Source organism: Notechis scutatus, chromosome 13 (assembly GCF_049901735.1).
Source record: "Notechis scutatus isolate UNSWTSFEM ecotype Mainland chromosome 13, rNotScu1.2, whole genome shotgun sequence".
In the NCBI taxonomy this organism is placed as follows: Eukaryota; Metazoa; Chordata; class Lepidosauria; order Squamata; family Elapidae; genus Notechis; species Notechis scutatus.
In genome coordinates, this window is record NC_142021.1 from 6,066,213 (window position 1) to 6,354,570 (window position 288,358).

Genomic DNA, 288,358 nt, shown 5'->3' on the forward strand with positions numbered 1-288,358 from the left:
CTGCCCTGTTTTCTTTTTTCCTTTTTCCTTTTTCCTGTTTTAAACAGGAGCAACATTTTTATTCTTGTTTATTTGGGCAGGTCAAGAATCGGCCCACCCTGATCGAGTGGGACAATTGCAGCCCAGATAAATTCTACACTTTGGCTCTTACGGATCCTGATGCTCCCAGCAGGAAAACCCCCAAATTCAGGTAAGAGGGGGATTGCTTGGAAAAGGTAGGGAGTCCCCGTGAAGAGGAACATTTCTCCGCATGTTGCAAGGTGGGATTTGCAGACATGAAAACCCAATTTCTCTTCTCCTGTTTTAGGGAGTGGCACCACTTTTTGGTGACCAACATGAGAGGAAATGATATCTCCAGTGGGAATGTTTTGTCTGACTACGTTGGATCTGGGCCTCCCAAAGGAACAGGTAAGTGGCCAGCAGTTCCCTTTTAAGGCAAAGTGAGTAGTTGCTATATGCATTACCTTTCAAACTAGACAGACAGTCAGATAAATGAAAGATGATAAATATATAGTTACATGTAGATAGTTGATAGATACAGTGGATGGGTGGATGGATGGATGAGATTAGATAGGAGATGGATGGATGGATGGATCCATCCATCTATCCATCCCTCCATCCATGCAATCTTCCACCTCTCCATCCATCATCATCCTCTTATCCTTCCTCCCATCTATCAATCCACCCACCCATCCATCCATCCATCTATCCCTCCATCCTCTAACAAATCAAACACAATCCAAAGGGAACAGAAACCTTGTAATGCTTCTGCAAAATAATTAACTGTGATAAGCACAAGCCTTGCCAAACTGTGCAAGACTTGCTAAAAGATAACAAGAAATAATTTGCAATACAAGAATCTTCAAATACAGACTCAGGATACTGGAATGTCCACGAGGCTGAGTTTCAAAACATCTTTGCCTTCTGCAAAGTATGTTCCTTTCACAGCTAGCTTTTATCTTCTTGAAGGAGGGGCCATTACCTTGCAGCCTTACTCCCGAGTCAACCGTGCTGTTGTAGCTGCTCTTTCCTACGAGCAATCCTACACGCACTTGGCACAGGCTCCTCGGGAACCTCCTCATCACTGCTGCCAGTCCCCACAATCTCTGAAGGCAGCAGTCCACTCCCTAATGGTCCTGGGCCCCTCATCTGAGTCCTCGCTCTCCTCAGCTGTCCACACCTGCTGCCAGCTAACCACAACACCTTCCTCCTATCTATTCATCCATCCATCTTCTCATCCATTGTCCCCTTCCTTCCTCCCTCCCTCCCATCCCTCCATTGTCCCTTTCCTGCCATTCATCCAATCCGTCTTCCGATTGGCATGCTGCTTGACTCCCCCAACAGCTCTTGAAGGCAGAGGGCTGGATTGAACCTTCTTTAAAAGGGGTTTTCTGCTTCTTATTTTTCTCCTGTGCATTTCCAGGCCTCCACCGCTACGTGTGGCTGGTCTACGAGCAGCCCCAGCAGCTGAGTTGCAAGGAGCCCATCCTGAGCAACCGTTCGGGGGATAAACGTGGCAACTTCAAAATATCAACCTTCCGCAAGAAATACAAGCTGGGTACCCCCGTGGCGGGCACCTGCTACCAAGCCGAATGGGATGACTACGTGCCCAAACTCTACGAGCAGCTGTCTGGGAAATAAAATTGCCTCCATTTCGTGCCCTAGTTCCTCTTTCTTGTAAATTCTCCCCTTAGGATAAATGGCCTGTTTAATTTCCGGATGCATTATTAAAAACAATTTCCCATTGAATTGGTAACGTGAATTAATCTACGTTAATTCATTATAGCAACCTTGATGGTTTTAAAAGTTTTTTTAAAACCCCTGCAACTTAATTGTACGTTGCATTGCTACTTTTGAGAAGTTTCTAACCTGAGAATAGAAAACACCTGTTTCCTATAACCATCTTGGTATGACAAGAGCAACTTAGCTGGTTGTGAAGGGGAATTGAACCTCTTGCTTTGCCTAAAGAAAAAAAAAAGGCATAAGTGCCAAACGTTTTGTGTAGAACAACACCACAACCTGCACTCCTATAGAGTCAGTGGAATGATAACTGCAGTATTTCTAGCCAGCAATGGGATTGTGGAGCCCAATGCATCTGGAAGGTGCCAGATAAATTGAGGAATATCATAAAATTGGAGTATAAGCATCTTACCGTAAGTTTGAGGCAGAGCTGGTTCACTGTAGTTTGCAACTAAAGCTTCCTGTAATCTCCGCTTACAGTGATTTTCCATTAAAGAGGAATTTGGCTATGGACTCGACCTTAGCAATTTGTTTAGATTTTGGTTATCTTGATGAACTCTGCTGTTACTGGATATCAAAGTTCTTGTGTCTGTTTTAGAAGGCCGGGATTGTTCAAATTGTATTTATCTCATTTTACCAATAACATTTCTGGATATCATTTTTTCCCCCTCTAAGTTGCTGTTAGAGTACATAGCAACCCTTGGATGTTTTCCCATTTTCATATTGAGTATACACATTCACTGAGATTGAGAAACGAAAGTTTGTGTCTTTATGGATTTGCTTTGAGAAGTTTTCCATTAAAAATGAGAGTTGTCTTTACTTTTTATGCTGTTCCTTCATAGATAAGTAGGCTGGATTAACCAGAGTAGTTTCATCGCAAAGCTTGGCTCATTAACCTTAGTTAGGCATTCCCATAAACCCAGTTCTTCTGGTTAGCTTAATGACTGTACAGGTAGTCCTTGTCATGACCATAATTGAGCCCCAAATTCCTGTCTTTAAGTGAAACATTTGTTAAGCAAGTTTTGCCCTATTTTACGACGTTTCTTGCACAGTTGTTGAATGAACCACTGCAGTTGTTTAATAAGTGAATCAGGCTGCCCCTCTGCTTGTCAAAAGGTGATCATGTTATCCAGGACATTGCAATGGTCATAAATATGAGTTTTGCCAAGGATCTGAAGCTTGATCTGATGAGCAATAGTTGTAAGTGTGAAAAATGGTCACAAGACACTTTTTTCAGTGGCATTGTAACTGAATGGTCACTAAATGAATCGTATGCTGAGGACTACCTGTATTGTGTTATGTCAGAGAATTGGTTTGTTCAGTAACCAAGTTAACTTGGTTATAAGTTGAGGGGTCTCTTCCAATCTCTGGTATTTTAAGACTCCTGAACAGGTTTTATTTTGATATTGTTTCAATTATTGCTTGGGAACAGAATTTGATAAAAGGTGGGAGGTTATATAAATGTTCTAAGTAAAATAAACATTGTCCAAGCTTGCTAAAAAACTGAAGAGTAGAACATTATTTTCAATTGTTGAGCGACTTTTGAAGAAAAATAATTGTCCTCCATTTCTCACCCTGCCATCCTGGACAGTAGAAAACAACGGTGCCCCTAATTATCATTTCTTTTCTTCTTCTTCTTCTTCTTCTTCTTCTTCTTCTTCTTCTTCTTCTTCTTCTTCTTCTTCTTCTTCTTCTTCTTCTTCTTCTTCTTCTTCTTCTTCTTCTTCTTCTTCTTCTTCTTCTTCTTCTTCTTCTTCTTCTTCTTTCTTCTTTCTTCTTTCTTCTTTCTTCTTTCTTCTTTCTTCTTTCTTCTCCTCCTCCTCCTCCTCCTCCTCCTCCTCCTCCTCCTCCTCTCCTCCTCCTCCCTCCTTCTTCTTCTTCTTCTTCTCTTCCTCCTCCAACAATAATAATAACAATTTTTATTATTATTTATTATTATACGAATTTGCACAGGACTTTATTTCTCCTTGTCTGCCCCTACCTCCCCCCCATCTTTTCTGATACCCCTGAGCAAAAAAATAGGTATTAAGGCCATTACTTGTTGAACTGAAATGTTAGGGTTAGGATAAGACTGGCAAGTGAGGTCATAAATGGGGCAGAACTCACTTAACCAACGTCCCACTTAGCAACATAAATTTTGGGCTCCATTGTGGTTGTAAGTTGAGTGTTAAGTGTGGTAAGTCGAGGACTACCTGTACAGAATAACAGAGTTGGAAGGGACTTTGGAGGTCTTCTAGTCCAACCCCCTGCAGGAAACCCTACACCACTTCAGACAAATTGTTGTCCAATCTCATCTTAAAAACTTCCAGTGTTGGAGCATTTACAACTTCTGGAGGCAAGTTGTTCCACTGATTGTTTTGACTGTCAGAAAATTTCTCCTTAGTTCTAAGTTGCTTCTCTCCTTGATTAGTTTCCATCCTTTGCTTCTGGTCCTGCCTTCTGGTGCTTTGGACAATAGCTTGACCCCTTCATTTTTGTAGGAGCCCCTCAAATCTTGGAAGACTACAGTAAGGATGAGTCAGTTCCTTCCCTCCAAAGTGCAGCAACTGTGTTCAAGGCCCCCTTAAATGACAGTTTTGTGCTTAGGCCTCAGGCCTAAAAGTGCAGAAGGAGCCACAGATACACAAATAGTGAAGAGTGGGCACTGCTCAGTTCCTCAGAAGTAGGGAGTCAAAATTCTGTGTCTCCGCTTTTTAAATTCCTTTTTTCCTCCTATTTTCTTTCCTTCCATTTTTTCCTTCCTTTGATTCTTTTCTCCCTCCAATTTTCTTTCCTAGCATTTTCTTTCTCCCTCAAATTTTCTTTTTCCATTTTCCTTCCTTCCTTTGATTCTTTTCTCCCTCAAATTTTCCTTCCATTTTCTTTCCTTCCTCCAATTTTCTTTCTTTCCTCTCTTCCCTCCCATTTTCTTTCCATTTTTCCTTCCTTTCCTTGTTTTCTCTCTCCAATATTCCTTCCTCCCATTTTCTTCCTTCTTTCCTCCCCATTTTCCTCCTTTTTTATCGTCCCTCCCCCTTTCCCCTTCTTTTCTATTGGCTTCTCTCTTTTATTCTATTGCAAAATTTTAGTGGAGATGTTTTTTTTTTTTAAAAAAAGACGTTAAGGTTAAGAGAGAAAACGTCCCAAAGGATGGATGGTATTCTCCATTTTGAAAAGAGTCCCGTGAGAGGTCGTTTGGTCGCTCTAACCTTTTCCTAGCTCTCTGCGGTCGGGAGGGAAGGGGAGGGGTGCGGGGGGGGAAGGAGCACCCTGGCTTGCGCCTGCGCAGAAGACCCACTCCTGCCCCTTCTTTGAACCACGTGGGGAGGCGGGGGTGTTCCAGAACGCGATTGCGTCACAGCGAGTTTCAAGGAGATTCCGGGCGTCTCTTTCGCAGCGGCTGCCGGAGCGAAGCCGGTGCAACCGCAGCAGCCACCGACCTCGCCATGCCCAGGGGCAGCCGGAGCTCGCCGCCTCGGCCGGCCGCCACCAGGTAGGCGTGGGGGACGCAGCCCACCTGTCCACCTCTCGACCTCCCCTCCTAAAAAAAAAAAAGGCTCCTGCCACTCTTTCGCCCCCACCCACCCTCCCACCTGGTAGAAGCCCAACGACTCCTCTCCAAGGTCAGAGAGCAGGAGAAAGCGCTCTGTGCATGCTCAGGAGCCCTGTCTTGGGGAGGATGAGGGGGTGCCTGGGTTTAAAAGGCCACCGGTGGGGGTCTCAGCCGACGTCAAAAGCTTTGGGGTTCTCTTTCTCTTTGGGACTTTTCCCTCCGAGGAAGGGAAGACGGGGAGCACTCTGTGCATGCTCAGGAGCCCCTCTTGGGGAGGATGAGGGGTTCCTGTGTTTAAAAGGCCACGGGTTGGGCTCTCAGCCGACTTCAAAAGCTTTTGGGGTTCTCTCTCTCTTGGACTCATCCCTCCAAGGGAGGAAGACAGGGAGCACTCTGTACATGCTCAGGAACCCTGTCTTGGGGAGGACAAGAGATTCCTTGTGTTTAAAAGGCCGCGGGTTGGATCTCAGCCAATTTCAAATGCTTTGGGGGTTCTATTCTCTCTCTCTTTAGAAGGGAGGCTGAGGGATTTTCCCCTCCAAGGGAGGGAGACGGGAGCGCTCTGTCCATGCTCAGGAGCCCTGTCTTTTGGAGGACGGAGGGGGGGGTTGCTGTTCTATAAAAGGCCTCATGATTTCAAAAGCCTTTGGGGTCTCCACCCTCTCTCTCTTGGTCTCTTCTCTCCAAGGAAGGGAGAGAGGTGGGCACTCTGTGCATGCTCAGGAGTATCTTTTTGGGGATTTTAGCTTGCTTTATTAGAAAGGTAGAGGTGGTACAGAATTAAAGACTGTAAGGAAAGCAAAGTCGTACAGATGGAAACAAACACCTGGTGAAAACGGAAGGAAGGAATATGGAGGAATATGTTCTCTGCCTTGAGTTTATTTTATTTTATTTTATTTATTTTGTCAAAAGCTTACAGTACAATAGAAATAAGAATAAACATAAGTTTAAATATAAGAAATAGGAACTAATAATTGGGGACAATAGGACAGGGATGGTAGGCACGATGGTGCGCTTACGCACGCCCCTTACTTTGACCAACTAGTTTTTAAAAAGTGGGATAAAATTAATAATGGGGTTGGGTCTCCCTCTTGCCTTGGAAAAAGGCCCTGGTGATTTTGTTTCTCAGAAAAAAGATCAAAAGAAAAGCAGCGCAGGCCTGTTCAAGAGCACTTCAATGCCTCAATTAGATCTTGGCTTAATTAGATCTCTTTGGGATTCAAACTAGTACCAAGTTCTTTTCTTTCTATTCCCCCCCCCCCCAAAATAAATCTCATGTTTGCCCCCCTGGGAAAAAAAACCCTCTTCTTCTCATTCCTACTCTAAATGAATGGCATCTCCAGATCTTCATTGATTTGATATTATTATAACCTGTATTTTTCCCTTGGTGCACACATATCCTTTTTCTCCATGACAACAACCTTGCGAGGTAGGTTGGGCTCAGGATGAGAGCATCTGTGGCGGAGGAGGGGTGTGTGTGTCTGTGTGTCTGTCTGTCTGTCTGTCTGTCGTGGAACATATCTCTCCTTGCTCTTAGTGCCAAAAATAAGGTGACCCAGTCTACTTAAAGTTCCCCAAAGAAGCTTCCAAGCAGACGGATCAGCTTAGAGCGGTCTGTTTCATTTAAGTCCTTTGTGTGTGTGTGTGTGTGTGTGTGACACACACACTCATTGTGGGAAGAAAAGGCCAAGCCTTAGCATGGGGGGTGGGGGTAGGGTGGGGGCAAAGATCTGAGAGGTTGCAAAGTCTGGGATGGAAAGATGAAAAAAAAAACACTGAATTTTTGTCATTTAAAAAAACAAGACACTTAAATGGCTGTGCTGTGTAGGACTTACTTTGTGAAAAGGTTTGGAAAAGAACGTCTATGGCGATTCCTCTCCAGGTCATGCTTGTCCCAAAGGTGCTTTTTCCAAAAGCACTTTTTGGCTTTTTTTTTCTTCTTTCCCCTTGAAAACATTCCTCTTTCTCACCCAAGTAGCATCTTCAATTCCGTAGAACAGAAGCTGAATGTTTTCAGTGGGGGGGAAAAAAACAACAAAAACAGACAAAACAAGAAAATCCAGTGGCCTTTTGGAAAATTACCTTTGAGACGCTTGGAAAAACCTTGGTGGATTATGAGTTAATACCGGTTAGAAAAGGAGATTTGTTTGTTCAGACCTGCTGCCTTCTGGATGATTCAGCTAAAAGGGAATCGAGAGGAGAGGTCAGGCGAGAAGCCGAATATAAGCTGTCAAACCCAAAGTCACATCGGGGAAGAGGTTGGCCCAAGAGATGGAGATTTTACTGCCTGCCCAGCCACAAAGATGGCCTGGGAGTCTTTTGGCAGTAGCCAAAAAAGTTAATACAACCCTTGGTTGTATAAAGAGAGGCATCGAATCAAAACCATGTGAAGTCTTAGTAGTTGAGAAAGAAACAGTGGAGAAAGTCCAGAAATATTTCACGAGAAGAGTTCTCCACTCCTCTACTCATTGCAGAATACCTTATGCCACCAGACTCGAAATTCTAGACCTAGAAAACCTAGAACTATGCTGCCTTCGGTCCAATCTAAATATAGTATATAAAATCATACATTGCAATGTCCTACCTGCAAATGAATACTTCAGCTTCAACCATAACAATACAAGAGCAAACAATAGATACAAACTCAAGGTAAACCGCACCAAACTTGATTGCAGGAAATATGACTTCAGCAACAGAGTGGTCCATGTCTGGAATACTCTACCTGACTCTGTGGTTTCTTCCCCAAACCCCAAAAACTTTAACCTTAGACTGTCTACTATTGACCTCACCCCTTTCCTAAGAGGTCTGTAGGGGGCATGCATAAGCGCACCAATGTGCCTACCGTCCCTGTCCTATTGTTTCTTTTATATATATTTTTATTTTTCTTATATGTATCCATGTATTCATAACTATGTTTTTACTTATACCTATTATCTTGTAAGCAATTGACAAAATAAATAAAAATACATAGTTTATAAATCCGTATAGGGTCTCCTGCTTGAGCAGGGGGCTGGACTAGAAGACCTCCAAGGTCCCTTCCAGCTCGATTCTGATTCTGATTCAGTCAACAGGGAGATGGTGAATTCTAGTTCCACCTTATCTATGAAAGCCAGCTGGGTGACTTTGGGCCAGTCTCTCTCTTTCAGTCCAACCCACCTCACAGGGTTGTTGTGGGGAAAATGGGAGGACCATTCTGTGAGATATATTTGGCGCCTTGTCAAAACAATCCAAAGCAGGATACAAATAAATAAAGGCTACCAAAACTTACCTTCTACCTCCTCTCTCTCTCTCTCTCCCCCCCTCTCCCTCCCTCTCTCTCCCTCTCTCTCTCCCTCCCTCCCTCTCTCTTTCCCTCCCTCCCTCTCTCTTCCTCCATCTCCCTCTCTCTCTCTCCCTCTCTCTCTCCCTCCCTCCTCTCCCTCCCTCTCGTCTCTCCCTCCCTCTCTCTCTCCCTCCCTCCCTCTCTCTCTCCCTCTCTCCCTCCTCTCTCTCCCTCCCTCTCCCTCTCTCTCTCCCTCCCCCTCCCTCCCTCCCTCCATCTCCTCTCTCTCTCCCTCCCTCCCTCTCCCTCCCTTCCTCTCCCCCTCCCTCCCCCTCTCTCTCCCCTCCCTCCCTCCCCCTTTCTCTCTCTCCCCCTCCCTCCCTCCCCTCTCTCCCTTACTCCCTGTCCCTCCCTCCCTCCTCTCTCTCCTCTCTCTCTCCTCCCTCCCTCTCCCCCCCTCTCCCTCCCTCCCTTTTTCTCTCCCTCCCTCCCTCTCTTTTCTCTCCTCCCTCTCTCTCCCCTCCTCCCTCCCTCCCTCCCTCCCTCCCCTCTCTCCATCCCAGCAATGCAGTAGCTTCCCATGCTCCCGCTCCTGCTCATCCACCTCCTTCCGCCATGGCCGCCCCGACTCAGCCTCAACAGCCTGGCTTGATGGCCCAGATGGCTACTACTGCAGCGGGGGTGGCCGTGGGCTCCGCCGTGGGCCACGTGGTCGGCGGGGCCCTCACGGGAGCCTTCAGTGGTGACAGCAGCTCCTCCCAGCCCGCCAAAGTGGCCAGCAGCCCTGTCCAGGTGAGGCACAAATTGGAGGAACGCCGAGCTCCATTCCCCACAACACGTGGAACCGGGTCTGGTCTGGCGGCGACCTTCACGGAACACGAAGCCATTGAGTAGCGTGGTAGTGGTGGGGTTTGCTTTGGGAGATTGTCCAAGTGGGAATGGCAGGAAAGGAGGAAGGGGAGGTAGTTCTCGTGGTGGAGATGCTGGACTGGAACTGGGGGAATCTCGGGAAAAGGTCTTTGGGGGACCTTGAGTTCGTTCAGTGGAAGAACCAGCTTAACGCAGTGAAGGAGTGGAGACCAACCAGGTCTTCTGACCAACTGGTCTAATGAAACGAAGGACTAGGGGATGGGACCCGCAACATTCCTTGCCTCCCTGCTCTGATGGTTTGGGTAGACGTGACTGGCAAGAGGCATTCTCTCAGATCACCTGGTCCCAAGCCGTTCACTTAACGGTGGCAAGAAAGGTCGTAGAATGAGGCCAAACTCCCTCAACCGTCCTCGCTTAGCAACATCAGGCTCAGTTATGGTGGTACGTTGAGGACGAGCTGCATTACCAAACCACCTGAGGTTGACGGTCTCTTCTTTGACTGCCTCTAGGAGTCCAGGCAGATACCAACCCACCAGCCATCTCAGTATGGGCCTTGCCTCTACGAGATGAGGCAGTTCCTGGATTGTGCTACTAACCAGAGTGACCTGACCTTGTGTGAGGGTTTCAACGAAGCCTTGAAGCAATGCAAGCAAGCCAGCGGTGAGTATGACCACGGTGGAGGAGAAAGGAGAGACCAGCAGAGATTATACGACCTGAGGCTGCTCAGGAAACAACAACGGAATGGAAAAGTGCTGTTGACCTTCTACCGCTGCACCGGAGAGAGAGTATCTTAACTTACTGCACCTCTGTGTGGTTTGCCAATTGCACAGGGGCAGATAGGACAGCGCTTCAGAGGGTTAAGGTCATAGCCCAGAAGATCATGGGTTGCCCTCTCCCCTTTTTGGAAGAATTTTATAGCTTCCTATGCCTTAAGAAAGTTCAAAACATCCTCAAAGATCCATCTCATGCTGGGCACCCCCTTTTTTTTTTTAACTATTACCATCTGGCAGATGGTACAGGATAATAAAAACAAGGACAAATAGGCTGAAAAACAGCTTCTATATCCCAGGGCAGTAACTCGAATTCTACAGTTATAGTGCAACGTTAATGCAATATCGGGTTTTCAATTCAACTGCGTAGAATGTGAAGGAAGTGTGTTTGTGTTTTATTTTGTATAGTTATAATGCCCACTGAAGATGGTATTTAATTTTGCGGTACGAGGTGCAATGACCATAAAGTAAACTAAACTAAAAGGAGACATCTTGGAGAAGGTGGAAGGGTTTTCTGCTTGCTCCAGGGTTTATGAAAAAGCTTTGGTGAACTGCTTCACATTTCGTCAGATGCCCAAAGCAGCTGGATCGATGGAGGGCTTCAATTAGGCACATGGGAGCCAGGTTGTTTTAGACACACCTGCAGGCTACATTGGAGACATCACGAGGACCTGATCGTCTATGGTTTTTTTCTAGAAGGCCATTCTGTTTCTGGAGACCTTTTGGCCTAGCCTGGAAGCCTTGAATGTGGGCTTAGCCATCTCTCTCTCTCTCTCCATGGTGCTTTTACAGTCCCTCTTCCACCCAAATGGTCGTTTTTAGATCTGCGGTGGAGGTTGAAATGCTCTGAGATGATCCTTGTTTTGAATCCTGAGGCAAACATGGGTCCATTAATTCTTATTGATAGATATAGATATATAAATATATAGATAATATAGATATGTTCTTCTCCTGTTGATGGCAAAGCAACAATGTGTTAGATTTTCACCACCAGGCAGGTCTTTAATCCTTCCCCTCCTCCCTCCCTCCCTCCTTCCTTCCTTCCTTCCTTCCCTTCCTTCCTTCCTTCCTTCCTTCCTTCCTTCCTTCCTTCCTTCCTTCCTTCCTTTCCCTTCCTTCCTTCCTTCCTTCCTTCCTTCCTCCCTCCCTCCCTCCCTTCCTTCCTTCCTTCATTTTCTCTTCCCTCCCTCCCTCCTTCCTTCCTTCCTTCCTTCCTTCCTTCCTTCCTTCCTTCCTTCCTTCCTTCCTTCCTTCCTTCCTTCCTTTCCTTCCTTCCTCCCTCCCTCCTTCCTTCCTTCATTTTCCTTCCCTCCCTCCCTCCCTCCTTCCTTCCTTCCTTCCTTCCTTTTCCCTTCCTTCCTTCCCTCCTTCCCTTCCTCCTTCCTTCCTTTTTCTCTTCCTTCCTTCCCTCCCTCCCTCCTTCCTTCCTTCCTTCCTTCCTTCTTCCTTCCTTCCTTCCTCCTGCCTGCCTGCCTGCCTGCCTGCCTGCCTGCCTGCCTGCCTCCCTCCCTCCCTCCCTCCCTCTCTCCCTCCCTCTCTCCCTCCCTCCCTCCCTCCCTTCTCTTTCACCTTCCCAAATAAAGACAAGAAATATTAGCATTTTGCTTGACTAGGGCAGACATTCCATCCGCGTTATCTGTCCATCCTTGGCTGCAGTTCGGGGGGCTCTGTTCAATCAGGATGTCTCCCATTGCTTCGATGAAAACGTCTTGCAGGTCAAGGCCCAACTTGTCATTTTTCTTTTTTCTTTTGCAGGTGTGGCTTCCCTTTTGTGAAGAAATGAGAAAGGTCGACCCTGAGCCTCAAGGGATCCTAATGGAGGACAAGAGAATTAGCAGAGAATCTGGCCAGCTCAGTCTGGTTTTCTCAGTTGTAGATTTATAAACAAGGAAAGGTTTTAAGCGCAAGGACAAATTGATTTTTGTACAGAGGAAAGTCTAATAAAAGCAGATGGTTTATTTAAAAGTAACCCCTGAGTGCCTGTCTCTGTTTTAAGTCCACGTGATGGACAAATGATTCTTTAAAAGAACTAGGCCTCAATTTACCATAGTTCATTTAGTGACCATTCAAAGTTACAACAGCACTGGAAAAAGTGACTTTTTCCCCCACACGCGACTCTTGCAGCGTCCTCATCAATCACGTGATCTAAATTTAAACGCTTGGCAACTGACTCATATGAATGACGGATGATCCCCTTTTGCGACCTTCTGATGAGCCAAGTCAATGGGGGGGAAACCAGGTTCACTTAACAACAACGTGACTCTCTCGCTTTGCAAATTCTGGGCTGAGCTGGTAGTAAAAAATTTTTTTGAATCTTACTGGATTGACCAATTCAATAATTAAGAGTGGGCAGTAACGGAACTTACGAGAAGAGAGGTCCACTTTGACCCAACGGGTTGGAAGTTCTCTTCTCCAGTACATATTTTTTGTGGTGGAAGAGAATGTCATTGTTGGCAGGACCAAGAGGAACAAACGGTTGGACTCCTTCCAACTACAGGGCCTCGTATTTTTTGGTTGGCCAACGCTGGAGTTCTTCAGATGTGGAAGATAGCAGGGTGGGGGAAGGAGGAAAGAGAGAGAGAGACAGACAGACAGACAGATGTTCAGCTTAACCGTATGACCCTTCGCTGGTCTTAATTTAGATCTTAGCTTATTATATAAAGCATGCAAGGGCAGTAGTGTCAGGTTAAGTCTGGCAATGCCGATCTGGACCTTGGAGATTAATGCTCACAGCTTGCCAAGGATGAGGTAACCTTGGAAAAAAAAAGATATCCTAATTCAACTCAAGGTCTGTCTCTTCATTTTCCAAATGGTTTGTCCAGAACCTGGTATGTGAGGGGTCATTGGGGTAATGCAAAGAACCAGACATTTCCTATTCCTTGATGCCCACACCACCTATTTTTGCCTCCCACTTCTATATGCAAAGATCTGAAGGCTTTTATTTTCAAAAGTAGCCTTGGATCACTTTGGGTTTGGAAATATTTTTTTAAAAAAACAATTTTATTTGGGTTTTCAAAAAACAAAAAGGAAAACAGAACATCTTTTTTTAGTGAACAGCGTGGTTCCAGGTTTTCACATATCCACAGAGATATAATTTCAGTTACATATTCATCTTTCATATTCAGTTTCTTATCATTACTTTATATATTCTCTGTTTGTTGGGTTTGGAAATATTTTTTACGAGGATTGGTCAGCTCGCCATCTTTATAACTGCTTCGGAATTTCCTCAGTTTAAGAGAGAAAGAGAGAGACAGAGAAAAGAAATAGGAAAGAAAGAAAAAAAGAAAAATAGAAGGAAAGAAAGAAGAAAGAAAAGTAGAAGGAAAGAAAGGAAAAAAGAAATACAAGGAAAGAAAAAGGAGGAAGGAAGGATCCGCTATAGTTGTAACTTGATCAATAGCTGTACCACCAGTGATCTGGTGGTAAACTTACAACGAGACTCTACCCACTGTGCTTCATTGCCAGCTGCCAAACAGCTGATGGGTGCTGCAGCTGCAGAGGGCCAACTCTGCTTTTAGCTGGCTATTAAACTTCCCCAAAAATTAACAACGGACTGTCATGAACCAGCACAGACTGGCTATAGCACACCGCTAGTAACCATCCTTATTAATGCTTTCCTACATTTTGGGGAAGTTGTATGCAAATACCTCATGGCTGGGAGTTCATTTGCATTCTTTTTTTGTGTTGTGTGTGTCTGGTCTATAATTAGTTGTATTTTCAATGTTTCTCTACCATTGCCATCAGATCAACATTTTTATCAGAGATAGATGCCAGATTTTTTTTTTTTTTTTAATTAGAGATTGTCAACTTCGCAAAACTGATTTCTAATATGACCCTGCTAGCATCCTCATTCTTGCTTCTGGCCGTCCTGATAGCAAGCACTTGGGGTAATACTTTATGCCCAAATAGCAAGTGTTGGCTGCAAATTACTGCATTGTTGGATGATATTATGAGGGAGAGGGGGATAAATGCAGGTTAAATGAATTGCACTTGGATCTTATGGAACTGGCAGAGTTTAAACCACGATCAGCTGGTCCCATTAGGGATTGATAGACAGAATCCTTTCACGCAGAGGGTAATTTGGGGGAGAATAGACCTGGCCTATGGCATAAAAAAAGAAGAAACACACTAAGGAAAGGCCAGAAAAGAGAATATAGAACCATGGTGGGTGGCAGAGGGGATCTGTCTGTCCTTCAAGTTGGCCAGGTGAGAAACAGGGAATCCACAAATTTGATAACTCTACTTTGTTGACATAGGTTAACAAAATCTCAAAAGGCTGGCCATTTTTGTTTTCCTTGGGAGCAAGTGCGAACCGAGTTCCAGTTTCTTAATGTTGTCCATGTTTCCAAGGGCTTCAAGTATGGTTGGTTTTTTGCAGACCATCTCCAAGGTCATCCCTGGTTCTCTGGGAGAGCAGTTACCATCATTCTTTCTGCCAACTTGGTTGAGCAGTAATCATAAAATACTTGGATGAACCCAAATATTAGCTAGAAAAAGTGAGTTTTTGAGGAAGGACTAGGGGTGGGCAATTTCATAGAAGAATTTGAAGTGGCAACTTGGTATCTTCTGTTGCTTGCCGAACCGAGTTACAAAAGGATGGATTCCAGGTCTCTTGGTCCACACCATCATCTCAAGAACCTCCAGAAAGGAACATCCTATCCTGATCTATGCGGTGTGTGCTTGTGTCTTCCCAACTGCAGGAGATGCAGCAATCTCATTCGTCCAGCCTGTCTCCGTGTCGGCATCCCTGGGAAAAGCCGTTCAGATCTCCTGCACCCTTTCTGGTGACACCATGGCAACTCACACCATAAGCTGGCTTCAGCATCAACTGCCAAACCCTCCCAAATATCTTTTGTATTATAAGGATGAATCCAATCAAAGAAGGAAAGAGGGCGTCTCGGATAGATTTGCAGCTTCCAAAGATGCCAGCCTTAATGCCTGTTACCTAACTATTTCTGAAGTCCAAGCAGCCGACGAAGCCACCTATTATTGCCTATCTTCAACAGGGTCAGAATAGCACCGTGCTACACATTATGGAGTAATGAAAACAAAAACCCTACGCCTTGGGGAATTCATTCATGACAGCTGGTAAGAGACGGACAGCTGGCTGGTGGATTCAACTTAAGGTCTGAAGATGTTTCCCAGCTCTGATCCATAATGGAATTTAATTTGGGGAAACTAGTGGGCAGAACTTGTGATTCAGATGTGAGGTTGGACACAACACATTTGCGTTAGGAATCCTCCCCCTTCCTCTGTGAATGAACGTTAATGTTGTGCCTGTGGAATTCTCCATCCAGATCCAAAGTAGGTTAATTAGACACGGTTCCTGTTGAAACGCATAAGAGTTGGGTTGAGTTGATCAATCATTCGAGTGATCTCCGGAGGGAGGAGCCTGAAAGAGAAAGTCATGTGGTCACTTTCAAGGTGAGCATCCTTGCAAAAACAAGGCTATCTGCAAGTGTCTCGACCAACTTCAGCCAACAGGAAACTATTTGTGTGTGAGGGTTGCGTCTATCTCACTGTACGTCTCATTTGTGGTTAACGGTCATTCAGATTTCGGAAACCACGGATATTTTTGCTGCATCTGTCACCATCTCCCAAGGGAGGAAACCCTGTGATGATCGGAACGTCTGTTTGATTCATTCAAGCTGAAGGATCTTCTCATCCAACTCAAGCCAAGATAGTGATTCAAAGGTCTTGCCACCAGGAGGAGCTCTAAGATCAAAAAACAAGTACCAGCCCCTAAGGTTCCTAAACTTTGAGAAGATAGAGATAGATAGATAGATAGATAGATAGATAGATAGATAGATAGATAGATAGATAGATAGATAGATAGATAGATAGAGATAGAGATGATAGAGATAGAGATAGATAGATATAGGTAGATAGATATAGGTAGAGATATAGAGATAGATTGATAGAGATAGATAGATAGATAGATAGATAGATAGATAGATAGATAGATAGATAGATAGATAGATAGATAGATAGATAGATAGATGATAGATGATAGATAGAGATTAGATAGATAGATAGATAGATAGATAGATAGATAGATAGATAGATAGATAGATAGATAGATAGATAGATAGAGATAGAGATAGAGATAGAGATAGAGATAGGTAGAGATATAGAGTTATAGGGATAGATAGATGGAGAGATAGAGATAGGTAGAGATATAGAGATAGATTGATAGAGATATAGAGATAGAGATAGATAGATTGATAGAGATAGATTGATAGAGATATAGAGATAGAGATAGATAGGTAGAGATATAGAGATAGATAGATAGATACACACACAGAGAGAGAGAGAGAGAGAGACAGACAGACAGACAGACAGACAGAATTCTTTACTGGCCAAGTATGATCGGACACATAAGTAATTTGTCTTGGTGCAAATGCTCTCAGTGTACATAAAAGAAAAGATACATTCGTCAAGAGTCAAGAATCATCAGGTACAACCCTTAATAATCGTCATAGGGTACAAGAAGCAATCAAATCATACTAGGAATCGTTAGGATACAAGCAACAACTTTACGGTCATACAGTCATAAGTGGGAGGAGATGGATGAAAGGATGGGAGGATTAATAGTAATAGTAATGCAGACTTAGTAAATTGTTGGACGATGTTGAGGGAATTATTTGTTTAGCAGAGTGATGGCATTCGGGAAAAAACTGTCCTTGTGTCTAGTTGTTCTTGCACTAACTGGTAGTAATGGATCCATTATCCCCTTCCTGCTGGGGTAGGTGGTATCTGCTGAATACCATGGAACTATAATCAACATATAAGATATAAAATATAACATGCTAAATGGACCTTTGGCTGCCTGGTTACATTAGCAGCGTGGAGGACCTCAAACAGGACTGGTTTCAACAGTCAACTGGAACAGAATTTTCCCTTTTAGGACTGATAACATTTATTTATTTATTTATTTATTTGATTTGCCAATTGTTTACAAGATAATAAGTATAAGTGTATACATAGTTGTGAATACATGAAATGGGTACATATAAGAAAAATAAAAGAATAAGAGAAACAATAGGACAGTTAGGGGGGGAAAAGGCATGGGAGATTATTTCAACCTACGATTGCTGCAGTGAGATTTTTATATGCACAGGGATGGAAAAAATGGACACTAACCACTTTGGAGGAATAGCTGGTAACATTGACAGATCTTCCTGAGATGGATAAACTCACTTCTTTGATTAGACAATCTATATTTTTAGTAACATGAAAAGATCCAGGAATGTATAATATTTCCATAGCAAATGAACCTTGAGGGGAAGGGATTTATACCTTGCACTTTGTGCAGTGGGGAGATTATTAAATACTAATTATGGAGATCAGAGATGATTTTTTCCTTTGTTCGTGTACAATTTTTTTTAAAAAAAAAATCCTCTCTGTCCCAAATATTTCTCCAGAGATCTGTATAATAATAAAATAAAGCTCCCCATACCTGCAAACTCTAGCCAATGACAAAAGGGATCAATGCCCAATGTTATTTATTTTTCAGGTTTACGTTTATTTATTACATTTATATGCCAATAACCTGTTCCATTAGAATGCAGACAGGTGTACAACTGAAACTGAAATGCATTCGCTAAGAAGGAAAGGGCACTGAACTGAAAACTGAATTCAACTGAAAAAAACAGCAATAGTTAAATGTATTTCAATTAAGTTTGGAAACCCAATAGAAGCTAGTGGAGATCTGGGGAAACCCAGCCCTTTTTTTTGCACTGTCTCTCTGAAATGGTGGACATTGAAATAATTTTCAATGTCTATGCATGAACCTACCAGCATGTGGAGCCTTCTCTTTCTCCCAGGTCCATCAAAACATCCTCATCATTTTGACTGCTTTAAGATCTGTTGGGAAACAGAGGAGAAATATAAGTGCCCTGTTTCCCTGAAAATATGACCTACCCTGAAAGCAAGTCCTAGCTTGATTTTTTACATGTGAGCCCAATATAAGCCCTACCCCCCCAAATAAGCCCTAATTAAGATTCCGCCCACTCCAGAGTGCACGGGTAAAAATTAAGCTAGAGTAGGGATATGGGTGGTGGTAGAACTGCCCTACTACTCATCTTTGGACAGTTGTAGCCAGGCCTCGCACACCTGCCTTGCTCGCCCATTTCTTCTGTCTTATTTTGGGGGAAACGTGGTAGTCCTGGACTTCTGACCACAAACGAGCCCAAAATTTATGTTCCTAAACCCATCAAAACGTTAAAAAAAAACCTCTGAGCAAAATGATTTGACCCACCATCATTCCACTCCAGGAAGGAAGTATGGATTTGCATATTTCTAGCCCTCATTAAGACTTTAAATGAGAAGAACTGGGAGAACTTTGCTAAGCTGCTGTGGTCTCAATTCCTCATGATGGCGAATTGCTATGGAGTCGTCATTGTCCTAGTTTCTTGCTTTGGTGAGCACGGGAAGGGTGGAAGTTGAGTTTTTCTTTGTAGAGGCACTTTAAAAAAAAATAAACCAGAGTTGTTTGTGTCTTGGTTTTAGCCAAGGATTTTGCCTCAGTTTCCCAAAGCAGTGTTGGAGAACCAGTGGCATAGTAGGGAAGGTGCTGGATTAGAAACAGGGAGACCTTTTGGTCTACTGTGCTGCAAGGCATGGGAGCCAGCTAAATGGAGCAATCACTCCCTCTCAGCCCAATATACTTCAGAAGAGCATGGTTGGGAAAATACAAAGAGGAAGCCTTAACTATGTCTTCTTCTCTTTCTTTCTTTCTTTCTTTCTTTCTTTCTTTCTTTCTTTCTTTCTTTCTTTCTTTCTTTCTTTCTTTCTTCTTCTTCTTCTTCTTCTTCTTTCTTCTTCTTCTTCTTCTTCTTCTTCTTCTTCTTCTTCTTCTTCTTCTTCTTCCTTCTTATTTTCTTATTCTTATTCCTCTACCTCTACCTCTTATCCTCTTATTCTTCTTCTTCTTCTTCTTCTTCTTCTTCTTCTTCTTCTTCTTCTTCTTCTTCTTCCTCTTCCTCTTCCTCTTCCTTTCTCTTCCTCTTCTTCTTTCTTCCTCTACCTCTACCTCTACCTCTTCTTCTTCCTCTACTACTTCTTCTTTCTTCTTCTTCTTCTTCTTCTTCTTCTTCTTCTTCTTCTTCTTCTTCTTTCTTCTTCTTCTTCTTCTTCTTCTTCTTCTTCTTCTTCTTCTTCTTCTTTCTTCTTCTCTCCTCCTCCTCCTCCTCCTCCTCCTCCTTCTCCTTCCTCCTCCTCCTCCTCCTCCTCCTCCTCCTCCTCCTCCTCCTCCTCAATGTACAACAACACAGGATTCCTCTGTAGTCTGGCAAGACAGGAGGCTAACAATCTCACTCTTTGCAGGTGTCCTCTCCCAGGCTCAGGTGACTCAAAGCGGCCCCGTTTCAGTGGCCATTGCAGGAACAACCATCATAAACTGTACTCTGCAAGGTGTGGAGTTCATCAGCTCCGTGAACCCATCCTGGTACCATCACAAAGAAGAGCAGCCTCCAAAGTTGCTCTTCTACAAGTCCAGGGAAAGAGCCTCCGGGATCCCTGACCGTTTGTCTGCGGACACTTATGGCAACCATGCAAAGCTGACCATTTCAAATGTCGAGGTGGGCGATGAAGGGGATTATTACTGTGCCATGTGGCATAACAATGGGTTACACACTGTTGCCTTCAGATGCAGAACTGAAACACAAAGCCCTACCCAGAGGAACCAAGTGGGCAGGAATAAAGCCACAATTTTTGCTTCGATCCTTTTGAATTTCACATCCAGGCTGTCCTCAACTTACCACCATTTGGTTTACCGGCCATTCGAAGTTGCAACAGCCCTGAAAAGTCTGTGGAGATTCTCAGGCATCAGAGCAACTGGTGCAGGACCACTCCAGAGAGAGAGAGGGAGGGGGAGAGGGAAAAAGAGAAACAGAGAGAGAGACAGAGATACACAGAAAGAGAGACAGAGTCAGAGAGAAACACAGAGAGAGAGAGAGAGAAAGAGAGAGAGGGAGGAAGAGGGAGCGGGAGAGACAGAGAAAGACAGACAGAGAGAGAGACAGACGAGACTAGAATAGAATGGGAATAGGATAGGATAGGAATAAGAATACAATGGGAATAGAATAGAACAGAACAGAACAGAGCAGAACAGAGCAGAGCAGAACAGAATAGAATAGAATAGAATAATAGAATAGAATAGAATAGAATAGAATAGAATAGAATAACAGAGACGGAAGGGACCTTGGAGGTCTTCTAGTCCAACCCTCTGCTTAGGCAAAACCCTACACCACTTCAGACAAATGGTTATCCAATCTCTTCTTAAAAACTTCCAGTGTTGGAGAATTCACAACTTCTAGAGGCAAGCTGTTCCACTGGTTAATTGTTCTAACTAATTGTCGGGAAATTTCTCCTTAGTTCTAAGTTGCTTCTCTCCTTGGTTAGTTTCCATCCATTGTTTCTTCCCTTCCCTTCAGGTGCTTTGGAGAATAGCTTGACTCCCTCTTCTTTGGGGCAGCCCCTCAGATATTGGAAGACTGCTATTATGTCCCCATTAGTCCTTCTTTTCATTAAACTATGTAGTGGACGTGCCCAAAGGCAAAAAAAATACTGGACACAAATACACACTTGGATAGAAAAAAATGAGAAATGTACACATAGACTTAAAACCAGAAATATCCCTGTTGGGTATTATACTAGAAGAATATAGTAAAGGGAATATGTATCTAATACTAAAATGTGTTCACAGCGGCTAGAATTGCATTTGCACAACGCTGGAAGAGCATACTGGAAGAGAATTGCACACAGCCACGGAATGTATTTTAGATGGTTTCACTTCCGTCTTTTCATGTGAGCCCCTTCTAGGATGTTCCCAGCTAGGATTCTACAAACAAAGTCAATGGGGGAAACCAGATTCCCTTAATGACTGCATGTTTCACTTAACAACTGCGGTGGTTAGCTTAAGCACCGTGGCAAAGACGGTCGTAAAATTGGACGTGACTCCTGTAAGAACCTCCTGAGCGATTTTCTGCTTCTGTCGATTCTTCCTCCAATTCGGCCACCTTGTCCATCTCCAACGTTCAACCAGAAGACGAGGCTGACTATTATTGTTTGTCTAGTGATAGCAATGTTCAGTGCACAGTGACTGCACTTTATGGGGAAGTGTGACAAAAACCAGAAGGTGGCTCAGCCTTCCTTGAAAGCTTCGCTCAACTTTGGTTGCAGGTGGTTTTGCAAAAGAATTGAACACAGCCATGGAAAGGATTTTAGATGGTTTCAGTTCCGTCTTTCCCTATGAGCCCCGTCCATGACGTCCCCAGCTAGGATTCTACAAAGTCATTGGGGGAAACCAGATTCCCTTAACAACTGCATAATTCACTTAACAACTGCATGATTCACTTAATAACTGCGGTAGTTTGTTTAACAACCGTGGCAAAGAGGGTCATAAAATTGGACGTGACTCATGTGAGAACCTCCTTGCTGGCTTCACTTGCATCGTAAATTGAGGGCGACCTGTATGGAAGGTGTACATTCAACACCTGACTCAGGTCCCTTAGTGGAGATGATCACATGCTGAACTGAATTTGGGGAAGGGTTAGTGTGTGTTGGGTGAAGCCCTTCCCTTTGCCTTTAGCACACCCTGCATTAACCTCGGAGTCAGGTCACTTCCCTGAATTGGGGGGAGCAGCTGACAGATTTCATTCCCCTAACCCCACCCCATAGGGGAGTCTTAAAAATGAGATTCTATGGGAGCCCCCTTTTCAGCGGTTGAAGGAATGAATGAAGGGGACCCCTAAAAAAAAGGATAGACAGAGAAAATATTTGCATCATTTTGCAACACCTCTTCTTGCAACTTCATTTAGAAGTCGAGAAAGCGGCAATTGAATTGAAATGATGCTTTCTGAAATGTAACTGTTGCCCACTTCTCTGCTATGGCCCAAATATTTCTGCGTGGATTCTTACTCCTCCCCTACTCCAGTGGTAAGATATTGCTTCCTATGAGGAGCTCAACATTTAATTTAATTAATTAATCCTAGGAACATTTCTAGTTTTGGGGCAATTTGGATCTCTCCTCTCTTCCTTTCTACTTTCCTGACCTTAATAAACTGCATTTCTGTCTGATGGCATCTCAGCTTCTCTTTGCCTTCTTATTCCAGACCTCTGATCTTCCACTCGGAAATATCCCTTTAATTTGCAAAGATATTTTTCTCTTCTGGAATCCCTGAGTGATTTTTCTGGGTCTACTAACCCTTCGTCCAATTCAGCCCCTCGTCCATCTCCAACGTCCGTGCAGAAGATGAGGCTGATTATTCCTGTTTGTGCCCTGATGGGGGTGCCCAAATCACAGTGAAAAGATAAATTGCCAAAGAGCTAAGAAAGCATCTTAAGAAAGCTTTGCAATGAAAGTTCTGGTTTAAACTGTGCTTGTCATTCGAGGACTACCTAACCAGAAGGTTTTCATACAACACACTAACTCCGGTCCTTGAATGGATATGACCAGAGGCTGAATTGAGTTTGGAAATTTGGGAAGGGCTTAGTGTGCTTTAAGGGACGTGGTGGCTCAGTGGCTAAGACGCTGAGCTTGTTGATCAGAAAGGTCGGCAGTTCGAATCCCTAGCGCCACGTAACGGAGTGAGCTCCTGTTCCTTGTTTCGGTTTCTGCCAATCTAGCAGTTCAAAAGCATGTTAAAAAAGGCAAGTAGAAAAATAGGGACCCCTTTGGTGGGAAGGGAACAGCGTTCCGTGCACCTTTAGCATTGAGTCATGCCGGCCACATGACCATAGATACGTCTTTGGACAGCGCTGGTTCTTCGGCTTAGTAATGGAGGTGAGCACCGGGCGCTAGAGCCAGAAACAACTAGCATGTAGGTGCGAGGGGAACCTTTACCTTTAATGTGTTTTAGAGAAAGAGCCATCTCTTTGTTTTTAGGGAACCTTACACTAACCTCAAAATCAAGTCACTTCACTGAATTGGGTGGTTAAGGTTTGGATTGCCTCCCATATAGACTACTGCAGCGTGCAGTTCATGGGGTTGCCCTTGAAGAGTATCCAAAAGATGAAAAATAGTTGAAAAGGTTGTTTGTTAATCCAGGTTAAACCTCTGTTTCCTGAGTTGCACCAGCTTCCAATAAGCTTCTGGGGGCCATTCAAGGTTCTAGTCCTCCTTCTAATGCTTTCATGGCATGGGGGCAACTTAAAGCAGGAACCACCTTTATCAAAGGTCCATCTGTCCATGAGATCATTGGCTTAGGTTGCCAGATGATAAAATCTGGGACTGCGGAAGACAGATAGATTCTGAATGTTTATGGGAAGAGAGGTGGGATTGGAATCCCTGCCCTTCCCTTTCCTCCTCCCTCCTTCAGTGGAGACTCACCAATGAAATCTCCTGCCAGCCACCTCTTGCCCTTGTCCTACAAATAGATCTAGAGGCTTTAAAAGGCAGGAAAAGGAAGGGTATTTGCATGCCTTTGCAGACTCGCTTTCTTGCAGATCAACTTAAGCGTGAGGAGAAGGGGTCCACCTAGAAGGAACTCTGGTTTCAGAAGATCAGTCCTTGCCCATTTCTCTGCCATGGCCCCACGGTTCCTCTTCCTCCTCTCCCTCCTCACCTACTTCACTGGTAAAGTATCCCCTTTGACTGGCAAAGATCAAGCATCTTCTTCTCTTCCTTGGAAGATTTCTATTTTGCTGGAATTGTTCCCTTCTGTTCACACCTTTTTTCCTTTCTTCCATCTGAATTAAAACATTTTCCTCTGGTTGCATCTCAGATGCATTTCATCCCTTTTCTCCCCCCCTGCAGATTCCTGGGGCCAGTTCACCATGACTCAGCCACCTTCTCTGTCGGTATCCCCTGGAGGAACAGTCAGGATCGCCTGTACCAGGGCAGGGGGTAGCTTTTCTGACTATTATGTGAGCTGGTATCAGCAGAAACCTGGCACTAAACCCCTAGCAGTGATCTATAAAGATACTGAGAGACCTTCTGGAATCCCTGCGCGATTTTCTGCTTCTGTCGATTCTTCCTCCAATTTGGCCACCTTGTCCATCTCCAACGTTCAACCAGAAGATGAGGCTGACTATTACTGTTTGTCTAGTGATAGCAATGGTCAGTGCACAGTGATTGCTCTTTACGGAGAAGTGTGACAAAAACCAGAAGGCGGCTCAGCCTTCCTTGAATGCTTCGCTCAACATTGGTTGCAGGCGGTTTTGCAAAAGAATTGTATAGAGCCAGGTAATTGATTTTAGATGGTTTCAGTTCCGTCTTTTCATGTGAGCCCCGTCCATGACCTCCCCAGCTAGGATTCTACAAAGTCATTGGGGGAAACCAGATTCCCTTAACGACTGCACGATTCACTTAACAACTGCAGTGGCAAAGAGGGTCGTAAAATTGGATGTGACTCCTGTAAGAACCTGCTTGCTGGTTTCAGTTGTGTCGTAAATTAAGGGCTACCTGTACAGAAGGTGTACATTGAACACCCTGACTCAGGTCCCTTAGTGGAGATGATCACATGCTGAACTGAATTTGGGGAGGGGTTAGTGTGTGTTGGGTGAAGCCCCTTCCTTTGCTTTTAGCACACTCTGCACTAACCTCGGAGTCAGGTCACTTCCCTGAATTGGGGGAGCGGCTTACAGATTTCAGCCCCCTAACACCCCCCCCATAGGGGAGTCTTATGTAGGGATGAACGGGATAGAATAAACTTCAACTCTTCCCTGGCAATTGAACGTCTTTGGGGCTTTGGACCTTCTGGATGTTGTGATTTTCCAGCCTTGATCCTGATTGTGATTGCACAGTGTCCAACAGAGCCAGTGTGCATAAAGGGGAAGTCAGCCCTCCACCTCAAGATAAACTAAATCTACATCATTGTAAGGCTATATTAACGTAACCTTTGCAAGTCTGAAAGTAGAAACTTCCCACTGCCAATTGGTGTCAACCTCAAGGGTGGGTCTTTCCTAAGGTTCTTCTTATGACCATTAAGCGGTTCTGGGCTCCTGCTCCTCTTATCAGATTGTTTCCCAGGCAGCATCACTTCCTTCCTTTCCTCAAGGTCAACCACGCATTCCATTACAGGGGAATGATCTGAAATCCTGTCTCCTTCTTTGAGGAACAAAAGACAGTCAACCCCAGAAGGATTGTTGCACAATTTGTGTTGTGCAGGAGTTGCATCCTTTCTTGGACAAGGATACAGTGCTTATGGTCACACATGCTTTGGTCACTTTCCAAATGGACCACTGCAACATGCTATCAATGGGGTTGCCCTGGAAGTGAACCACAAGCTGACTGTAGATGAAAAGTTATCAGGTTACACCTTTGCTTCATGAGCTGCACTACCTCCCAATATACTTCTGGAGGCCATTGAAGGTTCAAGTGGTCTTTATTAAAATTTCATAGCATGGGAGCAGCTTGCTGTATAGACCACCTCTTTCCAATGATCCACTTGCCCATCATATTCTTTGCTTAGGTTCCAATATGTTGAATTCTGGGAATCCTAAAAATAGATCAATTGTTGTTGTTATGTGAAGAGAGGTGGGGTTGGAATCTCTGCCTTTTTCATTCCTCCTTCATTAGAGACTCACGAATGAAATCTCCTGCCAGACACCTCTTGCCCTTGTCCTAGAAATAGATCTAGGGGTTTTAAAAGGCAGAAACAGGAAGGGTATTTGCATGCCTCTCTTTCTTGCAGCTCAACTTAAGTGTGAGGAGAAGAGGTCCACCTAGAAGGAACTCTGGTTTCAGAAGATCAGTCCTTGCCCATTTCTCTGCCATGGCCCAACGGTTTCTTTTCCTCCTCTCCCTCCTCACCTACTTCACTGGTAAAGTATCCCCTTTGACTGGCAAAGATCAAGCATCTTCTTCTCTTCCTTGGAAGATTTCTACTTTGCTGGAATTGTTCCCTTCTCTTGACACCTTTTTCCCTTTTTCCTTTCACCTGAATTAAAGCATTTTCCACTGGTTGCATCTTAGGTGCATTTTATTCCTTTTCTGTCCCCTGCAGGTGCCTGGGGCCAGTTCACCATGACTCAGCCACCTTCTCTGTCGGTATCCCCTGGAGGAACAGTCAGGATCGCCTGTACCAGGGCAGGGGGTAGCATTTCTGACTATTATGTGAGCTGGTATCAGCAGAAACCTGGCACTAAACCAGTACTAGTGATCTATAAAGATACTGAGAGACCTTCTGGAATCCCTGAGCGATTTTCTGCTTCTGTCGATTCTTCCTCCAATTCGGCCACCTTGTCCATCTCCAACGTCCAACCAGAAGACGAGGCTGACTATTATTGTTTGTCTTATGATGGCAGTTGGCAGCCCACAGTGATGGCCCTTTATGGGGAAGTGTGACAAAAACCAGAAGGTGGCTCAGCCTTCCTTGAACGCTTCACTCAACGTTAGTTGTAGGTTGATGCACACAGCCGGGGCATGTATGTTGACTGTTTTAGCATCCTGGGGTCATGGGATCACTCTCTGTGCCCATCCCAGTTAGCTTTCTACAAGCAATAGGAAAGCCAGAATTGGTTCACAATGATGTGATTCACACAATGACAGCAATGATTTCTCTAACAACTGTGGTAAAAAGGTCATAAAATTGGGTGTGACCTCTGTAAGAAGCTAATTGCTGAGCAATGGAAGTTATGGTTTCAATTCTGGTTCTATATTAAGGATTACCTGGGTAGAAGGTGTCCATTCCACCCACGGACGCAGGTCCATTCATGGAGATGTCCACCCACCAAATTAAATTTGGAAAGAGGTTAGTGAGGCTTGGGTGGAGCAGAATACAGGGTTATGTTCCCTAATGTTTTGATCACTTCCAAAATGAATTACATGCTTCAAAGGGACTACCCTTGCAGAGAATTGACAAGGTGAAAACAGTTGAAAAAGTACCTTTTAACCTTTGCTTTATGAGCTGCACTAGCTCCAAACGTTCTTCTGGGTATCATTCAAGCTCCTTACAAAGCTATCATGGCATGGGAGCAAATCACTGGAGGGTCCAACACTTTCCAATGATCTACCTGTCAATCAGATCTCCAGCAACCCTGAAATGGGAGAATGTGAAAGAAAGACAGATTCTGAATGATATGGGAAGAGAGGTGGGGTTGGAGTCTCCATCTTCCTCCTTCCTCCTTCAGTGGAGACTCACCAATGAAATCTCCTGCCGGCCACCTCTTGTCCTTGTCCTAGAAATAGATCTAGAGGCTTTAAAAGGCAGAAACAGGAAGGGTATTTGCATACCTTTGCAGCCTCTCTTTCTTGCAGATCAACTTAAGGGTGAGGAGAAGAGGTCCTTCTCAAAGAAACTTTGGTTTCAGAAGATCAGTCCTTGCCCATTTCTCTGCCATGGCCCCACGGTTCCTCTTCCTCCTCTCCCTCCTCACCTACTTCACTGGTAAAGTATCCCCTTGACTGGCAAAGATCAAGCATCTTCTCTTCCTTGGAAGATTTCTACTTTGCTGGAATTGTTTCCTTCTCCTCACACCTTTTCCTTTCACCTAAATTAAAGCATTTTCCTGTGGTTGCATCTTAGATGCATTTCATCCCTTTTCTGTCCCCTGCAGGTGCCTTGGCCCAGTTCACCATGACTCAGCCACCTTCTCTGTCGGTATCCCCTGGAGGAACAGTCAGGATCGCCTGTACCAGGGCAGGGGGTAGCATTGCTAGCTACTATGTGAGCTGGTATCAGCAGAAACCTGGCACTAAACCCCTAGCAGTGATCTATGACGATACTGAGAGACCTTCTGGAATCCCTGCGCGGTTTTCTGCTTCTGTTGATTCTTCCTCCAATTCGGCCACCTTGTCCATCTCCAACGTCCAACCAGTAGACGAGGCTGACTATTATTGTTTGTCTTATGATAGCAATTCTCAGTGCACAGTGATTGCTCTTTATGGAGAAGTGTGACAAAAACCAGAAGGCGGCTCAGCCTTCCTTGAACGCTTCGCTCAACTTTGGTTACAATTCTTACAAAAGAATTGTATACAGCCAGGTAATTGATTCTAGATGGTTTCAGTTCCGTCTTTCCATGTGAGCCCCGTCCATGACGTCCCCAGCTAGGATTCTACAAACAAAGTCAATGGGGGAAACCAGATTCAATTAACGACTGCATGATTCACTTAACAACTGCAGTGGCAAAGACGGCTGTAAAATTGGATGTGACTCCTGTAAGAACCTCCTTGCTGGTTTCAGTTGTGTCGTAAATTGAGGGCAACCTGTACAGAAGGTGTACATTGAAGACCCTGACTCAGGTCCCTTAGTGGAGATGATCACATGCTGAACTGAATTTGGGGAGGGGTTAGTGTGTGTTGGGTGAAGCCCCTTCCTTTGCTTTTAGCACACTCTGCACTAACCTCGAAGTCAGGTCACTTCCCTGAATTGGGGGAGCGGCTTACAGATTTCAGACCCCTAACCCCACCCCATAGGGGAGTCTTAAAAATGAGATCCTAGGGGAACCCCCTTTTAGCAGTTGAGGGAATGAATGAAGGGGACCCCTAAAAAAAAGGATAGACAGAGAAAATATTTGCATCATTTTGCAACACCTCTTCTTGCAACTTAATTTAGAAGTCGAGAAAGGGGCAATTGAAACGAAATGTTGCTTTCCGAAATATAACTGTTGCCCACTTCTCTGCCATGGCCCAAATGTTTCTCCTTGGGTTCTTACTCCTCCCCTACTCCAGTGGTAAGATATTGCTTCCTATGAGGAGCTCGACATTTAATTCTCCTCCTAGGAACATTTCTAGTTTTGTGGCAACTTGGACCTCTCCTCTCATCCTTTCTACTTTCCTGACCTTAATAAACTGCATTTCTGTCTGATGGCATCTCAGCTTCTCTTTGCCTTCTTATTCCAGACCTCTGATCTTCCACTGGGAAATATCCCTTTAATTTGCAAAGGTATGTTTTTTCTCTTCTGGAATCCCGGAGTGATTTTTCCAGTTCTACTGACCCTTCATTTCAGTCCCTCGTCCATCTCCAACGTTTGTGCAAAAGATGAGGCTGATTATTCCTGTTTGTGCCCTGATGGGGGTGCCCAAGTCACAGTGAGAAGAGAAATTGCCAAAGAGCTGAGAAATCATCTTAACCCTTTTCTGCAGTTTCACTTCGCGTTGGGGCAGGTGGCTTTGCATGCCGGTTTTTAGCAAAGTATAAAAAGGTTTGATGTCGGGCTGTGAAAAAGGCATAGAACCAGTCTTGGAGAACATGGAATGGAGATGATATAAGTGGACTAATGTGTGGGGACTGTGTGATTGTGTGTGGTTGATTGTTATCTGATCCACTCTTTTAATTTACTTACAGTTCCCCTCTGTATATTTCCTTTGGGGATAAACTACACCTCTACCAGACCTTGGTGCCTCCTATTCCATCATTTCTCTTAGGATACTGAGAAACGTCCAGTTTCTAGGTTGTTTCTGCCCTGGCCTTCATGCTTCTATGCTGGGCAAGGGGTTGAAGACCCCATTCGAGTTGGTTACTGGGGAGGTTCTGTCTGGAAGATGTAGGGATGAACGGGATAGAATAAAGTTGAACTCTACCCTGACAGTTGAACGTCTTTGGGGCTTTGGACCTTCTGGATGTTGTGATTTTCCAGCCTTGATCCTGATTGTGATTGCACAATGTCCAACAGAGCCAGTGTGCATAAAGGGGAAGTCAGCCCTCCAAACTAAATCTACTTCATTGAAAGGCTATATTAATGTAATCTTTGCAAGTCTGAAAGTAGAAACTTCCCACTGCCAATTGGTGTCAACCTCAAGGGTGGGTCTTTCCTAAGGTTCTTCTTATGACCATTAAGCGGTTCTGGGCTCCTGCTCCTCTTATCAGATTGTTTCCCAGGCAGCATCTCTTCCTTCCTTTCCTCAAGGTCAACCACGCATTCCATTACAGGGGAATTATCTGAAATCCTGTCTCCTTCTTTGAGGAACAAAAGACAGTCAACCCCAGAAGGATTGTTGCACAATTTGTGCTGTGCAGGAGTTGCGTCCTTTCTTGGACAAGGATACAGTGCTTATGGTCACACATGCTTTGGTCACTTCCCAAATGGACCACTGCAACATGCTATCAATGGGGTTGCCCTGGAAGTGAACCACAAGCTGACTGTAGATGAAAAAGTATCTGGTTACACCTTTGCTTCATGAGCTGCACTACCTCCCAATATACTTCTGGGGGCCATTGAAGGTTCTATTGGTCCTTATTAAACTTTCATAGCATGGGAGCAGCTTACTGTATAGACCACCTCTTTCCAATGATCCACTTGCCCATCATATTCTTTGTTTGCTTCCAATATGTTGAATTCTGGGAATCCTAAAAATAGATCAATTCTAGATGTTATGTGAAGAGAGGTGGGGTTGGAATCTCTGCCTTTTTCATTCCTCCTTCATTAGAGACTCATGAATGAAATCTCCTGCCAGCTACCTCTTGCCCTTGTCCTACCAATAGATCTAGAGGCTTTAAAAGGCAGAAACAGGAAGGGTATTTGCATGCCTTTGCAGCCTCTCTTTCTTGCAGATCAACTTAAGCGTGAGGAGAAGAGGTCCACCTAGAAGGAACTTAGCTTTCAGAAGATCAGTCCTTGCCCATTTCTCTGCCATGGCCCCACGGTTCCTCTTCCTCCTCTCCCTCCTCACCTACTTCACTGGTAAAGTATCCCCTTGACTGGCAAAGATCAAGCATCTTCTCTTCCTTGGAAGATTTCTACTTTACTGGAATTGTTCCCTTCTCTTCACACCTTTTTTCCCTTTCTTTCAGCTGAATTAAAATATTTTCCACTGGTTGCCTCTTAGGTGCATTTTATTCCTTTTCTGTCCCCTGCAGGTGCCTTTGCCCAGTTCACCATGACTCAGCCACCTTCTCTGTCGGTATCCCCTGGAGGAACAGTCAGGATCGCCTGTACCAGGGCAGGGGGTAGTTTTTCTGACTATTATGTGAGCTGGTATCAGCAGAAACCTGGCACTAAACCAGTACTAGTGATCTATAAAAATACTGAGAGACCTTCTGGAATCCCTGCGCGATTTTCTGCTTCTGTCGATTCTTCCTCCAATTCGGCCACCTTGTCCATCTCCAACGTCCAAGCAGAAGACGAGGCTGACTATTACTGTTTGTCTTATGATAGCAATGATCAGTGCACAGTGATTGCTCTTTACGGAGAAGTGTGACAAAAACCAGAAGGCGGCTCAGCCTTCCTTGAACGCTTCGCTCAACATTGGTTGCAGGTGGTTTTGCAAAAGAATTGTATAGAGCCAGGTAATTGATTTTAGATGGCTTCAGTTCCGTCTTTTCATGTGAGCGCCGTCCATGACGTCCCCAGCTAGGATTCTACAAAGTCATTGGGGGAAACCAGATTCCCTTAACGACTGCATGATTCACTTAACAACTGCAGTGGCAAAGAGGGTCGTAAAATTGGATGTGACTCCTGTAAGAACCTCCTTGCTGGTTTCAGTTGCGTTGTAAATTAAGGGCTACCTGTACAGAAGGTGTACATTGAACACCCTGACTCAGGTCCCTTAGTGGAGATGATCACATGCTGAACTGAATTTGGGGAGGGGTTAGTGTGTGTTGGGTGAAGCCCCTCCCTTTGCTTTTAGCACACTCTGCACTAACCTCGGAGTCAGGTCACTTCCCTGAATTGGGGGGAGCGGCTTACAGATTTCAGCCCCCTAAACCTATCCGATAGGGGAGTCTTACAAATGAGACCCTATGGGAACCCCCTTTTTAGCGGTTGAGGGAATGAATGAAGGGGACCCCTAAAAAAAAGGATAGACAGAGAAAATATTTGCATCATTTTGCAACACCTCTTCTTGCAACTTAATTTAGAAGTCGAGAAAGGGGCAATTGAAATGAAATGTTGCTTTCCGAAATATAACTGTTGCCCACTTCTCTGCCATGGCCCAAATGTTTCTGCATGGATTCTTACTCCTCCCCTACTCCAGTGGTAAGATATTGCTTCCTATGAGGAGCTCAACGTTTAATTCTCCTCCTAGGAACATTTCTAGTTTTGTGGCAACTTGGACCTCTCCTCTCGTCCTTTCTACTTTCCTAACCTTAATAAACTGCATTTCTGTCTGATGGCATCTCAGCTTCTCTTTGCCTTCTTATTTCAGACCTACGATCTTCCACTGGGAAATATCCCTTTAATTTGCAAAGGTATGTTTTTTCTCTTCTGGAATCCCGGAGTGATTTTTCCAGTTCTACTGACCCTTCATTTCAGCCCCTCGTCCATCTCCAGTGTTTTTGCAAAAGATGAGGCTGATTATTCCTGTTTGTGCCCTGATGGGGGTGCCCAAGTCACAGTGAGAAGAGAAATTGCCAAAGAGCTGAGAAATCATCTTAACCCTTTTCTGCAGTTTCACTTCGCGTTGGGGCAGGTGGCTTTGCATGCCGGTTTTTAGCAAAGTATAGAAAGGTTGGATGTCGGGCTGTGAAAAAGGCATAGAACCAGTCTTGGAGAACATGGAATGGAGATGATATAAGTGGACTAATGTGTGGGGACTGTGTGATTGTGTGTGGTTGATTGTTATCTGATCCACTCTTTTAATTTACTTACAGTTCCCCTCTGTATATTTCCTTTGGGGATAAACTACACCTCTACCAGACCTTGGTGCCTCCTATTCCATCATTTCTCTTAGGATACTGGGAAGCGTCCAGTTTCTAGGTTGTTTCTGCCCTGGCTTTCATGCTTCTATGCTGGGCAAGGGGTTGAAGACCCCATTCGAGTTGGTTACTGGGGAGGTTCTGTCTGGAAGATGTAGGGATGAACGGGATAGAATAAACTTCAACTCTTCCCTGGCAATTGAACGTCTTTGGGGTTTTAGACCTTCTGGATGTTGTCATTTTCCATCCTTCATCCTAATTGTGATTATGCAATATCCAACAGTGCCAGTGTGCATAAAGGGGAAGTCAGCCCTCCACCTCAATATAAACTAAATCTATTTCATTGTAAGGCTATATTAACGTAACCTTTGCAAGTCTGAAAGTAGAAACTTCCCACTGCCCATTGGTGTCAACCTCAAGGGTGGGTCTTTCCTAAGGTTCTTCTTATGACCATTAAGCGGTTCTGGGCTCCTGCTCCTCTTATCATATTGTTTCCCAGGCAGCATCACTTCATTCCTTTCCTCAAGGTCAACCACGCATTCCATTACAGGGGAATGATCTGAAATCCTGTCTCCTTCTTTGAGGAACAAAAGACAGTCAACCCCAGAAGGATTGTTGCACAATTTGTGCTGTGCAGGAGTTGCGTCCTTTGTTGGACAAGGATACAGTTCTTATCTGATATTAACACAGTGGAGAAAGCCCAGAAATATTTCACAAGAAGAATTCTCCACTCCTCTACTCGTTGCAGAATACCTTATGCCACCAGATTCGAAATTCTAGATCTAGAAAACCTAGAACTACGCCGCCTTTGGTCCAATCTAAGTATAATATATAAAATCATACATTGCAATGTCCTACCTGTCAGTGAATACTTCAGCTTCAATACAAGAGCACACAATAGATACAAACTCAAGGTTAATCGCACCAAACTTGATTGCAGGAAATACAACTTCAGCCACAGAGTGGTCAATGTCTGGAATACTCTACCTGACTCTGTGGTTTCTTCCCCAAACCCCAAAAACTTTAACCTTAGACTGTCTACTATTGACCTCACCCCTTTCCTAAGAGGTCTGTAGGGGCCGTGCATAAGCGCACCAATGTGCCTACCGTCCCTGTCCTATTGTTTCTTTTATTTTTTTTAATTTTTCTTATATGTATCCATGTATTCATAACTATGTTTTTACTTATAACTATTATCTTGTAAGCAATGGACAAACCAAATAAATAAATAATAAATAGTCACACATGCTTTGGTCACATCCCCAATGAGCTACTGCAACATGCTATCAATTGGGTTGCCCTGGAAGTGAACCCCAAGCTGACTGTAAATGAAAAGGTATCAGGTTACCCCTTTGCTTCATGAGCTGCGTCAACTCCCAATATGCTTCTGGGGGCCATTCAAGCTTCTGTTGGTCCTTATTTCATGATATGGGGGCAGTTTACTGTGGGGACCAGCTCTTCCCAATGGTCCACCTGTCCACCAGATCCTTTGCTTCAGTTGCCAGATGATGCAATCTGGGAATCCTAAAGACAAATCAATTCTGGATGTTATGGAAAGAGAGGTGGGGTTGGAATCTCTGCCCTTCCTCCTTCCTCCTTCAGTGGAGACCCACCAATGAAATCTCCTGCCAGCCACCTCTTGCCCTTGTCCTAGAAATAGATCTAGAGGCTTTAAAAGGCAGAAACAGGAAGGGTATTTGCATGCCTTTGCAGCCTCTCTTTCTTGCAGATCAACTTAAGCGCCAAGAGAAGAGGTCCACCTAGAAGAAACTCTGGTTTCAGAAGATCAGTCCTTGCCCATTTCTCTGCCATGGCCCAACCGTTCCTCTTCCTCCTCCCCCTCCTCACCTACTTCACTGGTAAAGTATCCCCTTTGACTGGCAAAGATCAAGCATCTTCTTCTCTTCCTTGGAAGATTTCTACTTTGCTGGAATTGTTCCCTTCTCCTCACACCTTTTCCTTTCACCTAAATTAAAACATTTTCCCGTGGTTGCATCTCAGATGCATTTCATCCCCTTTCTGTCCCCTGCAGGTGCCTTGGCCCAGTTCACCATGACTCAGCCACCTTCTCTGTCGGTATCCCCTGGAGGAACAGTCAGGATCGCCTGTACCAGGGCAGGGGGTAGTTTTTCTGACTATTATGTGAGCTGGTATCAGCAGAAACCTGGCACTAAACCAGTACTAGTGATCTATGACGATACTAAGAGACCTTCTGGAATCCCTGAGCGATTTTCTGCTTCTGTCGATTCTTCCTCCAATTCGGCCACCTTGTCCATCTCCAACGTTCAACCAGAAGACGAGGCTGACTATTACTGTTTGTCTGGTGATAGCAGTGTTCAGTGCACAGTGACTGCACTTTATGGGGAAGTGTGACAAAAACCAGAATGTGGTTCAGCCTTTCTCGTACGCTTCACTGAACGGCTAGTTGTAGGTTGATGCACACAGGCAGGGCATGTATGTTGACTCTTTTAGCATCCTGGAGTCATGGGACCACCTTGTGTTCCCATCCCAGCTAGCTTTCTACAAGCAATTAGGGAATCCAGATGTGGTTCACAATGATGTGATCCACACAACAACGGCAATTATCTCCTTAACAACTGTGGCAAAAAAGGACATAAAATTGGATGTGACCTATGTAAGCAGCTCACTGCTGAGCAATCGAAGTTATGGTTTCAATTCTGGTTGTATATTGAGGATTACCTGGATAGAAGGTGTCCATTCCACCCACGGATGCAGGTCCATTCATGGAGATGTCCACACACCAAATTAAATTTGGAAAGAGGTTAGTGAGGTTTGGGTGGAGCAGAATACAGGGTTATGTTCCCTAATGTTTTGATCAAAGTGATCAAAATGAGTTATTGTGACATGTTTCAAAGGGATTACCCTTCGAAAAATCCTTTCTTAGTGAGCACCTAGAAGCCAAGAGGAACATAGGTGCCAAATATCAAGTCTGTAGGCTTTAGGATTCTGGAGATTTACTTGGTACATAGATTATTTACCCCCTCTGGAAACAAATACTGGGGGGGGGGGGAGACACCCTAACACCCCTGGGGCTCTCCCTGGTAAAGGGGAAAATCCAACATTAGAAATTAACGTTTGTTCCGGACATTTTCAACAAGGCTTTGAAACAAGGTGGTATCATTTCTCTTGACGCTTCCGGGGGAAACAGGAAAAAAACATTGGTAACGAATGTAATTGTTGCCAAAATCAGGGCTTTTCCTGTTTAATACAGGATTAGGATAAATAAATACCTGGGCAATGCTGGGTTATGGGCGTGTGTGTGTGTGTGTGTGTATCTATCTATCTATCTATCTATCTATCTATCTATCTATCTATCTATCTATCTCTATCTATCTATCTATCTATCTATCTATCTATTCATACACAAACACACAAATACACGCACACACACATACACACACACACGATTCTGTAGGAATTGCATATTATCCCTTTCATGCTGTGCAGATAAATAGAATTTCATAATTACATTTCTATATAAGCATTTCCACGTCCCATTCATGTAAAACGTAGGGTGCTTGAAGAAACATTGAAAGTTTCCTGATGCTCAAACATGTGGTCAGGTTTAATTGGGAACTTTTATGTCTCTCCCGATTTTCAAATCTCTATCAAATCTGTCCTCTGGTCATTGGCTAAACAAGAAGATCCCTGAATAAATTAGAATAGAATAGAATAGAATAGAATAGAATAGAATAGAATAGAATAGAATAGAATAGAATAGAATAGAATAGAATAGAATAACAGAGTTGGAAGGGACATTGGACGTCTTCTAGTCCAACCCACTCCTTAGGCAGGAAATCATTTCGGACAAATGGTTATCCAATCTCTTCTTAAAAACTTCCAGTGTTGGAGCATCCACGACTTCTGGAGGCAAGTTGTTCCACTGATTAATTGTTCTAACAATTAAGTTCTAGGTTGCTTCTCTCCTTGATTAGTTTCCACCCATTGCTTCTTGTCCTGTTTTCTGGTGCTTTGGAGAATAGCTTGACTCCCTTTGCTTTGGGGGAATAAAATATTCTAGCGGAACCAATAGGTGCAGATCTCATTTGCATGAATTGGCCAAGCAGAGGCATTTAAAGAAAGGAGAAGATCTAAAGAAGGTTATAATTGTCTTCCCTAGAAGGATATTCCTTGCCAAAGGGGACCATGGGTTGGGCTGTGATCTTCCTTGCATTCCTCACTTGCTGCACAGGTAGAGTTTTCCTGGGCCAAGAAAGGATTTGGCTGTGATTCTCATAAGAATTTGGAAATGGCTCAGGGTGAATGAAGATGCATCAGTTCAACTGGATTTCTTTCTTTCTCCTCCCCTCATTCTTTCTCTCCCTCCCTCCCTCTTTTATTTAAAGGCATTAACGGTCAGTCTGCTTGGATTCAGCCTCCGTCCAGTTCCGTGTCTCCAGGTGGAACCATTTCGATGTCCTGCCAGACACAGAGTACTAACACCATTTATTGGAATCAACAGAAAGCAGGACAAGCCCCTCGCTTTGTCCACTGTGATGGCTGTGGTAGCAGGGGAGAAGGGATCCCGAATCGGTTCACTGCCACCAGATCTGGGACTACAGGATCTTTGACCATCACCAATGCGGAGGCTGGAGATGAGGCAGATTATTACTGTGCTAGCTGGAACAGCAACGTGTTGCACAGTGGTACATTCTTATGGGGAAGTGCGACAAAAACCTCCTCTCTTCCTCTTCAGCCTGAAACAAGAAGCAACATACTTTGACTGGTGACTGTGGAAACTCGAGCCGAAAAGGCAGGAGAGGAACCCCTGCAGGTTCATTTCCCCCTGCAAAGAAGCCTCTCTGTCTCCACGAAGAGGGATGAGGAATGCTGGAATGGGAAAGAGGAAACCCACAGACCCAGGGTCTGAGCCCCCATGGTTGGAGTAAAAACTATCAAAAGATAAGGTGTAAAATCGGAGAGGAGCTACAGCTGATGTGCCTGTGGTCCAACACTTGACTGGAGATGGGATCAAAGGGATTGTATGAAGAGACAGGCTAAAAAGTGGCCACTGGGGCATCTTTGGGTCAAAGCTAGAGGATGTTAGGATGAACACTTTCTAACAATTGGCACACTCACATGTGGTTCTCCAAGATTAGATACTGAGCTTTACAAATACCTCCTTTACCTCAAGTTCACCATGAAAGTCAAGAAGGAAAAGCAAAGAGAAGCATGACATACGTTTAATTTCTACCTGAAATCAAAGGGTTGAGGAAGAGTTTGGGACATCTTCTGTAAGAGAATTAATAAAGATGACACGCTTTATTCCATCTGGCACTCTCGAAGCTCCAAAGTAAAAGATGGCTTCACTGGGGGTGTTTTTTGGAACCCTGACACCATTCTTGTTTTCTTCCAACGCATCCCTTTTTTTGTTGAACTTCTCTTCCTCTAATATTTAAGGAGAAGGATGAGGATGGTCTTCAAAGGAATGAGAAATGCTGCCTTTCTTCTCCCCAGGTGGGGAAAATGCAGATGTTGCAAAATCAGTAGCCAGCAGGGGGTGCTGCTGCCCTTCTGTGTTTGTGCAAGAAATGAGCTAAGCAAAAGCATGGCCAGATGTGGCTCCTGAAATGTGGCATCTCCTTCTTGAGGGTAAGGGAGGGAGGAGGACACTGATCACTCACAGAATAAGGGAATAGTGCACGATAAAAGGAAATGGTTAGGTGCAACCATTCTACTTCCAAGGGTATGTTCCAAAAATTAAGAAAAATAAATATGTGGATTAAATATGAGCTGCCCTAGTCCACATACCCAAATGGAGTTTGACCCTCCTCTTTTCAGAAATGATAGACAGACGTGCCACCACGTGTTGAATTCATGTGCCGTCACACACCACGAATGTAAAGTCATCGAAGCCTGGAATTCAACCAATGGATCCACCAACCAACACATCGATTTGGAACCCGGCTACAAACCCATAAGGAGCCATATCAATCAAGTGGGCAGGAGGTTGGACTAGATGACCTAGGGGATCCCTTCCAGCTCTGTAACTGCAGAAGTGAGCAGCCAACGATGGCACCGACCATCTCTTCATTTGGTGACCGTCTCACACGATGACCAACTAGTCCCACAACAGGTCACACAGCATGAGAGATCACATACAATGATCATCCAGTCACACGACCCATTGACCACACGAGATCAATAAAAGCATTGTGAAGAACTGTATTAAGGCCCCTCAACCAACATTCCACTGAAGATGTCACCTAGCCTGATGTTCTGACATTAACAGCAATCTCAAGGACAGGCCACCAATACCTCCTCTTTTCCCCTAGACTGCTGGTCTCGAATGGACATTTCCTCTCCTACATCCGTGCCGATTAATCAATGAAAGTGGGATACATCCCACCAACCCATCCCACCTTTGTCCAAAGGCAAATACCTTTTCTGCAATATGGCTTTGTAAACTCAAGAAGATCAAACCAGGTTCTTAGAAGGAATCCCAGATAATCTTCAGTCTATTAAACAATAAACTCTGCAGGAAAATAATAGTTTGAGACCGGACACATCTTAGCGGTTGCTTATCCCTTCTCTAATCAGATGCCTAGAGGGCTGGGTGGGTAGTTGAAGAGCAAGACATTTGCATGAGGATGTCATCTCTTGTCCTTTGGGGATTTAAGAGAGGTGGAGGGGAGGCAAAGGGGAAATCCATTCGCTTTAGAGAAAGGGCTGGTCCATTCAGTTCTCCCACCATGTCCCGGGCATTTCTTCTCACCATCGTCCTGATCTCTGTTGGTAAGACAAATCCATTTAGAAGGAGGCACAATTCCTTCTAGAACTAAACTTAGAAAAGTTTCCTTGCTCGGTAGTTGAGTTTTCCATTTGTGATGCTCCTCTTGACCTTCCGTTGAACAAGCCACATCTTGCTCTCTTTCAGGCCCAAGCCTTCAACAACTGCAGAACCTGAAGGACCCAGAATCTGTAGCTCTTGGAGGCACAGTCACCATATCTTGTCGATACGATGGTGGAAATCTTGGGGATGGCAACTACCCTTGGTGGTCCCAGCAAATACCTGGGAATCAACCTCGAACTCTGATCTATACAACCAGTACCAGACCATCGGGGGTCCCAGCCCGTTTCTCTGGGTCCAGATCAGGGAATGTGATGTCCTTGACTATCACTGGGGCTCTGCTTGAAGACGAAGCCACCTATTATTGTTGCGTCTGGACGGGAAGTCAGTTCCACAGTGATTGATTCAGGTGGGGAAGTGAGACAAAAACCTTCTCTTGGGTTCATTTCAGTTTCTCCTTTTGTTAAATTGCCCGGTGTGCATAAGTGAAATTTGACAGGAAGAAAGCAATGTGGACTTTGGGTTGATATAAGACAGGAGCCATCCTATCTAGGTGATATTCGTTTAGAAAATCCAGCTGTTCTTTATGCCTTTTTCTTTCTATTTTTCTTACATGCCTCAATTAGAGCTTACCTTTTTTGGGGGGGCTTCAGGTTACTCTGGGAGTCAAGGAAACTCCTGGCATTTGAATGGTGCTGTTACTGCATTTTAGAGAAATGGCCTTATGGCCCAAACCTTACATTGATTTTTGTCCTTCTACCGTGTGGTTTGTCTTCTACAGAGGAATTATGGAGTCTGTCATCTGCACCTCTATAACTGTCTGGTTTGGTTCTGCAACCCAACAGGACAGACACAGACTCCAGAGGATAATTAGGACAGCAGAAAATACAATTACTACCAACCTGCCTTCAATCGAGGACCTGTATACTGCACACGTCAAAAAGAGGGCTGTGAAAATATCTACAGACCCCGCACATCCTGGGCATAAACTGTTTCAACTTCTACCCTCAAAACGACACTATAGAGCCCTGCACAACAGAACAACTAGACATAAGGGGAGTTTTTCCCCGAAAGCCATAATTCTGCTAAACAAATAATTCCCTCAACAATGTCCAACTATTTACTGAGTCAGCACTACTATTATTATTAATCTTGTCATCACTCCTATCACCTACCCATCCCACTTGTGGCCGTATGACTGTAACTTTGTTGCTTGTATCCTGATTGTCTCCTAGTATGACTTGATTGCTTATTTGTACCCTATGACTATCATGAAGTGTTGTACCTTATGATTCTTGATGAATCATAATCTTTTTATGTACAATGAGACTACATGCACTGAGACAAATTTCTTCTGTTTCTGATCACATGGCCAATAAAGAATTCATTCATTCATTTAATCAATCAAAACCAAGAAACATCCAATTTTGGTTGATTTAAGACATGGCTACGTCTATCGCATGAAGTTGTCCTTCATTGAGAAAGTCCAGCTCTTTGCTGTGTTTATGCTTTCAAATTTTCCCTGTTCTTCCTTCATAACTTAGGGATGCTTGATATGAATCTATGTTTGTGTAGATAGAATGAGATTCCTGAAATCTCTCCTTCACATAGTGCTGTGCTGTCATTTGGAGAAACAATCATCATAGATGTTGGTCATTCCAGAGTGTGCCTTATCATCCAAATCATCATTAGTTATTTGGTGCCTTTTGCATGATGGCTTCTTGGATTTTAGTTCTTGCTTTTTCAACAAATATATGTATTAGGCCCCAGATGCTGTAGTTATTGCACGTTACATGTTATGCATATCAATAGAGTTTCATAATTACATTTATATATATACATTTCCATGTCACGTTCACGTAAAAAGTAGGATGTTTGAAGAAATTGTAGGTTCCTCGGTGCCCAATAATGAAGTTAGGTTTAATTGGGAGTTTTGAAGTCTCCCCAATTTTCAAATCTCTATGCAACTCTGTCCTCTGGCCATTGGCTAAACTAGAAGATCTCAGAATGGTTTGGGGGAATAAAATATTCTAGCAGAACCAATCGGTGCAGATCTCATTTGCATAAGGAGGCATTTAAGAGGCATTTAAGGAAAGGAAAGAAGCAGAAAGTTATAATTGTCTTCCCTAGAAGGATATTCCTTGCCAAAGGGGACCATGGGTTGGGCTGTGATCTTCCTTGCATTCCTCACTTGCTGCACAGGTAGAGTTTTCCTGGGCCAAGAAAGGATTTGGCTGTGATTCTCATAAGAATTTGGAAATGGCTCAGAGTGAACGAAGATGCATCAGTTTAACTGGATTTCTTTCTTTCTCCTCCCCTCATTCTTTCTCTCCCTCCCTCCTTTATTTAAAGGCATTAATGGTCAGTCTGCTTGGATTCAGCCTCCCTCCAGCTCCGTTTCCCCAGGTGGAACCATTTCGATCTCCTGCCAGACACAGAGTACTAGCACCATTCATTGGAATCAACAGAAAGCAGGACAAGCCCCTCGCTTTGTCCACTGTGATGGCTGCAGTAGCAGGGGACAAGGGATCCCGAATCGGTTCACTGCCACCAGATCTGGGACTACAGGATCTTTGGCCATCACCAATGCGGAGGCTGGAGATGAGGCAGATTATTACTGTGTTAGCTGGAAAGACAACGGGTTGCACAGTGGTACATTCTTATGGGGAAGTGCGACAAAAACCTCCTCTCTTCCTCTTCAGCCTGAAACAAGAAGCAACGTACTTTGACTGGTGACTGTGGAAACTCGAGCCGAAAAGGCAGGAGAGGAACTCCTGCAGGTTCATTTCCCCCTGCAAAGAAGCCTCTCTGAAGCCCCATGAAGAGGGATGAGGAATGCTGGAAAATCCAGCTGTTCTTTATATCTTTTTCTTTCTATTTTTCTTATATTCCTCAATTAGAGTTTACAGATGTTTTCTGGGCTTCAGGTTACTCTGGGGGGGTTCAAGGAAACTCCTACATATTATGCACATTAATAGAGTTTCAAAATTACATTTACATATAAGCATTTCCATGTCCTGTTCATTTAAAAAGTAGGATGTTTGAAGAAACATTGAAGGTTCCCTGATTCAAATAATGTGGTCAGATTTAATCGGGAGTTTTTAAGTCTCCCCAATTTTCAAATCTTTATGCAAATCTGCCCTGTGGTCATTGGCTAAACTAGAAGATCTCAGAATGCTTTGGGGGAATAAAATATTCTAGCAGAACCAATCGTTTCAGATCTCATATGCATGAAGTGGCCAAGCAGTGAGATTTAAGAAAAGGAAAAGATCTGAAGAAGGTTATAATTGTCTTCCCTAGAAGGACATTCCTTGCCAAAGGTGACCATGGGTTGGGCTCTGATCTTCCTTGCATTCCTCACTTACTGCACAGGTAGAGTTTTCCTGGGCTAAGAGAGGATTTGGCTGAGATTCTCTAAGAAGTTGGTCCCTTTGAAACATCTAAGAGGAAAGGCAGGACCATCAGATTCAGAGTATTTCTTTCTCTCTCTCCCCTAAAGGCATTGATGGTCAGTCCATTTGGACTCAAGCCTCCCTCCAGCTCCGTGTCCCCAGTGTGTCCTGCACAACACCGAGTTCTAACACCATTCAAAGGTTTCAACAGAAAGCAGGAAAAGGTCCTTGTTTTGTCCACTGTGATGGCTGCAGTATCAGGGGAGAAGGGATCCCGAATCGGTTCACTGCCACCAAATCTGAGACTACAGGATCTTTGGCCATCACCAATGCAGAGGCCTGAGATGAGGCAGATTATTACTGTGGTAGCTGGAACAGTGGTGGTACTCTGTTCCGCAGTGGTGAGTACTTATGGGGAAGTGTGAGAAAGACCTCCTCTCTCCCACTTCAACCGGAAACAAGAAGCAACCTACCTTGACTATTCACTTGGAAACCTTGAGTTGAAGAAACAGGAGGGAAACTCCTGCAGGTTCATTTCCACCTGCAATGAAGTCCCTCTGTCCCTGTGAAGAGGGATGATCAATACAGCTCTATGCCTCAGTTGCCCATGGTTTGAGTAAAAAAACCATCAAAGGATAAGATGTAAAATTGGAGAAGCTATAGGTGATTTGCAGGGCTCCTCAGCTCTAGGCTGGAGATAGGATAAAACACAATGAACACACAGGTTAAAAAGCTGCCAGTGGGGCAAGTTTGGGTCAAGGTTAGAGGATGTAAGGATGAACACTTGGCAAAGATTGGCACACAGATAACAGATAATCAGAGTTGGAACGGACCTTGTAAGTCATCTAGTCCAACCCCCCACCCAAGCAGGAGACCCTACACCATTTCTGACAGATGGGAGTCCAGTCTCTTCATGAAAGTTTCCAGTAGTGATGCTCCCACAACTTCCAAGGGCAAGTTGTTCCAATGCTTGATTGTTCTCACTGTCCGAAAGTTTCTCCTTATTTCCAGAGGTTGAATCTCTTCTTGTTCAGTTTCCTTGTCTGGCCTATTCCTTGTCTGGCCTATAGGTGCTTTAGAAAATAGCTTGATCCCTTCCTCCTCTCTGTGGCAGCTCCTCAAATATTGAAACCACACTCACAAGTGGTTCTCCTAGATTAGATGTTGAATTTTGTACATCATGTTCTTAAATGTTCTTACCAGGAGAAATGAATGAGCCACTAAAAACATGAAACTCTTCTAATGAACCTCCTTTACCACAACATCAAGCATGTCACAAAAGTTGAGAAGGACAAATATCTAATGGAGATTTTCAGTCATCTGGGTCATGGTTGTCCCAGAGGTATTTTTTTCCAAGGGGCAACTTGACTTTCTGGTTTTTCTGAACCATCTGACTGGATGGTGGGGAATGGATGGATCATCCTGTCAGAGCTGAAGAAGTTTCTTGGTTGAGCAGCGAAAGGTCTTCAAAGAAAACCAGAAAGTCCACTTGCCTTGTGAAAAAGCACCTTTGGGTCAAGAAGGAAAAGCATAGACAAGCATGATGCCCCAGAACAGAAGTCTCCAAACTTAGCGACTTTAAGACTTGTGGACTTTCTCCAGCCAGCTGGCTGGAGAATTCTGGGAGTTGAAGTTCACAAGTCTTAAAGTTGCCAAGTTTGGGGAACCCTGCCCCAGAATTATATATAATCTCTACATGAAATCAAAGGGTTAAAAACATTAAGGGAGACTTTGGGACATGTTCTGTAAGAGAATTAATAAAGATGACCCATTTTGTTCCATTCTTGTTTTCTTTCAACACATTTTTTTTGGTCCTTCTTCTGATATTTCAGGAGAAGGAAGAAGATGGCTCTCAAAGGGTAGCAAATGCTACATTTCTTCAGCCCAGGTGGGGGAGAATGCAAGATATCGCAACTTCAGTGGCCAGTAGGGGTTGCTGCTGCCCTTCGCAAAAAATGAAATAAGCAAAAGCATGGCCAGATGTGGCTCCTGAAACGTCTCATCTCTTTCTTGAGAGTAAGGGAGGGAGGAAGACACTGATCATTGTCGGAACAGGTGAGTAGTGCAGGATAAAAGGAAATGGTTATGTTCAACAATTCTGCTTCCAGGGGTATGTTCCCAAAATTAGGAAAAATGAATATGAGGTTACTAATGACCTGTCTTAGCCCATAGGTTCCAATGGAGTACAACCCTCCTTTCCCCACCAAGACTGGTGGTCTTGAAGGGAGATTTCATTTCCTCTTCTTGAACCATGTGAATTAATCAATGAGTGTAGGATACATTCCATTAATACATTCCATGTTTGTCCAAATCCAAATACGTTTTTGGTAAATATGGCTTTGTAAACTCAAGGAGACCAAAGAAGGTTCTTGGAAGGAACCCCAGACCGTCTTCAGTGTTTTAATGTGCTAATTCTTGTCTCTTCCTTTCCTCCCACTGCACAAAAATATTAGCTTTAGACAAGACATATCTTCACAGTTGTGTATCACTTCTCTAACCAGACACTAATCAGAGGGCTGGGTTGGTAGTTGAAGAGGAAAATATTTGCATCTGAAGGTGTGTGTGTGTGTTCCTGTCTTGTCCTTTGGGGGTTTAAGAGAGGTGGAGAGGAGTCAAGGGGGAAATCCATTTGCTTTAGAGAAAGGATTGGCCCATTGAGTTGTCCCACCATGTCCCGGGCATTTCTTCTCACCATCGTCCTGATCTCTGTTGGTAAGACAAATCCCTTTGGAAAGAGGCACAACCCTTTCTAGAACTAAACTTAGATAACCTCCTTGCCAGATAACTTAGTTTGTCATTCTTGATGGTCCTCTTGACCCTTCATTGAACAAGCCACGTCTTGCTTTCTTTCAGGCCCCAGCCTTCAACAACTGCAGACCCCGAAGGACCCAGAATTTGTAGCCTCTGGGGGAACAGTCACCATATCTTGTCGATATGATGGTGGGAACCTTGGTGATGGCAATGGACCTTGGTGGTCCCAGCAAATACCTGGGAATAAACCTTGAGCTTTGATCTATGCAACCAGTACTAGACCATTGGGGGTTCCAGAACGTTTCTCTGGGTCCAGATCAGGGAATGTGATGTCCTTGACTATCACTGGGGCTCTGCTTGAAGACGAAGCCACCTACTATTCTCAGTTCCACAGTGATTGATTCAGGTGGGGAAGTGAGACAACAACTTTCTCCTTATTTCATTTCAGTTTAGTTCACTTTTTCCACCCCTTTATGCATCAGTGACATTTGACATAATGTTGACAAATGTTCAGTTTAGTTGAAGAGAAGAGTAGAGGAGTATTCTATTCAAGTGACCTTCATTCACAAAATCCACTTATTCATCATGTATGTAGTTTTATTTCTCTTACATTCCTCAATTGGACCTTAGGGATGTTTGTTAGGAACTCATTAAAATAGCCACAAAGGAAAAGAGGTCAATTTATATTCCAAAGCACACCAAGGCAGGCCAAGAAGCAACGGATGGAAACTAACCCAGGAGAGAAGCAACCTGAACTTAGGAGAATTTTCCCATCTGTGAGAACAATTAATCAGTGGAAAGACTTGCCACTAGAAGTTGAGGGTGCTTCCACAATGGAGATTTTCAAGAAGAGATTGGACAACCCTTTGTCTGCAATGGTAGAATGTTTCCTGCCTAAGCAGGGGGTTGGACTAGAAGACCTCCAAGGTCCCTTCCAACTCGGCCATTTTGTCATTCCGTTATTCTGTTAAATTGTGTTTATATATTAAAGAAGGATGTTGGAAAGAAATAGAAGAAATAAAGAAGGTTCTGCCAGGAACAACAGGATGGTTAGGATTTTATTGGGAGTTTTTAAGTCTCCTCTCCAATTTTCAAAATCTCCTGTATGCAAATGAGCCCCATGGTCATTGGTTAAACTAGAAGACACCGTAAGGCTTCGTGGGAATCAAATATTCTGGTAGAACCAATGGGTGCAGATCTCATTTGCATGAAGGGCCATTTAAGGAGGATATTAAAGGAAAAGGATGGAGAAGATCTGCAGAAGGTTGTTATTTTTCTCCTTGGAAGGATAATCCTTGACAAAGTTGACCATGGGCTGGGCTCTGATTTTCTTGGCCGTTCTCACTTACTGCACAGGTAAAGCAATTGGCCAAGAGAGAATCTGCTTGTGATTCTCATAAGAACAGGGTCCCTGGGAAATGACGAGGAGCAAAGGAAGGTGCATTACATTCACAGTATTGCTTTCTTTTTCTCTCCCCACTCTTTCTCCTCCCGCCCCATTTCCTGAAAGGCATTGATGGTCAGTCCACTTGGACTCAGCCTCCCTCCAGCTCTGTGTCCCTGGGTGGAACCGTTACGATCCCCTGCACAACAACTCAGAGTTCCTACTGCATCGGCTGGTATCAACAGAAACCAGGAGAAGCACCTCGCTATATCCAATGTAGTGGATACGGCAGGGGAGAAGGGATCCCAGATCGGTTCACTGCTACCAAATCTGGGAGTACAGGATCTTTGGCCATCACCAATGCACAGGTTGAAGACGAGGCAGATTATTACTGTGGTAGCTGGAACAGTGCAGGCAACCTGTTGCACAGTGATAAATTCTTATGGGGAAGTGTGACAAAAACCTCCGTTCTTCCTCTTGAGATTGAAACCACATGCAACATCCCTTGATCTATGACTGGGGACACTTGAGCTGAAGACACATGTGAGAATGATCTGTTCTTAACAAACCTGTGATCACTGCCAGTTATTACTTTACTTGTTTCTAGATGTTGGCAGGTCTGTTTTTTTATTATCTTTTCCAGTGTCTTCCCGTGTATTGATGTTAGGCTGATTGGTCTATAGTTTCCTGGGTCTGTTTTCCTGCGTCTGAGAAGGTCACGGGGAAGCCACAGATCCTTGGTCTCAGCCTCCTGGGATATTAGTGCAAATTTTGAAAGGAGAAGACGTAGAATTGGAGAAGCTAGAGATGATTTGCAAGTGCTTCAACCCTAGATTGTGGATGTAGGAGAAAAGGGACTGAAAAGAAAATGTCTTTTTACAAACCAAAGGGTTAAAAACAACAAAGGAGGCTTTGTGACATCTTTTGTGAGAGAATTACGAAAGAAGGCACTTTTTCTTCCATTCTTTTCTCTTTCCACGTATTTTTCTCTGTCTTTCTTCTGGAATTTAAAAGAGAGGAAGATGATGGTTCTCCAAGGATGGTGAAAGCTGCATTTCTTCAGCCCAGGTGGGGAAAACACAGGTGCTGCAATATCTGTGGCCAATAGGGGTTTCTTCCACTCTTTCATGGGTCTCCAAAAAAGCAACTTAAACCAAAGGACAGTCAGATGTGGCTCCTGCAAAGCCTAGTCTGTCCCTCCATCGTAAGGGAGAGTGGAAGGCGCTGATCCTCCACATAAGAGGTAAAAAATAAAAGGAAATGGTTTGGTTCAACAACTATTCTTCAAGTGACCTGTTCCAAAAAGAAAAAAAGAAAAAAAAAGAATATAAGTGTCAGTGTTCCAACTAACCAACTCCAAACCAAGAAACTCCAAGACAATCAGTTCCTCAAAGTTCCATTTTATGAGAGTTGTGACATTGGCACATCTGGGGAAACCCGAACCTGAGAGTTACGGGTTTTCCCTTCCCAAGAGAGAAATCAAGGTTCCATCCCCTCCACCCACCAGTCCATCACATCCTGGCCCAATCAAATCTTCATCCCAACTGGACACATCCCTCCAGTCACTCCCCTCCAGGTGCAGGGCAACATGTCCTTGAGTCTCTGAGAAAAAATGGTGTTGTGTCTAATCTTCTACCTCACTGGGAAATCCCCCCCCCCCCAAATTCCAAGGCTCTGCATGTGGCAGCCTCGGAAAACTGGCTTCCGAGCAGACAATGAGGATTGCTTATGACCTGGTTAGCCTATGTATCCAAATGGACTATGGTTCTTCTCCTTTTGAGGTTGAGTTACACAATGACATGGATCATTTCTCTGACAAATTCCCATATGAGGCAGTTTCTTTTTAGAAATATCCCAGTTCCTCAAGCAGCACAGATTCCTTTTTAATTGAGACCTTTTAATTCATCCCTGTTTCCAAATCTCCAATATGCAAAAGTTTCCTCTGGTCATTGGCTAAAGCAGAAGACCTCAACATGCTTTTGGGGAAGCAAGTTTTCTAGCAGTACCAATGAGGCCAGTTCTCATTTGCATGAAAGGCGAAAGCAGGGGATTTAAATGAAAGGGAAGAAGAAGATCTGAAGAAGGTTATAATTTTCCTCTAGAGAAGGATATTCCTTGCCAAAGTTGACTATGAGTTGGGCAGTGGTCTTCCTTGCGCTCCTCACTTATTGCACAGGTAGAGTTTTCTGGGCCAAGAGAGGATTTGGCTGTGATTCTCATAGGAAAAGGTTTCCTTGCAAATGGCTCAGAGAAAACAAAGGTGCATCAATTTAACAATATTTCTTTCTTTTTCTCCCCTCACTCTTTCCCTCCCTACCTCCCACTATTAATAGAAGGCATTGATGGTCAGTCCACTTGGACTCAGCCTCCCTCCAGCTCCGTGTCCCTGGGTGGAACCGTTACGATCACCTGCACAACAACTCAGAGTTCCTACAGCATTGACTGGTATCAACAGAAAGGAGGACAAGCCCCTCGTTTTGTCCACTGTGATGGCTGCGACAGGGGAGAAGGAATCCCAGATCGGTTCACTGCCACTCAATCTGACAGTACCGGATCTTTGACCATCACCAATGCGCAGGCTGAAGATGAGGCAGATTATTACTGTGGTAGCTGGAATCATGATGAAACTGCGTTGCACGGTGGTGAATTCTTATGGGGAAGTGTGACAAAAACCTTCATTCTTCCTCTCAAGACTGAAACCACATGCATCATAACTTGATCTATGACTGGGGACGCTTGAGCTGACGATGAAGGAGAGAAATTCCTGCAAGTTCATCGTCTTCCGCATAGAAGTCTCTCAGTGCCCAGCAAGGGGGATGATCAGCATGGGAGTGTGGCGGAGAAGAGTGCAAGGGAAGACCAGAGATCCTTGGCCTCAGTCCCCCCTTTGCTATAAGTCCACATTGTGAAAGGAGAAGATGTGACATTAGAGTAACTAGGGAAGATTTGCTTCAACCCTAGACTGGAGATGGGATAAAAGGGGCTGTATGGAGAAACAAGCTAAAACATGGTAGCTGGGGCATTTTTGTGCCAAGGCAAAAGGACGTTAAGATGAAGAGTTTGAAAAGATTTTCACACTAACGTGTGTTTCTTCTAGATTAGATGATGAATTATACTTACCACCTATTAAATGTTGTTACCTGGAGAAATAAATCATTTTAGGAAAACATGAATCTTTTCTGATGAACAGGTACCTCCTTTACCTCAATCTCATGCCCACCATTAAAGTGGAAATAGAAGAGGAGATAAACCATAAACTTATATGAAATCTCTGCCTAAAATGTCCTTCTTCAAATCAAAGTGTTAAAAACAAGGGAGGCTTTGTGAAATCTTTCATTAGAGAATTAAGAAAAAAGGCACATTTTTATTCCTCTTTCCCTTATCTTTTCTCTCTTCCTTTCCTGATATTTAAACAGAAAGAAGACAGTGGTCTTCAAAGGACAGAAAACGCTGCATTTCTTCAGCCCAGATGGTGATAATACAGATGTTGCCACATCAGCGGCCAGTAAGGGCTGCTGATGCGTTTTCATCGTTCTCCAAAGAAGGACTTCAGCAAAAGCCTGGTCAGATGTGGCTCCTGAAATGTCTCCTCGCTTCCTCTACAGTAAAGGGTGGAGGAAGGCACTGATCCCTCACAGGAGACATGAAATATGCAGGATGAAAGGAAATGGTTAGGTCCACCAACTCTGCTTCCGGTGGCTTCCTCCAAATATTAAAAGAAAAGAAAAGAAGATGGGGATTTCTAATGACCTGCCTTAACCCATATGTCCAACGGGAGTATGGTGCTCCTCTTTTTCCCTAGGCTGGTGGTTTTACACGCTATTGAGATTAAGTGAAGTTGCCCAATTTCATGTACCATTTCCATGTCAATTTCACATATAAAGAAGTGTGTTTGAAGAAATTGACAAGATTTCCTGTTCTCCAAGCAGCACGGATTCATTTTTAATTGAGACCTTTTAATTGAGACCATCCCAGTTTCCAAATCTCCAATATGCAAAAGTTTCCTCGGATCATTGGTTAACTCAGAAGACCTCAACCTGCTTTTGGGAAAGAAAGTATTCTAGTTGGACCAATGAGGGCAGATCTCATTTGCATGAAAGGAGAAAGCAGGGGATTTAAATGAAAGGAAAGGAGAAGATCTGAAGAAGGTTATAATTTTCCTCTAGAGAAGAATATTCCTTGCCAGAGTTCACCATGGGTTGGGCTGTGGTCTTCCTTGCGCTCCTCACTTATTGCACAGGTAGAGTTCTCTGAGCCAAGAGAGAATTTGGCTGTGATTCTCATCAGAAAAGGTTTCCTTGCAAATGGCTCAGAGCAAACGAAGGTGCATCAATTTAACAATATTTCTTTCTTTTTCTCCCCTCACTCTTTCCCTCCCTACCTCCCACTATTAATTTAAGGCATCAATGGCCAGTCCAGTTGGACTCAGCCTCCTTCCAGTTCTGTGTCCCTGGGTGAAACCATTACAATCTCCTGCAAAACACAGAGTTCCTACCCCATTGGCTGGTATCAACAGAAAGGAGGACAAGCCCCTCGTTTTGTCCACTGTGATGGCTGCAGTAGCAGGGGGGAAGGGATCCCAAATCGGTTCACTGCCACCAGATCTGGGAGTACAGGATCTTTGGCCATCACCAATGCACAGGCTGAAGACGACGCAGATTATTACTGTGGTAGCTGGAACAGTGCAGTCTTACCAGTTGCACGGTGATGAATTCTTATGGGGAAGTGTGACAAAAACCTTCGTTCTTCCTCTCGAGACTGAAACCACCTGCATCATCCCTTGAACTATGACTGGGGACACTTGAGCTGATAATGCAGGAGAGAAATTCTTGCAAGTTCATCACCTTCTATAGAGAAGTCTCTCAGTGCCCAGCAAGGGGGATGATGGGCATTGGAGTGTGGAGGAGAAGGGTGCAGGGAAGCCCAGAGATCCTTGGCCTCAGTCCCCCCTGTGCTATAAGTACAAATTTGGAAAGGAGAAGACACAACATTGTTGTAGCTAGAGATGATTTGCAGGTGCTTCAACGCTTGTTTGGAAGTGGGAAAAGATGGGATGTATTTGGACGCAGGTTAAAAAGTGGTCATTGAGGTAAGTTTGTACCAATGTGTAGGATGTTGGGATGAACACTTGTTAAAGATTTGCACCCTTGTGTGCAATTCTCCTACATTCGACGTTGAACCTTACCGAACATCTGCTAGATGTTCTTAACCAAGAGAAGTAACTCAGCCATTGACAACATGAAACTCACCTGGTGAACAGGTATCTCCTTTACCTCAACCTCAAGCTCATCAATAAAGTTGAGAAGGAAAAGCTCAGAGAAGCACAATGCTCCAAACTTATACATAATCTGCACATAAAATGTCTTTCTTCAAATCAAAGTACTAAAAACAACAAGGGAAGATGGGTGACATCTTCAGTAAGAGAATTAAGAAGGAAGGCACATTCTCCTTCTCTTTCAACTTATTTTTTTCCTGTCCTTTTTCTGGTATGCGAGGAGAAGGGTGAGGATAGTCCTCATGGGAACACAAATGCTACATTTCTTCAGCCCAGATGGGGATATCACAGATGTTGCAAAATCAGTGGCCAGTAGGAGCTGCTGTTGCACTTTTGTGATTTTCCAAAAATAACAATTGAAAAGGTGGCCAGATGTGGCGCCTGAAATGTCTTAATAATAACAGAATAACAGAGTTGGAAGGGACCTTGTAGTTGTGGTCATCTAGTTCCCAGTCAAGCAAGAGAGTATTTGACCACCTTCTTCTTCTTCTTCTTCTTCTTCTTCTTCTTCTTCTTCTTCTTCTTCTTCTTCTTCTTCTTCTTCTTCTTCTTCTTCTTCTTCTTCTTCTTCTTCTTCTTCTTCTTCTTCTTCTTCTTCTTCTTCTTCTTCTTCTTCTTCTTCTTCTTCTTCTTCTCTCCTCCTCCTCCTCCTCCTCCTCCTCCTCCTCCTCCTCCTTCCTCCTCCCTCCTCCTCCTCCTCCTCCTCCTCCTCCTCCTCCTCCTCCTCTCTTCCTCAAGAGGAAGGGAAGGAGGAGGGCAGTGATCCCTCACAGAACAGGCAAAATATGCAGGATAAAAGGAAATAGTTATGTCCACCAATGCTACTTCCAGTGGATTGTTCCAAATATTAAAAGAAAAAGAGAGAGGATTTCTTATGACTGGCCTTACAGCCTGTATGATTCTCTTCGTTTCCCCGAAACTGGAGGTTTTACCTATTTTTACATTTTTGAAAAAAGTTATTATTCTCTTGATTTTATTGTAATTGTAAATTAGGTTTTACATGTTGTTGGCATTAACTAGAGTCTGACAATATCATTTGTCATTTCCATGTCAATTTCATGTATGGGGTGTTTGAAGAAATTCAGAAAATTCTCTCAAGCATCAGAGTTTGATTTTTAATTGAAACCTTATAATTGGTCCCGGTTTCAACTCTCCTCTATGCAAATGTTTCCTCTGCTCATTGGCTAAACAAGAAAACCTCATAATGCTTTTGGGGAATGAAATATACTAGTAGAACCAATGAGTTCAGATCTCATTTGCATGAAAAGATAAAGGAGGGAATTTAAAGAAAGGAAAGGAGAAGATCTGAAGAAGGTTATAATTTTCTTCCCTAGAAGGATATTCCTTGCCAAAGTTGACCATGGGTTGGGCTGTGGTCTTCCTTGTACTCCTCACTTATTGCACAGGTAAAGTTTTCTGGGACCAAGAGAGAATTTGGCTGTGATTCTCATAGGAAAATGTTTCCTTGGAAATGATTCAGAGCAAACGAAGGTGCATCAGTTTAACAGTATTTCTTTCTTTTTCTCCCCTCACTCTTTCCCTCCCTACCTCCCACTATTAATTTAAGGCATCAATGGCCAGTCCAGTTGGACTCAGCCTCCTTCCAGTTCCGTGTCCCTGGGTGGAACCATTTCACTCGCCTGCACAACAGCTCAGAGTTCCTACAGCATTGGCTGGTATCAACAGAAAGGAGGACAAGCCCCTCGTTTTGTCCACTGTGATGGCTGCAACAGGGGGGAAGGGATCCCAGATCGGTTCACTGCCACCAGATCTGGGAGTACAGGATCTTTGGCCATCACCAATGCGGAGGCTGGAGATGAGGCAGATTATTACTGTGGTAGCGGGAATGATGATGATACTGCGTTGCACGGTGGTTAATTCTTATGGGGAAGTGTGACAAAAACCTTCATTCTTCCTCTCAAGACTGAAACCACATGCATCATAACTTGATCTATGACTGGGGACACTTGAGCTGATGATGAAGGAGAGAAATTCCTGCAAGTTCATCATCTTCTGCATAGAATCTCTCAGTGCCCAGCAAGGGGGATGATGGTCATGGGAGTGTGGAGGAGAAGAGTGCAAGGGAAGCCCAGAGATCCTTGGCCTCAGTCCCCCCTGTGCTGTAAGTCCACATTTTGAAAGGAGAAGACGTGACATTGAAGTAACTAGAGAAGATTTGCTGGTGCTTCAACCCTAGATTGGAGATGGGATAAAAGGGGCTGTATGGAGAAACAAGCTAAAACATGGTAGCTGGGGCATTTTTGTGCCAAGTCTCTAGGACATTAAGATGAAGAGTTTGAAAAGATTTGCACACTCATGTGTGTTTCTTCTAGATTAGATGATAAATTGTACTTACTGCCTATTAAATGTTCTTACCGGGAGAAATAAATCATTTTATGAAAACATGAATCTTTTCTGATGAACAGGTACCTCCTTTACCTCAATCTCATGCCCACCACTAAAGTGGAAATAGAAAAGGAGATAAACCATAAACTTATACGAAATCTCTACCTAAAATGTCCTTCTTCAAATCCAAGTGTAAAAAACAAGGGAGGCCTTGGGAAATGTTCCGTAAAAGAATTAGGAAAGAAGGGACATTTTTATTCGTCTTCCCCTTATCTTTTCTCTCTTCCTTTCCTGATATTTAAACAGAAGGAAGATGATGGTCTTCAAAGGACAGAAAACGCTGCATTTCTTCAGCCCAGATGGTGATGACACAGATGTTGCCACATCAGCGGCCAGTAGGGGCTGCTGGTGCCCTTCCATCGTTCTCCAAAGAAGGACTTCAGCAGAAGCCTGGTCAGATGTGGCTCCTGAAATGTCTCCTCGCTTCCTCGACAGTAAAGGGTGGAGGAAGGCACTGATCCCTCACAGGACATGTGAAATATGCAGAATAAAAAGAAATGATTAGGTCCACCAATTCTGCTTCCGGTGGCTTCCTCCAAATATTAAAAAAAAGAAAAGAAAATGACCATTTCTTATGACCTGCCTTAGCCCCTATGCCCAAATGGAGTATGGTGCTCCTCTTTTTCCCTAGGCTGGTGGTTTTACACGCTATTGAGATTAAGTGAAGTTGCCCAATTTCATGTACCATTTCCATGTCAATTTCACATATCAAGAAGTGTGTTTGAAGAAATTCACAAGTTTTCCTGTTCTCCAAGCAGCACGGATTCGTGTTTCATTGAGACCTTTTAATTCATCCCAGTTTCCAAATCTCCAATATGCAAATGTTTCATCTGGTCATTGGCTAAAGCAGAAGACCTCAACATGCTATTGGGGAAGTAAGTTTTCTAGCAGTACCAATGAGGCCAGTTCTCATTTGCATGGAAGGCGAAAGCAGGAGATTTAAATGAAAGGGAAGAAGAAGATCTGAAGAAGGTTATAATTTTCCTCTAGAGAAGGATATTCCTTGCCAAAGTTCACCATGGGTTGGGCAGTGGTCTTCCTTGCGCTCCTCACTTACTGCACAGGTAAAGTTTTCTGGGCCAAGAGAGGATTTGGCTGTGATTCTCATAAGAAAAGGTTTAATTGGAAATGGCTCAGAGCAAAAGAAGATGCATCAGTTTAACAGTATTTCTTTCTTTTCCCCCCCTCACTCTTCCCCTCCCTACCTCCCACTATAAATTTAAGGCATCAATGCCCAGCCCAGTTGGACTCAGCCTCCTTCCAGTTCCGTGTCCCTGCGTGAAACCATTACACTCGCCTGCACAACAACTCAGAGTTCCTACAGCATTGAGTGGTATCAACAGAAAGGAGGAGAAGCCCCTCGTTTTGTCCACTGTGATGGCTGCAGCAGGGGGGAAGGGATCCCAGATCGGTTCACTGCCACCAGATCTGGGAGTACAGGATCTTTGGCCATCACCAATGTGCAAGCTGAAGACGAGGGAGATTATTTCTGTGGTAGCGGGAATTATGATGATACTGCGTTGCACGGTGGTGAATTCTTATGGGGAAGTGTGACAAAAACCTTCATTCTTCCTCTCGAGACTGAAACCACATGCAACATCCCTTGATCTATGACTGGGGGCACTTGAGGTGATGATGCAGGAGAGAAATTCCTGCAAGTTCATCGTCTTCCGCACAGAAGTCTCTGAGTGCCCAGCAAGGGGGATAATAGGCATGGGAGTGTGGAGGAGAAGGGTGCAAGGGAAGCCCAGAGATCCTTGGCCTCAGTCCCCCCTGTGCTATAAGTCCACATTTTGAAAGGAGAAGATGTCACATTGGAGTAGCTAGAGATGATTTGCAGGTGCTTCAACACTTGTTTGGAAATGGGCCAATCCACCAATTCTACTTCAGGTGGATTGTTCCAAACATTAAAAGAAAAAGAGAGAGGATTTCTTATGATTGGCCTTATAGCCTGTATGTTTTCCCCTAAACTGGAGGTTTTACTTGTTCTTCATTTTGAAAAAAAAATATTATGCTCTTGGTTTTATTGTAATTGTAAATTAGGTTTTACATGTTGACATTAAGTAGAGTCTGACAATTTCATTTGTCATTTCCATGTCAATTATAATGATAATTCCTCCCAGTTTCAAATCTCCCCTATGGAAATGTTTCCTCTGGTCATTGGCTAAACTAGAAAACCTCATAATGCTTTTGGGGAATGAAATATACTAGTAGAACCAATGAGTTCAGATCTCATTTGCATGAAAGGAGAAAGCAGGGGAATTTAAAGAAAGGCAAAGAGAAGTTCTGAAGAAGGTTAGAATTTTCTTCCCTAGAAGGACATTCCTTGCCAAAGGTTGACCATGGGTTGGGCTGTGGTCCTCCTTGTGCTCCTCACTTACTGCATAGGTAAAAAAAATTATTTCCTGGGTTAAGAGAGGATTTGGTTGATTGGTTCTCAGATTGGTTCTCAGAACTTGACAACCGTTGATCTGTGACTGTGGCCAGTTGAGCTAAAGATGCAAGAGAGAAAGACTTGTACGTTTAGTCTCTTCCAGGGAGGCGATAGGCACAGGAGAGAAGAGTTCATGGAAAGCAAACAGGCCCAGGGCTCTTATGGTCTGAGCAGAAACTGTGAAAGGAACAGATGAAAAATGGGAGAAGAAAAACCATTTGCAGCTGGTTTAGCACTGAATAGGAGGAAGGGTCAAAAGGATTGTAGGAGGACACGACCCTTAAAAAAAAGCTGTCACAGGGACAGGTTTGTGGCATGTCTGGAGGACGTAGGGATGAACTCTTAGTAAAAAATTTCACACTCCTGTGTGGTTCTCCTACATTAGATATGGAGCTGAGCAAGCATGCCAGTATTTGCTTACTTGGAGAATTGTACCACCCACTGGAAATGTGAAAGTCATCCTTTACCACAACCCCTTGGCTTAATTGCTATATGGAATTTCTGCATTCACTATAATGGGCCTCATAGCAATCACAAGTTATAACTTCTAATATCTCTCCAGAGTAGGAGCGTATTCTGAAAACAAGTGGTTTTGGAATATCTCCTCAGATAAAAGAGTAGATCCTGAAACCAAGTAGAGTGTTTAAATATAGAAGTTTCCAGTGGTGGGATTCAAATTTTTTTTACTATCAGTTCTGTAGGCGTGGCTTGGTGGACATGGTGTGGCTTGGTGGGCGTGGCTTGGTGGGCATGGCAGGGGAAGGTTACTGCAAAATCCCCATTCCCTTCCCACCCCACTAATCTGCTTCCCAGCTCCGTTCTCCTGTGCAGGGCAACCAAAGAAGAACCTAGCCGATCAGCTGGGACTCGGGAGGCAGAGAAGAAATGGGGGTGGGGCCAGTCAGAGGTGGCATTGGCCAGTTCTCCGAACTACTCAAAATTTCCACTCCCAGTTCTCCAGAACAGGTCAGAACCGACTGAATACCAATTCTGGAAGGTTCCCCTTATCTACCACAGGGTGATCTGGCAATGAGACCTTTTAAATCTTCCTCCGTTTCCAAATCTCGTCCATGCAAATGTTTCCCTTGGTCACTGGCTAAACTAGACAAATAGACAACACTATGGTTTTTGGGAATTATTCTAGGAGAACCAATGAGTGCAGTTCTCATTTGCATGAGGAGGTGAACTCAAGGCATTTAAAGGAAAGGGGAAGATTTGGTTATAATCATCCTCCCTGAACAGATATTCCTTGACAAAGTTGGCCATGGGTTGGGCCGTGGTCTTTCTTGCACTCCTCACTTACCTCACAGGTAAATTTCCCTGGGCCAAGAGGGAATCTTCTTGTCTTTCTCATAAGAACTTGGTCCCTTGCAAATCTCTAAGAGCCAAGGAAGATGCATCAGTTTAATAGTGATTCTTTCTTTCTCTCCCCTCACTCTTTCTCTCCCACCGACTCTCTTAAAAGGCATTGATGGCCAGTCCCCTTGGATTCAGCCTCTCTCCAGATCCGTGTCCCCAGGTGGAACCATTGCAATCTCCTGCACAACAACTCAGAGCACCAAGAGTATTTACTGGTTTCAACAGAAACCTGGAGAAGTCCCTCGCTACGTCCATTGTAGTGGCTGTAGTAACAGGGGAGAAGGGATCCCAGATCGGTTCACTGCCACTAGATCTGGGACTACAGGCACTTTGACCATCACTGATGCACAGGATGGAGACGAGGCAGATTATTACTGTGCTAGCTGGAACAGTGCAGATACCATGTTGCACAGTGGTGAATTCTTATGGGGAAGTGTGACAAAAACCTCCTCTCTGCCTCTTCAACCTGAAACAAGAAACAACATACCTTGACCGGGGATTCTGAAAAGACTGAAGAAAAACATCTGCTGGCTCATTTCCACTTGCAAAAAAATCTGTCTGTCCCCATTAAGGGGGATGATGGATATTGGAGTATGGAAGAGGAACAGTGGTGGGATTCAAAACTTTTTACTACTGGTTCTGTGGGTGTGGCTTGGCAAGGCATGGCAGGGGAAAAATATACTGCAAAATCCCCATTCCCTCCCCACCCCACTAACCTGCTTTCCAGCTCTCTACTCCTGTGCAGGGCAACCAAAGAAGACCCAGCCAAAGACGCCAAAGAAGACCCACCCAAAGAAGAGCCACATGTGAAAGAGCCACACGTGGCTCCAGAGCCACAGGTTACCGACCCCTGACTTAACCAAAAGGATTGGCCAGATGTGGCTTCTGCAAAGTCTAATCTAGACTAAGGGAGGAGGCACTGATCCTTCACCCAAGATGTGAAATAAGAAAGAATAAGGGGAAATGGTTTCCATAGAACAGCTATGCTTCCACATCATGTTCAAATAATAATAATAATAAAACAACTAATATTAGGATTGGTTTTGATATGTCTTTGAGATGTCTTTGTTCTTATTTCTTACAGGAGGATGACCCTCCTCTTTTCTAGAGCTGCTGGCTTTGGATGGAACCATCCATGATGAGAACATCAATGAGTGTGGTCTACATTCCCCCAATCCATCCCGAGCAAATAACTGTGTCAGCTTTGGAAGCCATATTGAGACCAGACGCTGCCATATTTTGAGCCTGGGAAAGTGGGAGGGGGGAATTTCTTGGAGTGTATGTAGTTAGACATAATAACATTCTTTTTCTAATTCAAGGTCATGTTATTTTGCGCATAAGTGAGGGGAAGTCTCAAGTTGGGACAGCTGGTGATTGGGGCATGTCATGTGATGATGGGTGTATTAGGGGATGGATTTTATAGTTTTTATTTATTTATTTTAAGGAAGCCTGGAACTTTCTGATTCGGGATTCCCCAGTTGTACCAGTTACTATCCAAGTAAAGGACATCTCGGAGTTATTGATTGGAGTGGAGGTTTGCTGGAACGCTGACAAACTGCTAATTTTGATTCTTCCCCCCTTTTTCTCAATGTGAAATACAGTTCTTGTTATTTTATTGGTCATGGCATGGAGATCAGATCTTTACTAAGTGCTGGTGGACCACGGCATTCAATTCGTCCTCTATTTCTGAATCTCTTCTATGCAAATGTACCCTCTTGTCATTGGCTGAGCTAGAAGACCTCAAGATACTTCAAGGGAATAAAAGAATCTAGAAGAACCAATGGCTGCAGATGTCATTTGCATGTAGAGGTGAACCCAGAGCATTTAAGGAAAGGCAAGGAGAACACCTGGAGAAGGTTATAATTTTCCCCCTAGAAGGACATCCCTTGCCAAAGTTGACCATGGGTTGGGCTGTAGTCTTTCTTGTGCTTCTCACTTACTGCATAGGTACAGTTTTCCTGGGCCAAGAAAAGTTTTGATTGGGATTCTCAGAAGAATTTGGTCCCTTGGAAATGTGTAAGAGCAAAGGAAGGTGCATCAGTTTAACAGTGTTTCTTTCTTTCTCTCCCCCACCCCTTGAAAGGCATTGATGGCCAGTCCACTTGGATTCAGCCTCCCTCCAGCTCTGTGTCCCCGGGTGGAACCGTTACGCTCCCCTGCACAACAACTCAGAGTACCTGGAGCATCGACTGGTATCAACAGAAAGGAGGACAAGCCCCTCGTTTTGTCCATTGTAGCAGCTGTAGTAACAGGGGAGAAGGGATCCCAAATCGGTTCACTGCCACAAAATCCGGGTCTAGAGGCACTTTGACCATCACCAATGCAGAAGTTGGAGACGAGGCAGATTATTACTGTGGTAGCTGGGACAGTTCAGGCAACCTGTTGCACGGTGGTGAATTCTTATGGGGAAGTGCAACAAAAACCTCCTCTCTGGCTCTTCAGCCTGAAACAAAAACCAACATACTTTGGTCTTTGACTGAGGATACTTGAGCTAAAAAGATAGGAGATTAAGCTCCTCCAGATTAATTTCCATCTGCGTAAAAGTGGCTCTGACTCCCATGAGGGAGGGATTGGGGCACAGGACGGAAGAGTCCTGGGGAAGCAACCAGCCCCCTGGTCTCAAGCTCTGGAGGTCTGAGTAAAAATCATGAAAGGAGAAGGTGGACAAGGTGAAGCAGCTAGACTTGATTTTCTGCTATTCAACTGTAGTTTGGAGGTGGGGTAAAAGGGATTGTAAAGTTAAAGGTCCCCCTTGCATCTATGTGCTAGTCGTTTCCGGCTCTAGGGGGCGGTGCTCATCTCCGTTGCAAAGCCGAAGAGCCAGCGCTGTCCGAAGACGTCTCCGTGGTCATGTGGCCGGCAGGATTAAACGCCTTCGAAGGCGCATGGAACGCTGTTACCTTCCCACCAAAGGGGTCCCTATTTTTTCTACTTGCATTTTTTTTTACATGCTTCCGAACTGCTAGGTTGGCAAAAGCTGGGACAAGTTATGCGGCGCTAGGGATTCGAACCACCGAACTGCCAACCTTTCTGATTGACAAGCTCAGCGACTTAGCCACTGAGCCGCTGCGTCCCTCAAAAGGGATTGTTTGAGTGCTAAAAGGGAATCCCTGGAGCAGGTTTGTGGCATGGCTGGAGGATGGAGAGATAAATCTCTAGTAAAGATTGCACAGCTAACAGAAGAGTATAACAGAGTTGGAAGGGACATTGAAGGTCTTCTAGCCCAACCCCCTTCACAAACAAGAGATCATAAGCCATTCTGTTCCGCTGATGAATTGTTCTCACTGTTGTCTTCTCATATCCCCATTTTAGGTGAGCTTCTACCTCCCTGCAACCCATATCGATGTAGACCTTTGAATCTCCTGAGGCATCTCATTTTCTTTCAACCTTATTTGCTCCCTTCCGCCACCAAGAGGGGAGCGTGTGGAGTTGGTTCCCCTTGCTGTTTCACACATGCGCCTGAAAGGGCATCTTACTTGCAACTCTCTGGACACTAGATGTCACTGTTGGTCTTTCATAGTTTCCATCCTAAACCTTACTAAAAAGAGACCCTTTTGAGCTTCTCCTGTTGGAGACAGATAGTTCTGGAGGAGGTCTATCTAAATGGTCACTTTGTCTTGACACCAGCTTGAAGGCACATCATCTATCCATGAAACTACTGGAGGTAGTTATCAGCTATCAGATGTACATCAGCTATCTCAGATGTAGACTGCAAAGCATAATTCCCTCAATACTGTCCAACTATTTACAAAGTCTGCACTACTATTACTATTAATCTTCTCATCACTCCTTATCGCCCATCCCCTCTCACTTGGGACTGTATGACTGTGACTTTGTCGCTTGTATCCTTACGATTTATATGGACTCTTTCCTAGTATGATTTGATTGATTATTTGTACATTATGACTATAATTAAGTGTCGTACCTGATGATTCTTGACTCTTGACAAATGTATCTTTTCTTTTATGTACACTGAGAGCATTTGCACCAAAGACAAATTCCTTGTGTGTCCAATCACCCTTGGCCAATAAAGAATTGAATTTTATTCTATTCTATTCTATTCTATTCTATTCTATTCTATTCTATTCTATTCTATTCTATTCTATTCTATTCTATTCTATTCTATTCTATTCTATTCTATTCTATTCTATTCTATTCTAATTGTACCCTATGACTATTATTAAGTGTTGTTTCTGATGATTCTTGACTCTTGAGGAATGTATCTTTTCTTTTATGTACACTGAGAGCATTTGCACCAAGACAAATTCCTTGTGTGTCCAATCACACTTGGCCAATAAAGAATTCTATTTATTCTATTTATTCTATCTATTGCTAAGATGTGATCCAGTTCCTGGAACCACTGGGAATTATTTTTTTTTGAAAAAAAATATATCTGTTTCTGACTGAATGGAACATGTAATCCCATATTCTTCTCTTGATCCTTGTATGAGTATCCTCACATTTCGTTTCTAGCTTGACATTTATGCCCATTTCTTTGTTTCTTGACTTGCACAGATGCAGAGAACTCTGCACTGCAGTGTTAGGAAGAGACTAAATAAATTTTATGATTGAAATGGAGTGTGTGTGTGTCAGACTAGCCCTGATGACGTTAACTAGTTTGAGTAATGAAACGTCTGAAGGAAGCAACCAACCATCTTAATTTGGAAGCATTTTATCTTTTAGATCCCAGTGTCCACTGATTACAGAGAGTAAAAGCACACAGGATCCAAAAATAATAGCAACACTGTACAGGTTCCTTTCTTATAGCTGGTTAATACCTTTCCAATGACTTTCCTGTTTGGTCTTTTAATAACCCCCATAATCCCTTACTGGGGTGGAATCTGGGCAACTGAATGGAGCTGAGTGTTTAGTGGCCGGATGCCTTTCCTGTCACCAATACAGAGTTCACAGCAGATAATTACTCATTGTGCCCGGAGAGAGCAATATCTGCCATTACCTAGAATCGAACTCACAGCCTCCTGATTGTGAGGCGAGAGCCCCGTTATCCTAATTTAGAGGTAATTGGAGTTTGTAGGAAGAGCCCTGGTGGCGCAGTGGTTAGAATGTAGTATTACAGGCAAACTCTGCCCATAGTCAGGAGCTCGATCTTGACTGGCTCAAGGTTGACTCAGCCTTCCGGCCTTCCGAGGTGGGTAAAATGAGGACCCAGATGGAAAACATCAAATATCCCTCATGAAGAACTAATACACAAAGTAACAGAAAGTGCTCAGATGAATATGTTAACAATGAAACTGAAAGAAAAAGACAACTCTGAATTCTTTTCAATTTGGAACAATTGGTATAAGTGGCAAACAGACAGAACTAAGTGAGAGAAAAATGTTAATTGAAACAACCCTTAAGAAAGTAAAACAAAATTTTGTAAGTTATATAAAGATATAAGAATAGTAATCATAGTTAAAGCTATGATTTAGTAGTAGACAAATGTAATATAATGTATTATGTTTAAATCAAAAGCCTGTATAGATGCCAAGAATGTTGTTGATACCATGACGTTTTACGATGTAACAAAACAAAATTAATCAAAATATATTTTAAAAAAATGAGGACCCAGATTGTAGGGGGCAAGAGGCTGACTCTGTAAACCGCTTAGAGAGGGCTGGAAAGCACTGTAAAGTGGTACAGAAGTCTAAGGGCTGTTGCCATTATAATGTAATCCACCTCCAGTTCCATCTCCATATGAAAGGGGCAGCAAAATGCCATCTGCTGATTTTATGCACTTCCTCACCCACAGCCTGGACTTAAAAAGCCATCGATTTGCATGAAGGATTGACAATACTTGATGGAGGGTTTAAGTGGGTCTTGGAGAAGGCCAGTTAGTGATTCCTGTCCTTCCAGAAGATTAACTGCCTTTCCATCATGGCTTGGGTCCTTCTGCTCTTCATCATCTTCTCCTCCTTCAGTGAGGGATTTTTAAAAAATTACTATAAGGGAGGGATAAACCTTACAGGCATCATATGACTTGCTCTGGTGTCAATCACACAACCGTTCGGTATTTTCCTCTGTGATCTAGTCCTGTTCTTTCCCCACCCTTTCATAATCTCTTTCAGATCTCAGTGTCCAGCAGCTGAAGAACTTGAAAGATCCAGAGTTGGTAGCCCCAGGAGAGACAGTCGTTTTGTCATGTAGCTACAGTGCTGGAACCATCACAGACAACAATTACCCTTTATGGATCCAGCAGAAGTCAGAAGAAGTTCCACGTCTCTTAATGTATGCTACCGGCACCAGGGCCAGTGGTACGCCAGCTCGTTTTTCTGGTTCTAAGTCAGCAAACACCATGTCCCTGATCATCACGGAAAGCCAGCTGGAAGACGATGCAACTTATTATTGTGTTGTTTGGAGTGGCAGTGGGTTGCACATCTGTTCATTAGGATGGGGAACTGAGATAAAAACCTGTCAGCAGGAACTGAACCAAGTTCAGAAGTTTGGAAGCTCCCTTCTTAGTAGAAAGAAGGCCGCAATGAATGAGACTGTAGGGGAAAGTTTTTAGACCACACCGCCAAACAATTTTAAGGAATCAAGAAGTTAAAGCATTTGAGAAGGTCTTAAAGAGTATTTGGCCTCCACTCACCTTGTTTTGGAATAAAAAGATGGACTTTTTGGAATGAAAAAATGAAAAGCTTTCTTGATCAGGAGGGCCTTGCCAAAACGCTTCTACATATTAAAATACCAGTCATCCTGAGATGAAAGATTCCTTAATATGCACTCTTTACAGGTGGGAGAATTCAGGAGTGGTGGGGTGGCCTAGAGGTGGAGGTCTTGACTCACAATTAGAAGGCTGTGAGTTCGATCTTAGGGAGAGGCAGACATTTCTCTCTCTGAGCACCATGAGTAAATAGCTGTGAACTCTGCATTGGTGACAGGAAGAGCATCCGGCCAATAAAACACTCGGCTAGCTCTATTCCGTTGCCCAGACTCCAACTCGGAAGGGATTATGGGGTCGTTAAATGAAGATGATGGCAGGTGGGAGAATTCAGTTTCGAAACTGCATTGACATACAGCTCACTAGCTCCCATTGTATCATGGCCACCAAAAATATATATATAGTCCTGATGGGACTATTGGATTGGACCCTTGGCCTCTTTTGTCCAGCAGTCTGTTCTCACAATAGTCAACCTAACACACAAAGGAAGTCCACTAAGTTCCTACCAGGTAGTCTGTTCGGGCAGTCATAACCCATCATCTGCCTCTTATAGCAAGAACACTTATATACCACTTCACAGTGCCTTTACTGCCCTCTCTAAGCGGTTTACAGAGTCAGCCTCTTGCCCCCAACAATCTGGGTCCTCATTTTACCCACCTTGGAAGGATCGGAGTCTAAGTTGACCTTGAGCCTGGTGAGATTCAAATCAACCAATGGAACAGAAGTTTCTTTTGGAAGTTGTAGGAGCTTCATCACTTGACACTTTCAAGAAGAGTTTGGACTCCCATCTGTCAGAAATGGTGTAGGGTCTCCTGCTTGGGCAGGAGGTTGGACTAGATGACCTACAAGGTCCCTTCCAACTCTGATTATCTATTATCTGTTATCCTTAAAAATGTTCCCCTTCTCATCCAAGAAGCTTCTTCAATTCTCATCCAAAAGCTGAAGAAGCTTCTTGGATGAAACATGAAACGTTTCCAAGGAAAAACAAAGAAGGAAAAGTTGCCATTTGAAAAGCACCTTTGGGACATGAGAAGAACATTTTTGTTTCCCAATAAAGAATCACCCCAGAATTCTGGTTGTCGATCAGTTTAAGGAGCCTGGATCTTAAATCTTAGTCATCCCAGAGTCCTCCTGTGACATCACAAGGGTGCAGCAGAGAGCCAAACACAGTTCAGCTGATGATATTTGCATTACAGAGCTGAGAATTTGCCTCCAAGGATTCAATATAAGGCATTTGGAAGGGAAGAGAGGCATGAAAACCCAACAAAATGCACATCTCTCTAAGAATGCTGTGGGCCTACTCTGTTCTGTTCCTGGGATGGCTCTTCTCAGGTGAGTCCAGACCATTGGTTGAAGGTTTTCAAAGGAGGCAGAAGATGCTTGTCTGTTTCATCAAGATCCATCCAGTCGACACACTAACGTAGTTCCTCATTTTTATTGGGTTGCAGGTTTGGAGTCCCAGATGATATTAACTCAACCATCCTCCATGTCTGCGTCTCCAGGATTAACATTTAACATCCCTTGCCAAATGAACACTGGCTACAGCATTAACAGCGAGAGAGCTAGGTGGCTCCAGCAGAAACCCGGTGGCGTCCCACGTTTTCTCTACCACTATTATACCAGTACTGATCAAGGCAGGGGAACTGGGGTCCCAGAGAGGTTCAGCGTTTCCCCCGATGCCTCCCAGAACCTCTGGAATCTAGTGATCAGTGGAGTTCAAGTGGAAGATGATGCTGTTTATTATTGTGCCTCATGGGACTACAAACTTACTGGGCACACGGTGATTGACTTCAACGAGGAACTGAGACAAAACCCTTTTGCTTGTCGCATCTGCAGGTGAAGTTGTGAACATACAAAGCACTGAACTCAATTCCCAAAACGTAGGCAGATAGTTTTACTATTTCTTCTATTTCTCTTGCAATTTGGAACCCCCATGGCCAAGCGCTGGACTTAATTTTCAAAACACATCACCCGTTTCTACAACCCGTTCGTTCCTAACTATTGACCGAAGTCACACCATCCATGCTTTAGGTGCTTTGAATAAGTTAAAGTTTCCTTAAAAGGGCCTGAGAGTGTTCGGTGTCCTTTGCCACGATTTGATGTTGCTGCTCCAAAATTTGAACAGAAGATCCCCAGGGGTGGGATTCTATCGGTTTGCACTGGTTCTGTAGAACTGGTTATTATGATTGTGCGCAATTCGGAGTACCGGCAAATTGTGCCCCTGGCTGGCCCCACCCCTCTCTGCCCAGTCAGTCCTTATCGTGCATGTGTGACATCATTGACTGCGTTCTCCACTGACCTCCCTGCTCCTTCCCATCACTCCTTAAGGTATTTTCTTTTTTCTCTCCTCCTGACGATCAGCTATTCCAATGATCAGCTGTGCCAGGATCCCCCTCGCTGTCTTACCGCTTTGCCCAGGAGGCTTCCCTGAAGCCCAGGAGGCAAAAAAAAAATGGAGTGTGGGGGGTGGTAGTGCAAAAAAGAAGAAGAAGCCACGTCCATCCAGTCACATGGCCGTGCCCACCTAGCCATACCCACAGAACAGGTAGTAAAAATATTTGCATCCCACCCCTGAAGATCCCCTTGCACCACCCATGTCAATGAAGCTTAGGACAAAACAAAAATGTAAGAAACAATTGCTATCTTCCACTTCGATTTCTATCTGGTGCAGAATTAGGAATCAGGGTGGCCCAGTGGTTAGGAAGCAGTATTGCAGGCTGAGTCTTGCCCACTGCCAGCAGTTTGATCCTGACCGGCTCAAGGTTGACTCAGCCTTCCATCCTTCCATGGTTGGTAAAATGAGGACCCAGATTGTTGGGGGATAATATGCTGACATTGTAAATCACTTCTGAGATTACTGCAAAGCACTATGGAGTTGTATATAAGGGTAAGTGGTATTGCTATAGGTATTATAAACAACCCATCTCCATGTCCATACCCATCCAAAAGGGGGCAGCAAAAAGCCATTTGCTGATTTTATCCATCTCCTCACCCACAGCCTGGACTTAAAAAGCCATTGATTTGCATGAAGGATTGACATACTTGTTCTCAGAGGGTTTAAGTGGGTCTTGGAGAAGGCCAGTTAGTGATTCCTGTCCTTCCAGAAGATTAACTGTTAGGATGGGGAACCGAGATAAAAAACTCACAGCAGGAATCGAACCAAGTTGAGAAGTTTGGGGTATTCTTACTCCAAGGAAGACCATAACAAGTGAGACTGTAGGACTCACGGGTCTTCAAACTTGACAGCTTTAAGACTTGTGGACTTCAACTCCCAGAATTCCTCAGCCAGTCATGTTAGCTCAGGAATACTGGGAGTTGAAGTCCACAAGTCTTAAATGTGCCAAGTTTTGGAGACCCTTGCTGTAAGTGAATGTTCTTGGACAACAACACCAAGCCAATTTTAAAGAACAGGCATTCCAGATATGGTCTCCACTTTATTTGTTTGGGAAGAACAATGTGGAATTTTTGGAATAAAGAATGAAATACAATTTTGACCAGGAGGGTCTTCCAAAAAATGTTCTACATATTAAAAGGCACCCTAAACTTCCCTGAAATGGAGAGTTCCTCATTGTGGATTCTTTACAGGTGAGAGAATTGAGTATTCCAAGCTCCATTGACATCCAGCTCACTGCCTGCCATTTTATCACAGCCATAAAAAGGAGTGCCTTGCAGGACTGGACCCTTGGCTTCTCTTTGTTCAGCAGTCTGTTCTCACTTTGGCCAACCAACCATCCAAGGAAGCCCACTAGCTTACCACCAGATGGTCTGCAAAAGCACTCACATCGGGTAATGGTATATGAGCATGACCTTGGGAGAGAGGGGCGGAAGAATTACAGCCAGGGAATGGTCAGATAAGAGGAATGTGGGAATGGCAAACATCTGAGAAGTGATCTTCTCTGTGCCATGAAGGCAACATGGAAGAAGTATGTTTTTAGACTTTCAAGAGTCTGTTAATGTAACTTTATGGTAAAGAATTTTTTTTTTAATGTGGGCATGCTTCTTTATTGGGACTACCTTGCCAAGTTAAGATCAATCTTGCAAGTCTGAAAGTACATTTCTTCCCCCATCACCCTTAGTCCAAGAAACTGGAGAGATATTTCCAATGTCCCCATTCCTGCTGTGGGCTCTGCTGCCTCTGCTGCCTCCTGTCTCCCAAGGTCATTCTCAGCACACCTTGCTGGGAACCTTCATTAGAGGACAAAATGGATGCCAACCATGCTCATTGAGCTGATTAATCCATCCCGAAATGGATGAAGGATAAACTTCTGAGCAAGAACAGAACTCATGTTTTTGGATGAGAACTGAAGAAGCTTCTTGGATTAAAACGAAACTTTTTCAAAGAAAAACAAAGACAGTCTAGTTGCATTTTGAAAAGCACTTTTGGGACATTCACAGAACAACATTTTTTTTTTTCCAAGAAAGAATCACCCCAGAATTCTGGTTGTGGGTCAGCTTAAGTAGACTGGAAAACCTCCTCTTAAATCTAAGTCACCCCAGAGTCCTTCTGTGACATCACAAGGGCTCAGCAGAGCACTAAAAATAATTCGGTTGATGGTATTTGCATAAAAAGCAGAGAATTTGCCTCCAAGAATTCAATTTAAGGCATTTGGAAGGAAGGAGAGGCAGGAGAAAACCAGCGGTGTGCACATTCCTCTTACAATGTTGTGGGCCTACTCTGTTCTATTCCTGGGATGGCTCTTCTCAGGTGAGTCCAGACCATTGGTTGAAGGTTTTCAAAGGAGGCAGAAGATCCTTGTCTGTTTCATCAAGATCCATCCAGTTGACAAACTAACGTAGTTCCTCATTTTTATTTGGTTGCAGGTTTGGAGTCCCAGATGATATTAACTCAACCATCCTCCATGTCTGCATCTCCAGGATTAACATTTAACATCCCTTGCCAAATGAACACTGGCTACAGCATTAACAGTGAGAGAGCCAGGTGGTACCAGCAAAAACCCGGTGGCGCCCCACGTTTTCTGTACCACTATTATACCAGTACTGATCAAGGCAGGGGAACTGGGGTCCCAGAGAGGTTCAGCGTTTCCCCCGATGCCTCCAAGAACCTCTGGAATCTAGTGATCAATGGAGTTCAAGTGGAAGATGATGCTGTTTATTATTGTAGCTCATGGGACTACAAACTTACTGGGCACACAGTGATTGACTTTAACGAGGAACCGAGACAAAAACCTTTTGCTTGTCAATGCCAAGTCAGGCCCCCGCAGGTGAATTTGTGCAACTACAAAGCGTTGAACACTCTTCCCAAAACATATATACCTACAATACAACTAAGTCCAAAATTTCCCTTGTTAAGTGAGATAGTCATTAAATGCGTTTTGCCCACATTTTGTGACTTTTCTTGCTACCTTTGTTAAGTGAATCCCCACAGTTGTTAAGTTAGTAATATGGTTGTTAAGTGAACCTGGCTTCCCCGTTTGACTTGGCTTGTCAGATAGTCGCAAAAGGTCCTGGAACTGTCAAAAATACATGCCAGTTACCCAGCGTTCCAATTTTGATCCTGTTTTTTTTATTTTATTTATTTATTTGGTCAAGCATGCATTTGATAATATATGTAAGTATAAACATGATTATTAATACACGAAATAGATATGAATAAAAAGAGGACATTAGGACAGGGACGGTTGTTCTGACCCAACCAGGTTCCCAAAGAGCAAACACAGACAAAGGCAGCAGCCCCCACCTTTTAAGGTTTAATAACGAGTTCTGTTCCTTTACAGATAAAAGGCTGCTTTCCTCTAATTATCTCCGATAAGAAAGAGCCTTGCCAAGGTGTTCATCAATGCTGCCAAAAACCCAGAGATAAAAACTAATTTACCAGATTCTCCAATGTCCACAAGTTGAGCTTCAGAGCTTCTTTGCTGTCTGCAAAGAAGGCTTTTCCAAACCTGGCTTTTATCCTCTTGAGGGAGGGGCCATGACCTTGCAGCCTTACTCCCGAGTCGCCTGTGCTGTTGTAATTGTTCTTTCCTCTGAGTAATCCTTCGTGCACATGCACTTGGCACAGGCTCCTCGGGAACCTCCTCATCACTGCTGCCAGCCCCCACAATCTCTGAAGGCAGCAGTCCACTCCCTGATGGTCCTGGCCCCTCGTCTGAGTCCTCGCTCTCCTCAGCCGTCCGCACCTGCTGCTGACTAACCACAACAATGGTAGGCACGCTGGTGTGCTTATGCACTCCCCCTTACAGACCTCTTAGGAATGGGGTGAGGTCAACAGTAGACAGTCTGAGGTTAAAGTGTTTGGAGTTAGTAGAAGAAATGCGACTGTGGAAATGCTCCATAAGTCACTTTTTTCAGTGCTCTTGTAACTTCAAATGGCCACTAAATGAATGGCTGTAAGATGAAAACTATCTGCATTTTACTCTTTTCTCCTAATTCTGCTGCAATTAGGAGTCACCATGGCAAAGGGGTTAGGGTCTTTTATCGCAAAACACAAAACACAGCTTCATCTAGACTTCCCCAGGCAAAAGCTGCCAGTCTAGGGAGATTCCTACGAAATAGGCATACAACAATAAAGTAGCTAGTTTGAACTCTATACTTGTGGTCTGATTGTTTGTGCCTGCCGATGAGTCTATTACTGCCACTCTTGTGGGTTCTGTTCTCCATGTCACGTGCAAGAAACCAGGAACAAGAGCTGAGTTCAAAGCTCTAAAAGTTTATTACATGCTATCTATACACAAAAATCTGTTCTACTAATAGTCAAGCCAAAGCAGAATGAGATAAGAGTCAACAGAATTCATAGGAAACTGGTCTTAAGTTTCTTGTAGGAACGTAAGGATTCCAAGCTGATGACGCATTTAACCCCACCCTCAGTCTCACCCTGCTCATCTTCATAAATTTATATGAATATCATTCCTCCTTTAATGAGCAGTTTTCCATTTGTGTTTGTGTGTTGCTGGGAAGAAAGGGAAGAAGAGAAGAAAGAACTAGGAGATGGGTAGAATGAAAGTTCTTGAACAAAGTTGGAGAGATGTATAAAACCAGCAGGTGCTGCTGTTGTTCTTATGAAACCAAACCTTCAATTTGAATCTCTTATCCTCAGTTCTCAAAGCATTTGTTTCCGATCTATGGAATTGTGGAGAGAAGGAATGAAAAAGAATGATCTCAAAGAGGTGCTTGATGGAGAAAAGGGGAAGAATGAAAGAACCAGTAGGGGGGGAAAAAACAGTATGGAATCTATCTCTTTTACTTCAAAACAGGTTTGGAACTTAACCTGGAATTCCTGACCATGCTAGTCAAAGAATACAATGTCTTCAAAATTTCCAGGTAGTCCAAATGTTCAGGTAGTGGTTAATATCTGAAAGAAGAGAAGAGGATAAGCTTGAAATAGATGCTTGCTGAATCTGAATCATGGTCATTTCACACAAGTCATACAATTTTTTGCAAGGAGTAATGATTGCCAGGACATTCTTCCAAATTATTTGGAGAACAGTCAAGTGCTTCAGCCTAGGTTCTGCTTGGTGAGAGCTGTCTATCCAGATGTTCATTTTCCTCCCAAAGGTTTCTGGAGCTTAGTTGAGTGTCTGAGTTCTCCAATGTTTCAGTTCCCACCCATTTGAAGCCTCTCTGTTCCAATTTCTTTGAAGTCAGCGATATGTAGCAGATACAATTTAGAAGACCTTTCAGAGAAACAATCTGACTAGCAGGTGCAAGTGGTTCTCTTGTGGTTGTTCCACCAATCAGAGATGGAAGATAAAGGTGTAAGAGATTTGCATGAAGGAACCGATTTTTTGTTGGCCTCTGGGGATTTAAGAACAACTGGGTTGACCCCAAGAGAAGATCATTTCACTTCAAGGAGATGAACGTGTCATATCTCTCCAGAATAAGCAACATGTTCTTTCTGGTCCTATTCCTTGCCACTATTGGTGAGCTACATGGAGTTGATGGAAGAGAGAAGCTGTGTCTTCTCCCGAATGGTGGCCAAGTCTTCTCCATAGTCCCTTAAATAAGCACTTCTCTGCTGTGTTTCCTTGCAGATCTCAGCCTTCAGCAGCTACAAAGCCTGAAGGACACAGAATCAGTGCCGCTTGGTGGAACGGTCACCATATCTTGCAGATACTCTACTGTCATCGCCGATGGCAATTACCCTTGGTGGGCCCAGCAACATCCAGGCAAACCACCCCGGCTCTTGGTTCACCATACCAGTGTCAAACCTTCTGATGTTCCAGCCAGGTTCTCTGGGTCCAAGTCAGGGAATGTGATGTCCCTGACCATAACAGGGGCCTTGGCAGAAGATGAAGCCATCTATTACTGCTGTTTGAACCCAGGGGGCTTGTCACACAGTAATTCAGTGCAATGGGGAAGGAAGGCAAGAACTCTCACTTTCTTTGATCTTTTCAAGCAAGGATAGCAGTTGAATTGTCCTTTGAGCTTCCTGTTGATACTGTAGTGAATCTGAAGATAAAGCGACATTTTGACTAGAGCAGTGTTTTTCAAACTTAGAACATAGAATCCTAATGCTGGAAGGGACCTTCTAATCCATCCCCCTAGTCAAGGCAAGAGCCCTTATAATATCCTGATCCAATGGTTGTCCAATCGAGGAGGGGGAGGGAGACAGAAGGGGAAGGAAGGAAGAGAAATGGAAGATGGAAAGACAAAGAGAAGGAGAAGTAGTGGTGGAGAATAGAAGGAGAGAAGGTGGTGGAGGAAGAGGGAGAGAGAGGGAGAAGGAAAGAAGAGGAGGAGAAATGGAGGAGGAGGGGGGAGGAGAAGGAAGGAGACAGAGGGGGAGGAAGGAGGTGAAATGGGTGAGGAGGATGGAAAAAAGAGAAGGAGAAGAAGTGGTGGAGAATAGGAGAGGAGGAGGGGGGGAGAAGAGGAGGGGAAGAGGTGGTGGAGTGTAGGTTAAAGATCAGTAGGGGCTGCTGTTGTTTTTCCTATCAAAACTTCATCACCAATAACAACCACTCTTGAGTTTCTTGCACTTTACTTTCAAGGCATACATTTCAGGCACATGAAGGAGGAGAAAACAAATAATTTTCCCAAAAGGAAGTAGGCGAAGAGAAGGTCTAAAAAAAAAAGTGTAAACATCAGGAAGGGATTTTTCTTCTCTCGGTGAATGGCAGATTTGAACATTAAGTTGGACTCTCTGGGTTCAAATCCACCAAGTGTAAGAACCCAAGTGGGAAGACAATGGTTTATAATATATGTAAATTAAGGAAAAGAGGATGATGCTCAGCTGTTCATCACTCTGATAGACTTTAATCCATGCACTTCCATTCTGTAGAACATTTACAGTTCCATGACTTTGACCATCCAGATGAGAAGGAATAGACTTCTACTCCAAAATATATGGAGGACTCTAAGGATTCATCCCAAGCTTCTCCTTGTTGAGTTGACTTACAACAGTTTGTCTGGAGACTTAAGGAAATAGACTGTACCCATTATCAGAAGATCTAACTATCCTGCATTAAAAACGATAATTAATATGTTTTTGAAATAGTTCCGAATCACTACTGTGTTCACCCTTAGTCATATCAAACCTTTCTACCATAACCTCTTTGAAGTGAGTAGTGTGCAAAAGGTAGAAAGCACAACAAAATCCTTCCAACACAGACTCAGTAAAACAGGTACCAGAGTATTTCTTGTGATGGTTCCAACAGCCACAGACAGAAGTTAAAGGTGCAAGTGATTTGCATGAAGGAACCGATGTTTTGACCTCTGGGGATTTAAGAACAACTGGGTTGACCCCAAGAGAAGATTGTTTTGCGTGAAGAAGACAAACATGTCATATCTCCCCAGAATAAGCAGCATGTTCTTTCTGGTCTTATTCCTTGCCACTATGGGTGAGCTACATTGAGTTGGTGGAAGAGAGAAACGGTGTCTTTTCCAGAATGGTGGCCAAGGTATTCCCACAGTCCTTCCAATAAGCAGTTCTTTGATGTGTTCCCTTGCAGATCTCAGCCTTCAGCAGCTGCAAAGCCTGGGGGACCCACAATCGGTGCCTCTTGGTGGGACGGTCACCATATCTTGCAGATACTCTACTGTCATCACCAATGGCAATAACCCTTGGTGGGCCCAGCAACATCCAGGCAAACCACCCCGGCTTTTATTTTACAACACCAATATCAGAGTATCTGATGTTCCAGCCCGGTTCTCTGTATCCAAGTCGGGGAATGTCATGTCCCTGACCATAACAGGGGCCCTAGCAGAAGATGAAGCCCTCTATTACTGCTGCTTGAACCCAGGGAGTTCATGGCACAGCTGTTCAGTGCAATGGGGAAGGAAGACAAAAACTCTGTCCTTCTCGGCTCTCTTCAAGCATCATTCGCAGTTGTGAATCGACTTTTGAGCTTCCTGTTCATGTTGTAGTCAGTCTGCAGATGAAACGGTCTGCAGATGAAACATGATTAGAGCAGTGTTTTTTCATCCTTGACGACTTTATGGTGTGTCGATTTCAACTCCTGGAATTCCCCCAGCATGTTTTCTGAAAGAAGAATGCAAGACCCTTTCTTATTTTTCTTTCTGTTATGATTCACACTCTTTGGAATGGAGTCAAGGGGATCCAGACACAGCGGTCATAAGTCCAAGCTTCTGGGGATTTCAGGATCTCCTGGAACTGGATTTTTTTTTCCACTGTTGGTTCTGGATGGGGTAGATCATCCTCAAAGACAACTAGTATGTGATTTGGAGGTCCTTCAAGACTCAAGAGCAGCAGGAAACTCTTGGTTAAAGGTAAAGGTAAAGGTTCCCCTTGCACCTACGTGCTAGTCTGGTTCTAGGGGGCAGTGCTCATCTCTGTTACAAAGCCGAAGAGCCAGCGCTGTCCGAAGACATCTCCGTGGTCATGTGGCTGGCAGGACTGAACGCTGAAGACGAATGGAACGCTGTTCCCTTCCCACCAAAGGGGTCCCTATTTTTCTACTTGCATTTTTTACGTACTTTTGAACTGCTAGGTTGGCAGAAGCTGGGACAAGTAATGGGAGCACTCCATTACATGATGCTAGGGATTCGAACTGCCAACCTTCTGATCGACAAGCTCAGCGCCTTAGCCACTGAGCCACCATGTCCCCTTAGATACAGCAAACCCTGGTTACTTTCCCTCTATCTCAGACACCTCATGGTGGGATTCCTGAATACACTTTACCTGTGTCCACCCTTGGCAACCCCTTGAAAGTGTCAACTGGTACAACATGTATTGGCATAGGTGGTTATGGGTACACCTTGGCACATTCATAACCACTCATCTCTATTTCATGAGCTTTGTTGCTTACTAGTTGATTCTGGATGAAGTTCTTACCTAAAAGACCTTTCATGGTGCAAATCCAGCTTACTTGTGAGACCATTTATAATCGCTTCTGCCCTCCAGTAATATCTGATAAGTTGGGATAATCTATATTCTATCATGTATGCAATGTCATGGGCCTGTTAATCCTTCAAGATAATCCAGGCAAAATTGTGAGTACTTATATTACCTTTATTGTAAGCTTTCCTAAAGAGAATCTTACAAGTTAGAAAACATCTCTTCTGCCATCAGAATCACAGAATAACAAAATTAGAAGGGACCTTAGAGGTCTTCTAGTCCAACCTCCTGCTGAGGCAGGAAACCCTATAGCACTTCAGACAAATGGTTATCCAACATTTTTTTAAAAAACTTCCAGTGTTGGAGCATTCACAGCTTCTGGAGGTAAGTTGTTCCACTGATTAATTGTTCTAATTGTCAGGACATTTCTCCTTAGTCCTAGGTTGCTTCTCCCCTTGATTAGTTTTCACCCATTGCTTCTTGTCCTGCCTTCAGATGCTTTGGAGAATAGCTTGACTCCCTCTTGTTTGGGGCAACTCATGAGATATTGGAAGACTGCTATCCTGTAACCCCTGGTCCTTGTTTTCATCTCAGGATCCTCTGGTTCAGAGGTGGTCTTCAGCAGGTTCTGACCAGTTCTGGAGAACCGATAGTGGAAATTTTGAGTAGTTCAGAGAACTGGCAAATACCACCTCTGACTGGAAATTTTACAGTATCCTCCCCCTGCCATGCCCACCAGGCCATACACACAGAACCAGTAGAGAGAAAAAATTGAATCCCACCACTGCTCTGGTTCCACTTTATATTGTTACAGGACTGGCTACCTTATTTTTGGTGTTGTTGTAAGCTCAGCAATATCTTTTGTAGGCCAACAGGGTGCAGGCAAACACCTTCAGTTCCATGCACAACAAACCATGCTTGCTCTTAAAGACAAATGCCCATTTGCATATAGACATGCATTCTTCATCCGCTTGGGATTTAAGAGAGATCTGATGGATGCCAGTTTAAGAGACTTTCCTTCAGGAAGTTCACCCAGCTCTCCATCATGGCTTGGATACTTTTTCTCTTCCTAGTGCTATCTTTTTTTGGTAAGAGAAATAAAATCGAGGGAATAGCCCTTCCGAGAATCTCCCAGGTGCAGGCAAACGCAGGATTTCATCCTGGGGCATAGCATCCTTTTGTTTATTTCTATTTCCCCAAATTCTCTGTTCTCTTTCAGAGGCCAGTATCCAGCAACTTCAGAGTCTAAAGAATCCAGAATTTGTAGCTCCAGGAGGGACCATTACCATGTCCTGTAGATACGATGGAGGTGTCATCAGCGACAACAATTACCCTATATGGGTGCAACAGAAGGCAGAGGAGACCCCAAGGCTCTTAATACACAGCACCAGCACCAGACAACCAGGCATCCCAGCCCGTTTCTCTGGCTCCAGGTCAGGGAACACCATGTCTCTGACCATCACAGGGACCTTGGTGGAAGATGAGGCTACGTATTACTGTGCTGTCTGGACTGGAAGCGGGTGCACAGTGCTTGATTCAGATAGAGAAGCGAGACAAAAAACCTTACAGGAAATAAGCTCCTTCGATTAGCCTCGGTACGCTTACATGAGGGAAGCAACATATATTTGGAGCTCAATTGTGGTTGCAAGCTGAGGACTACCAGTATGGTATTAATCACTGAATGATCACTCTGGTGAAGCTTCATCCTCCATCATCTCCTTATTTGAGCATTATCCCAATTGTATCATATTTTTCTGGGAGGAGGGGGAAGGGGAGGAGGAGGAGATGGAGATGGAGATGGAGATGGAGATGGAGATGGAGATGGAGGAGGAGGAGGAGGAGGAGGAGGAGGAGAAGAAGAAGAAGAAGAAGAAGAAGAAGAAGAAGAAGAAGAAGAAGAAGAAGAAGAAGAAGAAGAAGAAGAAGAAGAAGAAGAAGAAGAAGAAGAAGAAGAAGAAGAAGAAGAAGAAGAAGAAGAAGAAGAAGAAGAAGAAGAAGAAGAAGAAGAAGAAGAAGAAGAAGAAGAAGAAGAAGAAGGTCAAATACTCTCTTGCTTGACTGGGAACTAGATGACCGCAACTACAAGGTCCCTTCCAACTCTGTTATTCTGTTATTATTAAGACAGGAGTGCTGTTGTTGTGTAGGGAGTGCTGTTGTTTTTCCTATTAAAATAACCATCACAACCATCCCTGGATTTCATGCACTTAATTATCAGAACATACTGAAAATTTCTGACATATGAGAAAACAAATAATTATCCCGAGAGGACCTAAAATAAGAGAACTATGCAAAGGAAGAGTTAGTGTAACTATCTGGGGGTAAGGAACTTTTCTCCTTTCTTTGACTAGAAGATTTGAAAATTTAAGTTGGACTCTAGGGGTTGAAATCTATCAAGACTAATCCTTAAGTAGGAGGAAATGGTTTAAATATGGAAATTGAGAAGAGGCTGATACCTGGTAGGGATGTTCATCAACTTTCTAGACTTTATTCCATGCACTGCCATTCTGTAGAATATTTGCTATTCCTGGCCTTTGGTCATCCAAATAAAAAATGCTAGTCCTGCAAAATATATGGTGGACTCCAAGGATTCATTCCAAGCTTCTCCTTGAAGACTTGACCTAGAACAGCTTGTTTGAAGACTAAGGAAAGACATTCTGCTCTTTATCAGATTTCCCACATTAAAAAAAAATAGTTTGCTTTGGAAATACTTTCTGGGTCTCAACTGAATTCATCCTTAATTATATCAAACATTTCTACCCCCACCTCTTTGAACCCAGTGATGTGTAGCAGATACAATTTAGAAGGCCCTTCAGAGACATGATCTGTCTAGCAGGTGCATGTGTCTATCTTGTGGTGGTTCCACCAGCCAGAGACAGAAGTTAAGGGTACAAAAGATTTGCATGAAGGAACCGATTTTTTTTTTACCTCTGTGGATTTAAGAACAACTGGGTTGACCCCAAGAGAAGATCCTTTTGCTTCAAGAAGATGAACATATTGTATCATCCTAGAATAAGCAGCATGTTCTTTCTGGCCATAGTCCTCGCCACCATTGGTGAGCTACATGGAGTTGATGGAAGAGAGAAGCTGTGTCTTCTCCAGAATGGTGGCCATGGCTTCTCCATAGTCCTGTAAATAAGCAGTTCTTTGCTGTGTTTCCTTGCAGATCTCAGCCTTCAGCAGCTGCAAAGCCTGAAGGATCCAGAATCGGTGCCCCTTGGTGGGACGGTCACCATATCTTGCAGATACTCTACTGGAATCATCTCTGACAACAATTATCCTTGGTGGGTCCAGCAACAACCAGGAAAATCACCCCGCCTCTTGGTTCACCATACTAGTGTCAAACCATCTGATGTTCCAGCCCGGTTCTCTGGATCCAGGTCAGGAAATGTGATGTCCCTGACCATAACAGGGGCTCTGGCAGAAGATGAAGCTCTCTATTACTGTTGCGTACACACAGGGAGTGCATGGCATAGTCGTTCAGTGCAATGGGGAAGGAAGACAAAAACTCTGTCCTTCTCGGCTCTCTTCAAGCATCATTCGCAGTTGTGAATCAACTTTTGAGCTTCCTGTTCATGTTGTAGTCAGTCTGCAGATGAAATGGGCAGAGAAGTTGAAAAGAAAGTTTGGAACAGATACAGGCATTCCATTGCATGGAGAAATCACTAATTTGGATTCAATTCAAATTTGAATACAAATCTTTCCATTGTTTTGTCGTTTTTTTTCTCTTTCTCATTCTCATTCTCCTTCCTTCATTCTTTCCGTCCTTCCTTCCTCCTTTCTTTCCTCCCCATCTCTCTCCTTCCCTTTCTCCCTCCTTCCTTCTCTCCCTCTCCCTCCCTCCTTTCCTCTCTCCCTCCCTCCCTCCCCGCATTCCATCTCCCTCCACCCCTTTCTCCCTCCCACCCTCTTTCCATCTCCCTCTCTCTTTCTCCCTCCTTCCTTCTCTCCCTCTCCTCCCTCCCTCCCTCCTTTCCATCTCCCTCTCTCTCTTTCTACCTCCTCTCCCTCTCCCTCCCTCCCTCCTTATATGCCCAATATTTGGGGGGTTATCTGTCTTCTCTAGCTTCCACCCATCCTCAATGGTTCTAATAAGGTTGACTCAGCCTTCCATCTTTCCGAGTGGAGTAAAATGAGGAGCCAGACTGTTGGGGGCAAGAGGCTAACTCTGTAAACCACTTAGAGAGGGCTGTAAAAGCACTGTGAAGCAGTCTAAGCCTATTGCTATTGGGAAATGGAATGTTGGCAAGAAAACAGCCAAGCTCAGAGTGCACCACACAAGACTCTATTGGCCTCCTGTTGGGTTTTTTGGCCAGTACCTGCGCAGACAAGAGAACAGTTAAGTTTTTGGGCCATCCGGTTCATTTCTGCCAGATGTTTTGAAATGCTCTTTCCTCTCCAAACTCTTCACTTCAGTCCTGAGCTGCAAATCTTTTCCTTTATTGGTGCTAAAAATTACATTAAGGCTATAATGATATAACCAGTTGAGGCCAGGACTGCTATATTTTCTAAACTTTGTCACTTTCATTCTACAGAAGAGTTTTGTTTTCAGAACGTCGGGTATTCAGACTGACAGTTGCAATGAGACAATAACACATTTCCTTGCTTATTTAAGGCTAATCTCCTTTTGCAATCTAATAGCAAGTCTGGTTTACATCATAAAACACACCCCAGAAGGAAGAAACAGGAGAAAATCAACTAGCCAATGCGTGACCTCTTCTTCTTGGTTCCTCTTAGCTTTCTCAAATTCTCAGATACTTCCTTCCTGCTGTCACACACCTACTTAGATTCTTAGAGATCTGATAGTATCTGAATTCCACAAGGGTGTTGTGATCAGTCTGGGATTTCATAGTGGGTGGAAGGAAAGGGAGCCACTGAATTATGGATTATGAATCATTTAACATAGAGATTCACCCAGATAAACAGCCATATTCTGGATCCTTATCCCACATTCCAGCTACAACCTAGCCATGTCTTCTCCTTTTCTATCTACTGCAAAGGTGGTATTCAGCCGGTTCTGACCAGTTCTGGAGAACTGGTAGCAGAAATTTTGAGTAGTTTGGAGAACCAGCAAATACCCCCTCTGACTGGCCCCACCAACCCCATCTCTACTCTGCCTCCCATTGAGTCCCAGCTGATCGGCTGGGTCTTCTTTGGTTGCCCTGCCCAGGAGAACGGAGCTGGAAAGGAGGTTAGTGGGGTGGGGAGGGAAGGGGGATTTTGCAGTAACCTTCCCCTGCCATGCCCACCAAGCCATGCCCACCAAGCCACGGCCACCAAGCCATGCCTACAGAACTGGTAATAAAAAATTTTGAATCCCACCCCTGGTCCACTGCCATAGTGATGGAAAACTTTTGATTTTCTAACATCAACCCTTCTGATCTGGGACGCTCACGTTCTTACTGATCAATTCTAAGTTTCTTTGGAGTCCTTCACTCTTCTCTTTCACATCTAACATTCCTCTCCCCTTTGGAATTACACTGCTTGGACTGAAACTTTCTCTGCTTCCTTTCGGATCTTTTGGTCCAGGTTGTCCTTAATCTTGTAGCCTTCTCTTTCAGCATCCCACAGAGAAAGAATCGGGATTTGTTGTTGACAAAATGAGTTGGAAACATTGCAGATTAATACAGCTCCTGCGATCAGCAGTGTCCCCATCAGAAACATAGGCAAAATAAGATACTCTTTAAAAGCTCCACTCATTTTTCTGGCTCTGTCAATAATTCTTCCAATTCTGTCTCCTTGAGCATCTTCAGTCCCTCTCAAATTGCCTACAACTGAACTCTACTTTGTTGCTTTTGTTGGTCTTAAACATTAGGTGTTTTTTAAAAAAATCTATGGTTTTATAAGGTTAGAGTTAGTTCTAGGGTTAGGGGTCCTAACCAGTGGTGAGATTCAAATTTTTTTTACTACCGTTTCTGTGGGTGTGGCTTGGTGGGCGTGGCAGGGGAAGGATACTGTAAAACCTCCAGTCAGAGGTGGTATTTGCTGGTTCTCCGAACTACTCAAAATTTCTGCTACCGGTTCTCCAGAACTGGTCAGAACCTGCTGAATACCACCTCTGGTCCTAACTATGTTCCCTTATGTTGCCATTTTTCTTTGTCCTTCACCTCCTTTAGGGTCATGAAAAAATAAATTTAAACATGCTATTTACATTTGATGTAGGTCGCTATACACCTCCTTTATTGTGACAAGGAGAGTCTTGGCATCTGCTTTGCCCAGGCTTGAGTGACATAACCAGTAGAGGTCAGGATTGCTGTGTTTTCAAAACTTAGTCTGAAATTTTACTCCACCGAGTTCTCCTTTAAGGAGGCTTGTTATTCAGGCTGTCAGTAATGATGAGAAAATGTGTTATTTCCCTTCTCAAGGGACAGAAAACAGATGAAAATCAAAATATAACAGAATGCATGGGAAAGAGTTTGAATATTAATCAATTTAAATAAATAAATAAATAGATTGTTGTCAACTCTTGGAGATCCTGTCAGATGAGCACAACAATTTTTCAGGAAAACATGAACTTGTGACCCAACATGGATGGTTGTCATTCTTAACATCCCTGAAATAAGTCACAATTTCCCTGAAAGGCTGAGAGAGATCTGTCTCACACTGAAGGAAGGAAGGATGAAGGACATAAAATAAAGACAATTTTCATGCATGCTTTCTACACCTCAGGTGAGCTGAAATCCTTTCCAAATGTTCTCACTTAACCAAACAGGATGGTCTCCTCAAAAGCTGCATCAGCAAATCATGATCTCCAAAATGAATAACAAAATAACAGAGTTGGAAGGGACCTTGGAGGTCTTCTCGTCCAACCCCTGCTCAGGCAGGAAGAAACAATCAAGGGAAGGTCTTTCCTTTCATCTGAAGCTGGCTTTGATATCTCAGGATGGTTCAATGAGCAGGAAGATCATTTGCATGAATTTGAATTCTCCACTGGCCAAAGGCTTAACAGCAGAGAGGACAGCTGGATCTGCAGATAATTCAGTTCTGACCCCCCACCTTCAACCATGGCTTGGCTGTGTCTTCTTCTCATCGTCTCCTCCTCTTTTTTGGGTAATTTATGTCTTGGGGTTTCTACTAAAACTGCTGTGACTGTAACCTTCCTCTATCTACTGATCATTCAGAGATCATCCCCTAATTTCTGTTCCTACCACACATTTCTTCTGATTGAAATGAAGATGGTGCTGATAGAGTCTTTCCTGTCAACTTTGTTGTCTTTCAGGGACTTTCTCCCAAGTTGTCCTGACTCAACCAGAATCTGTGTCTGGATCTCTTAGAGGGACAATCCGAATCACTTGTACTAAAAACAGTGGAACCCTTGACACAGGGGATTCTTCCTGGTATCAACAGAAGCCTGGAAATGCCCCCAAACTCCTTATATATGCTGATAGCAGCAGAGCCTCTGGAATCCCAGAACGATTCTCTGGTTCTATTGAAAACTCTAAAACATCTGCTGTGTTAACCATCTCCAGTCTTCAGGCAGAGGATGAAGCTGATTATTATTGCCTGTATCTTGTAAGTGCTGGCACTTTCACAGTGATACAAGCCCATTGAAGAGCTGAACAAAAACCTTGCAGCAGGTGCTGTCCGATATACATGACTTGCCAACGGGTGACATATTGTTCTTGGTTCCTCTTAAAATATCAGGTGTTTCCTCACGCCTGTCATTCTGTTTTAGACTCTTGGGGATGTGATGACATCTGAATTTTAGAAGGATGCTGCAATTGGACAGGGACTTTATGGTGGGTGGATGGAATGGGATCAGTTGACCTGTGGATACGTCTCATTTAGCATTCAGATCCACTCAAAGCACTTCACATAATATCCCATTTGGAGACAACAGCCATGTTGCACATCTTTATTCAACATTCCACCTATGGGCTGGCCTTCTCTACTCCTGATCTTATCCACCTTCTGATCTGGACACACACTTTTTGATTCTTATTGATCATTTCTGTTCAGAGAAGCTTCTTCTGAGTCCATCACTCATCCTTTTCCAATTTAACGTTTCTCCCCCCTTTTGAAATTACACCTCCTTGGTGGAAATTCTTCTTTACTCTTTAACGTCTTTCAAGATTTTGGCCCTGGTTGTTTTGAATCAGCCCCCTTCTCGTTCAGCATCATTTGGAGAAACAGTGAGAATCTTTTGTACCAAAAGGAGTAGGAAGAAATTGAAAATTAATACAACACCTTAGATCAGATATACGAGCAAACTAAGAGACCCTTTAAAATCTCAGCTCCCTTTTCTGGCTCTGTCAACAGTTCTTCCAATTTTGAATCTTTGGACTCTCCAAACATTCTCACATTGCTTACAAGGGAACTTCTCCTGTATGGTTTTGTTTGTCGTCCACTTTAGGTTTTTTAAAAAAATTCTGTGTTTCTGGTTCAAAACTATGTTTTCCTTCCCATTCCTCCTTCTCACCCACCATCTTTAGAGTCATGAAAAAGTGGGTGTAAACTTGCCATTTCCTTTGATGTTGGTCACTATGCTTCCTCTTTATTTTTGCTGAAGAGAATCTTGGCACCTGCCTTGGCCAACACCAAAACTACCTTGAGGTTATAGTGACTCAACCAGTAGAGGTCAGAATTGCCATGTCAAACTCAGTCTGACATTTTAGTCCAAGGAGCAGTTCTAGTTGATGGAAGCTTGATTTTCAGGTTGATGGCAGGGATGAGAAAACATGTTTTTCCCTCTAGATAAGGCTGGTAATATCCCTATGTTGGTCTAATTGCAATGGTGGTTTATAGCATAGGATAGAAACACAGAAGGGAGAAACAAAGGATGATAATCAACTAGGCTGAGGAGTTTACTTCTGAGTCATGATAGTCCACCTTCAGTTCTTTGTAGTGGAGAAGCAAATATGGAATTTATTCACTGCCCACTATTTGAGTCGTATTTCTCTTCCCACGAAACACAACTAACCAAAACAGGGTAAAAATCAAAACATGGCAGAATCCATGGGAAACAACAGTAATATTAGTAAATTTAAGCAAACAAATAAAGAAATTCTTCAATCTGTGGGGTCTACTGGATCCTGAATAAGAATCTTGAGATTATTTCTTATGCTGATATATTGTCTTTCCTGCTAGATATCTTGAGGTCTATGGAGATTCTCAATCATCCAGGTCATGGTTGTCTCAAAAGTGATTTTTTTTCTCCCAAAAGGCAACTCGACTATGTTTTTCCTTGAGGAAGAAATGTTCTTTCTTTGAAGAAGAAGTTTCCCTTCTCATCCAAGAGGCTTCATCAGGTCTGACACATCTTCCCACCATCCTGTCAGAACTGGTGAAGCCTCTTGAATGAGAAGGGAAGCTTCTTCTTCAAGGGAAAAAAATCAATTCTTTCTCAAGAAAAAACATAGTCCAGTTGCCTTTTTGAAAAAAGGCACCTTGAGGTATCTTGATGATTTTACTATTTTACTATTTTCCTAGAGAAATTATATATAGTGAAATAGAGCAAATGAAGACCATGGATGAAGACAACCCAACAATCTTAAGGGTAGAGTTGGGATTTCATCCTAAGATTCTCCAGTTCATGCTATGAACCCTTATCCAACCTATTTATCGATTCATCTCTAAGCTCACAAATGTCATGTGTTAATCAATAACTTACAGTCTGCACCTTTTGCTAACTGTACACTCCTCCTGATTGGCCAAAGCAGGGATCTGCATGGTTTTGAGAACAACCTAATTTGCATGCTACTTGTATTTCCCCCCTCTAGGGATTTAAGAGAGGCCAGGTTGAAGCCAATGACTGATGGATTCGTCTAGGAAGATTATCTAATTGTCCATCATGGCTTGGGTACTTCTGCTCCTCACCATCCTGTCTTCCTTAGGTGAGACCAAGGGAATCAGAGGACAGGAGGGAAAAATCCTTTTGGTGGTCTTCATGTGGAATGCAGTGCTGGCTGTGGTTTGGCTGCATAGGGTAGATTTTCCTTATGTTCCTTAATTCCATGTTTTATTTTGTTTCCTAAATTCCACGTCCTCTTTCAGGAGCAAGCATCCAGCAGCTGCAGAGCTTGAAAGATCCAGATTTTGTAGCTCAAGGAGGGACCATCACCATGTCCTGTAGATACAGTGGAGGAACCATCGCTGACAACAATTACCCACGATGGATCCAGCACAAGGCAGAGGAGACCCCAAGGCTCTTAATACACAGCACCAGCAGCAGGCCTTCAGGTGTCCCAGCCCGCTTCTCTGGCTCCAGGTCAGGGAACATCATGTCTCTGACCATCACAGGTGCCTTGGTGGAAGACGAGGCTACATATTACTGTGTAGTTTGGATCGGGAACGGGTGCACAGTGCTTGATTTGAATAGAGAAGTGAGACCAAAACCCCTTGAAAGGAAGTGAAACATTTTTATTGGTTTGGTTTTCCCTGCTAATAAAGAAGACCTTAAGTCCACCAAGACATGACATGATTGTATCTTTTCTCTCTCTCTTAAAAACAGAAGCATCTCTTTCTAAACTCAACATCAACGCGGATCTTAGAAACAAGGACAAAATGCCAAATAGGGTTTGGTGCAGTGGTTAGAATGCAGTCCTGCAGGCTACTTCTGCTGGCTGCCTGCAATTTGGCAGTTTGAATCCCACCAGGGTCCAGGTTGACTCAGCCTTCCGTCCTTCCGAGGTGGGTAAAATGAGGAGCTAGATTGTAGGGGGAAAGTGGCTGACTCTGTAAACCGCTTTGAGAGGGCTGTAAAAGCACTGTAAAGTGGCATGTAAATCTAAGTGCTATTGCTGCTTTCATTCCTTCCATCCATTCATCCTATTATAATGCAGCATTGCAGCCTTACTCTGCACACAGCTAGCAGTTCGATCCCAACCAGCTTAAGGTTGACTCAGCCTTCTATCCTTCTGAGGTGGGTGAAATGAAGACCCAGATTGTAGGGGGCAAGAGGCTGACTCTTTAAACCGCTTAAAGAGGGCTGTGAAGCACTGTAAAGCGGTATATAAGTCTAAGTGCTATTGCTATGGTTCATCCTGGTAAACAATAAAGTCATTTAAATGGGCCAGGAAGGGAGGCAATGCCATTAGCCTTCATTCTTTGGGGAAACCTTATGAGTTTAGCTGCAGTCCAGGTTGACTGGTGTCCTTTTGTATACACCTAGAACTGGGTTTGATCTGGGCAGAAATCCTTCATCTCATTTTAATACTGATGAATGGCCCTTTGGTCCCACCCTTTGCTTCTCTGTCTGCACCCCACATTGAAATCCTATATCAGCCAAGTCACCAGATGCATCTGATGAAGTGGGCTGCAGCTCATAAATGTTTTGGACTTTTAATAGTATATGTTTGTTGTAGAAAGGTCTATTGTAGTCCTGATTCAGGAGAAAGCCTCTAGGAAGTGCCATGGATTGAGCTTTTGTTTTATATTATGTTGGGAATCCAGCTCCAATCTTTGTAGTCCATATGGCCACTGAAGTGGATTTTTGTCTATTCTATTCTTGGAGATTCCCTCTGATGAAGGAAAACAACTTTCAGAAAAACATGAATCAGTAACTAACAAAGATGGTTTTCATTCCTACCATCCCTGAAGGCCATAATTCCCCTTAAAATCTGAGAGGGGAACCTCTCTAAGTGGTTTACAGAGTCAGCTTATTGACCCCAACAATCTGGGTCCTCATTTTACCCACCTCGGAAGGATGGAGCTCCTTAATAATGCTGACACCTTATTAATTTAGCTGTAGTTCAGGTTGACTGGTGTCCTTTTGCCAATTAAGATTTTCTGTATATCTAAAACTGGGTTTTATCTGGGGAGAAATCTTCCATTTCCTAATATTGATGAATGGCCCTTCTGTGTCCATCACTCTTCCCTTTCAGACCAAACATTTCTCTCCCCTTTGAAATTACAGCTCCTTGGTGGGAACTGCTCTTTACTCTTTGCTTCCTTTCAAAATTTTGGCCCTGGTTGTCTTATATCATGGTGGGGCACCAGCTCTTATCTTAGTACAGTAGTCCATGTAGCTTCCGAACTGATTTTTTTTTTGACAACTCTGATGAGCACTGCAGCTTTTGTGGGAAACACAAATTTGTGACCTAAGGTAGACAGTTGTCGCTCCTAACATCTCTAAAATGGGCCATAATTTCCCTGGATTGCTGAGTGGAATGTTTCTCAGCCTGAACAAAGAATGATCAAGGAGAGAAAGAGAGGTCATGTCTCATGTAAGCTTTGTCCTCTGCAATTGCTCCAACATCCTTCCCAAAAGTTCTCGCTTCCACAAACACTGCACCAGCAAATCTTAACGCTTGTAGAGGATGAAACCTCAAAGGATGATCTTCCCTCTTATCTGTGGCAAGCTCTCATATCTGAGGAAGATTCAATGAGCAGGCAGATCATTTGCATGAATTTGAATTCCCCACTGGCCAAAGGCTTAAGAGCAGAGAAGACAGCCGGATCTGCAGACAATTCATTCCTGACCCCATCTTCCACCATGGTTTGGCTGCCTCTTCTCATCCTTTCCTCTTCCTTTATGGGTAATTGATAAGTTGGGGTATTTATTTTAAAAGGCTGGGACTTTTATACTCTTCCTCCATCACCTAAAAATTCAGGGCAGTGGTTTCTCCTCTACTTCTTTGATTTTAGATGTCTGTTCCTACCACACATTTATCCTAAGTTCAATGAACGTCATTGCTGATTGAATCCTCCTGTCATTTTTGCTTTTTTTCAGGAAGTTTTTCGCAGTTTGTCCTGAATCAACCAACTTCTGCCTCTGGATCTCCTGGAGGGACAGTCCAAATCACTTGTACTATAAGCAGTGGAACAATTGGAACAGGTTATTCCTCCTGGTATCAACAGAAGCCTGGAACCTCCCCCAAACTCTTTATATATTATGATAACAACAGAGCCTCTGGAATCCCAGCACGATTCTCCGGTTCTGTTGAAAACTCCAGAAAATCTGCTGTGTTAAGCATCTCCAGTCTTGAGGCAGAGGATGAAGCTGATTATTATTGCCTCTCTTATGCAGGTGGTGGCAAGTGCACAGTGTTACAATCCCACTGAAGAGCTGAACAAAAACCTTGCAGCAGGTGATCTCTGATATGCACGACTTGCAAATATGTGAAATAGTGTTCTTGGTTCCTCTTAGCCTTCTCAAGCTGTCAGGTTCTTCTTCTGTTGGCGCTACTCTCTTTTAGACTCTTGGGGATATCATGGCATTTGAATTCTAGAAGGACACTGCCATTGGACTAGGACTTCATGGTGGTCAGAAGGAAAGGGGTCAGCTGAAGTATGACTATGCCTTATTTAACACAGAATTTCTGCCCTGTGTTCTTCACAGCCTCTTTGAAGGCTGTAGCCATTTAACAGAACAACAGAGGTGGAAGGGATCTTGGAGGTCTTCTATCCCAACCCCTGCTCAGGCAGGCAGGAACCTTTCTCCTGTTATTTATTTATTTTATCTGAAGCAGGTTTTGATATCTGAGGAAGATTCAGTGAGCAGGCAGATCATTTGCATGAGTTTGAATTCCCCACTGGCCAAAGGCTTAAGAGCAGAGAGGACAGCTGGATCTGCAGACAATTCAATCCTGACCCCAATCCTGAACTCTGAACCCTCCAACCCTGGCTTGGTTGCCTCTTCTTCTCATCGTCTCCTCCTCTTTTATGGGTAATTTATGTCTTGGGATTTGTACTCTAAAATTGATGTGACTATAGCCTTCCAACCACCTGCTAATTTTTGTGCCTACCACACATTTCCTTCTGGTTTAAATGTACATTGTGCTCATTGAGTCTTTCCTGTCATCTTTGCTTTCTTACAGGGACTTTCTCCCAACTTGTCATGACTCAAGGTGCATCTGTCTCTATTCTTGGATCATACCAGTCTTCCTGGTATCAACAGAAGGCTGGAAATGCCCCCAAAGTCCTTATATATGTGATAGCAGCAGAGCCTCTGGAATCCCAGAATGATTCTCCGGTTCTATTGAAAACTCTAGAAAAACTGCTGTGTTAACCATCTCCAATCTTCAGACAGAAGATGAAGCTGATTATTATTGCCTGTATTATACAGGTAGTGGCAAGCACAGAGTGATACAATCCCACTGAAGAGCTGAACAAAAACTTTGCAGTAGGTGCACGACTTGCAAATGTGTGACATATTGTGCTTGGTTCCTCTTAGCCTTCCCAAACTGTCATGTGTTTCCTCGCTCCTGTCACTCCATTTTAGACTCTTGGGGATGTGATGACATCTAAACTTTAGAAGGATGCTTCAATTGGACTGGGACTTTATGGTGGGTGGATAGAATGGGATCAGTTGACCTGTGAGTACATCTCATTTGGCATAGAGCTTCACTCAGAGCACTTCATGTAATGGCCCATTGGGTGATATATTGTCCATCTTTATCCCGCATTCCAACTATGGGCTGGTCTTCTCTCCTCCTGATCTTATCAAACTTCTGATCTGGACACCCAGTTTTTGGTTCTTATTGATCATTTCTGTACAGGGAAGCTTCTTCTGTGTCCATCACTCTTCCCTTTCAGACCAAATATTTCTCTCCCCTTTGAAATTACAGCTCCTTGGTGGGAACTGCTCTTTACTCTTTGCTTCCTTTCAAAATTTTGGCCCTGGTTGTCTTATATCATGGTGGGGCACCAGCTCTTATCTTAGTACAGTAGTCCATGTAGCTTCCGAACTGATTTTTTTTTGTCAACTCTGATGAGCACTGCAGCTTTTGTGGGAAACACAAATTTGTGACCTAAGATAGACAGTTGTCGCTCCTAACATCTCTAAAATGGGCCATAATTTCCCTGGATTGCTGAGTGGAATGTTTCTCAGCCTGAACAAAGAATGATCAAGGAGAGAAAGAGTGGTCATGTCTCATGTAAGCTTTGTCCTCTGCAATTGCTCTAACATCCTTCCCAAAAGTTCTCGCTTTGCTAAATGGGAGTGTCCACAAACACTGCACCAGCAAATCTTAACGCTTGTAGAGGATGAAACCTCAAAGGATGATCTTCCCTCTTATCTGAGGCAAGCTCTCATATCTGGGAAGATTCAATGAGCAGGCAGATCATTTGCATGAATTTGAATTCCCCACTGGCCAAAGGCTTAAGAGCAGAGAGGACAGCCGGATCTGCAGACAATTCATTCCTGACCCCATCTTCCACCATGGTTTGGCTGCCTCTTCTCATCCTTTCCTCTTCCTTTATGGGTAATTGATAAGTTGGGATATTTATTTTAAAAGGCTGGGACTTTTATACTCTTCCTCCATCACCTAAAAATTCAGGGCAGTGGTTTCTGTTCCTACCACACATTTCTCCTAAGTTCAATGAACGTCATTGCTGATTGAATCCTCCTGTCATTTTTGCTTTTTTCAGGAAGTTTTTCGCAGTTTGTCCTGAATCAACCAACTTCTGCCTCTGGATCTCCTGGAGGGACAGTCCAAATCACTTGTACTATAAGCAGTGGAACAATTGGAACAGGTTATTCCTCCTGGTATCAACAGAAGCCTGGAACCTCCCCCAAACTCTTTATATATTATGATAACAACAGAGCCTCTGGAATCCCAGCACGATTCTCCGGTTCTGTTGAAAACTCCAGAAAATCTGCTGTGTTAAGCATCTCCAGTCTTGAGGCAGAGGATGAAGCTGATTATTATTGCCTCTCTTATGCAGGTGGTAGCAAGTGCACAGTGTTACAATCCCACTGAAGAGCTGAACAAAAACCTTGCAGCAGGTGATCTCTGATATACACGACTTGCAAATATGTGAAATAGTGTTCTTGGTTCCTCTTAGCCTTCTCAAGCTGTCAGGTTCTTCTTCTGTTGGCGCTACTCTCTTTTAGACTCTTGGGGATATCATGGCATTTGAATTCTAGAAGGACACTGCCATTGGACTAGGACTTCATGGTGGTCAGAAGGAAAGGGGTCAGCTGAAGTATGACTATGCCTTATTTAACACAGAATTTCTGCCCTGTGTTCTTCACAGCCTCTTTGAAGGCTGTAGCCATTTAACAGAACAACGGAGGTGGAAGGGATCTTGGAGGTCTTCTATCCCAACCCCTGCTCAGGCAGGCAGGAACCTTTCTCCTGTTATTTATTTATTTTATCTGAAGCAGGTTTTGATATCTGAGGAAGATTCAGTGAGCAGAGCAGATCATTTGCATGAGTTTGAATTCCCCACTGGCCAAAGGCTTAAGAGCAGAGAGGACAGCTGGATCTGCAGACAATTCAATCCTGACCCCAATCCTGAACTCTGAACCCTCCAACCCTGGCTTGGTTGCCTCTTCTTCTCATCGTCTCCTCCTCTTTTATGGGTAATTTATGTCTTGGGATTTGTACTCTAAAATTGATGTGACTATAGCCTTCCAACCACCTGCTAATTTTTGTGCCTACCACACATTTCCTTCTGGTTTAAATGTACATTGTGCTCATTGAGTCTTTCCTGTCATCTTTGCTTTCTTACAGGGACTTTCTCCCAACTTGTCATGACTCAAGGTGCATCTGTCTCTATTCTTGGATCATACCAGTCTTCCTGGTATCAACAGAAGGCTGGAAATGCCCCAAAGTCCTTATATATGTGATAGCAGCAGAGCCTCTGGAATCCCAGAATGATTCTCCGGTTCTATTGAAAACTCTAGAAAAACTGCTGTGTTAACCATCTCCAATCTTCAGACAGAAGATGAAGCTGATTATTATTGCCTGTATTATACAGGTAGTGGCAAGCACAGAGTGATACAATCCCACTGAAGAGCTGAACAAAAACTTTGCAGTAGGTGCACGACTTGCAAATGTGTGACATATTGTGCTTGGTTCCTCTTAGCCTTCCCAAACTGTCATGTGTTTCCTCGCTCCTGTCACTCCATTTTAGACTCTTGGGGATGTGATGACATCTGAGTTTTAGAAGGATGCTTCAATTGGACTGGGACTTTATGGTGGGTGTGTTAGGTATAACATTGATACCAAATATGGTTTGGGTGAATAAATATATAAAACTTAGATATCATGGTTTAAGTGCTTATCACTTTAAGCACAATGCAGCAGGAAATTAGCCGATTAAGGGTGCGGCTAGAAGTTACAATATAAGGAAGCATTAGAAGCTGGAAAGCTTACTGTGAGTCTACTGTCTGGCTGTAACTGTTACTGTGTGCTGCTGCGACTAACTGTGATTACTGACTGTGAGTGCCTGTGACTGAACTGTTATTGTTTGCTACTGTCTGCTGAATATCCAGCGTTTGTTTCTCTGGAGAGTGAAACCGGAGGAGGAGAAGATATCTTTATCGGCTGATAAAGATATTGCAAGGACTCTTGACTTGGACTATACTAGTGAGTCTTACTGGATGGAAATACTGTGAATGACTTAATGGACTGAATGACAATGCTTAAACTCTAACTGGATTAAAAACTATTTAAACTACAAACAGTGTTTGTGTTCAGTGTGTGTATACTCTGGGGCCCTTCCTCTCGTTTGGCTGCCTGGCTTGACTACTGCTGCAATACTCTGCTAGGGGTTAATTCCAAACCCTAACATTGGTTATGGGCCCAGCAGCATAGTCTAACTAACCAGGATATAGCAGAGAGAGTTGGTGTGAGTTGCACATTACTGTAAAAACAAACTGTTTTAATTAGTTTAAAATAGTCAAAAATATCTGAAGAGTAATGGCACAAGTAAATTTGTCACAACTGTCCATGATATCCAGGCTGGATGGAACAAACTATGTTTCATGGTCAATGAAATGTAGTTTACTTCTACGCAGAGAAGGTTTGTGGGACATTATAGCAAACCCACCAGATGTGAGTAGCTGGGATCCTGCTAATGATGATGATAAAGAAAAGTTACAAGACTTTAAACTGAAGAATGAGCAGGCTTTATGCATCATAGGACTGACTCTCTGTGATCAGCAGCTTGTCCATATTCGTGGAGAAGAAAATGCTGCAAACTGCTGGGAGAACCTCAGGAAGATTTATGTTCGGGACAGTGTAGGAGCACATATAAATCTTACACGGAAGCTTTTCGAACGCATCTTCAGAGGAATGGAGATATGTTAGTTCATTTAAACTGTATGAAGAGCATTTTCAAGATTTGCAAGAAAAAGAGCTTATATTTAATGAACTGCAACAAGTCTACATAATATTATCTTCATTAGATCAAAGCTATGATGACTATGTAACTTCGTTGGAAGTATTGCCAAAAGAAAGCCTCTCATTAACCGAGATTACAGGCAGGCTACTAGAAGAAGCCAGAAGAAGGCGTGAGCGTGACGAGCTGAGAGAAGATAAGAAAGAAGAGAAATTATCTTCAAAGCTTGAAAGAAACCAGCAAAGCAAAGTACAGCACCGGAAGAAGAGAATTTATCTTCAACGGCATACACAATTAAAAGTGTTTTAATTGTGGAGCAGAGACATTTGGCAAGATTCTGCAAAAGAGAAAAAGCCAGAATGTAAAAAAGCCAAAGAAAGCATTTGAACTAGCCACGTTTAGCAACTCTGATGTGAAGAATAATTTATGGGTGGTTGACAGTGGCGCATCCCACTGCATCACAAGAGATAAGACAAAATTTATAAAAATGTCTACAAGCTCTCAACATATATCTCTTGCCAATGGCTGGAACCTGAAAGCGAAAGGTCAAGGTTTTGCACGTTGTCCGTACATAAACCAGGATATAAAAATGTTGTATGTACCGCAACTAAAGTTTAATTTGCTTTCAGTAAGGGTATTAGATAAATTAGGTTATGTAATTACTTTTGGGGATAATAATTGCATAATTGAAAAGATAACAAAAGGGTAACTGCAGCTTTAAATGGAACATTATATGTCTTAGATAATAGTAAGAAAGGGGAGGCTCAAACTGTATTTAATAATATAAAGCCTCATGAAGAATGTATCCATTTATTGCATAGGCGTTTGGGGCATGTAAATTTTAAAATGCTAAAACGTACAGTTGAGTTATCTGAAGGAATAAGGTTAAAACCTTGTGATAAATATTTGCGTTGTAATGTTTGCTGTGAAGATAAGAGCAAGGTATTGCCTGCAAATAGGCTAAATGGTTTCAAAACAAAAGAACCTTTAGAAGTAGTATTTGCAGACATAATAGGTCCAAAGAAACCCAGTATGGGGGTGCTAGATATATACTGAGCATTATGGACCATTATTCTAGATATGGGTTTTGCTATTTAATGAAAAGCAAAACTGAAACATATCAACATTTTTTCAATTGGCTTAGGTTTGCTGAAAGAAAGTCTAAACGTCAATTGATAACCCTGGTGACAGATAATGGCACGGAATTTATTAATAACAAATTCCAGAACAGACTTAAGATAGCTGGAATAGAGCATAAGAAGTCTGCTCCATACAGGCCAGAACATAACGCTTTTATTGAAAGAAGAGGCCAAACACTACAGGCAATGGTTAGAACAATGTTAAATGATTCTGGGTTACCTGATTCTTTGTGGGGGAGGCTACAATGTGTGCTAATAACATATTGAACAACGTTGTTAATACAACAACAGGTGAAATTCCATTCACCAGGTGGCATGGCAGGAAACCTGATCTAAGTTACCTACACACATTTGGTGCACCAGCATGGGTGCATATTCCTGCACAACTCAGAAAAAAAGGGCAACATAGAGCTAAAAGATTTTCTTCGTTGGTTATCAGGCAAACCATAGGGCATATAGATTTTGGGAGAAAGGCACATCTAAAGTGTTATGTAGTGCTAGTGCCCAATTTCTAGAACATGAAGGATGGGAGAAATTAGAACAGGATGCCAATAAAGATGTAATTATTGAATCCTATAGAAATCCCATTAGTTATCCCTGTAACTTTAAAAATAAAGTAAAGAGACAAATACAGGATGAAATAGTGCCCATAAAGGAAGAAACAGATTCAATAGCTGAACAGGATGAGAAAGATGAACAGGTAGTAGTTCAACAAAGTCCTCCTGTAAGCCCTGTAATTCCCAGAAGAACTACACGTATATCTAGACCGCCTGATAGGTACCAGGCTAACACAGTGTGCCAGATTAATCAAGTTCCTAATTCTGTTGAAGAAATTAAAAAGTATCCTAATAAGGAAAAAGAAAAATGGTATGCAGCAATGAATAAGGAACTGAATTCATTAAGAGATATGAAGGTGTATGAAAATGCCAAATTACCTGTAGGAAAGAAATCCATTGGCTGCAAATGGATATTTAAGGTAAAAACAGATAAGGATGGTAATTTAATCCATAAGGCAAGGTTAGTAGCCCAAGGTTTTAGGCAGAATGCTAATGACTACGATGAGGTGTTTGCACCTAGTCTTAAGGCAGCAACCTTGAGAGCAGCTTTAGTGTGGGCAGCTAGTAAAAACTATATAGTTAACCATTTAGATGTGGAAACTGCTTACTTGCACGCCCCATTAAAACATATTATTTATATGAATAAACCTGTTGGTATTAAAAGTGAAAGTAAGGATAATAATGATTGTTGGTTGTTAAAGAAAAGCCTCTATGGTCTTAAACAATCAGGCTATGAATGGAACCAGTATATTGTAAAGGAACTAGACAATATAGGATTTAAAGCTGGTTTAGCCGATCCATGTCTGTTTAAGAGGAGACAAATGGGAAAGTATCATTATTATTACTATTCACAGATGACATTGCATTGATAACTGAAACTAATGATGAAGCAAATAAAATAATAGCATCATTAGGAAAGAGAATAAAGATCAAGCAATTAGGGAGATAAAGAAGTATCTCGGTTTGAATATAAAGAAAACACGGAAAGGTTTTAAGATATCTCAGGAAGATAAGATAAGCAAATTGCTAAAAGATTACAAGATGGAGCTTTGTAAGCCAGCTAAGACTCCAATGAGTCAGGAGTTTAGCAACACTGATGTACAAAGCCCTGAGTTTGATAAGGTGATTTATCAATCTTTAATTGGTAGTTTGAGTTATATTAGTAATTGGTCTAGACCAGATATATCGTACTGCGTGAATCAGTTGGCTAGATTCAATTCTGCACCATGTGAAAGACACTGGATTGCAGCTAAGAGGATATTAAGATATCTTAAAAAGACAATGAATTATTCATTGTATTTAGAACCAAAGGGTGATTTAATTCTGTGTGCATATGCAGATGCTAGCTTTGCATCAGAAAGAGACACTAGAAAGTCGACTTCAGGAACAGCCATAATGCTGGGTAATACATTAATAGGCTGGAAGTCAATTAGACAACAGCATATAAGTTTGTCTACTATGGAGGCAGAATTCTCCTGTTTATCATTGTTATGTACAGAGTTAATAATGTATAAACAAATGTTAATTGATATAGGTATAACTGTAGATTATCCTATAATTATACATGAAGATAATCAGGCAGCAATTCAAATGGCCACAAATATTGGAGTAAAAACAAGGAGCAAGCATACAGATCTAAGATACCTAAACGTAAGACAATCTGTAAGAAGTAAGATGATTCAGCTAGAGTACTGTATGTCGGAGGACAATTTAGCTGATAATTTTACTAAAGCCCAAGGTGCCAGTAAGCACCAGGAGAGTTGTGAAAAATATGGGATAAGATTGTAAAGGTATTATATATTTATTTCACCCAAAAGGGGAGTATGTTAGGTATAACATTGATACCAAATATGGTTTGGGTGAATAAATATATAAAACTTAGATATCATGGTTTAAGTGCTTATCACTTTAAGCACAATGCAGCAGGAAATTAGCCGATTAAGGGTGCGGCTAGAAGTTACAATATAAGGAAGCATTAGAAGCTGGAAAGCTTACTGTGAGTCTACTGTCTGGCTGTAACTGTTACTGTGTGCTGCTGCGACTAACTGTGATTACTGACTGTGAGTGCCTGTGACTGAACTGTTATTGTTTGCTACTGTCTGCTGAATATCCAGCGTTTGTTTCTCTGGAGAGTGAAACCGGAGGAGGAGAAGATATCTTTATCGGCTGATAAAGATATTGCAAGGACTCTTGACTTGGACTATACTAGTGAGTCTTACTGGATGGAAATACTGTGAATGACTTAATGGACTGAATGACAATGCTTAAACTCTAACTGGATTAAAAACTATTTAAACTACAAACAGTGTTTGTGTTCAGTGTGTGTATACTCTGGGGCCCTTCCGCTCTCGTTTGGCTGCCTGGCTTGACTACTGCTGCAATACTCTGCTAGGGGTTAATTCCAAAACCCTAACAGGGTGGATAGAATGGGATCAGTTGACCTGTGAGTACATCTCATTTGGCATAGAGCTTCACTCAGAGCACTTCATGTAATGGCCCATTGGGTAATATATTGTCCATCTTTATCCCTCATTCCAACTATGGGCTGGCCTTCTCTCCTCCTGATCTTATCAAACTTCTGGTCTGGACACCCACTTTTTGGTTCTTATTGATCATTTCTGCTCAGGGAAGCTTCTTCTGTGTCCATCACTCTTCCCTTTCAGACCAAATATTTCTCTCCCCTTTGAAATTACAGCTCCTTGGTGGGAACTGCTCTTTACTCTTTGCTTCCTTTCAAATTTTTGGCCCTGGTTGTCTTATATCATGGTGGGGCACCAGCTCTTATATTAGTACAGTAGTCCATGTAGCTTCCGAACTGATTTTTTTTTTGTCAACTCTGATGAGCACTGCAGCTTTTGTGGGAAACACAAATTTGTGACCTAAGATAGACAGTTGTCGCTCCTAATATCTCTAAAATGGACCATAATTTCCCTGGATTGCTGAGTGGAATGTTTCTCAGCCTGAACAAAGAATGATCAAGGAGAGAAAGAGTGGTCATGTCTCATGTAAGCTTTGTCCTCTGCAATTGCTCTAACATCCTTCCCAAAAGTTCTCGCTTTGCTAAATGGGAGTGTCCACAAACACTGCACCAGCAAATCTTAACGCTTGTAGAGGATGAAACCTCAAAGGATGATCTTCCCTCTTATCTGAGGCAAGCTCTCATATCTGAGGAAGATTCAATGAGCAGGCAGATCATTTGCATGAATTTGAATTCCCCACTGGCCAAAGGCTTAAGAGCAGAGAGGACAGCCGGATCTGCAGACAATTCATTCCTGACCCGATCTTCCACCATGGTTTGGCTGCCTCTTCTCATCCTTTCCTCTTCCTTTATGGGTAATTGATAAGTTGGGGTATTTATTTTAAAAGGCTGGGACTTTTATACTCTTCCTCCATCACCTAAAAATTCAGGGCAGTGGTTTCTCCTCTACTTCTTTGATTTTAGATTTCTGTTCCTACCACACTTTTCTCCTAAGTTCAATGAACGTCATTGCTGATTGAATCCTCCTGTCATTTTTGCTTTTTTCAGGAAGTTTTTCCCAGTTTGTCCTGAATCAACCAACTTCTGCCTCTGGATCTCCTGGAGGGACAGTCCAAATCTCTTGTACTATAAGCAGTGGAACAATTGGAACATACGATTCCTCCTGGTATCAACAGAAGCCTGGAACCTCCCCCAAACTCCTTATATATGCTGATAGCAGCAGAGCCTCTGGAATCCCAGCACGATTCTCTGGTTCTGTTGAAAACTCCAGAAAATCTGCTGTGTTAAGCATCTCCAGTCTTGAGCCAGAGGATGAAGCTGATTATTATTGCCTCTCTTATGCAGCTGGTGGCAAGTGCACAGTGTTACAATCCCACTGAAGAGCTGAACAAAAACCTTGCAGCAGGTGATCTCTGATATGCACGACTTGCAAATATGTGAAATAGTGTTCTTGGTTCCTCTTAGCCTTCTCAAGCGGTCAGGTTCTTCTTCTGTTGGCGCTACTCTCTTTTAGACTCTTGGGGATATCATGGCATTTGAATTTTAGGAGGACACTGCCATTGGACTAGGACTTCATGGTGGGCAGAAGGAAAGGGGTCAGCTGAAGTATAACTATGCCTTATTTAACACAGAATTTCTGCCCTGTGTTCTTCACAGCCTCTTTGAAGGCTGTAGCCATTTAACAGAACAACAGAGGTGGAAGGGATCTTGGAGGTCTTCTAGTCCAACCCCCTCCTCAAGCAGGGGACCCTATACCACTTGACACAAATGGCTGCCCAGTCTCTTCTTAAAACCCTCCAATGATGGGAGCATCTACGATTTCTGAAGGTAAGTTGTCCCATTGGCTCATTGTTCTCATTGTTCACTATAATGCAAGTGGAATCTCCAAACATGGAAGCAATATGATCTTGTATCTATTGACTGTATTTGTTTATAAATTCTTCTTATATGGCCCCAACAATGCATACAAAAGGTTGTTGTTTGAGCACAGATCAGAGCTAAAAACATCAAGCGAATCCTAACATAACAAAACAGAAGAAAAATAAAACATGGCAACCATCAACATTAATCACAATAACTCACAGACTTCCCTAACCTTCCATCCACCATTCCTGGCAGAACAAGCCAGATCTTAAAGACCTTCTGAGAAACCACCAGTATTTTACAATGTTTTCTGATTTCTTCTTTTAAGGAACATCCAGAAAGTGGTGCTATGAGATTATATGTTGATGACTGCAGCATGGATTAGCTGTCTGGTACCTTGTGTTAGGAATGTAAATCACCTAACAGTTATTTGGGTTGGAAATATATAAACCAGGATAGACATTTTAATACTATGTCTTTAAGAGAATCCTAAAACTGTAATTGGGTGTGGTTTCTCAAACGGCCATAAGATGGAACCAGAAACCTGGGTTGGTTTAGTCTCAGTGAGTTTCTGTTCTTTTCTGTTGGAGAGAGTTGTCGTTCCTCCTAATGACTGTTACTGATCATTGATGTAAGTCTGTTACTGAACTGTTTTTTGATACTGGACTTTGATATTTGGATTATCCCTGAACTGAACACTGACTGCCTTACCTGAGAATGATTTGGACTGCTTGTTTGGACTGTGCTTAAACATTTATTGGAAGTAAAAACTACATTTACTGTACAGTGTATCTGTGTGCTGTGTGTGTGTTATTCTTCCCTACTCTCACTACGTCTCCCTGTATGCGCTCATTCTCCTAATGGGGAATTACCTCAACGCCTTGCTCCTCATATTATCTGATATCAAGATGAAACTGTTGGGGTATTTCTATTGACCTCCATCTCTTCTACTCATCACTATCCAGTTCCCAGGAATAATTCCTACTCTTTAAGATTGTCTGAGCCTTTTGGTAAGCTGGATAAGGAAGAACAACCAGAAACCGAACTCAGACGTGTTCTATTGAGCAATGGAGAATGGATTGCACCACATGAATGAGGAAGTCCATATAATCCAACAGAAGATCTTCGGGGAAGACCAGACCAGTAATCCAATGTCATATAGGTCAGGACTACCTTAATTGTAAGTTCTTTACAATTAAAGAATCTCACCACTCTGAATGTACTTCCTTCCTTTCTACTCTACTTGGTCTGTTCAATAATATTCCTTCTTGGACTTCCTACCTTTCCTGGTCCAGATATTTCTCCAGCAATCTGCAATCTTCTTGGCTTTCCATTCTTCAGATGAAGACATCAAGAGGAGCTCCGAAATGTTCCTCAGCTTGTTTGAAAAGTGGTCCGGGTCAACTTTAGCAAGATATTCAGTTTATACTTAAAATGCTCACTCAAATATTTCTTGACAATTGGGATGCATTAGTAGTCATGTTCACTGATGACTCCAGTTGGTACACTGAGGAGGAGGAGAGATAGAAACAGCGTTCTAGAGCTATTTTAACGATTACAAGTGTTCAAGTAGAAGATGAGGCAAAATATTATTGTCAGTCTTATAGATGTTTCACAGTGATGCCACCTGCACAGGGAAGTGAGGCAAAAACCTTCTGCAGATGTGTACTTCCAGTTTGCATTTGTTGTGGTGGTTTAGCACCATTCATGTGTTGCGATGTGTGTCTGTTACACAGGTATCTATCCCAGAAAAAGGCAAGTGAACATGATAAGAAAATCCCCATGAGAGCAACAGATCAGTGAATGCCACTAAAGCAGGGGTCTTCAAACTTGACAGCTTTAAGACTTGTGGATTTCAACTCCCAGAATTCCTCCTCCAGTCATGTTAGCTCAGGAATTCTGGGAGTTGAAGTCCATAAGTCTTAAAGCTGCCAAGTTTGGTTGGCTGTGGTCAGAACAACCAGAATTCCTCCTAGAATTCCTCCCAGAATTCCTCCTCCAGTCATGTTAGCTCAGGAATTCTGGGAATTGAAATCCACAAGTTTTAAACTTGCCAAGTTTGAAGACCCTTGCACTAAAGAGTCAAACTATATGTTTAAAATCAAGTAGCTTTATGTAGTGCAAGATCGGAAGATGTGGAGAGACCTGGTCCATAGAATCACCACGAGTTGGACACAACTAGATGACTAACATCATCCTTTTCCATTTCATGAACACCTTGCTTCTTGGAGCTTTGGGTACTCCATTCCTGGAGGTCTTCAAGAAAAAATTGGACAACCATTTGCACAGCATGGAATAAGATCTTCTGCCTTAGTCCTTCCTGGACAAATGGGAGTTGGACTAGAAGACCTCCAAGCTCCTTTCTAGCCCTATGATTCTACCCCAGGTGGGGGGTGGGAAACCAGACGAACACTTGTATGTTACAAACATCAAACATGGGTTGTCTATTCCACTTGTATGCTACAAACATCAAACACAATTCAGAAATAACAGAATGAAGACGTAAAACATGGACATTCTCTGTATGAAGTAGACAACAGGATGTAATTTTAATTGCTATTTTAGAGCAGACATCTCTAAATTGAGTTAAGCATCACGTAATGGCTGTTCATTGGAGGTCAGAATCTAATCAGTTGGAAATCTGAGCTCCATTGGCAATTTTACTCCTAGTACTCCTAGTTACTAGCAGAATCAGATGGGGTGTTTTTGTTTCTTCATTTGAGACAAAATGAACAGAATAAGAATAAGAGGCTAACAGTATACCAAGACTGGTCCAGGAAGATCCAGGAATGTACCTGTAAGAATCGTGTAGTTCACTAGAAGATGGACACCTCTTAGAGAGGTCTTATCCATGGAGTCACCAGGAGTCAGTTATGACTTGATTGGAACCTAACAACAATAAAGAGCAAATTAATCAATATCTATTTGGGCACTATCCATACTAGCTAGGTTTAATGCAGCACGAAAGTTAAATAAAACAAATTAAATGTAGGTTTTATCTGGGCCCCACCCTTTCTTTCACTCAAGAAACATGCTGTGAGACTGTTCCTACAAGATGCTTCTTTAGCACGCTCTTCTCTTTATAATCTAAAGGGACACAAATCGCCATGCAACCATTAAAAAAGGCATCTCATTTGCATGTATGTATATTCTCTCCTTTCGGGACTTTAAGAAGAGATGCAAGAGAGAGAGGGAGGGAGGGAGGGAGGGAGGGGAGGGAGAGAGAGAGAGAGCTTTATTGCAAGAAATACCATTTTTTTTCTTGACCATGGCACAAACCTCTGTCGTGTTGATTTTTTCTTACTATGCAGGTAAAAGAAAACTTAAAACATTTGGGGCATTCTTAAATAAACAGTTCTTTTGCAATGTGAAGGCAATCCAGCTTTGATTGATCAAAATTTTTATTGGTCTTGATTCTTCTCTGCCCTCTTATTCCACTCTGTTCTGCTCTACTCTACTCTCTACTCTACTCTGATCTACACCTTGCTCTACACTCTGCTCTACACCCTGCTCTATGCTCTATGCTCTACTCTCTACACTCTTCTCTCCTCTACACTCTCCTCTACACCTCCTCATCTCTACACCCTGCTCTACACCCTGTTCTACACTCTACTTTCTACACTCTCCTCCTCTACACCTTACCCTACACTCTACTCTCTACATTCTCCTCTCCTCTATACTCTCCTCACCTCTACACTCTGCTCTGCTCTGCTCTACACCCTGCTCTACACTCTACCTCTCTACATTCTCCTCTCCTCTATACTCTCCTCCACTCCATTTTATATTCTATCAACACAACAAGAGACCTCCTGGGATTCCAGAGCACAGGTTTACAGGCTGACTTCCAGCCTAGCCATCCCTGTCAGTAGCCCAAGGAGGCAGATCTGGGAATCAGCTCATCTACAAGGAACTCTGCCCACAGCGATCAACGGAAGTAACAAAACACGCTCCTTGGAGCTTAAAGACCAACAGAAAGAGGAATGGTTTGCCCAAGCTGTTGATCTTGAAGTGGTGAAGGAAAGAATGTTATCTTGCTAGTTTTGGGGATGGTTCAAGGTATTTGGAGCTGTGCAATCTTGAGACAAACATTGAGACACCGGGAGGCTGGGGGAGATTTATAAAGAGGTCAATTGAGCAGGTTCAGAGGTATTTCTCGAGAAAAGTTCTCCACTCCTCTACTCACCATAGAATTCCCTACGCCTCCGGGCTTGAAATTTGGGGCCTGGACAATCTGGGACTGCACCACCTGCGGTCCGATCTAAGTATAGTTCACAAAATTGTCTGCTATAACATCTTGCCTGTCAACAACTTCAATCACAACAATACGCGGGCAAACAACCGATACAAACTGCAGGTAAACTGCTGCAAACTCAATTGCAGAAAACATGACTTCAGCCACAGAGTGGTCAACACTTGGAGTGCCCTACCCAACTCCATTGTCACAGCTTCAAACCCTCGCAGCTTCAAGCTCAAACTATCTACCGTGGACCTCACCCCATTCCTAAGAGGTCCTTAAAGGGGGCGTGCATAAGCGCACCAGTGTGCCCACCATCCCTGTCTTACTGTCCCCATTGATCTGTATTTACTTCCTTTGTTCTTGTTTATGTTCATACTTGTTGTCTTGTATATGTTTGACAAACAAGCAAGAAAAGCAAACAATATCTTCAATATCTTCATTAACGACTTAGATGAGGGAATAGAAGGGGAACTTACCCAATTTGCAGATGATACTAAGCTGGCAGGAATTGCTAATACCCAAGAAGATAGGCTCAAGATCCAGATGGATCTTGACAGACTAGAACACTGGGCCATATCTAACAAAATGAAATTCAATGTAGAGAAAAGGAAAGTCCTACACTTAGGCAAGAAAAACCAAAAGTAGTGGACAACCAACTAAATATCAGCAGCAGCCGAAAAAGCTAATGCAATCCTAAGTTCTATTAACAGAAGGATACAATCAAGATCAAGGGAGGTACTAATACCACTCTATAAAGCCTTAGTAAGACCACACCTAGAGTACTGCATCCAGTTTTGTTCACCACATTATAAAAAAGATGTTGAGACACTAGAAAAAGTATAGAGAAGACCAGTCAGGATGATTAGGGGACTGGAGGCTAAAACATACAACGAACGGTTACAGGAACTGGGCTTGGCTAGTCTAGTGAAGAGAAGGACCAGGGGAGGCAGGATAGCGGTCTTCCAATATTTGAGGGGCTGCCACAGGAAGGAAAGGATCAAGCTATTTTCTAAAGTGCCTGTAGGCCAGACAAGAAACAATGGATGGAAACTGAACAAGGAGAGATTTAACCTGGAAATAAGGAGAAACTTTCTGACAGTGAGAACAATCAACCCATGGAACAGCTTACCCTCGGAAGTTGTGGGAGCACCATCACTTGAGATTTTCAAGAAGAGATTGGACTGCCATCTGTCAGAAATGGTGTAGGGCAGGGGTCCTCAACCACCGGGGTGGACCGGTGTCCGTGGAGCACTCTGTACCGGGCCGCAAAGAAAAATAAATAAAAAAAATGGCGGCTTTCTTCGCCTTTGGTGAATGCTGCTGGGATCGGGATCAAGGACACAAATGAGAGAAGGGAGGGAGGAAGCAACGAAGCCTGTCCTGCTCTCTGGCTCAGCAGCTTCGGTTTCCTCCCGCCTCGTTCCTCTCTCAGTCGCTCTCTCGCTGCTCCACCAGCCCAGGAAGAAACTGCTTCAAAGAAGCTGGGGTGGTGGCTTTTCCTGTCGCCGCAGCTCCTCCGAAGTGCCCGTTTACCCCATCCCGCCTGCCCACGCGGTTCAACCCACAGTGCTCCGTTCTGCCTGCCTGCCTGCCTTCTTCGTTTGGAGCAGCTTGGCTGAGAATAATAACTATTCGCCTCTTTTTATCAGCGAAGCTTCTCCGAATCAACCAGAAACGAAGGCAGGCAGGCAGGCAGGCAGAACGGAGCACTGGGTTGAACTGCGCGCGGCGCGTGGGGTGGGGGTGAGCAGCGCTCGGAGGAGCTGCGGCGACAGGAAAGCCACCACACACCCGGCTTCTTTGAAGCAGTTTCTTCCTGGGCTGGTGGAGGAGCGAAGAGCGACTGAGAGGAACAAGGCAGACACCTGAGGGAGGGAGGGAGACACCTGAGGGATGGGGCTGAGGAGGCAGGGCTGAGGCGCTCCTGAACTTGGTGGTTTGCTGGCAGACGTTTTATTACCCGACTAGGTAACAACATCAGATGTTACCTAGTCAGGTAATGAAACGTCTGCAAGCAAACCACCAAACTCGGATTCTCCCCACCCCCCACCCCGTCCTTGAAAAAGTGTTTGTGCTTGAAACTGGTCCCTGGCACAAAAAGGTTGGGGACCACTGGTGTAGGGTCTCCTGCTTGGGCGGGGGGTTGGACTAGATGACCTACAAGGTCCCTTCCAACTCTGTTATCTGTTAAATAAATTTCCCTCCTTAAAAAGCAAATCATGTCATGTTCCAGAGGATTTCCCAGAGGAAGGGAGATTTAGGGGGTACCACTCTAGCCTCCTCACTTTTGTTATAATCGTTCCTATGAACCTCACAAGAAATTCAGGATCCTGTACAATAAATTTCACTCCCATGATTGTCAACTGAGCGGAAACAAAACTCAACCCCAATATGACCCATAATTGAGCTCCACACTTCTGTTGCTAAGCAAGACGGATGTTAAGTGAGTTTTGCTCCATTTTTCAACCTTTCTTGCCACAATGGCTAAGCACCCAAATGTTGATCAGCTGACCACGGGAAGGTGGCAAGGATGAAAAAACGGTGCTTAGCCACTTTGGTCAGTGCTGTTGTAACTTTGAACCGTTATTAAATGAACCCTTGTAAGTCACGGACTTACCTGTACAGCAGATTTTGGAATTCAAAGCAGGCTGTTGCTTTAAAAGAAAGCCTTTGCAAGTAAGAACTTTCAGGATTGGGGTCCCTAAACTAAATACAAATATAAAAAGCCCTTAAGGGGGAGTGGCTGTGGTTTTGCATTGTCTTAGTCCTTCAATCAAAGGGTAACAGCTGACCTTTGGCAACCTGTATTCCTGCTTTTTTAGTGTGTTTGCTTTGCAACTTGCTAACCCAGACCAGAGTCAGAGATTCAGCAAGATGGTGAGTAGAGGAGAAAGATATTTTTGGGTCCCCCTTGGTTAATTTATGGTGGCCTTTTTTCCACCTGGAAGCAAGTCTGCTTGAGTTGAGATTCTAGGGAGAGTTTTAAATCTTCGCTTTGGATGAAAGAGTGGTGGGAGTGGTGCCCTGTTAATAGAATCACAGAGTTGGAAGGGATCTTGGAGGTCTTCTAGACAACCCCCTGCTCAAGCAGGAGACCCTTATACCTTTCCAGACAAGTGGCTGTCCAGTCTCTTCTTAAAAGCCTCCCGTGTTGGAGCAGCCACAACTTCTGGTGGCAAGTTGTTCCACTGGTTAATTGTTCCAACTGTCTGGAATTTTTCTCCTTAGTTCTAGGTTGGTTCTCTCATGCATATGTGTTGGAGTTTTTAAACATTTAGAGACCCCTTCAAAGGCATTTCTGAACCTATAGAGCAGAAATTAACAGGTAGATAGATAGCAATGGGATTCAGCTATCCACCTATTGGGTGTTTCTTTACTTGAAAAGGTAACGTTAGGACTATTGTGTAACAGTCCCGAAATCTTATTTCCAACTCTGTCTGTTGGGCTATACTTGTAGTTGAAGATGTGTTCTTTGGATAAGCTTAGATGCATTTGAGTTACAACTGTTTGTGTGTTGTCGGGGGGGGGGGGTAGGTTTTTTTGAACAGGCACTGGAGTGTACAACTGTGAAGATTATAGAGCAAGATTTCCAAGTCAGAAACATGTAGAATCTTCTTGTATGGTAGTTACAGAGAACGCAGCTCCCCTTAAATGGAGCTAAGATTGTATCAGTTCCTTTTGTGCTCTCAAGATTGGGCACTCAAGATTTCAGAGGCTTTTCTTCTTAAGTCATAGTTTATCTTGACAGAGCAATCATGCATTAGGACCCTGCATTAGATCAAATGTGGATTTGTAACAGCAACAAAAATCCATTTAATTTCAATGCTGAAAATGAGTCTTGTCATTAAAAATGTTTGCAGCTGAATAATATTTGAGGTTTGTCTCTTGAGGCGACACACAAAGCAACAGCATTTGTTCCAATATTTCTACCCTCTTAACATTCTGAACTTCAAAATTATTCCAGGTAAAAAGCTAAAGAGGAAGGAATCAATTTTGTTTTCAAATTTCGGGGTTTTCCAAAACTTTTTGGTAGTTTTAAAAGAATGATTCATTGGCGTGAATCATTAGATAGTTCCCTTTATCTTCACCACTTACCACTTGGTTAATTCTCCAAAACAGGAGGACAATTTTTAACAATGCACTTAGCTTTTAAACTGTGGAATATCTGAAGCTGCTAAACTAATCAGTTTGGTTAATGTTTAGAAATGGTTGGATAATTTAAAAAAAATGCTTGTGATTGGTGCTAGCTTTGAAGGAGCATTTCTTTGAATGTTCTCCTAGGCTGCATTATCTTATTTATTTTTTTAAATGTTGAATCTCCTTTATTCTCCTCTTACAACCAACAATATCTCCGTGTTGCTATAACACAACTTCTTTAACATGTCCTCAGTTTCTGTTGTCCTCCTCAGTGACAAAACAAATTTGGAAGTGTATTACCTTTGGAATGAATTGAACCAATGATTACTGAATGTTGCAGTGGACTCTCTACTTTATTCCATTCCATTTATTTGTCAAACCATGGACAAGATAACAAGTATAAGTATAAACATAAACAAGAACAAAGGGAGTAAATACAGATAAATGGGGACAGTAAGATAGGGACAGTAGGCACCCTGGTGGGCTTATGCATGCCCCCTTTAAGGACCGCTTAGGAATGTAGTGAGGTCCACAGAAGACAGTTTGAGGTTGAAGCTTAAACAATGGATTGGGGTAGAGCGTTCCAGGCATTGATTGTTACTTTACCTCTTTTCCCCTTCAGCTGGTATTAGTGATAGGCGACTTTCACATCCCACACCGATGTAGCAGCCTTCCAACCAAGTTTAAAAAGTTGCTAGTTCCAGGCAAGATCCAACATATCCTTTGCACTGGGAATCTTTGCACCAAGGAGAGCTATGATTATTTGAGGACGCTGGCCGGAGATGTCCACATCGTTAGAGGGGACTTTGATGAGGTAGGAGATTGGAGAACGTGGCTGATTCTGGCTTGGGCAATTGAAGCCCATCCATTCCTCCCATGGAAAGTTCAAGAGCATCATTTTTTTCCCATGTTCATGGAGGTTCTACTTATATTATGGTGGTTACCAATGCTTTAATGTTCCTTAGACTTAAACCTAGTTTAGCATTAGTCTTTTGAGCTAAAAAAAACCTACTGTTCCTCTAAGAGGAAATGGATTTAGGTTGACAAACTTGATTCCATTAGCTGTAAATTCAAACTAATGGCAGCTTTTATTAGATGATAGCAGAACTTTCATTTCTGCCTTAAAATTAGAATTCCTTGGGAAACTTGAAAAGAGTTTTATGTATGCCAAGTTTTGAGAGCCATACACAACTCTCATTCCCAAGGTCTATGTTCCTAAACATGGTTTGTCCTATCTGTGTTTTATTAAGCAAAGCATTTTTTTTGGTGGGGGGTGGGTTCATCTACAGCAAGGGTCTTCAAACTTGACAATTTTAAGACTTGTGGACTTCAACTCCCAGAATTCCTGAGTTAACATGACTGGAGGACGAATTCTGGGTCCACAAGTCTTAAAGCTGTCAAGTTTGAAGACCCCTGATCTACAGTGTTGAACCACAGTGGATAAACTTACGCCATGTGAAAGCAAGCTATTATATTTTTGAAGCATCCTTAAGAACTAGGCTATAAATGATGGTTTGAGTCACAATCATTGTCTTCATAAAAGCACACTGAAAAATGATAATGGATGCATTCACACAATCAGCTAAAACATACACTTTGGCTTACAAGCCACCACAGTTGACTTCAAAACCAAGGCTCAGATAAAACTGTTCAGCCTGCATTTCAGTATAAGCCTGTCCTGATCTCAGGCACTACAGATAGTCCTCAAGTTATGACTGCAATTGGGAGGGTTTGAGTGGTACGGTGGCCTAGAGGTGAAGCTCTCGCCTCACAATCAGGAGGCTGTGAGTTCGATCCTAGGTAGCAACAGATATTTCTCTTTTTGGGCACAATGAGTATATGGCTGTGAACTCTGCACTGGCAACGGGAAAGGCATCCGGCCAGTAATCACTCAGCTCCATTCAGTTGCCCTGACTCCACCCCGATGTAAGGGATTATGGGGTCATTAAAAGACAAATAAAATTTGTAGCTCAGGGTTGACATGGGGAGTCCTTGATGCTCTCTGCAACTTGGTTTCTTGCAGACATTACATTAACCAAACTAGGTATCACCATCAGTGCTAGAAAGGGATGGGGTTGCGGGTGGGGGAAAGGAGGAGGACTGTGTGGTCTTTGTGCTCCCTGAATTTGCTTGTTTTCTAGTCCTGATGATGTTACCTAGTACGGGTATTGAAATATCTGCAAGGAAACCAGCAAGCACCAAGGAGTTCTCAAGGATTATCTTTACTGAGTTCTGTATTGGCTAATCATTGACACGGTTCTTTGCAGGGCACGAGTTACCCCCAGCAGAAAATTGTCACTGTTGGACAGTTCAGAATTGGTCTGATCCATGGACATCAAATTATGCCCTGGGGGGATTTGGCCAGCTTGGCGATCCTGCAGAGGCAGCTGGACGTGGACATCTTAATATCTGGACACACTCATAAGTTTCAGGCAGTAGAACATGAGAAGAAGTTCTACATCAATCCTGGTTCAGCCACAGGGGCCTACAGTGCTCTGGAAAGGTGAGAACTACACATTACAAGGGGTGGTTTTTCAGTGTGTGTGTGTGTGTGTGTAGAGCATCTCTTTCAATTGCTGGTTGTTGGGTGGATGATCAGGCATGGCCTTAAATGGAGAAGACCCAAGCAAGGTGAAGTAGAAGATAGAATAACAGGGTTGGAAGGGATCTTGGAAGTTTTCTCATCTAACACCTTAATCAAGCAGGGGACCCTGTACAAATTCCAGACAAATGGACATCCAACCTCTTCTTGAAAACCGTGAGTGAAAATTACGTTTTGTTTTCTAAAATAGAGCAAAGGAAGAATATGAAGGAATTGTCCCACTTCTGAATAACTACCATGGGAACGTGTACCAATCAGATTGGGAAATTGTTCTTTAAACCGTAGGATGATTTAATTTTGCCATCATTGTGTTCAAGGGTTAAATACAAAGCACGTTCACCTCCACTAAATCTAAGAGTCTTTTCTGCCAACATTTGTCCCATTTTGTTTTAACCAGGTGGTTGCAATTGGGGGGAAAATTAAGATTAATTATATATCATAGAAGATTTCAATAAATCCTTGGAAGATCTAATCACAGCCCCCTAAGAAGCTGTTACATGGTCAGCTTCCTTAGATATCAAATTATAACATCTATTCCATATGCAATTCTATGACTCCATGTTATGGTGATTTTATTGTGGTTTTATCTTAATTATTTTATCTCTTATATTGTATTCTCCGCATACCTTCTATGTATATATTTGCTAATGCTTTATTTAAATGAAATTTGTAAATCAATTGTTGCATGTAAATGCCCTACCTAAATAAATAAATCCTGAACAAATGCACTTTTAAAGCCAGGAATTAATCCAGAAACAGTATACTATGTCATAGTTTAGCGTGATGTGTGTGATAGAAATTCAGACCTGGTTTTATTAAGACTGCTTTTTTAAAAATGAACTAATGCAGCAAAATTTGAAGAAATAACTTCCTATTTCAACTCCAAACGTTTCTTCTTTCCAGGGATATAATTCCTTCCTTTGTTCTGATGGATGTTCAGTCCTCCGTCATTGTTACTTATGTGTATCAACTCATCGGGGATGAGGTGAAAGTAGAAAGGATTGAATACAAGAAAACTTGAAATGGAATGGTTTTCCCCGGATGGCTATTTCACCTAGAAAGTTTAGCAAATCGTTCACATCCATTGCAGTGATTGACTGGAGCGTCGTAACCATTCATCTAGGGTGGTTCAAGCTGCTTGAAGTTATTTGCCCTGAATTTAGAAAGCCATACGAATGTTGGAAAATAACCTTTTTCTTTCAATATATTTTCAAAAGCTCAGAATATTTGGAATTGTCAGAAACTTCTATAATAGTGGCTGATGGGGGTAAAGAGCAAAGGCAGTTTGCATCCACCCAATGTTTAGGTTTCTGTGTTTGAATAAAGCTGTTTTTTTTTTTATGTGCATACTTTGAGAAGGTGTCATTTCTGAAATCCAAGGATTGGGGTGGGGAATGGTTGACCTTCACATGGTCTTAAGGAAATGCTTTGTCTTTGTGAATAAATCAAAATGTCAGTGGAAGTCTACAAGGGGAGGGCTGGGTTGGCAGCAAATGACCAAGGAGCCAATGAAGCTGGTGATGTGGGAGATGTCCAGGTTGAGTCCAAGGGATGGGTCAACCATCATCAGTTATGAGTTCCTTCGTTCCCACCAAAGAACTAAATCCAGCCCACTGTGAATTCCTTATCTACCACCAAATTGCTTTGACCATTAGTAGTTCAGATTCTTATAGAGCTCAAGTCTGCAATAAATCTGTTTACCTATTTGAACTGCCTGGATCTCCTGATTTCTCTGACGCTGGACAGGGGGCCCTGGTAGTGACCAAAGAATTGCCCTGGAGAACACACAACTTGGCATGGACCTTGAGAATCATATGCTTGTGTTTAGCCCACCTTTAACAGGAACAATCTCCAGAGTGCTGCAAAGCAAGGATGAAGACCATGAAATGGTGCTACCCTCACGTCCAAGACCTTCTCCAGATCTTCACTACACTACAGAATAATTTCTCCTCCTTCCAAAAAAAAATGTTGCATCTGTTTGCAGAACCTGCAAGAAAGAAAGAAATCCTATTGATGGATTTTCCTTCCCATCATAACCACATCTGGCAAGTTAGCAGCCAGTTGTCTTGGATAGCTTTCATCACAACTAGAGACCACTTTCTCTTTCCTTTTCCCTCTTTCCTGACCGCTTTTCACATCCATCTTGGTCCAAGGAAACAACTTTTTCTCTTCACTGTTCACCATCCTTCTTATATACTTTGCCCTATTTTAAATTAAGAACTTTGGGGTACTTAGATTAACAGAGTCGGAAGGGACCACGTAGGTCATCCAGTTGAACATCCCCCGCCCAAGCAGGAGACCCTACACCATTGACAGATGGCAGTCCAGTCTCTTCTTGAAAGCCTCCAGTGATGAAGCTACCAACACTTCTGAAGGCAACTTCTGTTCCATGGGTTGATGGTTTGCCCTGTCAGAAAATCTCTCCTTGATCAGTTTCCATCCATTATTCCTTGTCCAGCCCTTGGGTGCCTTGGAAAATAGCTTGATCCCTTCCTCCTCTCTGTGGCAGCCCCTCAAATATTGGAAGACTGCTATCCTATCTCCCTTGTCCTTCTCTAATGTCGATTATGAGTGATGGAATAAACAAGCATTCTAGAAGCAAAGCATATTGTCCTTCCCCAACAGGCATTTATTAAAAATACAAATCAAAGAACAAGAATTTGGAGAATGTTATCAGGCAATATTATATTCTTATATGGGGCACATTTACCTTAACTTCGGCAATGTAATCATGACATTTTAAATCTTTCCCCTATGTTCTCTTTTTTGATTTATGCGAGGTGGGTTGTTTCCTATCAATCAACTTTTCCATTTAAAGCAGCAAGTCATGCCTGATAGTTAAAACACGCACAAAAGTGAATATATTTTTTTTGAATGCTTAGATCCTTGTGTGAGGAAACACAATCGAACTTATTTTATTTATTTTGATTTGTCAATCGCTTACAAGATAATAGGTATAAGTATATACATAGTTATGAATACATGAAATGGGTACATATAAGAAAAATAAAAGAATAAGAGAAACAATAGGACAGGGACAGTAGGCATGTTGGTGTGCTTATGCACACCCCCTACAGACCTCTTAGGAAAGGGGCGAGGTAATAGTAGACGGTCTGAGGTTAAACGTTTTTGGGGTTTGGGGAAGAAACCACAGAGTCAGGTAGAGTATTCCAGACATTGACCACTCTGTGGCTGAAGTCGAACACTGCCTTGGGGGACACCACTGTTGACAGGTACAGAACTTGTAGTTCTATACTGAGTGTTTCTTTCTGATTTGGGCACTCCTGGTTCTGTTTTGTGCCATGGACCAGGCTTTTGTCTTTTAATAGTTATATGAATTTTGTTTATGCAAATTTCTTCTCTGGTCATTTGTTTCTGCTAGGAGGGAGTCATGCATGGCTAGCAAAGTTTTAAAAAAACCAAAATATTTGCATGGATGTCACGGATGCATTCTGAGAAGATTTAAGAGAGCAGGAGGAGAAAGATCCCACCTCAATGCACATCATTTTCTTTTCATCTGTCTAAATCCATTGATAACCTACCATGATCTGGTCAATATTTCTCTTTGCCTTCCTAAATTACTACTCAGGTAAGCAGGCATGCACACTGAGCATTGGTGGCAGAAACGTGGTGCAGCCGTTGTATTTTGGAGAACAGAAAATCTCAATATTGTGATCTTTTTTCTCCTCCATGAAAGCAAAAGATGTACAGCACCCAAGACAATGCTTCAAAACAGGCTATATTTTCAGTGAGAATCTTTGCAGCTCAGGGGTTGAATTTGGGGGATCCTTGGGGCTCTGAGCTTGGTTGTTTTCTTGAAAAATGCTTCATTACCCATACCAGGAAACATCATCGGTTGCAGAGAAAACCCCACTCCCCACTAGCCGTGATGATGTTATCTAGTATGGGTAATGAACAGTCTGCAAGAAAGCCATTAAAGCTCAGAGAGCACCAAGGTTGCTTCGTGCTATATTTTGGTGGCATTCTGAAAGTCTAGAAAATGAGTCAAATATCTGTTGCTTTCTCTTCTCCAAGGGGTCAATTCACAGACACCATGGACCCAGCCAACCTCCATGTCGGTTCCCCGGGGAGAAATGGTAAAATTATCCTGCACTGTTACTGGAACCGTGAATAATATTTACTGGTACCAACAGAGCTCTGGTCAGGCTCCTCGCTATGTGCACTATTCTGGTGGAAACAGGGGTGATGGGATCCCAGATCGGTTCACGGCTTCTGTCTCAGGATCCACTGGCTCTTTAACCATCACTGGAACCCAGGCTGAAGACGAGGCTGATTATTACTGTTTAATGTGGCATAGCAGTGCCAGCTCGTTGCACGGTGGTACAATCTGATGAGGAACTAAGACAAAAACCTCCTCTCATCCTGCACAGCAGAAAATCATCGAAGTCCTTAGAGAGCGTGATTCGATGCATGACTGAGACTTGTTATAATAATGAAACAAATCAAATGAGATGCTATTGCACGTGTTCCCGGGTTCGGCTGATGGGCGCTCCCAGCCCTGGTCAACAGCCACTCTAAAATCCCTCTCAAACAAACAATGAAGCACAACCGGTTCTTTGGAATATAGGGAGACTCAGTGAATTGGACACAACAGCAAAAGGTTACTGGTTACAATAAACGCTTGCTGTTTCTCACCTGCGCACAAACCCAAACGGTGCTTTTTCAAGAGGCAAGTGGACTTTCTTTGTTTTTTTCCTTGAAGACGTTTCACTTCTCATCCAAGAAGCTTCTTCAGGTTTTGCTGAACGGTGCAGAATAGAAGGATTTATATTCTGGTTGTTAGCAGAGAGACTCACTGAGAGTGCTAAGGACCAGTTGATCGCAAGGAATATCAATCCTTCCATTCTCCCTTTTTGACTTTTTATAATAAAGGCAAAAATCAACAGAGATGTTCCCACAGAGCCTTCCTCATAATGTTCAAAACAGCTAAGCAAAGTCTGGAGATCAGCCATCTAAAACTGCTGTGGTGGTCTGGCATTCGAAATGAGACACAGGGAAAATGTCTGAGAAAATGCCAGCCCTGAGCGAACTCAGGTAGCAGTATTTATTGAGAAAAAACACAAGCAAAAATACAGTATGCATATTCAGAAACAATGACCTCTACAGGAGATTACTTCACCAGCATGAGAACATACAATCTTGGAAAGTCCCAGATGTTACCTTACTAGGATGAGATCATACAGCCACGGAAAGTCCCATGGGAAAGTCTGGAAAGTCCCATGAGAAAGCACAACTGTGTACCTTGAACTTTTACCTATTTTCCTGTTCCTTCTAAACTTGCAGATCAAAACAGGATGAGACACTCATGAGCAAAGGTACTCCTACCCCCACCAAGAATGCCTACATATCCCTAGACCTATTGCTAGTTATACAAAGGCCTTACAGAAAATGATAAAATGATCAATAGATTATATTACCACAACTGCATCCAAACTTTCCATTTAAATTGCAAATTCTCCCCTAAGGCACGGTCTATGTTCATTTCTATTTTTTTTAACGTGATACCCACATGTATTTTTATTCTAGTACACAGAATGGGCAGTAATGTTAGAACTAATTGATGCTTTGAGACTGGAGATCTTAGTTCTTCTCCATAACTGCTTACTACCATGCTAATGTGAAAGAATCATAGGGTTGTAGGGCTGGAAAGGACCTTGGAGGTCTTCTAGTCCACCCCCCCCTCAAGCCAGGAGCCCGATACCATCCCGGTTGTATCATTCCAAGTTCTGTCTTCAAATTGAGAGAAAGATTCACCCCCAAAGCTCTAAAAAGTTGCTATCAGTCATAGTTGATCATTTCCAGCTAAGAAACTACAGAACTTTTCTTTATATTGTTGTTGCTTGAGTCAGCCTCTTGCCCCCAACAATCTGGGTCCTCATTTTACCCACCTCGGAAGGATGGAAGGCTGAGCCAACCTGGTGAGATTCGAATTGCCAAATTGCAGGCAGCCAGGTGTAAGAAGAAGCGGATTACTATTCTAATATGTAGTACAGCTTCAGTAGGATGTTCCACACTGGGACAGTGTAATGGGGAAGCTAGACCCAAACTCTGAAGCAGAGTTACTTTCATTCATTCATTTTGAATCATGTCGTTGAAGGAAGACAGAGGTTATTGTTTGCTTATTTACTTAAGGAGCCCCGTAAACTACTCCACCAACTAACAGTCGGAAGACATGATGGACATTACCTACTTGGGTCATAAAACATCTGCAAGGAAACAATGACACTCAGCGAGCACCAAGGACCCCACAGTCCTCTTCCTCCTCCTTCCTCCTCTTCTGCTGACTCCACTCCCTTTAACACTGATGATGTTACCTAGTTAGGGCAATGAAACGTCTTCAAGAAAACAAGAAAAGCTCAGAGAGCACCAAGGACCCCTCAGGTCAACCCTGAGCTACAAATATTCTCCATTATTAGTACTACTCAATTTCTTCATCCTTCAAACAGTTAGTACAAGCAGTCCTAGACTTACGGCCACAGCTGAGTCCAAACTTTATGTCGTCAAGTGGAGCATTTGCTAAGTGTGTTTTGCCCCATTTTACGACCTTTCTTGCCACCGCTGTTAAGTGAATCACTGCAGTTGATAAGTTAGTGACCCGGTTGTTAAGTGAATCAAGGCTTCCCAATTGACTTTGCTTGTCAGAAGGTTGCAAAGCAAAAATCGCAGGACACAGCAACGGTCACAAAATGCGAACCCGCTGAGAAGACTCTGAATATTGATCACATGATTATGGGGATGCTGCAAAGCTTGTAACTGTGAAAAATGGCCATAAGCCATTTGCTCCAGCTCCTGCGGTTCTAAAGCATGCAAATGCAAGTAGATAAATAGGTACCACTTTGGTGGGAAGATAACAGAGTTCTGGGCACCTCGGCATATAGTTATGCCGGCTACATGACCACAGAAGTATCTTCAGACAACGTTGGCTCCCTTGGCTAAGAAACGGAGATGAGCAACGCCCCCTAGAGACAGATACTATTGGATGGAGGAAAGCTTTACCTTTACTTTACTACTAAGAGTAACAATTACAGCAATGGACAGTCCCATTGATCCTTGGACATCAATATGCACACTTCAGAAAACCCTAAATTAAGATATCAGGCTAGAAACTGAGAGGTTATGAGCCAAAGTCCTTCCTTTGGTAAGAACTCAGGTGACTTTAGGCCAGTCCTTGTCTCTCAGCCCTAGGAAGAACAAATCAAGGACAAATCATTTCTGAAAATGTTGCCAAGGAACCAGCAAGGACGAGTTGAGGAAGTCACCAGGAGTCCAGACTAACTTGAAGACACATGGGTATTTATAGCCGGAATTACTCCTACCACAATCATGCATGCTTGGTCTTTGTTTTTGCAGTGATATTACCAACCCCCTGAGACCTTATGAGCGCAAGATAGATTTGCATAAAGGTGTTATTTTGTAACTCTGGGTTTAATTTAAGAAAGGAGAACTTCCATATTGGTGTCTTTCTCAAAAAATAAAATAAAAGCTGCCTTCCTTGCTGAGAAAGGATCATGAAGCAGATTTTGCTTTCCCTTCTATTTCTCAATTGCTGGACAGGTAAGATATATAGATATATAGGGTGGAGGGAAATCATTTGTGGTATATTTATTTGAAATGTAACACTAGATTGTGGAGTCCTTGGTACTCTCTGAGCTTGGTTATTTGCTTGCAGGCATTTCATTACCCAACTAGGCAATGTCTTCAATGCTAGTAAGTGTGGGGGTTGCTCCCTCTTTATATACAGTATTGGCCCTGCTCTTGTTGGTAGAAGTGTGGTTTTCTCTTAGGTAGGTCCTTGATTAGAGGGTTGTGGATCCTATTCAGGAATCAGGGTTGTGTTTTGTGGTTGTTTCTCAAAAGATCCCACAGAGAAGAGCAGGTCACATTATTTTCCAAAGCTCAAGAGGGCAGGACAAGAAACAATCATTGGAAACTAATCAAAGACAGGAGCAATCTAGAATCAAGGAAAAAGTTCCTAATAGTGAAGACTATTAACCAGTGGAAGAGTTTGCCTTCAGAAATCATGGGCACTCCATCACTGGAGGTTTTTAAGAAGAAACTAGACTTATCTGAAATGATATAGGTTCTCCCACTTGAGCAGGGGGCTGGAATAGAAGACCTCCAAGGTCCCTTCCAGCTCTTTTCTATTCATATGTCAACTTGTGAGCTGTCAAACTATCTGCTTGCTTGCTTGTCATTAATATACCACTTACAATTCATATATCCCAGGTGTTGTTTCTCAGGTTGGATTGATTCAACCAGCTTCCCAATCCGCAGCTCTTGGGAACAACATAAGACTTGCCTGCTACCTGATGATTGGTTATGAAGACTATGCGGTCTCGTGGTACCAACAGAGAGCAGGACAGGCACCACGACTTTTGTTGACTCCCAGTTACTCCAGAGGTCACGGGATCCCCAATCGCTTCTCTGGCTTCAAATCAGACAACACATATTATTTAACCATCACCGACGTCCAACCAGAAGACGAAGCTACATATTACTGTGGAGGAAGCTACGGTTTTGAATAAGCTCACAACGATGCAAGTCAAGCGAGGAAGTGAAGCTGAAGCTGTTCTCAACTTTAAGAAGAAAAGAGATGTTTACAAAACATAAGATGTTCTTAATTCTCCATTAAGAATTGGTAACCCTGTGTGTATGATCGTATCCCAATATTTAGACAATGGATAGAAGAAATCACAAATCAGAAAATTGAGCTTAATCCGGAAACTTTTTTATTAGGTATAATAACACAAAAATGCAATAAAACAGATATATCATGTTACACATATTAACAGCTGCAAGGATTTCGTACATACAACTCTGGAAAGAAAAAAAGGGTTCCACCAGAAGGCATGGTTATATATAAAAAAAAAAAAAAGATTGTATAGAGATGGACAGGCTAATGATGAAAATAAAAGACAGAGAAGATTCAATTTACTATAGGGCCCGGGATGCCTGGTATGAGTGGTTTAGAAATAAAAATAAAATAAAATGGCAATTAGAAAAAGAGTGAGGGAATATGTAAATATGTAAATATACCATGGAGAATATTGATGTGTAAGGATAAAAGATATTGATTTATAGCAAGAGTAAGATGTAATGGTAAAGGAATAAGTAAATACATATACTGAAACATGTAAGGAGATGCAAAAGTTGTCTTAACAATGTATAAAGTTTTATTTTATGTTTTTAAAATGTGAAAACTTAATAAAATATATAATAATAATAATAATAATGATAATAAAAAGAATTGGTAACCCTGGAACTTTTGGGATGAAGGGACATTTTCTAAAATGCCAAATGTCCAATTCTATGTTTATTTACTTGAAAGTAGAGTTCTTTCATCAGAGACAGATGGTAGTTCAAACAAACGTGGAATAGCATGGTCAAAATTCCATGGAGAATATCTCTTTGAAGACTTCAAGACAATCTGTGCTTTGCTGTCATGATAAAACCCAACAATTTACATTGGTTTTATAGTATATTGTTAGTTTTCGAACTTCAATTCAGAGGTGATTGTTCACATTTGTCATCTGACAGATGGTTACTATGATTCAGAATAAAAGTGCCAAGACTCACTGAATGTTGAGTTATTGAATACATTGTAAAATAAGAATTGGAAAAAAACAACAACACTGTAAATATTGTGCTAACATTTTGTGATTATTTGATCTTTAGACACAAGAGGGAGATCTTGGTTCATTTTGCTACACTGGGCAAAATTTAATAGCTTAACTTCTCTAAATGCTCTGGTCCACAGAACTAAATTTTAAAAAATCTTCCAATCTTATTATGTCCTTGGTTTGCATGTGACTCATACATGGGAAAACCATCCGCATACACAATGCTTTGCTTTATCATCTATGTGGGATGTTTTAAGAATAAACTAAGTTTGTAAACCAAAATAGCACACAGGGCTCTCTCTCCTAAATTGTGTTAGCCCGATTGTGGTTCTCAAATTTAATTCCCTAAGTTCAGAGGACCCACTGATTTGGAAATTGATCACCCAAGTTGGGTTTGCACAACTTGCTAGACTGAACTGTGGTTGGTTTGCTTTGAGGTTCAGATATCTGAACACTATCTCTCTCTCTCTCTCTCTCTCTGTGTGTGTGTGTGTGTGTGTGTGTGTGTTCAAGTCAGTGTTGTCTCCTAGCAATTGCCTGGACAGGTCCCTGCAGTTTTCTTTGCAAGATTTTAGAAGTAGTTTGCCATTGCCTTCTCTGGGTTTATTTTATCAATGTGTTCAGATGATGCTCCAGATGTTTTAGGAGTGCACCCCAAGACGCCTATCACTATTGATACTTTCTTTGCTATCTTCCTCATCACCAACATCATCAAGATTTATGGGCTACTGACTAAAATCTTTTGCCAATTCCCAACAGGCACCTGCATTCAGGTACAGAGTTCCTATTTTGTATGCCAACAATTCAAGGTTTTAAAATATCCCCCATTTTTTCTGTGGAAATTCTCAGTCATCCAGATCATGGTTGTCTCAACTGAAGAAGCCTCCTGGATGAGATCTATGTTTTTTCAAGGGAAAAAAAACATAGTCCAATTGCCTTTTGAAAAAGCACCTTTGAGACTCCAATTCTTTCCTTTTCATGAATAGAATAGAGAATAGAATAAAATAAAGAATAGAATAGAATAGAATAGAATAAGGGATAAGGATAATAGAATAGAATAGAATAGAATAGAATAGAATAGAATAGAATAGAATAGAATAGAATAGAATAGAATAGAATAGAATAGAGCTGGAAGGGACCTTGGAGGTCTTCTAGTCCAGCCCCCTGCTCAAGCAGGAGAAACTATACAATCTCAGACAAGGGACTGTCCAGTAGGTTGCCATCTGGCTCATAAGGATGGCAGAAGATCCCTACCCTAATCTAAAGTTGTTAGTCGAGTTTAGAAGGAAAGAGATGGAAGAGATCTCTCAGGAAATGCATGGCAAAAGGCACTACCCAACACCGCAAACCGATGAAAGATCTCATCCCTGTTACTAGATTCCCACAACAACCTACCTGGCACTTCCTAGCAAGAGCTGCACCAATTTCTTCATCTCCTGAATGGCCTGCATTGAATCAGAAAATCAAGATTAAAACCCTGATCGCAAATATATATATTTTTTTATTTCCTCCATCCTTTTCTCTTTTCTTCAGATTGCTATTTCTCCCTTAGCAAAATGGGTTCACAGCCCAGATTTTAATGAAGAGAAGGCCTGGGGGGGACACACGGATAGCAGGGTTCCAATATTTGAGGGGCTGCCCCAAAGAAGAGGAGGGGGTCAATCTGTTTTGTACAGACTGGAACAATTAAAACAACAGATAAGAGCTTGATCATAAACTCCCCTAGGACACAACACAAGTCAAAGGTTCACATTGTTGAAGGAACAGAACCTTTTCATTTGGGTTCCAGAAGACTGGGCATTGACTGATATTGAGGTGCAGACAAGCAGGCAACATGAAGGACTCTGATCTATTCTTCAGTGAAAACACCATGATAGCACCAAGACATATCTAGTTGCCTCTTGATGACAACAGTATGTGCCATTGAAGGTAGCCATGTCAATTTGTTCTCTGGTACAACTGGCCCTCCCCAACGTGATTTCTTTCTTCTGTATGCCTTTCTCCTAAATTTCCCACATTGACAAAAAACTCAATACAAGCATCTTCTTAAACATTGCCTTTATGCAAATGTCTTCTCTACTCCTTGGTCAAAAAGATTGGTTAGTCTAATAAGGGGGTGGTTCATCAACTCAAGGAAAGCCAATAAGATCATTCATATTTGCATGGATCTTTCTTCAATTCTTGAAGGACGTAAGTAAGAAGACAGAAGGATCTCAGGTAGATATTCTTTGGTTTTGGGAAAGGGAGACTTTTTGAAGGAAAGCACCATGGCCTGGAGACTGGTTTTCCTTCCACTTCTTACTTATTTCTCATGTAAGTATGTGGAGAACCTCTTCTTCAACTCTCAAATAAAATCTTTCTAATTTGCCTAATATAAAATCCAATATGGTCCATCCACATGGTGGTTCTGGAGGCCCACATAATATAACAAATCTTCATTGTTTCCTCTTTTTTCACCCATTTTGTAAAGGCATCACTTCACAGCCCACCTTGACTCAGTCCGTCTCCCAGTCTGGATCCCCAGGAGAGACAGTTAAACTTTCCTGTGCCATCAGCAGCAATCCAAACAACGTTCGCTGGCTTCAACAGAGATCTGGAGAAGTCCCTCGCTTTGTGCACTGTGATGGCTGCAACAGGGGACCAGGGATCCCAGACCGATTCACGGCAACCCGATCAGGCAACAACGGCTACTTAACCATCACCAACCTTCAGGCTGAAGACGAGGCCGATTATTACTGTCACATGTGGTATAGCAGTGGTAACGTGTTCCACAGTGAGACAATCTAATGGGGAACTGAGACAAAAACCTTCCTCCTTCACAGAGCAGAGAGTTTGGTGGTCCCTGAGGTCCAAAAGGTTGGCGACCCCTGATATAGGGTATATAGGAATTTGATGCACAGAAAGACAAGGCTCATTTTTTTTTGTATCAGCAATAAAACAATGTAATGATATAGGTGTACATCCTTTATACCTCTCACTTTTTTAGTAAGCTATTGATTTCATTCTCTACCGTGACATTTTACAGTTGAACAATTATGCTTAGCCTAGGAGGAAAACAAAAATTGAAAAACCAGTTCGTTAATCAAGAAACTCCAAGATGAATTTTCATCATTGCAGGTTTCATGAATGTCTTACCTTCCCTTCCTTCCCTTTCCTTTCCCTTTCTTTCCTTTCCTTTATTCTTTCCTTCCTTTCCTTTTTTTCTTTCTTCTTCCTTTCCTTTCCTTTCTTCCCCCTCTTTCTCTTTTCTTTCTTTCCATTCCTTTCCTTTTTCCCTTTTCCTTCCTTTCCTTTCCTTCTCCCATAATTAAGCTCCACTTGTGCCATTTAAAGCATTCTAGCAGAGGTCTCCAAACCTGGCCACATTAAGACTTGTGGACTTCAACTCCCAGAATTCCCGAGCTAACATGTCTGGAGGGGGAATTCTGGGAGTTGAAGGCAACTTAAAGTGGCCAAGTTTGGGGTCCCCTGCATTATAGACATAAAACAATACTGTGTGGATTAGGGGTTCAGCAGAATGAAGACACCAGGAGAAAACCACCCCTGCATCTTGGCAAGCAATATCCTATATCGCCATCCTGAGGGGAGAAGTTTATACAGTTCATAAAATATGCAGGTCCTCTAGGGAAAGCAGGCTGGTTGCAGTTGGTTTATCTGCAATCCTAACTATCCATTGCACCTCTCCTGTTTAGGTGCTGCACCAAACCAGACAGTTTGGAAAAAAAATCTTCTCCAGTTGGTCAATGAACTCCAGAAGAGAAAAAGGATAGCTCTGGATTCTATTCCATCCAGCTTTCCAACAAGATTGGGAATCCTGGCATCCCTGGATAGTTTTGCTTTTGCTGATCCCAGGGTTTTGTCTCTCAAACTTTCATTAAGTAATGTTTCCTTCACTCCTTTCAGCCAATGAGGCACCTGGATATTTGCATAAGCTTTTGGTACAGAGTTTAAGATAGAATCGGAAGTGAGAGCCACCAAAGCTTTGGATCACAACAAAGTTGGACCTTCCTTCCCTTCCTTTCCTCCATCATGGTGTGGACTCTGCTGCTACTTTGCTTCTTTTACTCTCCAGGTGAAATCAAACCCCCACCTTGGCTGTTTGCTTATTCTGTGCTGTCCTGTTTGCTTCGGTTTCCCATCTTTGAAAGTGTCATAATGTTGATTTGCTTCCTCCAGGTATCACGGCCAAGTACAACTATACTCAGGAAACTGCCCTCTCTGCATCTCTTGGAGAATCCGCAACCCTCTCCTGCAAGGTCAGCGGTGGCTTCACTTTTCGTTACTTCGCATGGTACCAGCACAAGGGAGGAGAAAGTCCCAGATTTCTCCTATATTATAATACAACCTCTAGAGAGACAAAATTTGGCCCAGAGGCTTCTGGTCATTTCTCTGCTTCTACAAACACCCCCAAGGAAATTGCTTTCCTAACCATCAACAACGTGCAGGCAAAGGATGAAGGGGACTATTATTGTGGTGATAACAGACACAGTGAAGAACCTCAGAGAGGAGGCTGAACATAAACCTCCCTGGGGGAAAAGTTCTTCATGCACCACAGCCCAAATTTCAACACTCTATTGTGTTAAAATAGAAGTCTCCTTAGCATTGGATCAACCAAAGAATGATTTTGAAGTCTGATATTCCAGTTCTAGGTAAAAGACAAGAGAGTTCCAATCGTGGCCTTTGGGTGCTTTAGAAAATAGCTTGACCCCTTCCTCCTCTCTGTGGCAGCCCCTCAGATATTGGAACACTGCTATCCTGTCTCCCCTGGTCCTTCTCTTTACTAGACTAGCCAGGCCCAGTTCCTGCAACTGTTCGTTGTATGTTGTAGCCTCCAGTCCCCTAATCATCCTGGTTGCTCTTCTCTGTACTTTTTCTAGAATCTTAACATCTTTTTATAGTGTGGTGACCAAAAGTGGATGCAGTACTCTAGGTGTGGTCTTACTAAGGCTTTATAGAGTGGTATTAGTGTTGCACTTGATCTTGATTGTATCCCTCTGTTAATGCAATTTAGGATTGCATTAGCTTTTTTGGCAGCTGCTGCACACTGCTGGCTCATATTTAGCTGGTTGTCCACTAAGACTCCAAGATCCCTCTCGCAGTTAGTGCTATTGAGCCTGGTTTCACCCAGTCCATATGTGTCCTTTTGGTTTTTCTTGCCTAAGTGTAGGACTTTCCTTTTCTCTACATTGAATTTCATTTTGTTAGATATGGCCCAGTGTTCTAGTCTGTCAAGATCCATCTGGATCTTGAGCCTATCTTCTTGACTATTAGCGATTCCTGCCAGCTTAATATCATCTGCAAACTTGGTAAGCTCCCCTTCTATTCCCTCATCTAAGTCATTAATGAAGACATTGAAGAGTACTGGGCCTAAGATGGAACCTTGTGGCACCCCACTGCTTACTTCCCTCCATGTAAACTCAGACCCATTAAGGACTACTCTTTGAGTATGGTTTGTCAGCCAGTTGTGAATCCATCTGGTGGTGGTGCTATCCATTCTGCTTTTTTCTGGCTTACCAAGAAGTAGATTGTGGTCTACTTTGTCGAATGCCTCACTGAAATCTAATGTCACAGTATGTCCACAGTATTTTGCTGGTCTACTAATTTAGTCACTATGTTGAACAATGAAATAAGATTGGTTTGGCATGAGCTGTTTTTTAACAAACCCGTCCTGACTGCTACTTATTACTTTACTTGTTTCTAGGTATTGGTATCGTTTCTTCCTTTCCTTTCCATTCCTTTCCTTTTTCCTTCCTCTCCTTTCCTTTCCTTCTCCCATGATTAAGCTTCCCTTGTACCATTTAAAGCATTATACCAGGGCTCTCCAAACTTGGTAACTTTAAGACAAGAGAGTTCCATTCACGGAACATCTACAAAGCCATAAAAAGATTATTTCATTTCCTCTCCAATATTTCTACCACTCATAATTGCATCATCTTCTCTGGACATCCAGTTGACCCAACCCCAGCCATGTGTGAAGGACATTTAAAGGCCCAGATTTGCTCTGAGAGGGAAAGGGGCAACTTTCTCTGAAATATATTTTGAGTGGGAGGAGGACTCCCCCAGGTATGGTCACAGGATACGACAGGAGGGGGTGCCACTTGCCCAGAAACCTTCTGCTGCCTCTCCTGAAACTCTGCTCTGTGCAACAGACTGAGCAGTTACACCAGCTGCAAAATACTTCGTGCAGAACTCATGAAAGAGAATTATGTTGTATAAAGCAGTTTTTGACATCAGAGGTATTATTCACAGGAACAAAATAAAAGGAGAGAATGGGACACTTTTAGCAACCAAAGTACAATTACAGCAGAACAGTTTCAACCAAAAAAAAAAAAAAAAAAAGACTTCTGTTGCCCTTTGGTTGCAGGGCAATTGTGGTGTCCAAGGCAATTTGTCCCATTGGGGTCCCATATTATGACCAAAAACCTTAATAAAGCATCTTCTTAAGACTTCCTTCTATGCAAATGAATCCGATCTACTTTGACCTGATTGGCTAGTCTTTGAGGAGAGTGGCTCATAGAATTAAGGAAAGCCAATCATGTGACCTGTATTTGCATGGACCTTTCTTCCATTTTAGGAGGACTTAAGTAAGAAGGCAGAAGGATCTCAGGTAGGTATTCCTTGATCTTGGAAAGGGAGACTGTTTGAAGGAAAGCACCATGGCCTGGACACTGGTTTTCCTTTCTCTTCTTAGTTATTTCTCATGTAAATATGTGGAAAACCTCTTCTTCAACTATCCCATGAAATCTCTCTAAGATAAAATCCAATGTGGTCTATCCAAATGATGGTTCTGGGAATTTGGGGGGCACCCATGATATAACAAAGTCTTCATTATTTCCTCTTTTTTCCCCACTTTGTAAAGGCGTCACTTCACAGCCCACCTTGACTCAGTCCGTCTCCCAGTCTGGATCCCCAGGAGAGACAATTAAACTCACCTGTGCCATCAGCAGCAATCCATACACCATTGGCTGGATTCAACAGAAATCTGGGGAAGGCCCTCGCTTTGTGCACTGTGATGGCTGCAGCAGGGGAGAAGGGATCCCAGACCGATTCACGGGAACCCGATCAGGCAACAACGGCTACTTAACCATCACCAACCTTCAGGCTGAAGACGAGGCCGATTATTACTGTCACATGTGGTATAGCAGTGGTGGAGTGTTCCACAGTGAGACAATCTAATGGGGAACTGAGACAAAAACCTTCTTCCTTCGCAGAGCAGAGAGTTGCTCAAAGGTTGTTTTGGTCTTTCTTGGATGTAATGAAAAGGCACGGCAGGCTGTTACTTTCAGGAAGATTATCGAGCAAGACATCCCTTTTGCAGAACAATAATCAATTTGATTGGCAGGAAGACAAGACAAAATAGCCGACATTTTTTGTCCCAGCATTAAAACAATAACTGCAAACATACAGTAATCTATTCCTACTTCCTTTATATCTCTCCCTTTTTTTAAAATAAGCCATTGATTTCATTCTCTACCTCAACATATTTCAGTTGAACAATTATGTGCCATGAGCAAAAAAATAAAAAAATAAAATTGGACAAATCATTTCTTTCATCAAGAAGCTCCAAGATAAATTTTCATCATTGCAGTTTTCAGGAAAGCCTTTCCTTTCCCCCTTTCTCCTTTCTTCCTTTCCTTTCTTTTCCTTTCCTTTCCTGTCCTTCTTTCCTTTCCTTTATCCTTTCCTTTTCCCCTTTCTCTTTTCCTCTTTTCCTTTCCTTTCTTTTTTCTTCTTTTCCTTTCCCACTTTCTCTTTTCTTTCTTTCTTTCCTTTCCATTCCTTTTCCCCTTTCTCTTTTCTTCCTTTCCTTTCCTTTCCTTTCCTTTCCTTTTCCCATAGATAAGCTGCATCTGTGCCATTAAACATAACATTTAAGGCATAAAACAGTACTGGGAGGATTAGGTATTGAGCAAAGTGATGGCACAAGGGGAAAAAAACTGTCGGTGTTTAGTTAACCTAACCCTAACCCTATAGCATCATCCCAAGGGGAGGAGTTGAAACAGTTTATGTCCAGAATATGAGGGGTCTGTAGATATTTTCTCAGCCATCCTGCTCACCTGGGCAATATACAAGTATTCTATGCAAGGCTGGCTGGCGGGTTGCAATTGGTTTTTCTGCCATCCTAACTATCCACTGTATTTGTCCTGTTAGGTGCTATATCAAATCAGACAGTTTGGAAAGAATCTTCTCCAGTTGGCCAATGAACTCCAGAAGGGGAAAAGGATAGCTCTGGATTCTATTCTATCCAGCTTTCCAATAAGATTGAGAAGACAAATGTAATCTCCTGGCATTCCTGGATAGTTTTGCTTTTGCTGATCTGAGGGTTTTGTCTCTCGATCTTTCATTAAATAATGTTTCCTTCACTCCTTTCAGCCAGTGAGGCATCTGGATACTTGCATGAGCTTTTGGGACAGAGCATTAAGATAGAATCAGAAGTTGGGATCACCAAAGCTTTGGATCACAATGAAATTGCACCTTCCTTCCCTTCCTTTCCTCCATCATGGTGTGGACTCTGCTGCTACTTTGCTTCTTTTACTCTCCAGGTGAAATCAAACCCCCACCTTGGCTGTTAACTTATTCTGTGCTGTCCTGTTTGCTTCAGTTTCCCATCTTTGAAAGTGTCATAATGTTGATTTGCTTCCTCCAGGTATCACGGTCAAGTACAACTATACTCAGGAAACTGCCCACTCTACATCTCTTGGAGAATCAGCAACTCTCTCCTGCAAGGTCAGTGGTGGCTTCTTCTTTGGTTCCTTCGCATGGTACCAGCACAAGGGAGGAGAAAGTCCCAGATTTATCCTATGTTATAATACAACCTCTAGAGAGGCAAAGTTTCGCCCAGAAGCTTCTGGTCATTTCTCTGCTTTTACAAACACCCCCAAGGAAATTGTTTTCTTGACTATCAACAACGTGCAGGCAAAGGATGAAGGGAATTATTACTGTTATGTTGGGTAACACAGTGAGGAACACCAAAGAGGAACTTAATGAAAAACCTCCCCTGACTTCAAGGCCTCCATGCATCACCACCCACATTTCCACGCTCTTTTCTGTTCAGAAGATGCCTCCTTTGCATTCCATCAAGCACGCCAAGCTACGATTCTGAACTCAGTTATTCCAATGCCAAAGCAGGAGAGTTCCAATCATGGATCATCACCAAAGCCCCTGGAAAGTTGTGCGCTTTCCTCCTCTGCTTTTCTGCCAGAAATGATCGCATAATTTTCTCTGGTGTCCCACCTCAACCAAGTGTGAAGGGCGTTCAAGAACCTGATTTGCTCTGAGAGAGAAAGAGAGAACCTTGAACAAATGTGGGTCTGGGGCCACCTTTCTGTGAAATATATTTTGAATAGAAGAACATGTCTCCCAGGTATGGTCATGGGACTCGACAGTAGGGGGTGCCACTTTCCTCGAAATGCACCACACCAAACATCTGCCACCACTCCTGAAATTCTTCTTTGTGCAACAGACTGAGCAATTTCACCAGCTGCAAAATACTTCATGCAGATCTCAAGAAAGGAAAGAGAATTAGGTTGTATAAAGTTTGCAATATCAGAGGTATTATTTAGAGGAAGTAAATAAAAGGAGAGAATGAGACACTTTTTTTTTTTTTACAACCAAAACACAATTGCAGCAGAACAGTTTCAAAAAAGAAAAATCCTTTTCTTGCCCTTTTGTTCCAGGGCAAATGTGGTGTCCAAGGCAATTTGGACAAGGACAAGGTCCATCCTAGAGCCTTGCAGGGTTTGTTGGTTTGCACATGACATGCTGTATTAATAGAGGAACTGAACTTCGTCCCCTGAATTGAGCATCCAAGCAATCATCAAAATGAGACCTCCTTCTTGGAGAACTTCAGAGGTGAGATGCTGGAGATAATCAAAGGGAAATCAAATCTTCTCTTCTGGGTAATGTTGTGAATCTAACTGGAAACGGAAGGACACCAGAATGAGATTGTCTTCCCATTGGCATTCCTCAATTACAACAGAACAAGATGAAGAAAGACACTTTCAGCTGCCTTTTTATTGCGAGAGGAAATGGGGTGTCCAAGGAAGTCTGTTAATAGTTGTCCTGTTCGAAGTCCAATATTATGACAGAAAGCCTAAATCAATGCATCTTCTTATACATTCCCTTTATGCAAATGTTTTCCCCACTCATTGGCCAAAACCAGCACAATGAAAGCCAATCAATGTACATATATTTGCATGGACATTTATTCCATTCTAGGAGGACTTAAGTAAGAAGGTAGAAGGATCCCCAGGTAGATATTTTTGGTTTTGGAAAGGGAGACTTTTTGAAGGAAAGCACCATGGCCTGGAGACTGGTTTTCCTTCCACTTCTTACTTTTTTCTCATGTAAGTATTGGAGAACCTCTTCTTAAACTGTCCAGTAAAAACTTTATAGCTTGGAGAATATAAAATCCAATAGGGTAGATCCTATGGATGGTTCTAGGATTTTTGGAGGCCCAGATAATAGAACAAATCTTCATTATTTTCTCTTTTTCCCCATTTTGTAAAGGCGTCACTTCACAGCCCACCTTGACTCAGTCCGGCTCCCAGTCTGGATCCCCAGGAGAGACAATGAAACTCTCCTGTGGCATCAGCAGCAATCCAAACACCATTGGCTGGCTTCAACAGAAATCTGGGGAAGCCCCTCGCTTTGTGCACTGTGATGGCTGCAGCAGGGGACCAGGGATCCCAGACCGATTCACAGGAACCCGATCAGGCAACAACGGCTACTTAACCATCACCAACATTCAGGCTGAAGACGAGGCCGATTATTACTGTCTCATGCGGTATAGCAATACGTTCCACAGTGAGACAATCTAATGGGGAACTGAGACAAAAACCTTCTTCCTTCACAGAGCAGAGAGTTGCCCAAAGGTTGTGTTGATGTTTCTTTGGTCTAATACAGGGGTGGGCTTCATAAAATTTTAGCAATGGGTTCTCTGCCCGGTTGCTGCCTGGGAGTGGCCATAGTGGGCGGGGCCTATTCAGCCTCCTGCAGCACAGTGTGTGTGTGGGGGGGTGTTCTTGCTCTTACTGGGCTCTGGAGGCCTTTCTTGAGCCACTGGGGGTGTGAAAACGGCCTTCCCAGACTCCAGAGGCTCTCTGGAAGCTGGAAACGGGCCCATTTCCAGCCTTCCTGAACTTCCAGGAGGCCCGTTTTTCACCCTCCCTTAGTCTCTGTACACACCTTCCATTTGGTTCCATCCAAAACAGGCCGCGTGGGGACTCCAGGGAGGGGGGGAGGGGTGGGCGAGGCCAGACAGGAATGGGATTTGGGGGTTCTGCGAACTGCACAGAATCTTAGCTAGGGGCTCCCCTGAACCCCTGTGAACCCCCAGCAGCCCACCCCTGGTCTAATATAGGGGCGCTGCAGGACGTCTCTTCCAGGCAGAGATTGACCCCGAGATCCAGCTTGCAGAAGAAGAATCCAACTGTAACACACAAACCCAAGAAAACAACCCTTCACTCTTTTAGTTACAAGATTAAGACAACGAGTGTGGAGAAATGTTAACCTACATCCACGTATATTGTAGTTCTGGCTTGTTCAGTCCTCCAAGTGTGAAGGGACAATCAAGGAGCCGCCTTCGCGCTGAGAGAAAGTGAAGGAACCTTGAAGAAAGTTGATGTTGGGCTCTTGGCTCTCAGACTGATTTGCAATGGAAGGAAGTGTCGCCCAGTTATGGGGATGGGACTTGGCAGCAGGGGGTGCCACCTGCCTAGAAATGCGCCAAGCCAACCTTGTGCCACCACTCCTGAAACGCTCCTCTGTGCAACCGACTGAGCAATTAAACCCGCTGCAAAATACCTCAGGCAGAATTGCAGATGTCAATAAAAGGAAAAAGAACCAGATTTAATCATCAGTTTGTGATATCAGAGGTGTTGTGTAGAGGAGGATGTGGGACAACTCTGGAGAACTTTTTATATCCAGATACTCTTTTGAGGGGGATTCCCATGTTATTGCAGTCTGCCATAAATTCTTGTCGGGTTGCAAAGTGTTCCACTGCACAGTTTCCCCTCCTTCTCTGGAATTGCTTAGTAAGTCTGTTGGGGTGAAATGTGTTTGGGGATATAGGGTTCCCCCATGGGACACAGTGGCAATGTTCCTAAGATGCTGAGCTTGTCAATCAGAAAGTTCGGCATCTCGGCGGTTTGAATCCCTAGGGCCGCGTCACAGACTGAGCTCCCGTTCCTGGTCCCAGCTTCTGCCAACCTAGCAGTTCGAAAGCATCTAAAAAGGCAGGTAGGAAAATTAGGGACCCCTTTGGTGGGAAGGGAACAGTGTTCTATGCACCTTCAGTATTTAGTCATGCCGGCCACGTGACCACGGAGACGTCTTTGGACAGTGCGGGCTCTTCGGCTTTGTAATAAAGATGAGCACCCGCTCCTTGAGCCGGAAAAAACACATGTGCAAGTGGAATATTTACCTTTACCTGACAAGGTCCATCCTAGAGCCTTGCAGGGTTTGTTGGTTTGCACATGACATGCTGTATTAATAAAGGAATTGAACTTCGTCCCCTGAATTTAGCATCCAGGCAATCATCAAAATGAGACCTCCTTCTTGGAGAACTTCAGAGGTGAGATGCTGGAGATAATCAAAGGGAAATCAAATCTTCTCTTCTGGATAACGTTGTGTTGAATCTAACCGGAAACCAAATGACACCAAAATGAGATTGTCTTCCCATTGGCATTCCACAATTACAACAGAACAAGTTGAAGAAAGAACCTTTCAGCTGCCTTTTTATTGCGAGAGGAAATGGAGTGTCCAAGGAAGTCTGTTAATAGTTGTCCTGTTCAAAGTCCAACATTATGACAAAAAGACTAAATCAACGCATCTTCTTAAGCATTCCATTTATGCAAATGTTTTCCCCACTCATTGGCCAAAACCAGCACAATGAAAGCCAATCAACGTACATAGATTTGCATGGACATTTATTCCATTCTAGGAGGACTTAAGTAAGAAGGTAGAAGGATCCCCAGGTAGATATTTTTGGTTTTGGAAAGGGAGACTTTTTGAAGGAAAGCACGATGGCCTGGATACTGGTTTTCCTTCCACTTCTTACTTATTTCTCATGTAAGTATGTGGAGAACCTCTTCTTAAACTGTCCAGTAAAAACTTTCTAGTTAGGACAATATAAAATCCAATAGGGTAGATCCTATGGATGGTTCTAGGATTTTTGGAGGCCGAGATAATAGAACAAGTCTTCATTATTTCCTCTTTTTCTCCACTTTGTAAAGGCGTCACTTCACAGCCCACCTTGACTCAGCCTGTCTCCCAGTCTGGATCCCCAGGAGAGACAATGAAACTCTCCTGTGCCATCAGCAGCAATCCAAACAATATTTACTGGCTTCAACAGAAATCTGGAGAATCCCCTCGCTTTGTGCACTGTGATGGCTGCAGCAGGGGACCAGGGATCCCAGACCGATTCACAGGAACCCGATCAGGCAACAACGGCTACTTAACCATCACCAACATTCAGGCTGAAGACGAGGCTGATTATTACTGTTACATGTGGTATGGCAGTGGTGGAGTGTTCCACAGTGAGACAATCTAATGGGGAACTGAGACAAAAACCTTCTTCCTTCACAGAGCAGAGAGTTGCCCAAAGGTTGCGTTGGTGTTTCTTTGGTCTAATACACGGATGGGCTTCATAAAATTTTAGCAACGGGTTCTGTGCCCGGTTGCTGCCTGGGAGGGGCTATAGTGGGCGTGGCCTAGTCAGCCTCCTGAAGCACAGTGGGGGGGGGTGTTCTTGGTCTTCCTGGGCTCCCGAGGCCTTTCTTGATTCTCCGGGAGGGCAAAAACAGCCTCCCCAGCCTATGGAGGCTCTCTGGAAGCTGGAAACAGGCCCATTCCCAGTCTTCCCAATTTCCAGGAGGCCCATTTTTCACCCTCCCTGAGTCTCTGTGCACACCCTCCCCTTGGTTCCATCCAAAAGAGGCCGCGTGGGGACTCCAGGGAGGGGAGGGGAGGGGTGGGCGGGGCCAGACAGGAGTGGGATTTGGGGGTCCTGCGAACTGCACAGAATCTTAGCTAGGGGCTCCCCTGAACCCCTGTGAACCCCCAGCAGCCCACCCTTGGTCTAATATAGGGGCGCTGCAGGACGTCTCTTCCAGGCAGAGATAGACCCCGAGATCCAGCTTGCAGAAGAAGAATCCAACTGTAACACACAAACCCAAGAAAACAACCCTTCACTCTTTTAGTTACAAGATTAAGACAACAAGTGTGGAGAAATGTTAACCTAGATCCGTGTCTATTGTAGTTCTGGCTTGTTCAGTCCTCCAAGTGTGAAGGGACAATCAAGGAGCCGCCCTCGCGCTGAGAGAAAGTGAAGGAACCTTGAAGAAAGTTGAAGCTGGGCTCTTGGCTCTCAGACTGATTTGCAATGGAAGAAAGTGTCGCCCAGTTATGGGGATGGGACTTGGCAGCAGGGGGTGCCACCTGCCTAGAAATGCGCCAAGCCAACCTTGTGCCACCACTCCTGAAACGCTCCTCTGTGCAACAGACTGAGCAATTACACCCGCTGCAAAATACCTCATGCAGAATTGCAGATGTCAATAAAAGGAAAAAGAACCAGATTTAATCATCAGTTTGTGATATCAGAGGTGTTGTGTAGAGGAGGATGTGGGACAACTCTGGAGAACTTTTTATATCCAGATACTCTTTTGAGGGGGATTCCCATGTTATTGCACTCTGCCATAAATTCCTGTCGGGTTGCAAAGTGTTCCACTGCACAGTTTCCCCTCCTTCTCTGGAATTGCTTAGTAAGTCTGTTGGGCTGAAATGTGTTAGGAGATATCAGTTTCCCCCAAGGGACATGGTGGCTCATTGGCTAAGATGCTGAGCTTGTCAATCAGAAAGTTCGGCATCTGGGCAGTTCGAATCCCTAGCACCACATAATGGAGTGAGCTCCCGTTCCTGGTCCCAGCTTCTGCCAACCTAGCAGTTCGAAAGCATTTAAAGAGCAGGTAGGAAAATTAGGGACCCCTTTGGTGGGAAGGGAACAGCGTTCTGTGCACCTTCAGTATTTAGTCATGCTGGCCATGTGACCACGGAGACGTCTTTGGACAGTGAGGGCTCTTCGGCTTTGTAATAAAGATGAGCACCCGCTCCTTGAGCCGGAAAAAACACATGTGCAAGTGGAATATTTACCTTTACCTGACAAGGTCCATCCTAGAGCCTTGCAGGGTTTGTTGGTTTGCACATGACATGCTGTATTAATAAAGGAATTGAACTTCGTCCCCTGAATTTAGCATCCAGGCAATCATCAAAATGAGACCTCCTTCTTGGAGAACTTCAGAGGTGAGATGCTGGAGATAATCAAAGGGAAATCAACTCTTCTCTTCTGGATAACGTTGTGTTGAATCTAATCGGAAACCAAAGGACACCAAAATGAGATTGTCTTCCCATTGGCATTCCACAATTATAACAGAACAAGTTGAAGAAAGAACCTTTCAGCTGCCTTTTTATTGCGAGAGGAAATGGGGTGTCCAAGGAAGTCTGTTAATAGTTGTCCTGTTCAAAGTCCAACATTATGACAGAAAGCCTAAACCAACGCATCTTCTCAAGCATTCCTTTTATGCAAATGTTTTCCCCACTCATTGGCCAAAACCAGCACAATGAAAGCCAATCAATGTACATAGATTTGCATGGACTTTTCTTCCATTCTAGGAGAACTTAAGTAAGAAGGTAGAAGGATCCCCAGGTAGATATTTTTGGTTTTGGAAAGGGAGACTTTTTGAAGGAAAGCACGATGGCCTGGATACTGGTTTTCCTTCCACTTCTTACTTATTTCTCATGTAAGTATGTGGAGAACCTCTTCTTAAACTGTCCAGTAAAAACTTTCTAGTTAGGACAATATAAAATCCAATAGGGTAGATCCTATGGATGGTTCTAGGATTTTTGGAGGCCAAGATAATAGAACAAGTCTTCATTATTTCCTCTTTTTCTCCACTTTGTAAAGGCGTCACTTCACAGCCCACCTTGACTCAGCCTGTCTCCCAGTCTGGATCCCCAGGAGAGACAATGAAACTCTCCTGTGCCATCAGCAGCAATCCAAACAATATTTACTGGCTTCAACAGAAATCTGGAGAATCCCCTCGCTTTGTGCACTGTGATGGCTGCAGCAGGGGACCAGGGATCCCAGACCGATTCACAGGAACCCGATCAGGCAACAACGGCTACTTAACCATCACCAACATTCAGGCTGAAGACGAGGCTGATTATTACTGTTACATGTGGTATGGCAGTGGTGGAGTGTTCCACAGTGAGACAATCTAATGGGGAACTGAGACAAAAACCTTCTTCCTTCGCAGAGCAGAGAGTTGCCCAAAGGTTGCGTTGGTGTTTCTTTGGTCTAATACACGGATGGGCTTCATAAAATTTTAGCAACGGGTTCTGTGCCTGGTTGCTGCCTGGGAGGGGCTATAGTGGGCGTGGCCTAGTCGGCCTCCTGCAGCACAGTGTGTGTGTGGGGGTGTTCTTGCTCTTCCTGGGCTCCCGAGGCCTTTCTTGATTCTCCGGGAGGGCAAAAACAACCTCCCCAGCCTATGGAGGCTCTCTGGAAGCTGGAAACAGGCCCATTCCCAGTCTTCCCAATTTCCAGGAGGCCCATTTTTCACCCTCCCTGAGTCTCTGTGCACACCCTCCCCTTGGTTCCATCCAAAAGAGGCCGCGTGGGGACTCCAGGGAGGGGAGGGGAGGGGGGGGCGGGGCCAGACAGGAGTGGGATTTGGGGGTCCTGCGAACTGCACAGAATCTTAGCTAGGGGCTCCCCTGAACCCCTGTGAACCCCCAGCAGCCCACCCTTGGTCTAATATAGGGGCGCTGCAGAACGTCTCTTCCAGGCAGAGATAGACCCCGAGATCCAGCTTGCAGAAGAAGAATCCAACTGTAACACACAAACCCAAGAAAACAACCCTTCACTCTTTTAGTTACAAGATTAAGACAACAAGTGTGGAGAAATGTTAACCTAGATCCGTGTCTATTGTAGTTCTGGCTTGTTCAGTCCTCCAAGTGTGAAGGGACAATCAAGGAGCCGCCCTCGCGCTGAGAGAAAGTGAAGGAACCTTGAAGAAAGTTGAAGCTGGGCTCTTGGCTCTCAGACTGATTTGCAATGGAAGGAAGTGTCGCCCAGTTATGGGGATGGGACTTGGCAGCAGGGGGTGCCACCTGCCTAGAAATGCGCCAAGCCAACCTTGTGCCACCACTCCTGAAACGCTCCTCTGTGCAACAGACTGAGCAATTAAACCCGCTGCAAAATACCTCAGGCAGAATTGCAGATGTCAATAAAAGGAAAAAGAACCAGATTTAATCATCAGTTTGTGATATCAGAGGTGTTGTGTAGAGGAGGATGTGGGACAACTCTGGAGAACTTTTTATATCCAGATACTCTTTTGAGGGGGATTCCCATGTTATTGCACTCTGCCATAAATTCCTGTCGGGTTGCAAAGTGTTCCATTGCACAGTTTCTCCTCCTTCTCTGGAATTGCTTAATAAGTCTGTTGGGCTGAAATGTGTTTGGGGATATAGGGTTCCCCCATGGGACACAGTGGCAATGTTCCTAAGATGCTGAGCTTGTCAATCAGAAAGTTCGGCATCTCGGCGGTTTGAATCCCTAGGGCCGCGTCACAGACTGAGCTCCCGTTCCTGGTCCCAGCTTCTACCAACCTAGCAGTTCGAAAGCATCTAAAAAGGCAGGTAGGAAAATTAGGGACCCCTTTGGTGGGAAGGGAACAGTGTTCTATGCACCTTCAGTATTTAGTCATGCTGGCCATGTGACCACGGAGACGTCTTTGGACAGTGAGGGCTCTTCGGCTTTGTAATAAAGATGAGCACCCGCTCCTTGAGCCGGAAAAACACATGTGCAAGTGGAATATTTACCTTTACCTGACAAGGTCCATCCTAGAGCCTTGCAGGGTTTGTTGGTTTGCACATGACATGCTGTATTAATAAAGGAATTGAACTTCGTCCCATGAATTTAGCATCCAGGCAATCATCAAAATGAGACCTCCTTCTTGGAGAACTTCAGAGGTGAGATGCTGGAGATAATCAAAGGGAAATCAAATCTTCTCTTCTGGATAACGTTGTGTTGAATCTAATCGGAAACCAAAGGACACCAAAATGAGATTGTCTTCCCATTGGCATTCCACAATTATAACAGAACAAGTTGAAGAAAGAACCTTTCAGCTGCCTTTTTATTGCGAGAGGAAATGGAGTGTCCAAGGAAGTCTGGTAATAGTTGTCCTGTTCAAAGTCCAACATTATGACAAAAAGACTAAATCAACGCATCTTCTTAAGCATTCCATTTATGCAAATGTTTTCCCCACTCATTGGCCAAAACCAGCACAATGAAAGCCAATCAACGTACATAGATTTGCATGGACATTTATTCCATTCTAGGAGGACTTAAGTAAGAAGGTAGAAGGATCCCCAGGTAGATATTTTTGGTTTTGGAAAGGGAGACTTTTTGAAGGAAAGCACCATGGCCTGGATACTGGTTTTCCTTCCACTTCTTACTTATTTCTCATGTAAGTATGTGGAGAACCTCTTCTTAAACTGTCCAGTAAAAACTTTCTAGTTTGGACAATATAAAATCCAATAGGGTAGATCTTATGGATGGTTCTAGGATTTTTGGAGGCCGAGATAATAGAACAAGTCTTCATTATTTCCTCTCTTTCTCCACTTTGTAAAGGCATCACTTCACAGCCCACCTTGACTCAGCCTGTCTCCCAGTCTGGATCTCCAGGAGAGACAATGAAACTCACCTGTGCCATCAGCAGCAATCCAAACTATATTTACTGGCTTCAACAGAAATCTGGAGAATCCCCTCGCTTTGTGCACTGTGATGGCTGCAGCAGGGGACCAGGGATCCCAGACCGATTCACAGGAACCCGATCAGGCAACAACGGCTACTTAACCATCACCAACATTCAAGCTGAAGACGAGGCCGATTATTACTGTCTCATGTGGTATGGCAGTGGTGGAGTGTTCCACAGTGAGACAATCTAATGGGGAACTGAGACAAAAACCTGCTTCCTTCGCAGAGCAGCGAGTTGCCCAAAGGTTGCGTTGGTGTTTCTTTGGTCTAGTACACGGATGGGCTTCATAAAATTTTAGCAACGGGTTCTGTGCCTGGTTGCTGCTATAGTGGACGGGGCCTAGTCGGCCTCCTGCACCACAGTGGGGGGGGTGTTCTTGCTCTTCCTGGGCTCCGGAGGCTTTTCTTGACCCTCTGGGAGGGTAAAAATGGCCTCCCGGGACTCCAGTGGCTCTCTGGAAGGCAGAAAAGGGCCCATTTCCAGCCTTCAGGAACTTCTGGGAGGCCCATTTTTTCACCCTCCCTTAGTCTCTGTGCACACCCTCCCCTTGGTTCCATCCAAAACAGGCCGTGTGGGGACTCCGGGGAGGGGAGGGGGAGGGGAGGGTGGGCGGGCCAGACAGGAGTGGGATTTGGGGGTCCTGCGAACTGCACAGAATCTTAGCTAGGGCTCCCCTGAACCCCTGTGAACCCCCAGCAGCCCACCCCTGGTCTAATATAGGGGCGCTGCAGGACGTCTCTTCCAGGCAGAGATTGACCCCGAGATCCAGCTTGCAGAAGAAGAATCCAACTGTAACACACAAACCCAAGAAAACAACCCTTCACTCTTTTAGTTACAAGATTAAGACAACAAGTGTGGAGAAATGTTAACCTAGATCCGTGTCTATTGTAGTTCTGGCTTGTTCAGTCCTCCAAGTGTGAAGGGACAATCAAGGAGCCGCCTTCGCGCTGAGAGAAAGTGAAGGAACCTTGAAGAAAGTTGAAGCTGGGCTCTTGGCTCTCAGACTGATTTGCAATGGAAGAAAGTGTCGCCCAGTTATGGGGATGGGGCTTGACAGCAGGGGGTGCCACCTGCCTAGAAATGCGCCAAGCCAACCTTGTGCCACCACTCCTGAAACGCTCCTCTGTGCAACCGACTGAGCAATTACACCCGCTTCAAAATACCTCATGCAGAAATTGCAGATGTCGAGAAAGGAAAGAGAAGCAGATTTAATCATCAGTTTGTGATATCAGAGGTGTTGTGTAGAGGAGGATGTGGGACAACTCTGGAGAACTTTTTATATCCAGATACTCTTTTGAGGGAGATTCCCATGTTATTGCAGTCTGCCATAAATTCTTGTGAGGTTGCAAAGTGTTCCACTGCACAGTTTCCCCTCCTTCTCTGGAATTGCTTAGTAAGTCTGTTGGCCTGAAATGTGTTAGGGGCAGGGGTGGGCTGCTTGGGGCTCACAGTGGCTCAGTTGAGCCCCTAGCTGAGACTATGTGTGGCTGAGAGCCTCAGAAAGACAAGCAGCAAGGGAAAGCTCTTAATAGGCTTATTGAACTTCTGGGCATTCTGCCAAGAGCATTTCACACCTCATAAAAGTGTGGCAAGCTAGATAAACAATCCACTCGGCGCTTGCAAGGGAGAGCCATTGAGGAAATCTGATAACATAGCCACGAACCTCCAAGGGGATGGATTCCCAAATAATAAGAATGACGTACCGTATTTGCCGGCGTATAAGACGACTTTTTGCCCTGAAAACATGCCTCCAAGTGGGGGTCGTCTTATACGGCGAGTATATAACAAAGGTCGCCTTATACGCCGGCAAATACGTTGTTGTCACTCGGTGCAAGAGCGACGTGGGGTGAAGCTCCGCAACTTGCGAAGCCCCTTCAAGCCCAGCCGGAGTCTCTCTTCCTCCTCCTCCTCCCCCACCCACCCACCCACCCACTCCGCCGTGCGAGCGGACAGGCAGGCTCCAGGCTTTGCCCCCATCCCTCACCTCCTTCCATCCCCCTCCACCCCCAGTGGCAGAAACTTCGCCGCACGTGGGGATGAGTGGAGGGGGTGGAGAGCAGCTGACGCAGCTCAAAGCTGAGAAAGCACCATCCTTGCTTTTGTGCTTCGGGAAGAGTTCGTGTTTTTGTTTTTTTGTTTTTCTCCCAGGAATGGGATGCTGCTCGTGCGATTTTCTTTGGGAATTTTCTCTTCCCGGTTTCAGCCTTTGCTCCGAATCCTCCCCCGATTCACTTCTGGAAAGGATGCTTGTGTAACTCTTTTCCTAAGCGTTGCTGGGGTGGAGGGGGAGTGTGCAGCGTGAGTGAGAGGCTCTTTTCCTTTCTCCTGAGCGCAAAACCGTCTGCCTTCTTCTCTCTTGGACGGACCAAGCAAGGCTAATAAGATAATAATAAGATAATAAGATAAGATCCTAAGCGCGTTGTGGAAACAGATCTGGATCTCGTTGGAGAAAGGTAGCAAATGAATGAACTGGACTTTTGGCAAGTCTCGGGTAGGAACTCGACGCTTTCTGGAAAGTTAGTGAGCAGGAAAATAGACATCCTTTCCGCTTTCTCCCAGCGTGGGTATTTCATTATCCCTCCCTGTAAGAAGTAACAACCACAAAGCCAAGGAAAAACGATGCGCAGGAAAAAGCCACAGTAGGAAGCAAAGATTTCTCCCCCCACCCTCTCTCTGAAATAATTAATGTCGCAATCAGTGTGGTGCACCCTTGGAGACAAATTGGTTGGGGAGGTGGAAAGATATTAAGAAACAACTCGACTGTTTTTCGTCCAGTTTTATTTTTATTTATTTATTTTCCCCTGAAAAAGCAGATCGCTCAACGGTGTCACAAAGAAAGGGAGAGGAATTGAGTGCCAGCCTGAGAAAGGCGAAGCTGCCTCTCTAAAGCATTTTGGTGGCTTTGTAAGTTTGGGGAAAGGGGGGGGTGTCAATCAAGAATTATATCCAGAATACCCCAAGTGTTACAACTTACCGTATTTGCCGGCGTATGACTTTTTTTGCCCTGAAAAACATGCCTCCAAGTGGGGGTCGTCTTATACGGCGAGTATATAACAAACTCTATATTTTGAGTGGAAATGTTGGGGGCTCGTCTTATACGCCCAGTCGTCTTATACGCCGGCAAATACGGTAACTCACCAGAAACTCCCCTAAGACTCCAGGACTTCCTCTCACAGTCACTAAGCCTCATTTCACCCAGTCTTTTATTTAAATGTTAAATGCAGGAAATAATAAACAACTTTTTAGTATATATCTTTTTTTAGGTAATTAGGGTAAAGAAGCAGCGCTGAGTTGGCCACATCCACCCAGTCTCATGACCACCTAGCCACGCCCACCCAATCACATGGACACCCGATCACGTGTACACCTAGCCACGCCCACCCAGCCATGCCCACCTAGCCAGTAATTAGGGCAGAGAGCCCCTGGCTAAAAAATTGGAAGCCCACCCCTGGTTAGGGGATATAGGTTTCCCCCAGGATCCACCATAGAGCGTTGCAGGGTTTGTTGGTTTGCACATGACATGCTGTATTAATAAAGGAATTAAACTTCATTCCCTGAATCTAGCATCCAGGCAATCATTAAACTACGATCTTCTTCTTGGAGAACTTCAGAGGTGAGATGCTGGAGATAATCAAAGGGAAATCAAATCTTCTCTTTTGGGTAATGTTGTGTTGAATCTAACTGGAAACGGAAGGACACCAGAAGGAGATTGTCTTCCCATTGGCATTCCACAATTACAACAGAACAAGTTGAAGAAAGACCCTTTCAGCTGCCTTTTTATTGCAAGAGGAAATGGAGTATCCAAGGAAGTCTGTTAATAGTTGTCCTGTTCAAAGTCCAACATTATGACAGAAAGCCTAAATCAACACATCTTCTTAAGCATTCCCTTTATGCAAATGTCTTCTCCATTCATTGGCCAAATCAGTTCAATGAAAGCCAATCAATGTACATATATTTGCATGGACTTTTCTTCATTCTAGGAGGACTTAAGTAAGAAGGTAGAAGGATCCCAGGTAGATATTTTTGGTTTTGAAAGGGGAGTTTTTGAAGGAAAGCACCATGGCCTGGAAACTGGTTTTCCTTTCTCTTCTTAGTTATTTCTCATGTAAGTATGTGGAGAACCTCTTCTTAAACTGTCCAGTAAAAACTCTCAGGTCTGCAAGTATAAACTCCAATATGATAGATCTTATGGATAGTTCTGGGATTGTTGGAGGCCCAGATAATAGAACAAGTCTTCATTATTTCCTCTTTTTTCCCACTTTGTAAAGGCGTCACTTCACAGCCCACCTTGACTCAGACTGTCTCCCAGACTGGATCCCCAGGAGAGACAATGAAACTCACCTGTGCCATCAGCAGCAATCCAAATTACATTGGCTGGCTTCAACAGAAATCTGGGGAAGCCCCTCGCTTTGTGCACTGTGATTCTGTCTGCAACAGAGGACTGGGGATCCCAGACCGATTCACAGGAACCGGATCAGGCAACAACGGCTACTTAACCATCACCAACCTTCAGGCTGAAGACGAGGCCGATTATTACTGTTATATGTGGTATAGCAGTGGTGGAGTGTTCCACAGTGAGACAATCTAATGGGGAACTGAGACAAAAACCTTCTTCCTTCACAGAGCAGAGAGTTGCCCAAAGGTTGTGTTGATGTTTCTTTGGTCTAATACAGGGGCGGGCTTCATAAAATTTTAGCAACGGGTTCTGTGCCCGGTTGCTGCCTGGGAGTGGCCATAGTGGGCGTGGCCTAGTCAGCCTCCTGCAGCACAGTGGGGGAGGGGGGTGTTCTTGCTCTTCCTGGGCTCCCGAGGCCTTTCTTGATTCTCCGGGAGGGCAAAACAGCCTCCCAGCCCATGGAGGCTCTCTGGAAGCTGGAAACAGGCCCATTTCCAGCCTTCCTGAACTTCCAGGAGGCCCGTTTTTCACCCTCCCTTAGTCTCTGTACACACCTTCCATTTGGTTCCATCCAAAACAGGCGCGTGGGGACTCCAGGGAGGGGAGGGGAGGGGTGGGCGGGGCCAGACAGGAGTGGGATTTGGGGTCCTGCGAACTGCACAGAATCTTAGCTAGGGGCTCCCTGAACCCCTGTGAACCCCAGCAGCCCACCCTTGGTCTAATATAGGGGCGCTGCAGAACGTCTCTTCCAGGCAGAGATAGACCCCGAGATCCAGCTTGCAGAAGAAGAATCCAACTGTAACACACAAACACAAGAAAACAACCCTTCACTCTTTTAGTTACAAGATTAAGACAACAAGTGTGGAGAAATGTTAACCTAGATCCGTGTCTATTGTAGTTCTGGCTTGTTCAGTCCTCCAAGTGTGAAGGGACAATCAAGGAGCCGCCTTCGCGCTGAGAGAAAGTGAAGGAACCTTGAAGAAAGTTGAAGCTGGGCTCTTGGCTCTCAGACTGATTTGCAATGGAAGAAAGTGTCGCCCAGTTATGGGGATGGGACTTGGCAGCAGGGGGTGCCACCTGCCTAGAAATGTGCCAAGCCAACCTTGTGCCACCGCTCCTGTAACGCTCCTGTGTGCAACAGACTGAGCAATTACACCCGCTTCAAAATACCTCATGCAGAAATTGCAGATGTCGAGAAAGGAAAAAGAACCAGATTTAATCATCAGTTTGTGATATCAGAGGTGTTGTGTAGAGGAGGATGTGGGACAACTCTGGAGAACTTTTTATATCCAGATACTCTTTTGAGGGAGATTCCCATGTTATTGCAGTCTGCCATAAATTCTTGTGAGGTTGCAAAGTGTTCCACTGCACAGTTTCCCCTCCTTCTCTGGAATTGCTTAGTAAGTCTGTTGGGTTGAAATGTGTTAGGGGCAGGGGTGGGCTGCTTGGGGCTCACAGTGGCTCAGTTGAGCCCCTAGCTGAGACTATGTGTGGCTGAGAGCCTCAGAAAGACAAGCAGCAAGGGAAAGCTCTTAATAGGCTTATTGAACTTCTGGGCATTCTGCCAAGAGCATTTCACACCTCATAAAAGTGTGGCAAGCTAGATAAACAATCCACTCGGCGCTTGCAAGGGAGAGCCATTGAGGAAATCTGATAACATAGCCACGAACCTCCAAGGGGATGGATTCCCAAATAATAAGAATGACGTAACTCACCAGAAACTCCCCTAAGACTCCAAGACTCCCTCTCACAGTCACTAAGCCTCATTTCACCCAGTCTTTTATTTAAGTGTTAAATGCAGGAAATAATAAACAACTTTTTAGTATATATCTTTTTTTAGGTAATTAGGGTAAAGAAGCAGCGCTGAGTTGGCCACATCCACCCAGTCTCATGACCACCTAGCCACGCCCACCCAATCACATGGACACCCGATCACGTGTACACCTAGCCACGCCCACCCAGCCATGCCCACCTAGCCAGTAATTAGGGCAGAGAGCCCCTGGCTAAAAAATTGGAAGCCCACCCCCGGTTAGGGGATATAGGTTTCCCCCAGGATCCACCATAAAGCGTTGCAGGGTTTGTTGGTTTGCACATGACATGCTGTATTAATAAAGGAATTAAACTTCGTTCCCTGAATTGAGCATCCAGGCAATCATTAAACTACGACCTTCTTCTTGGAGAACTTCAGAGGTGAGATGCTGGAGATAATCAAAGGGAAATCAAATCTTCTCTTTTGGGTAATGTTGTGTTGAATCTATCTGGAAACGGGAGGACACCAAAATGAGATTGTCTTCCCATTGGCATTCCACAATTACAACAGAACAAGTTGAAGGAAGACCCTTTCAGCTGCCTTTTTATTGCAAGAGGAAATGGAGTATCCAAGGAAGTCTGTTAATAGTTGTCCTGTTCAAAGTCCAACATTATGACAGGAAGCCTAAATCAACACATCTTCTTAAGCATTCCCTTTATGCAAATGTCTTCTCCATTCATTGGCCAATTCAGTTCTATAAAAAAAACAATCAATGTACATATATTTGCAAGGGTTTTTCTTCAATTCTAGGAGGACCTAAGTAAGAAGGTAGAAGGATCCTCAGGTAGATATTTTTGGTTTTGGAAAGGGAGACTTTTTGAAGGAAAGCACCATGGCCTGGAAACTGGTTTTCCTTTCTCTTCTTAGTTATTTCTCATGTAAGTATGTGGAGAACCTCTTCTTAAACTATCCAATAAAAACTTTCTAGGTTGGACAATGTAAAATCCAATGTAGTCCATCCAAACTATGATTCTGGGATTTTGGAGGCCCAGACAATAGAACAAGTCTTCATTATTTCCTCTTTTTCTCCACTTTGTAAAGGTGTCACTTCACAGCCCACCTTGACTCAGTCTGTCTCCCAGTCTGGATCTCCAGGAGAGACACTTAAACTCACCTGTGGCATCAGCAGCAATCCGAGTACTATTCACTGGCTTCAGCAGAGATCTGGAGAATCCCCTCGCTTTGTGCAATATGATGGCGGCAGCAGGGGAGAAGGGATCCCAGACCGATTCACGGCAACCCGATCAGGCAACAATGGCTACTTAACCATCACCAACCTTCAGGCTGAAGACGAGGCCGATTATTACTGTCTCATGTGGTATAGCAATACGTTCCACAGTGAGACAATCTAATGGGGAACTGAGACAAAAACCTTCTTCCTTCACAGAGCAGTGAGTTACCCAAAGGTTGTGTGGTTCTAATGAAAGGATGGTGCAGGCTGCCTCTTCCAGACTGGCATGGAGCCAGAGATCTATTTTCCAGAAGACAAATCCAACTAAAACACCCAAATAGAAGAACAATTTTGATCCCGAAAGAATAATATGGTGAATGTAAAGAAATGTTCATATATACCCATATACAGTTACAGTTCTTACATGTTTAGTAATCCACTGGTTTCATTCCCTACATTGACATTTTGCAGTTGAAAAGAAGTGAGACTTTTTAATTAATTAAAAGGTTCTAAGATTAATTTTCCTCTAGTAGGTCTGAGGTAGGTTCTCTAATCCTTCCTTTCCCCATGTCTCTCTCTTCTTGACTGCATGCACAAACACTCCCCCCCCCCCAAAAAAAATGGGCCAAATTGGTTTCTCAGAAGGTTTGTTGGTTTGCCCATGATGTGCTTTGTTAATAGATGAATAGAATTCCCACCCGGAATTTGGCATCCCGGAAATCATTAAACTCAGACATTCTCCTTGGACAACTTCAGAGGTGACATGCTGGAGATAATCCAAGGCAAACCAACCCCCGTCTTCTGGGTTAATCTAATTGGAAACGGAAGGACAAAAAAGTGAGAGAGTCTTCCCATTGGCATTCCACCTGGAAATGTTAGAGATTGCCAGATGATGGACAGAAGTAAGCAAAAGAAGAGAATTGGACACTTTTTACAAACCAAACACAATTACAGCAGAAAAAGTTCAAGACAGATACTTTCAGCTGCTTTTTATTGAAAGGGCAAATGGACTGTCCAAGTTGTCCTGGTCGAAGTCCCACATTATGACAGAAAGCTAAATAAAGGTACCTTTTTAAGAATTCCCTTTATGCAAATATATTCTTCAGTCATTGGTCAAATCCAGCTCAATGAAAGCCAATCAATGTACTTTTATTTGCATGGACCTTTCTTCATTTCTAGGAGGACTTAATTAAGAAGGCAGAAGAATCCCAGGTAGATATTATTTGGTTTTGAAAAGGGAGAGTTTTTGAAGGAAAGCACCATGGCCTGGAGACTGGTTTTCCTTTCTCTTCTTAGTTATTTTTCATGTAAGTATGTGGAGAACCTCTTCTTAAACTGTCCAGTAAAAACTCTCAGGTCTGCAAGTATAAACTCCAATATGATAGATCTTATGGATAGTTCTGGGATTGTTGGAGGCCCAGATAATAGAACAAGTCTTCATTATTTCCTCTTTTTTCCCATTTTGTAAAGGCGTCAGTTCACAGCCCACCTTGACTCAGCCAGCCTCCCAGTCTGGATCTCCAGGAGAGACAATGAAACTCACCTGTGGCATCAGCAGCAATCCAAACAACGTTCACTGGCTTCAACAGAGATCTGGAGAATCCCCTCGCTTTGTGCACTGTGATGGCTGCAGCAGCAGAGGGCCAGGGATCCCAGACCGATTCACAGGAACCCGATCAGGCAACAACGGCTACTTAACCATCACCAACATTCAAGCTGAAGACGAGGCCGATTATTACTGTCTCATGTGGTATGGCAGTGGTGGAGTGTTCCACAGTGAGACAATCTAATGGGGAACTGAGACAAAAACCTGCTTCCTTCGCAGAGCAGAGAGTTGCCCAAAGGTTGCGTTGGTGTTACTTTGGACTAATACAGGGGTGGACTTCAAAATGTTTAGCAATGGCTTCTCTGCCCGGTTGCTGCCTGGGAGTGGCCATAGTGGGCCTGGCCTATTCAGCCTCCTGCAGCACAGTGTGTGTGTGTGTGGGGGGGGTGTTCTTGTTCTTCCTGGGCTCCGGAGGCCTTTCTTGAGCCTCCGGGAGGGCAAAAAAAAAAAAAATTCCCCAGCCTATGGAGGCTCTCTGGAAGCTGGAAACGGGCCCATTCCCAGTCTTCCCAAATTTGGCCCATTTTTTCACCCTCCTTGAGTCTCTGTACACACCTTCCATTGGTTCCATCCAAAACAGGCCGTGTGGGGACTCCAGGGAGGGGGGGGAGGGGTGGGCGAGGCCAGACAGGAGTGGGATTTGGGGGTCCTGAGAACTGCACAGAATCTTAGCTAGGGGCTCCCCTGAACCCCTGTGAACCCCCAGCAGCCCACCCCTGGTCTAATATAGGGGCGCTGCAGGACGTCTCTTCCAGGCAGAGATTGACCCCGAGATCCATCTTGCAGAAGAAGAATCCAACTGTAACACACAAACACAAGACAAAAAACCCTTCACTCTTTTAGTTACAAGATTAAGACAACGAGTGTGGAGAAATGTTAACCTAGATCCGTGTCTATTGTAGTTCTGGCTTGTTCAGTCCTCCAAGTGTGAAGGGACAATCAAGGAGCCGCCTTCGCGCTGAGAGAAAGTGAAGGAACCTTGAAGAAAGTTGAAGCTGGGCTCTTGGCTCTCAGACTTATTTGCAATGGAAGGAAGTGTCGCCCAGTTATGGGGATGGGACTTGGCAGCAGGGGGTGCCACCTGCCTAGAAATGCGCCAAGCCAACCTTGTGCCACCACTCCTGAAACGCTCCTCTGTGCAACCGACTGAGCAATTACACCCGCTTCAAAATACCTCAGGCAGAATTGCAGATGTCAATAAAAGGAAAAAGAACCAGATTTAATCATGAGGTTGTGATATCAGAGGTGTTGTGTAGAGGAGGATGTGGGACAACTCTGGAGAACTTTTTATGTCCAGATACCCTTTTGAGGGAGATTCCCATGTTATTGCAGTCTGCCATAAATTCTTGTCGGGTTGCAAAGTGTTCCACTGCACAGTTTCCCCTCCTTCTCTGGAATTGCTTAGTAAGTCTGTTGGGCTGAAATGTGTTAGGGGCAGGGGTGGGCTGCTTGGGGCTCACAGAGGCTCGGTCGAGCCCCTAGCTGAGACTATGTGTGGCTGAGAGCCTCAGAAAGACAAGCAGCAAGGGAAAGCTCTTAATAGGCTTATTGAACTTCTGGGCGTTCAGCCAAGAGCATTTCACACCTCATAAAAGTGTGGCAAGCTAGATAAACAATCCACTCAGCGCTTGCAAGGGAGAGCCATTGAGGAAATCAGATAACATAGCCACGAGCCTCCAAGGGGATGGATTCCCAAATAATAAGAATGACGTAACTCACCAGAAACTCCCCTAAGACTCCAGGACTTCCTCTCACAGTCACTAAGCCTCATTTCACCCAGTCTTTTATTTAAGTGTTAAATGCAGGAAATAATAAACAACTTTTTAGTATATATCTTTTTTTAGGTAATTAGGGTAAAGAAGCAGCGCTGAGTTGGCCACATCCACCCAGTCTCATGACCACCTAGCCACGCCCACCCGATCACATGGACACCTAGCCACGCCCACCCAGCCATGCCCACCCAGCCAGTAATTAGGGCAGAGAGCCCCTGGCTAAAAAATTGGAAGCCCACCCCTGGTTAGGGGATATAGGTTTCCCCCAGGATCCACCATAAAGCGTTGCAGAGTTTGTTGGTTTGCACATGACATGCTGTATTAATAGAGGAATTAAACTTCGTTCCCTGAATCGAGCATCCAGGCAATCATTAAACTACGACCTTCTTCTTGGAGAACTTCAGAGGTGAGATGCTGGAGATAATCAAAGGGAAATCAAATCTTCTCTTCTGGATAACGTTGTGTTGAATCTAACTGGAAACGGAAGGACACCAGAATGAGATTGTCTTCCCATTGGCATTCCACAATTACAACAGAACAAGTTGAAGGAAGACCCTTTCAGCTGCCTTTTTATTGCGAGAGGAAATGGAGTGTCCAAGGAAGTCTGTTAATAGTTGTCCTGTTGAAAGTCCAACATTATGACAGGAAGCCTAAATCAACGCATCTTCTCAAGCATTCCCTTTATGCAAATGTTTTCCCCACTCATTGGCCAATTCAGTTCTATAAAAAAAACAATCAATGTACATATATTTGCATGGACTTTTCTTCCATTCTAGGAGAACTTAAGTAAGAAGGTAGAAGGATCCCCAGTTAGATATTTTTGGTTGTAAGAAGGGATTTTTTTTTTTGAAGGAAAGCACGATGGCCTGGATACTGGTTTTCCTACCACTTCTTAATTATTTCTCATGTAAGTATTGGAGAACCTCAGTTTAACTGTCCAGTAAAAACTCTCAGGTCTGCAAGTATAAACTCCAATATGATAGATCTTATGGATAGTTCTGGGATTGTTGGAGGCCCAGATAATAGAACAAATCTTCATTATTTCCTCTTTTTCCCCACTTTGTAAAGGCGTCACTTCACAGCCCACCTTGACTCAGTCCGTCTCCCAGTCTGGATCCCCAGGAGAGACAATTAAACTCACCTGTGCCATCAGCAGCAATCCATACCACATTGGCTGGATTCAACAGAAATCTGGGGAAGGCCCTCGCTTTGTGCACTGTGATGGCTGCAGCAGCAGAGGGCCAGGGATCCCAGACCGATTCACGGGAACCCGATCAGGCAACAACGGCTACTTAACCATCACCAACCTTCAGGCTGAAGACGAGGCCAATTATTACTGTCACATGTGGTATGGCAGTGGTGGAGTGTTCCACAGTGAGACAATCTAATGGGGAACTGAGACAAAAACCCTCTTCCTTCACAGAGCAGAGAGTTGCCCTAAGGTTGCATTAGTCTTTCTCTAATCTAATGAAAAGGCACTGCTGGTGATCTATTCCAGCAGAGATTAAACGAGAGATCCACCTTGCAGAAGTCCAACCATCACGCGCAAACACGAGGAAAAAATCCTCCACTCTTTTAGTCTCAAGGTTAAAATGACGAGTGTAAAAAAATGTTAACTTATACTCACATACATTATAGTTCTCGCTTGTTTAGTAATCCATTGATTTCATTCACCGTGTTGACATTTTTCAGATGCAAATAAACAAGGGGGAGAAATAGACCTTTTAATTTAGAAGTTCTGAGGTGAATTTTCCTCTTCTAGATATGAGGTAGGTTCTCCTGGCCAGTGTGGGTTTCAAAATTTTTTTACTACTGGTTCTGTGGGCATGGCCTGGTGGACATGGCTTGGCTTGGCGGTCATGGCAGGGAAAGGATACTGTAAAATCCATTGCCACCCCACCCCACTAACCTGCTTTCCAGCTCCTTTCTCCTGTGCAGGGAAACAAAAGAAGACCCAGCCGATCAACTGGGACTCACGAGGCAGAGAATAGATGGGGGTGGGGTGAGTCAGAGGTGCTATTTGCTGGTTGTCCAAACTACTCAAAATTTCTGCTACCAGTTCTCCAGAACTGGTCAGAACTGGCTGAATGCCACCTCCGTTCCTGACCCTGCCCTGTCCTTCCCCAGTTCTTCTTGGCTGCATCCACAAGCACCCAAATGGTCCAAATTGGTTCTCAGGAGGCAATTGCCAGATCAGCTAAAACACCACATGAAATGAAGCGAAAGGGTCCAGGTTTCACACCCATGAACTCTTATTACTCACAGCAAATTCCATCTTGTGGAAACGCCTCAAGATGTTTCCACTATCACTGTGCCCAGAAGGGTTAATGACTCTCCCTTATATCTTCCTCTTTCACTATTTGCTCATGGAAGCATAGGCAAACTTATGATTCTGCCAATGAGGAATTATGTCAGTGATGCTATTACACAAAAATCTTGGGAACAGAGGAAGTCGGTGATGTTGAATGGGACAGAACTGCTCCAGTCTTCTGGGTAACATTGGGGCAAACCAAATTGGAAATGGAAGGACATAAAGACAAGAGAACCTTCCCGTTGGGTTCCAGAACACCAAGTCCTGTTTGAAAATGCCATGTGATGCAGAGAAGTTAATAAAAAAAGGAGAGAGTGTGACATTTCTTGAAATGAAAACTCAATGACAGAAGAACAACTTCAACGAAGACCTACTGTATGAGTTGCCCTTTTGCTGCAGGAGAAATTTTTATGTCTGGGACAATCTGGTTAGAATTTCTCCTGACTCTTTTTCATGCATACGAGTTTGAAGATCATCCCAAAGAACATTGTATGGTTGGAAGATTCAACTTCTTTTACTTACTGATTTATTTAGAGAGCTTATATGGGTATTGCTGATATAGCCAGGGGTGGGCTGCTGGGGGTTCGCAGGGGTTCGGGAGAGTCCCTAGCTAAGTTTCTGTGCAGTTTGGGGAACCTCCCAATCCCACTTCTGGCTGGGCCCACCCACCCCGCCCCGCACCATCCCTCCCAGGAATCCCCACGCCACCCGTTTTAGATGCAGGAAAGTTCAGGGCATCATCGGAGACTCTGGGAGGATGAAAAACGGGCCGCCTGGAAGCTCAGGAACGCTGGAAATGGGCCTGTTTTTGGCTTCCAAAGAGCCTCCAGAGCCTGGGGAGGCCATTTTCACCCTCCTGGAGCCTCAAGGAAAGCCTCCGGAGCTCCTGCTGGGGTGCAGGAGGCCGACTAGGCCACGCCCACCATGGCCACGCCCACCCAACCACCAGGCAGAGAACCCCATTTCTAAAATTGTCGAAGCCCACCCCTGGACATAAGGGTTGATATCTTGGAGTTTCATTAAATCCTCTTTTCTTCACTCCTTCTGGCCAATGAGGCCCGTAGATATTTGCATGCGCTTTGAGTACAGAGTTTAAGAGAGAATCAGGAAGTGAGAACCACTAAAATCTTTGGCTTTGGATTAGGACCAAGTTGGACTTTGCTCCCCTTCGTTTTCTCCATCATGATCTGGATTCTGATGCTCCTCCTCTTCTCTTACTCTCCAGGTGAAGTCAAACACCCACCTTGGCTGTTTTCTCACTTTGTACAAATCTCTTTGCTTCAGTTTCCCACCTTTGAAGAGTTTTCAATGTTGATTTTTCTCCTTTCAGGTGCAATGTGTCAATACACCCTGACTCAGGAACCTGCCCTCTCAGCACCTCTTGGAGAACCAGTGAAACTCTCCTGCAGTATTAGCAGTGGATACTATTTCGGTGACTTCCACTGGTACCAGCAAAAGCAAGGAGAAAGACCCAGGTTTCTCCTGTATTATAACACAACCACCCAAGAGACAAAATTTGGCCCTGGATCTTCTGGTCATTTTTCTGCCTCCACAAACACCGCCAAGAATCCTGCTTTCTTGACCATCAGCAATGTGCAGGGAAAGGATGAAGGGGACTATTATTGTGCTGCTGGGAAACACAGTGAGCAAACTCAATGAGAAACTTGATCATAAACCTCCCATAAGCTTAGACCTCCCAATGCTTCACCACTCACCCTTCACCACTCTGTTTTCTTAAAGACATCTCCTTAGCATTGTGTCAGTCACGCCAAGCAACGATTCTGAGCTCAGTCATTCCAATTCCAAAGCAAGAGATTTCCAATCATGGATCATCACCCAAATCATGGAACATTATGTGCTTTCCTCCTCTATTTTTCTACCCTGCGTGATTACGTAATCTTCTCTCAGCATCAAGGTGACTCAACTCAACCAAGCGTGAAGGGACAAGCAAGGAACTGGTGTTGCTCTAAGAGAAAGCGAAGAGACCTTGAAGAAATGTGAAACATTCAGGCACTTTGCTCTCAAACTTATTTGGAATTGAAGCAAGCGTCACCCAGTTATGGTTATGGGACTTTTCAGCAGGGGGTGCCACCTGCCTAGAAATTCACCAAGCCAACCCTGTGCCACCACTCCTGAAACGCTCCTGTGTGCAACAAACTGAGCAATTTTACCAGCTGCAAAATACCTCATGCAGAATGGCAGATGTCAAGAAAAACAAAAGAATTGAATGTGGTGTAATAACAAAATCTTGGGAACTTTCCCCGTGGCCAATTTATGCTATACATCATTTAGATGTTGTTATTGATAATAATGTCTTTCTTAACAGAAAGCATCTCTCTTTGAACTTTATTGATTGCATGAGCTTCTCTGGGCAACAAGGTGACCCAACTCAACCAAGGATGAAGGACGTTAAACGACATGTTTTGCTTTGAAGAGGAGAGAAGGAACCCTGCAAAAATTTGGGCCTGGGACCATTTTTTCCCTGAAATATAATTTGTATGGGAGAAGGTGTGTCACCCATTTATGATCACAGGGTTTGATAGCCCTCCCGCTCCTAGAAATGCACCAAGCCAAACATCTGCCCCCATTCCTAAAACTCTTCTCTGTGCAACCGGCTGAGAAATTTCATCAGCTGCAAAATGCTTCAAGCAGGTGCCAAGAAAGGAAAGACAATCAGATTGTATAAACCACTGATGACATCTCTGCCCAGTTGCTGGGTGGCGTGACCCTACAAAAAGATCTTGACTATGTATCAGAATGGTCAAACAAATGGTAACTTCAAATCTCAACAAATAAATGCTCTGTCTTACATATTGGCAAAAATATCAGAAAATAAATACAAGCTGAATAGTCAAGATCTTGTTGATGACCCAAGCTCTGTAAAGGACCTTGGAATACTCACCTCTAATGATCTAAGTGCTAGAGCCCACTGCAACTACATAGCCAAAAAGGCATTAAGAGTTGTTAACCTAATCCTACGTAGCTTTTTCTCTGGTAATATCACACTACTAACCAGAGCATACAAAACATTTGCTAGACCAATACCGAATACAGTTCATCAGTCTGGAACCCACATTACGTATCTGATATTAGCACAATTGAGAAAGTCCAGAAATATTTCACAAGAAGAGTTCTCCACTCCTCTACTCGTTGTAGAATACCTTATGCCACCAGACTTGAAATTCTAGAACTAGAAAACCTTGAATTACGCCGTCTTCGGTCTGATTTAAGCATGGTATATAAAATCATACATTGCAATGTCCTACCTGTCAATGAATACTTCAGCTTCAACCATAACAACACAAGAGCACACAATAGATACAAACTCAAAGTTAACCGCACCAAACTTGATTGCAGGAAATACGACTTCAACAATAGAGTGGTCAATGTCTGGAATACTCTACCCGACTCTGTAGTTTCTTCCCAAACCCCAAAACTTTAACCTTAGACTGTCTACTATTGACCTCACCCCTTTCCTAAGAGGTCTGTAGGGGCGTGCATAAGCGCACCAACGTGCCTACCGTCCCTGTCCTATTGTTTCTCTTCTTCTTCTTTTATTTTTCTTATATGTACCCATTTCATGTATTCACAACTATGTATACACTTATACTTATTATCTTGTAAACAATTGGCAAATCAAATAAATAAATAAATAAAATAAAATAAAAATAGTCAGCCTCCTTCACCACAGGGAGGGGGCTTTTTCACCTTCCTCAGGCTCTGGAGGATTTTCTGGAGCCTCTGGGAGGGAAAAAAGAGCCTCTGAACCAGCCATAACATTAGTTATGGGTTCTCCTGAACCTGGACGGACCCATAGCATCCCAACCCTGTAGCCTGTAGCATCCCAACCCTGTAGCATCCCAACCACTAAGTAGACTTTTTCCAAGATTATGTATCTTCACGCTGGTTTTTCTGCTTTTGCAATGGTTGACCCACTGCCACTGTAAGCAGTTGGTGGTGGTTGTCCTCTTCTCCTCTTTCCTTCCACCTTTCCTAGCATTATTGACATCTCCAGACAGTTAGGTGATCTTAGCATAATGTTGATTTGGGGATGATTGACGTTCAGTGCAAAAAAAAAAAAAAGTGTGAAAATAGGATTCTTAGGGTAAAACTTTATGTTATTTTTCAAGAGACCTTTCTGTATTATTGTGGTTGAGGTGAACTGCTTTAGCATAGGTGCTTCCAAAGAGCTAAGTGGGAATTGTGCAAGCATATAACATAGAATGATTGTGTGCACATAAAACAATAGAATTATAGGGCTAGAAGAGACCTTGGAGGGCCTCTAGTTCAACCCCGGCTCAAGGCAGGAGTCCTTATACCTTACACCATTCCAGATAAAGTCTCTTCTTGAAAACCTCCAGTGATGGAACATCCACAGCTCTGGAGGCATTGATTAATTGTTCTCATTGTCAAAAAAATTCTTCCTTAGTTCTAGGTTGAATTCCCTTCTGATGAACTTGTACTCATTGCTCCTTGCCCTTACCTCAAGTGCTTTGGAAAATAAGTCAGTCCCTTCTTCTCTATGAGAGTCCCACAGGTAATGAAAGACAATTACTCTATCCCCCTAATCGTTCTCTTCAATATACTAAACATACAGAGTCAGCCTATTGCCCCCCAAAATCTGGGTCCTCATTTTACCCACCTCAGAAGGATGGAAGAATGAGTCTACCTTGAGCCAGTCAGTATTGGACTTCTCGCATTCTAACCACTGTGCCACCATTGGAATGGAATGGAATGGAATGGAATGGAATGGAATAGAATAGAATAGAATAGAATAGAATAGAATAGAATAGAATAGAATAGAATAGAATAGAATAGAATAGTAGAGTAGAGTAGAGTAGAGTAGAGTAGAGTAGAGTAGAGTAGAGTAGAGTAGAGTAGAGCAGAAGATAGAACCACTTGGAGAGGGCTGGAAAGCACTGTGAAGCAGTATATAAGTCTTATACCACTTCACAGTGCTTTCCAGCCCTCTCCAAGCAGTTTACAGAGTCAGCCTCTTGCCCCCAACAATCTGGGTCCTCATTTTACCGATCTTGAAAGGATGGAAGGTTGAGTCTACCTTGAGCCCATCAGGATTGAACTCCTGGCTGTGGGCAGAGTAAGCCTGCAATAACCACTGCGCCACCATGGCTCTTCTACTACTACACCAACTACTTCAAAGCCAAAGTTTTGCATCGGGGGGGTTGGCCACAAGACTTGTGACATATAAAAGGCAAGGCACAAGAGTTGAAGCAGATGACTTTTTTGCCCACAGAAGGAAAGTGCATCAGATTTCTCATCATGTTCTGGGCTTCCTTCCTTCTCTCATTGCTGGTGAACTCCTCAGGTGCTGTAAAAGAAGAGGCAGAGTTGCTTAGATGTGTCATCAAGTGAAACATGTTCTTTTGCACAAGACATTATTCATTTCTTTGTTTGTTTCTTTGCACAGGGTCCTTTGCCCAGTATGTCCTGACCCAGCCATCATCCGTGTCTGTCCCCCTGGAACAGAATGAAAGGATCACTTGTTCAGCAAACAACATTGCAAGAAAGAGTGTTCACTGGTACCAGCAGAAGCCTGGAGATCCTCCTGTTCTGATTATGTATAATGATAACGAGAGGCCCACAGGGATCTCAGACCGATTTTCCGGCACCAACTCCGGTAACACAGCCACCTTAAGCATCTCCAGAGCCCAAGCACAGGATGAGGCAGTATATTACTGCCAGGTGTTTGACAATGATCAGTGCACAGTGATACAAATTAAGGGGGAAGTGCAGCAAAAACCTGTTTCTGAGGCATTCAACCTTCTGGGCTGGCTTGGAGAAGCTCAACCGTCCCCAACAAGGAAGATCTCCCTGTTCCAAGGGCGGGGGGAGGAATGCCAAGCCAAGAATCTCTCGGGGGTGAGATCTACATTATAGATTCCTGAGGACTTATTTTATTTATTTATTTATTTGATTTGCCAATTTTTTACAAGATAATAAGTATAAGTGTATACATAGTTGTGAATACATGAAATGAGTACATATAAGAAAAATAAAAGAAGAATAAGAGAAACAATAGGACAGGGACGGTAGGCACGTTGGTGCGCTTATGCACGCCCCCTACAGACCTCTTAGGAAAGGGGTGAGGTCAACAGTAGACAGTCTAAGGTTAAAGGTTTTTGGGGTTTGGGGAAGAAACCACAGAGTCGGGTAGAGTATTCCAGACATTGACCACTCTCTTGCTGAAGTCGTATTTCCTGCAATCAAGTTTGGTGCGGTTTACTTTGAGTTTGTATCTATTGTGTGCTCTTGTGTTGTTATGGTTGAAGCTGAAGTATTCGTTGACAGGTAGGACATTGCAATGTATGATTTTATATACCATGCTTAGATCAGACCGAAGACGGCGTAATTCAAGGTTTTCTAGTTCTAGAATTTCAAGTCTGGTGGCATAAGGTATTCTGCAACGAGTAGAGGAGTGGAGACTTCTGGTGGTGATGTCATGGTTGTTGAGTTTTCCTGCTTGGAGGCTCATTAAAGAGCAGTGTTAATCCTGGAAGGACTGACAAGATAGAGGGGAAGCTTCAGAGATGATGAGAAGAAGAACCATCTCCAGATAAGAAGAAACCCCTTGATGCCATCAGGAAGGAAATCGGCCATTATGGCGGATCTGGAGCCGTGATGGCCAGATATGGATCAGGAAGACAGAATAGGAAGCACAGTGATGGTATCAGTGAGAAACTTCACATTCCACAATTAAATTTTGAAGAAAGACTTTTTTATATATATATTATGGATTCCCGACCTCCAAGACCTGTCCTCTTCCCGTGATTCTCCCCACTCCCTTTTCACACTTTCACAGATGCAACCAGACATTTCTTGACATGGGAATCATCTTGAGGAATGCAGGAGGACTTTCCTACTTTTGAATTGCTGTCTCGTGGCAATTATGCACCTTAGACAGGAAAATATTCCTTTCCATGCATCCTGCTTCCCATTTGGGTCCATCTCATTGCTCTAGAAGTTCTACATGTCTGCAACATGTCTCGGGTGATGGAGCAGAACCACAAAGCAGTGTATCACCTTAACTTCCTCCTGCCCAGTTTTGCTTCTTCTTGCTCTGCTTGGTTACCCGCCTGTTGCAACTGAAGAGAACACCTGAAATTGTTTTTCTGGTTGCATGTCTGCAAGCACACCATGTTGCCTATAGATTGGGGGAGGAGGTGTTAAATCTCCCTGGGGAACACCCTATTCAGAAAGATGCCACACAGAGAGAGATACTTTCTTATATGCTATCTCATTCAGCAACTTGTCCGAATAATTCCGTTGCTGAATTGTCTATTGCAAAACTTTGTCAGGATGTTTTGTTTGACAGGGGGACGGCAACAATTGAATGTATATAAATGGTGACATCCTCCACCCCAAACTACTGGAGATTTATTCCGGGTGGGATAAGAACTTAGAAAACTTTACCACTATTTTGAGAAAGTTTTGTCTGAATTTTGCAAATCAATTGTCCAAGAAACAAGACTGGGAGAAAAGGCTGTTTATAGATCTCAATAGATCTTGAGAAATATCCTCTCCTATCCCTCTATACAAGGACAGAAAGAGATCCATGGAGACCAAAAGCCATGGTGATGCAATGGTTAGAATGTAGTATTGCAGGCTAATTCTGCTGACTGCCAGCAGTTCGAATCTCACCAGGCTCAAGGCTGACTCAGCCTTCCATCCTTCCAAGGTGGGTAAAATGAGGACCCAGATTGTTGGGGGCAAGAGGTTGACTCTGTAAAATGTCTTAGAGAGGACTGTAAAGCACTGTGAAGCGGTATATAAGTCTAAGGACTATTGCTATCTTCCTTCCTTCCTTTCTTCCTGTTAGAATGCAGTATTGCTGGCTAATTCTGGCCATTGCCAGCAGTCCCAATCCTGACCTGCTCAAGGTTGACCCAGCCTTCCATCCTTCCCAGGTTGCTAAAATGATGAACCAGATTGTTGGGGGCAAGAGGTTGACACTGTAAACCGCTTAGAGAGGATTGTAAAGCACAGTGAAGCGGTATATAAGTCTAACATCTATTACTTCCTTCCTTCCTTCCTTCCTTCCTTCCTTCCTTCCTTCCTTTCTTCCTTCCTTCCTTCCTTCCTTCCTTCCTTCCTTCCTTCCTTCCTTCCTTCCTTCCTTCCTTCCTGTTAGAATGCAGTATTACAAAGCTTATGTCACACTGTTGCAAATTAGTTGTTCAAGTAACAGGATCGGCCCAAAGGCTGTTTGTTGACATCAATGAATCTTGAGAAAGGTCTTCTCCTCAACGTGTCTATGAGACCTTTGGGGACCTCGGACCGACAGTCTGAAACCAGCTCCTGCCACAAGGCCACCCACAGGTACCTCTAGGGCCAAAGAGAGACAAACCAAACAAGAGGTTAAAAAGAAACGGGAGATCATGTCTTTCCTTCAAGTGATATCCTTTTTATACAAAAACTGCTAACAAGATGCAAGTTCAATTTGCATATAAGGGGGGAGGACTCAGATTCTTGGGGGTTTTAAGAGACGATAGCAGTCTTTCAATTGGAGTTTCCCTCAAAAAGCTCAGTTCTCCATCATGGCCTGGTCTCTGCTCTTGGCCTTCTTCTTCTTATGGTGCACAGGTAATTTAGGAAGAATCCCTACCTCTGGATTTACCACTGCCAGCATTCAAGGCTTGGCAAGCCCCAAGTTCAAGCTTTAACTGTGGTTTGATCCTGATATCAAAGCCACTCCATTCACGGCTTTCCCAGCAATTGAAATTCAGAGATATCTGGCTTTCCATCAGAGCAGCTCTTCAAAAGATACTCCAAGATAGGAAGTTTACCTTCATTCTCTTCCTTTTTTCCATTTTCAGGAGCCAACTCACAGTACACCTTGACTCAACCTCCAGCACAATCGTTTCCCCCGGGACAGCCGGCAAAGATCCCATGTACCATGAGCCGAGACAGTCAAGTGGGCAGCTATAACATACATTGGTACCAACAGAAGACTGGAGAGAGCCCCAAATACCTTCTCTATGATACTGGCAGTAACGGCCGGTTCACGGGGTCCAAGGACACCTCTGCCAATGCAGCCTATTTAACCGTTACAAACCTCCAGGCTGAGGATGAAGCTGATTATTATTGTGGTAGTTATTATAGCAGTGGCAGCACCTACAGGTATCCACAGTGATACACTCACTTGCAGAAGTGAAACAAAAACCTCCCTTTGTGCTTACTTGCAAACTCTTCCTTCTTCCCCTGAAGAGGTTTGACCATGTGGAGGAGCTCTCTCTGCATCGCTAGAATATTTTAAGAAGAGAGACAACATCAAATTAAGACTGATTACGTGAACTTAACACTGGTTGAAAACATTGTGGACATATCTAGCCAGGCAAGGTGGTGAATTTGTGCCAGACGGATCTCAGTTGGGATTTTGTCAAAATCCTAAATTCTGTTGGATTGTGGACTTTTTCTTCCACCAATTTCTTTGCTGAAGAGACAATTTACAGACACAAGTGATATACATCTTGTACTAAATATGACAAAATGGAATCTTCCATCAAAAATGAGTCATGCAGTCAACTAAGGTTGAACACTAACCTTGTGAGAGGAAACACAGGCAGTAGATTGACATATAACACAAAGAAAGATTTTTGTATAAATTTCTGAGCTAAAGTTCACTTGGGGGCCTCGATCTGCACCTCTGTCCCAAGCATGAGGCTCTCTATTTCTGCAGAAATAATCAGCTGGAATCAACGTTCTCATCCCAAGTGTGATACATAAAGAATTCCTGAGGATTTCTTCCTGGAGGGTTAAACGGTTACTGGAGGTAACTGGTGCTTTAGAATTATTTTTGCCTAAATTTTGCAAACCAGTTGTTCAAGTAACAAGACTGGGAGAGAGTCTCTTCCCTGATATCAGCAGATATTCAGAAAGGTCCATCATCTATGAGAACAGAAAGAGGCCCACGGGGATCTTAGACCAAACCAGAGACTGTAACATGGTATTTCTAGGTCCCAAGTGAGATGAATGAAACAAGAGGTTAATATCAAGCAGGGACCCATCTCTTTCCTTCCAGTGCAATTATCCCAACCCTTCTTATCCCAACCCAGCTAATGAGATGCAAGCCGAATTTGCATAAAGGGGAGGGCTCAGATTCTTGGGAGTTTAAAAGAAACATGGCTCTCTCCCAATCGGAGTTTCTGAAAACGCTCAGCTCTCCATCATGGCCTGGTCTCTGCTCTTAGCTTTCTTCTTCTTAGGGTGCACAGGTAATTTAGGAAGAATCCCTACCTCTGGATTTACCCCTGCCAGCATTCAAGGCTTGGCAAGCACCAAGTTCAAGCTTTAACTGTGGTTTGATCCTGATTCACGGCTTTCCCAGCAATTGAAATTCAGAGATATCTGGCTTTCCATCAGAGCAGCTCTTCAAAAGATACTCCAAGAGTGGATCGATAGGAAGTTTACCCTCATTCTCTTCCTTTTTTATATTTTCAGGAGCCAACTCACAGTACACCTTGACTCAACCTCCAGCACAATCGTTTCCACTGGGACAACCGGCAAAGATCCCATGTACCATGAGCCGAGACAGCCAAGTGGGCAGCTATACCATATATTGGTACCAACAGAAGACTGGAGAGAGCCCCAAATACCTTCTCTATAATACTGGCAGCAACGGCCGGTTCACGGGGTCCAAGGACACTTCTGCCAATGCAGCCTATTTAACCGTTACAAACCTCCAGGCTGAGGATGAGGCTGATTATTATTGTGGTGGTGCTTATGGCAGTGGCAGCAACTGGAGGTATCCACAGTGATACACTCCCTTGCAGAAGTGAGACAAAAACCTCCCCTTGTGCTTACTTGCAAACACTTCCTTCTTCCCCTGAAGAGGTTTGACCATGTGGAGGAGCTCTCTCTACATGGTTAAAATATGTTAAGAAGAGAGACAACCTCAGATTAAAACTGATTTCCTGAATTTAACACTGGTTGACATGATTGTGGATATACAGAGCCACGCAAAGTGCTGAATTTGTGCAACACAGATCTCAGTTGGGAAAGTGATTTTCCAGAAAATCCTCAATCCTCAAATCTGTTTCCTCATCTGGGCAAACCCAAAAGGCTGACAATACATAAACTAAATAAATTATATACTTTTTATTGGAAAGGAGGTTTGATTTCTTCACAGAAGAATGACTAATCAAATTAGAGGAATGCCCGTAAACCACCAAAAATACCTCCAGTTTAGAAACCAGATCCGATGTAGACAACATGGTCAACTCGGAGTTTTAAATACCAGTTGGTACCAAACCCTAAATCTGGGCTTGTTTCCTTGTTTGGTTACCTTTATGGTTTATATTTCAATTTCATGAGATGCTTGATCTGCGGGACAAGACCACTGAGCACTTTTTCTGACCCACCATTCAAAAGCAGAAATAGAGGCAAATTTGGCATTAAGAAATAGCACCCAAGATTCAAGGGTACTTAGCAAGGTGCAAATACAGTTGTGTACGTGCAAGTTGTCTATTGCAAAACTTGGCAGGTTTTCTTGTTTAACTGGGGATGTCAACAATTGCATATGCATCAATTGTTAAAAACCCGACCCCAAATTACTGGGGATTTATTCCTGGAGGGATAAGAATTGCTAACCATTATCAGTGTTAGAACAAAGCTTATGTCTGACTTTTGCAAATGAGTTGTTCAAGTAACAGGATTGGTCCAAAGGCGGTTTGTTGACATCAATGGATCTTGAGAAAGGTCTTCTCCTCAACTTGTCTATGAGATCTTTGGGGACCTCGGACCGACAGTCAAACCAGCTCCTGCCACAAGGCCACCCACAGGTACCTCTAGGGCCAAAGAGAGACAAACCAAACAAGAGGTTAAAAAGAAACGGGAAATCATGCCTTTCTTTCAAGTGATATCCTTTTTTTATTCAAAAACTGCTAACAAGATGCAAGTGAATTTGCATATAAGGGGGGAGGACTCAGATTCTTGGGGGTTTTAAGGGACTACAGCAGTCTTTCAATTGGAGTTGCCCCCAAAAAGCTCAATTCTGCATCATGGCCTGGTCTCTGCTCTTGGCCTTCTTCTTCTTATGGTGCACAGGTAATTTAGGAAGAATCCCTACCTCTGAATTTACCCCTGCCAGCATTCAAGGCTTGGAAAGCACCAAGTTCAAGCTATAACAGTGGTTTGATCCTGATAGCAAAGCCACCTTCTTGCATGCCTTCCAACCCAGTGGAAATTCATTGATGTCTGGATTTCCATCAGAGCAGCTCTCCAAAAGACACACCAAGAGGGTATCTATAGGATGTCTCTCTTCATTCTCTTCCTTTTTTATTTTCAGGAGCCAACTCACAGTACACCTTGACTCAACCTGCGGCACAATCGTTTCCACTGGGAAAACCGGCAAAGATCCCATGTACCATGAGCCGAGACAGCCAAGTGGGCAGCTATTACATGTCTTGGTACCAACAGAAGGCTGGAGAGAGCCCCAAATTTCTTCTCTATGATGACAACACAAATGGACGGTTCTCAGGGACCATAGACAGCTCTGCCAATGCAGCCTATTTAACCATTACAAACCTCCAGGCTGAGGATGAGGCTGATTACTATTGTGGTAGTTATTATAGCAGTGGCAGCACCTTCAGGTATCCACAGTGATACACTCACTTGCAGAAGTAAGACAAAAACCTCCCCTTGTGCTCACTTGCAAACACTTCCTTCTTCCCCTGAAAAGATTTGATCATGCGGAGCAGCTCTTGCAACATCATTAAAATATTTTAAGAGGGGTAACGTCAAATTAAGGCTGATTTCCTGAACTGGTTGAAAACATTGTGGACATATCAAGCCAGGCAAGGTGCTGAATTTGTGCCAGACGGATCTCAGTTGGGGTTTTGTCAAAATCCTAAATTCTGTGCGATTGTGGACATTTTATTCCCCCAATTTCTTTGCTGAAGGGACGATTTACAGACACAAGTGATATATATCTTGTACTAAATATGACAAAATGGAATCTTCCATCAAAAATGAGTCATGCAGTCAACTAAGGGTGAACACTAACCTTGTGAGAGGAAACACAGGCAGTAGATTGACATATAACACAAAGAAAGATTTTTGTATAAATTTCTGAGCTAAATTTCATTTGGGGGCCTCGATCTGCACCTCTGTCCCAAGCGTGAGGCTCTCTATTTCTGCAGAAATAATCAGCTGGAATCAACGTTCTCATCCCAAGTGTGATACATAAAGAATTCCTGAGGATTTCTTCCTGGAGGGTTAAACGGTTACTGGAGGTAACTGGTGCTTTAGAATTATTTTTGCCTAAATTTTGCAAACCAGTTGTTCAAGTAACAAGACTGGGAGAGAGTCTCTTCCCTGATATCAGCAGATATTCAGAAAGGTCCATCATCTATGAGAACAGAAAGAGGCCCACGGGGATCTTAGACCAAACCAGAGACTGTAACATGGTATTTCTAGGTTCCAAGTGAGATGAATGAAACAAGAGGTTAATAACAAGCAGGGATCCATCTCTTTCCTTCCAGTGCAATTATCCCAACCCTTCTTATCCAAACCCAGATATCCTGGAGGGATAAGAATTGCTAACCATTATCAGTGTTAGAACAAAGCTTATGTCTGACTTTTGCAAATGAGTTGTTCAAGTAACAGGATTGGTACAAAGGTGGTTTGTTGACATCAATGGATCTTGAGAAAGGTCTTCACCTCAACTTGTCTATGAGATCTTTGGGGACCTCGGACCGACAGTCAAACCAGCTCCTGCCACAAGGCCACCCACAGGTACCTCTAGGGCCAAAGAGAGACAAACCAAACAAGAGGTTAAAAAGAAACAGGAAATCATGCCTTTCTTTCAAGTGATATCCTTTTTTTATTCAAAAATTGCTAACAAGATGCAAGTGAATTTGCATATAAGGGGGGAGGACTCAGATTCTTGGGGGTTTTAAGGGACTACAGCAGTCTTTCAATTGGAGTTTCCCCCAAAAAGCTCAGTTCTCCATCATGGCCTGGTCTCTGCTCTTGGCCTTCTTCTTCTTATGGTGCACAGGTAATTTAGGAAGAATCCCTAGCTCTGAATTTATCTCTGCCAGCATTCAAGGCTTGGAAAGCACCAAGTTCAAGATATAACAGTGGTTTGATCCTGATAGCAAAGCCACCTTCTTGCATGCCTTCCAACCCAGTGGAAATTCATTGATGTCTGGATTTCCATCAGAACAGCTCTCCAAAAGACACACCAAGAGGGTATCTATAGGATGTCTCTCTTCATTCTCTTCCTTTTTTATTTTCAGGAGCCAACTCACAGTATACCTTGACTCAACCTGCGGCACAATCGTTTCCACTGGGAAAACCGGCAAAGATCCCATGTACCATGAGCCGAGACAGCCAAGTGGGCAGCTATTACATGTCTTGGTACCAACAGAAGGCTGGAGAGAGCCCCAAATACCTTCTCTATGATAACAACAACAGCGGCAGGTTCTCAGGGATCATAGACAGCTCTGCCAATGCAGCCTATTTAACCATTACAAACCTCCAGGCTGAGGATGAGGCTGATTACTATTGTGGTGGTGATTACGGCAGTGGCAGCACCTACAGGTATCCACAGTGATACACTCCCTTGCAGAAGTGAGACAAAAACCTCCCCTTGTGCTCACTTGCAAACACTTCCTTGTTCCCCTGAAGAGGTTTGACCATGCGGAGCAGCTCTTGCAACATCATTAAAATATTTTAAGAGGGGCAATGTCAAATTAAGGCTCATTTCCTGAACTGGTTGAAAACATAGTGAACATATCTAGCCAGGGAAGATGCTGAATTTGTGCCAGACAGATCTCAGTTGGGATTTTGTCAAAATCCTAAATTCTGTGCGATTGTGGACATTTTATTCCACCAATTTCTTTGCTGAAGAGATGATTTACAGACACAACTGATATATATCTTGCACTAAATATGACAAAATGGAATCTTCCATCAAAAATGAGTCATGCAGTCAACTAAGGGTGAACACTAACCTTGTGAGAGGAAACACAGGCAGTAGATAGACATATAACACAAAGAAAGATTTTTGTATAAATTTCTGAGCTAAATTTTACTTGGGGGCCTTGATCTGCACCTCTGTCCCAAGTGTGAGGCTCTCTATTTCTGCAGAAATAATCAGCTGGAATCAACGTTCTCATCCCAAGTGTGATACACAAAGAATTCCTGAGGATTTCTTCCTGGAGGGTTAAACGGTTACAGGAGGTAACGGGTGCTTTAGAATTATTTTTGCCTAAATTTTGCAAACCAGTTGTTCAAGTAACAAGACTGGGAGAGAGTCTGTTCCCTGATATCAGCAGATATTCAGAAAGGTCCATCATCTATGAGAACAGAAAGAGGCCCACGGGGATCTTAGACCAAACCAGAGACTGTAACATGGTATTTCTAGGTCCCAAGTGAGATGAATGAAACAAGAGGTTAATAACAAGCAGGGACCCATCTCTTTCCTTCCAGTGCAATTATCCCAACCCTTCTTATCCCAACCCAGCTAATGAGATGCAAGCTGAATTTGCATAAAGGGGAGGGCTCAGATTCTTGGGAGTTTAAAAGAAACATGGCCCTCTCCCAATGGGAGTTTCTGAAAAAGCTCAGCTCTCCATCATGGCCTGGTCTCTGCTCTTAGCTTTCTTCTTCTTAGGGTGCACAGGTAATTTAGGAAGAATCCCTACCTCTGGATTTACCACTGCCAGCATTCAAGGCTTGGCAAGCACCAAGTTCAAGCTTTAACTGTGGTTTGATCCTGATATCAAAGCCACTCCATTCACGGCTTTCCCAGCAATTGAAATTCAGAGATATCTGGCTTTCAATCAGAGCAGCTCTTCAAAAGATACTCCAAGAGTGGATCGATAGGAAGTTTACCCTCATTCTCTTCCTTTTTTCTATTTTCAGGAGCCAACTCACAGTACACCTTGACTCAACCTCCAGCACAATCGTTTCCACTGGGACAACCGGCAAAGATCTCATGTACCATGAGCCGAGACAGCCAAGTGGGCAGCTATAACATAAATTGGTACCAACAGAAGACTGGAGAGAGACCCAAATACCTTCTCTATGATACTGGCAGCAACGGCCGGTTCACGGGGTCCAAGGACTCCTCTGCCAATGCAGCCTATTTAACCATTACAAACCTCCAGGCTGAGGATGAGGCTGATTATTATTGTGCTGGTGCTTATGGCAGTGGCAGCAACTGGAGGTATCCACAGTGATACACTCCCTTGCAGAAGTGAGACAAAAACCTCCCCTTGTGCTTACTTGCAAACACTTCCTTCTTCCCCTGAAGAGGTTTGACCATGTGGAGGAGCTCTCTCTACATGGTTAAAATATGTTAAGAAGAGAGACAACCTCAGATTAAAACTGATTTCCTGAATTTAACACTGGTTGACATGATTGTCGATATACAGAGCCACGCAAAGTGCTGAATTTGTGCAACACTGATCTCAGTTTGGAAAGTGATTTTCCAGAAAATCCTCAATCCTCAAATCTGTTTCCTCATCTGGGCAAACTCAAAAGGCTGACAATACATAAACTAAATAAATTATATACTTTTTATTGGAAAGGAGGTTTGATTTCTTCACAGAAGAATGACTAATCAAATTAGAGGAATGCCCTTAAACCACCAAAAATACCTCCAGTTTAGAACCTAGATCCGATGTAGACATCATGTTCAACTTGGAGTTTTAAATACCAGTTGGTACCAAACCCTAAATGTGGGCTTGTTTCCTTGTTTGGTTACCTTTATGGTTTATATTTCAATTTCATGAGATGCTTGATCTGCGGGACAAGACCACTGAGCACCTTTTCTGACCCACCATTCAAAAGCAGAAATAGAGGCAAATTTGGCATTAAGAAATAGCACCCAAGATTCAAGGGTACTTAGCAAGGTACAAATACAGTTGTGTACGTGCAAGTTGTCTATTGCAAAACTTGGCAGGTTTTCTTGTTTAACTGGGGATGTCAACAATTGCATATGCATCAATTGTTAAAAACTCGACCCCAAATTACTGGGGATTTATTCCTGGAGGGATAAGAATTGCTAACCATTATCAGTGCTAGAACAAAGCTTATGTCTGACTTTTGCAGATGAGTTGTTCAAGTAATAGGATTGGTCCAAAGGCGGTTTGTTGACATCAATGGATCTTGAGAAAGGTCTTCTCCTCAACTTGTCTATGAGACCTTTGGGGACCTCGGACCGACAGTCTGAAACCAGCTCCTGCCACAAGGCCACCCACAGGTACCTCTAGGACCAAAGAGAGACAAACCAAACAAGAGGTTAAAAAGAAACGGGAAGTCATGTCTTTCTTTCAAGTGATATCCTTTTTATACAAAAACTGCTAACAAGATGCAAGCTGAATTTGCATAAAGTGGGGAGGACTCAGATTTTGGGGGGTTTTAAGGGACTATAGCAGTCTTTCAATTGGAGTTTCCCCCCAAAAGCTCAGTTCTGCATCATGGCCTGGTCTCTGTTCTTGGCCTTCTTCTTCTTGTGGTGCACAGGTAATTTAGGAAGAATCCCTAGCTCTGAATTTATCTCTGCCAGCATTCAAGGCTTGGCAAGCACCAAGTTCAAGATATAACAGTGGTTTGATCCTGATAGCAAAGCCACCTTCTTGCATGCCTTCCAACCCAGTGGAAATTCATTGATGTCTGGATTTCCATCAGAGCAGCTCTCCAAAAGACACACCAAGAGGGTATCTATAGGATGTCTCTCTTCATTCTCTTCCTTTTTTATTTTCAGGAGCCAATTCACAGTACACCTTGACTCAACCTGCAGCACAATCGTTTCCACTGGGAAAACCAGCAAAGATCTCATGTACCATGAGCCGAGACAGCCAAGTGGGCAGCTATTACATGTCTTGGTACCAACAGAAGACTGGAGAGAGCCCCAAATACCTTCTCTATGATGACAACACAAATGGACGGTTCTCAGGGACCATAGACAGCTCTGCCAATGCAGCCTATTTAACCATTACAAACCTCCAGGCTGAGGATGAGGCTGATTACTATTGTGGTGGTGATTATAGCAGTGGCAGCAGCTATCCACAGTGATACACTCCCTTGCAGAAGTGAGACAAAAACCTCCCCTTGTGCTCACTTGCAAACACTTCCTTCTTCCCCTGAAAAGATTTGACCATGCGGAGCAGCTCTTGCAACATCATTAAAATATTTTAAGAGGGGCAACGTCAAATTAAGGCTGATTTCCTGAACTGGTTGAAAACAATGTGGACATATCAAGCCAGGCAAGGTGCTGAATTTGTGCCAGACGGATCTCAGTTGGGATTTTGTCAAAATCCTAAATTCTGTGGGATTGTCGACTTTTTATTCCACCAATTTCTTTGCTGAAGAGACGATTTACAGACACAACTGATATATATCTTGCACTAAATATGACAAAATGGAATCTTCCATCAAAAATGAGTCATGCAGTCAACTAAGGGTGAACACTAACCTTGTGAGAGGAAACACAGGCAGTAGATTGAGATATAACACAAAGAAACGTTTTTGTATAAAATTCTGAGCTAAATTTTACTTGGGGGCCTCGATCTGCACCTCTGTCCCAAGCGTGAGGCTCTCTATTTCTGCAGAAATAATCAGCTGGAATCAACGTTCTCATCCCAAGTGTGATACACAAAGAATTCCTCAGGATTTCTTCCTGGAGGGTTAAACGGTTACAGGAGGTAACTGGTGCTTTAGAATTATTTTTGCCTAAATTTTGCAAACCAGTTGTTCAAGTAACAAGACTGGGAGAGAGTCTGTTCCCTGATATCAGCAGATATTCAGAAAGGTCCATCATCTATGAGAACAGAAAGAGGCCCACGGGGATCTTAGACCAAACCAGAGACTGTAACATGGTATTTCTAGGTCCCAGGTGAGATGAATGAAACAAGAGGTTAATAACAAGCAGGGACCCATCTCTTTCCTTCCAGTGCAATTATCCCAACCCTTCTTATCCCAACCCAGCTAATGAGATGCAAGGCGAATTTGCATAAAGGGGAGGGCTCAGATTCTTGGGAGTTTAAAAGAAACATGGCCCTCTCCCAATGGGAGTTTCTGAAAAAGCTCAGCTCTCCATCATGGCCTGGTCTCTGCTCTTAGCTTTCTTCTTCTTAGGGTGCACAGGTAATTTAGGAAGAATCCTCACCTCTAAATTTACCCCGCCAGCATTCAAGGCTTGGCAAGCACCAAGTTCAAGCTTTAACTGTGGTTTGATCCTGATTCACGGCTTTCCCAGCAATTGAAATTCAGAGATATCTGGCTTTCAATCAGAGCAGCTCTTCAAAAGATACTCCAAGAGTGGATCGATAGGAAGTTTACCCTCATTCTCTTCCTTTTTTCTATTTTCAGGAGCCAACTCACAGTACACCTTGACTCAACCTCCAGCACAATCGTTTCCACTGGGACAACCGGCAAAGATCCCATGTACCATGAGCCGAGACAGCCAAGTGGGCAGCTATAACATAAATTGGTACCAACAGAAGACTGGAGAGAGACCCAAATACCTTCTCTATGATACTGGCAGCAACGGCCGGTTCACGGGGTCCAAGGACACCTCTGCCAATGCAGCCTATTTAACCATTACAAACCTCCAGGCTGAGGATGAGGCTGATTATTATTGTGCTGGTGCTTATGGCAGTGGCAGCAACTGGAGGTATCCACAGTGATACACTCCCTTGCAGAAGTGAGACAAAAACCTCCCCTTGTGCTTACTTGCAAACACTTCCTTCTTCCCCTGAAGAGGTTTGACCATGTGGAGGAGCTCTCTCTACATGGTTAAAATATGTTAAGAAGAGAGACAACCTCAGATTAAAACTGATTTCCTGAATTTAACACTGGTTGACATGATTGTCGATATACAGAGCCACGCAAAGTGCTGAATTTGTGCAACACTGATCTCAGTTTGGAAAGTGATTTTCCAGAAAATCCTCAATCCTCAAATCTGTTTCCTCATCTGGGCAAACTCAAAAGGCTGACAATACATAAACTAAATAAATTATATACTTTTTATTGGAAAGGAGGTTTGATTTCTTCACAGAAGAATGACTAATCAAATTAGAGGAATGCCCTTAAACCACCAAAAATACCTCCAGTTTAGAACCTAGATCCGATGTAGACATCATGTTCAACTTGGAGTTTTAAATACCAGTTGGTACCAAACCCTAAATGTGGGCTTGTTTCCTTGTTTGGTTACCTTTATGGTTTATATTTCAATTTCATGAGATGCTTGATCTGCGGACAAGACCACTGAGCACCTTTTCTGACCCACCATTCAAAAGCAGAAATAGAGGCAAATTTGGCATTAAGAAATAGCACCCAAGATTCAAGGGTACTTAGCAAGGTACAAATACAGTTGTGTACGTGCAAGTTGTCTATTGCAAAACTTGGCAGGTTTTCTTGTTTAACTGGGGATGTCAACAATTGCATATGCATCAATTGTTAAAAACTCGACCCCAAATTACTGGGGATTTATTCCTGGAGGGATAAGAATTGCAACCATTATCAGTGCTAGAACAAAGCTTATGTCTGACTTTTGCAGATGAGTTGTTCAAGTAATAGGATTGGTCCAAAGGCGGTTTGTTGACATCAATGGATCTTGAGAAAGGTCTTCTCCTCAACTTGTCTATGAGACCTTTGGGGACCTCGGACCGACAGTCTGAAACCAGCTCCTGCCACAAGGCCACCCACAGGTACCTCTAGGACCAAAGAGAGACAAACCAAACAAGAGGTTAAAAAGAAACGGGAAGATCATGTCTTTCTTTCAAGTGATATCCTTTTTATACAAAAACTGCTAACAAGATGCAAGCTGAATTTGCATAAAGGGGGAGGACTCAGATTTTGGGGGTTTTAAGGGACTATAGCAGTCTTTCAATTGGAGTTTCCCCAAAAGCTCAGTTCTGCATCATGGCCTGGTCTCTGTTCTTGGCCTTCTTCTTCTTGTGGTGCACAGGTAATTTAGGAAGAATCCCTAGCTCTGAATTTATCTCTGCCAGCATTCAAGGCTTGGCAAGCACCAAGTTCAAGATATAACAGTGGTTTGATCCTGATAGCAAAGCCACCTTCTTGCATGCCTTCCAACCCAGTGGAAATTCATTGATGTCTGGATTTCCATCAGAGCAGCTCTCAAAAAGACACACCAAGAGGGTATCTATAGGATGTCTCTCTTCATTCTCTTCCTTTTTTATTTTCAGGAGCCAATTCACAGTACACCTTGACTCAACCTGCAGCACAATCGTTTCCACTGGGAAAACCAGCAAAGATCTCATGTACCATGAGCCGAGACAGCCAAGTGGGCAGCTATTACATGTCTTGGTACCAACAGAAGACTGGAGAGAGCCCCAAATACCTTCTCTATGATGACAACACAAATGGACGGTTCTCAGGGACCATAGACAGCTCTGCCAATGCAGCCTATTTAACCATTACAAACCTCCAGGCTGAGGATGAGGCTGATTACTATTGTGGTGGTGATTATAGCAGTGGCAGCAGCTATCCACAGTGATACACTCCTTGCAGAAGTGAGACAAAAACCTCCCTTGTGCTCACTTGCAAACACTTCCTTCTTCCCCTGAAAAGATTTGACCATGCGGAGCAGCTCTTGCAACATCATTAAAATATTTTAAGAGGGCAACGTCAAATTAAGGCTGATTTCCTGAACTGGTTGAAAACAATGTGGACATATCAAGCCAGGCAAGGTGCTGAATTTGTGCCAGACGGATCTCAGTTGGGATTTTGTCAAAATCCTAAATTCTGTGGGATTGTCGACTTTTTATTCCACCAATTTCTTTGCTGAAGAGACGATTTACAGACACAACTGATATATATCTTGCACTAAATATGACAAAATGGAATCTTCCATCAAAAATGAGTCATGCAGTCAACTAAGGGTGAACACTAACCTTGTGAGAGGAAACACAGGCAGTAGATTGAGATATAACACAAAGAAACGTTTTTGTATAAAATTCTGAGCTAAATTTTACTTGGGGGCCTCGATCTGCACCTCTGTCCCAAGCGTGAGGCTCTCTATTTCTGCAGAAATAATCAGCTGGAATCAACGTTCTCATCCCAAGTGTGATACACAAAGAATTCCTCAGGATTTCTTCCTGGAGGGTTAAACGGTTACAGGAGGTAACTGGTGCTTTAGAATTATTTTTGCCTAAATTTTGCAAACCAGTTGTTCAAGTAACAAGACTGGGAGAGAGTCTGTTCCCTGATATCAGCAGATATTCAGAAAGGTCCATCATCTATGAGAACAGAAAGAGGCCCACGGGGATCTTAGACCAAACCAGAGACTGTAACATGGTATTTCTAGGTCCCAGGTGAGATGAATGAAACAAGAGGTTAATAACAAGCAGGGACCCATCTCTTTCCTTCCAGTGCAATTATCCCAACCCTTCTTATCCCAACCCAGCTAATGAGATGCAAGCTGAATTTGCATAAAGGGGAGGGCTCAGATTCTTGGGAGTTTAAAAGAAACATGGCCCTCTCCCAATGGGAGTTTCTGAAAAAGCTCAGCTCTCCATCATGGCCTGGTCTCTGCTCTTAGCTTTCTTCTTCTTAGGGTGCACAGGTAATTTAGGAAGAATCCCTACCTCTGGATTTACCACTGCCAGCATTCAAGGCTTGGCAAGCACCAAGTTCAAGCTTTAACTGTGGTTTGATCCTGATATCAAAGCCACTCCATTCACGGCTTTCCCAGCAATTGAAATTCAGAGATATCTGGCTTTCCATTAGAGCAGCTCTTCAAAAGATACTCCAAGAGTGGATCGATAGGAAGTTTACCCTCATTCTCTTCCTTTTTTCTATTTTCAGGAGCCAACTCACAGTACACCTTGACTCAACCTCCAGCACAATCGTTTCCACTGGGACAACCGGCAAAGATCCCATGTACCATGAGCCGAGACAGCCAAGTGGGCAGCTATACCATATTCTGGTACCAACAGAAGACTGGAGAGAGACCCAAATACCTTCTCTATGATACTGGCAGCAACGGCCGGTTCACGGGGTCCAAGGACACCTCTGCCAATGCAGCCTATTTAACCATTACAAACCTCCAGGCTGAGGATGAGGCTGATTACTATTGTGGTGGTGGTTACAGCAGTGCTGGTAACTGGAGGTATCCACAGTGATACACTCCCTTGCAGAAGTGAGACAAAAACCTCCCCTTGTGCTTACTTGCAAACACTTCCTTCTTCCCCTGAAGAGGTTTGACCATGTGGAGGAGCTCTCTCTACATGGTTAAAATATGTTAAGAAGAGAGACAACGTCAGATTAAAACTGATTTCCCAAATTTAACACTGACATGATTGTGGATATACAGAGCCACACAAAGTGCTGAATTTGTGCAACACAGATCTCAGTTGGGAAAGTGATTTTCCAGAAAATCCTCAATCCTCAAATCTGTTTCCTCATCTGGGCAAACTTAAAGGCTGACAATACATAAACTAAATAATTATATACTTTTATTGAAAGGAGGTTTGATTTCTTCACAGAAGAATGACTAATCAACTTATAGGAATGCCGTAAACACCAAAAATACCTCCAGTTTAGAAACCAGATCCGATGTAGACAACATGTTCAACTCAGTTTTAAATACCAGTTGGTACCAAACCCTAAATCTGGGCTTGTTTCCTTGTTTGGTTACCTTTATGGTTTATATTTCAAAGATGCTGATCTGCGGACAAGACCACTGAGCACCTTTCTGACCCACCATTCAAAAGCAGAAATAGAGGCAAAGTGGCATTAAGAAATAGCACCCAAGATTCAAGGATACTTAGCAAGGTGCAAATACAGTTGTGTACGTGCAAGTTGTCTATTGCAAAACTTGGCAGGTTTTCTTGTTTAACTGGGGATGTCAGCAATTGCATTTGCATCAATTGTTAAAAACTCGACCCCAAATTACTGGGGATTTATTCCTGGAGGGATAAGAATTGCTAACCATTATCAGTGCTAGAACAAAGCTTATGTCTGACTTTTGCAGATGAGTTGTTCAAGTAATAGGATTGGTCCAAAGGCTGTTTGTTGACATCAATGAATCTTGAGAAAGGTCTTCTCCTCAACGTGTCTATGAGACCTTTGGGGACCTCGGACCGACAGTCTAAAACCAGCTCCTGCCACAAGGCCACCCACAGGTACCTCTAGGGCCAAAGAGAGACAAACCAAACAAGAGGTTAAAAAGAAACGGGAAGTCATGTCTTTCTTTCAAGTGATATCCTTTTTATACAAAAACTGCTAACAATATGCAAGCTGAATTTGCATAAAGTGGGGAGGACTCAGATTCTTGGGGGTTTTAAGGGACTATACCAGTCTTTCAATTGGAGTTTCCCCCAAAAAGCTCAGTTCTGCATCATGGCCTGGTCTCTGTTCTTGGCCTTCTTCTTCTTATGGTGCACAGGTAATTTAGGAAGAATCCCTAGCTCTGAATTTATCTCTGCCAGCATTCAAGTCTTGGAAAGCACCAAGTTCAAGCTATAACAGTGGTTTGATCCTGATAGCAAAGCCACCTTCTTGCATGCCTTCCAACCCAATGGAAATTCATTGATGTCTGGATTTCCATCAGAGCAGCTCTCCAAAAGACACACCAAGAGGGTATCTATAGGATGTCTCTCTTCATTCTCTTCCTTTTTTATTTTCAGGAGCCAACTCACAGTACACCTTGACTCAACCTGCGGCACAATCGTTTCCACTGGGAAAACCGGCAAAGATCCCATGTACCATGAGCCGAGACAGCCAAGTGGGCAGCTATTACATGTCTTGGTACCAACAGAAGACTGGAGAGAGCCCCAAATACCTTCTCTATGATAACAACAACAGTGGCAGGTTCTCAGGGACCATTGACAGCTCTGCCAATGCAGCCTATTTAACCATTACAAACCTCCAGGCTGAGGATGAGGCTGATTACTATTGTGGTGGTAATTACGGCAGTGGCAGCAACTGGAGGTATCCACAGTGATACACTCCCTTGCAGAAGTGAGACAAAAACCTCCCCTTGTGCTTACTTGCAAACACTTCCTTCTTCCCCTGAAGAGGTTTGACCATGTGGAGGAGCACTCGCTACATCATTAAAATATTGTAAGAGAGACAACGTTAGATTAAGGCTGATTTCCTGAACTTAACACTGGTTGAAAACATTGTGGACATATCAAGCCAGGGAAGGTGCTGAATTTGTGCCGCACAGATCTCAGTTGGGAAAGTGATTTTGCCAAAATCCTAAATTCTGCAGGATTGTGGACGTTTTCTTCTAGGGGGAAAGAGAAAGAGGTTCAGGGGGATCTTAGACCAAACCAGCTACTGTAACATGGTCCCCCTATGTATTTCTAGGTTCCAAGTGAGAGGAATGAAACAAACGTTTAATAACAAGCAGGAAAGCTTCTCTTTCCTTCCAGTGCAATTCTTCTTATCCAAACCCAGCTAATAAGATGCATGCAGAATTTGCATAAAGGGGAGGACTTGGATTCTTGGGGGTTTAAAGGGAACATGGCAGACTCCCAAATTGAGTCTCCCAAAAAGATCAGCTCTCCATCATGGCCTGGTCTCTGCTGTTGGCTTTCTTCTTCTTATGGTGCACAGGTAATTTAGGAAGAATCCTCACCTCTGGATTTATCTCTGCCAGAAGTCATGGTTTGGAAATCATCAGGTTCAAGCTTTAACTGTGGTTTTAACCTGATCTCAAAGCCACTCCATTCAAGTCTTTCCCAGCAATTGAAATTCAGGGATATCTGGATTTCAAGCAGAGCAGCTCTTCAAAGATACTTTAATAGTATATCTATAGGATGTCTCACTTCATTGTCTTCCATTTTTTATTCTCAGGAGCCAACTCACAGTATACCTTGAGTCAGCCTATGGCACAATCGTTTCCATCGGGACAACCGGCGAAGATCCCATGTACCATGAGCCGAGACAGCCAAGTGAGCACCTATGGCATATATTCGTACCAACAGAAGGCTGGAGAGAGCTCCAGATATCTTCTCATTAATACTGACAGTAACGGCTGGTTCACGGGGTCCAAGGATTCCTCTGCCAATGCAGCCTGTTTAACCATTACAAACCTCCAGGCTGAGGATGAAGCTGATTATTAACGTGCTGGTTATTACACCAGGGGCAACAACCGGTGGTATCCACAGTGATAAAGTCACTTGCGAAGTGAGACAAAAACCTCCCTTGGTGCTTAACTTGCAAACACTTCCTTCTTCCCCTTAGTGAATCATCAATGTTGACTGGGAAATACTTACACAGTTCATACTCAAAGAACAGACTCAGTTCTTCTCTCAGCCTTGCTATGCATACGGTCCTGCTTCATTCTGGAACAAACAGAAATAAATTCTCCATTTTCATCACCGTTGCAATAAAAAGCATTGCACACTAATAACGTCTTAGCATTGTTTGTTCCCCTTTGAATTAAAATTTGAAAATTGACATTTCTCATGGGAAGGAAACTAAAAGGAAGCTGTTCTGGGACCTTTTTCATTCCAAGGGCTTCAAGAGAGAAAGAATGCCAAGCCAGGAGTCTCTCTGAGGTGAGGATTAAATTATGGATCCTGACCTCCAACATCTTCCTGTGATTCTCCCCCTCCCTTCACTCTTTCTTGACATGTCAGTCATCTTGAGGAATGTAGGAGGATTTTCCCACAGATGATTTGTTTCCTAATGGCAATTATGTACCATATGCAGGAAAATATTCCTTTCCATGCATCCTGCTTCCCATTTGGACCCATCTCAATGCTCTGAAGTTCTACCTGTCCACAGAATGTTAAGTCAGTCAACACCCTACGTTCCTGTTGCTTCTGCTTCCTCTGCTGGGCCACATATCTGTTGCAAAAGAAGAGAACATGTGCCATTGTTTTTCTCTACATGTCTGCGAGCTGATCAAGTATCTGATTATTGGGCGGGCACAGCGGAGTCTATTCTCCCCATGGGGAAGGACCACACTAACGCCAAAGACACTTTCTTAGATTCTGTTTCATTCAGCGCTTTCTCTGAATAATTCATTGGCTGTCTTAACACAAGAACATTTCACCAAACCTAAGGGCTGCGTGCGCAGAACAAGCTAAGGAAAAGTACCCAAGATTCAATGGTACTTATGAGGGTGCAAATGCATTGGTGAATATCCAAATATCTGTTGCAAAACTTAACAGGATTTGTTGTTTGACTGGGGACGGGAACAATTGCATGTGAATAAATTGTGACAATCCTCTCCACAACTTCCAGGATTTTTTTCCTGGAAGGATAAGAACTGGGAAAACATTATCAGTGCCCTAGGAATGTTTTCCCCTGGCTTTTGCAAATTACGTCCCGTAACGGGATTGATCAAAAGGCTGTTCGTTGACATCGATGAATCTTGAGAAAGGTCTAGTCCTCAACAGATTTATGGGGACCTCGGACTGACCGTCTGAAACCAGATCCTGCCACAAGGCTACCCACAGGTATATCTAGGGCCAAAGAGAGACGAATCAAACAAGAGATTAAAAAGAAGCAGGAAACAACCCGTTTCCTTCAAGTGCAATTCTTCTTTTTTTGATAAAAGTTTTTATTTTTTAAGACAACCATATACATACAAAACATAAAAACGTCAAGCCATCTTCCATTACAGTGTGTCAGTTGGTTACAAATCTTTTGTGCTATCCTTTCATAGTCATTACTCACAGTTTATATAAATTCTCACGTTGTCAATCTAACATATGCTTATATATTTATCAGTGATTAATCATTCATGACTAAACTATTTATTCCATCATTTTATATGAGATATACTAGATTTTATTATGAAATTTATATTGTACTTTCATCCAAAGGTTATATATATCTGTATTATATTTTATATCGATCTATTAAACTTCTATTACAAACTTTCCTAGTCTATTACATTACCATGTCTTTTTATCCAACCATTGATAAAACATATCCCATATCATATAAAATTGTTTATCTTCTTGTTCTCTAATTTCAAATGTCAATTTACTCATTTACACAGGTATATCTAGGGCCAAAGATAATTCTTTATTGAGAATAGAATAGAATGTTTATTGAGAAGAGAAGAGAAGAGTAGAGAAGAGAAGAGAATCTTTATTGAGAATATAATAGAATAGAATCTTTATTGAGAATAGAATAGAATAAAATAGAATAGAATTTTTATTGAGAATAGAATAGAACAGAATAGAATTCTTTATTGAGAATAGAAGAGAATAGAATGTTTATTGAGAATAGAATAGAATAGAACAGAATAGAATGAGAATAGAATAGAATAGAATAGAATAGAATAGAATAGAATAGAATAGAATAGAATAGAATAGAATAGAGATTCTTTCTTGCCCAAGTGTGTTTGGGCACACAAGGAATTTGTCTTGGTGCAAATGCTCTCAGTGTACATAAAAACAAAAGAAATAGAATCATCAGGTACAACACTTAATAACAGTCATAGGGTACAATAAGCAATCAAATCACACTAGGAAACAGTCAATATAAATCGTTAGGATACAAGCAACAAGGTTACAGTCATACAGTCACAAGTGGGGGGGATGGGCAATAAGGACTGGTGAGAAGATTAATAGCAATAGTAATGCAGACTGATACATCCATCGGTACACATGATTGTACATGGCTGAAAAAGCTAGACAGGGTTAGAGCTTGGTCAACTCTTGAATGGGAGCCTACCCAGGACTCCCCTTTCTGAAGCAGAGCAACCCAGGGTCCCTCAGATAGCTGCCGGCAAGGAACTCAAGAAGCATCACCTATCTGAAAGTTGGTGGACTTTCACTCTGATGGGAGATATGGCCCAATGAGAAGTCAGGAAAGGTGGAGGAGGAGCTAGGCATGTAAATGGACTCTGAACCAAGTGGACTTGATCTTAGGAGGTCCCAATAAAGTCCACTTGTTTTAACACAGGGCCTTAATCTCCAGAAACCCTAGAGAGTCTCAACATGTGGGCAGCATCTCTCATTGTCCTTCTGGGGATCTGGTGCACAGGTGAGTAAAGGACCACCCAAAACAAGACCCCTGTCCATATGATCATCCTAAGAACACAAACCTAAAGCTTTATTCTTTCCCCAGGATCCAGTTCCCAGCCTACAGTGGTTCAGGAATCCTCCATGTCACCTTCCCAAGGACAGACGGTCAAACTCTCTTGTTCCCTCAGCAGTGGACAAGTAACAAATTATTACCAATCCTGGTATCAACAGAAAGAAGGAGGTCCTCCCAGATTCCTTTATGGTTACTACAGCAGTGCAAGCTCAGGCTCTGGAGACCTGAGCCGCTTCTCTGCCTCCAAGGAAAGTAACCAAAATAAATGGTATTTGACCATCCAGAACATCCAGGCAGAAGATGAGGCTCATTATTACTGTGCTGTGTGGTATGGTACTAGTAACGTGCTCCACCGTGATACAAACCCAGGAGGAACTGAGACAAAAACCTCCAAGAGAAGAAAGAGCAACAGCCTTCAAGAGTCCCTCTAGTGATCTCCATGCTTCAAGCAACATCCCTTTTCTCTCAAGTTGAGACAGAAGGTTCAAGGAAGCTGGCCTGTTCTGGCCTTCCTGAGATTGCTCTTCCAGGGAAAGGCAAAGGAAGAGCAAGGAGTCACCAAGGATTCACCTGATATCAAGATTATCACGAGGAACACAGGCGGCTTTTCCTCATGTTTCCATGGTTGCATGAGGGCACTTACACCTGCAGGAAAATATTGCTTCCCGTGTTCCGATACAACTCTGTGTCCATGTGATTATATGTTCCAGGTGAAGGCCATAGGTTGATGGACCTTCCTCAAAGAGTTGAACCTAAGGTTCATGAGATTCATCTCTCCTTGCCCCATTTTAACACAGAACATAGAACAATAGAGTTGGAAGGGACCTCAGAGGTCTTCTAGTCCAACCCCCTGCTCAAGCTGTAGACCCTATGCCATTTCAGTGGTGGTCTAGTCTGTTTTTGAAAGCCTCCAGTGATGGAGCACCCACAACCTCTGAAGGCAAGCTTTTCCATTGGTTGATTGCTCTCACCGTCTTCTTAGTTCTAGGTTGCTTCTCTCCTTGGTTAGTTTCCGTCCATTGTTTCTTGTCTTCTCTTTTGCTGATTTGGAAAATAGTTTAACCTCCTCGTCTTTCTAGGATCCTCTCAAATATTGGAACGGTTTCTTCCTTCTGACCTTCCCTGGCTACCCACCTCTTGCAACAGAAGAGAACACCCAGGATCCACATTATGGATCCACTACTAACCAGAGCATACAAAACATTTGCTAGACCAATACTCGAATACAGTTCATCAGTCTGGAACCCTCATTACGTATCTGATATTAGCACAATTGAGAAAGTCCAGAAATATTTCACAAGAAGAGTTCTCCACTCTTCTACTCGTTTGTAGAATACCTCATGCCACCAGACTTGAAATTCTAGAACTAGAAAACCTTGAATTACGCCGTCTTCGGTCTGACTTAAGCATGGTATATAAAATCATACATTGCAATGTCCTACCTGTCAATGAATACTTCAGCTTCAACCATAACAACACAAGAGCACACAATAGATACAAACTCAAAGTAAACCGCACCAAACTTGATTGCAGGAAATACGACTTCAGCAATAGAGTGGTCAATGTCTGGAATACTGTACCCGACTCTGTAGTCTCTTCCCCAAACCCCAAAAACTTTAACCTTAGACTGTCTACTATTGACCTCACCCCTTTCCTAAGAGGTCTGTAGGGGGCGTGCATAAGCGCACCAACGTGCCTACCGTCCCTGTCCTATTGTTTCTCTTATTCTTTTATTTTTCTTATATGTACCCATTTCATGTATTCACAACTATGTATACACTTATACTTATTATCTTGTAAACAATTGGCAAATCAAATAAATAAATAAATAAAATAAATAAATGGTCAGATCTGAACAAGGTCTGCAACCAGACCAGACACCCTGAAGATGATGGGAAGGATGTGTTGGAGGTCCTAGAGGAGAAAGAGAGATGAATGAAAGAAAAGATAAAAAGAGGAACACGAAACCGTGCCTTTCTTGCCATTCTTCTTATCCTAATGAAGTTGAGGAGATGAAAGCTAAATTTGCATCAAGGGGTGCAGCTATATTCCTGTGGGTTTAAAGGCAACATGGCAGTCTGAGTTCCCCAAAAAGCTCCCTTCTTCATCATGGCCTGGTCTATGCTCTTGGCCTTCTCCTTGCCATGGTTCACAGATAATTTAGGAAGAATCTCCACCTCTAAATCTATCTCTTCTAACAGTCAAGTACCAAGCCAACCTGCAAAGAGGATTTCATGCTGATCAGAGGGCCATGTTGGCTTCAGACTGATCAACATCCACAGACAGTACCTGGCTGATGCATGGATGAGTTTCCAATTCCTACTAGTCTCCATTTGAATTTAGGGCAGTTCTTCAAAAGATAGTCCTGTAGTTGGTATCTGCTATTTCTATTTCTATTTCAGAATCTGCCTTTTCTCCTTTCAGGAGGCAATTCACAATATACCTTCACTCAACCTGCTGAACAAACATCTCCCTTGGGACAATCTGCAAAGATCTCATGTACCATGAGCCGAGACAGCCAAGTAGGCAGTCGTGGCATATGTTGGTACCAACAGAGGTCTGGGGAGAGCCCCAAATACCTTCTCTATGACCACAACAACGACGGCCGGTTCACGGGCTCCAAGGACGCATCTGCCAATGCAGCCTATTTAACCGTTACGAACCTCCAGGCTGAGGATGAGGCTGATTACACTTGTGTGTTTTGGTTACAGCATTGTGGGCACCTGGATGTATCCACAGTGATATATGGTCCCTTGCAAAAGTGGACAAAATCTTTGCCCTGAGCTGGTGCGAGAAACGTTTATTTCTCCTCTGAGCTCACTACTCGTGTGGCCTTTATGCACTGACAGTTCGAGAGGTGGCAACATTCCCATGTCGGCCTTGGTGAGCCCAATATTCTGTTTTTGCAATAACAGAGTTGGAAGATACCTTGGAGGTCCCTCCTTTGATGAGAAGTGAAAGGTTTTTGAAGAAAAACTCAAGACATTCCGGCAGCTTTTTGGAAAAAGCACCTTTGGGTTGGTGAGAAAGAGAAAATTAGCAGATCTCCTCCTCTGTGTGACCACCTGGTGGAACTACTCCACTCTTACTCGACCTTAGAGGAAGTGAGACCAGAAGGTCCGATGCAAAAAAGCAACGACGTAGCTGAATTTCTTAATTTTAGTTCTACCAGCTGCAACCCTTTGCTTTAAGGTTGAGGGAAACTTTTCAAGGAACCCGAAGTATGTCAATGAATTCAAACAGAGAGCGACTGTTTTCACAATCCTATGTGATGGCTAAGTCACGAATAAGCCTTCCTGGGTGAGCAGCAGCCTTGGTCATCCTGAAGTCTTCAGGATTAATGAAATAAAACTGTTCTCTTGAGAGCAATCCAAAAGGATCAGCCCATCATCTGGAGCCCAAAATCTAAAACCAGAAAATTGAAATTGAACCCTATTTATTTTCCCAACCCTCCACCTCAGATGAACTGAACAGAATAGAATAGAATAGAATAGAGTTCTTTATTGAGAATAGAATAGAATAGAATAGAATAGAATAGAATAGAATAGAATAGAGTTCTTTATTGAGAATAGAATAGAATAAAATAGAATAGAATTCTTTATTGAGAATACCATAGAATAGAATAGAATATTGAGAATAGAATGTTTATTGAGAATAGAATAGAATAGAAAAGAATAGAATAGAATAGAATAGAATAGAATAGAATAGAATAGAATAGAATAGAATAGAATAGAATTCTTTATTGGCCAAGTGTGATTGGACACACAAGGAATTTGTCTTGGTGCAAATGCTCTCAGTGTACATAAAAGGAAAGATACATTTGTCAAGAGTCAAGAATCATCAGGTACAACACTTAATAACAGTCATAGGGTACAATAAGCAATCAAATCACACTAGGAAACAGTCAATATAAATCGTTAGGATACAAGCAACAAGGTTACAGTCATACACTCACAAGTGGGGGGGATGGGCGATAAGGATTGATGAGAAGATTAATAGCAATAGTAATGCAGACTGATACACCCATCGGTACACATGATTGTACACGGCTGAAAAAGCTAGACAGGGTTAGAGCTTGGTCAACTCTTGAATGGGAGCCTACCCAGGACTCCCCTTTCTGAAGCAGAGCAGCCCAGGGTCCCTCAGATAGCTGCCGGCAAGGAACTCAAGAAGCATCACCTATCTGAAAGTTGGTGGACTTTCACTCTGATGGGAGATATGGCCCAATGAGAAGTCAGGAAAGGTGGAGGAGGAGCTAGGCATGTAAATGGATTCTGAACCAAGTGGACTTGATCTTAGGAGGTCCCAATAAAGTCCACTTGTTTTAACACAGGGCCTTAATCTCCAGAAACCCTAGAGAGTCTCAACATGTGGGCTGCATCTCTCATTGTCCTTCTGGGGATCTGGTGCACAGGTGAGTAAAGGACCACCCAATACAAGACCCCTGTCCACATGATCATCCTAAGAACACAAACCTAAAGCTTTATTCTTTCCCCAGGATCCAGTTCCCAGCCTACAGTGGTTCAGGAATCCTCCATGTCACCTTCCCGAGGACAGACAGTCCAACTCTCTTGTTCCCTCAGCAGTGGACAAGTAAAAAATTATGACCAATCCTGGTATCAACAGAAAGAAGGAGGTCCTCCCAGATTCCTTTATTATTACTACAGCAGTGCAAGCCCAGGCTCTGGAGACCTCAGCCGCTTCTCTGCCTCCAAGGAAAGTAACCAAAATAAATGGTATTTGACCATCCAGAACATCCAGGCAGAAGATGAGGCTGATTATTACTGTGCTCTGTGGTATGGTGCTAGTAACGTGCTCCACAGTGATACAAACCCAGGAGGAACTGAGACAAAAACCTCCAAGAGAAGAAAGAGCAACAGCCTTCAAGAGTTTTTTTTTTCCCCTGCCTGGAACTCACCTGCCACTTGGCCTTGTAAAGTTTCATGCACCGATATTTTGTTTTGTTGTTTAATGATTTTTATTAAACATAACAGTTAAAAACATTGAAGGTGGTGAAGTTGTTTTGACATAACTTTTGGTCAGTATAATATAAGTATATACATTCCTATATACCTTTGTTCATATATATGCACATATATACATTCATTCATTCTTACATTACATCCTCCAACATCCTTAGTCTTATTTTCATCTCGTACTCTCGTTTACCCTCTCAACAACTCTTTTCCATCTTAAGTCCTTCCTTTCTGTCCCCACCAATGGTAAAATCTATTCCAAATTGTATAATATTCTGATTCGTCCTTATTTTTCATCTCTAAGGTTAGCCTATCCATTTCAGTGCATATCAGAATTTTGTTTATTATTTCGTCCTCACTCAGTATTTCTTTCTCCTTCCATTTCTGGGCAAATATCATTTTTGCCGCGGTGATAACATGTATTATCAAATATAGCTCTTCCTTATTACTGTTATTTTTTTGGTATGATTCCCAATAAGAAACATTCTGGTCTATGGTCTATTTTAAATCCTAACATTTCTCCCAGCCACTTCCCCATCCTATGCTAAAACTCTTGTGCTTTACATGGTAGTATGTACCCCATTCCATTGAGCATTTTCAACATTTTGGAAATTGACTTTTATACATCTTAACCAATCTGGCTGGGGGGAGGTGCCATCAATAAAACATTTTAAGTAAGTTCTCCTTATATGCTGCGGCCAGAGTAATCTTTTTATTCCTTTCCCATAATACAGGGGTGTCCAACCTTGGCAACTTTAAGACTTGTGAACTTCAACTCCCAGAATTCCTCAGCCAGCAAGTCTTAAAGTTGCCAAGGTTGGACACCCCTGCCATAATATTTGCCATTGACGTTTTGAGATCTGGCCATGTTATCATCTTAACCTTGGTGAACGGAAATTCCTGATTTTGCCACCAATATTTAATTCGTTTTTAAACATGATTCGGCATCCCCACCCACCCTCTCCATGAAACAACTAATTTACCTTAGCAGGAGCCTTGGGGAAGGAAGAATCTGGTTAGTATTATGAAATAAACCATAATGTTGCTTTTTGAAAGTGAGGTCTTCTGTCATGTATGCAAATAAGAATACACGGTTTCTGGCTTTACATTGTGTAAGAAGCACCTCTAAGAAGCGACTCTACCTAACTACACATCTTCTCCATGGGTGGAAATGCTGTGGAGCAAAAGGTGATGGTGAATCTAAACCCTTGAAACAGCACACTATAAGTCTTGTGGGTTCTGCTTTCCTTAGAGAGCGGCTTGGTGTTTTCCAGTGGTTTGAGCTTCAAACGTTCAGCTTCAGAAAAGTTCAGCTTCAAAAGTTATGTGGTTTCACAGAAGTAGACACTTGGGAAAATCCCACATATCTCTGGAGACTTCACTGATAGTTCATAATTTCACAGTGCCCTGATCCTGTCGTTTTTCTGATCATTTCATTGTATCCAAAGGTGTGCCCTGCAATGCCAGCTTTCAAATTATAGGATATTTTAATTTCAATATGTAGAGGAAGCTGCTTCAAAGGTAGATAGGTGGATAAATTGATAAATGAGGAGAGAGAGATGGGGGAGGGGGAGGGAGGGATGATAGGAGAGAGAGAGAGAGAGAGAGAGAGAATCTGATAGGATGGATGGATGGATGGATGATAGACATATCCCTTAAATCTATAGAAAAAAATAGGATGGATTTTTAACATCTGTCCATACCTACTACATGTTAATTTTTGTTCATATGGCATTCCTTGAAGAATTTGGTCACCCTACTCAATGTTCTGCCATTAAAAAATGAGAAAAAACAAGCTTTTGTTTTTACTGAATATTGTCCAGTTTACCAAAATCTTTTTATAAGCTCCCAAGAAATCCATCCTTTACCTATGATTATCTTTGTAGGATACTATACAATTGAATAGTAATATCCTTTATTTAAAAAAAATGTATTGGTAAGGTGGGCAGTGTGTGTGTGTGTGTGTGTGTGTGTGTGTGTGTGTGTGTAGAGAGAGAGAAAGAGAGAGAGATTGAGATTTGGCTATATATAGTCACAAATGTTTATTTGGTGAGTTTTTCTTTTAAAAATATATTTTCTTTTCTGTTTGTCTTCCGCTAGGCAAAAGGTGTTTATTCTCCAGTGACCGTTTTTAGCATCTGGGTAGCAGAAGAATTTTTCACTTCCATTTTTCTTCTTGTGACTTGTGATCATCAGAAAGGGTGAGAAATAGCCTTCCCATCTGAGCCCTACTGGCAGTTGTGAGCCTTTTAAAATCTTTGCCATTTTTAATCCTCTGTTTTATTTGGAATAGGAAGTTATTTGGAGGACGAAATTATTTGGAAACACAAACTGCCCTTGGCATCTCCTTGATTCTGCTGCCATCTTCAGGATTTCTCCAGGGCAGGAAAAATTTAAGATGAGTACGCAAAACTGTTCAGAACCATCAAAGGGGGATGTGAACCAAGGTTTGAGCATAACTGTTTGCTGCTTTATGTCCAGATAAAGAGTAGAAGAAGAAAGATTAGGGGCGACATGACTGCAGTGTTCCAATATCTGAGGGGCTACTACGAGGAAGGGGGAGTCAACCTACTCTTCAAAGCGCCTGAAAGCAGAACAAAAGGCAACAGATGGAAACTAATCAAGGAAGAATCAACCTAGAAATAAGGAGAAATTTCCTGACTGTTAGAACAATTTATCAATGGAATGTTTTTTTTCTCCAGAAGTTGTGGGTGCTCCATCACTGGAGGTTTTAAGAAGAGATTGGGCAACCTATTTGTCTGAAACAGTATTAGGGTTCCTGCTTGAGCAGGGGGTTGGACTAGAAGACCTCCAGGGTCCTGTCCAATTCTGTTTTTCTGTTATTCATGTAGGAACAAGCACAGAACCTCCTTCGTCTTCATTAAAGCAGCCCACCTTTTTTCCCCATCTTCTAAAGTCTAAACTTCTAAAAATAGATGGCATAACTTTAAGAAGTCTGATTGCTAAAGTTAAGGCAACCCTTAAACAGTGACAACTTTTTCAGGCTCAGCCAGATGTTTGAAAATGGATGGACAACTAGCTAGACAAAAGGCACTCTGCTCGCAATTACATGAGGTTCAAACTAATTCTTCCAAATCCTATTTCAAGAGTAGCAGCCCCAACATGTGTTTTTAATTCACCTTCCAGTTGTGATTCTTTTTCCGTTCTCAATGGCAGGAGGCTACAGTGGTGAGTTTGGTTAAGACATTCAACTCTGGCCAACAATAGACCCCTATCCACAGAACTCTGCCATGGGTGGAGGTTGAACTAGAAGACCTCCAAGGTCCCTTTCAACCCTATTATTCTATGATCTAACCCCACATCAGTTGACTAAATCCAAACCCCCAAGGAGATGCAGTCATCTTCATTGTCTATCCATGGACTAGTCTCTATGCTTGCTGTGATGCTTCAGTTCTTTCCTATTTCTAACCCAACAAAGCATTCAATAATTGTTCATCAGTGATCAACATGTCAAAAATGTACGTCTCACTAGAGAGAGAGCAGCCAGAGCGTCAAGCACCCAACCAAAGTAGGGTGTGAAGAATATCTCAGGAACCATTCAATAGCATCTCATTAACATGAAGGAGGGGCTTTACTTTTCCACCAAAGCAGGCAAGAAGGATATAAAAGACAAGGGCGCATAATGTAATCTCCATGGTGGATCTATTTACTGTTCTTCTGGGTCACCAAACTTTATCAATATGTTCTGGGCTCTTTTTCTTAGTCTCTTGGTAGTGTGGTGCGAAGGTGAGATCATGTTATGTGGAATTGCTTTCCAATGACCACAACTCATGAACTGAAAGTGTGTGAAACTTTTCTCCTGTTTTCTTCTAGGAGTAACCTCACAAAGTGTGGTGTCTCAACCTCCATCAGCCTCAGTGAACCCAGGAAACACAGTGAAATTGGCCTGCATCTTGAGCAATGGGGTCAACATTGGCCGCTACAGAATATACTGGTTGCAGCAGAAGCCTCCAAACTCTCCACGTTTTCTCTTGCACTTCTACACAGATTCTGACAAGGGCCAAGGTTCTGGAGTTCCTTCTCGGTTCTCCGGTTCTAAGGAGGCCTCCACCAATGCCGGTTATTTAACCATTTCTGGAGTTCTGGATGAAGACGAGGCTGTTTATTACTGTGCTACATGGTACAGCAACGGGTTTCACAGTGGTACATTCTAATGGAGAAGTGAGACAAAAACTGTCCTTTCCATTTCTACAGCATGTTGCTTCTTAGTGAACCCTTTGAAGGCCGTTCAAGATCTTCCCCCTCTGAAGAATAGAGAAGAAATATTTCTACTGAGAAAATTACTGCAGTACTTCTAGAGAGCACACTGAAACATCCTAGTGCCCTGAGATGAGATCTTCAGAACTGAAAAGCAACATTTATTTATTTATTTGTCAGACATGTACAAAATAACAAGTGTGAACATAAACAAGAACAAAGGAAGTAAATACAGATAAACGGGGACAGTAAGACCAGGGACGGTAGGCACCCTGGTGCGCTTATGCACGCCTCCTTTAAGGACCTCTTAGGAATGGGGTGAGGTCCACAGTAGAGAGTTTGAGGTTGAAGCTGCAAGGGTTCGAGGCTGTGACAATGGAGTCGGGTGGGGCGTTCCAGGTATTGACCACTCTGTGGCTGAAGTCATATTTTCTGCAATCGAGTTTGGAGCGGTTTACCTTGAGTTTGTATCGGTTGTTTGCCTGCGTATTATTGTGGTTGAACCTGAAGAAGTCATTGAGCGGCAAGACATTATGGCAGACAATTTTGTGTACTATGTTTAGATTGGACCACAGGCGGTGCAGGTCCAGATTGTCCAGGCCCAAAATTTAAAGCCTGGAGGCATAGGGAATTCTATTGTGAGTAGAGGAGTGGAGAACTTTTCTTCAGAAATACCTCTGAATCCGCTCGATCGTGTTAATGTCCGATATACAGTGTGGGTTCCAGGAGGACAAGCTGTATTCAAGAATTGTTTCCTTCTCATTACTCTTTGAAATTATATTTAATTTATCTATCTATCTATCTATCTATCTATCTATCTATCTATCTATCTATCTATCTATCTATCTATCTATCCATCCATCCATCCATCCATCCATCCATCTATCTATCTGCATTCCCTTGGAATCAAACTAAAATTCTCAGTAATTCATACACAACAGAGGCAAAATAATCTGTCCCTGGGAATCAGATAGTGTACAAATTTAACAAATAATTATATAAAAAAGCAAAACCCTTAATAACACCACTGTATAATGCATTCCATCCAACTCACTCTGACATTCTTTATTTTAAGAAATTAATAAATAGGGAGAAAGTAACCAGATTGGCTTGCATATAGTCACAAATGTTGATTTGATGGGTTCTCTCTCTCTCTCTCTCTCTCTCTCTCTCTCTCTCTCTCTCTCTCTCTCTCTCTCTCTCTCTCTCTCTCTCTCTCATGAAAATATATTTATTCCCTTTTTAGCATCTGGGTAGCAAAAGATACTCTCGCTTCTGTTTTTCTTCTTAAATGATTGGTGGGTATCAGAAATGAGTAAGAAATAACCTTCACATCTGAGCTGTACTGGCAGTCACGCCTTTTTCTAACCCTCTGTTTTATTTGTAGGAGGAAGATGGAAAACCAAGCTGTCCTTGGCATCTCTTTGATTGTGCTGCCATCTTCAGGATTTCTCCAGAGCAGGTTGGTTGCAGGGGGAAAAAAGGCAGTTGGAAATTTAAGATGTGCATGCAACATCATTCAGTACCATCAGAGGGAGATGTGACCGAAGATATGAGCATCACTTCTTGTTGCTTTGACACCCAGATTATGACTGAAAAGCCCCATTTTGCCAGCAGATGGTGAAATAGGCCAAGAAGACACCAACTCAAGAAGTTCAGTGCCCAAGAAGCTGCTGATACAATTCTACAGAGGAATTACTGAGTCTATCATTTATACTTCTATATCTGTCAGGTTTGGTACAGCCACCAAATAGTTCAGGGTTGTGTTTTTTTAATTTATCTCTTTTCACATTAGTTTAACTTTAATCATCAAAATCTCATTTTGAATAGAAACCAATCAATGTTTTGAAATGAAATCCAAATCCCAATCTAATCACTAATCAAATCATTCCTTATTTATTTATTTATTTATTTATTTGTCAATCGCCTACAAGATAATAGGTATAAGTATAAACCTAATTATGAATACATGAAATGGATACATATAAGAAAAATAAAAAGAAACAATAGGACAGGGACGGTAGGCACGTTTGTGCGCTTATGCATGCCCCCTACAGAATTACCTAACTTTTTGTGTAGTGTTCATGTAAGAACCGTGTTTATTTTTTTTAACAATTTACTGAAATTTGCAAATTTCTTTTTGCTAAAGTGTGTTGTGTTGTTGTTCGGGAACTACTGTTGTTCCAGAGAATGAAATATATATATAATTAAGTTTAATTAAGGAAAAACTTACTTATAGTGAGGACAATTAAGAATAGTTTGCCTTCAGAAATCGGGGGCATTCCATCACTTGAGGTTTTTAAGAAGAAACTAGAAATCCACACCTGAAATAGTATAGGTTCTCCTGCTTGACTAGAAGCTTCTCCGGCTGGACTAGAAGACCTCCAAGGTCCCTTCCAACTCTTCTCTTCTCTTCTCTTCTCTTCTCTTCTCTTCTCTTCTCTTCTCTTCTCTTCTAATCTATTCTCTTCTCTTCTAATCTATTCTCTTCTCTTCTCTTCTAATATATTAATATATAACATCTTAATGCATATATTAGCAAATATAATCAGATCAAGCTGAATTGATTGATCTTCCATCAAATCGGTAAATTAGCCAAAAAAAAAAGTCTTCTTTGGGCATTCCTATATTGTAAAAATGGTGGAATTCTCACTAACTAGACTTTTCTTTCCAGAAGTAACAGTACAAATATGGAAATACTCTGATTTCCTGCCCTGAGTAGAACTTTGGGTTGATGGCTTAACAAATCTTCTCCAGTTTTGGCTTTAATAATGAATGTTGAACTCTAAGGAAATCTCAAAAGTGCTTTTTTTTTTTTTTTCAAGAGGCAACTGGACTTTCTGGTTTTTCTTTGAAGACGTTTTGCTTCTCATCCAAGGAGCTTCCTTCAGCTCCTTTGGGACAACCAGGACTTGGAGGGCTGAGACTCTCCATAGGCATCTAAGGAAATCTATTTCAGTGTGTGTGGGTGCTCTAATAACGACCCAAAATTACCCACTTTTCCCTTTCTAGCCACCAACTGTACATCACTGACAGATGTTCGGATCACAAAGAGGGAGAACTTCACTCTTTCCCCACCTGAGGACAGTTGGACAGAAAATGCAAAGTCATGTGGTAAGAAAAACAGTTCTCTGTGGTTTCCGGAAATGCCAGATGCATCTGAGGAACGTTTGTTGCTGAAGGATTACCAGATGCCTTCAGAAGTGGAGATGGGAATAGTGAATCTTCTTGCATACGGATTGGGCTTGATGTGATTCCATCGCTCACGTGGCTTTCTCCTCCTGTGGCGGTTTTCATGGAAGTCTTGTGGATCTTCTGGATGGCCAGGAAATGGGGTTGCTTGGCCATGTGGAAGCCATTTTGAATAGCTCTTTTCTAATGGATATCCTAACAAGGTGAAGCAAAGGTGACAGGAATACAAACAGGTTGCGAGTCTCTTTTTTAAACCATTATTTTTAGGTTCGATACCTTTCAGGTAAATCATGAGTGAGATAAATCGAGATAAATTGCTGAGATAAATTGATGATTTAATGGGATTTACAACAAAACGTCACGCAACACTCCTGCTTAGGAGCCTACTTTTATAATTGTCCCTGGATTTTTATTTGTTTCTGTTTCTATTCCTCAAATTGGCCATCTTCTGTGATCGCTAAATATGCCTTAATATTTAAAGCAGCTTCAGGGCAATTTTCTTTCTTTACTTTTTTCCCCCTAAAGATTTATCATACTTCTGGATATATTGGGCCTCTTGTGATCTTTCTAAAATCACTTATTTGTGGATATTGCCATTTTTGGAGATAAAAGAACCCACGTTTGGAAAAAAAAGAAGAAGAACCAAGCTCTAAACGGATTATAATTTTCCCAATCAGAGAGGAAGACTTGTTCTAGGAATACTATTTCCCTGCTTTAAAAGAGAATTGCGTTGTGGATTAATGTCCAGGAATCTATCCAACATGTCCACTATTTCTAAGAAAACGGTTTTCATACGTAAGTTCCACTGGTCAAAATGGGTGAGTTTTATTTCAACATCTTCTCTGCTTCTACCAAATCTGTCGAAGATGCTACAAAGTAAGCCCTTCTTTTTGGTAAAGTATTTGGAATGGTACTGGATGATGCAAGACAGATAGCATCCCTGGATAAGAGCACCTTAATTCTTCTGATTCAAAACATCCAAGAAAGTTCATGGTGGACCTGGCATTCAGGTAGGAAATAGTTTCCCTATGGCTTCAATCTCTCTTCCATTGTTATGGCTAATTGTTACAGTCTAAATTATTCACCTGTGATGATATTTGAGAATGGAAGAGCCATGTCAATGATGGGTTGAAGAGAGTGTGGAATTTGTGGGCATTTGTGGAACTAGATTATTATATAGTATTGTTGTGTGGCCATTACTTGGTGAGTGCCAAAGGAATTTGAGTGAAAGACACTCTTTAAAATGCAGATACAATTATTTTCCAAATGTTTCTGGATCAGATGGTGATGATATAATGAATATGTTATCCATTCAGTCATGTTCAACTCTTGGTGGGCCAGGTCTCTGCATCATCCAATCTTGCACTTAAGTGTTTTACAAAGAACTCTCAAATAGATGAAATAATGTAGACATTTTTGATTCAATGACCAAAATATTTGAAAATGGGAGAGCAGTGCTAATAGTATTTGTACCGTTATTATACCATTACTATTGCTATTAGTTTGTATGTTGAGATTTATTATCAACGTATGTCGTGTTTTGTTTGTAAATAATTCTCTGCCAATGCACTATTTTTCAAAAATGTTTATGAATGTTATTCAAAAATGTTTATGAATGAAAATTTCTAAAAATAAATTTAAAAAAACAATTCAATTAAATTATTTTTAAAGAAGAAAAAGAACATGGGAGAGCAGTGTTGATGATGGGTTGAAAAGAATGTGGAATTTTTGGAATTTCATGGAAACGGATTACCTTAGTGGGAAAAATTGCAAAGAGCTTCAGTAGAATATGTTACCTAGTTGCCTGCTAGTTCAGAAAAATGTGGAACTATAATTGGGTCTGCTAAATTAGTAAGCTTTCCAAAGCGAATTATGACTTTGAAAAAAGAATTTAGTAAAAGTGTTTGTGTTTATATTATATTTTGATAAACTAATAAATATTTTGAACTAAAAAATGGCAAAATCCATATCCCCTACAAAGTGAGTGATGGATTTATAAAAAAAATAAAACCTTCCAAAATAACATCCAAGATCTGGAAGCAGAAGTAAACTACTACAGGAAATATTTTTGTATGGCCATTACTCACTGTGTGTATATCTTCGGCAGTGGAACCCAACTGACAGTCTTAGGTAAGTCTCTTTAAAATGCTGTTACAACTGCTTTCCAACTGTTTTTTATTTTAATTTGTGTTGTTTTTTTCTTACCAAACAGTCTCTGTCTCAAATGAAGCATCTTCGATGTAGCTTAGCAGGTCACATTTAAAAAAAATGCTTAGGTTTTCTCTTTCGTGTTGTAAAAAGAACTCTCAAATAGATGAAATATAAAGGAAGTATTTTTTGTCTTTTTTGAGTTGATTAAGTCTGAAGTATAATATGTTCTTAATTAGATTAAGTCACGTTTCCTAAGAGAGAAATAATTATTCTAACGATCTGACTATTTTGTGTTCTTAACATTTTGCTTTTGTGATCCTTTTTTTCTCCAAGGCGTTACGTTTTTGTCCCCTAAAATGCATGCTCATCTGTCCTTCTTGTGTTTAATAGTTTATTTCTCACTGTCCTTTTCAGGAAAACAAAATCCAGGTAATGGTAATGTCAAAATGTCAAGCAAAGTGTTATGCAATTCTTCAATATCTTGTTTTATCTGCACATAGTTGATTCAGCTCATAGATAATTTAAAAATCGAATCATATCAACTCATGGAGGTATTGCAATAAAGTATATTTAAACAAGTCAGTGTAAGAATAATAGGAAAATGTATCAAATCTCCTTCTCTCTGTGTTTGTATGTGTTGTGTGTTGCAAGGCATTAGAAATATGAGTTTCCATGCTCTATCTGATTTTAAGGCAAAAGGCAGGGGCAGTTTTGGAAAAAAAAATAGGGAAATAGAACTTGTAACCTTTAAAAATTCATTTTTTTTCTCTTGCTTTAATGTTTAGATTTCTTTATCTAATTACAAAGATTCCTCCTGCTCATTTGTACAGATCTGAAAGGAAGACAATACATGAGGGAAGGTTGATGATAAACTTTGAAATTCTAAATAGATTTTTTTCCTATCAAAATAAGTCGTAGACAAGTATCTTGGTTGTATTTGGTGAAGTCCAGCACTGATCATTCTTTTTTTTTTTTTTTAAAGTTAGGATCTGTGACTAATGCTATGATTCATGGGGTCGAGGTGTATCATCTTAAAAATAATCTGAAAACATTATTTACATAATATTAGTACCCAACAATAAATCCAAATATATTGAAAAGGATGCATTGCTTGGTAATTCACCAATCATAAGCAAAACTTTCAGATCCTTTTTTAAAAATCATCTTTAAAAATGAATCTTCACATTTGTTTTATTTTGTAAATGGAAAGGGATTTTTTACAAAAAGAGGTGAAATTTCACAAAGAGATAAAATGAAGCATAGGATGATTTGAAGCTAGAGAATTTGAAAATTGCATACCAAAATAACAAACTCTGTTTGGTTTGGTTTTCTTCTTTTGTTTTGTTTTAATTCTACCTTTATTTTGCTTTAAAAAAACAAATCCATAGATAAAAAGTGAGGGAAGTATGACTTAGCAAGAGATAATAAAGTACACAGTTAAAAGAATAACAGATTTTCTTATTGATTGATGGTCAATAGTGTTGATCAGAATTTTGCAACCCATTTTAATTTTAGTTCCTCCATGCTCAAATCCACTCTTAACCCCATTAGGAAAAATATCTGTTTTCTTCTTGTCTGAGGTAGATAACCAATTCCTTTGCTTTAAAAAAAGACAAACTTGGAATCAGCCAGGGATCTCCCAAGCATTTAATTAATTAAATCTGGAACACTGGATGAGAAAGATGTTTAATCCATTGCTGTCACATCCCTTTTGTCGTTCTAAACAACCACACTTCAGATTGCTGATTTTACAACCCAGTACAAACTAGCAAAGGAATGCAAAGTTTTATAAAGATCTTGCCTAGATTGTTTGTGCTACTGGAATATATTTATACTGTCCTTTCTTTCTTTAGGGTGTTGAAATTGGACAAGTCCAAAATTCTGTAACTTCGGTTGCTTCCTTGATTACTGATTGATAGGACGCTTGATACTTTAGTATTGTGTTCCATGGATCGGTTTATTAACTGTCAGGAAATTCCTCTTTAGTTCTAGGTTGCTTCTCTCCCTGATTAGTGTCCATCCATTGCTTCTTGTCTTGCCTTCAGGTGCTTTGGAGAATAGCTTGACTCCCTCTTCTTTGGGGCAGCCTCTTAGATATTGCAACACTGCTATCATGTCACCCCTAGTCCTTCTTTTCATTAAACCACTGTTGACATACTCAATTCCTACAACCGTTCTTCATATGTTTTAGCTTCCAGTCCCCTTGATTGTTACAGGTTCCTTAAAAGAGACACTTCTGGATGCTTTGCAGTTATTACTTAGAGATGGTATCAGAAGGGACAGATCTGAATTTTGAGACAGCCTTTTCTCTCAAGCCTTCCCAAATCAACCACATTTCTCACTGAAATGTGACTTTAAAAGTGGCTGTTACTGAACAGCGAGAAAATAACTACTTTGTTTAGTTTTGACTTTAAATAATATTAGGTTTTTCAAATGATGGTTTTATTTGTGGGACCTTTGAGACAAAGTGAACTCCTGGTAAACTGCCTGGATAAATCCCTGAAGTTTTCTTGGCCAAGTGGTTTGCTTGCCTGCTTCTTCCTAGGGTTTCCTAGAGAAAGGGATTGCAAGTTCTAGCCCTACTTTAGGCACAAAACCAGCTGGGTGACAGCCTAGCCCAGTCCTTCCCTTCCAGCCTGGGAAGGCAAACCACTTCAGTTCTTACAAGTAACTACAACTATGGTTGGTAGACAAATAATGGGCGATGAAGTCATATCAAATCAACATTTTATTTCGGTCCCAACACCAACACAAAAGAGAAACCTCTTTTGTTCGCTGGTTCTAATTGTGGTTCAGTTGCTAAGTCGTGTCTGACAGTTGCAACCTTGAATTTCATAGTTCCAGCTAGCTAAAATTTTGATAAGCTCCAGCTAGCCAACCAAGTAGCCTCAAAACAAAAAGGGAGTTAGGGACAGATTTTTATAGAAATGTCCTGAGAGTTGGACTCCTTCCAGTTCTATAATTCTTGGAACTTCTACAAGCCTTCTTGAAGATTCCGTCAAGGGCTTCGAATTACAAATCAGTTTTGTTGTTCGGTTCTTGAGTCATGCCTGACTTTTTGTGACCCCCATGGATCACAGCAAGCCAGGCACCCCTATCCTACACTGTCTCTCAGTTTGCCCAAATTGATGTTCATTGCATCAATGTCACTATCTAACCCTCTGCTGTTCCCTTCTCCTTTTGCTTTCCATCTTTCCCAACATCAGGGTCTTCTCAAGCACTTAACCAAAGTGTTTGAGTTTCCGCTTCAGTATCTACCCTTCCAAAGGACAACCAGGGTTTATTTCCTTTAGAATTGGTTATAACGGCCCAATTGTATAAGAATTACATTCTGCGTGCATAGGGAAGTCATTCAAACATGCTTCCTAGCTTTCAAACAGTGTGTTTCTCTCCCTTGAGAAAGAGGTTTTATGAATCTTGAACCGTGGTGCAGCAGTGGTTGGAGTGCAGTACTGCAGTTTACTTCTGCTGACTGCCAGCTGCCAGCAGTTTGGCAGTTCGAATCTGACCAGGCTCAAGGTTGACTCAGCCTTCCATCCTTCCAAGGTGGGTAAAATGAGGACCCAGATTGTTGGGGGCGATAGGCTGACTCTGTAAATCACTTCAAGAGGGCTGTAAAAGCACTGGGAAGCAGTGTATAAGTCTAAGTGCTATTGCTAATCTTACCATCTTGCCAATGTGGTATTTTGAGGAATTTTGCCTTGAGATATTTTCTTCCCCCTCTCCCTCCTTTTGATGGGGCAAATTATATGTTTCAAAAACAATGGGCTAAGCAAGTTTGTCCCATTTTACAAATTTTCATTGGCAAAGCAAGTTTACAACCTTTCTTGCCACCATTATTACTGCAATCGTTGTTAAGTCAATCTGGCTTCCTCACTGATTTGCTGGTCCAAAGTTTGACCCCAAGACACTGCAACCATTATAAATACATGCCACTTGCCAAGCATCTGAATTTGGATCACCTGACTATGGGGATGCTTTAAGGGTTGTAAGAATGACAAATGGTCGTAAGTCACTTTTTTCAGTGCTGTTTGAACTATCACTACATAAATGGTTAAAAACCGAGGACTATCTATAGATGTTATCAGTCTTGTTAGTCGGTTAATGTTGCATGTAATTTTAAGATTTAGTGTGGAACCCTCACATCCTGGACATCAATTGTTTCAACTTCTTCCCTCAAAATGATGCTATAGAGCACTTCACACCAGAACAACTCAACACAAGAACAGTTTTTCCCCGAACGCCATCACGCCGCTAAACAAATAATTCCCTCAACACTGTCCAACTATTTACTAAGTCTGCATTATTATTGCTCTTAATCTTCTCATCGTTCCTATCACCCATCTCCTCCCACTTGTGACTGTAACTTTGTTGCTTGTATCCTAGTTTCCTAGTATGGCTTGATGGCTTATTTGTACCCTATGACTATCACTAAGTGCCATACCTTATGTTTCTTGATGAATGTATCTTTTCTTTTTATATACACTGAGAGCACATGCACCAAAACAAATCCCTTGTGTGTCCAATTCACACTTGGCCAATAAAAAATTCATTCATTCAACTTCATGAGATCTTCCTCTCTTCCAGGTCAGCCCGTTGTATCACCTTCGGTGCAAATCTTTGCTCCTTCCCAGGAAGAGGTCAGAAGCCCGAATCCATATACGGTCGTGTGTCTCCTAACCGGTTTTTACCCACCTGCTTTCACCTTGCAATGGAAGGGGGGTGAAATCGCGATCAGTTCTGGAGTGGAGACCACCAAAGCCAACAAGCAAGGTGACAAATATCTTGCCAGCAGTTACCTGAAATTGACTGCAGCCGAGTATGAAAAGTATGACAGTTACACCTGTGAAGTGACACATGAAAGTAAGAAAATTTCGAAGACTGTGTCAAAATCTGGAAGTTGTTAACTCTATCATGAATTCCTCTCCTGCCCTCAGGAAGGAAAAAAGAGTCCCTTCTCCTGGGCTCTCATTCATTCTTTCCTAAACTTAGTTTGATTTCTATCTTAGTTTGGTTTCTATTCATGTAGTTACACCCTTTTATCCCCTCCATGCCATCACCCTTCAAACAATTCCCCCCCCCTCCTACTTTGATCTGTTACATTCTACTGTCAGCAATTAATAAAGATGGATGTATTTCATTTGTGTGACTGATTCATCAAATTTATCAAAATACAGAACTGTACAAGCTTTCCTATCTTGGAGGGGAAATGGTCTCTTTCCAAGAACCTATTTCACAATGGGGGAAAAGTCATGTCTGATTCTCTTGGGGATATCAAGAAACATCATTTTGGATTCTCTACATAGGTGTTACATCAAATTCACACATGAATTGTTCTCAAGTTTGAAATAAAAATGCCTTGTTGTTCAGTCATAATGCTGGTAGATTTGGGAAGATATGGGATCATAGAGGTTCTTCCAATAACTCTAACCAGTCCTTCAGCTGATATGAATATAATATTGGATGGAATTGGACATTTCACTTATCTATCTATCTATCTATCTATCTATCTATCTATCTATCTATCTATCAATCATCCATCTATCTATCATCTATCATCCATCTATGTATGTATTTATCTATCATCTATCTATCTATCTATCATCCATCTATCTATCTATCATCTGTCTGTCATCCATCTATGTATCTATCTATCTATCATCTATCTATCTATCATCTATCCACCTATCATCTTCTATCCATGTTCTATCTCTATCTATCTCTATTATTTATTATCAATCAATCAATCATCTATCTACTATCTCTGAAGTCACAAAGTGTAAAAATACACCACACTATTAACTCAAGCCAAAGGTGATATATATAAAAGGAAAAAAATACCAGTTACAAAAATAACCCCTCCAACCTTTGTCTGATTCTCTTGAGGATATCAAGAAGCATCATCTGGTTTTGGGTCCCTACGTAGGTATTGCAATACATTCACACATGAATTCTTCTCAAGTTTGAAATGAAAATGTCTTTAGTAGTAATGCTAGCAGATTTGTGGATATATGAGATCACAGCAGCCCTTCCAATAACTCTTCATTCACCAATTGATCTACAGTAAATATATGATTGAACTACTATCTCTCAAGTCGCAATGTCTAAAAATACACCATAGCATTAAATCATGCAAAAAAAAAAAAAAAAAGGCATTACAAACATATATAAAAGGGAAAAAAATATAAAGTTGACAATTCATGGAAGGAACCAAGCAGGGCTAGAAGTAAATATCTGGCCAATGGCTTCAAAACACCTGGGTGTTGGTCATTTAATAAGAATACTTCCCTCCTTTCATCATGAATGGAGTTGATCAGATTCAGGAATGGGTGTTTTAGCTCTGATTGACAGTTCAAGTACAGAGGGCATTTTTAAAGGACCCTGTGGTAAAATGGCTGGTCAATAAATTTGATAAATAAATAAAAAAATGAATAAATGAAATGGACTCCACTCTAGGTGTGAGCAAATGCATACCCAATTCATCATATGGAAGATTGACAAATTGTCACCAAACCAGAATCTAGCTAGGGAACCTATATGCGGAGGCAGCTTTAGTAGTTTATACGGACTGCTCGCAAATTCAAAACTATTTGGAGATTATTAATATTCATTGGCCTGGTTGAACTCAATTAAGCCCTTCCCAAGATGTTTCTTTTGTCATTTGTCAGAATTAATTCCTTATTCCCTGAGGACAAAATAAAGAAGTGGAAGACAAGGGAAGCAGCATGGATGGGTTACATCCATCCTACGCCTCCCAATTCTTTCCTGATCTGTAAATCACTTTTGGTCCAATTTTTGACTCAAAAGTTGCATTTCTACTTTCTCAGGAAAAGTCCCTGGAAGAAGATCTCAGATATTAGAAGACAGTGTCCCTATACTCTCAATACATAAACACTTATTTTACCATTTATCCCAGTGTTTCCATCAAAGGGCACGTTCTAAATAACACCACACTACCACAATGGAGCATTGTGCCTGGAAGTAGCATGGATTCAGGAAATACCTAGATATCCCAGAATCTTTTGAAATCTATGAATCGCTTTAGGTCTTAATTGCAGAGGCTAAGTAGTTGGCTCACTTAAGGAGAAGAAAAACCCTGGATCAGACCTGAGGTCTTAGAAGATGTTGTACATCATTTCTCCATATGTCAAAATGTATTTTACAACCTACTGAAATTTCCACAAAAGTATACATTCTAAAGGCCATCACAAAACCACAATTGACCATTCCAAATCTCCACTCCAGGCACAATATTGACACAACCCTCTTATATTTACGGTTAAGGACACCTGCAGATAACCATGTAGAGAATTACTAGTCTTCCAGAAAAATCTGAGTTGTCCTTATTGGGAATTCAATGGATAGACCTGAAAAGAAGCAGACATAATCCATGGTCCAGGATCTTTTCAAAAGCATTCCTCATATAAGGTATCCTGAGAAATATAAAGCTATCTATCCCACATGATTCATTGAGCTTTCAGTCTCAAGGATATCTAGATTGGAGAAGTAAGAATGAGAAAAGGGTTATTTCTTAGGGGTCCATTTTCTGATGGATCTACTTGACACTATTCCAAATGGTGGACTACAGAAATCATCAGCTGAACTTCAAGAACACATCCAGTGCATTTTGCTAAATTCAACAGAAACAAGAAGAGCACAGATAAAACTTCAGTAACCTGCCACACTTCTTAAACATAGTTTATTTATTATGAAGACTGACAATGCTGCAGATATATGAGTATTTTTCACATAATCTAGAAGGAATAAAACTTCTCATCTACAATCTCCCTGCATCCAGAAAGGAATCACTTCAAGAATGGAAGTTCTTGAAGGACCTGAGATCCTCCTAAATCATCAAGAGGTCCTCCTTTCACTACTCCGAGAAGGAATCATTGGTTTTTTTCCCCCAAAAGGCATGGGATTCAAGGAACTTGAAATGACCATGTTAAGGACACCGCCTGTTGCTCTATCTGAAGAACACCAAGAGAGAACAGATTTTTGTACAGCGTTGTATCACTGTGGTGGGTGTTCGGAGGAGGAACCCAGCTAACCATCACAGGTAAGTCAACAAATTGATCCCAAATCTTTCTTTCTGTGTGTGATATTTTCATTTTTCCATCTTTTTCCTCTTCTTTCCCTACTTTGACTCCATGCACTTTGATTTTAGAGTTGCTTTTGATTCATTCATGATGATGTTTTTTCAATGAGAACTGAACATTTAGCCCAGGTTAGAACAAGTGGATTCAAATCTATATGGTGTCATCTGTCCTGTTCGCAGATACACCTTGATTTTCATGATCCGGGTCAATGAGATCTTTAGAAATCTCACTGGTGGCTACTTTTATCCTCAGGTGTACTTTTTCTGTGGATTAAAAGAAAACAGGGAGATTAATTTGTATTGCGTTCTCTTCAATGGCACTGAATGGAATTGGCTGAACCTTTGATTTTATCACTCTGTGTTTAGATTTCCCAAATGGAATAAAGTAAGCCAAAGTATGACAAATTGTCAATTTGATCCTTTGTTTTACCATTTGGTTTAAAAAATAAGTCTCCATCTTCTTTCAGCCTCTGAAAGACAAGACAGAGATCTTAATCTTCCATCATCAAAATTACATCAATATGTTGGAATGTCTGATCAACAGTCCATCATTCATTTCAATGGAAATGTTACAATGATATAAGCATCTCTTAGATTGTGTGGATACAGGGAGTGGATAGCCACAACCATAGATTCAGAGGGGACCATTTCTCAATGGCTCAAATTTGCAGAAATGTGAATGAACCTACATTTCTTGATTTTAGAGAGGGAATCTTTTCCTAAAGAACCTTCAAAGGGGTAAACGAATGTGGCATGATTGTGAAGGAAACACAAGTGGTATCTAACCAATGTGTTGGGTTTCCAACTTTCATTTCAAGAAGATACACTGAGGTTTGGTCGAATTGTCTTTTCCTATTTTTTCCAAACTAATAATACCAACTACTTCGTATCAAACCATAGTTCTTGTTTAGTCCTCTCAAAATGTAGAAACTGGGATAAGACTTCAATTCCGCTTATTTAACACAAATAAGAAGCATAACATGCAAGTAAGGACAAGAAAGTTTCGTGTTATCTCTTTTGGAGATGTTTAGAGTTTTGCTGTTGTTCTCCCGTGTGTGTTAAATGATAAAAAATTTCAATCCAAAATATTTCTTTAAGAGATTAACATGAGCCATTAAAGAATGGATTGACTGAGAGGGGGAAATGAGTAACCTCTTATAAAGAGTAAGATGACTTTGTGAGGGACATAAGCAAGAAATGTTTCCTGTGGCGTGAATGTCATATGTATTCTTTTAATTCGGTGTCCTGGAATAAGGGGTTCAGAAGAACTGCTGAACGTTACTTCAATATTGGGAACCAACTCACAATGAGGTTTCCAATCATCTCTCTTCAAGTTGGAATCTCACATAAATTGGGGGTCTCTAAGATGTTTCCCCAAAAAGAAATCTGTTAGGTGATTGAACCGCGTTTTCTTTGACATTGAGTTTAAAAGGTGTTAGGAAGCTGTGGTTGTCATGCAACCCAGTTCTAAACATTTCAACCATTGAGTTTGAATGTTTCTGGAAAGTTGGTTTGACATCAAAGAGAGGTATAAATTCCATGAAACTCAACTCTATTTCTACCCTTTAATTCCTTTGTGCGGTAAAAATGCTTTCCTAGGAGAAGTATTCATGTTTCAGTTCATGTAGTCTGTACTATTCCTGCATGGAGAAGAAAACATCACTACATTCAGGAACTAAAAATAATTCATTTCTCTTCCTCTCACAGAAACTCACCCATGTAGAGAGAGAAACCAACATGGGAGTAGGCAATATGAATAGACAGAAGGCACTTAATTTCACATCTTCTTCCTGTCTTGGTGGACAATAAAAATTAATTAAACAACTCTAATTGGTACAGTAAAGCTATTTGCAAGCTGGACTTCTCCTTAAGGCAAGGGTCTTCAAACTTAGCAAGTTTAAGACTTGTGGACTTCAACTCCCAGAATTCCTGAGCTCACGTGACTGGAGGAGGAATTCTAGGAGTTGAAGTCCACAAGTCTTAAAGCTGTCAAGTTTGAAAACCCCTGCCTGAAAGCATGCTGTTGCCCAGATGTTCTTTGGTACAGCCTCCTTTGTCTTCTATAAAATGCAAAGTAAAATAAGATCGTCGAAATGTTTTTCTAAGAAGAATAATTTTGGGAAGTAACTCCCCTGTAGATACATGCATGTGTTTTCTAGGTGGGACCATGCAGGAAATCTTACTCTCATGTAAAGAACTTCTGGTTCACACAACTAACTACAAGAATTCTGGGGAGAGTGCTACAGTGGGAGATCAAATCATGATCAAATCAAAATCTTAGTTAGGCTCCAAGACCAAACAATAGGAATCTCTTTTGTCCATTGGATATAATGGTCCCCTGTGGTGTTGGGATTACCTGCTGAATGCAAAGGAAATCATCCAAGCATCTCCTCTAACTTTTTAATAATGTTTTTTTTCTCTCCCTTTAGAAGTGGGTCATATGATTCTTACCATCTTACTTAATGTACTATTTTGAGAAAATGTTGCCTTGATATTTTCCCCACTCGCTCCCCCTCAGTCGTGATAAGGAAAACTATCTATACGTTTATCAATCTAGTTACTTGTTGAACGTTGTGTTGAAGATAAAGAAGCTGAGTAGAACCTCATGAGATCTTCCTCTCTTCCAGGTCAGACCCCAGTATCTCCTTCGGTGCAAGTCTTTGCTCCTTCCCAGGAAGAGGTCAGAAGCCCGAATCCATATACGGTCGTGTGTCTCCTAAGCGGTTTTTACCCAGGTGCTTTCACCTTGCAATGGAAGGGGGGTGAAAACGTGATAAATTCTGGAGTGGAGACCACCAAAGCCAGCAAGCAAGGTGACAAATATCTTGCCAGCAGTTACCTGAAATTGACTGCAGCCGAGTATGAAAAGTATGACAGTTACACCTGTGAAGTGACACATGACAGTAAGAAAATTTCGAAGACTGTGTCAAAATCTGGAAGTTGTTAACTCTATCATGAATTCCTCTCCTGCCCTCAGGAAGGAAAAAAGAGTCCCTTCTCCTGGGCTCTCATTCATTCTTTCCTAAACTTAGTTTGATTGATGATATCTCTTTCTATCCATGTAGTTACACCCTTTTATCCCCTCCATGCCATCACCCTTCAAACAATTCCCCCCCCCTCCTACTTTTATCTGTTACATTCTACTGTCAGCAATTAATAAAGATGGATGTATTTCATTTGTGTGACTGATTCATCAAATTTATCAAGAATACAGAACTGTACAGGCTTTCCTATCTTGGAGGGGAAATGGTCTCTTTCCAAGAACCTATTTCACAATGGGGGAAAAGTCATGTCTGATTCTCTTGGGGATATCAAGAAACATCATCTGGTTTTGGATTCTCTACATAGGTGTTACATCAAATTCACACATGAATTGTTCTCAAGTTTGAAATAAAAATGCCTTGTTGTTCAGTCATAATGCTGGTAGATTTGGGAAGATATGGGATCATAGAGGTTCTTCCAATAAGTGATCTGGGAAAAAAGATTCCAAGATTAAAAGTCACACTCTACCACTGTTGCCCAGGACCTGATGCACATGAGGATATCACCATGCATTATTGTGCTTGGAATGTGACATTTCTCATAAGTGTCTTTCTTATATTGGAATATGTTAAAGTGGTCATGGTGCATTGGAAACTTGGAAATTGCAGACCCAACATAGCTCAAAGGGGGAGAAACAATGATAGATCATGTTTGGATCACATCCAAAACTTTGATGTCTCGGAGAACCAATCAGGAACTACTTGGAGGTAGGCACTGGGCTGAAAGTAATCCTACTTTTCAGATCTAGAAGAATATCTAGAACATCTTGGACCGCTTGTGTCTATACCAAACTCCTTGCACCTCAGAGAGGTACACCTGGAATATGGTGTCATTTTGGACCTGGAAGACACAAAAATATTGATATGAATCCTTTCTTCAGAGGACTAGGAACAACCAAGTCTATAAAGACAGGCATTAGGTGTCTCCAAACCAGGTTACCATCGGCTTTTAATGTCAATAAGGCAATGAGGCAGCCCTCAATGGACAATTAACCCTCTTCATAATAAAATTTAAGGAAAAGATTTCACAAGTGACTTTAAGGGAAGCATTTTATACAATGACCTCTCCTCAATCAAATTATAAAATGTATCAGGGGCCATCAAACTTTTCTTTAGCCTTGTCCAAAGAATTTTCATGATTTCATTCATTCTTCCAAAGATCTACTAGATAAAGCTGATGGAGAAGTAGAAGTCTCTTCAGTTAGCATCACAACAACATGGTTGGCGAATAGTACACATGTCCACTGTGCTGGTCAATAATTATTGTTGAGGGCCTCTTTGACACCATTGTTATCATTCCGTGAACTTTTCTATGGATATTCTCAGTCCTCCGGGTCATGGTTGTCCCAAAGGTGCTTTTTCAAGAGGCTACTGGACTTTCTGGTTTTTCTTTGAAGATGTTTTGCTTCTCATCCAAGGAGCTTCTTCAAAAAAAAAAAACCAGAAAGTCCAGTTGCCTCTTGAAAAAGCACCTTTGGAATTCCACGAACTTCATTTGTTTCTGAGCTTTTAGTGCCAATTCATATATGCTCCATTGTGGAAGACCAGCATGAATCTATGTTGTCCTAAGTAACCACAACCTGTTTGTCTTGAAACAGATGGAATTCAGATGTACTAGATGCATCAATTGGGAGCCGCAACATGGATGGCTATATACATTTTTTAAAAATAAATAAAATAAATACATTTTAATCAGAAATAAATTAACCTGTTTGAAATGGTATAGGGTCTCCTGCATGAGCAGGGGGCTGGACTAGAAGACCTATATAAAAAAGATGTTGAGACTCTGGAAAGAGTGCAGAGAGAGCGACCAGGATGATTAGGGGACTGGAGACTAAGGCATATGAAGAAGGGTTGCAGGAACTGGGCAATGTAGTCTAGCAAAGAGAAGCACCAGAGGAGACATGATAGCAGCCTTCCAGTATTTGAGGGGCTGCCACAGAGAGGAGGGGGTCAAGCTATTCTCCAAAGCACCCGAAGGCCAGACGAGGAATAATGGATGGAAACTGGACAAGGAGAGATTTAACCTGGAAATAAGGAGGAACTTTCTGACAGTGGGAACAATCAACCCGTGGAACAGAAGTTGGCACTTGCCATCACTTGAGACTTTCAAGAAGAGATTGGACTGCCATTTGTCAGAAATGGCGTAGGGTCTCCCGCTTGCACAGGGGGTTGGACTAGATGACCTATAACGTCCCTTCCAATTCTGATTATGTGTTATCTTATCTGTTACCTCCAAGGTCCCTTCCAGCTCTATTCTGACTGACTGATTCATTCCCAATAGCCTGTTATATGCACAACTATGGAACTGACATTTCAGCACCTGAAAGGCCATAAGAAGACAAAAAGAAGCTTACAAAAAAAATACACACAAAAAGGAACTCCCCATGGAAGGAATGCAAAGGTTGAACCATTCCATGAATTCCAGTAGAAAATTCTGCTTTTGGTGGAAATTTTGTCCCCCTGAATTCTAGTTAACAAAAACACAGGTGTAACACTCCATTGTCAGCCAATGTGTTCATTATACAATTAATTAAAACACGTTTCTGGAAGAGTTGCCTTACAGGTAATCAGGGAGGTCCTTACACCCAAAGAATGACCTAGTGACTTAGGTTTAATTTATAAGAAACCACCTCAATTTAGACAAAATGCTGCCTACAGAAACACTTCTCAGTCTTCCAAAACTGGCTATATCACTAGAAGCTCATTTGTGGCTCTTCTGTATAATTCAAGGTAAAATGAATGATGGCTCTGATATGTCTTGTTTTCTCCACCTATCAGTGGACTGCTTCCATTGGATTATCTTGAATGATCTTCTTGACCATGAATGGCTTCCATGATGTCCAAGCATGAACCACTTATACCACATCATTTTTGCTCTTCCAGGATACAATGATGGCTACAGATCCATTCTGAAATTTTATGAAACCCAGTAATTGTCCAAGCTGGGCTCCATCTTCAGTGAACTGTTGTGAAATGAGGGCAGGTTTTTGTATGAGTATATATCATTGTGGTTCATCTTCGGAAGTGGAACTCAATTAACCATCATTGGTAAGTCCATTTATGCTTCTAATTGTTCCTTCTCCATAGCATTTTGTAAAGTTTTTCTGTGACTTTTTCCTCTTTTTCTTCGTCTAGCCGACTGTCACCTTTTCTCTTGTCTAATCATTCTTGATTTAACTTCACAATGTTTAATCCTAACCTGGGTAATGTGGAAGAGCATTGGTGAAGGACAACCTCTCTTTCTTCACTCTAGACCAGCATGGCGTTATTTAGAAATCAGATTCTGAAAGAACGAGTCTCGATCATGCCAAATGTAACCAAAAATTGCATTTCAGCTGGGGTCTCTCTTCGTAAACAAGTGGTGGAAAAATTGCTGTCACATCCCTTTTGTCATTCTAAACAACCACACTTCAGATTGCTGATTTTACAACCCAGTACAAAGTAGCAAAGGAAGGCAAAGTTTTATACAGATCTTGCCTAGATTGTTTGTGCTACTGGAATATATTTATACTGCCCTTTCTTTCTTTAGGGTGTTGAAATTGGACAAGTCCAAAATTCTGTAACTTCAGTTGCTTCCTTGATTACTGATTGATAGGACGCTTGATACTTTAGTATTGTGTTCCATGGATCGGTTTATTAACTGTCAGGAAATTCCTCTTTAGTTCTAGGTTGCTTCTCTCCCTGATTAGTGTCCATCCATTGCTTCTTGTCTTGCCTTCAGGTGCTTTGGAGAATAGCTTGACTCCCTCTTCTTTGTGGCAGCCTCTTAGATATTGCAACACTGCTATCATGTCACCCCTAGTCCTTCTTTTCATTAAACCACTCTTGACATACTCAATTCCTACAACCGTTCTTCGTATGTTTTAGCTTCCAGTCCCCTTGATTGTTACAGGTTCCTTAAAAGAGACACTTCTGGGTGCTTTGCAGTTATTATTTAGAGATGGTATCAGAAGGGCCAGATCTGAATTTTGAGACAGCCTTTTCTCTCAAGCCTTCCCAAATCAACCACATTTCTCACTGAAATGTGACTTTAAAAGTGGCTGTTATTGAACAGCGAGAAAATAACTACTTTGTTTACTTTTGACTTTAAATTATATTAGGTTTTTCAAATGATGGTTTTATTTGTGGGACCTTTGAGACAAAGTGAACTCCTGGTAAACTGCCTGGATAAATCCCTGAAGTTTTCTTGGCCAAGTTTTCAGAAGTGGTTTGCTTGCCTGCTTCTTCCTAGGGTTTCCTAGAGAAAGGGATTGCAAGTTCTAGCCCTACTTTAGGCACAAAACCAGCTGGGTGACAGCCTAGCCCAGTCCTTCCCTTCCAGCCTGGGAAGGCAAACCACTTCAGTTCTTACAAGTAACTACAACTATGGTTGGTAGACAAATAATGGGCGATGAAGTCATATCAAATCAACATTTTATTTCGGTCCCAACACCAACACAAAAGAGAAACCTCTTTTGTTCGCTGGTTCTAATTGTGGTTCAGTTGCTAAGTCGTGTCTGACAGTTGCAACCTTGAATTTCATAGTTCCAGCTAGCTAAAATTTTGATAAGCTCCAGCTAGCCAAGCAAGTAGCCTCAAAACAAAAAGGGAGTTAGGGACAGATTTTTATAGAAATGTCCTGAGAGTTGGACTCCTTCCAGCTCTATAATTCTTGGAACTTCTACAAGCCTTCTTGAAGATTCCGTCAAGGGCTTCGAATTACAAATCAGTTTTGTTGTTCGGTTCTTGAGTCATGCCTGACTTTTTGTGACCCCCATGGATCACAGCAAGCCAGGCACCCCTATCCTCCACTGTCTCTCAGTTTGCCCAAATTCATGTTCATTGCATCAATGTCACTATCTAACCCTCTGCTGTTCCCTTCTCCTTTTGCTTTCCATCTTTCCCAACATCAGGGTCTTCTCAAGCACTTAACCAAAGTGTTTGAGTTTCCGCTTCAGTATCTGCCCTTCCAAAGGACAACCAGGGTTTATTTCCTTTAGAATTGGTTATAACGGCCCAGTTGTATAAGAATTACATTCTGGGTGCATAGGGAAGTCATTCAAACATGCTTCCTAGCTTTCAAACAATGTGTTTCTCTCCCTTGAGAAAGAGGTTTTATGAATCTTGAACCGTGGTGCAGCAGTGGTTGGAGTGCAGTACTGCAGTTTACTTCTGCTGACTGCCAGCTGCCAGCAGTTTGGCAGTTCGAATCTGACCAGGCTCAAGGTTGACTCAGCCTTCCATCCTTCCAAGGTGGGTAAAATGAGGACCCAGATTGTTGGGGGCGATAGGCTGACTCTGTAAATCACTTCAAGAGGGCTGTAAAAGCACTGGGAAGCAGTATATAAGTCTAAGTGCTATTGCTAATCTTACCATCTTGCCAATGTGGTATTTTGAGGAATTTTGCCTTGAGATATTTTCTTCCCCCTCTCTCTCCTTTTGATGGGGCAAATTATATGTTTCAAAAACAATGGGCTAAGCAAGTTTGTCCCATTTTACAAATTTTCATTGGCAAAGCAAGTTTACAACCTTTCTTGCCACCATTATTACTGCAATCGTTGTTAAGTCAATCTGGCTTCCTCACTGATTTGCTGGTCCAAAGTTTGACCCCAAGACACTGCAACCATTATAAATACATGCCACTTGCCAAGCATCTGAATTTGGATCACCTGACTATGGGGATGCTTTAAGGGTTGTAAGAATGACAAATGGTCGTAAGTCACTTTTTTCAGTGCTGTTTGAACTATCACTACATAAATGGTTAAAAACCGAGGACTATCTGTTAGATGTTATCAGTCTTGTTAGTCGGTTAATGTTGTATGTAATTTAAGATTTAGTGTGGAACCCTCACATCCTGGACATCAATTGTTTCAACTTCTTCCCTCAAAATGATGCTATAGAGCACTTCACACCAGAACAACTCGACACAAGAACAGTTTTTCCCCGAACGCCATCACGCTGCTAAACAAATAATTCCCTCAACACTGTCCAACTATTTACTAAGTCTGCATTATTATTGGTCTTAATCTTCTCATCGTTCCTATCACCCATCTCCTCCCGCTTGTGACTGTAACTTTGTTGCTTGTATCCTAGTTTCCTAGTATGGCTTGATGGCTTATTTGTACCCTATGACTATCACTAAGTGCCGTACCTTATGTTTCTTGATGAATGTATCTTTTCTTTTTATATACACTGAGAGCACATGCACCAAAACAAATCCCTTGTGTGTCCAATTCACACTTGGCCAATAAAGAATTCATTCATTCAACTTCATGAGATCTTCCTCTCTTCCAGATCAGCCCGTTGTATCACCTTCGGTGCAAATCTTTGCTCCTTCCCAGGAAGAGGTCAGAAGCCCGAATCCATATACGGTCGTGTGTCTCCTAAGCGGTTTTTACCCACCTGCTTTCACCTTGCAATGGAAGGGGGGTGAAAACGTGATCAGTTCTGGAGTGGAGACCACCAAAGCCAACAAGCAAGGTGACAAATATCTTGCCAGCAGTTACCTGAAATTGACTGCAGCCGAGTATGAAAAGTATGACAGTTACACCTGTGAAGTGACACATGAAAGTAAGAAAATTTCGAAGACTGTGTCAAAATCTGGAAGTTGTTAACTCTATCATGAATTCCTCTCCTGCCCTCAGGAAGGAAAAAAGAGTCCCTTCTCCTGGGCTCTCATTCATTCTTTCCTAAACTTAGTTTGATTTCTATCTTAGTTTGGTTTCTATCCATGTAGTTACACCCTTTTATCCCCTCCATGCCATCACCCTTCAAACAATTCCCCCCCCTCCTACTTTGATCTGTTACATTCTACTGTCAGCAATTAATAAAGATGGATGTATTTCATTTGTGTGACTGATTCATCAAATTTATCAAGAATACAGAACTGTACAGGCTTTCCTATCTTGGAGGGGAAATGGTCTCTTTCCAAGAACCTATTTCACAATGGGGGGAAAGTCATTTCTGATTCTCTTGGGGATATCAAGAAACATCATTTTGGATTCTCTACATAGGTGTTACATCAAATTCACACATGAATTGTTCTCAAGTTTGAAATAAAAATGCCTTGTTGTTCAGTCATAATGCTGGTAGATTTGGGAAGATATGGGATCATAGAGGTTCTTCCAATAACTCTAACCAGTCCTTCAGCTGAATATAATATTGGATGGAATTGGACATTTCACTTATCTCTCTCTCTCTCTATCTATCTATCTATATATCTATCTATCTATCATCCTTCCATCCATCTATCTATCATCTATCTATCATCCATCTATGTATCTATCTATCTATCTATCTATCTATCTATCTATCTATCTATCTATCTATCTATCTATCTATGTATCCATCCATCTATGTATCTATCTATCTATCATCTATCTATCTATCAATCATCTATCCATCTATCATCTTCTATCTATGTTCTATATCTATCTCTATTATTTATTATCAATCAATCAATCATCTATCTACTATCTCTCAAGTCACAAAGTGTAAAATACACCACACTATTAACTCAAGCCAAAGGTGATATATATAAAAGGAAAAAAATACCAGTTACAAAAATAACCCCTCCAACCTTTGTCTGATTCTCTTGAGGATATCAAGAAGCATCATCTGGTTTTGGGTCCCTAAGTAGGTATTACAATACATTCACACATGAATTCTTCTCAAGTTTGAAATGAAAATGTCTTTAGTAGTAATGCTAGCAGATTTGTGGATATATGAGATCACAGCAGCCCTTCCAATAACTCTTCATCCACCAATTGATCTACAGTAAATATATGATTGAACTACTATCTCTCAAGTCGCAATGTCTAAAAATACACCATAGCATTAAATCATGCACACACACAAAAGGCATTACAAACATATATAAAAGGAAAAAAATTATAAAGTTGACAATTCATGGAAGGAACCAAGCAGGGCTAGAAGTAAATATCTGGCCAATGGCTTCAAAACACCTGGGTGTTGGTCATTTAATAAGAATACTTCCCTCCTTTCATCATGAATAGAGTTGATCAGATTCAGGAATGGGTGTTTTAGCTCTGATTGACAGTTCAAGTACAGAGGGCATTTTTAAAGGACCCTGTGGTAAAATGGCTGGTCAATAAATTTGATAAAAAAATAAAAAAATGAATAAATGAAATGGACTCCACTCTAGGTGTGAGCAAATGCATACCCAATTCATCATATGGAAGATTGACAAATTGTCACCAAACCAGAATCTAGCTAGGGAACCTATATGCGGAGGCAGCTTTAGTAGTTTATACGGACTGCTCGCAAATTCAAAACTATTTGGAGATTATTAATATTCATTGGCCTGGTTGAACTCAATTAAGCCCTTCCCAAGATGTTTCTTTTGTCATTTGTCAGAATTAATTCCTTATTCCCTGAGGACAAAATAAAAAAGTGGAAGACAAGGGAAGCAGCATGGATGGGTTAAATTAAATAATCCCAATCCTGTAATAATCTTAATCCTGTGAAGGTGGAAAGAAGCCACCAGGCACTCAGCACATGAGATACATCCTTATGCAAAGAATTCTCATTATGTCCTTCATCCTATAAATTTGGATTAAACAATCCCAATCCTATAATAATCTTAATCCTGTAAAGTCAAAAGAAACAAAAATTCTATATCTTTATTTATTGATTTATTATTGTCTTTTGTAAGGTTACCCAACTCCAGAAAGACTCTGGGTGCCTCACAATATTTCAAATACATTATTGAAACCGACAATTACAAATATAACCACATATAGACCAAACACTAATCCTAACATTCAACATTTATCCTAGATAACTTTCTGCAACCTAAGTATGGTTGAGCAATTAGTGAATGCTTTCTGGAGCGTAGAAACACTATGAATAAACAGATTTCAATACCATGTATATTATTGTATTCATAGTACTGTACAATATGATGGTAAGTGGGCAGCCAATAAATTTAATAATAAATAAAAATACCGATAATAGGGATCTGGATTTTATTCACAGTTTAGCCTTCCTGGGAACACAAGGAGAACAATCCATGTGAGAACATGACCATTGCAATGGTGACATGTACTAGAGACCCATCAAATTATTCCTCAGCCCAATTTCCAAAAAAGATCCCCATTTCTGGAGATCAATACTGATTGAAAAGCTAAAATCTTTCCAGTAGGAGACATAGTAACCATTTATAGATACTCCAGCTAAGATTATGGATAATGAATCTCATGGTTTGGGAGTCAATTTGAGCTGACCTCCATTGCTCTTATCCTGTTAACTTCATTGCTTCCTTACCTTTGGGTACAATCCCATGTAGGTCTTTCATAAAATATCATCCATGAACTTTATGGAAATCTACTTGACCTGTTAGAGGTGGCCGTTCAAATCCAATGAATCCATTATAATTGATGCCTGATGACCTTTCTCCTAAGTCTACTTAGAAAAAGTCTACATTGTATGGAGGGCTATGGAAGTCACTGTTTAACAGATACATACAGAGAAGATGTCCAGATGGACATAGACATGAACCAAGTTCCATAAAAACAATGCAAATTGATATTCTTCTGATGAATTCTAGGAACAGTACACGTATCTTTGTTTTATATACATACCTTTGTTTTATATGAAGTCTAACTATAATCTTCTGTCACTAAGTGCCTTATTTAATTAATTAGCATTGATCCCCCTCTAAGGGTTAACCAGTAGGTAATTGGAGCACTTCATACACACAAATAATGGTCCCACATTAGATCTGATTTAGAAGAAACCATCTAAACAAAACAAAACACCCTACCTACAAAGATATGAGCAAGACTTCACTTTAAGAATCATATTCTACACCTCTTAGACTGGATGTATCATTCTATGGTTCTTCCATATGCATTGATCAAATGTACAGATCTTTCATGTTTCTTCCAGGGATAAAGGCACCATGTCCAGTTGAATATTTCATGGTCTATACTGATGGTGAACTGTCAAGTCAACATGAATAAAGTAAGTATACTTTTTTGCATTTCTTAATTCTCTGTAGAACTATGGATTGTTTAGAAAAGTTTAGGAGTGTCAACATTTGTTCTCCAAGAGTCTACTTGAATGCTAGGTAAGATCAAGATCGAAGAGTTCTTGACCTAGTAGGTTTCAATGATCTACTATGAAATCTTCAATGAAACCAAGAAAGGTTTTTGTATCAACGTGTTTCACTGTGGTTCATCTTCAGAGGGTATCTATTGCCACTAGTTTATAGGTCACTAATTAATAATGACTTTTAGCATCATTAACACTTAGCTCTCTTCTCTTTCTCTGCCTTCAACTTCGTCTTTATTTTATTTAGGATTCTCATATTTCAAAAATGTATAGTTAATCCATAACCTGAATAGGACATATTAATTTCAACCAGAGACCATTGATTGCAATTGACCTCTCTTCTAGGCTGACAAGTTCTAGGTCATATTCCTCTTTTGGTCATAATCCTTTTCTATAGAATCATTTCTTTGTTGAAGACATAGGATTTTAAAGTATAATTAGAAAACATTCAAACTGTACAAGTCTAATATTCAGAGGTAAATATAGTTTGTTCTCAGTAGAGTCATGGTAATCACTATTCCAAAATCTACATGGGGGTTTATCAGAAATTTCCATCTTCTGCAAAATATGTCTCTGCTTTTCTACCTTTTTCTTAGAGTGCTTGAGAATTTCTCCTTTCTCATCATGGAACTTTTAAGATGATTTGAGAGATGGCACAAGGAATATTCCGTCTTTCGTTTCCCAAAGCTCCATAGCATTTCTGATGACCAATACAGAAGTATAGTTGGAAAAACCCATTCCAAAATTGTTCCAGTCCCTTGTAAATTGTTTGATTTTGGAATGAAAGTTGAAATTCTTGGATTCCACCATGCAACAGGAAAGGAAGTGACCCTTATACTCCTAAAAAAATAGACCTAATGTATACTCCTTAAAATATCTCTTGATTCAGCAAAATAATTAAATATAGCTTCAGTCATTGCTTCATTAACTGTAAAAGCAAAATATTATATACTACATGGAACATAGGATAATAGACTTGGAAGGGACCTTAGAGGTCTTCTAGTCCAACCCCCTGCTTGAGCAGGAGACCCTATACCATTTCAGACAAATGGTTGTCCAGTCTCTTTTTGAAAGCCTGCAGTGATGGAGCACCCACAGTTTCTCAAGGCAAGCTATTCCATTTGTCTCACAGTTAGGGCATTTCTTCTTAGTTCTAGGTTGCTTCTCTCCTTGGTTAGTTTCCAACCACTGTTTCTTGTCTTGCCTTTTGGTCCTTTGGAAAATAGTTTGACCCCCTTGTTTCTATAGGAGCCCCTCAAATATTGTAACAGTGCTATCATGTCATCCCTAGTCCATAAGGTAAATTTCCACCAGAGTAAATGCTTTAACCTGAGGGAGAAAGCTTTTAATGGTTACTGGAGGCATGGAGAGAGATTGCATCAGAGATGCTCTGGTTCTTGAAGTACCATTTGCTTAAAAAAATTAAGTAGGAAATTAATTTTAATATAGGTGATCAAGCTCATTCCTAAAATAATTAAATAAGTGATGGAGGAGACAGCAACCAATGCTACCATACTACATAAATTCCATTAACTAACAACATTAGTTGTTCATCAATACTCCCCCAAAAAGTTTGTGACATCAAAGACCTTTATTCTGTAACCACTTCATCTATCTTACAGCTGGTCAGACTTCTTATTTTTCACATAAGGATGTTTCTTTACAGATTCCCAAGACAGACTGAGTATCGATGGAAACTAATTGCTCTTCTAAGAATCATAGGAAGTGATAATAACACTTTGTACTGCACTAGTGAGGCCACATAGAACAGATAGAATAGAATAGAATTCTTTATTGGACAAGGGTGATTGGACACATAAGGAATTTGTCTTGGTGCATAGTCTCTCAGTGTACATAAAAAGAAAAGATACATTTGTCAAGAGTCAAGAATCATAAGGTACAACCCTTAATGATAGTCGTAGGGTACAATAAGCAATCAAATCATACGAGGAAACAGTCAATATAGATCATAAGGATATAAGCAACAAAGTTACAGTCATCTAGTCACAAGGGGATGGGTGATAAGGAGTGATGAGAAGATTGATAGTAATAGTAGTGCAGACAACCATTTCTGCAGGATGGAATAAGGACTCCTGCCTTGAACAGAAGATCTCCAGGATCCCTTCCAGCCTATGTTCTAATATGACAGATTTTCATGGGCAAAATTTCTCTGTAAAATGTTTCCAAAGCATATTCTCTAAAAGAACCTTTACTCTAGAGATTTCATTCCACTTCAGTCACTTTAGGACTTTTGTAAGATTCTAGTAGTATAATAAGATATTCTAAAGCAGAGAGGACTTTTTTAAAATCCTTTTTTAAAACCATGAAACATCCTCTTTCCCAGTTTCAGCTTAGCTTCTTGTGAAATGATTAGAATGAGCTGTTTCTCATTGCTTGTTCTGGTGGCTGCTTCTTGAACTATTCTATCAAGAACTCCAAATTGATATAATGATGGAAGACCTGAACTCCCCAACCCCAAAACTGAATGAATCTCCTTTTGATTCAAATTTGGTGAGATTATTAGAAGCAACTCAAATTGCTTCTGATGGTTGGGTTTAATGAAGTCAACCAAGACTGGATACTTGAACCAAAATAGAATAGAATAGATAGAATTCTTTATTGGCCAAGTGTGATTGGACTTGGGAAGAAAAATAGAGGACATTGAGAAGATTTTCTGGGCATTTGGTCTAGATTGAAAGATATCAATTTATAATAGGTTTGTCATAATTTTGACTAGAATAGAATAGAATAGAACAGAACAGAACAGAACAGAACAGAACAGAACAGAACAGAACAGAATAGAATAGAATTCTTTATTGGCCAAATGTGAATGGACACACAAGGAATTTGTCTACGGTGCATAAGCTCTCAGTGTACATAAAAAATATAAGTGATGAATCATGATCATAGTCATCAAATACATTCATCAAGAATCATAAGATACAACACAGTGATAGTCATAGGATACTAAAGAAGCAATCAAAATCATATTAGGAAACTAATAAAACAATCTAAATTGCAAGATACAAGCAACAAGGTTATAGTCATAACTAGGAGATAGGTAATAAAAAGGATGAGAAGAAGAATAGTAATACAGTCTTAGTAAATAGTTTGACATGTTGTGGGAATTAGTTTTTTAGCAGATATATATTTCTAGGATCTATAGATATATATTTATAGGAGATATAAGCTTCCTATGAAATTGTTGGGTTCAAATAACACTCAAAGACAAAATTCAATCTGGTTGATTTCAGCTTACTGTGTTTTTTGAACCATAGTTGGCTTGCAAACTATAATTAGAGTTTAGCATAGTGTGTGGGTGTGGGTATAACCCAAATAATAATGGCGGAGATTTCTATTATGAATTTCTGCTGTCCAAGGTTCAGAAATATCCAAATGTCCATGGAGAAGACTGAAATATCTCTATGTTGAAACACAGGGAATGTGTGATTTCAAGGAAGCAATTATTACCCAGGATTGCAAACTTTTTCCTTTATTCAGCACTTTCTTGACAGTTAGCATGTGAAGTTGAGGCTTCCGTAGCATACACAAAGAACCAGACATTTTAATGTTTTAATTTAATAGACTGGAACAATAACACCTACATGAAGGTTTGTTTTCCATCCTTCCTTGTTATCAATAGGGAAGCTGAAGCCCACATGCCAATCAGGCACATGAAAGCCACCATAAAGTGTTTCAAGTTGACCAGGCCAATTTTGACATAGATTATTTTTAAAATCCTTCTACTTTATCTCTCTGCTCACAAAACTAAACAGTGAAAATAGAGTTCATTGCTCAAGTTTTAATAAATCTTTTCAAACAGGATGGATATGCACCCCTTTTGAATATTTATTTTCAGCCAGTCAAGGTATGAATTTAAAGCTAACCATCCCATTCTTGAAGAATTTTGATCATGCCTTGTTTAATATATCAGATTTTCAATAACTTATGTTAAATGTAACAATTTGAGGTGAGATAGGACATGAAAAGGGGGGTATTATCAACTTATGAATAATAATGGGTGCACAAAAAGAAACGTATCAGTTTAATCTTGAGAAACCATTTTTGCTGTATTGACATGGGGTTAAGCTGTCCACACACACACAAAATCTGTCTCTAGTAGGGCCCATGATTGATCTCTAGCAGACTTCCAGAGTTATCACATTTCAATTCCCAATCTTCTCAATCAACAAAGCCAGTGGTGAAAGATATTGAAAAACATAGCTCAACAAACTACATGGGCAATATCAGAAGACAATGTTGGTCTTCACGACTCTTGTTCCATTCATAACAAGGTGTCATCTAAGCATCTGTGGTTCTTGCTGACGTCTCCTATTCAGTATAGAGACAAGTATCGTTCCCGGTTCTTAGTTAGGTACCAAAGGCAGTTGCTGATGTATCATGTTCAAGTTGATGGAACTTGAGAGAGAAAAAGATCACTACTGACAGTTAGTTTCAGGGGATTTCCGTTGGTTCAATGTGAGCAGCTGTGAGCTGCATGAATAGTTGTGAGCACAAAGTCATGGATGAAATGCAGCTGAAGCAACATTTTCAGTCTCAAAATAGCTTCCTCCATTACCACCCAAGATGTGAGAAGAATCAATAGAAAGCAACGTAGAAGAGACTGTGCAAGATCCTGTTGCAAAATGAAAAGGAAATCAGACCTGTCTCTGGAGATTTTCAATCATCTAGATCATGACTGTTCCAAAGATGCTTTTCTAAAAGGCAACTGGACTTTCTTGTTGTTGTTTTTTCTTTGAAAATGTTGTGCTTCTCATCCAAGAAGCTTCTTCAGTTCTAACTGACTGGTGGGGAAATTTATAAATCCTTTTTTTCTTTTTGGATGAGAAGCGAAACATTTTCAAAGGGGAAAAAAAACAACAAGAAAATCCAGTTGCCTTTTGGAAAAACACATTTGGAAATATGTCATGATAAGTTGTGATGAGAGAGAGAGACAGAAAGATATCAAGATTTGTCATCTGTGGTCCATGGAGAAGGCCAAGCTGTTTTGATCACAAGATATCAAGGCTCATCATCTTGATATAAGTACTCCAGAGAGTAAACCAAGTTGCTTTGAAGAGCGACAAACTTGTTCTAATAAGGTTTGTTGAAGTTGTTTGGCTCACCAGCCAGATGTAGATGAAGTTCATCAATGGACATCTGAGCAAAGGGCTCTTGACATATTGGGATTCTCACATTATTCAGATCCAAACAAGATGTTCCATACTCTTGTGATTGTGTATATATTAAACAGAAGCAAGGTCAGCAGAAAAGTTTAGGGGCCATTAGGTCAGGCTACATGATACTCTTCCCTTGGCACCTGCCCTGTGAGTTGGCTACCTCAAGCCATGCTATTGTTACAGTACAAAATCCAATATTGGTTTTCCTCTCTTGAAAATATTTTGATATTCTACCTAAATTAGAATATCTATTGTGGATTCCTTGATGCTCTTAGAGCTTGGTAGTTTTCTTGCAGATGTTTCATTACCCAACTAGGCAACATCATCATCACCTAACACTGATGATGTTGCCTAGTTGGGTAATGAAACATCTGCAGGAAAGGAACCAAGCTTAGTGAGTTCCAGAGACCCCGTTGTTCAACCCTGAGCTACAAATAGTCTCTTCTATTCATATGCTATTTATGATCAGACCATCATGGTTGTATGCTCCACAAACTTCCACCAGTGGATAACACTGCTTAGAGACAGACAACCTTCACCCCTCTCCCCCATGTTTTAAATTTCAGTTCCTACAAACTCTTGCCACTAAGAGTTGAAATCCAAAATATCTGGAAGGCATCAACCACTAGGCAATTCAATCAGAAGGCATCAGCAAGGCATCCAGGTTTAATTGTCCCAATATAAGAAAGATGTTGAAACTCTAGAAGGGATGCAAGGAAAAGCAACACAGATGTCAGGAGGCTGCACGCTGAAACATATGAAGAACGGTTCTGGGAATTGGGTATGTCTAGTCTAATGAAAAGAAGGACTGGGGTGACATGATAGCAGTGTTCCAATATCTAATGCATTGACACAAAGAAGAGGGAGTCAAGCTATTCTTCAAAGCACCTGAAGGCGGGACAAGAAGCAATGGATGGAAACTAATCAAGGAGAGAACCAACCTAGAAATAAGGAGGAATTTCCTGATAATTAGAACAATTAACCAGTGGAATAACTGGCCTTCAGAAGTTAGGGTGCTCCAACACTAGAAGAGATTGCATAACCATTTGTCTGAAATGGTATAGAAGTTGGACTAGAAGGCCTCAACTCTGTGATTGTTATTCTGCTTTCCCAAGACCTTGCAATTAATTCCCAACAAAAAGGTTTTTTTAAGCAATGCTACTTTATTTTGGGTTGCCCAACTTCTTATGGTAAAACCTCTTTCTTCTCATTTTTAGCTAAAACAACCCAGTCACTTGCTGCTCATTTAGAATAAATATCAAAATATCAAACATTGCTGCTCATTTAGAATAGAATAGAATAACAGAGTTGGAAGGGACCTTGGAGGTCTTCTAGTCCAACCCCCTGCTTAGGCAGGAAACTCTACACCACTTAAGACAAATGGTTATCCAACATCTTTTTTAAAACTTGCAGTGTTGGAGCATCCACAACTTCTGGAGGCAAGTTGTTCCACTGATTAATTGTTCTAACTGTCAGGAAATTTATTTATTATTTATTTCTGCTGCCCATAATCCCTGTAAAATGACTCATATTATTTGCAAGATTGCTTCATTTTACTAACATTGTTGCCCATGCTGTTATTTTAATCCACAGACCCATCCAATTTTTTGGTTTGTTTGTTTGCTTTCTTGTTTATTTGTTTTTTATTGTGTCACCATCTGACTTTAGAAATGTAGCTGCTTCAAATATTTTGAAGGGTAAGTAGGCAGGCATAAATTAATGCTGTGGGTATTTTTATACTTCCTTCTCTGCTAAAAACCCTGCAGAGAAACCATGAACAACCATGAAAAATCAGAGAGAAAAGAATTTCAAAGACTAACTGAAAACTAACTGAAGCAAGTAGGATTTGACATTTTTTTCTAAGAATCAAAGAAATAGGATCAGTTAAAAATAAGCAGTGAATCTCTTGCAAAATTCATAAAATGGCGATTTTCCACTTGCCCAACAAGCTTTCACAGTTAATGGTGTCCTTCAGAAGATGGAAAATGTAATGTAACAGGTTCATAATGAAATGATCAGTTCCACATTAAACTTACTACTGTCCTAGAATAGACCACAAAACAGACATGGTCAGACTAATAACCAATTGACCATGGTATTCTGCCTTGATTTATACCAGTCCTGGTTGGGGAATTCTGGGGATTGAAGGTCACACATCTTCAAGTAGCCAAGGTTGCAAGGCACTTATCAATGGAACCACTTGCCTCCAGAAGTTGTAAATGCTCCAACACTGGAAGTTTTAAAGAAGAGATTGGATAACCATTTGTCTGAAATGGTATTGGGTTTTTTGCCCGAGCTATGGGTTGAACTCCAAGGTTCCTTCCAACTCTGTTATTCTATTCTGTTCTGTTCTGCAGCCTCCTTTCAAGGCCATCCAAGCTGAAAAACCATCATAGTTTAGCCATCAACATTCCCAGAATTATACATGCTGCCTGATCTTCACTGCTAAGAAGAAACAGTTTGCAAGTCTTGTAAACCCCATCTTTTCTCAACCACAAAGCCCTCCAGATGATTCTAGGATATTCTCAACCATTCTCAGGTCATCCAGGGGCTTTCATGACTGAGGAGAGATTAGATATGAGTCATCTTCCTTGCAGTCCAACACCATCATCTTATAATCCTAGTTCACACGGCATAATTCGGAAAATATTGCATTGTGCAGAGATGGATAGCCTGACATTGAAAATAAAAGTTAAAGGAGAAAGAGATTACTACTCAATATGGGATAGGTTTTATCAATGGTCAGAGATAAGAGGTAGAGGTTAGATGAAGGAAGATTATTGTTATCTCCATGTAAAAGGTGAACATTGTCTATGACTATAAGCATGCTAGTATAATGAACATGATCATAAATAAGCTAATGTAACTATTAATATTGCTATAATTACTATGTATATTTTTATCATTATTACTAGATCTGTGGCTTTTTTGGTAAAATGAAATGCCTGGACAATACAATATTTCTATATAAATAAAAATATTTATTTAAAAAATGTTGAGGAACACTGGATTAGACTAGGCTAACATGGAGTTGGCTGGTTGTTGCTGGTTTTCTTGAACTTAGAAAAACTGTATGGTGCTTACACTGAGTTTAATCCATGTGTAATCGCAACCCTTTCCTAGAATCACAGAATACTATGTTGGTGCCACAAAGCGAGCCAACGGCCTAATTTTCACAACTTATCAAGCTACAGAACAACTAACTAGTGTTAAATCTAAGGAAGATGAATACAGTGTGAGAAAGCAATCGCTAGGTTGGTTACTACGTCAATTAAAGTCATTGCATCAAGACAGCCAAAGAGTTGGAAAGGGACTTTTAAAAAGTGTCTAAGTGACTTTTAAAAAGTGTCTTAGAAGAATCAAGTGTTCATTGTTTTTTCTTCTAACTATTATGGGGGTGGGCAAGATAATCTCTTGTTTCTATATATATTTTAAAGAGTTTTCCTTTCACTGTCCTAAGTAGCTCCATGGAATTCATTGTTTAATCCATTGTTTTTTTTTAAATCAGCAAAGTCTTTCTGAAGAAAGGTCAGTATTGAATCCTACCAAGGAATACAGGGTCCCTCACCCTCAAACCCCACCTGGCTTTCTCTGCAGCTGTGTAGGCAAGAGGGGAAACTCCCAGTTCTAAAATTATGCTTTTTGTCTTGCAAAGAGCAAATCAGAAACTCGAACGAGGCTCACAAACATCTCCAGAAAAGGAAGTGAAACTGTGTGAAAGGACCACTGACTCAGGGAAGGAAGGACGCCTGAAGAAGAGGGAGCAAACATGTTCTTTGCTACGTGGCACAACTGAAAAACACATTTCTTTTTTTAAAAAAAATCCCACCACAGTATTTTGTTCCATGTTTTGTACACCAAAAAAAAAATGAATTCATATCTGGGTTTGCAGTGAAGAAATTGGAAAAGGAGACATGAATGAAGGTTGAGGTCATGTCTACCTTTTGAAAATCGAAGTAAATCACTTTTATATTATGACCTTCTGGTTTATCTTAAGGATGTATAGGGTAACTCCATGGGAAGTTGACATGCTGCAATGAAATGCATTAGCACAGGCATGATGTCTTTATTTAACCAAAATCAACGTGGGTTTTGTCCCCATTTATGGAAAATTAAATTACTGGGTGGTTGTATCAACCTCAACAGCTTTCCTTTGAGTCAATGGCTCTTTTGAACTGGCCTCACCCATTGTGGCAGCCATTTTGTGACTGGAGAAGCCACCCTAAAGTAGGAACATGCCTGAATTATGTTCTTCAGGTCCTCGATGTGCCCCCCCAAAATGTGTTTTCCCCTTTATTCTTCAACCAAAATGACACATCCAAGCACATCATGAGAGAGTAAAGTCCAGAACCTCACTATATGGTCCTTCCTCAATTTAGCCAGGGCTTTGGCCTATTCACCTGATATCCCTGAAGGACAAAACCGGAGGAATCAATATCTACTGTCTCTTAGGACTTGGTTGGAAGAGGAAGGAGAAGGAAAGAGCAGCCCAATAGGTCTTCAGAAGTTGCAAGGGCATCTGTGTAGGCTTCAAAGGCTGTCCGGTTGTGTTAATTTCAGCTATCCTTGCCTGGAAATTATCTTCCCTCCAACACTGAGTATCTCAATAACCTAAAATAACCTTTTTGCACTTAAAAGTGTAGGTACAGTTTAAAGAATATGGAACATAGAATAATAGGTTTGAAAGGGATCTTGGAGTCTAATATCCTGCTCAAGCAAGAAACCCTATGCTATTCCAGACAAATTGCTATCCAATCTCTTCTTGAAAGCCTCCAGTGATGGAGCACCCATAACCAGTAAAGACAAGCCTTTCAGTTATTAATTGTTCTCACTATTAGTAAATTTCCTTAATTCTAGGTTGGATCTGTCTTTAATGATCTTCCATCCCTTACTTCTTCTCTTGCCTTCAGATACTTTGAAGAATCTGTTGACCCCCTCGTCTCTGTGACAGCCCCTCAAATACTAGAAGGCTATCATATCACCCTTAGTCCTGCTCTTTGTTGGAACTAGGTATGTATGAACATCCCAATACATCTAAAAGTAGAGATACATTTCACTTTCCATTTTATTGTATCCCATCCTCTGCCAGATTATTCATTTTTATTCTGTGAAGAATGCAGATGTTGTGGTTGGATTCTGGCTTGTACCCAAGGAAGATATTTCTTGGGTGTGGGAAAAATATTTATCCTCTGCTCATTTTCCTCCTTAGCAGTTCTCCAACCCAGGAAGATAGATCTGATACCTTCTTTCTTAACTTTACAGCACCAGGCAAGAAATTTAAGTTGTTAACACCACCATATATTATGTGCTATGGAGCTTTTTAATGAGTTTCATTTCTGCTGCTTAGAAAATATTATACCTGTGTGAAGCTGGATTGAGCCAATTCAAATATCCAGCTTAATTCAATTTAGGCCATTGACTTGAACATACTGGTCAGTCTGTACAACTGGATATAAATGCACCTGTCCAGAAGATCTTCCTTCTTAAAAAGAAGGGGAGGAAGAAATATAATTGATTGGATTGATCTGATATGAATTGGTTTGCTCTGATAAGTCAATCGGATGGATGGAAGGAAGGAAGGAAGTTTTGGATAGATGGATGGAAGGATGGAAGGAAGAAAGATGGTGGGTGGGTGGGTGGAAGGAAGTTTTGGATAGATGGATTGATGTCTAAAATGGAAGGAAGGAAGGAAGAAAAGAAGGAAGGAAGGAAGGAAGGAAGGAAGGAAGGAAGGAAGGAAGGAAGGAAGGAAGGAAGGAAGGAAGGAAGGAAGGAAGATCAGAGAGTAGGAAGAATACAAATTAGGGAAAGAAAGAGGAGCATATTACTTTAATAAATGAAACTGTACAAATGACAACATTATACACATCTAAACCATTCAGGAGGATAGTTAGGAACATTTCAGGATGATTATTGGAAAGTAAACTTGTTTTGTAAGAGGAAAATAAGGAACTTTTATGCATCTCCAAAGAATAACACTAAGATGAATAAACAAAGTCAGACACTTTTTAAATGCCAAGAACTGAAGCGTAGTCACAACATCATCCAACTAATCAGAAATGTTTGCACTTACAGAAAATTGAGGAAGTTACAGACTATTAACTGCTACATTTACCTCTTGGCCAATCAAGTGAAGCATGTTGTGTTCAGGCTCAAATAAAACATCATATTATTTATGGTTGTTTTTAATATTTATTTGTTTCATCTCTGTTTTTCAGATCTAAGGCAGATCTTCAAAATACACTATATGATGATCTATCGGAAGGCAAATTCTCCAAAGCTTCCATCCGTTGAATTCTCTGTTCGGTTTGGGGGTTTTTAAATGCCGAATGTTTATTATTATTTGAAAATGTTTGTTTAATAAAACTAGTGTGCACACACCATCTGTCTGTTTCTATATTTTTCACTGCTTTATAAAACTTGATTGATGAATATTACTGCATTTACTATGAGTCTGGTTGTTATGCATTCCTCAATAAAATAAGTGGCTTCTTTTAACAAAATAAATAGCTTTTAGCTTTTTTAAAAAATAAAATAGCTTCTTTCAGGAAAATAAGCAGCTTTTTCCCCCCTGTTGGGCCTAAACTTGTCTCTTAGATTTTTTCTAAAGTTAGTCTGAGATGTGTAAGAAAAAGATATGCAACCAAAAAAAAAATTACCAGCACTTTCCATTAACTTATGAAACTCAAAACTATCTCAAATTCAAAAGAAATATGAGAATGAGGTAGGGTTGGGTCTTTTTCATAATGGAAGGCAACTTTCAGGAAACTGACAGGTGGCTATTTTCACAAAATGTTAGCTTGTTCTAGTATTACGGAAATTTAATTTTTTTTAAAAAAAGACACTGTCGGAAAAAGAGAAGCTATATTCTTTCATTTAAAAAAAAAAACAGAGAATATGTTGTTCAGGCAACATTTCATAGGGAATTGATTTTCAAATTTCTTGAAATTATTTTACCTAGCCATAGATTGGGCAGCTTGAGAAAAAGAAGAAAAGAACGATGAAAGAACTTGCTTGTGTTCAAGACAAGAAAAATGTGTAAGAGCACAGTGAATTAAACAAGGTAGATTTCAGATTATACCTGTTCAATTGCAAGAATAAAGAATGGGGAAAAAACTGAATAATGCAAAATAGCAACCCAGTGTGCTGTATCAACAGCAGGTTTATTTGAAATAATATCTCAACAAATAGAGTGGAGGTTTTTTTTGTTATTTTAGCCCCTTCTATTCTCTTTCACCATTAATATTAAAGTGTCTTTAAGCATGCAACTAATATCTTCAGGGTTTTTTATTCCTGCTTTATACCAAAGAAAAGCAAATTCATGATTAACAAGTCTGCAACAACCATTGTATTCAAAATCTAGAATGAAAGGAGTTTGAGGGTCTATAAAATGCAATTGTTCTCTTAATTTTACAGCAACTTTTTAATGATTGCCAGTATGGAAAGTGTTTTGAATAGAAGTATTTTGGGGTTTTTTCAGAGTTCAGAAAAATGTCTACAAATGAGAAGATGGAACCATAGAAGGTTCGTATGACTAGATTCAATACTTCTTTAACAATTGAGCTAGTTCTACTGTACAGTATATTAACACTTCATGGATATATTTTTAGTTTTTCAAATATCACTCATTTAATCATTATTCTGTACATTCTCTTCCGGTTTTAGTAACATTGTTCTGTTTTGGGCTACACTATCTTCTACTGTCATATTTACCAGTAAAGTACATGAATTGTCTCCAAACTGAGATGATAAAGCAATAGATGGTCTATCTGGGTAGATTTAATAATAATAATTATATAAGTAGTACCAATAATAACACTGGTGTCTTGGACACAATCCCAAACACCTGGAGCACCATTTGAACACCATCTCCAGATGAGTTTCCTGCATGAAGGTAGACTAGAACCTCAATGTCTACCCAAAACTTTTACCACTAGATCATCCAGATTCTTGGGCTGAGAAGGAAGGATTGGCCCAAAGAGCTTCCATGATAGGGCAGGAAGGATAAAATTAGATTCTACTTGGTGTCAGTCCAACATCTTCACAATTGGATCACCTTGATTCTTGGATAGAATGAGTGGTAAACTTAAAGTCACTCCATGAATGTCTATGGCTGAAGGCAGACTAGGCCATGAGTTCTAGTCCAGCTGATGATAGCAGTCTTCCAATATCTCAGAAGCTGCCACAAAGAAGAGGGAGTCAAGCTATTCTCCAAAGCACCTGAGGATAGAAGCAGTTGGTAGAAACTAACCAAAGAGAGAAGCAACTTAGAACTAAGGAGAAATTTCCTGGCAGTTAGAAAAATTAATCAGTAGAATGGCTTGACTCCAGAAGTTGTGGATGCTCCAGCACTGGAAGTTTTTAAGAAGAGATTGGATAACCATGTGTCTGAAATGGTATAGGGTTTCCTGCCTAAGGAGGGGGTTGGACTAGAAGACCTCCAATGTTCCTTCCAACTCTGTTATTCTACTCTACTCTACTCTACTCTACTCTACTCTACTCTACTCTACTCTACTCTACTCTGTTCCTTAAGCACCAGAGCAGACTGGTTCTCTGACTTTGACACAAGAATAGTTGAATAAAATGTGATTACTCTTATTTGAAATTCTAGCTTGTATATTATATTTTTATAGTGTTTTTTTAAACCAGGGAAGGGCTCAGGTGCTCCCTTTAAAGCAGATATAGAAGGCTGATACCTTAAAATAAATCTGCAATAATTGTTCCATATTTCCCTAATAATGATCATTCAAGATTTCACTCATCTAATAAATAAACTTATGGAGGGATGAGAAGAACTCTCTTTTCCTCTACAAAAGCATCAAATTAATCAACATCATGTCTGCCATCCACGTTCCCAAATATTCAGGACATCCCTGAATTAGGACACATGAAGTAAAGCAAACAGTGAACAGGGCTTGGCTGGTTACTGTTGGAAATAGGTGTTTTTAAATGGTGCACTTCTTCAGAATATTTAAGAATTTAGGCCAAATCATGATTTATTCCTGGTCATTACAGGTAAATGAAACTCTTAGGAACAGTGGCAATATCCTGGCAATGACAAGGAATACCAACAGAGAGAGACCAGTAGTGAGTAGAGGTTCTCCACATGTTGTCTACAGACACGCTCCAAAAAATCTCATTGTCTGTATTGTCCATGTCTATCACCACAATACATGTTGAGACCCTGGAAAGTGTGCAGAGAAGAGCAATGAAGATGATAAAAATTCTTAGAGGCTACATCATAGGATGAATGGTTGAGGGAGCTAGGTATGTCTAACCCAGGATCCTCAAACAGGCTGGCTGGGGAATTCTGGGAGTTGAAGTCCACAAGTCTTAAAGTCACCAGGTTTGAAGACCTCTGGTGCAACCTATCAAAGAGAAAGACTAGAGGAGACATGATAACTCTGTTCCAGTATTGAGGGCAGTTGTGGAGAAGAGGAAACTGACTGTCAGGTTCCAAGTAATGCAACCATCATGAAACAAACTCCAAGACATTTCACTTCCTCAAAGAACAAGTTTATTGATATACACCATCTTGGCACTAACTAGTGGAAAGCCAGTACTGAAAGTTTCCTGGCTTTCCACATCACTATAACTAGGATGTTCTCAATTTTCCAAAACAATCTGTCACATTGTCCAACTGGGATGTGGAACAGTTGCCTGACAACTTCACTTCTCCTTCCTCTGGCCAGGCAGCCGTTGGTACACGGCTGACTCGTTGTCCAGCTATGTTGTTTTGGCTGAAACTCCATCCACCTCAGCTCTTCCCTCCTTTCAGCTCCCGAGGGGGGCAAACTGAATTCATATGAATAACCCAGATATAAACCCACCCACCATCTAACCAAATTCAGGCTTCACACCGACATTATCCAAAGCAAAAGAGGGCAGGACAAGAAACGGGTGGAAGCTTGTTAAAGAGAGATCCAACCTGGAAGCAAACAGTAACTTTTCTGACAGGGAGAACAATGAATTAATGGAATAGATTGTCTCCAGAAGTTATGTTGGAGGTTTCCCAAAGAAGACTGGAACAACTGTTTGATCAGGATGGTCTAGGCTAGGGTCTCTTGCCTTGAGTAGGCGGTTGGTCTAGAACAGGAGTCTTCAAATTTGACAGAACATAGAATCATAGGGCTGGAAGGAATCTTGGAGATCTTCTAGTCCAAGGATTTTCAAACTTGGCAAGTTTAAGACTTATGGACTCCCAGAATTCCTCCTCCAGTCATATTAGCTCAGGAATTCTGGGAGTTGAAGTCCATAAGTCTTAAACTTGGCAAGTTTGAAGATCCTTGGACTAGAAGATCTCCAAGTTCCCTTCCAGCCCTAATATTCTATGTTCTGTGATTGGTGGGACCACCAAACAACAGTCTTCTGCCACCTAGTTCTTTCTTTTTTCCACCCTGATTTCAATCAACAAATTTGAGTCAACAAATTGAAACCACCTCACCACTTTCCACTACAGTGGAAAACCAAGTTTTCCACTGTAGATACGTGTCTCTTTGCCTCCCTTTGCAATCCACAGATGTTGTGGCCGCTCTCCAGAAATTCCACCCCCCCACCCCCCCACCCCCAATGAAGCATTTTCTGTTTGTGAGTCTCACACCGTTGTTAATACTACTAACTGGCAGGAAACCAGACTGCCTAGCTGACAGATGTCTTCTAAAAATAGGAGACCTAGAAAACCTCTTTTTTCCACGTCATTCCAATCGCTTTGTTGGTTCTGTGCTCTCCACGCTGTTGTTCATTCCATCTGTTTCCAGCTTCCTGCCTTCCAGGCAGTTTGGACCACCAGACCCATCCTCCTCAGCCAGCATGTCCAAGGATCAGGAGTCATACGAATTTATCAATCAACAGACATCCTGAGAATACTTACTTTGCCACGGTGAAAAATAAAGCATTGTTTTATCTACTTGATATAGGGTCTCCTGCTCAAGTATAGGGTCAGACTACAAGACCTCCAAGCTCCCTTCTGACCCTATTAAGCTATGCTCTGTGATCTCTCCACATTTAAAAAGGATACAGCCACCTTCTTTCATTTTGTGGATTAAACTGTTTGCTGGATTTGTAAATTGATCAGGGTGTCGTTTTTACTACTTCTTCTGTTTTTGAAAATTGCAGTTTGAGCAGGGAAGACAAGATTGTGTTTTTCACTGGATTTTGTTTTTTTATTTTAACTCCTGTCCCCAAGCCTTAGAAACAGAAGGAGTCACACTTGCATCCTGCATGACTGTCACCTATTATGTTTTGTTTTCTTATTTCTTTTTAAACCATCGTCTTTCTGTTTCTCCAAAATGGTGGACAAACCTGAGGGGCTCAAAAGACTCGGAACATTTAACATTGAAGATACTTGGGAGGGGGCTGAGGGTGTCAAAATTAGACAGCCCACACCAAGTGGGTCAAAGAAGACAAGAGGACCACCACAATCACGGAACCAAGATCACCTGAAGTGTTAATACCACTTTATAATGCCTTGGTAATAAGGCCATACTTGGAATACGGTTTTGGTTGCCACAATGTAAAAAAGATGTTGAGACTCTAGAAAGAATGCAGAGAGAGCAACCAGGATGATTAGGAGAGTGGACATAAAACAGGGCAAATTTGACTTCACAAATGTTTCACTTAACAATGGACATTTTGGCCTCAATTTTAGTTGCAAGTCAAGGACTATCGGTATTGTCGGACCAGAATCTATATCCATGATGGCGAACCTATGGCACACGTGCCACAGGTGGGCATGCGGAGCCATTTGTGCGGGCACGTGAGCCCCAGCCAAACTTACCTGCACTGCGCATGCGTGCGCCTCCCAGCTGATTTTTGGCCCATTTGAGGCCTTTTTCGGCCTCCCTGAGGCTCGAGGGAAGCATCTGCAGCCTTTGGAGGCCAAAAAAAGAGGCCCGTTTCACCACTTCCGATATTTCTGGAAGGCCCGCAGTGGTTAGAGTGCAGTACTGCAAGCTACTTCTGCTGACTGCTGGCTGCCTGCAGTTTGGCAGTTCGCGTCTCACCAGGCTCAAGGTTGACTCAGCCTTCCATCCTTCCGAGGTGGGTGAAATGAGGACCCAGATTGTTGGGGGCGAGAGGCTGACTCTGTAAACCACTTAGAGAGGGCTATATAAGCACTGTGAAATGGTATATAAGTCTAAGGGCTATTGCTGTTGCCCTTCCTTCCTTCCTTCCTTAACTCTGCCCACAGCCAGGAGTTCAACTCTGACCTGCTCAAGGTTGACTCAGCTTTCCATCCTTCCAAGGTTGGTAAAATGAGGACCCAGATTGTTGCGGGCAAGAGGCTGACTCTGTAAACCTATATTATTATTATTCCATATATTATTCCATCTTTGAATGACAATAAGAGCTGAGGTAGCGCAGTGGTTAGAGTGCAGGACTGCAGGCTACTTCTGCTGACTGCTGGCTGCCAGCAGTTTGGCAGTTCGATCCTGACCGGCTCAAGGTTGACTCAGCCTTCCATCCTTCTGAGGTCAGTAACATGAGGACCCAGATTGTTGGGAGCAAGAGGCTGACTCTGTAAATTGCTTAGAGAGGACTGTAAATCACTATGAAGCGGTATCTATTCTATTCTATTTCTTATTCCTCTATTCTATTCTATTCTATTCTATTCTATTCTATTCTATTCTACTTTATTCCTCTATTCTATTCTATTCTATTCTATTCTATTCTATTCTATTCTATTCTATTCTATTCTATTCTATTCTATTCTATTCTATCCTATTATTATTATTATTCTATTCTATTCTATTCTATTCTATTCTATTCTATTCTATTCTATTCTATTCTATTCTATTCTAACTCTGCCCACTGCCAGAAGTTCGATCCTGACTAGTTCAAGGTTGACTCAGCCTTCCATCCTTCCGAGGTGGGTAAAATGAGGACCTAGATTGTTGTTGGGGGCAAGAGGCTGACTCTGTAAACCACTTAGACAGGCCCCTAAAGCACTGTGAAGCAGTATGTAAGTCTAAGTGCGGTTGCTATTGCAATTAACAAAGTCTTGCTTAGCGACAAAAGTGTTCGGTTTAATTGTGGTCGTAGTGAAAGAGACCCAGAAACCATAAAACTATCAACTGACACCACCACCACCCTCCTTCTTAAAAGCCTTGATAATGGCATTCTGGGTGGTTTCAAATCAAGCTTGAACGCCCATTGGTTTGGGATTCCTGCTCTAAGCAGGGGTTAGACTAGAAGACCCCCTAACATCCTCCCCAATGCTAGGATGCTGTGTCAGATTAATTCAATTCCTGTCCCGTGTGCCTTCTTTCCAGCTCTGTGATTTCATTTCCATTTTAATTATATTACATTTTACACTGCACCTCTACCTGGCCTATATTTTTACAGGGCTATAAGTCACAGCAATATAAGCTTTTTTTTTCCCAAGGCAGTTTTTCTTTTACCATTATGTGGGATGTGTCATTGTTCAGGGGGGTTGTATTTTATGGATAATTGGGGTGCAAATGCCAGGAAGAAGGTGATAAGTATAAAGTACAAATACATCTTCAAGAATGTCTCCCCCTGAATACTTATGCTTGAACTTGGAAGTTCATTATGCCCTGGGAATCTTAAACACAAAATCATACCCATGGGGTGATAGTTCAGTTGGTCTGGATAAAATAATTATTTGGCTGTTGTTTTGAAATATGTGAGTACAGGACAGGACAGGATAGGATAGGATAGGATGAGATTGATGACAAAAACTGGGAAACTGGGAAGAAGGGAAAGAGTTAAAGAGTTAAGAAATAGTTATTTAAAAACCCATAAGATTGATAGACACGAGAAAAAGAACATATAAATAGAATATAAGGATAGAAAATTAAATTAAATGAGAGGGAGAGGGGAGTACATAGGAGAGAGAGAGTAGATGGAAAGATAGATAGATAGATAGATAGATAGATAGATAGATAGATAGATAGATAGATAGATAGATAGATAGGATAGATGGGCAGGATAGATGGATAGACAGACAGCAGACAGATAGATGATAGATTAGAGAAAGAAATGGATAGATGATAGACAGATAGACAGATAGACAGATAGACAGATCAACAGACAGATAGATAAGAGAGGGAGAGATGGATAGATGATGATAGAGCAGATAGATAGATAGATAGATAGATAGATAGATAGATAGATAGATAGATAGATAGATAGATAGATAGATGAGAGAGAGAGAAATAAACTGTAAGGAATAGAGACAGACAGACAGACAGACAGACAGACAGACAGATTATAGAGAGATGAGAGAGACAGGTAGAAGATGGTAGATATAGACAAATAGACAGATAGACAGACAGCAGTGCAGTAACAGAAACCAGATTTACTTTATCACAACAAACATGATCTAGATCCACAATAGAAAAAAAAAAAACCGAGAAAATAAGACCAAAGCAGGGCATGCTTTTGTTCGATAGGCCCCTCTTAGGAATTAATCCCTCTTTGGTGGCGAGCAGGAATTGTCCACGGGGTAGGCAGGCTCCCCTTCCCAGCAGGCACAACCTCTGGAAGCGGCCATTCCATAATATTAATTGATTTATCTACCCGGAGACCCAGAATACATCGAGATTTGTGCTCTTGGTATCTTTCAGGAGAAGGGAGGCTCGCGAGGTCCCTCTGGGGGTTTGTTATGTCACATTACAGGAAGTCAAGAAAATCTAAAATAGGGCAACTTTTATGGGTTGTTTTTTCTTGGTTGTTTTTTTTTAAAGTTCTATTGATTGAATTGTAATTTCTTGGTTTGGTTTGTTCAGATTCACCCAGGGTCATTAAGGGACAGGCACCTATGAAAATAAATTAAATTAAAAAAAAAAAATTTAAGTTAGTTTAATTAAACTGGACAGTTGACTCTGTCCAGTGTGGTCCTTTTTTAGCTCCATTTACAGCAACCACATTTCTGGTCCGACAGCCCTTGTAACCACAAGGGGAGGCTGTTCTCCAAAACAGCTGGACAAAGAAGCAACGGATGGAAACTAATCAAGGAGAGAAGCAACTTAGAACTAAGGAGGAATTTCCTGACAGAACAATTAACCAGTGGAACTACCTGCCTCCAGAAGTTGTGGATGCTCCAACACTGGAAGTTTTTAAAAAGATGTTGGATAACCATTTGTCTGAAGTGCCTAAGCAGGGGGTTGGACTAGAAGACCTCCAAGGTCCCTTCCAACTCTATTATTCTATTATTCAGTCTAGGTGCTTCATTTACTGATGATCATAGAACATAGAATAATAATAGGATTGAAAGGGACCTTAGAGGTCTTCTAGTCCAACCCCCTGCTTAAACCTCAGACCCTTTACCATTACAGAGAATATTCATACCTTCAATCTCCTGAGGTACAAAATTCGTGAAGGACATCTCTAAAGGTCCTCCAGGTCATGATTGTCCCAAAGGTGCTTTTTTTTTTTCAAGAGGCGACTAGACTTTCTGGTTTTTCTTTGAAAACATTTCGCTTCTCATCCAAGAAGCTTCTTCAGGTCTGATGAGAGCTGAAAAACCAGAAATCAGAGCTGAAGAAGCTTCTTGGACGAGGAGCGAAACCTCTTCAAAGAAAAACCAGAAATTCCAGTTGTCTCTTGTAAAAAAAAAAAAAACCAACACCTTTGGGACATTTCTGAAGTTCTTCACCTCCCCAATTAAAATCCATTTCTGAACTTTCTATTCCCATATCTCTAAAATGGAAGAGCCCCAGTACACTTAGTGCAAGATAGATGGATGAAGGTATAATGAATATACATAGGTACACGCCACGTGAGGATATCTCATAATATGACCTCTCCATGTTCTTTTTTCTTGCATTCTCGCTCTCTGTCTCTCTCTTCTCCATTCTCTCTCTGTCCTTTCTCTTTCTCTTCATTTCTCTGTCTCTCTTCCTCTCTCACTTTTCCTATCTTTCTCTCTCTTTCTCTTTTCATCTTTTTCTTTCTTTCTCCTCCTTTCTCTCTTTCTTTCTCTCTCCCACACACACACTCTCCCTCTCCCTCCCTCCCTCCCCGCCTCTCATAACAGATAATCAGAGTTGGAAAGGACCTTATAGGTCATCTAGTCCAACCCCCTGCCCAAGTGGGAGACCCTACACCACACTACACTACACTACAGATGGCAGTCCAGTCTCTTCTTGAAAGCCTCCCGTGATGACATTCCAACAACTTCTGTTCCATTGGTTGATTGTCTCACTGTCAGAAAGTTTCTCCTTATTTCCAGGTTGAATTTCTCCTTGTTCAGTTTCCATCCATTATATCTTGTCTGGCTTTCAGGTGCTTTGGAGAATAGCTTGACCCCTTCCTCCCTGTGGCAGCCCCTCAAATATTGGAAGGCTGCTATCATGTCTCCCCTGGTCCTTCTCTTCCCTAGATTAGCCAGGCCCAGTTCTTGCAACCGTTCATCGTATGTTTTAGCCTCCATTCCCCTCATCATCCTGGTTGCTCTTCTCTGCACTTTTTCTAGAGTCTCAACATCTTTTTTATAATGCGGTGAACAAAACTGGATGCAGTACTCCAGGTGTGGTCTTACTAAGGTTTTATAGAGTGGTATTAGTACCTCACTTGATCTCGATTGTATCCCTCTGTTAATGCAATTTAGGATTGTATTAGCTTTTTTGGCTGCTGGCTCATATTTAGCTGGTTGTCTACTAAGACTCCAAGATCCCACTCACAGTTGCTGTTGTTGAGCCTGGTTTCACCCAGTTTATTATATGTGTACTTTTGGGTTTTCTTGCCTAAGTGTAGGACTTTCGTTCCCTCTACATTAAATTTCATTTTGTTAGATAAGGCCCAGTTTCTACTCTGTCAAGATCCATCTAGATCTCGAGCCTATCTTCTTGGGTGTTAGCTATTCCTGCCAGCATAGCATCATCTGCAAATTAGATAAGTTCCCCTTCTATTCCCTCATCTAAGTTGTTAATGAAGATATTGAAGAGTACTGGGCCTAAGGCAGAACCTTGTGGCACCCCACTGCTTACTTCCCTCCATGTAGACTTAGACCCATTAAGGACTACTCATTGAGTACGGTTTGTCAGCCAGTTGCGAGTCCATCTCTCTCTCTCTCTCTCTCTCTCTCTCTCTCTCTCTCTCTCTCTCTCTCTCTCTCTCAAAGCAGCTTGCATTTTTCATTTATCAGACAACCCAAATCAAACTGCATTCATGTGGTGAAAGAGTATTTCTGCCCAGAAGAGACAACATGAAAAATAAAATTAATAATGGTGAGGCATGGCTGGAAAATGTATCTCTTTGGTACCAATTTCACTGCACCCATGCAGTGGAACAGCTTGCCTTCAGAAGTTGTAGGTACTCCATCACTGGAAGTTTTTAAGAAGAGATTGGACAACCATTTGTCTGAAATGGTTTAGAGTTTCCTGCCTGGGCAGGGGGTTGGACTAGATGACCTACAAGGTCCCTTCCAACTTGTTTATTTTGTTATTCAGTGACAAAACCATACAAAATCAAAACACATTCTGACTGATGGCTAACCTCAAAACTTTAGTTATATGTCAAAATTCTCCTTGAGTGATCAAAGGAACGAACAAATAAACGAACAAATGGATCGTCCCCTCTCTTATATCCAATCACTTTCTTCCCAGCCCACAATGAGAAAAGATTGGTTCTTTCCAGTTGATCGGTGAGAGGGAACAGGAGTGCAAGCAAAACTGCGAGAATATCCTCATTGCTCTCCTTAAGTTGCTCCACATCAAAACTGTACAAAACGTTGCACTCTGGTTGTGTTATTGTGCAGGAGTAAGGGCTAAATATTGCAGCATCTTTTTCTGCTTTGTAAAGTACTGTGGGAAAGCACATTTAAATGGAATAAATAAGCATAGAAACTATAATAAAGAGCCTATAAATGTCATAAATAGTGACAATAACACAGTCTTGAGGAACAAGCCAGCACTAGTGAGAGTGTTCAGTTGTGTTCAGTACTTTAAAAAAAAAATTCACTTTCTCTCTCTGTTCAGTTATAATCAGTCATGCAAAGAATTGAGAAACCACCAGGCTTTCGATTAAGCCTTTCATTCTTCACATAAATTGTAAATTAACTGGGTGAATTTTCTGTCTGTGTTCACCTCTAACCCCCTGCTGGTTGTCAATGCTATTGTTAGCCTTGCAAAAGTCTTGTTCCAGGCTGCAATTGTGAGGTTGTGCTGCCATCTTAAGGCCATTTCCTGATTTTAAATGTGAATAGTGTATTGCTTAATTTTTAGTGGGATGAAGGAAAGGAGGGAGGGAGAGATGGAGGGAAGGAGGGAGGGAGGAGGGGGGGAGGGAGGGACAGAGAGAGAGAGAGAGAAAGAGAGAGAAAGAGAGAGAGAAGAAAGAAAGAAAGAAAGAAAGAAAGAAAGAAAGAAAGGAAGGAAGGAAGGAAGGAAGGAAGGAAGGAAGGAAGGAAGGAAGAAAGAAAGAAAGAAAGAAAGAAAGAAAGAAAGAAAGAAAGAAAGAAAGAAAGAAAGAAAGAAAGAAAGAAAGTTAAGCATTTACCAAATATAACCTTATATAAATAAATTCAAATACACGAGAAAGAAAAGGAAGAACCATTCCACTAATGGCCTTTTACAAGGAAATCTAAGCTTCAAATTAAATTTCAAGAAAATCATATATGGCTTTGATACTTAATATTCGAGAGGCATTAAAGATTAACCAACAGAGCCAAAATAATAAGAATTGTCAGGCAAGATGATAAGAATTCCCAAGAATTTCTAACTTATGTAAAGCCATCCATCTTTATATGACCAAAACACGTAATTGAATGTGTTAAAAGTTTGCCTTGAAAGAAATTGCTTGTGTTTTCTGCATCCAGCCAGCATGCTTGAGGATTGGGACTGATTAGACACTATTCATTGCTAATAAATAGTAAACAAATAGATCTTTTAACTCCAAAGCAATCTGGGCTTAATGCTAAATTAAAATTAATTTTCCTTTGCCTTCCTTTAGAATTTTTCTAGAATGTCCTTCTAGAACAGGGTGGAGCAAACTTTTTGGCTCGGGGGCCTCATTGACTTTTAAAATTTGACCGACGGGCCACCACCTGGTGTCGAAATGCCTGTCATTACAAGTCAAAATCAAATGAATGCAATCATTCAATCATTCATATCAAACCTTAATTCTGTACCAACATATTTTATGGTGACAATGTGTTAAATGGTATTACTTAAGAAATGGGAGAAAGATTTTTCCGTGCCCCAAACTGGAAGGCCTTGAACCCGGGACTCTTCCCTTGCAAAATAGTGTTTTAATACCGAGCTACATCTTCTTCCTCAGTATATTCCTCGACATACGATCAGTTTCTTAGTGACTCTTTGAAGTTACAGCATCCAAAACTATTTACGATTCTTTCGATCTTTTCATTTTGTCAAAATGCGTCCGGGAGATTTTAATGGAATTTGCAATTGTTATTGTTTTGTAAGCTTGCAAAGGCCAAAGACATAAAATTCCGGAAGAATTTCTGATGAATAATGCATTAATGAATGTAAAAGTTAATTGGGGAGCAGTCTGGTGCATCAAACTTTCGCAGCGTTCCGGGAAGTGGCGACCACAAGAAAGCTGTAATGAAGAGGAAAGGGTTTGAAAGCATAATTTTAAAAAGGGGGTCTTGTGAATCATCAGAGGAGTGACTGGTTATACAAAACATTCAAGGTGAGAAGGGATGGTGAAAATAATTGAGGGGGGAAATCTAATTTCACAACAGAGAGGTAGAGAACTATAATGTTCTTTTTATGAATATTTATGTCATGGCTCTTCATCTTAACAGAGCATGCTGTAGGCAATTTATGGTCCTAACAAAAGCCCCTGATCAGTAAACTTAAAAACCCCTCAACTGAAAATCAAAATGGCATCTAAAAAGAAGGGGGCTCTTGAATTTTGGTCTTGCTATTTATTGCATTTTCTTTACGAAAGGCCTTTGTTGGTTGTTTTATTCATTAGTTCCACTAGCGTACGTGTCTCAGAAAACCTTTTTGAGAATCACATTTCTTTGTCCCTAATTATAGTCAGAGTTTAGGCTGTAGGAAGAATAGTTAGGCTGTGATAAGAGGAGGAGGTGTTGGCCATGTATTTCCCAGAATCCCCTGGAAAGATAGAGATAGACATAGAGAGAGAGAGAGATGAGAGAGAGAGAGAAAGAGATGGGATAGATAGATAGATAGATAGATAGATAGATAGATAGATAGATAGATAGATAGATAGATAGAGATAGATACAGTAGATAGATAGATATGGATTAGACAGAGAGAGAGAGATGAGATAGATAGATAGAGATACAGTAGATAGAGATGAGATAGATAGTTTAGAGAAGATAGATAGATATGGAGTGGTGCGGTGGCCTAGAGGTGAAGTTCGATCCTAGGTAGAGGCAAATATTTCTCTCTCTGGGCACAATGAGAATATATCTGCTGAACAAAACTCCGCATTGATGACAGGAAGGGCATCTGGCCATGAAACACTCTTCTAGCTCCATTTATTTGCCCAAACTCCACTCCACAAGGGATTATGGGAGGGTTAAAAGATGATGTGAGAGAGAGAGAAAGAGAGAGAGAGGCAGGCAGGTAGATAGGTAGATGACAGAGAGAATTAGAGAGAGAGAGAGAGAGAGGAAGGGAGATGATAGAGAGAGGGGGTAGAAATAGATGCATAGATAGATGATAGACTTCATCAAGGCCCCTATGAGATTTTCTTACAAAGCTGCTCTCTCTCTATTCTGTGGATCAAATTCTCTCTTTATTATTAGCTGCTTTAATGATTGGTTCTTCCTGTCCAAGAATCTCAATTTCATGGCCCATGTTAAGAGGCAGTTAGGATAAAGAATAGCCCCCTGTCCTCTGGATCATCTCAAATAATCTGCAAATTAACCTCAGATTCCTCTTTTGTTTTAATTCCGCATTCTATCTATTGCCCTCTGGGGTATCCTAAAATTTGCTCTTCGTTTTCTTGGAAGTGTCTCGAAAATAACATAAACTTTAATTCAAATGCTTTAAGTTTCTGCTTTGATGGAGCCTGAGAAATCCGTACTAATTATTGATTAAAAGGTTTTTTTTTAATGACAATTTCACAGATGAGTAATCAATGAATAATGCACCAGCTATTCCCAAGTTGTTGGTTTTCTTTCGATTGGCAGAATTAATTGAAGAAGAATCAGTGGGAATATGTGATTTTGCTAGCCTGGAGCTTTTCCAAATAAAATGAAGCCAACTGTTGATGGAGAGACACACATAAATGCATTTGCACATGGAAATATATACTCTCAGTTCATGAAGATAACAAAATAGCAGATTATCAGAGTTGGAAGGGATCTTGGAGGTCGTCTAGTCCAACCCCTTGCCCAAGCAGTAGACCTCCAAAATCCCTTCCAACTCTGACAGACAATGGCTGTCGAATCTCTTAAAAACCTCCAGGGATGCATCATCCACAATTTATCATAATTTATAGAACATAGAATAAGGTTCAAAGGGACCTTGGAGGTCTTCTAGTCCAGCCCCCTTCTCAAACAGAAGGTCCTATATCATTTCAGACAGGTGGCTGTCCACTCGCCACTTGAATGTCATGACAAAATTTGAAGAGTTGTAATTGCAGGAATGTTCCAATCTCGGATGGCAAACCTCAGATAAAGAATGTTTCCAAGCAAATACAACTCAGGTAAACAAAGTCACTAATCTAAAGGAGGATTAGAGAGAGGAAGTAAACATATGTTAGACTTTAACTAGAGATAATGAATTGTATGGATTACTGTGCTAAACAGTAACGAAAGTTAAGCAGTAACCAAAGTTAACCGGTGATGGAGGATAACTAAAAAAATGTGTATAAATGCAAGACTAGACTCCAGTAAAGATCATCATGATTCAGTTGTTCATGATCAAACAACTCAACTGCATCATCATTACAACAAAAATTCTCCCTAAATGATGGCAATCTTTTTGGGAAACTGAGTAGAAGGAAGCTCACTCTAAAGATAGTTCATTTATTCCACCATCTAGCTCGCTCACAGGCCAGCATACCCCTCCCCCCCAAAAAAAAATGGTTTAGAAAATGTGTCTCCCCCGGGAACTCATTATGGATTTCTCAGCTGCTCCCCTTGGCTCTCTCTACCCACCAAGAGCTGTTCATTAATACCGTAAATTTATGAAGCGATATTTAAATGCTGTTCCTGAGGCTATCGAGAGAGTTTGGGAGATGGAAAGCCACCAGCGTGATGTCGGATCACCTCCGCGCATCTCCAAACGACAAACACTTCCAACGGGAGCAGAGAGAAGCAGAAAGCTCGCATTTCAACAACACGTGGAGGAGCATATGGCCCTGCCTCTGTAGAGGGTGAAATAGGAACTTCGCTGCTCATTTCTCTGCTTTGATTATCAGAATGGTCAAACAAATGGCAACTTCAACTTCTGTGGCTGAAGTCGTATTTCCTGCAATTAAGTTTGGTGCGGTTAACCTTGAGTTTGTATCTATTGTTTGCTCTTGTATTGTTACAATTGAAGCTAAAGTATTCATTGACAGGTAGGACATTGCAATGTATGATTTTATATACCATACTTAGATCAGACCGAAGACGGCGTAATTCAAGGTCACAACAAATAAATGCTCTGTCTTACATATTGGCAAAAAAAAATCAGAAAATAAATACAAGCTGAATAGTCAAGACCTTGTTGATGATCCAAACTTTGTCAAGGACCTTGGAGTACTCATCTCTAATGATCTAAGTGCTAGAGCCCACTGTAACTACATAGCCAAAAAGGCATTAAGAATTGTTAACCTAATCCTACGTAGCTTTTTCTCTAGTAATATGACACTGCTAACTAGAGCATACAAAACGTTTGCTAGACCAATACTTGAATACAGCTCATCAGTCTGGAACCCGCATTACGTATCTGATATTAATACAGTTGAGTAAGTCCAGAAATATTTCACAAGAAGAGTTCTCCGCTCTTCTACTCATTGCAGAATACCTTATGCCACCAGACTCGAAATTCTAGACCTAGAAAACCTTGAATTATGCCGTCTTTGGTCTGATCTAAGTATGGTTAATATAAAATCATACATTGCAATGTCCTACCTGTCAATGAATACTTCAGCTTCAACCATAACAACACAAGAACACGCAATAGATACAAACTCAAGGTTAACCGCACCAAACTTGATTGCAGGAAATACGACTTCAGCCACAGAGTGGTCAATGTCTGGAATACTCTACCTGACTCTGTGGTTTCTTCCCCAAACCCCAAAAACTTGAACCTTAGACTGTCTACTATTGACCTCACCCCTTTCCTGAAGAGGTCTGTAGGGGGTGTGCATAAGCGCACCATCGTGCCTACCATCCCTGTCCTATTGTCCCCATTTATTCGTACCTATTTCCTGTACTCTATACTTATACCTATTATCTTGTAAGCGATTGACGAATCAAATCAATAAATAAAATAAAAGTTCCGTGAATTTTCGTTGTTGTTAAAAGATGATCAATCTGTTATTTCTTCAGCTCATCACCAGGTGGAACTCTAATCCCTCACCAAACAGTTGTGCTTCGTAAAGAAACGGGCACTCTGAACCTGACAGCCTCTCTCTCTCTCTCTCTCTCTCTCTCTCTCTCTCTCTCTCTCTGTCTGTCTGTCTGTCTGTCTCTCTCCTCTCTCCTTTCCCTCCCTCCTTCCTACCCACCTTTCTCCCTCCCTCCCTCTCTCCCTCTGCCTCTCTCTCCTGCTTTGTCTCTCATCCTTCCTTCTTCCTTTCCTCTCCCCTTCTCTCTCTTTTGCCCTTCTCTCTCTCTCTTTCTCTCCCTCCCTCCTTCCTTCTACCTATCTTCCTCCCTCCTCCCTCTCCTCTCTCTGCTCTCTCTCTTGCTCTTTGTCTCTCTTCTCTCCCATTCTTTCTCATCCTTCCTTCTTCCTTTCCTCTCCCCCTTTCTCTCTCTCTTTTTGCCCTTTCTCTCTCTCTCTTTCTCTCCCTTCCCTCCTTCCTTCCTACCTATCTTCCTCCCTTCCTCCCTCTCCCTCTCTCTGTCTCTCTCTCTTGCTCTTTGTCTCTCTTTCTCTCCCATTCTTTCTCATCCTTCCTTCTTCCTTTCCTCTCCCTCCTCTTTTTGCCCTTTCTCTCCCATCCTCCCTCCCTCCCTCCCTCTCTCTCTCTCTTTTTCTCCCCACTCTCTCTCTCTCTCTCTCCCTTCCCTCCTTTCTTCCTACCTACCTTTCTCTCTTCCTCCCTTTCTCTCTCTGTCTCTCTCGCTCTTTGTCTCCCTTTTTCTCCCTTTCTCTCCCATCCTTCCTTCCTCTACCCCCTCTCTCTCCCTTTCTCTCCCATCCACATCTTCCTTCCCTTCCTTCCTCCTCTCCTCTCTCTCTCTCTCTCTCTCTCTCTCTCTCTCTCTCTCTCTCTCTCTCTCTCAGAACGGTTTGCTTGTATCTTTCTCAGGCCCCACAGCGGGAAGTCAGAGAACTAGCTGCTGCTGCTGCGAGATTTTTCCAGCTCAGGAGAGTGGTTTTGTTTTGTTTTTTAATGACATTGACCATCAGGAGGCCAAGTTTCTACAAATGCTTGGAATTCTTTTATTTTTATTTTTTTTTCAAGGGGAAGAATCTTTGCCGTTTGCACTTAAAATGCATGCAGGCTTGGAGCAATGAAGCCCGAGTCCTACCGCTTGACATAAAACGGTACAAGATTCAACTAGATTTTGGAGTCTCTGCTCAGCCAGGGGAGGGGAGGAGGAAGGACATTAGAAAGCTCAATTGGTTAGACCTCAAGAACCACCAACTTCCTCCTCCTCCTCCTCCTCCTCCAACTTTGCCCTCTTTGGCCCTTTGTGTAATAAGCCCCTTCACAACCTGAACAATTAACCTGGGTGGAAGGTTTGGAACAGCCATTAGCTGTCCTAACAGGATCGTTTAAGAAAGGTCAGCTGTGAAAATGTCTTCCTTGGGAGGTCCTTTTTTAATCGATTCCACCCACAGCACTAAACTCAGCCTCCGTGCCAATTTGACGGCTGGCTAATTCCTAGCCCTGAAGCCTGAGAGAATTCGCTTGGCCCAGAACCTATGAAAAGGCCAGCGTGGATGGGTGGGTGAAAAACAATTAATTAATGAATTGGAAAGGGAGAACCAGGAACTAACATAATCTGTAGGGTGTTTTTTTTCTTTCTTAACCCCCTTAAACTGAGATGGGGTGAAGGGTACAACCTCTACAGCATGAGCCTCCCTGCGTTGCGATGGAGGGCATGCGTGCTTTTCGTCAGAACGGGGCCCTGCCTTGAAATCGGCTTTGCGTCGCCGTGCCAAATCTGCCCTACGCCACGCTTATCGTGCCGCTTAGAGGGGCTGCTTCTGCTCCTCGCCCAGGGGTCTGCGTAAGGGGATGGAGAACGTGGAGCTGGTTCCAGAAGACGCGAGCGCAATGGTGGCGGTGCAGTTTTACAACAAGGCAGAATGGTCGTGTTTCCTGCCTGGTCTACCTAGCAAGGGTAGCAAGGGGCTTGTTGAGTCTTTGTCAAAACTTTTTGGGGAGGAAAAAAGAGGCGGAAATTGGCTCCCTCTCAACCTCTCCCTCCCCCTCCTCCCCTCTCCCTTTCTCCCTCTTTTTCTCCTTTCTCCCCCCTCTCTCCCTCTCTCCCTCTCCCTCTCTCTCCCCCTTTCTCTCCATCTCTCCCTCCCTTTCCCTTTCTCCCTCTCTCTTTCCCCCTCTCTCCCCTCCCCTCTCCCTTTCCCTTTCTCCCCTCTCTCTCTATCCTTCTTTCTCTCCCTTTCTCCCTCTTCTCCTTTCTCCCCCTCTATCCCTCTCTCCCTCTCCTCTCTCTCTCCCCCCTTTCCTCTCCTTTCTCCTCCCTCCCCTCTCTCCTTCCCTCCTTCCTTTCTCCCTCTCCCCTTTTCTCTCCCTCCCTCTCCTTCCCTCCCCTCCTCTCCCTTTCTCCCTCTCCTTTCTCTTTCTCTCTCTGTCTCTCCCTCTCTCTCTCCCTCTCCCTCTCCTCTCCCTCCCCCTCTCCCTTTCTCTCTTTCTCTCTCCCTCCTCTCCCTCTCTCTCTCCCTTTCTTTCCCTTTCTCCTTCTCCCTCTCTCTCTCTCCTCACCTTTCTCTCTCTCTCCTTTCTTCTCCTCTCCTCTCCCTCTCCCTCTCTCCCCTCTCTCCCTCCCCTCTCTCTCCCTCCCCCTCTCCCTTTCTCTTTCTCTCTCTGTCTCTCCCTCTCTCTCTCCCTTTCTCCCTCTCCCCTCCCTATCTTCTCCCTCTCTCTCCCTCTTTTATTTTTTTCCTGCATCCTCTTGACCTTTGCCCTTAAGCACAAAACACTCAAACCTCACCCAATACCCAGCAGAAGCAAGAATGTCAACTTCTCCAGGCAAATCCTTGGAGAAGTTGACATGTGCGAGGTCTCATTAAGTTCCCCATGCGTGGCAGAAGGTTATTATTGCCGGTGGAAGCAAGTTCTGGAGGACTGTTAGGAGAAATAAGTTGAAGGACAAGAGCAAAACTGTCGGACTTGGGTTTCGCCTAAAGTCATCATAACGTTATTATTCTTCTAATGCCCATTGGGAGCTAGCTCCCTTAGTGTAAAGGTAACCAGGGTGACATTTTGTGCAGAAAAAAAAGCTCAAGGGAGAAAAGTTTAAGCACCTTGGCTTGTCCCCTGCGGGGAATATGTGTCAGGTGAAGACAGGGGAGAATTAGCATTAATTTACAGCAGAACAAGAGGTCCTCAATTCCTTGCCCACTCAGCTTGAACCAGGGTTTCCTAGTTCAGCTGAGTTCAAACCAGGCTCAGCCAGTCCTCTTGGTTCCTCCAACCCTCCTTTCCCTTCCAGAAGAAATCAAGAATGGAGAACAGCCACAGTTCCTCCATTAAAAAGTTGGCGCCCCTGACTTTATAACCCGTCTGTCATCCAGGTGGAAACAAGAGGGCGATGAATACAGGTTGACCTCGACTTACAATAATAACAATAACACCCCAGAATTCTGGTAGCACCTTTTCCCCTTAGCAAATATTCTTTTTCGATGAAAAACGTTTCAGTTTACTAACATGCTTGTGTATAAAATCCCTTAGTTGGAAAAACAAAGTTATCCAAATTCTGATTTTGGACTATCCCAAAGGTTCTCCTCTTACAAAGTAGAAAAAGAGGAGAGGTCATGAAAATTGAGGGGAGCCTTTCACTGTGATTCACTTATCAACTGCAGGGTTTTGTTTAACCACCGTGGCAAAAAAAAGAAAAAAAAAAGGTTGTAAAATTTGCACCGCTTAACAATGGCCTTGCTTAGCAAAAGAAATGCTGGGCATAAGTGGAGGACAGAGGTGGTATTCAGCAGGTTCTGACCCATTCTGGAGAACCGGTAGCGGAAATTTGGAGTAGTTCAGAGAACCGGAAAATACCGCCTCTGACTGGCCCCGCCCCTCTCTATTCTCCGCCTCCCAAGTCCCAGCTGATCAGCTGGGTCTTCTTTGGTCGCCTGGCACAGGAGAACAGAGCTGGAAAGCAGGTTAGTGGGGTGGGGAGGGAATGGGGATTTTGCAGTATCCTTCTCCTGCCACGCCCACCAAGCCATGCCATGCCCACCAAGCCATGCCCACAGAACCAGTAGTAAAAAAAATTGAATCCCACCACTGGTGGAGGACTACTTGAACTTGCATTCCTTCTTCAGGTTGTCTCCATGTTCTGAGGTTGACAGGTGGGATCGGAATCTAAAAAAAAAATAAGAAAATCACATGAAAAAGCCAGCAATGCTTCTGCTGAGTCATTGGTTAGTCATTGTAAACTTCATTGCCAGTAATTCTGCATCTCAAGGGTGCTAATTAACCAGAGCCCACTTCGCCTTCCCTATCTCAGCCTTTCTCTAATTAAAACATCCCTCTCTAATGAAATCACTTTAGCTTAATAGGTGGTAAACAGCACGAGGATGCTGTTAAGCAACTGGGATGTCTCATCACCTCTCAAGACAGCTTCCAAGGGATTTTCTGAAATATGTAGCCAAGACCCACTTGTTCCCCCAGTTTCTGAAGGATTCTGGGAGCTGCACATCTGGAAAGCCACAATTTTCTCATCTCATCACTTCTCAACACAGCTTCCAAGGGATTCTCTGAAATATGTAGCCAAGACCCAATTGTTCCCCCAGTTTTTGAAGAATTCTGGGAGCTGCACATCCGGAAGAACACAATTTCCCCATCTCATCACTTCTCAAGACAGCTTCCAAGGGATTCTCTGAAATATGTAATGTGGACATTTGTCCCACACCACTTTCTGAAGGATTCTGGGAGTTGAATATCTGGAAGAACACCATTTCCCCGTCACTCCTACAGAATTTCCTGTCTGTGGAAATAAGGCTTAGGGCAAAAGTCAACTTTTGCATGGGACGGTGTCTTGGCTCCAAGATAAAGAGAGGACATCAATGTAGAGGACTTCATAGATGGATGAGGGAAGTTCAGATAAGATTCCATTCAAGCACCAGAATAACATGAAAGGAAAGGACCTTGAAGGTCTTCTAGTCCAACCCCCTAATTTAGCAGGAGACCCTATGCCACTCTGGACAAATAGCTATCCAATCTCTTCTTGAAAACCTCCAGCGTTGGAGCTCCTACAATTTCTGGAGGCAAGCTGTTCCATTGGTTAATTGTTCTGACTGTCAGGAAATTTATCCTTAGTTCTAGGTTGGGTCTCTCCTTGATTTGTTTCCATCCATTGGCATCTTGTTCTGCCCTCAGGTACTGTGGGTTGACCCCCCCCCTCCTTTTCCATATGACAGCCCCTCAAATATTGGATTGGATATTGGAAATATTAAGATGGTTGTTTATATTATGTTAAGGATTTATAGTATAGTGAATGAATTGCAAACATTGTGTTGTCCAACAGGAGAGGGTATACCGTTTTGAACAATTGGCTATCCAATCTCTTTTTGAAAACCTTTAGGGATGGGAGCATCCACAATTTCTGTCCATTCCACTGGTTAATTGTTCTTCTTATCAGTAAGTTTCTCCTCAGTTCTAAGTTGGTTGTCTTTTTAATTATTGCTAATTGTTCTACCATCAAGTGTTTTGGAGAATAACTTGTCTCCCTCTTCTCTATGACAGCCCCTCAAGTACTGGAAGACAGCTATAAATGTCACCCCTAAACCTTCTCTTTGTTACATACCTAGTCCCTTCAACTGTTCATTTATCCTCCAGATCCCTTACTATCTCTATCGTTCTTTCCTTCACTCCTTCATTGGATTGTTAGAAAGCCCTTCCCGTTTAAGATAGGGAATTCTCTGGAGTGATTGCCACAAATACAATCTTCTTGAGTCCAGAGTTTCTCAGTAGCTATAGCATTTGCTTTCTACCTGATTCCCTCGATCCCTTTCCATCTTCCCTCTGGAATTGCTTTGGCAATCATCTGTTGATTTGCTAGCAAACACTCCAGCCTTGCAAAGAAACCGTAGTTCGCTTGTTCTGTTGCCTCCTGCGGCTGCTTTGCGTGAAGAATACAGAATGTCTTCGGAAGCTTCCAAAACTTGGAATCACGTTCGGCTTCTTCAGGCAGCCAGCGAGGGGCTGAAGACCATGGGAGACCTTCATGCTGTCCAGAAACAGGAGAAAAAAGCCAAGAAGAAGAAGGAGGAGGAAGAGTCTGCCTCTTTAGGAAAAGCAGAGCAGAACGAGGAAGATGTTGGTCAGGAAGAAAATCCAGAGCCTCCCAGCGCTGCAGAAAGCGAAGGGATGGACCAAGAAAAGCTGGCAGATCTCAGGAGTCATCTCCAAGCCCAATTTTCCATCAGAGAACAGGCAGAAGATCCCACATCAGATGGTGAGCTGATGAGGTTGGTGGGGAATTTAGTCCATGGAGAAGACGACAAAGCATTGCCTGGAAGTGCCAATGAGAGTCTGGAAGGACAAAGTACAGATTGTCTATTGTGTATGGGTGACTCCACCAGTCATCACAGCGGACTCTCCATGGACATCCAAAACGCATTGCAAAGGGACCTTGTAGAGCTGAAAGAAGAACTCATGGCCAGCATTGAAACCATGAAGACAGAAGTTATGGAGGAGCTACAGAGCTTGCGTGAGACTCTCTATGCCTATAATGACCACCACTTTTCCCAGGACCTGAGTCCTCTGAAGGAGCTAGATGAGAACACCCTTGGTCAAGTGAAAGGAAGTCCTTACAGGATTCCCGAAGGTGGGAAGCTGGAGAACACCATCTCCCAGGAAGAGAAATTCAAATCCAGGTCAGTCCCGACTCTTCACCCACTTCAAGTCTCTGGCCGAAATCAAGCAATGTTCCGAGCCGTGAACACCATTACAGCCAGGAATGGTTTCTATTCCAGCTTATCTAGATCGAATTCAGATCCTGTAGAGCCAGTGGAATCTCAAAGTATCGTCCTTCCACCGGCGGTCCCCAAATCAGCTAGCAAGAAACATCTCAGGAAGATGGCGCCAGCTTCAACTCCTAAAACCTATTCCTCCAATGGGAAATACGGCGGGAAGATGGGATTCAAAATGGCGCCCCACCACCTGCCTTGTGAAGGCCACAAAGGCCAACCTCAGTGAGCCATCAGAGATTCTCCCATGTAAGAATCAAAGCAAAGCAAAATGAGATGCAAGCAGTTAGAAATAAGGAGGAGAAAGGATTAATAAATAGAAGACTTAAAAGTTTATAACAGAGAAAAAGAAGCTTTTTGGGGGAGTTCAAATACTACAGGTACTCAGAAGGTGAAGATTAGTAGGTACAAAAAAAAAAGAGAGATAAAAGATTCCAAGAGAGAGAGATAAAAAATGGATTTAAAAAAATCAATAAATGATGGAATTTCAAAAAAGTTAAGAGATTATGGATAATGAGAAAATATTTCAATATGAAAATATATACAAGGAAAATAGTAGTATATATACTAATAGAAAATATAATTTAATAATATAATCCAAATATGTCAAGACAGTAGAAGGGAATTTAGGATTAGTTAATTAAATTGTATGATTAATATTAATAGTGTGTATTATGAGTTATTATTATTATTAAGTATATTATGAGTTTAAAATATTAAGGACTAGAAATTGTGTGGGGTTTTGAGATACACTTCTGGGACTGATTAAACATTATCATCCTACACAATTGGAATATTGAAGTTAGGGTGGAACTATGAATAATTCTTTAAAAAATATTAAGTAATACTATTTAGGGATTATAAATGCAAGGTGCAAAGAGATGTTATTTATGTTTAAATGAACTCATGGGAAAATGAGAAGTGGATTATGAAAAGAGATTAGCTCTGTTGAAGTTGTGGAAGTTGGACAATTAGAATTACTTATATACCTATTTGTATTATTAGTGTTACTGTTGCTTTAAAAAGATTTGACCCAGTCAATGCAATGCCCACAAAATATGTATGTTTATATTGAAAAATAAAAAAAAATTATTTGGAAAAAATAATAATATAATAGAATAGCTTTATTGGCCAAGTGTGATTGGACACACAAGGAATTTATCTTGGTCCATGTGCTCTCAGTGTACACAAAAGAAAAGATACATTTGTCAAGAATCATAAGGTACAACAATTTATAATAGTCATAGGGTACAATAAGAATAGAATAGAATAGAATAGAATAGAATAGAATAGAATAGAATAGAATAGAATAGAATAGAATAGAATAGAATAGAATAGAATAGAATAGAATTCTTTATTGGCCAAGTGTCCAATTCTTTATTGGACACACAAGGAATTTGTCTTCAGTGCATAAGCTCTCAGTGTACATAAAGAAAAGAAAAAATAAAATATATTCATCAAGAATCATAAGGTACAACACTTAATATTCTCCCATGGATTGGTGAGCTCCTTGAGTTCAGAAGAAGGAAGTGCTTTGACTTACAGGTTCTGTAAGACACGTCAGGTCTTTCTAGAACAATAGCATCAAGGTAAGCCTAAACCAGTGGTCGGGAACAGGGTAAATTACCCCAAATGGGGTAAAACTGAAAATCCTGGGGTAATGAGGACGGTCGCGCCAGCGTGACCGTTCTCATTACCCCCCAGGCATTTTATTTCGACATTCTGTTTGTATAGTTTACATACACAAGGACCTTCCTTTCAAATCAAGGGGTAACGTGGCGTTTATAAATTTTGGGGGTAAAAGGTAAAAAGTTCCTGACCCCTGGCCTAAACTGAACATTCACTTAATGTTTGTTTGTTTTTTCAAAAAAAAATCTGTGTAGGTGAACCAGGGTAGGGCACATTCTTAAACCTGTCTGATTGTGGGAATGTAATTCCTAAGCTCGGTCCTTTCCTGAATTTGGCCTCCAGGTGAAATGAGGTATTAGAAACTCCTTAAATTTTTATGGAAGGGTGGATCAGGAGGGACCTCTTTGGGGGAAGGGAGAAATGTACAGAAAATGCTTTTATCTTAGGGGGAACAGGGGAAAGATTGCGCCAATAGATATGCATTAGGAGTGGGGTGAAAGCATGCAAATTTCAGGCAGTTTTTTTTTTAAATAATTGCAATTAGGATGGTGTTAGTTTTTTGTATAAGACAAGGCCTTCTTTCATGGCAATCTGAGTTCTGGCCCCAGTGCATTAGTTCCTGCAGAAGTATTTATGACCGTTTGCTCGTGGATTCCATTCAAGCACCAGAATAATACAGAGTCAGAAGGGACCTTGGAGGTCTTCTAGTCCAACCCCCTGGTTGAACAGAAGACCTTATGCCATTTCCCACAAATGGCTGTCCAATTTCTTCTTAACACCCTCCAGTGATGGAGCACCCGCAACTGATTCATAGCTGTGAATGAACGCATTCAAACAACAACAATGCATTCATTTTAATTCACTCGTTCAAATCCTTCCATCAGGTATGAAGGATGTCATTCCCGTCCTTTTGATTCTGACGACGGTTGTATGGCCCAGATCCAGGGGTAAAATTTCATGAATTTGTTTGCCACAATTGAAGTTAAGCTGCTTAGAGGTGATCCCCAACTTACAACCATCCGTTTAGTGACTGAAATTGCAGCGGCACCGAAGAAAGGGACTTAGGACCAGTGGTGGGATTCAAAAAGTTTTACCACCGGATTTGGGTGGGTTTTGGTAGAACCGGGCCGAACTGGTAGAATACCACCACTGCGTGATCACCCGGAGTGTAATGCAAATGTAACAAAATCCTAAACGTAAATAAATGTCCTTTAATGCCTCCAACTTGACCCCACTGTTCAATAATTCTCAGTTGGAGATAAAACATACTCAAAAATAGTCTTCAAACGAAAGCAATACAGTCCGAACTTAATGAGCAGATAGAGATGAAATAAAAAATTAAAACAAACTACAATGAAAGAATTTCCACAACGGACCAGGATAAGTAATTACCAACTTCAAGGAGATAACAAGGCAAAGTCTGTTGGAAGGACGCCAACCAAGATAACTTCAGCCCAAAATAACACATGCTTTGCTTCTGGCAGCACTGTAATTTAACCGTCTCTCTTATATACTATTCTCCCCAGCTGCAATCAATGAGGGCGATCATGGCCGCTTCCTCTCTCATAAGCCAAGTTGTTTCCTTTTCCATTCCGCCCTGTGTGTCCTAGGATGCAGAGGGGATGGGCCTGGTTTTTCCTCTGACTGCCCAGCCGGCCTCTGCCCTTCCCCAGCCTCCTCCACAACCTGTCGGCTGTTCCTCCTCTCCCTCAGAGTTCAACTCTAACAAGGGCATGACACACTGCTTAGGACCAGTTCTTGCACTTAAGTGTAAGATTCCCACAGTCATGTGATCAAAATTGGGGACTTGGCAACTGGTGTGTATTTGTGACAGCTGCAGTGTCCTGTGATCACACGATCCCCATTTGTGACTTTCCCAGACCTCCCAACAAGCGAAACCAATGGGGGAAAGCTGGATTCACTTAACGGCCATGTGATTCAACCATAGTGATTCGCCTAACAACAGTGGCCAAAAAAAGGTGTTGAAATGGACCCGCTTAGCAACTCCCATGCTTCGCAATATAAATTGTGATCGTAAGTCAAGAACTACCTGTGTTTTTAAATGGATGCACATGTGTATGATTATTATTGATAATAATATGCTGCTGTTGTTTACTCAGACTGGTACCTTGACAATCAGATCCTTCCCAACTATCCGGGAAGTTGAAGACGCTGAGATTAAAATAAGATGCAATGAGACACAAACCAATGCCATCGTCATTTTGCGCCATTAAGACAGAAGACGATTTCTCTCCAAAGCCCTAGATTTGATAGGAAAAGAACAGGAGAAGCCAAATGAGGTATTTTAGAAACGGCAGCCAAAACAAAGCGAATTCCAGCTAAGGGGCATATTAGCAACACCGTATGGATGATGTATAAATTACTCTTTCTTGTTTTGTGGTGAGGGCTGGGGAAAACAACAGACCCTCAGGGCTACGAGGGGCGAGAACTCAAAGAAAAATCAATGGAGATTTATTTCCATAGGCCTGCGAGACCCATTGCTCTGGGCAAAAGCCAAGTAAATCTACTTTTGCAGCTCTCCGACAGAAGATCCAACTGTGTCTTTTGTCAATATGCTCCTGTTAAACCCCTGATGAGGATTTTGCAGAGCCCCTGGGCAAGAAATAGACCACCTGGGAATTTCTGACACTGCCTATCAATCAGGTAGTGTGTCTGCTATTGAGTTTGGCTACTACCTTCTGTTGAATCCAGTTAATGGCAGGGCGGGCTTCTTGCAGCACACCTGGTTTAACAGATAACAAAGTAACAAAGAGTTGGAAGGGATCTTGGAGGTCTTCTAGTCCAACCCCCTGCTCAGGCAGGAGATCCTGTAACATTACGGGCAAATGGCTGTCCAGTCTCTTCTTTAAAATCTCCATTGTTGGAGCAGCCACAACGTCTGGAGGCAAGCTGTTCCACTGGTTAATTGTTCTGTCAGGAAATTTCTCCCCAATTCCATGCTTCTCTCCCTGATTAGTTTCCATCCATTACTTCTTGTCCTGCCTTCAAGGGCTTTGGAGAATAGCTTGACTCCCTCTTCTTTGGGGCAGCCCCTGAGATATTGGAAGACCACTATCATGTCACCCTAAGTCCTTCTCTTCTGAACAATTACAGAATACAGAATAACAGAGTTGGAAGGGACCTTGGAGGTCTTCTAGTCCAACCCCTGCTCAAGCAGGAGACCCTATACAATTTTAGACAAATGGGTGTCCAGTCTCTTCTTAATAGAGTAGAGTAGGGTAGGGTAGGGTAGGGTAGGGTAGGGTAGGGTAGGGTAGAATAGAATAGAATAGAATAGAATAGAATAGAATAGAATAGAATAGAATAGAATAGAATAGAATAGAATAGAATAGAATATTGGAATGAAGAATAGAGTAGAGTAGGGTAGGGTAGGGTAGAGTGGAATAGAATAGAATAGAATAGAATAGAATAGAATAGAATAGAATAGAATAGAATAGAATAGAATAGAATAGAATAGAATAGAATAGAATAAACAGAGTTGGAAGGGACCTTGGAGGTCTTCTAGTCCAACCCCCTGCCTAGGCAGGAAACCCTACACCACTTCAGACAAATGGTTATCCAACATCTTCTTAAAAACTTCCAGTATTGAAGCATCCATAATTTTTGGAGGCAAGCTGTTCCACTGATTAATTGTTCTCACTGTCAGGAAATTCCTCCTTAGTTCTAACTTGCTTCTCTCCTTGATTCGTTTCCACCCATTGATTCTTGTCTTGCCTTCAGGTGCTTTGGAGAATAGCTTGACTCCCTCTTCTTTGTGACATCCCCTGAGATATTGGAAGACTGCTATTGTGTCTCCCCTAGTCCTTCTTTTCATCAGACTAGACATACCCAGTTCTTAAAAGCTTTCAGTGATGGTGCATCCACGGCTTCTGGAGGCAATCTCTCCACTGTTAGGAGAAGTAAGAAGACCATCCCAGATAGCATTTCTTGAGAGAGAGGAGAGGAATAGTGGGGTGGACACACAAGCGGAGGTACTGTATGAAGCTTATCCTTTACGCTGCCTCTCCTTGGCTTCTGGCAGCCAAAATGATTTATTTAGACAAACATTTTTATACCACCTACTTGAACAAATCCAGGCATTTTGCAGGGCTGCAAAAGGGAGCGAGTGCAGAAAGAGAGAGACTAATATATCATCATAAAGCCAAGAGAAATCTAACTATAAATCAGGTAATAAAATCAGCTGGTGAGTCAGCTTCCCCATTTTTAAGTGCCTAGATGCCCTGTGGAATCCTGAAGCGTTCTAGAAGGAACAGGAGGCTGGAGGGCATCCATCAAGGTCTTCCAAGTAGGGGAACAGCCATTAAGAAGGACCCACTCTTGAGTTATATTGGGGTGGGGGGGAGATGTGCGTGCTTTCAGCATTATCTTTCTTGCATGGCTCAAAATTGAGCATCAAAGGTGGTTCTGTAAGTATCCCCATGTGTGTGTGAGAGAGAGAGGGAGGGAGGGAGGGAGGGAGGGAGAGAGAGAGAGAGAGAGACTATGCACACGGTTCTGGGACCATGCAACCAGTTGTTGGCAATACAGTCACTCCATTTTGGGCCTGAAGTGTGCATCTTTTCGAGACTGGAAAGACACAATAGTTATAATAGAAATCCCAAAAATAAATGAGGAGGAGAGGGTTACAATCTTTGTAACCAACTGACACACTGTATGTATATAATTGAAAGATGGTCTTTTTATGTTTTGTTTGTATGTTGGTTGTAAAAAAATAAAAACTTTATATTAAAAAAAGAAGAGGGGAGAGGAGGGGATGGGAAGAGATAATAGGGAATAAAACAGAATAGAGAATTAATAGAATAGAATAGAATAGAATAGAATAGAATAGAATAGAATAGAATAGAATAGAATAGAATAGAATAGAATAGAATAGAATAGAATAGAATAGAAAATATGGGATGGGATGGGTTGGGAAAAGTTGGGTTGGGTTGGGGTTGGGATAAAAGGGAAGGGAAGGGAGGGAAGAGGAGAGGAGAGGAGAGGAGAGGAGAGAAGAGAAGAGAAGAGAAGAGAAGAGAAGAGAAGAGAAGAGAACTTGTTTCTAGCAACTCTTGTTTCCTGGTTCTTTTTTTTCCCTGAACAATGTAAAACACACACACACACACACACACACACACAGAGACCCCAATGCACATGCACATTTAGTTCATTGGACTTCAAGCAGCTGGAATGTTCCGGGGCTCCTTTCCACGATTTGTTTTTCCTGCTTTGTCAAACTCTTAATGATGCTGCTTCAATCATTCTACCAGGAGGCCACTGGCAGCATCTGCATGATCGATGTCACCCAGCAGCTTTGCAGAAAAACGAAGCTGTTCCGTGCTTGGCGCAAATGTCTTGTTTCACAGCATCCTTTTTAAAAAAAAAAAGCAAAATACTGCTGGGCAAAGTGGATGGATGCTTCAAGTAGAGAAGCGGGGACCGAGTCACAAAACACCCCTTCCTTTCCAAAGGGCCACCTGTTCCAAGCTTAAGCAGGAGTCCCTCCCAGGAGTCTCCATGCAGCCTATTTTCAATGCAGGTGAGTGCAGTGTCCGCATGGAGACTCTGGGGGGGAGAAAGAAAGAAAAGAAAGAAAGAAAGAAAGAAAGAAAGAAAGAAAGAAAGAAAGAAAGAAAGAAAGAAAGAAAGAAAGAAAGAAAGAAAGAAAGAAAGAAAGAAAGAAAGAAAGAAAGAAAGAAAGAAAGAAAGAAAGAAAGGAAGGAAGGAAGGAAGGAAGGAAGGAAGGAAGGAAGGAAGGAAGGAAGGAAGGAAGAAAGAAAGAAAGAAAGAAAGAAAGAAAGAAAGAAAGAAAGAAAGAAAGGAAGGAGGAAGGAAGGAAGGAAGAGGAAGGAAGGAAGGAAAGGAAAAGGAAAGGAAAGGAAAAAGAAGGAAAGGAAAGGAAAGGAAAGGAAAGGAAAGGAAAGGAAAGAAAGAAAGGAAAGGAAAGGAAAGGAAGGAGGAAGAAAGAAAGGAAAGAAAGAAAGAAAGAAAGAAAGAAAGAAAGAAAGGAAAGAAAGAAAGAAGGAAAGGAAAGGAAAGGAAAAGGAAGGAAAGGAAAGGAAAGGAAAGGAAAGGAAAGGAAAGGAAAGAAAGAAAGAAAGAAAGAAAGAAAGAAAGAAAGAAAGAAAGAAAGAAAGAAAGAAAGAAAGAAAGAAAGAAAGAAAGAAAGAAAGAAAGAAAGAAAGAAAGAAAGAAAGAAAGAAAGGGCATTTTAAATTTTCTCAGCATTTCAGTTGCAACTCCAGGGGCCTGGAGCTCAGTCTGATGGAACAGGAACATTAAGATGGAAATAAAAATTGAGGCTGGGGTAGATGAGGATGACAATTTTTCTCCTCCAGGTTTGAGGCTGGTGATTCATTTCTCAAATCTGTAGCACATATCCTGAAGTCTTCCCTTGACTGCAATGGGAATTGAACCAACATGTTTTGCAACCAGATGTTCTAACTAAGCAAAAACTCCGGGAGGCAAAAGCTAAAATGTGTGTTTGTTATTCTAATCAATGTACAATTTAATGGGGAACAGAAAATCTGGATTCTATTCTATTCTATTCTATTCTATTCTATTCTATTCTATTCTATTCTATTCTATTCTATTCTATTCTATTCCATTCCATTCTATCCCAACCCCAACCCAACCCAACTCTTCCCAACCCTTCCCATTCCATATTTTCTATTCTATTCTATTCTATTCTGTTCTGTTCTGTTCCATTCCGTTCTGCTCTTATTCTACTCTATTCTATTTTACATTATATTCTATTTTACATTCTATTCTATTCTAGCCACAAATCATTTTTTTCAATGCTGTTCTAATTTCAAATGGCCACTAAACAAGTAGTTATAAATCAAGGATTATCTCTCGACTACCAACACAGCATTAATGCATGGATCTAGTGATATCCTAGTCCCAACCCATGCTTTCAAGCCACATCCTATTCACAGGATAGAATTTCAACAGAATGAGGGGTCTTGAATTAGCAATCAATAAATCAGAACAGCCTTTATAGAGCGCCCCTTCGCACAAGTATTGGCTTTGTTTTACTCATGCGTAAAGAGAAGGCAATGGCTTCTCCCAAAGCTAACGTTAACCACATTTTCCTTGGGGCTAAATTTAAATCTATAATTAAGACCAAGAGAAAGGGACGCTCATGTCTCTTCTTAATAGGTTTGCTATTTCTAGAAAATAATAAAAATAAAACAACAACTCAGCGGACTTCGATTCTCTGTTTCCTGAGCAATTATGCAGAGGGTCAGGGGCTGATCTATAGATGGGTTCAACAACAACAACACCCCCGTGGGATTTTCTGCTCAAAACCCTTTTGAAAATTGAGCTGCAGGGAAGAGCTGGGCTGCACCGCAAGACGAGTGATGAATTTCAGGGATGGAGTGAATTAGATCAGCCCTCAAAGGATGCAATTGGTGAAAGGTTCTGCAGGGAATAAGGAAAGTGCTTCGTACACATCTACAGTATCCATACAGTGCATTTAAAATAAAACAGAAAACGCCTCCCCATTTCAACATTAGATTTCTCTGCAGCCTCAGGAGGAATCTTGAAATCGTTTCGGATGTTGCTGGACTACAAAAGCTAGCATCCTCCATCCCAGGATAGGCTCTGGAGTCCCACAACAGCTGGAGGGCCACCTCCAGGTTTCTCATCAACAAATTTAAGTGTGCGTGGCATCATGTGATTTATTCCTATATTAAGGGAGGAAAAAATGCCAGAGAGATGGTAGAATTATAGGGAGAACAGACGGACATATAAACACTGAATGGTGGCTCAGTGCAGAGGTGGGATTCTACCGGTTCGGACCGGTTTGGGAGAACCGGATGTTAAAGTTACATCTGGTTCATCGAACCGATATTTCAACTGACCGGCTGGCCCCAACTGCCCTGCCCCGCCCTTCCCAGGAGTCCATTTTCTATGGAGTGCAGGGTCTACAATTTGAAGGTGAGGTCCCCGAGGTAGATTACAATCCATGGTTTTGATGGGATTCAACTCGAGACGGTTATGAAGCTTGTTTCGGGTGTCCTCATGGCTCTTCTTGGATTGGAATTTTGGGGTGGTAGAGAGGGACAACCCCCCCCCCTTTCCCCACTGCCTCAGTGACCTTGGTGAAAAGGTAGAAGAGCAACCCGCTTCCGTGTTTTGCTTCTAGGGGTTCATTTCTGGTGTCACCAATGGTCTCAGCTGGTGGCTGGAAAGAATGAAAGGGAGTCAGCCCCATCGTGGAAAAATTAAGAACTCTGAATTTATTCATTTAGAACCTCAATTTACATCATTTAGGACTTCATTTTTTGTGCTGGCAGAAGGTAACTTGCGTGCCCCTCTTCTGCTTGGTGTGTGGACCTCCCGTCCAACGGCCAACATGAAAGCTTTCCACCTTTCTTGTCTCGTTGCTGGTCCCATTTATGGTGGCAGTCAGGAATCGGATGCCTTTGATCGCAATACAATTGTCCCCGGAGCTCTTTCTCACAAATCCATCAAGTGCTCCATGATCTGGACTTGTGCCTCGTTCAGCTCAGATAGGGAAGCATCACAATGAAGAACCACAACTAGGAAGGTACCACAGATCTACAATGGATTCACAGTTGAGCCCAGGCAGCTAGGAGGAACCAGAGAATTGGCCAATCAAAGAAGACAAGAGCAGAGGAAGAAGTAAATTGGCAACAAGAGAAGAGCCACAGCTGATGGTGGCATCGCGGGAAGCATAGACGGTGCGGCCACCAAGAAGCTGTAAAGGACGGAAATTGTTGATCATTTTCTGGGGTGTCCCAGCTGAACTTTTGAAGTATGTGACGTCCACAAATATATTCAGCTAAAACAAAGGGAAAGAGAGAAAGAGAATGGGAGGAGTGCTCTACAGCCAGCCCAATATTTCTGTACATGTGTCCATTTGACAACAGTGAAATGTGGATAGTGGTGGTTGGGGATGGAAAAGACCAACTTTGAATGTGAGGATGGGGGCAGAGTGGTTGTTACCTGGGATCTGCTGATTGGAATCTGCTCTTCAAATACTGTCCAGATGACCGCTTCATCGCAGTTTGGTGTGGTGAGAGACCCTTTGTAGCGGTAATATTTGGATAATGAAGCTAAGCTGGGGAGAAGATTGCTCAAGGAAAAGGTGGACGCCATGTCGACGTATTCCCCTAGGCAAAAGGATAACCATGATTGGGTAGTGGAGAAGAAGCAGCTCCATTCTGGATTGGTGCAGGATAAGATGAAAGGAAGTTAACGCAGTTTGTGTGACAGACACTCCATAGTACAGTATATTCTCATTCACAGAAAGTATACAAGATGTGATGTTCTTACCTCAGAATCTCCGAAGACACGAGGGCTTCCAATTGATTTGGCCACCCAATAGGACTACAGCTCCTCAAGTTACTAAAAGGACTCATGACAACAAATTTGAGCTAGGAATTGGGGTCCCCATCTTCCCCCCCCCCCCACCTCAGAAATCTTACTCTGTTCTGAAAACCCACTTCGGGATATGCAGGAGCACCAATAATGTTGTGTCTCATGAAAGCAGCTGCATCTTATTCAAGGTTTGTGTGGCTGCAGTTGAAGCCTCCCAAACAGCATCCAGGCACTCCGGGGGGAAAAAGACATAGCTGCTTTCATGAGCCATAGGCAGAAGAAGCATTCGTCTTCCAGGGCACAGGTAAGATGCTTACCTGCACGAGAGATGTTTCTCAGGCTGGCAACAATGGTGTTGTAATTCGTGTTATCGGTGTCTGCTATCTACATGATAATGAGAAGAAGACAGATCTATAACCTGCAAGGTAGCCAAAGGTAGAAAAAGTAGGTGGGCATCTATGGTCCTCTACAGAGGACAATCTGTTGTCTGAAAAGCTGGTTTTTTCCCCCAACTCTGGTTTAAATAATAATAATAACCACAACAAAACAAGCAGTTCTTGAAGCTGTCCACCCAAAGGTAGCAGCAGATGGACATCACATTAAAATCGATCCAAAGAATCCCAATCCTTTATTTCTGGATATTAAACCTAATCAAAAGAAATGTGGGATCCGTGGTACACTCTGAGCTTGGGGGTTTGCTTGCAGACAACATTATCCCCATTCCCTAGCACTGATGATGTCACCTAGTTGGGTGATGAAATATCTCCAGGCAAACCACCAAGCCCAGAATAGCACCAAGGATCCCGCCGTTCGATCCTGACCTTCTATTCTAATCAAAGAAATTCAAGATGAATCGTGCTTCTCTGATTCATGTTGTTTCATTAGAACTTAGCAGCTAGAATGGAGGAAGGAATTGGAAAACAAAAAAAAACTGAAAAAGTTCCTGTCACAGCCTACAAAAGCCAAGACTGAAGGAACTGCATCCCAAAACTTCATAAGCTTTTTTCATGATGACACTTTAACATAATGGCAATCGTATTCTGAGGATCGTACCTTGAACAGGAAACTCAGAACAGCGAGTCCATTTGGATGTTGCTTAGCTTCACTGACGGTTTTGTATTTGATGTTCATGTGTACAATGTGTAGCTGTGAAGAAACAGCAGAAGAATCGGACATATTTCTCTGTCATTCAATTTCTCCTCAGTTCATTCCTGTCTCCCTGTTGTCTTTCTTCTTTAGATAGCCAACATTTAATCTCTAGTCCCAAGGGTGCTTTTTCAAGAGGCAACTGGCCTTTTTTTCGTTTGTTCTTTTTTTCCCCTTTTTTATTATATAAAATGCAAAGAAGCAAAGGAAATAGGAAATTAAGGGAGGGAAAGGGAAAGGGGGCAATGGCTTCTGACTCTTCCTGGCACAGTACAAGATAAACACACTCCAATCTCCAGTTTTTGCTTTCACACATTAATATATAACTAGCCATTCCTATAACACCAAATCTGTATAATCAACAGAACCAAGGGCTTTCTTTGTTTTCCTTTGAAGACATTTACCTTCTTATTCAAGAAGCTTCTTCAGTTCTGAAGAAGTTCTGAAGAATTGAAGTCCCAAAGAACTAAAGAAGCTTCTTGGATGAGAAGTGAAACATCTTCCAAGAAAAAACAAGAAAGTCCAGTTGCCTCTTGATAAAAGCATCTTTGGGATAACCATGACCTGGAGAATCTGCATGGACATTTAATCACTACTCAACACACACAAATTGTCTGCAGAGAGTTCCTCTTAGATGTTTTCCCTTCCCTCTTTTTCCTATCAAAAAATTATTTCCATGTTTGCAAAATTCAAAATTCCACGAAGAATTTCTCAGGAAGAAATTATGCTGTTTTGCCTGTGTTATCACTGATACCTTCCAAAATCTGGAAAACAAGAGTTTGGAGTTTTCCCAGGTGTTTCACCATAGTTGGGTAATGGTTACCAAGTGAAATAGTTCCTTAATACAACATGATCATGTCTTGCGTCTCTGCCACCTTTCCTGTTGACAACTATGGGTGTGGGATATTTGTTAAATGGATTGTTGTTAAATCAAGAAATATCTTTACAGGACTCTGGTTCATGCAATGGGTGAGTTCTTCACCCCACCCCCCCAAAAAAAATCTGCTTTTTTATTTAGTAAAGTTAATATCCGAGGGCCAGAAGACCTAGGTATATATCGTTGTGACTTCATGCCACAACTGTGCAACTGAATATTCCCAAGTTTTATGGTTTTAAGACATGGTCATGTGTTTATTTCTAGATGGACCTAAACAAATCAAAACTTGACCAAATCATTAAAAAAAACCAAACAGATAAAAACATCCCAAAAGAAAACAATAATCCATATTAGCAATAGCCCTTAGACTTATATACTGCTTCGTGGTGCTTTACAGCTCTCTCTCTAAGCAGTTTACAAGATCAGCCTCTTTCTCCCAACAATCTGGGTCCTCATTTTACCGACCTCGGAAGGATAGAAGGTTGAGTCAAGTTTGAGCCAGTTAGGATCAAACTCTTGGCAGAGTTTGCCTGCAATTCTTTATTCTAGCCACTGTGCCACCATGGCAGTAGAATAGAGTAGGGTAGGGTAGGGTAGGGTAGGATAGGATAGAATAGAATAGAATAGAATAGAATAGAATAGAATAGAATAGAATAGAATAGAATAGAATAGAATAGAAATTAGACTTTTATACTGCTTCACAATGCTTTACAGGCCTCTCTAAGCAGTTTATAGAGTCAGTATATTGTCCCAACAACCTGGGACTTCATATTATGGATTTAATGTACTCCTAATTTTATAATTTTCAAGACGATGCTATTTGAAGTGGTTGTAGCCACATTAATTCCACAATATGATTTGAAGACAGCATTAATTCTGGAAAGCTCTACTTTGTGCTATAAAGGGGTGTAATGAGAAAAGCAATTAACATGTTTGATAAAAAATGATTAAAGTTGAACTGGAACAGCTGCTCTGCCCTATTCCCAAATATCAAGAGAAGAGCAAGGCAAAGACGCCATGAAATTGGAAAGCTGATTTGTTAAATCATGACCAGAGAGGTCAATTCCTGAACTCTGAAAAGGTCATGGGAACTTCTGAAAAGCAATAACATCCAGCCAATTCTCCAGCTTTGACAGTTAAAATACATAAAATGAAATGACAGAGGGTTCAAGATCAACCTGAACTGCTCTTTGATGTCCTTTGATGTCTACGCCACTATGAAGAGTTGGATTGTGTTTAGTCAACTGGACCAAAAGGAGGTGCCTCTTGGCTAAGCCTTAATTAAAAGCTACTTTCTTTGAGATGCAGAGAAGCCATTCGGGGGTTGCTGATTGCATGCTATTTAATTCTCTTTGAATAAGCATCCAGGAGACAATTTACACCCCCGTCCCCCTTGCACATTAAGAAAACAAAGCAGTTCTTGGAATGAGCCTGATGAAAATTGGGCTGAGGACCTTTTCTTTCTGGACATTTTTTTTCTTCGTCGTGAGCAAAAAGGACTGGCCTGTTGCTGACCGACAATCATCATCTCATAAAGAAGGAAGGAGAAACTGCTGGTATTCTTTCAATCACAGTAGAGAAGGAGAGATAAATAGGTGATTAATAGAAGATATATAGAAGATAGATTATAGAGATGATAGATAGATAGATAGATAGATAGATAGATAGATAGATAGATAGATAGATAGATAGATAGATAGATTGATGATAGATAGATGATAGATAGAAAGATAGATGATAGATAAATAGATAGATTGATAGATGATAGATGATGATAGATAGTTGATAGATAGATTGGTTGATTGATTGATAGATGATAGAGGATAGATAGATAGATAGATAGATAGATAGATAGATAGATAGATAGATAGATAGATAGATAGATAGATAGATAGATAGATAGATAGATAGACAGAAAGACAGACAGACAGACAGACAAATAGATAGATAGAAGCGGAGAGAGGTAGAGAGATGCTAGACAGACTAGATAGATAGATAGATAGATAGATAGATAGATAGATAGATAGATAGATAGATAGATAGATAGATAGATGATAGATAGATAGACAGAAAGACAGACAGACAGACAAATAGATAGATAGATAGATAGATAGAAGCGGAGAGAGGTAGAGAGATGCTAGACAGACTAGATAGATAGATAGATAGATAGATAGATAAAGAGAGAGAGAGAGAAGATAGATTATAGAGATGATAGATGATAGATTGATGATAGATAGATGATAGAGATAGAAAGATAGATGATAGATGATAGATAGATAAATAGATAGATAGATTGATTGATTGAAAGATAGGTGATAGATGATAGATAGATGATAGATATAGAGAGATAGATAGATAGATAGATAGATTGATTGATTGATTGATAGATGATAGATAGATAGAAAGATAGATGATAGATCGATGATAGATAGCTATAAGACTTATTCACCAAAAGTCTTCTGAATGTACTTTGCACTAAGCTTGTTTAACCATAAGCAGCACAGTATATTCTCCTCCTCCTTCTTCTTCATTTCTCTCTTTCTCTCCCCCCTTCCCCCCCCCACCTTTGCTCCTATCCATTCCCCATCCTTTAATGAACACCACCATCCAAAAAACAAGCCATGCCATACCAGGTGCTTTTCAGCATAGCTTCAGCTGCGCCTGAGATACTGCAGAACCTGCTATCAAAACCCAACGCTGGACTTACTTCCATGGGATACTGTATCCCATCAATGTAGTGTTCTGAGCCATTCCTCTTGAGGTCACCCCAATGGAAGTGGAACTGCAAGGCCCGATAAGTATCCCGCAGGCCTCCTCTGGTGATGTTGATTTGTTCCGCAGCCGATGCTCCGTCCAAGGTCATTTTGACTGCAGGGAAAGTCAACTTGTGAACACAGTTTCAGAGGCAAAGAAGGGCCAGTCTACTAATCTGGGAGCTAACCAAGCTTCTCCACCACTTCCAGCCTTCTGGGAGTGTCAGATCTGTCTTGTCGGTAAAAAGATGGTTATCTCCTTATCCCTTTCCTCCCATTTCGTAGTGGTAGTTACCATGAGTCCGTGAGTTTAGACAAGAGTGAAGAAACCTCCCCCAACCCATCGAGGGTCAATTTAGTGACCAATCAGGATTACAAATGTGGTCACATTAACATGGACTATATTTCCCAGGATACCTTAACTACATTTACCATGATGCATTCCCTTAAGGGGACAGCTCACAATTGATAATTAACTATCCAATTCCCATACACTGGCTGGACAGCACAGGGAGGGGAAAAAAATAGAGAAGCTATAAGTCAGAAATCTGGATGTGCCCGATAATGGATGGCAGGGACAGGAAAGACTGAATGGTCAAACCTGGCTCTAGGGCACCCTGACTCTATGCCCCACTTCAAAACAAAAATCTCATTTCAATACAGCTGCTGAGTGGAAACCGAAAGCTTTGGGTTCAAGATTTGATAAACACCTTGTGATGACCAGGGCATGACACAAAAATAACACAGTCGCAAAAGTAGAATAAATTCCCTTTAATGCCTCCAACTTGGGCCCCAATGTCCAATTATCCTCAGCTGGATATCAAACTCTTCCAAAAAGAGTCTACAAAGAGAGTAAATGCAGTCCAAACCAAAAGTAAAGATAATTAGAAATAAAAAAAACAAAACCAACACAAACCACACTGAAGTTATTAACATGGCAGGCCAGGATGATAAATTGCAGACTTCCACAAGATAACGCAGCAACCACAGTTGGGAGGACACCAAAACCCAGATAAGCCTCGACAAAGATAATGCACACTTTGCTTCCAGCAAGAAGCTGTGTAAAACACCCCACTTATATCCTGTTCTCCCAGCTGCAGCTAATGAAGGGGATCAGGGCCTTTTTCTCCCCCATAAGCCATGTTGCTCCCTTCTCCGTTCCTCCCTGCGTGCCCTAGGATGAAGAGGGGATGGCCCTGGGTCTTCCTCTGAATGCCCAGCCAGACTGTATCCTTCTCCCGTTTCTTCCACAGCCACCAGAGCCACATTCCCACTCCCTGTCAGTTGCTCAATCTCCCCCTCAGAATCAGACTCCAACAAGGGCATGACACACCTGCAGAAAAAGTCCCAGCTTCATGGGCTCACCTTCATCGCCGTTGTTCATTAGTCTCCATCTGCCTGGAGGCGCCTGGTCGTAGCCTTCAAACAGAATCTCATCCAAGCTCCAGTCCCGTCTCACTTTTCTTCTATCGATGTTAATGGGCGACTGGTTCTGTCCGCCACACCCTGATGCGATCTCCTTCCAGTGAGAAGGACCTAAAGAGACCAGAGGAACATTGCAAAGCTAGGATGTCGCACAGGGAGGCTGAGAATAGCTTGCCTTGATTTTTTTTAATGGATATCCTGCCTTGATTATTTTTATAAATAATCCAAGGTGATGAGGATACCTAATAGTTAGAAAAGGGACTTAGAGTTGGAAGGGACCTTGGAGGTCTTCTAGTCCAACCTCCTGCTTAGGCAGGAAACCCTACACCACTTCAGACAAATGGTTATCCAACATCTTTTTAAAAACTTCCAGTGTTGGAGCAGCCACAACTTCTGGAGGCAGGTTGTTCCACTGGTTAATTGTTCTCACTGTCAGGAAATTCCTCCTTAGTTCTAAGTTGCTTCTCTCCTTGATTAGTTTCCACCCATTGCTACTTGTCTTGCCTTCTGGTGCTTTGGACAATAACTTGACTCCCTCTTCTTTGGGGCAGCCCCTGAGATATTGAAAGTCTGCTATCATGTCTCCCCTAGTCCTTCTTTTGATCAGACTAAGACATACCTAGTTCCTGCAAGCATTCATGAGAGAGAGAGAGAGAGAGAGAGAGAGAGAGGGAGGGAGGGAGGGAGAGAGAGAGAGAGAGAGAATCCTGTGCAGCCTGGATTAATTGCTTTGGGGGTGACATTTCTCTGTGGGCCACCAAAATTTTCCCATGGACCACCAGTGGTTCCGGGCCCAGTGGTTGGTGACTACTGTTCTAGTCCAACCCCCTACTCAAGCAGGAGACCCTATACAATTTCAGACAAATTTCCTTTCCATTTTCTTCTTTAAAACCTCCAGTGATGAATCACCCACAGCTTCCGTAGGCAAGCCATTCCACTGCAGGGAAGACATTCTCCATACCTATTTCTTTGCCACGCGGATCAATATTCATTGCTGCCAATTATGGCAACCTTCTTATAACAACGGAAAGGGTTTTTTTTTTTCCCCCAACCTTTCCATCCAGCCTCAATTAAAGGGAAGCAATATATCTATTTCTTTTCTCAGAGCAGGATTCTGGTATAGATCAACCCTTTGCCAGAAAATTGGTCGTCTACAAATGTTGCATTCAACAGAATCATTAACTTTCCTTTGTTGTTTCCTTTGACTTTCCTCCTGCAACGGTCTTCATTAAACTTCACAAGAAGGTTTTGCTTATTTATAATTCAGCAGGATTTCCTTGCTGGGCCCATATTTAGTCTGACAAATAAAACAAGCTCTTCTAGCATCTGTGGCTGTCTATTTCTAAAGAGCCCCAGCTCCATTCTTGGTTTGTTTTACTTTCGACATCTCTATGTTACTGGGTCATAGCCAAGAATTAACATGGATTTGTGGGTATCTGTCTTACTACTTGGTAGCGTCATTTCTCCACCTGATTATTTCGGGATAAGTTTATTCCAAATAAAAATATCAAACCAGGAAGCCACCATCACTGAGACTTTACTCCCCCGCAAGAAAGCTTCTGGGTTCCAAATAGATTCTAGAGAAAACAACAAAGATGCCGCTATGAGTCAGAGCTTTGATTAGATGTCAACCCATCTGGCTAGAAAAAAAAAAGGAAGATATAGCCAGATAGGTAGAATTGGGCCCTCCACAAGGAATGGTGCTGTCTGGTTTATGACCCCAGGCATGGATGTTTTAAGACTGGATTTGCACACCTGGGACCCGCAGATGGTCTTCAGTTTCCATAAACGGATGCGAATGATGCGAGTTTTCATTCTTCATAAAATATGAACTTTTCTACAAAAGTAGAATATTCTAAGCAGCCTACCAGCCTCATGGACACACTGGAACAGCATTTGAAAATATGAGCTTCTGATAGGCAGACATGATTTTAAAAAGTGAAGTTTCTTGCAGGTGTTTCATGACCCAAGTAGGTAACTTCATCAGTTCTAGATGGGAGTAAGGTGAGGAGGAGGAGGAGGAGGAGGGAGGAGGAGGAGGAGGAGGAGGAGGAGGAGGAGGAGGAGGAGGAGGAGGAGGAGAGGGAGAGGAAGGAGGAAGAAGAAGAAGAAGAAGAAGAAGAAGAAGAAGAAGAAGAAGAAGAAGAAGAAGAAGAAGAAGAAGAAGAAGAAGAAGAAGAAGAAGAAGAAGAAGAAGAAGAAGAAGAAGAAGAAGAAGAAGAAGAAGAAGAAGAAGAAGAAGAAGAAGAAGCAGCAGCTAGGGATTCAAACCGCCAAACTGCCAAGCTTTCTGATTGACAAGCTCAGCATCTTAGCCACCATGTCCCTGATGAGGGGTACATTCACCCAAAATCTTTCCAAGAAGTATCTTCAGAAATCTGTCTCCGGTACTCACCGCATTTTGGATCCTGGGAATCATAACACCAAAGACCTGGAAAAGCAGGAGATGGAAAGTGGAGAAGAGAAAATTTGGATTAGCAAAAATAGAATAAAAATGAAGAAAGAACTAACTCTGGTGGCATACTTTCAAAAGGCAACTGGGCTCATTTTTTTCCTTGAAGTCCCTTCTCATCCAAGAAGCTTCTTCATTTCTGATTGAACGGCGGAGAGTAGAAGGATTTATATTCTTTGCAAATCCTTCCATCCTTCACCATTCATCCAGAACTGAAGAAGCTTCTTGGATGAGAAGCAAAACATCTTCAAGGAAAAACAAAGTCCAGTTGCCTTTTGAAAAAGCACCTTTGGGACAATCTGTGACCTGGATGTTGGAAAATCTCCATAGACATTTAACTCTGGTGGGTAGCATTAGAATTTCAATCCAATTAAAACAGCCCAGAAGTGAGAAAAAGATTTTGATTGAGATTGTCCGTAACACCTGAATCTTGAAAGTTTGATTGTCTGATTCTTCTTCTTCCTGCTCCTTATACTCGTTAATCAGGGGTGTATCTTGACAGACTTTACAGATTATCAGAGTTGGAAGGGACCTTGTAGGTCATTTAGTCCAACCCCCTGCCCACATGGGAGAACGTTTCTGACAGATGGCAGTCCAGTCTCTTCTTGAAAGCTTCCAGTGATGAAGCTCCCACAACTTCCAAAGACAACTTCTGTTCCATGGGTTGATTTGTTCTCACTATCAGAAAAGTTCTCCTTATTTCCAGGTTGAATCTCTCCTTGGTCAGTTTCCATCCATTATTCCTTGTCCGGCCTTTAGGTGCCTTGGAAAATAGCTTGACCCCTTCCTCCTCTCTATGGCAACCCCTCATGTATTGGAAGGTGCTCTCCTCTCTCCCCTGGTCCTTCTCTTCCCTAGACTAGCCATGTCCAGATCCTACAACTGTTCATCGTATGTTTTAGCCTCCAGTCCCCTCATCATCCTGGTTGCTCTTCTCTGTACTTTTTCTAGGAATTCAACATTTATTTATTTATTTATTTATTTTATTTATTTGATTTGCCAATTGTTTACAAGATAATAAGTATAAGCGTATACATAGTTGTGAATACATGAAATGGGTACATATAAGAAAAATAAAAGAATAAGAGAAACAATAGGACAGGGACGGTAGGCACGTTGGCAAAACTGGATGCAGTATTTTCTATCTGAGTCACTTCTAAATGAACGGTTGTAGGAACAGGGTATGTCTAGTCTAACTAGACATGATAGTGGTCTTCCAAAATTTGAGGAGCTCTCACAGAGACAAAGGAATCAATTTATTCGCCAAAGCACCAGAGAGTAATGGGTGGAGACTTACCAAGGAGAGATCCAACCTAGAAATAAGGATAAACTTCCTGACAGTAAAAACAATTAATCAGTGGAATGGATTGCCTTCAGAAGTTGGAGGCTTTTAAGAAGAGGCTGGGCAGCCATTTGTCCAAAATGGCATAGGGTCTCCTACCAGAATTGGAGGTTGGACTAGAAGATCTCCAAGGTCCCTTCCAACTCTATTATTCCATGTTCCGTGTTCTAAATTCCTGCTATAACAATTAGTTTAATGCAGTTCCAGATATTACTCGCAGCTCTCCAGAAAAATGGAAGAGCCAAGAAATCTCATTTCATTTTTTTTGAGCAGAGCAAAAATCAAGAAGAGCTGGCTTAGCTTTTCATTCCACTCTCCCCAGGTAAGACGACTTTAAAATTGGGTTGCAGAGAAGAAAGAAGCGGAGATCAATTTCTTAAAAACAAAAAAAAAACTCCAAAGAAACGGCTCCGAAGAAAACAACAACGCACCTCCATCTCTCATGCTTCAGGAAACAGATCTTCCCTCCGGTGGTTTCTTGGACAATCATGTCCGATTTAGCTTTATTGCTCGCAATCCAAGATCCTCAGGAAGACAGCTGGGCAATCAATGGTGTAATGGAAAACGGACATCAGGAACTTTTAACTGAGCCGAGTCATTAAAGAAAAAAAAAAAGAAATGGACTTTTCTCTCTTGATTGATCAGTTGTGAGTTAGAAGGTTCGGAGAACACAGCAGGTAGCTATCAAGAAGGTGCATCTGGAAAGCTGTGTTTGATTTTTTTTCCCCCCCATCCATTTAGGATGTTCTTCTTTTTTAGAAAAAGAATATTTGCAGCTCAAGATTGAGCTATGGTGTGCTGGGTGCTCTCTGAGCTCGGTTGGTCTTCTTGCAGACGTTTTGTTACCCAACTAGGTTACATCATCAGGGCTGGAAGGAAGTGGGGTTTGTAAAGAGGAGGACGAAGCAGACTCTGAGATCCTTGGTGCTCTCTGAGCTTGGTGGTCTTCTGGCAGACGTTTTATTACCCAACTAGGTTATATCATCAGTGCTGGAAGGGGGTGGGGTTTGCAAAGAAGAGGAGGAAGAGGGAAATCACCCTTTCAGATCTTCCCAGCCAGCTTCTGACAAGCAAAGTCAATGCGGAAGCCAGATTCCTGTAGGATTAGGGGGTGACATGATAGCAGTGTCCCAGTATTTGAGGGGCTGCCCCAAAGAAGAGGGAGTCAAGCTATTCTCCAAAAGCACAACAGGGCAGACAAGAAGCAACGAATGAAAACTAATCAAGGAGAGAAGCAACTTGGAACTAAGGAGGAAATTTCCCGACAGTAAGAACAATCAGCCATCTCCAAAATTCATGGGTGTTCCACAACTGGAGGCTTTCAAGAAGAGATTGGACAACCATTTGTCTGAAATATTATAGGGTCTTTTTCTTCAGCAGCGGGGTTGGACTAGAAGACCTCCAAGATCCCATCCAACTCTGTTGTTCTGTTACATCTGTTATAGATGCCGTCTTGATTTGAAGATCCTTATTTTCTCCGCCATGAGCTAAAACTCAGAAATCACTCAAGAGCTGAAGATCACAACCTTCTGTTTCCCTAAAAATCAGACTCCTTCTAACACTTTAAAAATGCTTTTGATCTCTTCCCCAACCTTTTAAATTTCTGACCAAGCCCTCTACCTTTTTTTCCTTTCGCCTGACCTCTAAAAGAGAGAGAAAAAAAATCTTCTTTTGATTTTTCTTTTTTTATCTTCAGTCTATTAATAATAGATCTGAAAGGCTTTTTATCATGCATCGACAAGCGGTCTCTCTCACAGAACCGTTCCACGTTCAATATTAGTTTTTCTCCTCTAATTATCCCCGGGAACCTGCCCGTATTTATTTTTATAACATTCCCCTTTGCAAGACTTCTCACCCATCCTGCAATTCTTCTCAAGGAAGGTAATCCTCAACTTACGACGATAACGGAGACCAAAATTTTCGTTGCTAAGGCCTCCTGCTTGAGCGGGGCGGTTGGACTAGAAGACCTCCAAGGGCCCTTCCAACTCTGTTACTCTATGTTCTGCGCAAGAGAATACCGCAGAACAATGATTGGGGGGGAAAAAGTCTCAAATGCATTTCAGTCAATATAAAAGGGGGGGGGAAGAATGACATTGCCCCAGGTGTATATTACAGACCACGCAACCAAACAGAAGAAATAGATGAACTTTTTGCTAATAAGGTCTGTAGTAAGCATACCACAATAGAAACTGTGGGTTTTGACTACCTGATATTCAGCTGGGAGACTAATGTTGCACCTAGTTGGTGGAAGATCAGATTCAGTGGTGGGATTCAAATTTTTTTTACTACTGGTTCTGTGCCGTGGCTTAGCGGGCATGGTGTGGCTTGGTGTAATTCAATAGAATTACTGCCCTGGGATAGAAGCTGTTTTTTAGCCTATTTGTCCTTGTTTTTATTATCCTGTACTGTCTGCCAGATGGTAATAGTTCAAAAAAAGGGTGCCCAGGATGAGATGGATCTTTGAGGATGTTTTGAACTTTCTTAAGGCAGTGGGGGCTCTAAAGCTCTTCCAAAGAGGGGAGAGGGCAACCCATGATCCTCTGAGGGGCAATGACCTTAACCCTCTGGAGTGACATCCTATCTGCCCCATGCAATTGGCAAACCCTACATAGGTACAGTAAGTTAAGATACTCTCTATAGTGCAGCGGTAGAAGGTCACCAGCAGTTTTTCATTCAGTCTCAGGTCGTATAATTTCTGCTGGGCCCTTTGACCAGTTATTTCTTGTCCTGCTGTCAGGTGCTTTGGAAAATAGGTCAACACCCTCTTCTTTGTGACAGGCCCTCAAATCTGTGACAGCCCCTGAATGGAGACCCCCTTCTCAGGAGACCGTTGGCCCAAAGATCTTCTGTTTGGTCAACTCCAGGAGTGGGATTCAGCTGGTACGGAGAGGTTCAGGCAAAGCACACACTCAGCAAACCGGTCGTTACACCAGTTGAATCCCACCACTGGTCAATTCCACACTACAAAGCATGCCCTGGAATAGAACTGACATCAGCTGAGGACAACAATGAGTGTTGGATCTCCAGCGGACGGCCATCACCAAATGAGGTAAACAACAGACAAAGGCTCCACAGGGGAGAGCCAAATCCAAGAACGTTTGACATTTGTGCAGGAACATCTCCCACAAACCAACAGGTGTTTAGAACAAGTGGATCCAAGCTGAGAGAAAAGGGCAAGGTTAAAGATAGATCGAGATCTCTTCCAAAAAGACCTCGGCAAAGATTTCCAGCTCACAGTGGCTTAACCTCAGGGGCACCCAAATGAAATCCCCAAATTTTGTTAGTGAAGTGAAGAACTCCTGGAGAGAGAGAAGGGTAAAAAAAAAACAGGGTTTGGAGGAATAACGAAGGTTTTCTATTGAGAGACTTGATTCCTGAACTCAGATTATTCTACTCCAAGTAAATATGGGGATCAGGAGTGTCCCTGAACTCTGTTTGACAGAACTTGAGGTCCAGACTCCAAGAAAGATCCCATAAACCTGTGTGTTGCACAATTGCCCCCTCTCCTCAAACTCTTAAGTTTGCACCGACAGTAGAAGCGACTCCATCCTTCAAACTCACCTGTTGTCCCTGCATGAACCATCCAAGAAAGAGCCAGGAAAGTTATTCCTAAAAGGTCTGGCATTTTTCCCCTGAGCTTGGGAGATCTCAAAAAAAAACCAAAAAAAAAAACCAACCCAAAACTCTGTGGGAATTCCAAATGGGGAAGACTCTGGCAAGCCAACAGGCGTGTGTCCTTGGTTCTTGGTTTCCACCTCGGCAAATCCAGAGGGAATGGCGTGGAGGGCTGGCTGGTCAGAGCAACGATGCTGTCCTTGGGAGTCGTTTTCACCCCCTGAAAAGGATGGAGGCTGCTCCCTCAGCCTCCGCCGCCGTCAAAAGCAAAACGCACCGAGAAGAAATCCAGAGGTTCAGCCTGGCGGCTGTTAAATATTCATCACAGGGAGAACGGTGGCTCTTTTTTTTTAACTCCTTCTCTCCTGAGAACGGGACGGAGGGAGAACAGAGAGCAAAGCTTTAAAAAGAAAAGACAAGACAGATGGGGGATGACACGGGGTCTATTTATAGGGGAGGGGAACCCTAAGAGGAACTGCCTTGGATACAAGAGAAGATGCGGACATCCGGGAGGGGGAAAGCTAAGGAAAGCTTTCCTGCTTTCCCGGACCGTGGATGGAAGTCGATGGACGAAAAAAAGATGCTAACCGAGATAGCATGGAGGTGGGGAATGCAGTGAGAAAAGGAAGGAGGTTTGGCATGAGTGTTCTGTTATTTGTTACTCATTATTTATTTATCTCCTGCCTGCATTATTATTATTTTTATACATAACTCGAGGTGGAGAACATACCCAACACCCCTTCCTCTTCCTTTCCCCCCATAAGGACAACTCTGAGAGGTAGGTTGGGCGGAGGGCGGGGGGATGGAAAGAGAGAAAGGGTGGGAGAGGGGAAGGGGAGGGAAAGGGAGGAGGGGGAACCAGCCCAAAGACACCCAGTTAGCTTTCATGGCTAAGACAGAACTAGAACTAACCACCTCCTGGTGATTGGCCCAAAGGCGCCCAGCTTGTTTTCATGGCTAAGACGGGACTAGAATTCACTGTCTCCTGGCGATGGGCCACGAATGAGTTAGAAGAACGTTGCCTTTTTGCTGTATATAAAGAGGCAGTTTGGCCTAGGGGTGAAGGTACCAGGCTAGAAACCGGGAGACGGTGAGTTCTAGTTCTGCCTTAGACATGAAAGCCAGCTGGGTGGCATTGGGCCAGTCCCTCTCAGCCCAAGCCACCTCACAGGGTTGTTGTTTTGTGGGGGAAACAGGAGGAGGAAAGTGTGTTGGATACATTTGCCACCTTGAGTTATTTATCAAAAGAGAAAAGGCAGCATAACCAATAAATAACATAATGGATTTTGCTTTTTCTTCCTTTCTCACTCATTTGAGCTGGAATCGCGCCAAAGGAATTGGGTTTTAAGAGCTGCCTTTGAACGACACGGTCTCGTTCTATACTTTGAAGTCGCTTCAGTGCTTGGATCCCCTGGGATTCTCCCCCTGCTCGTTTGATCTCCCTGGGTTTTTCCAAAAAAAAAATTTCTGATTGTCCTTGAGTTGATTTTGGAATCGTTTCGTTTACCCTGAAGAGACCTGGCACGACATTTCATGCTGGATGTGCTAATATTCCTTTAGTTCCAACTCTTTTCTCACACAGCAGTCTACTAAGATCTTGGAAGGAAGGAAGTACACCCCTCGGCCGAGAAGAGGTGGTCTACTCTTGAAAAGTCAACCATTTTTGGTCCAGGCTTTTGATTTTCTCCAAGATATTTCTTCTTTCTCATCTATCTCGTTTCTTTCTATTTCTCTTTTCTTGCTTTCTCTAGAACGTTTGGTCAAAATTCTACAACTATATTGGAGGGCTGTCTATGTTCTTCCTTGAGACCTGAGCAGTTGTGGAGCTGTCCCAGAGAAGAGGGTGGGGCATCAGAAGACAGGGCAAGAAAGAATGGGTGGAAGCTTATTAAAGAGAGTTCCAAGGTAGAATGGAGAACTTTCTTGACAGGAAGAATAATTAATCCATGGAATAGCTTGCCTTCAGAAGTTGTGGGTGCTCTATAACTCAAGGTTTTCAAAAAGAGATTGGACAATAATATGTCCTAAATGGTAGAGGGTCTTCTTCTTGAGTAGAAGGTTGGACTAGAAGACCTTCTAGCCCTACTATTCTATGTTTTATGTTCCTCTCTAGCAAATCTTTCCAAAGGATTAATGTGGTGTTGTAAATTTCCATGGTCCTCCAAGTTTATGGACATAGCTCTAGAAGCCATAGAATGGGACTATGCAAAGATGACTACATCACAGATAAGGTTGCTTGGAACCTAGTTTACAGCATGGGAAGTCAACCATGTTGGTTTTGAGAGCTTCTGGTAGACTTATCCCAAAATTATCTAGCGAGGTAGAGATGATTGACCAGTTGATCTAGTCTTGCAGGCTATACAACCTGATATGAGGTGTTACAAAACTGAGAACAGGCACAGAAAGACACACAAGGTTTTGAGAACTAGAAATTTTCCTTTGTGATGCTCCGAAGGACTATTGAAGGACAGTCAGTGAAATTTGGAATAATCTAGTGAGATCAAATCAGCCAGGAGATGCAGAATAAGATCCTGCCGTTCATGTCCAACTGTTAAAAATGCCTGCCACTGCATTTTGCTTAGCATTTCATTTTTTCTAACCTTTCTTCTTCATCAGCTTAAATGAAAAGGGATCAAGGAAATTTGCAATTTCTTTCCCTTAATGAATTTCTGAATTTCTTTCCCTTAATGTATCATGCTTCCCCCACCCACCCCGCAAATCATGTATTTTAGGAGTATATATGTTGGTGTTTCTGTGTTTGTCTATTTCTCAGATCTGTTTTTTCTTCTCTATTATGTTCATTTATATAAAGTTCCCCTAAAACAATACAAATTGTTCTCAATGTACAGCCACAATTGGAACCAGAGATTCCACTGCTAAGTAAGGCATTAAGTGAGTCACCCCCAATCTTATGACCTTTTTGCCATGGTTGTTAAGTGAATCACTGCAGTTGTTAAGTGAATCATGCCATTGGCTTCCTTCATTGGCAGTCAACCTATTTTTCCAAAGCACCAGAAGGCAGGGCAAGAAACACTGGCTGAAAACTAATCGAGGCGAGAAGCAACCTAAAACGAAGGAGAAAATTCATCGTTGAAAACAATCAACCAATGGAACAGAAGTTACCTTCAGAAGTTGCAGGAGCTCCATCGCTGGCGGCTTTCAAGAAGAGGCTGGACAGCCATTTGTCTGAAGTGGTCTAGGGTCTCCTATTTGAGCAGGCGGTTGGATTATAAGGTCCCTTCCAACTTCTGATTAACTCTGGGAGCCTGGAGGTTAACTTTTGGAAGCATATAGGAGTCCTGGGAAATGTATTTCACTACATCTGGAAGGTACCAGCGACCTGGAGAATAGAGGACGTTTGGTTTCTTCTAGTCTCTGTCTCCCTGGGCTTTTCCCCAGAAAAGATCTTTGTGTTCAACAGTAATCAGGGATTTTCACAGCTGCCCTGAAAGTCAGACAAAGCCTTCTTTAGAGGGTGAGTATTTCTCATTCACAATCTCTCTGGTGCCCTGTGAGTAAAGCCAGATGGCTATAGAGTATATACGTAGCTCGGCTAGATGTTACCTAGTTGGGTAATAAAACATTAGCAAACAAACAGCTCAGTTCAGAGAGCACCAAGGATTCCGCAATTTCTTCCTTTACAAATATACACAGGGGTACTCTAAAACTACTCCATGTAGGTAGCTCAGAGTTGAATTGTGGAATCAATCCTTGGTACTCTCTCTGCCAACCTAGCAGCTTGAAAGGATGTAAAAATGCAAGTAGAAAAATAGGGACCCCTTTGGTGGGAAGGTAACCGTGTTCCGTGCACCTCCGGTGTTTAGTCCTGCCGGCCACATGACCACGGAGACGTCTCCGGACAGCGCTGGCTCTTCGGCTTTGTAACGGAGATGAGCACCACCCCCTAGAGCTGGAAACGACTAGACTAGCACGTAGGTGCGAGGGAACCTTTACCTTTACCTTTAGAATAAGGAAGAGATGGGAAGAGATTCCCCTGCCAAGCAAGTTTTAGGGGGGGTTTTTTTGTGTGTGTAATTCTGGAGGGCTCTAGCTGGACTCAGCAAAGTCAGTTCTTTGGAAATTCACTTGCTGGCTTGGCATCCAGACTACCATCAATTATCATTAGAAAGTTTCATGGCCTAAACATCCGCATGTAAACAGCTCAAGGTATTATTTGCCAGGAACAATCCCCGGCTTTTTATAGAGAGACTTGACCATGGAATGCAGAAGACCTGGCTTGTGGTCTAAATAAACAGTGATTGGTTGCATGTGACATTAAGACCCTTTCTGCTTAACTGTGGTTTTCCAAATAAAGCACACTGAACATCAAGTTTGTCCAATATGCTAACTCTTCAGCCATGCCTTATTAAAGTGCAATGGCTAGATTTGCTCCAGAATAACCGATTTGGAAGGGACCTTGGAGATCTTCTAGTCCAACCTCCTGCTCAGGCAGGAAACCCTATACCATTTCACATAAACAGTTGTCCTATTCCACTGATTGTTCTCATTGATAAGAAATTTCTAGGCTGATTGTTCTCATTGATAGGAAATTTCTAGAACCATCTAGGCTGGTTCTCTCCTTGACCAGTTTCCATCCATTGCTTCTTGTCCTGCCTTGAGGGGCTTTGAAGAATAGGTTGACCCCACCCCCCACTCTTCTTTGGAGCAGCCCCTCAAATATTGGAACACTTCTATCATGTCATCCCTAGTCCTTTTTTCCATTAAGCTAGACACCATATCGATGCCCACATTTAATAATAGGATGGTTTACTGTATTGCCAGGATTTGGGGGTTGCCAACACACTGGTGGGTTAGACCCATTAATCTATGCAAAAAATGGGGTGGGTAATTCATAGTTCGAAGTATCATATGAACCCAACCATTATCTTAGCAGGTTCAGTGAAAAGGATCATCACCTGAAACTAGTGTTTGTTTAGGCATCATGTGTTGTAGGAATGGAGTCGCTTTGTTGGCCGTGTTGCTGAAGTATTTTAACAGATTAACAGAGTTGGGAGGGACCTTGAAGTCATCTAGTCCAACCCCCTGCCCAAGCAGGAGACCCTACATCATTTCTGACAGATGGCAGTCCAGTCTCTTCTTGAAAGCTTCCAGTGATGAAGCTCCCACCACTTCCGAAGGCAACTTCTGTTCCATTGGTTGATTGTTCTGTCAGAAAATGTTATTGTATTGTGCAAATCCTCCATTTTACTAAACAAACCGACTGAATTTAGCTTCATTTGTTTAAAAACAAAAAACGCAGCTTGCGTTTAGGAGGAGGTGTAAAAATCTAGAAGGTACATCATGGGGATGTGATGGAAGTTGATGTAGGCATCCCTGTTTGTAGGGCAAAATGGATAGGTTGTCCTGATTCGCTCGTGTGGATCTTGACAGTTCTTCCAGCTGACCTTGGTTAAAAATGGTAACTCGATTCAGAAAGTGCTTCTTCTGAATCTCAGAATGAGCTAAATTGAGCAGTTGGCTTAACAGCAGGCAATAGATTCCACAATTTTGATGCCAAACGCAACAGATGTGGGTTGAAAGAAAGCCGTTGAAGGTAGGGGGGAAAGAAATCTGTCTTTGTCAGCTGCAACATTGCTGGCGGGGAGAATTGCTCCTTGGGTGAAGCAAGAACACGCATACCTAATGGTAGGAGGTGGCTGTCACACAGATAACAAAAATGATACAACTGCAAAAAGAAAAAAAAGGAATAGATGGAAGGAAAATCTCCTTCTCAAAAGAAGAGGGTGAGCAGCTTCTTCTGTAGGACAAACCAGAGAAGCAAAAGAGTTTGAATCTGGATTAGGGTTTGTGGTTGAAACCCAACAATCATCAGAATTCTTTTGTTAAGGTAATGGTAAAGGTTCCCCTTGCACCTACGTGCTACCCGTTTCTGGCTCTAGGGGGCGGTGCTCATCTCCGTTACAAAGCCGAAGAGCCAGCGCTATTTGAAGACGTCTCCATGGTCATGTGGCCGGCAGGACTGAACACCGAAGGTGCACAGAATGCTGTTACCTTCCCACCAAAGGGGTCCCTATTTTTCTACTTGCATTTTTACATGCTTTCGAACTGCTAGGTTGGCAGAAGCTGGGACCAGTAACATGAGCTCACTGTTTTGCGGTGCTAGGGATTCGAACCGCCAAACTGCCGACCTTTCTGATCGACAAGCTTAGCGTCTTAGCCACTGAGCCACCGCGTCCCATAAGTGGACATAATTCAAGGCCTATTTGTAAAGCCAGGAATAGTGCCTTAAGGGTTTAGAGATGAAAATTCAACAGAAGAGAGAGAATGGACAAAGGGTCCAATAGATAAAAGATTCAACCATTGCTGGGCCATTCCCTTAAACTTATTTTCAAATGAGAACATCAGAGCTTTGTGCCAACAAAATCATGGAGAGGAAAGCTGTGGAGGACCAGCTTCCAAAAATGGAAACCATCTCATCTCAAAAGCTGTGGAGGACCAGCCAACTGCCTTCAACATGAGCTCTCAACAAGCCAGCCAAGAACCACAAATTCCAGATTTTAATTGGCAAGAGACAGAAAAATGTTGATTTAGAACATAAAAGGGACAGTTTTCAGGGAATACTTAAATGTATGTTTGTCACGATGCCTTCAGCAAGAATGCTTCTGAAGCAAAGGGCATTGCAAATGATGTAATATTGAACATCAGGCCAAAAAAAAAATATTTTATTTCCTTCACCCTTTTCCCCTATGGGTTTTTTTTTTTTTTTTACAAGGGCAAATCTTTTACATTTCTCCTGGTTCCAGATAAATTACATTCAACGGTACGATTTTAATTTTTTATTTATTAAATAGATAGGCTGTCCATCTCCCTGTTGAAGTGACTCTATTAAATGATAAATGTTATTCTGGGTAGAAATTACTATATATATGGAGGTTTAAAACATTGGTGTTTCTCCTAAAGATCACATGTGTATTTTCTACAGGGAACCCACAAACACCAGTTACATGAATATTTGACTTTATAGAACTAACTTTTAATACCATAAAAGTATAAAAAGCTACTGAAAAAATAACAAAAAATTAGGACTATCGTGTACTATTTTAGCTATGATCTACCACAATTATGACCATCTTAATTCTTCTTCCTCTTTAATACTTTTTAATTCCATAACTAACCAGAGGTGAGGAACTGTGCCCTCTTTGTATTTGTGGACTTCAATTCCCAGAATTCCAGAGAGTCAGCCCTAACCCCTTAATCTATCAATTTGGTCGTGTAGAAGAATGTTGTCCTGATGTTTGCTTGTGCTTCCGATAATGCATGGACTTCAAACTCCCAACATGCTCGCTGGGGAATGCCAAGAGTTGAATTCCACACATCTTAAAAAAGTGGCCAAGTTTGAAAAAACACTGGCCTGTATTGTAGTGATTTACAATGTCTATTTTGAGCCGGCAGACAAAATACCAGCTGTGTTGGTTGTCAGCCCAAAACAGCCAACTTGCTAGCTTCAAATCCAATTAATTCAGGGCTGTGACAGTCGGGTGTGAGAGCATCGTTGGATCCTTCCAAATTGGTATCAGCCAAGCTCAATTTGTTTGAAGCCATTGTTTTGGGCCAAGATTGAAATTTACTCCCAGGGCCACGTATCCCCTTTGTTAACCTGTGCTGGATTAACCAGTTCTCCATTTTTCCATTCAATTAGATGGGAAAACCATCTAGTGACAAGTCCGTTTGATCTAGCAGTTAAGAAACCAGGCGACTGTGACTTTCTAGTCCTGCCTTAGGCATGTAAGCCAGCTGAGTTACTTTGGGCCAGTGACCAGGAGACAGTGAGTTCTAATCCAGCCTTAGGCATGAAAGCCAGATAGGTGACTTAAAGCCAGTCACTCCCCTATTCCATCCCACCTCAACAGGTTGTTGTTACGGGGAAAGTAGGATTAAGGTGTTGGATATATTCACCGCCTTATTTGTAAAAGTTAATAAAGATGGAATACAAATTAATAAACAGCACTGGTTCAGACCATATCTTCAGCGAAGCTTTTATGGTGGGGTGGGGGAAGGAATCTTAATTTATTGTTGTCAGTGTATTAAAAGAATCTTGAAACCGCCCCAAATTTCTTTCCATCCCAATTCACACGAAACGAAATCAAGAGAGGGATTGTGTGAGGGTCTTTCTTTTTCCTTCTATCATCAGACCATGTAATCTCTTCTCTTCAAACCCCTCCTGTTTGTGCCTTTCTCCATTTCATTCTTCGAGTCGAATTCCAAATTCCTTTACATCCTTTAATTTTCTTCCCACCTCTGACTCTCGGCTCCGTAATCCCAATCTTTCTTTATTCCGTTTCCATGTTTCTTTTTCTGGGGGAACACTTTTGAAATCTTACAGAACTTCGCAGCTTAAGAATATATTTGAAAGCACCACCCTCTGCAGTTACAACAAGGGTATTGCAGGAGCTCTCCAAGGTAGAAAAATTCTACTTCAATTAAAATTGTGTCCACCTCCAATTAAGAGGAAGCTAGGTAATTGCTTGATTGCAGGTCAGATTTCTTGCCCATTCTGGAACAGAAATCAAGGCTGCTGGCAGAGACCTCTGCAATTCTGACATGCAGGATAATCTTTTCATAAAAGCCTTTCGAAGCACCTCCTTTTGAGAACCATTAGAATTGGTGAGCGTTCACCTTCTTCCCTTAAGAATAAACACACAGAAAAGTTGAAGGTAGATTCATCTCAACAAAACATAATTTATTTGGCATCTAGATGGAATGTCTCTCACAGCATCTTGGGAAAAGAAAAAAGATTAGTGTCCCCCCCCAAAACCCCTACCCTTCTCCACCCCTTCCCCAAAATAAAAACCTTGGGGGAGTGGGAATCAAAATATTAGAACATAAAAATGTCACAGGGACCAACTTATTACAGTATCAAATTTCATTTCTGCATACCGTTCCATGAAATATCAAAATCTTAATTTATTTTTCTCCCCCTTTTTTTTTTGTACACACATGCCACAATTCAATTCAGCCACAAACAGACAGCACAAGACTGGCAAATTCAGCCGAAAAAAAATCTTCCCAAAAAGAAAATAAAAAGCAGTGATTCACTGATTGGCACACTTGCTCACGCGCACACACCCATTGCCTTTCCCAAGCGTACAAAAGCCGAGCATCCCCTTTGCATGATGGAGCTAGAAAAGAGCTGGCCGCATCCAAATGGGCCTGAAGTCCAAATCTGTAGAGCTCCCTTATCGTTTGAACCCCCATTGGTTTACTCCAGGTTTTTCCCAAGTCTACCTTTCCCGTTACAGCCTTAAAGCAAGAAGGGATTTTTGGTTTCAACAAGCTCTTTGATTTTTTTTTAGGCGGGGGGAATCAAAATAATGAATGGTGGAGGGATTGAACGGGCAAACGGTGGTTTCTCATCGAATAGTACCGATTTAATTCACTTTTCTTGATGCTTGGAAGTTGGACAATCCATCCACCTTCTTCTCCACCAGTATCAGCCTGGTTGAAATGAAATTTAGTCCAGTTCTCCCGTTCCTCAGAAGTTGGACAATGAATCCTACTTCTTCTCCACCTGTACCACTCTAGTTGAAATGAATGGTGGACTTTTAATCACAGGTTCTTCCGTACTGTAATCTTATCTCTTGTTTATTAGGACATCTGACCCATTTGAGGGTGCAAACAAATAAGACTTAGATTAAATGCAGCAATGCTTTTTTTAAAAAAACAAACACATTCAGGCCAAACCAGAATGGGGAATCTTGACCTCTAAACTGCTATATGCTCTCAGTTAAAAGCAGGGGAGAAATAAGAAACCCAAAATTACACCCACTTAGAATTGTCTTCTCTAATGAAGCTGACATCAAATACCAAAGGACATTTTGTCAAATTTGTTGAGATGGAAAAGGAGCTTTTAAATTTTGTTTTAGGGTTAAGAAATGGCAAGCTACGGCCACGAATGAGCTTCAGCCAATAATAGAGCAAGTGTGGTGTGAACCATACCCCAACCATCCTTGTGGGAGGGTGCAGTAAGCATTTTAAAGTTTTATTTCCACATAGGAACTTTATGGGAGCTGTTGAAACTCGCGTTGAAGTGGTGAGGAAGTGACAATGAACCCAAGAATAACCTGGTGCATAACCTGGTTTTAGGGAAAAGATTTTTTTTTATATATCTATGTTAAAAAGGAAAGCTTTGCCATTTCAAAACATAACAGTACCACTAGTTCCGTATTTGCCTATATTTTTCCCCTCCAAATTCTTCTCTTTTTACATGGACATGTAGTTTGGCCATCAGCTTCCGATCCCGTGTCGCTCTTGTGCTTCGCTCACAATCATAAACCAGTGTTTCTCCCTCTTGGCAACTTTTAAGAAGGGAGAACCTTCAACTCCAGCTTGGGGAATTCTGGGAGTTTGAAGTCCTCACCGGCTGCCGAGGTTGAAAAACATTTGTCATAAACGCTCAATCACCCAAGCCCATTCACACTTACATATATAAAACCAAAGAAAGAAAGTCAGTACCTACAATGTATAAAACCGATGAGTGTGCTAAAAACGCACATAACCCGCTTTTTATTCCTTTTCTTTCCTCCCACCCACCCCCCCATACTTCAGAAACGCTCAGTACCTGCCCTGGATCCACAATTCTGACCTCAGGCTTTGGGAAGGAGAGAGAGAGAAAACGTTGCTTTGTACCAG

At 42.2% G+C, this 288,358-nt stretch overlaps 8 protein-coding genes, 3 long non-coding RNA genes and 1 gene segment (V, D, J or C); 10 read left to right on the forward strand and 2 right to left on the reverse strand.

Annotated features, from left to right (window-relative positions):
- The window catches only part of PEBP1 (phosphatidylethanolamine binding protein 1), a 4,914-nt gene extending 2,355 nt beyond the window's left edge, over positions 1-2,559 (forward strand). Inside the window, exons 2-4 of the mRNA XM_026684361.2 lie at positions 81-190; positions 308-408; positions 1,424-2,559. Of these exons, the coding sequence (XP_026540146.2) occupies positions 81-190; positions 308-408; positions 1,424-1,641 (429 nt within the window). The 3' untranslated portion in view covers positions 1,642-2,559. The remainder of the gene's footprint in view (positions 1-80; positions 191-307; positions 409-1,423) is intronic.
- A 2,494-nt stretch (positions 2,560-5,053) lies between these two features.
- On the forward strand, positions 5,054-12,143 carry CHCHD10 (coiled-coil-helix-coiled-coil-helix domain containing 10). Its single transcript, XM_087942427.1, has 4 exons — positions 5,054-5,212; positions 9,098-9,326; positions 9,914-10,064; positions 11,930-12,143. Exons 1-4 carry the CDS (start codon positions 5,166-5,168, stop codon positions 11,947-11,949), a joined length of 447 nt encoding a protein of 148 aa, XP_087798553.1. The 5' UTR covers positions 5,054-5,165; the 3' UTR covers positions 11,950-12,143.
- A 29,450-nt stretch (positions 12,144-41,593) lies between these two features.
- Positions 41,594-41,977, forward strand: LOC148129604 (uncharacterized). Its single transcript, XR_015745216.1, has 2 exons — positions 41,594-41,707; positions 41,858-41,977. It is a non-coding gene; the product is annotated as an uncharacterized LOC148129604 (long non-coding RNA).
- Positions 41,978-46,846: 4,869 nt separating this feature from the next.
- On the forward strand, positions 46,847-49,751 carry LOC148129605 (uncharacterized). The gene is made up of 3 exons (XM_087942819.1): positions 46,847-47,004; positions 47,159-47,527; positions 49,369-49,751. The coding sequence occupies exons 1-3, from the start codon at positions 46,959-46,961 to the stop codon at positions 49,749-49,751; spliced, it is 798 nt and encodes a 265-aa protein (XP_087798945.1). The 5' UTR covers positions 46,847-46,958.
- Positions 49,752-51,053: 1,302 nt separating this feature from the next.
- On the forward strand, positions 51,054-51,552 carry LOC148129606 (uncharacterized). Its single transcript, XR_015745218.1, has 2 exons — positions 51,054-51,272; positions 51,433-51,552. It is a non-coding gene; the product is annotated as an uncharacterized LOC148129606 (long non-coding RNA).
- Positions 51,553-88,821: 37,269 nt separating this feature from the next.
- Positions 88,822-207,787, forward strand: LOC113431270 (immunoglobulin lambda-1 light chain-like). Of its 14 annotated transcripts, none has more exons than XM_087942461.1 (4): positions 88,822-88,897; positions 89,092-89,398; positions 196,455-196,492; positions 207,239-207,787. In XM_087942461.1, exons 1-4 carry the CDS (start codon positions 88,855-88,857, stop codon positions 207,556-207,558), a joined length of 708 nt encoding a protein of 235 aa, XP_087798587.1. In that variant the 5' UTR covers positions 88,822-88,854; the 3' UTR covers positions 207,559-207,787. The 14 variants fall into 14 exon arrangements, with proteins under 14 accessions (XP_087798587.1, XP_087798591.1, XP_087798594.1 ...); XM_087942465.1 differs by lacking the exons at positions 88,822-88,897; positions 89,092-89,398; positions 207,239-207,787 and adding exons at positions 154,044-154,194; positions 154,300-154,603; positions 201,101-201,653; XM_087942468.1 differs by lacking the exons at positions 88,822-88,897; positions 89,092-89,398 and adding exons at positions 154,047-154,194; positions 154,300-154,603.
- On the forward strand, positions 99,123-112,601 carry LOC113428011 (uncharacterized). Its single transcript, XM_087942820.1, has 7 exons — positions 99,123-99,459; positions 99,653-99,981; positions 102,002-102,062; positions 102,855-102,883; positions 109,465-109,656; positions 111,110-111,345; positions 112,348-112,601. Exons 1-7 carry the CDS (start codon positions 99,123-99,125, stop codon positions 112,463-112,465), a joined length of 1,302 nt encoding a protein of 433 aa, XP_087798946.1. The 3' UTR covers positions 112,466-112,601.
- LOC148129607 (uncharacterized) lies at positions 118,923-121,040 on the forward strand. The gene is made up of 2 exons (XR_015745222.1): positions 118,923-119,019; positions 119,692-121,040. It is a non-coding gene; the product is annotated as an uncharacterized LOC148129607 (long non-coding RNA).
- LOC148129608 (immunoglobulin lambda-1 light chain-like) lies at positions 139,552-214,480 on the forward strand. Of its 7 annotated transcripts, none has more exons than XM_087942470.1 (4): positions 139,552-139,612; positions 144,172-144,469; positions 210,666-210,703; positions 213,929-214,480. In XM_087942470.1, the coding sequence occupies exons 1-4, from the start codon at positions 139,567-139,569 to the stop codon at positions 214,246-214,248; spliced, it is 702 nt and encodes a 233-aa protein (XP_087798596.1). In that variant the 5' UTR covers positions 139,552-139,566; the 3' UTR covers positions 214,249-214,480. The 7 variants fall into 7 exon arrangements, with proteins under 7 accessions (XP_087798596.1, XP_087798599.1, XP_087798597.1 ...); XM_087942473.1 differs by lacking the exons at positions 139,552-139,612; positions 210,666-210,703 and adding exons at positions 143,903-144,008; positions 204,549-204,572 and having other exon boundaries at positions 144,172-144,477; XM_087942471.1 differs by lacking the exons at positions 139,552-139,612; positions 210,666-210,703 and adding exons at positions 143,903-144,008; positions 204,538-204,572 and having other exon boundaries at positions 144,172-144,472.
- Positions 190,615-191,127, forward strand: LOC113427831 (immunoglobulin lambda variable 5-39-like). The segment is given in 2 exon segments: positions 190,615-190,699; positions 190,787-191,127. Coding segments are annotated over 2 exon segments (387 nt in total).
- A 35,813-nt stretch (positions 214,481-250,293) lies between the features above and the next one.
- On the reverse strand, positions 250,294-278,285 carry LOC113424817 (carbonic anhydrase 15-like). 6 transcript variants are annotated; one of them, XM_087942446.1, is made up of 8 exons: positions 277,655-278,285; positions 272,695-272,730; positions 270,240-270,410; positions 268,829-268,989; positions 265,152-265,244; positions 264,416-264,482; positions 263,724-263,941; positions 250,294-250,509 (listed from the first exon to the last, which is right to left on the reverse strand). In XM_087942446.1, the coding sequence occupies exons 1-8, from the start codon at positions 277,716-277,718 to the stop codon at positions 250,309-250,311; spliced, it is 1,011 nt and encodes a 336-aa protein (XP_087798572.1). In that variant the 5' UTR covers positions 277,719-278,285; the 3' UTR covers positions 250,294-250,308. The 6 variants fall into 6 exon arrangements, with proteins under 6 accessions (XP_087798572.1, XP_087798574.1, XP_087798571.1 ...); XM_087942448.1 differs by lacking the exon at positions 250,294-250,509 and adding an exon at positions 262,971-263,559 and having other exon boundaries at positions 263,724-263,890; XM_087942445.1 differs by lacking the exon at positions 250,294-250,509 and adding an exon at positions 262,971-263,559.
- Positions 278,286-286,384: 8,099 nt separating this feature from the next.
- The window catches only part of DGCR2 (DiGeorge syndrome critical region gene 2), a 41,556-nt gene continuing 39,582 nt past the window's right edge, over positions 286,385-288,358 (reverse strand). The window contains exon 10 of the mRNA XM_026686666.2: positions 286,385-288,358. This exon is cut by the window's right edge and continues 2,489 nt beyond it. The gene's annotated coding sequence lies outside the window, so the exon portion shown is untranslated.

Bases quoted from the DNA above. Each gene is read 5' to 3' on its own strand.
- CHCHD10 (XM_087942427.1), top strand. From the start codon at position 5,166: ATGCCCAGGGGCAGCCGGAGCTCGCCGCCTCGGCCGGCCGCCACCAG. The intron at 5,213-9,097 runs GTAGGCGTGGGG...TCTCCATCCCAG, and splicing joins CCTCGGCCGGCCGCCACCAG to CAATGCAGTAGCTTCCCATG. The intron at 9,327-9,913 runs GTGAGGCACAAA...GACTGCCTCTAG, and splicing joins TGGCCAGCAGCCCTGTCCAG to GAGTCCAGGCAGATACCAAC.
- LOC148129605 (XM_087942819.1), top strand. From the start codon at position 46,959: ATGGGCTGGGCTCTGATTTTCTTGGCCGTTCTCACTTACTGCACAG. The intron at 47,005-47,158 runs GTAAAGCAATTG...ATTTCCTGAAAG, and splicing joins CGTTCTCACTTACTGCACAG to GCATTGATGGTCAGTCCACT. The intron at 47,528-49,368 runs GCAACATCCCTT...TATTAATAGAAG, and splicing joins TCTTGAGATTGAAACCACAT to GCATTGATGGTCAGTCCACT.
- LOC113428011 (XM_087942820.1), top strand. From the start codon at position 99,123: ATGTCTCATGTAAGCTTTGTCCTCTGCAATTGCTCTAACATCCTTCCC. The intron at 99,982-102,001 runs TGAAGAGCTGAA...AGATAGAAACAG, and splicing joins GCACAGTGTTACAATCCCAC to CGTTCTAGAGCTATTTTAAC. The intron at 111,346-112,347 runs GTGAGAACTACA...TCTTCTTTCCAG, and splicing joins GCCTACAGTGCTCTGGAAAG to GGATATAATTCCTTCCTTTG.
- LOC148129608 (XM_087942470.1), top strand. From the start codon at position 139,567: ATGGCCTGGATACTGGTTTTCCTTCCACTTCTTACTTATTTCTCAT. The intron at 139,613-144,171 runs GTAAGTATGTGG...CACTTTGTAAAG, and splicing joins ACTTCTTACTTATTTCTCAT to GCGTCACTTCACAGCCCACC. The intron at 210,704-213,928 runs GTAAGTCCATTT...CCTCTCTTCCAG, and splicing joins AACTCAATTAACCATCATTG to ATCAGCCCGTTGTATCACCT.
- LOC113431270 (XM_087942454.1), top strand. From the start codon at position 186,345: ATGTGGGCTGCATCTCTCATTGTCCTTCTGGGGATCTGGTGCACAG. The intron at 186,391-186,474 runs GTGAGTAAAGGA...TTCTTTCCCCAG, and splicing joins TCTGGGGATCTGGTGCACAG to GATCCAGTTCCCAGCCTACA. The intron at 196,493-201,100 runs GTAAGTCTCTTT...CCTCTCTTCCAG, and splicing joins AACCCAACTGACAGTCTTAG to GTCAGCCCGTTGTATCACCT.
- LOC113424817 (XM_087942445.1), bottom strand. From the start codon at position 277,718: ATGCCAGACCTTTTAGGAATAACTTTCCTGGCTCTTTCTTGGATGGTT. The intron at 268,990-270,239 runs GTGAGCCCATGA...CTTTCCCTGCAG, and splicing joins AATGAACAACGGCGATGAAG to TCAAAATGACCTTGGACGGA. The intron at 263,942-264,415 runs GTAAGCATCTTA...GCACCAATCCAG, and splicing joins GAGAAACATCTCTCGTGCAG to AATGGAGCTGCTTCTTCTCC.